Genomic DNA, 277,713 nt, shown 5'->3' on the forward strand with positions numbered 1-277,713 from the left:
ATCTGTGTGCTTCTGGTGTTTCCAGACCATCTCTTATTCTGTAATGATAAAAGAAATCATTGTCTGACGAAACAAGTACAGCGTAATATTTACACATATTTTCAAATGATAAAGCTTAGTTTCATTTATGCATCTGACTTGACAATCTCACGTCATCTGACTTTTGTCTTTTTCCTCTTTTATATCATATCTACTCAATTATATATATGTGGTATTTATGTAAAAGATAGAAAACACCACCAGGCTCAAACATGATCAGTTCAGCCCTGCTTCATTTGAATGACTTTTAAAAAGAATACTCTGCATCTGTATCTCTCGTGTGATTTTTAATTTTCTTTTCAAATAATACCTGTTAAGCGTTTTCTTAAAAATCTGTATCCAGCAAACATTTTGACATTGAACAGGCTTCAATACAAGAGCTTGTTCCCACAATGTAAAGGTTAAATATAGGTCTGCAGCCTTCTAGAGCTGCCATCTGCTTTTTTTAAATTTTGTTATATCAGAACCGTCATGTCTTTCTTCTATCCATTCAAAATACTTTCCAAAGCGGTTCACACTTCTTTGAACTTGACTCCCTTGTGCACCTCACGGTCTCTGACATTGGGAATTAATTCCTTGTTTATTCACCCTTAAATAATTCCTAGTGGCTAACAGGTTTTTTTCTAAAATCACCCTCTTCCCTCAGGTGTGGGATCGTTGTTAGCACGCTTTCAGCTAACAGAAGGTCCCAGTAAACCGGCTCCACTGGCGGTGCAGTTCACCAGTGAGGGCAGCACCCTGTCGGGCTGTGACATTGAACTGGCTGGGCCAGGATACCGCTTCTCTCTCGTCAAGAAGAGGTTTGCCGCAGGTCAGTTAAGCATTTTACTAACAACATATAGAAACCAAATATTATCGCTGTCACTAGTGCCAAATCATCCAGTAGGTCAAAACGTCCTAAACTTACACTGATGTTTGAAATTGTTTGAGTTTCCCATAATCAAGTAAAGACACTTATTAACCATATGAAAAAGCAATGATCATTATAATTGTTTGATGTCTAATATCAATATAAGTGGAGGGATATAAGTCAGATTTTTCATCAGTTACACATTTTATACATTTATCTTTTTATTTTATGTTTTTATACTTAAAGATCTTGGTGTTATAATCTATTATATTGCTAATTTGAGGGTAACCGCGTACTTTCGGTAACTCTTTCTATGAAGACCACATCTATAGTGCATTATGAGGGCATTCATAGTGAATTATAATGTATGAGTAATGCTTCATGACTACACTCAAAACACACATAATGTTCATGTGATGCACTATAATAGCAGTCATAAAACATTGTAAATGAATAAATTATGAAGTATCCTGGATGTTATTGACTAGTTATAAACTAGAGGTCGACTGATGGGGCTTATAATACATTTTGACTACCTATACTCAGTTATTACACACAATCAGCTGTAGTGACAACGCATAGTATGTTACGATAGATTCTTTTAAATGCCTGAAAATACATTACACTTTACTTAACTACCAACAACGAAGAGTTACATTAAAGCATGCATACCTCCATTGTTAGGGAATCACTGTAATAACTAGTCTGTGAAGTTAACAGAAAGTCCATAAATGACTCAAACATATATATTAATATTTCATCGATGCGTTTCAGGAAAATACCTGGCCGACAACTAACCCATGCTACTGACAACAGCACTGTTGAACTGAACAAATGCAGTGGACTGAGGTTGAAACCGAAGACAGAGGACAAACCGACACCAGACGACACCAGACAACAGACTCTCCATTAACCTTTTCTGAGCCCACAAGACAGGTCCGCAGCCTACCCAGCAGTATTGTATAACTTGCATAATAGCATCGTGGAAACTGTTTTAGGTCATGTAATTATCGTATTTGTATTCATTTCATAACATCTGTATTGCTGCAGTTAGACACTTGGGTTCTTCTTCCCTCTGAAGTCTGTGCCTCTGTCTGCATCCTCCTCTGGTCAATGTGTGGTGATGTTGTTTTAAAGTGTCACTGCAGCTGCCTGACAGAAGAAACGGACAGAAAGAGTTTAGGACAGATTTTACATCTAGATAACAAGCTGTTTGTTGTCGAGAGTCCAGGAAGATTTGGTTGTAAAAATACCCTTGAATAAAATCTTTGCAGTCAGATGGGCACCTCAGCCTCTTCACAAAAAGTCTAACTTAGTAGGGCTTAGGACAATTCATAGTAAGTTATACTCCTTCATTAGCAGACTGAAAAACCAGCTCTTTAAATAATCCTTCTGTCAGAGTCTGAGCTCGAAGCCTGAGACAGCTGCCCTCACTGTCTTGCACTGACAGCGACCATTTGCGTGTCTTTGCCAGCAAGTAAATGCATTTCCCGATGCATTTTGACACATGTTGTCACAAACGGTTAAATGAAAGATAATGATTCTTGACCATGCTCAAAAAAACAGAATCAAGCGAGTAGACTTTCATGCATCACCTACTGGTACTACAGGGTCACATGACTTTGGATCACATCCTTTTTCGATATAAAGGCACTGATCAGTCAATCAAACTGTACATTTTATTTCTCTGGAATACACAGACGTGGAGAGGTTTTTAGCCAGTTAGGCAGCTGCAATGATAAATCAATTTACTGGTTGCTAAATAAGAAAATCTGTTTTCCTGTCAGAACAAAAGAAGTGTGTACAAAGTGTCATTTTAAATCAATAATATATATCTTAAAGGGCGTTTGGTGTTTTCCTCGTATTGTCAGATAGCCTTTCTGTTGTTCCCAGGACAGCAGTGATAGACTCCAGAGTACATGACAGCATTCTATTTTTATTTATTGATGACGATGATTTGTTGTATAAAACATGTGATTCTGTATGTGAATAGAATTTGAATGGTATCACACAGCTCAGAACCCTTAAAGGTATAAATATTTGAACTCTCTTTTTTTGTTATCTGTGTAGTTGGGTAACCTGTGTACAGTATAAGGTATAATTTTTGAATTTATTTCAGATATAATTTTTTAACTCGAGTGCAACAGAAGATTTGAGCTATATATGGGTGAGGGAGGGAGGGATGGGTAATTTAAAGAAAAAGATAAATATCTTCCTGGATGCTGTGTTATGCTTTGTGAAAGCAGTGTTAATGTAGAGTTAGTTATACCATGGGCAAGGTCCACACTTTAGAGTTGGTTTGGCATTTTGGGAAATGGGCTTATTTAATGTCTTTTTTCCAGAGTTAAAGTAGATAATCAATGCTAATCTTATATCTGTGTATCTCTGTGCCTCATGTCTGTTCAACATGAGGCTGGAGCCAGGAGACGGTTAGCTTAGCTTAAAGACTGGAAACAGCTAGTCTGTTTTTACTTTTCCTATAGTACCACTGTTGTCACCACCGGTGAAATATTTTGTCCAATATTTGCAAAACTAATGGCATACCCATCAGCCTCGACTGTACTTTGAATTAGTTGATTTAGTGCTAGTTTTCAAATGTCAGCATGCTAACATCCTAAAATAAGATAGTGAAAAGAACGCCCTTTCTTTTCGTATTTGTTGCCTTCATTGGTTAGGTTAGTTAGGTAGGTTAGGTTTAGAATACCAGGGTTTAGCCAATCAGAGGCAGAGTAGGACTGGTCATGCCTTTGTCATACCAGGAAAACAAATATCACATGCGGTATATATTATACCTGCTAAACGTCAGCATATTAGCTTCACCACTGTGAGAGGGTTTGCATTTAGCTCCAAGCACTGCTGTCCCTAAGTACAGCCTCGCTTAGCTGCTAGCATGACTGTTTACCATTGGACAGAACTAGGATAACTGTTTCCCTGTGTCCAGTCTTTATGCTAAACTAAGCTAGTCTTGCGACTCCAGCTTAGCATTTAACATCTCGGCAAGAATGTGAGTCAGCGCATTTCCCAAATTGTTGAACTTTTCCTTTTAATAAAGTCAAGACAATGACAAAAGCAATCAGTTTTTCTCAACACCAGTGATGATGTTTGGTGACTGTGGTACCACGACTGGAACAGAATTTGTTTACTGGGACCAGCTTGTTTCTCTTTTGTTTATCCAAACCTCATGACAAAACACCTCTTTTATTAATCCAACATTCTCAGATCCCACATCTTCCTATCCAGTTATTCCTCAACTCTGACCTGTTTTCTGACCTGTTTCCATTCACCTCAGTGGTACCTAAACTCCCCGCTTACATCATGAGTACACCCCTGATCATTCAACCAGCGCTTGAATCCATGGCTTTATTTTGCATAATCGTAATGGTCTCTGTGAGATGACATGAGTTGAATGAGGTTGTGGAGCGAGGTTAAGTTGACCAAAATGCTTCTTCTTTTTTTTGTATTTTTTTTTGTGTGTGTACCCCGGACTGTCAGTCCTTTGTTAAGGAGAATAAGCTGAATATTTTTAAAACGGATAAAAATGAAAAAATATTATATTATATTGTTTAATGTGTAATAAACACTGTGCTGATGATGTTGAACTTCCTGAATGCTCTGACACTCAACACGAAGAACAAAAAGTGTGTGTGAAGTCTAGCTGAAGATCTCCGTACTGTACTGTACTGTATGTCAGCATTCTGCTAAATGCAACCAATCATGGTCCTTTCATACTCCAATACTTCTACTACGTGATACTTTCGATTGGACATAGTTTTAAGGGTTATTTGGCTTCATTTATTCCTGTGCAGACTCAGTCTAAAACGTTATTGTGGATTTCTCAGAGGTTACGTTCAGTTTATCATTGCAAGGCGACGATGATTGGTGCCATTTAGCTCCCGCATTAGTTTGGTAACATCTTACTCTCTGTCATGTCAGTCCTTCATCTGTTTGACTGAATGGATCAACATGCCTGACAGGAAGCTGTAACCTTCTGGGTGAATCTTGAAGCTATCAGTGCAACAGTCACTACAGCATTATCTACAGAGGCCCACCACACACATCCCTCATAATGCATCTGTTTTAAATTACCACTATAACACAGCTTACATGTCTTTCAGCTTGAAAGGCATGTTGCAAAACTAAACTCACAGTCTGTTGCTAGACAATTCTTTGCATCATCCAGTTTTTAAAAAATGGAACAAAACTTTTCCAGATCTTCATCATCTCTGTGGTGAATTTGTCCTGCAGTGATTCATAATTGCATGCAGAGCATGTAGTAAAAGGTGGGGCATCCATGATGATAGATAGTACTGAAATGACGTGTTGTGCTGAGTGTCAGTTACCTGTATTAATGTTGAGAAGAGAGCAGGGAGTGTGTTTATGTGTGCTATAAGCCAGAATGCTTTTTGGTTCTGTACCGTTAACCTCAAACACATGTGCAAGCTGTTTGTACAGTACATAACAATGCTAAGATGAACTGAGAAACTTAGTTTGCTTCTTTCCAAAACCAATAAAAGTTATAACTGGACAGCATTGTTCGACGTTTTCTTTGTATTATCTAGTCTCTCATGAATACATACATAAAGTAGTTCTACTGTATATTTTTGGACTTTTCTAAGACACTAGCAGCACGAAGAAGTTGCTGTTGGAGTGTCAGTGGGCCATAACTTTGGTTCAGACTAAAATATCTCAACAACTTTATGTTGGGTTGCCATGAAATTTTGTCATTGATGGTGCTCAGAAGATTAATCTTAGTGACCTTGATGATTCTTTGATGTTTCATCTAGCGCCACCAGGAGATCAAATCTGTCACTTTTAACCCACAATTCACACAAAATAGTTCCTTGGAGTTGTATGACAACAATTTCGGTGAGCTAGAGCCAACATGAGGTTTATGTTTGTTATTTTGTCACAACGAATATTGGATGGATTGCCATATAATCTGGTGTGTACAGCAATGTTTTACTCGGGATTAATTTTAATGTGTCCAATACTTTATTTATGACTAAATACTTGCCAAAACATCATCAGCCCTTTTTTTTGGCTTTTTCGTCACATATTGATGTTATGATGATCCTACTGACTCTACGTTTGCTTGAGTATTGTTCAGTATGCAGTTTCAAAAAGTGTGACATATTTGAAAAGACGTCACACCTCACAGAATTTTAACCCTGTGCAAGAACATTTATTTGACAAATGAATAGCGAAATGATAGAGCAGCTCAAGTTTCCTATAAATCAATCAAAGCAGAGATGGAAATTTTACAAAACTGCAACCCTGTGGATTCTGGCTACATACAGGATACAAACCCAGGATATCTGCCCCTCTTTACACAGTCCCTGAGTGCATTTACCTCAACTTAGTTTCCTAATTCTCATACGTTCATGTATATTATAATAAAACATGTTTTTATGTTTGCACATCTCTTCCAGCCCGGGTTCAGAAACATGTTCACAGATGTGGTACACATTCACATGTGTATAAGTAATAACTCAAAAAAAATATCAAACACAATTAGAAACATGAGCATTTTTGTACATACAATACATTGATCATATTGTTTTTAAAGTATTATGATTCAGATTTGGTTTCTACTAAGGCAAGATGGTAGAGAGAAGAAGAGGAAGGGGGGGTTAGCCTCAGCAGAGGAAGGTTAGGTCACTCTTCCTGCAGCCCACTTGGCAGCACACGGTGGTCAGTATGTTATTTATATCCCGTTTGGTCAACTCGGGGCTGCTGCTCAGCCTCTCCAAACTGCCCTGCTCCCCTGTGGGCAAACCTGCAACAACAAAATGCAATAAATATAAAAGCAAACAAAAACAAAACAGCAATCCCCCTATCCAGCGCAAATGTAAAATTCACAGGGTATTTTTCACAGTTGTTTCCAACAGAATAATGGATGACTGACTGTTTACAGATCAGTCTTGTGTAATTAAGGTCTATGTTCCCATTAAATAAGGAAACTCTAAATGACTGCACAGATTAACGCAGTGCTATTTGTCTTCTCCAGTGTCACTTTACTCTTACTAATCAGCACGACTGATAGGCTAACTGGGTTTGTTTGTGTGTGACAGTAAGAGAGATGCTGCCCGGGGAACAGACTGCTTCAGCATTTAATCAGGATATGTGGGATCCTCAAGCCTAATAAGGTCAAAACAGCAGACAATGTCTCTGCACTGGGGCACCTGTCTGCCTGCACACCCACGGCACCGCAGCCACTGAGTTAATAGTGAGTACAGTAATACAGTACTATCAAGAACTACAGCAGAAACTAGTGACAACACAGAGGACACAGCAGCGAAAACATTTCAGAAATAGAAGTACTCAGCATTTATGGGTTCAAATGATCATGGTCAGTGAAAGTAACATCAGAACATAAATGATGTGAGAAATAATGTAAAAAAAAAACATTTACAGATTTTATAGAGGTCACCTTTTGCAAAAAACACAAAAGGAGGATGCAAACTGCAGGATTCACATTATTGCACTTAGTGTCTTCTCATCATTACCAGACTCCTTAACAAAGGACAGACCCTTAACAAGTAGCAGCCCAGGAGTGGGTCAGCCACTATTAACACTATGAACTTTGGGGAATACATTTCAACAAAGAGCTGAAATAAGATGATACAGAACATATGTGAGATGCTTAGACAGTGTGGAATAAGATTATTTGGGAGCTACTTAAAGGGATACAAAAAGAGGAAATTGTAGGATTGTATTACTAAGGTCTAGGATATATATATATATATATATACTGTATATATATATATAACATTAACATTAAAACAGGGTTTTCTTGTTATATTCTTCCTGTTCATACACTAATTATAAAATTAAATCTGAACCCAGGAGAAATACAGGCAACTACGATGTTAGATTAGACTCTTAGAAAGGAGAAGTCATCTCACCATCCATGTCTGACTCACTGAGGAATCTCCTCCAACGGGAGCCTCCGCAGGTGTAAACGACGGCCCTCAGGAACTCACGACCGCACAGCTTCACCGCCTTCACCTCTGCTCTCACCTGGACTGTGCACACCACCGCACACAACAGCAGAGGCAGAACCAACAGAGCACGCATGCTGGATACCTGACGGAGGTTCTCTTTGTTGGTCTGGTTTGCTCCTTAAAAGTACCTTCAGCTGCTCTGTCCTGTTTTCTGTTGGTTATCTTCCCAGCTGTCTTTGACTCTGCTTTCTTGATCCAATACTTGCATCTCGCTGTGTTATATACCATCCACCTTTCATTTCATCAATGCTCTCCACTTCCTCCCTTTAGCCCATCCCAATCACACACACCCACACACACAGTCCTCACTCTGTCATGACAGTCAAGTCATTTTATGTTTCCGGTCATCTCCACTTTCACCATTTTTAGCCGTCTCTGAGAGAGTGACGGCCATCAGCCTTTTAAGGCTGACAATCTCATTAGATGAGTGCAGCCTCCTCTGTGATTATGTGATTTAAGGCTGTGATTGCACCAACCTTTACTTCATCGCGCGGCCGAATAAGTGATGCAAAGTGATCCCCAAATAGATGTTTCATGTGTTAACAACACTTTGATGGCCCGGTTGTCCTTGTCTTTATGAGCAGTTTGGGTCATACGAGAGGACAAAAGTCAATGTTGACAGTCCCATCATGCAGGTCATTACGGTGCAGCTGATGTTGCGAGGTGCTACTCAGCGTGACATTTCAGTTCAGTCATTAACGGTGGAGGTCCCACTTAGGATGTCAATGAAATTATGTTTAGTTGGACGTGCTGTTTTTGTCCCTATGGCAGCAGGTAACGATGATATAACAGCAGAATGGAGCAAATTTTCTGGAAAACAAAAATATTTTCTATTCAAACATCCTTTTTTATATTAAGAACTCTTTTAGTTGTTGTTTTTTCCTTTTTCCTAATAATAAAAAGAAAACTTGATTGACATGTTGATCAGATTGATGGAGCTTAGCCGAACCTCACTCTAGCTGAGCGAACAAGAATTTCAGGATAAAGTGACATCTGACGTAATGAGCTGTTTTGATTTTAGTTTCCTGTTTTCCAGGTTAAAGGAGACATATTAAGCTCATTTTCAGGTTCATACTTGTATTTTGTCTTTCTATTAGAACATGTTAACATGTTTTGATGTTCAAAAAATGAATATTTCTTTTCATATCTGTATATACCTGAAGTCATCCCAGTCTGCTCTGATTGGTCAGTATCTGCGCTCTCGGCTGGAGAATAACTATTTATATAATAATAATAATAACTAATAACTAATTTCTACCTAGTGTAATATAATTGTGGCGTCTGACCTGAAGTCTTGGCGGCTTGTTTAAAGCCACAGTTTCTGAATGTGTGCATTTCTTTATGGAGTGAGGGTTTTGATACTTTTACAGTATTTATTGCTGTATAATTAAAAAACAAAAAGACATCTTTTATGGCCTGTTATAACTGACTGGTTATTTGCAATAAAAAAACAACAATATTAGCTTAGTTCCTGACCCTAAACAACATGCCAACTTCACATCATGTTCCACTGATTACAGACACCATATAAATAAGATAAACATTCAAAATTCAGCACACAAAATGTTACATTATTCATCAGCCGAAGTCCCAAAAGTGCTACGGATTAAATCACAGCTCTTTCATGGTACCTGAACAAGTTCCCTCCGCCGCGTTAGACTGTGTGATACATTTAAAGGCTCGTAAAAAAAACAAAACAAATATGTGGACCTTGAGTTGTGAATGTTTCGTCAGATTAAACAAACATTCATGATGTTATTCTTTTCCAGTGAGGTTATCAAACAGTATCAGCAGACAGGTTTATTAATTTTTCCCGACTAAACTGGCTGGCTAACATGTTTTCTACCTTCATGATGCTGCTCTGGCTCCTAGTGTCCGTTACTTTTTTTTATGTTTAAGTCAGGGGTATTTTGTCTGTATTCTATTCACTGCTGTACAGTATGTGATAATGCAATCTAACCCTAATGGTTTTAATAGAGATATACGTGTGTTTTTGTTTCACCATGTTCCTGGTGTGTCTGGAGTTGATGAGCTGATGTGTGACTGTCCTGATTACTGGCTCAAAGGAGAGGCGTAGAAGATTACCTTAAATGACCCTGAATGATATCAAATGACATACTGGCCTCTGCAATTTGGACTGACTGATTATTCCTTAAAGTAAGGTCTAAATGTTACTGTGTGTCAGTTGAACCAATCAGGTTTATTTTGATTCAAACAAGAACCCTGTTTATGCACTTCAATAGAGACGTGGTGGAAATGTGGTTCTAGCAAACTGAGCAGCAGCTGCAGAGAAGGTTCCCTCCCATCATGGTGGGACGTTGTAAGCTTTTATCAGATTACAAAGCTCCTACATGTTTTCAGTACTATTCAGCCATAATGTCATGACAGACTTTTAGAATTGAATTGACACTGAAACTTGAAGATTTGAAGTTCAATGATTGTAGATGAGGATCGTTTTTACATCAATAAATGTCACAGAAGACCCTTTCATTGTACATTTAAAATGGCATATATATATATATATATATATATATATATATATATATATACACTGTATTTCCCAGAGACCTTGAATTAAGTTTTTGTAAGAGTAAAAAAAAAGCCATTAACTATAAAAACAAAAGAGATAAGATCTGTCCTAATGGGACTGTTTGTATCTCAAGGAGACATTCAGTCGCCCATTTCTCTGAGAACTAAATCTTACAAGCATAGCCAACAAATAGCCTCTAGATAAATGGTTGAAACAGGCACAAACCCAATTGGCTCAGTAATACATCTGGTGTGTGTGAGTGTCTTTAATCAATCTGTAACCTGCAGACTGAACATGTCCACTACAGTGTCCACCCAAGGGAAGAGCCAGTGATTCACTCTGTTTGCCGTGTGGGCTGACTGTCCATCAGGTCTCCATGTGTCATTGACTGACTGAAGGAATAATGGTTTGAAATTGCTGACATAAAATGCTATAAAGCCAGCAAAAGTGCACTAACACAGACTGAAGTACAGTATAATGTCAACAAAAGGCCGAGATTACACGTGATTGTATAATACCATCAATAAAAACTCATCAATTGTACCAAAACAGCGTATTTTACTCTGGTTATTATCATTTGTTGTGTTTCGCTGTAACAAAAGTGACTTTATTTGCAGGCACTTGTCTTAGTAAAGTCACAAAGGTAGGTACACTGATATTATTTTGTTGAGGTTTTTTAGACACACTACTATTTCTTTTTTTCTGACATACTAGAGGGACAATGGGTCCCAGAGAAAATTAACAGGTAGTGAATTCAGAGGGTGAGAGAGAACAGTAGGGTGAATTTCCCTTTTAATCTGAATGATAAAGTCACTTAACTTTCAAATGATGTGAAGTTTGGCAGCCCTGAAATACCCATCACTGTGCGAAATACATCGAAAAACATCATCCATGGGGGTTTGTTTGTTTTAGTAATGTGAAAGAGGCTGTGTCTTAGACTGAGAGAGAGAGACCTTTGGGACGACTCTCACAAGGAAATTGAATTTCCAGCAGCTAACAAAAACACAAGGAGGTATAAAATAATTCAGTATAACCAATAAACTCTTAGCTAAATAAATACAGAAAGTATATATTGCTAACTTTGATTGCACATTTAAACTGTGACCTTACTGCATATTTTATATGATCTTACAAGTAATATTTTCTGATCTACTGTTAGAATTGTTTTTTTTTTTTTTCCATCTTTTAAATTAATCTAATGTAATCTTGTATCATGGATATAATTGAAGTCTTATTCTTTATATTATTCGTGAAAAGCGTGTTTTTAAAATACCCTTTAAAAAAGTCACACGTTATTGCTTTATTTTCATATGAAATGTTCTTATAATATTATTTAGTTTTGTGTTTATAAGGCCTCATCTGTCCATCACATTTCAGAAACACACACAAAAACCGTCTTGCTTGGTGGATGTTTTAGATCCTGTTGACTTTTTCCTGTTGGGCAAGTTCGTGCCACCAGGAGTTCAACTGATGGTCAGATGGGATTAAATGTCCTACAGAGCAGTTTCAATTTCAAAAGTTGTACAGTAATCAAAACATGAATAACTTCTTTGCGCCGCTCTTCGTCTTATCTGCACTAGAGTACAACATTTCTTAGATGCTTCAGATTTGAAAATAAAGATAATAAAGATAATTCTGATTGGTAGCTATGAAGTGAACAAAATATTTTCCTCTGTGACTTAAGTTTTACCAACACTCTTCTTTACGGGCCAGTGGATGAGCATTAATATAATAATAATAACTAAGGGAAAAGTTTATTTTGGGGACATTTAAACCGTGTGTTTTTCTGTGTTGAAATGGAAAGACTTAACATTTGTATTGGCTGTAGTATTTCAAACATGATACATATGATTTTTACCGTGCCCTGTACTTTCTCTCTCATTTCTTGTGTCAATATATTGTAGATTCAGGTTTAAATAAAATTGAGTCACACAGTTTTCAACCGGCAGTTTATATTTGTAAGGATAGAAACACAAAAAAATAGAGATTTCATTTGTTTTATATTCCTTTATATTGACATTTGGTGTCAAACAATGTATCCTGCTCTTGAATACAAGGGACATGGATATTTTCCATTGTGTCTTTTTCAAGAACAAAATCAGACTTCTGGGGTTGAAGGAGAATTTGTGTATTAAAAGTCCAAAGATTTCCAGGCCAATGTTTTCATAATCCTCGTATTTTCTTTCCTGTTAAAAACTGCTTCCAGAACGACGAGTTCTTCACCAGAACGATGAAGCTGGGAGAGCCTGCCTTGACAAAAAGCCGAAGAGATAAAACACTGAGTCAGGAAATGAGAGTGAAGGAAGCTAATGTCAGCAAAGTTACTATGAAGAAATCTTAATACCAAGGTAAAAAATATTCACAGATTCCTCCCAGATAAAAATAAAAACAAATTGATCCATCGAGTTTAGGGATTTCATCATCTACAGTCCATTATAACATCAAAACATTCAGAGAAATTTGAGAAATCTCTGCATGTAAGCGGCAGGACCGCAAACCAACACTGAATGCCTGTGACCTTCGATCCCTCAGGCGGCACTGCATTAAAAACCAACATCATTCTCCAAAAGGACATTACCACCTGGGCTCAGGAACACTTCAAAAAACATTGTCAGTTTTGACAGTTTGTCTCTACATCTACAAGTGCAAGTTAAAACTATATCAACAACACCCAGGAATGCCACCGGCTTCTTGAGTCCACATTTCAAATTGTTTTTGGAAATCATGGATGCCGTTTACTACGGGCCAAACAGGAAAAGGACCATCTAGATTGTTATCAGCGCAAAGTTTAAAAGCCAGCTTCTGTGATGGCATAGGGGTGTGTTAGTGACTTGCACATCTGTGAATGCACCATTAATGCTGAAAGGTGCATAAAGGTTTTGGAGCAACACATGCTGCCATCCAAGCAACGTCTTCTTCAGGGACGTCCCTGCTTATTTCAGCAAGAAAATGCAGAGCCACATTCTGCACGTGTTACAACAGCGTGGCTTTGTAGAAAAAGAGTGCAGGTACTAGACTGGCCTGCTGCAGTCCAGACCTGTCTGAAAATGAAACCCTGGACTGTTGAGCAACTGAAGTCGTACATTAGGCAAGAATGGGAAAGAATTCCACTTACAAACCTTTAACAATTAGTGAGTGCAAAGAAAATCCAATAAAGTTTATTAGTTGGAACATATCTTGTCTTTGTAGTGTATTCAATTGAACATAGGTTGTTTGTGCTCCAAGTGCCAACGACCGTCGTTAGAGCGACCAGGGAGAGCGTGACTACCACCAGTGGTACAAGTACCACAGTTTGAGAACCAGGGATGTAGACCATTAGTCCACTGCATCTTATATTATTATTATATGTTTACTTTGCACTAGAATTAGAGTGCTTATTTACATATTTTTTATGTATCTTTTTTATTGTATATTACAGGTTTGCTGTATCTATGTGTTGTTGTGTGTAAAGCTGCTGCTACTGCAATTTCCCAGCTTGGGATCAATAAAGTGTTTTTATCTATCTATCCATCTATCTACTACTATGGAAGCCCCGGAAGGTCATACATTACATGCATTTTATTTCCTCTGTTTTCCCGTGATAACAAGATAATTAATTTGAGATCTGGAGAATCAGTGTATCAATGTCAGAGGAGCAGGAGAATATCGATCACCATCACATGTCTCTTCAATCGAGGCCTGACCGGCTGAAATGACTTTATGCCTTTTTATTACAGATAATGTTCACATTAGTGTGCTTCATCTAAGAAGATGGTAAACAAGGCTTCAGCTTTATCAGAGGTGTGAGTGAGCCTGATGGCCTCATTAACTACATAGGTTATTGTTTTTTTTAACAAACTTTAATGTCAACAATATTATATTACAACAACATTAATACAAATACAGGGAGACGTTTTACTATGTGCACATAAATATACAGATTACAGTTTGATTCATAACAGTAAATAACCAACTTAAATCATCCGCAGTGTTTTCTATAGTGTTCTTCAAGATATGAGGAGTCTTTATGAGGCATGACCTGTCAGGTGTGATGGAAATCTCAGGCCCATTCATTATCTATCAAATTAATTATTTATTATTTATTTATTTAGTTATCACGAGAAAACGGAGGTATTATCACGATATCAGTGCCTCTGCGTCATCACTCCTCCAGACCTGCAGGTGGCGACGTCACATTAGAGCGCCGAGCCTACAGTCTATGTGCTCAGGAGACAGCATGCTGCAGGCACCTTCAATGTTATTAAGTCTGTCAACTTTCTAGAAATGACGCACTTGACTCATTTACTCACATAATCTATGCGGAACAACAGCGGTTGTCGGTCCCCCGGTGAGTCCTGGTTACTGGTTCTGCGTACGTAGCTACGTCGTTACATGCTAACTGAGGAAGCTAACCTTAGGTGCTAAACTGAAAAACTGTCCACCAATGCAGGATCATTCAGTCTGCGGTCAGGATTTATTGACATGTATCTGTGAACTGTCGCTGCTGTGGACACTTTGGACATCTGTCAGTGACATCTGCACTTTGGACCGATCCTCTGCATTCACGTTATTACTCTATGGTTTATTATGATAGATCTCTGCAAGGATGACTGTGTTATGACGACCTTGACTTCACCTGTTTTAACTACCTGCATGCAGCGACTACGATTGAATTTCCTATAATTTAGCACTTGGCTTAAGACAAGTTTAATTTTAGCTATGTTAAAGTGCAGTAAGAATAATAAACAAAGTGTATTGAAGTATAAAAGGTCAAAGTAACTTGCTCATGCTTGTCCACCGTGTATAAGGTACAATATTTCACTAAGTAGGCTATAAAGTAGAATACAATGGCTTTAAGTTGTTGTTGTTTATTCAGACATCATAAAACAATAATTATAAACATATAGTGTAAACTCAAACAGTTAATGACTGTAAAGATTTCGGCTGAAGCAAAAGCTCATATATGCCTATCCTATTGTATCATCCATTAAATCTACGCACTTCAAAGAAAAGAAAATAAAGATATAAGAAAAGAAACAAGGAAATATATTATTCACATTTGTAACCCTCAAAAATAGCATTAGAAATAATGTTCTTGAAAACCAAAAAAGGAAAGAAAACAAGACATTAATAAGGAAACAAAGACATTCTCGATTCACACATGTAACCCTCAAAAATAGCTTTGCAAACCATTTCCTTGAAAATCTAAAGAAAGCTCCAATGGAAAAAGTCAAAGAAAGTAGTGCCCCAGAAATGTATTTACTAGTATTCCAGTAATGATTGGGCTTAATTGCACCACTGATCTTAGGGCTGCTATTAACCTGTATTTTCATTAGCAACCAAAACATGAGAAAAAAATGCTCATTACAATATCTCTAAGCCCAAGATAATGTCCTCAAATTGTTTGTGTTGATTAATAGACTTATTTTTCACTGGAAAAATTACTCAAACTACTAATCGATAATCAAAATATTGCTTAAATAATTTTCTGTCAATTGACTAATAGTTTCAGCTCTATTTGTCTCATCCAATAGGTCGGGATCTACCATGGAGCCCATAATGAATCAGATTTGGCCGAGAGTCTTAAGTCGGCTCAACAGAACTTCAGTACTTCCCTGGAGAAACCATTCAGGGGGTGCTGAGCATGTCACCGTACCTACCTCCGCCAACTCCAGACAAATCAAGCCTGCACTGCTGGTGTCCCGCCTCTTCCAGCCCTCAAACCTGCGTGATGTGGGACAGGACAGCCGGCTGCAAGGTGAGATGACTTGTAAGAGTCAAAGGCTCATGCAGCAGGCTGGGCTCATCCATCCGTCCAACCCTGGTTGTTACTACTACCTTCCTGCCACCGTCCGCTCCATGGAGAAGCTGGTGAGACTAGTTTTTGTTTTGTTCATTTTACACTTAAAACAAGTAAGTGTGGTGGATCTAGTTGTCATGTCTACAAAACAAACGTGTGTTGAAGTGTTGAATTTGTGACCCAGCTACATACAACCAAATGAAAAATAGAGAAGACTGATGAATCATCAAGTGTATAATGTTGTTGATGCATAGTTTTTTTTTTTTTTTAGAATAAACTTTTTCATTGTGAAATTGTTTCATTTACTGTTAAATTAGTGTTTTTTTTAGATTGCTGTTCATTTTTAGTACAACCACTTTGTGGTAGCTAATGGTGATCCAAATTTTAACAAATTTTCTGACAGTCATCCATACGTTCACGTTAGAAAAGTTCCAAACATTTTTGGTTTGTGACTCCTTAATACAACGCCAAATCTCATTTTGGCCCCCTGTCACATTTTTGGGTTTTGGTTATGAATCACAAATAATTCTCAGAGGTCTGAAGCAACAGAAATATTGAGCAATTCATCATAAATAGAAAAGGTTGCAGCAAAGACTATTGGGGTTGGGGACGGGGGCAAGATTGAGTAGTATAAATGTTCTCATTTTTGTCCTGAACATGTAAAAACTTACATTTTTAATCCACAGGTGAGAGTAATTGACCAAGAGATGCAGGGGATTGGTGGGCAGAAGCTGGACATGCCCAGTTTGTGCTCAGCTGATTTGTGGAAAACCAGTGAACGCTGGGACTTGATGGGAAAGGAGCTGTTCCGTCTGAAAGACCGCCATGAAGCCGACTACTGCTTGGGTCCCACTCATGAGGAGGCAGTGACGACTCTGGTCGCTCACCAGACGAGTCTCTCCTACAGACAGCTCCCTTTGCTCCTTTATCAGGTAGCTTTGAATCATGTTGCCACCAGTGCATATGTTGTAATAAGCTGCAATTTCTTATACATCACAATTTTTTTAAACAGATCACTCGCAAATTCAGAGATGAACCAAAGCCGAAGTTTGGTCTGCTTCGAGGGAGGGAGTTCTACATGAAGGACATGTACTCGTTTGACGTGAGTGAAGAAGCGGCTTACGAGACCTATGAATCTGTGTGCCAGGCTTACACCAGGCTCTTCGCCCGGCTGGGTCTGGGCTGCGTTCAGGTGCAGGCAGACACAGGCAACATCGGTGGCAAACTCTCCCACGAGTTCCAGCTCCCAGCAGACATCGGTGAAGACCGGCTTCTGGTCTGTGGGAATTGCTCCTTCTCTGCTAATGTAGAGACCATGTCATCAGACAATACTGACTGCCCACAGTGCAAAACTGGCACACTGGTAGAGTCAAAGGGTATAGAGGTTGGCCACACCTTTTACCTGGGTAAAAAATACTCTCATATATTCAAAGCCTGCTTCAGCAATGCCCAGAACAAGGTTTGTATATCAGAGATGGGCTGCTATGGTCTTGGCGTTACCCGTATTCTCGCTGCAGCCATTGAGGTGTTGTCAACAGAAGAGGGGATTCGCTGGCCGGGCCTCATTGCCCCTTACCAGGTGTGTGTCTTACCCCCAAAGAAGGGCAGTAAGATGGACGAGGCGTCAATCTTGGCTGAGGAACTGTTTCACACTTTGGGAGAGACTCTGCCTCGTTTGAGAGGTGAAGTCATTTTTGATGACCGTACACAGATGACTATTGGGAAGAGGCTGAAGGATGCCAGCAGACTGGGCTACCCTTATGTTATTGTAGTAGGACGGGGAGCTCTGGAGGAAACACCCAAGTTTGAGGTGATCTGTCAGCAGACAGGTGAGACGATGTTTCTCAGTAAAGATGGACTGTTAGATTGTCTGGGAAGAGTGGAAAATGTTTGAATAATGTTTTTGGGTGTGGTGCAGTCAGTGGTGTTTTTTAAGATTTATCTAATGCTGTTAGGGGGACTGGAAGTTTCTTTTTTGTTTTAGTTATAAAGCCTATAATATATAGACTGGTTGACAGCTTTCTGTCTCAATAAAAGCATGGTAATGGACCTTCAGGATATTAAATTGCATTTGGTTACCATGAAATCATACACAAGAATGTCAACTGTCAATTTTTGTTGCAGCCTTTCATGATACAAATAAAGACATGAACTCTCAGAACAAATAATGACCCTTTACTATTGTGTTGTAATATGCATTTATAACTGTAACTTACAATTGACCTCAAAGTACACCTCCAGTGCTGGCATTTGGTAAATTATGTAAATACAACATCATGAAAGTGAGGAATAGTAAATAAATAACCATTCCTAGTGGTGGAAAAGGTGCTCATGGGGCTCCTCTCAGAAGGACAAGTGAGGTTACCGTATGGTCTGAGTGGAAGCAAAGATACATTTCACTGCTTTGCATGTTTAAATAGAGAGACTTGAAAATAACAAATATGTACATGTGTATGTGAAGAAACATTTGATATAATTTTGAGAGAAAAATAATATATACAGTGTGTAAAATAAAGGGGTTGCCTTCAGGGCAACGTTGTGCAGTTAGGCTATGACATGGTACTATAGCACAGTATTTTGCTCCATGAAGGAGTTGTAATGTGATGTAAAAAACAAGGTCCTGGTTGATGTTTTTTATGAATGTATCCACTGAAATCCACTTGCAGTGCACAAAGGGACACTATGGACCTAATCCAACAGTTAAAACCGTCCATATCCTCTGATAATGAGGACAGTGAGTTTGAGAGAAGTGACAGCGAGGAATAATTCCCTTAAAAATCAGATTTGAGAGGCAGAAAAATACTAGTGTACTCCCAACCTCTAACTCTCAGAATGATGTAATATAATCTATAGTACAATCTACATCATACAGTATCAGAATACATTTGAATCAAGAAGTGTAGGTTGGAAGTAAGGAGTAGGACGAAAAAAGAAAAGTGCGACCCTACAAATGATAACATTTTGTACATTGTAATACTGAAATAGGAGCTGATGTATTATCTGAAGATGAACTTATTGAGAGATATAAAGAGCAACCTCCTGTAAAAATGCAGTCCCCCAGTGGAGAACACACAATCATTTCAGCTTTCTGCACAATCTGTTACAATGCAATGACTAAAAACTGTGCTGGCTGCACAATACAACTGTTACAAACATGAGTATCTTATGTACTTAACTAAATTATTGCTCTTGTTTTTCTTGAAGTTTTACTACCCTTACAGCACATTTTTGCCCTGAGGCGGGGCCAAGAGGAACAGTTTCGATCATTGATTCAGTACCAGAGATTTCAAAAAATATCATGAAATGTTTTTTGGGATGAATTACCTTAACCCATGCAATGTTTAATGTATTAAAAACATTTTATTGTTGCTGGTAAAGGTGATTTGAACTACTTTACATACAATTGGGTCCCTTAAGCTTTAACAATGCATCATGCAGTGGTTAAACGGATTTGTGTATAAAATATGAACAGTTAATATTAACTATTGGGGTGTGCCATACCATTATATTTAATAAAGTACGATTAACTTGAAATATACTCAATGACTTCCTCATCACATTGCCATTTAGAGTGGTAAAACAAGTTAAATCTGAAGCTAAAGTACCAGTATCCTAATATAAAATCCCTAATTACAATTAAAACAAAAATGACGTATGGAAAAGTACAACCATCGAAGATTGAAGAACTTATTATGCGGATTTTCCACGTTAAAGAGGTATATTTTTTTCAAAATGTATCTGTAAAGTAACTAGTTGCTATGTCAATTAGTTGTAGTAAAACGTAAATATCTAGTTGAGCACTGACAAAACAAATGCAAATACTCAAATAAAGACTAGAAGTCATTTACATTGAGTAAATTAATGTGTTTAGCGGTTTTTATAATAAAGTTATATTAATCATCTGTTGGCCAGACAGTGGCGGAACTAACGTACAAGCACGGTGTTTCCATACGGATCTTTATCCATGTGGCACCGCCCATGCACATGTGTAAACAAGGAGCTGAGTAGCGTTTAGAAGAAGTAACGTTGAAACAGCTGATGTGGCGGCGGCGGCAGTAATCTCATGTCACAGTTGATATAATATTTCTAAAAAGAGAACAGCGCTTCAGCCTCAAACACATTGTTGATCCAAAGATGGCGTCCTCAGAGCAGCAATGCGACAGCGACGACGGGATGGACGAGTTCATGGACAAATTCAAGACCCAGGGATATACAGGCGGCTTCAATGAAGCCACCTGGGAAGAGGTAACACTCACAACTAGAAGCTATCACTTCTCAACTTTAGACAAGAAACCTCTGAATACGTGAAAAAGCTCCGTTAACTCTAATGTCGAAATTGTTTGATGATCTTTCGAACGTATTTTTCTCCAAAATATGTCTAAAAATATACATTAACATGAATGCAACGTTGAAAAAATCAACACATTCACACAACCTTGATGAAAGGCTTACTGGCTTATAGGCAAGGTAGTCACTAAGGTAACCAATTCACAGATTCATGTTTAACACTTACCTGACATATAAATACATGAATATGTTATTAATGGTCATTGTACTACCTTAGGATTGTATGTACCATAAGAGCTCTGTGTATAGGCTTTAGGCCACCCTAGCTGTTGGGCTTAATTTAATATGCAACTCAATTTAATACAATATTTGTAGTTTGGGGTCCTTACTTGTTTCTATTTCAGATAAAGGGGTCCTTGGCCTAAAACGTTGAAGACCCCTGGCTTAAATGTTGTGTCCACCTGCAGAGATCCCTCTGTTTTTGTCTTATTCAGGAGTTTGACAGAATACCTATGTTCATGAAAAAAGCCCCTGAAGAGATTGACCCGCAAAAATACCCAGACCTAGCCTGTCTGCAGGCCATGCTCCATGATGAAGACAGATCCCCAGAAGGTAAGTGGACCACCAGTCCCTCAAGCTTTTTGAAACACCTGTTGGGAGTCAATCCTTCAGTGAAAAAAGCCTTTATAGACTCTAGAAACCGTCATATAATGACACAGCTCTTTCCTCCCCAGAGCAAGCACAGGGCCTGAAAGACGAGGGAAATGAGTTTTTTAAGGAGAAGAACTACCAGAAGGCCATACTGTCCTACACAGCTGGGTTGAAGAAGAAATGTGGAGACCAGGACCTCAACACTGTCCTCCTCACCAACCGGGCAGCAGCACACTTCCACCTGGGTAGGGATCTCTAATTTACATGTCGTGCAGATATTTGAACAGCTTTTAGGACACACACAAGCCTTGATAATGCATTTAGATGGCATGTTAAACCACACAGAAGATACAGGAGACTGTGTCAGTACATTAAATGCTCTTTAAGTGTGCGTGTGTGTGTGTGTGTGTGTGTGTGTGTGTGTGTGTGTGTGTGTGTGTGTGTGTGTGTGTGTGTGTGTGTGTGTGTGTGTGTGTGTGTGTGTGTGTGTGTGTGTGTGTGTGTGTGTGTGTGTGTGTGTGTGTGTGTGTGTGTGTGTGTGTGTGTGTGTGTGTGTGTGTGTGTGTGTGTGTGTGTGTGTGTGTGTGTGTGTGTTAAAAGATATATGCTAGAACTAGGAAAATGGATTGTTATGCAAATGAATAATAAGGTGGTTCAAAGAACATGTTCACGTTCTTTATTGTAATATTATGCACAAAGTCAAGCAGACGCTGGCTGTGGATCCTTGGTTCTCAGGCACCCTCAAACAATGCTCATAGATAATATGTCAAAAGAAAATAACACAGGTAGAATATAAGACATAAAATAGTTCAGTAGTCCAAATATGATGAGCATTTTGATGGATCAGTCAAAGTCTCGGGAACAATATCTGTGCAATAACCCTGTAACAATAAGCATCAGCTTTACTTTAATAGTTTAAATACATAATATAAACATGTAAATAATGTATATAATGTAATATCCACCTACCTCATGTATATAAAGCAAACAGTTAGACTGTTAGGGTCTCTGTAAATCATGAATAAGTCATGTGTTGTGGGTGTGAGTCTTTACCTACTCTATATGTAGTCTTGAGATAACTTGTTATGATTTGGCACTGTAAATAAAATTGAATTGAACTTAACCCATATTTACTGCAGCACCCTTTGCATTTCCATTTTTTTTTGTTTTTTGATATACTGTATATAGACATTTTATACATATTTATATCTGTAGATATCAGTCAAATGTTTACATTCACCATGTTCAGCTTGTTTTTCAGAGATATGCCCTTTTTGCATTTCGATCAACAAAAAAACGAGTCAAATTCCTTGTATTTGTCCACATACTTGACCAATGAAGCTAATTCTATTTCTGAATATAGGAATAAAATAAAATAATCTTGTGGTAGACGGGTGAAGAGCAGCCAAATGCTCATATCCCAGCATAATATTTTTTTCATGTAAAACATCTGCGTATCTACAGTACATATGTGTTTCTTCTGAATTTCATGCTAATTTTTTTTCTGGTTGTATATCACACAGGAAACATGCGTTCTGCGTTGAACGATGCTGCGGCTGCAAAGAAGATCAAACCAGGCCACCTTAAAGCCTTAATCAGAGGTGTGTTATAGAAACATTACTTATCCTAGAATAGCACAATAAATATGGTTAGAAGCTCTAAACTATTACAGTAGCGTAAGAGTACATATTAATCATAAGAAAACAAAACGCTGTGTAGAATAATGACAAAAACAATGCATTTAAGTGTAATGTGTGTCTCTGCAGGGGCTCAGAGTTGTATAGAGCTGCGTAACTTTGCAGAGGCCGTCCAGTGGTGTGATGAGGGGCTCAAGGTTCATCCTACTGACAAGAAGCTGCAGGAGCTGAGAGCAGCAGCAGATAAACACAAGGTACAATCACTTATGAGTTCAAGTGATTTTAAAAGGGGGCCTGTATTGCATTATTGGCATCTTGTCTTTATTATTCTGAAATTTATTCCATTTAAACACAACACCCTGTTTATTTTGTGTGCCTCAGAGAGCAGCAGAGAGAGATGCCCGGAAGGCCAAGGTCAAAGAGAAAAAGTTGCATGGTGAGAAAGAAGCTCTTCTGGCTGCTATAAAGGTGAGCAAAATCTTCTTTGCATTTTAAGGTGTATGTGAACATCAAAAAACGCTCAGTCCATAGGTGACTTGGCTGGGAACCGTAGGGTCGCTGGTTCAAGTCTCTGTGTGGACCATGTATGGAGCGTGGACTGGTGGCTGGAGAGGTGCCAGTTCATCTCCTGGGCACTGCCGAGGTGCCGTTGAGCAAGGCACCGAACCCCCAACTGCTCGGGGCGTCGGTCACTGGCAGCCCCCTCGCTCTAACATCTCTCCTTAATTGCATTTATATAGGTCCTGTCTGTGCATGTGTGTATTTCGGGCCTGTGTGTGTAACATTATTAATAATAAGAGTGAAAAAGTTCAATTTCCCCGTTCCGGGATAAATTAAGTTCTTCTTCTTCTTCTTCTATTTTATACCTGAAACAAATAATCAAATTGGATGTTATTTGTAATAAGCCTGTGTTTCTGGTGATAAACGTGTTTTTGTGGATTTTTTTTTATGCAGGATCGAGGCATCAAGCTCCTCCGATCTGTGGAGCCTCGTCAGCCTGTTTCGGACAGCGAGGATGAGGACAAGGGCTCCTCCGCAGCGCTGTCACAGCTGAGCTTGGACGGCCTCAGCTCTCAGGAAGCCACGGGGGCTCAGGTCTTCCTGGATGAGCAGCACACTCTGCACTGGCCTGTTCTCTTCCTCTATCCTGAACACCAGCAGACTGATTTCATCTCTGCTTTCTGCGAGAACCACGGGTACACTCCGCTTTTGGTTCCCAATATTACTTAATTCGTTTCTATTTCTGTGTGATACTGTATATGTTACCTTTCTCCATTTAATTTGACTTGGTTAAAATCTTGGTGAGGTTTTTAATCAGAACCACAGCTTAAAGATGTACTAGTAAGAATTTAGATCTCTTGTTTCTAGCGGCCTCTTTGGCAGTAAGATGTAACTGCAGGTGAGCCTTTGAGACCTCCATCATCAATTTCATGGTCACTATGTGTATTGGTAATTTTTTTTGCTCTTTTGTAAACTTTATTGATACACATTCACCCCCCAGGGCTACATGGTGGTGTAGTGGTTAGCACTGTCGCCTCACAGCAAGAAGGTTCCAGGTTCGCATCCCGGGCCTTTCTGTGTGGAGTTTGCATGTTCTCCCCGTGTCTGCGTGGGTTTTCTCCGGGTACTCCGGTTTCCTCCCACAATCCAAAGACATGCATGTGTTAGGTTAATTGATGACTCTAAATTGCCCGTAGGTGTGAGTGGTTGTCTGTCTCTGTTCGTCTATATGTGTGCCCTGCGATAGACTGGCGTCCTGTCCAGGGTGTACCCCGCCTCACGGGGTACACACGGGGTACACCCCGCCTCACGGGGTACACCCTCACCAATGTCAGCTGGGATCGGCTCCAGCATCCCCCGCAACCCCGACCCCGGGATAAGCGGTTGAAGATGAATGAATGAATTCACCCCCCCCCCCCCCCCACACTTGCAGTCCATTCCCCAAATGTAACCCTCTTGAATTCATACACACACGTGTTCTTATTACACTTCTGTAAGTGAAGTTACACTTCTGCCCTTGGGCTTCTGCCTGACTCAGAGGTTAGAAATTCAAAAAAGGCAACAAATGCTTTCATTAGTGGGTCGTATGATCAGTCGCCATTGTTTTTAACTCACTCTTTGATAGACAGGAACTTAACAGACAATTAACTAGATGGGAATCTTATGGAGTACAACTTTAAATATCTCTGTCTCTTTTTATTTGTCTTGTCCAGTTTCATAGATCACCTGGCGGTCATGTTTGGAGAAGAACTCCCACCTTGGGATGCAGAAAGAAAATACCACCCACATAATTTGCAGGTTTGTGTGTTTTGTTTGTGTTTTTCTTGTGACTTTTTACCACAAAACGAGTCGGGAATAATACTGTCATTCATGTTATGTTAATGCTGGTGTTATGTAGCTTACTGTTTTCTGAGTACTCAATCTCTCTTCTACTCTAATTAACCTGATTTGACCCTCCCTCACTTTCTAGCTGTACTTTGAAGATGAGGAGAAGGAGACACTCTACCAAGTAAACCCAGAGACGTCACTTTTTAAAGTGTTGCAGCATAAAAGGTACACATGAAGTCTGCGTCTCATTTTTGATCTTTACCAACGAGTACTCTTTGAATGTTGAAAATTTGATTAGCTGGCAGGTGTTCATGATTTTCTTGCAATGGATATTTTCATTTTTTCCTTTTGGTCTCTGTAGGCCGACACAGCGGCCTTTGCATGGCCTTGGGTCAAACCGCTCGGCTGTATGTAAAAACATTTGAGTTGCAAATGTTGCGTTGTTGAGTTGTCTTTTAAAAGACAGTGTTTCTGTAAGGGAGCACAGTTGAGGAATATTTATCTGTACTATTCTATTCTCTATTCTATACTACATTTTTATGACATACTGTACTGGAACTTTTTATGACATGTTGTACTTGACTGTTTCACGTATAAGTATGACTATTTCATTTTTGACATGCTTTACTATGACTTTTTGACAGTATAATCTGACTTAACTAACTTTATTTCACCTTTTTAAACTTGCTTACTATGACATTTTTAAAACTTTTGAAATACTAGACAATAACTTACTTTTCACTTTTTTTAATATGCTATATTAGGATTTTTCACTTTTTTCGACATGCTATACTAAGACTATTCTTCCCTTGTAAACCTTTCACCCAGATTCAAATGCTCTGCTTTATGTAATGAAATATGAGTTGCAACCAGTTTTAAAAAGACTATCTTAATGAGAACATACGGAAGATTGTCATGGATCCTTTTGTTTTGTAATCCAGAACAGTTGAGGAATTTTTATCTCAGAGGAATCTGTTAACATTTTTTACCTTGGTATCAAGATTTCTTCATACTAACTTTCTAAACATTAGCTTCCTTCATACTCTTTGATTCACTGTTATCTCTTCTGTTGACAGGTTTTTTGTCAAGGCAGGCTCTCCCAGCTTCATCGTTCTGGTGAAGAACTCGTCGTTCTGGAAGCAGTTTTTAACAGGAAAGAAAATACGAGGATTGTGAAAACATTGGCCTGCAAATCTTTGGACTTTTAATACACAAATTCTCCTTCAACCCCAGAAGTCTGATTTTGTTCTTGAAAAAGACACAATGGAAAATATCCATGTCTCTTGTATTCAAGACACCAAATGACAATATAAAGGAATATAAAACAAATGAAATCTCTAAAAGTTATCCGTGTGGATTTTCTGTCCTTAAAAATATAAACTACTGGTTGAAAACTTTGTGAATCAATTTTATTTACATGATTAATTAGACAACTAAAAGATAGAACAACAAAGGATAAATACATAAAATAGAATTTTCTTTTAACAGTTAAACTGGAGACAAAAACTAAACTAATTTGACCTGATAGTCGACAGTTAACATTACAGCTGTAGATGTTTTGGTATGGTATATCTATATTTAGTAGTAAGTGTCATAATTATGAAAGTCATTCAACATAGCAGCATGATCTAAGCTGAGTCATGTTTCCTTCACTGATTAATGAGAAGCCACAGAGCTCAGTGTGCATTCATGACCCCTGGTTAGCTCATGAAGGTTTGTTGGTTGTGGTATACAGGACCAGGAGCCATCATCACTGGAGCAGGCTGCTGCACATTGACATTAGTAGCATGTTGATGATTCACATTTATGACTGTGGGAACTTTTTTGCGAGATCTTATCTCACGATGCATCTGACACCAGTTGCAGCACACACAGCAACAGGAAGCTAGGATGTCCTTACAGAGAGAACCCTGCAGAGAACCAAAGGAAAAAAAATGCTTGTGTTGTGAATTCAACACTGATTCACTTTTATTAAACTTGTCATGTAAAATCCAGCACACATCAGCTTTACATGCATCATACCTTGATACCATATCTGTTTCGTATAGCAACCCTTAGAGAGAGGCCTGCAGGGGGCACGCACAGAGGAATCCCACAGGTTGCTAAAATGGAAGGGCTGCAGATGTCACATAATGGGAGACAACGGTTCTCTCCAAACTGTCCTGAAACTGTGCCGGCAAGACAAGGGCAGCACCAGAAACCATAGCAACCTGAAAACACAGACGTGTACCAACAGAGTGGTTCAAATTCTTAAGTGGCCTTATGACCTGAAAAAGTCATAACTGATAATAATCGCAATTTTGTTAAAGTTGTTATTGATTCTTACAAGTACTCGTTTCCTCAAAGCAGTCAAGGAGACCACTGTCCCAGTCTGTCAAGGGTTGTGCTGCCATTTTCTGTCACACTGCACTGTAAACAATGTCATGGTACGGTATGTCATACAAAATGTAAGAAGTCACAGTATGCCATAAACATTTCATAAAAAGTCATTATAGTATGTCATAAACAGAGAGTTAAATTGATAGTGAAAAAAAATCTCAGCATTAAAAAAACTGACACTGAAAATTAATAAATGATAATACAAATGATTTGTAATGTTTTACTTTTCAGTAGAACTTGTTTCAGAACAACAACAACAGTTTTTTGAGTACAAGTGTCTTCCAACGTTTATTGCTCCATTAAAAACAAACATCACATTAAGTTTATTGGTACAAGCACAGTACTAAGCGGCATGAGTAACTATATATTTTATGTGACAGGCACTTTATAATTAATATAAAATACATTCAAGTCTGAGAACTTTCTACAGAAAATTACAGTGTCCCTGGATTAGATTAAAAAAAAACATTTAATACATTTGATTGTGACTTTAAAGTTCTTACCTGATGGAGCTCGACGTCCTTTTGGCGACTGAAGCTAGGGCTGAATGAAGGGATATGTGTTGGATCAGGACTGGCACAGATTAAGACAAACAATGCTGCAAAACCTGAATCTTGCCACACAAGGAAATGAAACAGAAAGTACAGGGCATGATAAGAATCCCTTTCACTTCCTCGCTGCTCTTCAACCGCTTATCCATTCTGCCCATCTAGGCCACATGTTGGCGCCCAGGGGGCATCCTTACTACATGCCTGAACCACCTCAACTGCCTCCTTTCAACGCAAAGGAGCAGAAAACCCATTTTAGCCGCTTGTACCCACAACCTCGTGTGTCCACCAGGGTGTTCAAGGGTTACCGCCCCATGAGGCACCTAAGGCCTTGATACAGTCTACTGTCTGTTGAAATGGGTTTTCATAGTTTGGCAAACCTAGAACTGATGAGCTGGTTAGGATCTCTTTTAGTTTAGTAGCTAAATGAATAAATTAGCCCCATTATACCATTTTTACTTATGTGCTCCCATTGGTTTTTCCTACATTAGTTTGCTCAGAGGATTGGCTTCTTCAGCATAGTTTGGTATCCATGAACTATAGAAATTAGTCATTCCTAAAAATGACATTGTCTCTTTCTGTAAAGTTTGTTCAAACAATGTTCCAAGTTGGATTCACCAAACTCTCTCAAGTGAACAAACTTGTCGTGAATCATGTGTCTCAGTCGGTTGATTGTCACTTGCATTATTAAGCTGGAGTTTAATTATGCAAATTATTTTGTGTTGTCCTGTGGGAAAGGGACCTCTCCCCCAGTACAGGCAGTCACTGCTGAGGAGAGACTACAGCTTGTTATGGGAACTCTGAAGATAAATACAGTTAATCTATATTTGGAACTATATTATCCAGTATTATCACTTTAATTAGACTGTAAAGACTGTGCTGCTCTCATCATCTACTCTTCGACCGTCACATCAGTGTCAAAGTACAAGACTTCTAACATGTTTCCAGTTAAAAACAATAAAGACAATGAAGATAATTCTGTCTGGCAGCCAGTAACTAAAAACACAAACAAACACCTTTTCCTTTGTGACAAGCAAAACTGTTCTTTACCTTTCTCCCTGCCCTGTAGTTTCTCTTTCATTTCTTTGTGTGGAAAGATTCAGGTTTTGCAGCATTGTGTGTGTTTATCTGTCTGACGTACATATGATGCCACTCCTAATCCAAGACATATCATCCTGGATGAGCAGCACACTCTGCAAATATTCCAAATGTTTCTCGATTTGTTGTATTTCTGTGTGATTCGGCATATGTTAACATCTTTGAATAAATTAATTTAAATACGGGTTGAGTTTTAAAATCGGAATCACAGCTTAAATATCTCTGTCTCTTTTTATTTGTCTTGTCCAGTTTCATAGATCACCTGGCGGTCATGTTTGGAGAAGAACTCCCACCTTGGGATGCAGAAAGAAAATACCACCCACATAATTTGCAGGTTTGTGTGTTTTGTGTAAAGGTTATTGGTCACTCTTGAAGAATAAAATAGATCATGTAAAATGCATTTAGAATATACTTTAGTGCGATTTTTTATACGTGACTTTTTACAACAAGACAAGTCGGGAATAATACTATGCAATATGTGCCGTTTTCTTAAACTTGTGAAATAATATTCTTACAAACTGGAGCAGGGCCACATTAAGAAATACTTTCTGTCATTCATATTATGTTGATACTGGTATTATGTACAATTAATCAAGAGTACTGCTGTCATCCACAGGGTATATTTCATCACCTAAATATATATTTCCAACAATAAATTGAAAAGCCATAATGTAGTTTTACTCCTAATTAACCTGATTTGACCCTCCCTCACTTTCTAGCTGTACTTTGAAGATGAGAAGGAGAAACTCTACCAAGTAAACCCAGAGACGTCACTTTTAACAGTGTTGCAGCATAAAAGGTACACATGATGTCTGCGTCTCATTTTTGATCTATACCAACGAGTACTCTTTGAATGTTGAAAATTTGATTAGCTGGCAGGTGTTCATGATTTTCTTGCAATGGATATTTTCATTTTGTCCTTTTGGTCTTTTTAGGCCGACACAGCGGCCTTTGCATGGCCTTGGGTCAAACCGCTCGGCTGTATGTAAAAACATTTGAGTTGCAAATGTTGCGTTGTTGAGTTGTCTTTTAAAAGACAGTGTTTCTGTAAGAGAGTACACTTGAGGAATATTTATCGGTACTATTATATGCTCTATTCTAAATTTGGACTATATTTCACTTTTTGGTATGCTATACTATGACTTTTTTTGACAGTATAATCTGACTTTCAACATACTATACTGTGACCTAGTTTCACTTATTTCCAGCATAATCTTTTTTCAGCATAATATAATATGACTTATATGACACCGTTTTCAACTTAATTATAAAACTATTTTTGAAATTTTTCAGCATGCTATACCTTTTTATGCCTTTTTTATGTTCTACTATGACTTTTTCACTTTTTTCAACATTCTATACTATAATTTACTTTTCACTTTTTCACAGGGCTATACTATGACTATTTTTTAAACTTTTTTGGACATACTAGTCTATAACTTATTTTTTACTTATTTCACCATAGTAACTGTACTTTTTTAATGCCATTTTTGACATGTTATACCATGACTTTTCCCCACTTTTTTTCCTTTTAAAACATGCTTACTATGACTTTTTTATTTTATTTTTTTAACTTTTTTCGACATACAATAACTTATTTTTCACTTTTTCCAACAGGCTATACGATGACTACTTTTCATTTTTATTGACATATTATACTACGACTTTTTTTACTTTTTCGGACACACTATTTCATAACTTATTTTTCACTTATTTCAACATTGTATACTGCAGTATACCTTTTTAGTGCCATTTTTGACATGTCATGTAATGACTTTTTTCACATTTTTTGCACATACTATAACCTATTCTTTTCAATATGCTAAATTATTATTATTTTTAATTTTATTGACATGCTCTACTATGACCTTTTTCCCTTCTTGGACATACTATTCTATAACTTATTTTTGGATATGATTTTCAAAAATCCTTTCCTGCTGTTAATCAACCACTGATATTTAGACTTTATGACACACGTATCTCCTGAGCAGTACAGTGTGTTCCCTGTCATGGATCCTTTTGTTTTGTAATCCAGTACAGTTGAGGAATGTTTATCTCAGAGGAATCTGTGAATATTGTTTTACCTTGGTATCAAGATTTCTTCCTTAACATTAGCTTCCATCATTTCCTCACTCACTGTTTTATCTCTTCTGTTTACTGTTTTTTTTTCAAGGCAGGCTCTCCCAGCTTCAAGGAAAATATGAGGATTGTAAAAGCAGCCTGCAAATCTTGGGACTTCCTCAACCTCAGAGAAATGGCAAATTAAATTTAAAATATCCATGTCTCTTGTATTCAAGAGCAAGACATATTAGCACCAAACGTCAATATAAAGTAAATGAATATAAAAAGTAAAAGTAATCCATGCAGATTTTTGTGTTGCTGTCTGTACAAATAGAAAACTGCCGGTTATAAACTGTGTGAATCAATTTTTAATGAATCAGTTTAAGTGATTAATTAGACAAATTAATTACAAACAAGTATGGTTTAAGATAAATACTGTAATTTGAATTTTTTAACAGTTCAACTTTTTGAGTTTTGATACAGTAAATCTATATTTAGGCGTTTAAGGTCAAATGGAGGACTTGTCAAGTATCACTGTAATTAGACTACATGTGTCATGATTATGAAAGTCATTCAACATACTCACAAGTACATACTTAGATTTTGGGTGTAACATGATTGAGCAGCATGATCTGGGCTGAGTCATGTTTCCTTCACAAAACAGCCCATTAATGAGAAGCCACAGAGCTCAGTGTGCATTCATGACCCCTGGTTGGCTCATGAAGGTTTGTTGGTTGTGGTATACAGGACCAGGAGCCATCATCACTGGAGCAGGCTGCTGCACATTGACATTAGTAGCATGTTGATGATTCACATTTATGACTGTGGGAACTTTTTTGCGAGATCTTATCTCACGATGCATCTGACACCAGTTGCAGCACACACAGCAACAGGAAGCTAGGATGTCCTTACAGAGAGAGCCCTGCAGAGAACCAAAGGAAAAAGTTGGAAAATGCTTGTGTTGTGAATTCAACACTGATTCACTTTTATTAAACTTGTCACGTAAAATCCAGCACACATCAGCTTTACATGCATCATACCTTGATACCATATCTGTTTCGCATAGCAGCCCTTAGAGAGAGGCCTGCAGGGGGCACGCACAGAGGAATCCCACAGGCTGCTAAAATGGAAGGGCTGCAGATGTCACATAATGGGAGACAACGGTTCTCTCCAAACTGTCCTGAAACTGTGCAGGCAAGACAAGGGCAGCACCAGAAACCATAGCAACCTGAAAACACAGACGTGTACCAACAGAGTGGTTCAAATTCTTAAGTGGCCTTATGACCTGAAAAAGTCATAACTGATAATAATCGCAATTTTGTTAAAGTTGTTATTGATTCTTACAAGTACTCGTTTCCTCAAAGCAGTCAAGGAGACCACTGTCCCAGTCTGTCAAGGGTTGTGCTGCCATTTTCTGTCACACTGCACTGTAAACAATGTCATGGTACAGTATGTCATACAAAATGTAAGAAGTCACAGTATGCCATAAACATTTCATAGTCATTATAGTATGTCATAAACAGAAAGTTAAATTGAAAACTAAAGTCAGTGAAAATTTAAAAAAAAAAAATACATTTTTAATGTTTAATTTGTAAGTAGAACTTGTTTCAGTACAAGTACAACATTTATGAATTACTATATATTTTTAAATGATAGGCCCTTTAGAATTAATATAAAATAGATTCAAGTCTGATCATTCTCTACAGAAAATTCCAGTGTCCCTATATTAGATCAATACTTAATGTATCAATCTAATAAATTAATACTTTTGACTGTGTTTTTATAAGATGCTAAGAATCACCGTTGTATCCCCAAAAAAGTATCTTGTATAGGGAAATAATCCAACAGTAAATCACACTATGAAGTCACAGTGTGCTCCTGAAAACAAACATGGTGACATTTTAAAAGGCTCAGGGTGCCTGTTTTTGTTGCAAGCTGTATTTAATGTCAAAACTATTTTTTTTTACAGCATGTCAGATAAAACTTTCACTAAACTGTTGGGATAAAGATGTCAATCTCTTATTAGGGAACTTTAAAGTTCTTACCTGATGGAGCTGAACGTCCTTTTGGCGACTGAAGCTGGGGCTGAATGAAAGTACGTGTCTTGGATTGGGAGTGGCATCATATGTGTTTTGTACAGATTAAGAAAAACAATGCTGCAAAACCTGAATATTTTCACACAAACAAAGGAAAGAGAAACTACAGGGCATGGTTAGAACTATATTTATCATATTTTAATTACTACATCCAATACAATTGTTAAGTCCTTACATTTAAACCAGCCTGGTCTCACCAAAAGGCGTGTGAATGACACGCTATTTCTCTCAAGCCATCTCGCGTATAAATACAACGCATGTCGTGTTTTTTGCGTGTCATTTCACGCCATGTAGTCTCAATTGACTTGTATAGTTCAGAGATGGCGTTGTCATTTCATGCACAAATGTCATTGAGGGAAAACCCACGTGTTCGTATTTCTCCGCTACTTTCCGGAGAAATACGAAGTGGTGGCGCTTTCTGTCAGAGGGTTGTTTTTAAATCAATATTTCATGTGAAGGATGGCTGAAATAACGGGCGTGAAATGCCCTAACCCTAACCCTTACCCTAACCCTTACCCTAACCCTAACCCTGGGGAACTACGGGCGTTAAATGACACGCGAAAAGCTTAATATGCGTAGACATGCACGCGAAAAGTCATGCAAGTCATGAAAAGGGGCGTGCTATTTATACGCCCTCCCATGAGACCACGTTGTTTAAACACGGAATTACACATGGTTGAAACGTCAAAGGAATTTTTCCTTTTTGTTTGTTTGATAACAGGACAGTTATTATTATTTCAATGTTCATCCCCTGCTATCAATCGTTTTGCACTATTATGCCACCATCTGCACTTTATTACTATTTTTATTATTACTATTGTATTCTTTGTTGTTACTATACTATACTTAGATAATTCATGTTGTGTCACTTACCATTGTGTCTTTCACTTTACTAAGTGTGTCTTGTCTTTGTCTTCTCTCTCTACGCATAGGAGAGGGAGAAACTAAATTTCGATTCCTTGTATGTCTTGTTCATGTGAAGAATTGACAATAAAGCTGACTTTGACTTGTCTTAAAGAAAATAGATTAATAAGTCACATAGGAAAATATGTTTTTCCAACTTTATAGCAACCAATCAGAATTATCTTCATCATGTTAAGTTTTAAATCTGAAGCATCTAAGAAGTTTTGTGTGTTTTTGACAGTTGAGGCCTTATAAACAAATACAGTCTTAATATAGCCTCTATGTGAATATTTTGTAATCACCGAAAGAGTGACACCAATGTTGTGCAATAAGGTGTTACTCGAGACCGATATCTATCCAGACATAAGGTCTGGCAATGAGTGATAGACCTTCCCAACTTAAGCGGCGGCACCATCACATGCATTTCAAAAAACCACTGCACGCAATTGGATAGCATTACGACCGACTTCGACCAATCCGTAGCCATCTTTGTTGTTTACTGTCACCATGGCGCAGCACTGTCACATCAACAATGTCTGTAATGCCTGCCCATAAAAGACAGTAGGACATGATTGGTGATTCGAGATTTTCTGACATAGTTAATGAGCTCCAACAGTTCTTGCCCAGGGGCAGCTGCAGGAAATTGAAATTTGCTGGCGGTACATCTGGATAGGGTATTTTAAAAAATCATCATGTTATCGATGTTACGCAATAGATCCTCTAGAGGGCAGTCGCAAGTCGACAATCACAAACATGGAGTCTGTAGAGATAATTTTGCTTTGTGTCATCCGAAATCAGCAAAAAAGTTGAAAAAAGTGTAGGCAGCGGTGGCATTTGAGAAAACTAAATGAGAACAGACACCTTAATAGCAAGGTTTTTTTGGCTTTGTCGACGAGAGACCTGGATGCACACCTTCACCAACTCGCAGATTTGTGTGTCCAGTTAACATTTTCTTCTTCGCCGATTTATGTAAATGGTTCTCTCAATCTCTCGATCAAGATTTACAAATAAATGCCCCTTGATTTGGAAGTGAACGCACCCTCCCTGTTCAACCAGCAGGGGGCGGTGTTAAAAAGCTGTAGTAGTAAGAAGTATTACTCTTTTTGGATTAATATACACACACTACACTGATATGAGATCAGTATCTTCACATAGAAAATCATCAGTATTGATACAATGAGCAGCTAGCACTGTCTCTTGGATTCACTTTTGGATAGGTTAGCAGCAGCTAATCTAACGTTAGCATTAGCTAGCAGCTTGCTCAAACCAAAAGATCCTTTAGCACTACTATGAACATCTGTGGTCAACTGCTAACTGTTTAATCCATAGATAGTATCGGATCGTACAGGTGCTTGACATCCATGAAAATGCTTGAATTTTAATGTTGTGTTTTCAAGGTTTAACAAGTGCTTGAATTTAAAATAAAGTGCTTGAAAATGCTTGAAATTGTGTCGGGATTTCTTTCACAACAAATAGGTATAGAGTGGACTTTTAATTTAATTCCTTATCCTTTTGATATTACCGGACACAATTTTAGTTGTAGCATAATACCATCTCTTTTAACGTGATAAAAAAAGTGAAATAATCATTTACAATATGTATGTATTTGTAGAAATGTGTTATTTGACACACCTGTAAGGTACTGGAAAACCTTGAAAATGGACCTTGAAAGTGCTTGAATTTGGCCTTGGAAAAGGTGTACGAACCCTGTAGTATAAAGTATCTATTTTACAGTCTATGGTCACCTCAGTGATATCCTTGGCTTTTATAAGTTTGTGCTCATACCAGTTGGGAAAACATATCACATGTAACAAACTGTAGTGCTGATGTTGTTTACTTTGATTTTTTTTTTTTTTACTGATGTTAGTACTGAGAGCAAGCTCATGGGCTTACCTTGACTGGTGTGACTTTGTTGCTTTTGCAGAGGAGGACATGGTCATTCAAAGGATCTACAAGGATCCAGAGGTGGATGCAGTCATCAGGTAAAGGGAGGATTTTTTCCTTTTTCTACTTTTACTTACAATGTTCCATTAAAACGTGAACCACTCCATTCTCTCTTGGTACAAACCTATACAAGGTGCCTTGTTATTTTTAAGTGTTCAGCTCCCACGGATGCTGCTATTCCTGTGTGCAGTTAAACGTCAACAGTTCTCTACAAACACACGCTGTTCATCCAGTGGCCTACTTCAAATGTTTTGTAAATAAATCGTAATTTAATGAATTTTTATTTCAATATAAGAAAAAGTTAACCAAAGGAATGTACTTCTACCCAAAAATTGTAGTAAAAGTAAAAGTTTCTTTACAAAACCGGCTTTAATTACAGCGAGACTCATGTTTTTGCGCTGGACGGTCTGTCAGTAGCAGGTAAGCTAGCGTTATTACCGGAAGTGGTTCAGCTCACCACAGATAACCCGGAAATTCTATTTCTATTGTCGTGCACCGAACGAGCGTCCCAACAGCGCTCCCTGCTGGCTGAACAGGGAGGGTGCGTTCACGTTCAAATCCAGGCCGGTTTACTAGTGAATCTGATCTGCGGTAAGAATGTCTCAAAATTACGTCATCGAGAGAAAAGCAATAAACCGATCCACAAATGCAGAATCCAAACACAAATTCAAGCACATATATTTTTAAATCTCAAAAATATGTATACAAGTATATGTTTATTTATACAAATTAGTTTATTTTTTGTATGTTACGTTTTTTATTTGTATTTTGTTTATAAATGTATGCATATTATTACATATAATTTCGAAATCTATATTTTTGAGACAACACACGTTTATTTATACGAATAAGTTTATTTGTATGTCACACTTTTATATTTGTTTATTTGTTAAATGTATGCATATTAATACATATCAAAATTATACGTATTAATCTTTTTGAGACAATTCTACCTCCAAAGTTAGCTCACCTGTGGCCTGCACGCGAACATATATGAACACACTAGGCTATCGTCATTCACTGTTCGTACATATAACTACAAAAAGTGATGCACTGTAATTTGTGTAAAACGATAATTCCAGATGATCGTTTATAGTCTTTCAATTGAACCGTAAAGTGATGAAATCATATATTGAGATATTGTGATACACAATTACATCATCTAAATAAACAAGGACATACAGTTCTAACTAAATATATTTTAGAAAATCTGATGTGAAATAATATTTATTTTCCGTTTCTATTTTGCACGGAAGTCTTTATTACAATGAGAAAATACTCAGTGTTTTAATTCACAAAAGAGTATACAACCATAGGCTCTACCATGTGGTTGTTTAATATAGGCTATATATTTATTGAATTACCAGAGAACATGCTATGTTGTGAGATATATATATATATATATATATATATATATATATATATATATATATATACATCCAGAGCAAAGAAGTATATCGGGTGATGTCATAAAAGAGAGCTAAAATCCACATAGTGAGCAGGGTAAGGGTTTTGGATTTGTCCCAGAACACAGGACTCTCACCCAAGTGTGGCAACCTTTGATAGCATCTACAGCAGCTGTGTTTAATGACATCATCAGTGCAGCCTGCAACCCTTTCTCTGACTCACACATTAAACTACAAACTCCATTCAAACCTGAAAATATTCCATACATTATGGGAATTATTGAACTTTTGAAGCCAGAAATTCAGTTTACTGCCAGCTTTTTAAAAACAACTTCAATCAGGGGTGTCCAATCCTGGTCCTGGAGGGCCAATGCCCTGCATGTTTTAGGTTTCTCTCTCTGCTCTAACACACCTGAGTCTAATGATTATCAAACCTGTGATGAGCTTTAGCTGCTTGATAACAAGCACATCATTAGAATCAGCTGTGTGTGAGAGCAGGGAGAAACCTAAAACATGCAGGACAGTGGGCCTCCAGGATTGCACACCTGTCTTAACTGTTCTGCCTCTTTCTCTTGGTAATGTTAAACATTTCAATAGTGTTTATACCAATTAAAGCCATTTCAACTTTTCCCAGTTATTGCTACATATTGAAGCCAGCATTGCAGTGTAGCTTTAGCCTTTTAGCATCCCGGTGCTAAAGTATTGTCTAGTTTCTGTTTCTTCTTCTTCTGTATCAGCGCAAACAAAAAAAATGCAGAATAGTGCGGCATGATCAAGAATGGTGTGGTATGACTTTTGTCAGAGATCCACCCAGCTGTTTTCACAAAGTAAAATTCCACATACACATCAATGGGACATTTTTTTAAGGGTCTGTTAAAAACACACTTTTCAAGGAAATATAAAGAATAAGACTTTAATAACATTTTTTCTTGTTGCAGTCATGATACAAGGAAACATTATTCACATACAGATAAAAAAAAATTAGGTTTAAAAATAGCAAGGACACAGATTCTTTCAAATTACTGGAACAAAAAAATCCTCACATATGCTTGTATAGCCCTATGGATGATGTATTTAACATTGACAGGTATTTTAGGGCTGCCAACTTTTCAGTTTAGTCCAAAGTAAGACAGAAACATTTCTTTTCCCAATTAACATTAAGTGACTTTATCCATCAGCATCAAGTGCCTACAGGATGTTTTTGTGCCTGATTATGCTAATAATATATCACAAACGAGCATCTTCTCATGAACAGGTGTTAATCACACAACTGAAACAAATGATTTGCGACTTGTATGTTCACTTGTGAGAATTTGCTGACTCCAACTTGGAACTTTGTACAAACAACCTCCACAGAAAACGGTTAACAAGGTTTAGGGCAGTAATACGAAAGTTAGGATTTCTTTTATTTTAAACAGGGAAAACTTGAGACTTAGATTAAAATAATTTCGATATGTATAGTTATGTATGAATATATCTTCTTTGGCTGTTCATTTTCTTGCAAAAGCATTTTATATTACAAAAGAAGAGGATGGCAATGGAAATGGATTCCTCCATTTATTAAGTCTTTGGTGGTCCTGCAGTGCCCTCTGTTGGGCTTCAGGATTAACTGCACTGTGTTGTTGCTGAGTAATGTAGTTCTTATTCTAATACAACTTTTATTAGTTCTTTAATTATAGACCACACTCAGATCCTAAGATTACTTATAGACCATAAGTGTCTCCTTTATAATTGGTTGGATGCCCAATGTGGCTTTAAATAACTGAGAACTCAATTTACGGGATTTCCTCCCAAAACTTTGGAAAAATAGTCATAATTATAAGAAACTTAAACTCATATAGAGATTGATGTTAAAGGGACACACTTTCAAGTGATTACATCTATTTACTTATAACCACACTTATGTGTTGTCTTTGGTGTACAACAAAGTGAACAATAGCATAATATGAGATGAATCTTGTTTTCTTCACAACAGACCATGATAAGCCACAGAGCTCAGTGTGACTTCAAAGCATCTTCTGGCTGGCTCACAAAATCAGCTTGGGGTGGGTATCCAAGGGCCCCCATCACTGGAGCAGGCTGCATTTGTACAATGGGTTGATTCTGCACATAGATGACGGTGGGAGTTTTTTTGCGATGTTTTAACTCACGGTGCATCTGACACCAGGAGCAACAGGAGCAGAAACAGGAAGCTGCGATGTCCTTACAGAGAGAACCCTGCAGAGAACCAAAGGAAAAAAAACTTTGAAGTTGTAAATTCCTCATTGCTAAACTTTTATTAAACATGCATCGTACCTTGATATCATATCTGTTTCGCATGGCAACCCTTAGAGACAGGGCTGCAGGAGGAACACAAAAAGCCACCCCATAGGGTAGCATTACAGTATAGCTGCAGATGTCACATAGTGGGAGACAACGGTTCTCTCCAAATCGATCGGAAACTGTGCAGGCTAGACAAGGGCAGCACCAGAAACCATAGCAACCTGAAAACACAAAAATAGTCTCTTAAGACTTGCTAAAGAAACCCTCTAATCCAAAAAAGACTCAATACTATGGTATTGATTCTTACAAGTACTTGCGTCCTCAAAGCAGTCACAGAGACCACTGCTCCACTCTATCTTGGGTTTTGTTGCCACTTGTTGTTGGAAAACTTGTGCCACAGCTGGTGAATAATGAACCTGTAACATACAGAAAGCATCACAGCAAAAAACTCTTGTAAAAACATGTCAGAAAGCTCATATCCTGGAGCATGTTACAGCATTTTCCCAACAATTGCTGCCGCCCCTTGCTGATTTCTATCAAAGAAGAGTTTTCCGTAGTGTCTAGATGGTACAAAAACTCATAAAAACTCTTGTGAGAGTCACTTCCCATTGTTGTGAGTAACGAACGGTCAAAGAACAAAAATGATACGAACAAGGGTTCAGTATGAGAAGCTAACGGTCTAGGCCAAAACAATACTATACACCAGTACTAAGCATTTGCACATACATGCATACTGACGTGCACATATACATAAATACATGTGTGCATAACGTGAGAATATTTGTGTGAGGCTATATGAGTGTGAATGCATGTAGGTGTCCATGTGAGTATCTATGTGTAAGCATGTATGTTTTCATGTATCCATAAAGGTTGGGAATCTACAGTGGAGATCAGAATTAGAGGACAAAGTGTAAATACTTGATTTGTTCTGAAATAGTTATTTATTGTCCAGAATTGTCCGGATATAGAATATCTGCTGTGACTATACCACTGCTTTACTAGCATGTTTTTTTTAAATAACCAAGACACTTCAACAAAAAACTTTTATTTTGTGAAAAAGGCAGTGAGCAAAATTAGAGAACACTTTCAGAGGCCTCCCAGTTATTGGTGTTAATCTGGTATTATAATCTTGGTGACAATTTACTTGATTGTTGGACACACCCTATTTATCTGGCAGCTTTCTTTGTTACTTTGCAAGATGGCAAGCTGCTCTAAGGAGACTGAAACCCTGAGACAGCAGGTTGTCCAGATGAAGGCCAAAGGGACGACCCTCTCAGCCATTGTAAGAGAGGTTGGGCCTTCCAAGTCTGTGATTTAAAGAATATTGAAACTTTACAAGGACACAGGACAACTAATTTGTGGCTGATTGGAAAAATTATGTTGGGCGTAGGACTGGGGCAAGACTGAACCCAAAGTGTGTTAAGAAGTCAGTTCAATTTGGAGGAGGAGGTGTCATGGTTTGGGGGTGTTTTCTGCAGCAGGAGTTGGGCCTCTTGTACAGCTACATGACAGGGTGAATGCAAATGTTTTTGTGAACCTCCTTCCGCGACATGCAATACATTAACTGCGATTGTCTCCCAATCAGCTATTATAACAATTAAATGGCCAGCCCAGAGTCCAGATCCAAACCCCATAGAGAATCTCTGGGAAATCCTTTGCTAAGAAACCCACCACAGTTACCGAACTGTGGACGAGACTGAGAGAAACTAGTGATATCCTGTGTACGCAGATGTGCTGAAGTAATTCAAAGCAAGGGCCTCTTCACTTCCTGTTCATTTTTGAATCCTATAGTCCTGAGAAAACATTGTTTAAATCTTCTCCCCTGACACAGTGGTTACTATGCTCCAATTTTGCTTACTGCTTTTTCCACAAAATAAAGGTTTTCGTGCCTTGTTTATTTAAAATAAAAAAAAACATGCTAATACAGCAGCGACAAAAAATAACAGTATTTCAGAATAAATCAAGTATTTATACTTTGTTCTCTAATTTTGATCTCCAGTGTAAGTGTGTGTGTGTCAGAAGTATGTATTTGTGCGTGGATAAGTGAACAGTTTCTACTGTCAGACTGGTAAACAACATGTTCGGGCAATACATCTCCTATTTGTATGTGCAATAACTCTTGACAGAATAAGTCATTTATTTTGGTTTATGAATATATTTATTCATCTGTGTTTTAACAGAGCCATGCATCTTGCCTTGAATCTTGATATGTGTGGTTGAGTATGTACGTGTGTGTGTGTATGTGTGTGTGTGTGTGTGTGTGTGTGTGTGTGTGTGTATACGTATTTGGCTTTTTTAATGTGAGTAACCTTCATTAGCTGCAGCTAAAGATGGCTAACACATCACATCACAACATTTTAAATCGTATCATATATCTGGCTATCGCCATAGTCAGGGGCTAGAACTCAACAAGTATTAGTACTGGCAGGAGTATTTATACCAACCCATAACAGAAACTAATGTCCAAGTATATCAGTTATATCTCACATTACCCCATATAACCCCACACTTCGTCCAAATGAAGTTGGTAACTTCCTATGAAAACTTGACTTTTTTTTTTTTTGAACATTTGCTGAAACTGTTATATCCTGACAGCACAGTGAGACAGACTATCTGTTAAAAAGTACTGTATCTCTACCTCCATCTTCTGTTCGACCAGTCTGCTCCAAGAGTCCTCCATTGTTAGAGGGAAAGCACTGGACACAGCGGTCATTCGCTCCTATGAAAGCTGCTCAATGGCGTATGAAGCCACAAAAGGCAGCAGGTGGTTGTTTCCGCGCCCGGAGGATATATAGGATATATATATATATATATATATATATATATATATATATATAGGATACGGCTATATCCGTAAAAAACCAAGGCTGTCGAAGTAAAATTCCTCTTCACGCCGCTAATTTTTTTTGACGCGCGATTAACGTGATCATGACCCTCGGCCCACCCCGTAGTTCGGGAAATCAGGAAGCGATGCAGTGGATTTTTTTTGTTATTAAAGGTTTTTCAAATGTACATTAACTTTCCAAATACATTAAAACTGTAAAAATGTTGCCACAAGAAACAACAAATACACATTTCTGAAACAATATCAAATTTAAAACTAAATAAAAATCTAACCAAAATGGTTAACTCATGCAAATGTTATAGCAATTTTTAAAGACGTCTCTTTTGCCATAAAAGTCAATGGGAAAAAGTAATGTTGGGCTGCATCACGTGACCGACAAAGAAGTTGTAATTCCAACATTTGGCCTCTATGTCTGCTGCATTGGTGGTCTGATTGGCCCTCTGTGTGCTGTGTGTCCTAATGGCATCTGCTAGTTTCCACCGTGCACAAAAAAACAACACTCAGAGCAAAGGATTCTATGATGCACTGTCAATGACTGCTCAATCTGAAACCAAGCACGGTACACTAAAATATGTTTCTGAAAAAACTTTGATTACTGTATTGCAAGAAATATGCAATACAGTAATCAAATCTTGATTAATATATGATCAGCGATAGAGAGAGGTACATACACTACTAGTTCACAGATCATCTGTCACATTGTGCTGTCAATTGTGACAATTTCAGAAAAAAAAAAAAAATCCTTTACAGAGATTTACCAACTTCTTTAAGTTGCTGCAGCTACTGCAGGATGAAAGACGGCTTCCTGATGAACTTTTTGTTTAACAGTTGCTTGTGTGGCGAATGCCAGCCAAAGGCCTCAGCTGTGGTGTGTGTGTTACAGCCTGCAGGGAGGTGGGTGCCTTTGGGCCCCAGTGAAGAACGTACCCAGACCAGACAAGCCAGGCTTTGAACAGGCTGTCTGAGTACCCTTATGCTAGTGTTTGTAATTCTTCATGACGACAAGTGGTGAAATGCAATGTAAAATTACTGGAAAAAAGCCAGATTCGATCAACAGGTGCCACCCGTTTTCTTATATGGTGTGAGCATTGTTAGAAGCATTGCTTTACAGATGCCCTGTACCAACAATTTTCATAATGATTATAACTTTATGGAGGAACTATGGAACGGTGTACCATCAGACATTACACATTTAACAAGTAAATCTGTCTATATAATTGCATGTATATAGGTCCTGTTTGTGCATGTGTGTGTATTTTGGACCTGTGTGTGTGTGTGTGTAACCTGAATAATAATAATAATATATAAGAGTGAAAAAATTTCCCTTGCGCGATTAAAAACACTAGCTCCTCTCCAAATGCAACATGTTTTGCCACATAATATCTAAGGGAACCTTCTTGGTAATTATATTTTTCTAGGTAAAATTTAAATGTAATATATAAATAACTTATATATACAATTTTATTTTTTTGTTTTGGTGGTACTATTTTCAAGACTTATGTTTTTCTGTTTTTTGTAGTTGGCTTGTTTTCTTCTTGTTTTGTTTCATTTTACCTGGAGTTTATTTACATATTTGTTTTACATTATGCTGCGCCATTTACCTTTTAAGTCATATGAGATACTATACTGACATGAGGAATAAAATAATGTTGTAATCCAAATTTGAAAGCCACATTTCTTGAGTCATTTTCTACAGAAAATTACATATTACAAAAAATAACCACCCACTGATATTCGATGCATTTGATTGCGTTTTTCAATTCAATATACTGAAGATAAGAATCACATCCCTATGGTAAGCTCAACAATCCAACTGAAAAGATGCCACATGTTTTACCTGATGGTGTTGGACACCTTCTGAAGCTGTGAATAGATGAAAGAATGTCTTGGATTAGTGACATCTTGTGAATGCCGGACAGCTAAACACAAACAATGCTGTAAATCTGAATCTATTGGCACAAATTAATGAAAACAAACACGTTATTCTTGTTAAAAGTCGTTTGATCATGTATTTGGATTACTACATTCAAGTGAATTTTAGCATGCATGGTTGAAATGTCCCAATAGTTTGATTATAGTACAGTTATTATAAATTATTAATAATTGTTCTTCCAATGCTCAGTTAAACAAGGGAAATTGATAAAAAGAATTACCCATTTGCTGCATTAGATGGCCAAGGCTCTCCCCTTTATTGAAGTGTCACTGAACTTCACAGACAAATTAAAACAGGACAGAAAATGGTGAGTGAACAGGATGGAAAAGAATACAAATTTAAATGAGAACTGAAAGTAATGCTGTAGACCACAGCATCCTGTCTAACTTACTACCACCTCAGTGTAACGGTTATGTAAAAAAGCTGCATCCCTCAGCTCTCTCTCTTCAAAACATCATGTGTTACTTTCACTGGTAGAACACCCAGGTGTTAGTCTCTCACTGGAAGCCTATGACAGTTTCATTACAACAGAAAAGAAACTCTTTGAGATTAGCCAGGCATTTTTAGTGCAGCTTTTAGATGCTGAATTGCCCAACTAATACTGAATTGTCAAAGGCTAAATTTAAGATTCATCAATTAGTCTGTCTTGAATTTAAGTGTTCTAATGCCTCTGTGCCGGTGCAGCGGTGATGGCATTATGTTTTCGGGTTATCTGTCCATCCCATCCTTTTGCACACAATATCTCATGAAACCCTGAAATGAAGCTCTTCAAATTTAACTCAAATGTCTCCTTATACTCAACTGATTTCTTTTGGAAATCGTAGAGCAAGGTCACTGTGACTTCACAAATCACCTATTTGGCCGTAACTCAAGAATTTCTACACTAATCATGACAAAATGACACACAAATGTCTAACAGGATAAGATGTGACACCATTTTATATCCCAAAAAGTCAATGGTCAATTTAATTGTGACATTATAGTATTCTGCAAAGACGCTTTTCCAGCCATTATTGAATGGCAACAGAAAGCTAGGTATTTGGTCAGATTCTGAATTGGTGAAACTCATCCTGATGATTGTTTAGCTCTTTTGTGCTGCCGGATTTGCAGATTTATTTGAAGCATCCATGTTTTGCCAAATAATACACTTACCTTTAAATAAATTCCTTCAAAATCTTCACTTCCTATATTATACAGTATATCTGGACAGACATGGATGTAAACTGCATTTGACACGGTGTTGGAGGCATACAGCCACAATGTAGTGATTCTAGTTTTTCACTTAAGTAATGATGAAGGGATAAAAGAGACTCGGTGCTGGCTCATTAAAACAGGCTTGAGCACAGTCTGGAGTCCAGGTACCACCAGACCCCTCAAAACCTGCAGCACAAACACAGTAGATAATCTGGCCCTGTCGCTGTACGGTCACAGGACACTGAAAGAAATGATTTAAATAAGATAGTTATGCTAGTGAAATTAGCTTTCTTAGGCAGGCTCCAACTTAATGGTTAACTTCATATGTAGAACATAGACACCCGTCTAATACCTACGTCACAGGGACTCAGTCAGCAGGTGGTATCCATGTCTGGAGGGGGGTATTGGCTTAGAGCCACAACACCTATATTTATTTTTTTCATCTTGAAGCATTTTAGAGTGTTGTACTTTGATGCAGATGTGACTGTCTTCAACAGGTTAGGGTAATCAAGCAAATTAAGTTCTGCCTGTGTCCCACTTCCTGACATTTGAGGCTTTATAAAAACAAAACTGCCGTGCATAAAGTCATCTGTGCAAAGTAATGTGTTATTCAGTAATATTTTTAAAAAACAACACCATTTTTATTATTTATTCAAATATCGTCATTTGATTGTGATTTCAGACACCAAACAACGTCTCTAAGGGGAAGAGCATGGTTACAGCAGAGGTAACACAAAGCACATAAACAAAATGACACATTTTCTACCAGAAACTTAGTTAATACATTAATACATGTTGATATGTCCAAATACCTAAAAATCATTCAGAATGCCATTAGGTAAACTTCCTGTTATGCATTTTAATAATACAGGATTTATTCAACATACTCGACATAAAGCAGCAACAGACAAGGACAAGGTTCAGGAAACAGATGCAGATTTTTGCTTTCATATTCTCTCTCACATTTAAAGATTTGAATGTTCTTGTGATTTATCATCTTGAGACCTTTACAACAGTAGTTCACTTTTTTTTATTAATATGATCAGTCCTTGGTATTTAAAAGGAGGGTGTAACTAATTATATCTACCAACTTCCACCATAGAGTTGTTATGGTTATCATGGCATTATTGAACTGAAACTTACCCAGCATGCTCTGATGCCAAGAGGACACAATTCAAAATGTGTATATCTCTGATATAAAATAATGAGGTCCAAACAAGTATGGTATCCTCTCCCGTCTCCCACACCTAACCAGAAATAATCCACTTCTACAGTAAATGACCACAACACAGTCACGCCACGGATAATTGACCTGAGCTAAATCACATTTTCTTGTGAAAGGCAAGAAAGAGCAGACCAATTAGAAGACACCAAGCTCAGTATGAATTAACCACCCATTAACATTTCATGGCTGGCTTTAACTAGGCTGCATGTTGACAACCTCAGCCTTGTTTTTCTTGCGATATTTTAACTCGCGATGCATCTGACACCAGGAGCACCACTCGCAGAAACAGGAACTCATGATGTCCCTACAGAGCGTACCCTGTGGAGAAACAAAGCACTGATTATACTCTTTTTATTGCATTCCTAAGTTATTATTATTTAATGTCTAACATGAATTAGTAAGTTAAGTTTAAATGGCCACAGAGAAACCTAAAGATTAGCTTATATTTATTCAAAAGTGTGTTTATTAAAATGTTCTATATATGACACCAGAACAACTAGATGTTGCAATGGAGCACCATCATCTCAGACCAAAACAAAAGGGTGTGTCGGCCACACCTCATCTCCCTCTCTTTGAGAACAAAAACCTGTTCTACAAGCTGGAGCCCTTTAGCAGCTTTTAGGACTCATCTCCAGACCAGACCAGATAATACCACCTCCCTTATCTTTCTATTTTTCAGAGGCCTTTCTAGCTTAAGAACGTATTTTCTTCTTTGTATACCTAAAAAAACAACATTTTAATCCATCCACAACAGTTATGTGAGTTACTTCATCAAGATAAGCAGTCTATTGAATAATGTTGAAGCATATAACTGATCTGCTTAGGATGCCATTACTCCACTTTATGTTTACATGGTAAAGATTTTCTGCTATATGTTTAAAATCTCATATAAAGAACCTTCAAATTCAAACACACACATACGCATACATGCATGTGTGTATATATATATATATATATATATATATATATATATATGCTGTATGTGTGTTTCAAATATATACACACATGTAGATGTACATGAGGATTTACTTCAAACATGATATAAGAAATGTGCATCAGTTTATATACCTTGATACCATATCTTTGTCGAATGCCAACCCGTAGAGCCAAGGTTGCAGGAGGCACACACAGAGGTAATCCGCAGGCTGCTGTTATGGCGGGGCTGAATATGTCACACAACGGGAGACAACGGTTCTCTCCGAAACTTCCTGCAACCGAGCAAGCAAGGCAAGGGCAGCAGAAAAACCCATAGCAGCCTGAAAAAGAAAAAAGTTTCAAATTGTATTAGAGTTGTAATATTTAGTCCAAGAGGCTTAAAGGACACACACATGACAAAAAAACCTAGCCATTTCACAAGTTATCCATACAATGACATTATTTTACATTATTTTGAATAAATATGATTGAAGGTTGTGGTTTTGATACATACAAGTACTTTTGCTCTCACAACAGTCAAAGAGGCCCGTGTTCCATTCTGTCAAGGGCATCGCCATTGGCTTTTCAACTTCACCACAAGTGGAGAACAGTCAACCTGGTCATAACAACAAACAGAAATCAGTTTATAGCAAGACAACCTCAACAGAAATTAAATTTTACCAACACATATGTCATCCTTAAGTGTTGATGATCTGATCCCATTTCTGACCATCTTATGGCAATAATTTGAATAATAATGAGAAAAAAATAGTTTAATTCAAACATCGCTGATTTCATGTAACATTAGAAGCAGTCATATTTAAAATTACAAACATGTTCAGCTGGTGTGTACAACTTTCCTCAGGTTGTGTGAGTTTGGGTGAAGGGTGTCAAGTCAAGTTCAAGTTAAGTTTTATTTATTTAGCGAGATAAATAATCTCATGACACTTTTCATACAGAGAAGGGGCCTATTCCATAAACCGAGGTAACCAAATAACTCGGGCTTATTTTGGTTAGTTTGACTCATTTTCAGTTAAGTCAGCCCCTTGACTAGATCATTCTCTATAATAATTATGATCTATGATAATTTACAGAGATCCAACACTCCCCCATGAGCAATGGGATCACATACCAGCTGCTACATCAAATCAGGCCAGGGTGTAAAGCCATGGTGCAATTGCTCCTTCCCTACTTTCTTTCTACCTACTTCTAGCACCTTTGCTCAGACTACACCCATCTTTGTATTTGACCTTTATTTTTATCTTAACTCAACACCTGGAACCTCTGGAATCTCTCACGGTGGTGATAATTTCACAGTCACAAGATCTGGCTGCGTATTAACACTCAGCAAAATATTTAAAACCACCTCTGTGGAAGTTACCACTATAGTGTCCCCAGGACCACAACTTGCCACGATGACACACACACACAAGCACACAGTTGCTGTTGTGGTAATAATAATATTAGATTTAAATGTGTGAGCTTGTGCTGCTCAGTGGTTAGATTGTGCAATTGTTGCCTAGAATAAGAACAAGTTTCATCTTTTTTCATCTTTTGGGCTCAGAAGGAGTCACCATGATGAAAACACAGATTTCATTAAGGTTCCAGCTATACGATACAAGCAGATACCGTTGTTATGTTTTTAGATTTCAGTATTGATAAAACTCTGCATTACTATTATGTAGCTGTGGTGTCGCACAGTATGATACCCAACAGTAACTGGTAGTCTTTGGAAATACAAAGATGCCTGTTTAAAGGTAAGTTTAGTATGACTTGTCAAAAATGGGTGCATGTGGCTGTTACAAAAAAACCCCATTATAATTGCTAGTTCTAATGAGCTTGCAGCATGTCATATTAAGCTTTAATTTTACTTTCAAAATAAACATTATCCTAATTCTTTCCAGCAAACCTTAAAATCTTACCTTATTAAACTAGAAGGGTCGTGCCACCTCGGAAAGCTGCAGAAAAATGTGCCTTGTATGAGGAGTGCACATAAGGCAAGTAAAACCAATAATGCTGCAGAACCTGCTTGGACCGATGTGCAAAGTCCGACAAAAACAACAGTGCACATTGAGAATACTGTGCCCATTGTTTTTTTTTGTTTTTTTTTAACGTTAAACAGGTGTGGCATACAAGTCAGAGACTAAGTCTCAAAGAATTATATTAATGGGGTGACAACGACAGCGCGATTGTCACGTGTATTTTGTTCTTACGTTGCATGAAGCTGTTTGAGTCATGTTTGACTCTGGTGGGAATTCAGCAACAGACAAAAATTTTATCAGGATGATGATGATGATGATGATGACGACAAAAACAATAATAATAATGATATGACTTCATTTTTTGTAGATGTACTGTAGATCAATGCATTAAGCTGGAAGCATTATTACCTCTGCTGTTGAGATCTGGCAACTGCGAGAGCCTGTCTATCAATCAAGACCAATGTTTACACAACAAGTGATTCAAAAACTAGTATTTTATTCAGAGCCAAAAACAGAATCTTTCATAAACCAGGAAACATCTTAATGGTCTCTACCCCATGTGCTGGTCGGCATGGAAATATTCAACTCAAGGAGAGGTAGTGTGGCATGATTTAAATATTACTAAGCAGCAATAAGACTACTTGTGTGTGAATCTCCTCATTTGTCATTTATACGGCCACTGTGGAAGAGCCAGTGGGTCATTCTGACCACAGCCATTTTATCATAAATACACAAAACCGCTTTCTCTTCAATTCAGCAATGATCTTAAAGGCTGTAGCCATCTTGTTTTATACAAAACCTCAAACATTTTTAATATATTTTGCATCATAAAACAAGCTTCAAAAGAATGATTATGTGCTTTAACACTGCAACTGTACTGTAACTCCAAAAGTTAATAACAGTAGCTTAAAACGCACTTAAGACAGCTTAATTACACTGCACCACTGAAGTTCAATTGTATCTGTGAAACGCTGTCAAGAATTTCGTGTAGTCTGGTTAGGTCATGTGGCTGTATGTCTATCAAAGTCACATATTAGTTTCATGTAAAGGAGAAAGACCTAGCCTTTAGGCTCTTCTTTACCGGTTGTTTAGGCACCACTGTTTCCAGTAGCCTCCTCACTAGGTCTAACCTGCCTGTCTTGATCAGAGCCCTGGATAACTCTGTGACCTCCGCTGTGTGAGTCCTGTAAAGGCACCTCAGCTCGGACTTTACGATGTCCTTAGGGTACCTCTCCTCTGCCTTTCGCACCCACAGCTCCAGTTGAGTGATGGCGAGGCTTGGGTCAGGGCCTCCAAGCATGAAGAGAGTCAAAAGGGCCTGTAGGAGGCAGCGCAGGGCTGTGGTGTCTGTGCTTCCTGGTCTCTCTAACTCCACAGCCTGTTTGAAGCAGTCTGCAGCGTTCTGCTCCTCACCCTTCAGCAGGAGGCAGTGTCCTCTGAGCACGTGGAGATCCGGCAGGCTGTCACCCAGCTCATACTGTAGGGCATGGGACAGACTCACCAACGCACGGTTCACTGCTCCCTCATCCACCAAAAGGCTCTCCTGGAGTGCATCTACACCCATATAGTAGTATACCTAAAATGAAAGGCATGAATCTGAATACCCTGTCGCCGTAAAAAATCCATCTTGCTCATTATTACTTTGTGTCTTTACCTGTGCCATGTCCAGGTGAGTCCGCAGACACGGATGTACAGTCAAGACCTTGTCCAAGTCTTTTCTGGCCTCAGTTAGCCTCTGACGGTCTGGGATCCCACCTTGACCATATTTTGCCTTCTCAAGGTCCCTGACGTAGAGCATCAAATTGATCTGAAAAGGAACACATATATAAACACTTTGCTATACACATTTTTATTACCACCTTATTTTATCAAATGTATGGAAATTATCACTTTATGTAAGTGTTCGGAGAATAAAATGTCACTTCTACCATATAAACTGAATATAAATACATACATTACAAAAATATCTATAGTTCACACCAGCTTAACTGTTAGACCTAATTGTATGGATATGGGAATTCTATGCATCTTTCAGCCACTTTAAATTAATGCAAATTTCAAACATTAAAGGATTTTCACATGGTAACTGACTGAGTTTTGCTTTGACTTGGCACTGACTAGATCTGTAGTACCTTGGCACGGGTGCAGTAGGCCTGCCAGTTGAGTTCTGGGTCTGGGAGCACGTTTAGGGCCATGTTGCAGATTCCTGTGGCCATCTCATGTTTGCCCAACAAAAAGAAGACCTTTGCCAGAAAGTTCAGGGTGAATGCATCACCACTGGCCAAGTTTATGGCCTGAGGATACAGACAGTTATATTGCATGTTACAGTGGAAAAATAGAAATGTTATTAAATGACTTGACCTTACTTGACCATATAGTTGAAGCAGATCTTACTTCTGTAATTTTATGCATTTCAGTTTGGCGTGGATGGACACAATGCAAAGATTCATTCAAATGTGTTAAACATGGGAAGGACACTTCTTTGATGAGAGAGGTAAGGGATTGTTAAAAAATCTGTGATATTATATGGGAAATAAATTTTAATTAAAGATGTTTATTTATTTTAAACTGGGATTCTAATCAAATCGGCACACACCAACCGATTCCTTACATGAGTGCAACAAAGGTAGGAACTTTCACAAATTAGGCTACATAAACTGAGCTAGGTTCATTATAGGTAAGTAAGTTAAAGTTTAGTTATGCACATAAGATATACAATACATCATTTCTACCTAAAACCTAAAACAGTAACAAACAACTCTGGACATATTTAAGTACAACATTTTGTAGCCTTTGAAAACATCCACTAAATCTCAAACTTATTTCTGCCCTCACTATTCATGTATGCAGCGACATCTACCAAATGTTGCCTCGCAATAGAATTAGCCTTAGCCCTTAGTAACTTCCTGTCAGCTGATGTCATTCACATACATTCAAAAGGAAATAAACTAGGGCTGTTTTGAATGTTTACATCTTTAAAAAGGTCCATAGTTGCATAAACATGTCACAGATCTGATAAAATGGAACTATGCCTGAAGTAGTTGCTGCTCGAACAGAATGTTCAACTGAAGTTAACTGCTGGTAGCAGTTAGATAAGCAACATGTCTTAACCAGAGGAAAATGTTTATCAGGTTTAACCACTTCTAGAAAGTAAAATAGTCGGTCTCACTTTTTCTATCTTAGCTCGCCTGATATTTGCTGTGAGATCTAAATGCGTGGTTTAACTTACAGTTCCAAAGCAGGATAGAGGATCAGAGGCTGAGTAGCCACAGTCATGTATAGACATGGGCACAGTGGTGAACTCTTCCTTCCTCTCCAACATGATGCCAACATAACACCAGGCAAGAGCTGAGGGGAGAGATCAGAATCACCCACTGCTCAATGTGACGTCGGAGTGACGTATTTTCTGTCATTTTTGGAAGTCCAATTTCAGTCCACTGAAGGGGTTCTTTTGTAACGCCAGTCGACGTCTTTTAACGTTGACGTTTACCAAGCGTCCAAAGTTGCCGTCTGCTGGGTCGTATAAGGGCTATTTATACTCAAAATGTGGTCATTTGTGGACGTCTTTTCAACATCAAATTTAGACTAATTTTGGACTACTGTTTTCTGGCTCTGTATTATTTGACTGTCGGAGAGTTCTTAACATAATAAGGTAGATAGGCTAACATTAAAAATTATTTTACACAAATTGCATTTCCAAATAAAAAATTAAATAATACAGATAAATGCAAACATACATATATGCATAAATAAATAACTTGATTATTCAAAACAAACCAGTTAAAGAAAAACAGAAAAATGTGAAATAACAAAACATCATGTAGATTTCCTGCACCTTTCATAGACGTCCAAAAATGTAACCAGTTTAAAGGTCAAACACCCAAATTGGATCATGTTTGGACGTCCAAGTAGTGGACCTAGTTTTGACGTGGACTAGATGTCCAAAACTGGCCATGGATCGACAGACCTAATATAGACATGATCTGCACGTCTATGTGACATCCAATGTTAAGTGCGTAGAGTTTAGTTTTTTACCAGGCAGGTTTTATTAGCCGCACTTGTCTAATGCCTCTAAAAGAACAACAGAGTTGATGTTTTCATACAGAAACACAATGTATTTACCTTTGTGTTGTGTTTTATCTGATTCTAGTGTTTCTTTGAGAAGCTTCATGCCCTTATTGTAGTGAGAGAGTCTCGAGTATTCAGAATCCTCTTTGGTCTTTACTATGTCGTCCAGTCTGCAAGGAGAAAATGACTTAATATAAATTACACAAGTGGTCAAGTGGTTATCTTTTGATGGTTTTGTACCTTATATAGATGGTTGCCATTTTAAAATACCAGCTTCTTTTTTCCTCCGTTGATATCTGAAATACAAAAAATATTTTTTAGTCTTTAGGTATTTTATGCCTAAAATGACATTTAGTGTGTAGGAATACTTATTTCTTCAGTTCTTCGTCTTTAGCTATATGCCCTGCAATAGTGTATAATTGCTATTCCACCAAAAGGAACACCATTTTGCACTAAGAATAGTAAGCTAAGGACTCTGACTTGTGGTTTGAATTTTAATAATAAAACTCGACGACTTGATTTTGAGTGGAATATTAGTTTTATATCCATGCCATAATGAGCACCTAGAACTTCTGTAAAGGTTTGCAGTTGAAATAAATCACAGAGGAGGGATTAATGCAACACTATCTAATGATTACCAACATTGCATGATTAATATTCCAACCAATGAGATGCTGGAAGGTTATGAGTCACAGAATGATACATGTAGTCATTGTTCCAGTGCTCCTCCTTACATGTAATTCAACATCTACTCCCAAGCTTTTGAAAAGCCATTCACAGCTTCATTCTTATTATCATCGTGTTTATCTCACCAGCTGACCCCCATAGACCAGGGCTCTGTTGTAAAGTGTCAATGCTGCTGTCAGTTTGTCTCTCAGGTCGTCCTCACTGTCCAGCTCCACATCGTAGGGATAAACGTAAGCCTGCTCAGCCAGGCAGCGAGCTGCAAGGAGCCTGGTCTCTTCCTGAGAGGCCTCTCCACCATCTAACCCCATAAGATGGGACACTTTTTCCACACACTCCCCTGCTTCCAGCTCTCTCCGCAGCTTGTCATACACATATCCCAAGTTGGCCCAGGCATTGAGGTTACCAGGGTCTTCTTTACAAATGCTTCTAAAAGGCCAAGATACAGACACAGTGGAGTTAAAAAAAACATCCCCATATATGTTCTAATTGAAAAAAAAAAACTTTAATCATAAAAACGACTGATTATATTCTGGTGATCCCCTAACTTTTTTGCCAGTGCCACCAGAAGATGGATTTCCATTAATTTTGGTACATATTCATGTCTCCATGTGTTATAATGCTGCCATGGCATTTAGCTCTGAAAGCAAAATATACACCCGCTACAAAAGGTAGGCTGATGGGAGTGAGGAGGAGGGACTGTTAGACCCGGCGGCAGTGGGTCCACAAACCCACCCAGCCCGGTGTTCAGCTCATTTTCTGTCGCCAGTGCAGCATGAAACCAACCAGCAGGCAGGCTGGCTAGTTAGCTAGCTTGCTAACTATTTGATGTCACAGAAAACAAGCTGAACAAAGTTGTTACTTATATGATGATAGCAATGTGCTTTCCTAATTGGTGACAGGTGTTTTATGGTTGAAGCAGAAGTGGTTAAATATGACTCTAATTTAGCAGTTGTCTCTTCTAATGTCACTTCTCGTTTGGCCCTTACTGTAAAATCTCACCTCCACGACTTGGTGCATTCAGTGAGCATTTCTATAGCAATAATTACACACATACAACATAGTCATATCTACAGAGAGCAGCAACATGAAATAAATAGATTAACATGTTAATCTTACTGGAGCAAGTCATATATGATGATCATGCTTGTTGATATTACTTGTCTAGGCCAACCAAGCAATTTGATTTTCGAAATCAGCCTTCATTTTTATCTCAACTACACATCTGTCATTTTTGCTAACTGTATCTTTCACAGATGACAAAATCTGTCCCCAGAAAGAAAGACAGACAGAAAGACGGACACAAAAACACCTGACAAACACCTAGCAAAACACTCAAAACTGCCTTTGTGTTGCCTATTACAGTAGGTGTCTCCAGGACCCCATTTTGCCATGATGACACACACACACAGACTTGCAACGTAAAACAATACCAGTGTCTCTCACCTGAAGATTTCCTCAGCTGTGTCCAAGTGTTCCAGGTGAAAAGCCAGCAGACCCAGCAAATTCCGGACAGCGTACTGTAGATATCCAGCTTCTGCCTCCAGCTCTCCTCGAAGGCTCTCCTGTTTTAAGTAAGTGTCCCTGAGTCTCAGCTTCACAGGCCCAACAGGATCACAGTTGAGGTTGAGGTCCAGGTGGAAGTGACCTGGGATGTAGTCCATATCCTCAATGAGAGACTCGATGTCCTCTGTGCTGTCTGCCTCCATGGCCTCCTGCTCCTGCTTCTCCACTAGCTATTTGAAAAAGACAAGAAATACAATAAAAATACTGCTTTTCTGTTTTTCTTATCTAAGATCATACAAAGGAAAATACCTCGTTCTCCTCAGCTGATAGTTCAGTTCTACTGCGACAGAACACACACCTGACAGAAAGGTACAGACAGGTTGAACAGGTTGGGCTCGGGAGTGACTAGGGAGTGGAATAGCTAGGGGGAGATAGTATATAAATATGGATATATATTTTTTCCCACACACAACTCCCCCTTTTGATTCTTTTCCATATCTAGCAGTCTTTCTAATAGTTGTTCATTTCTTATACTGTACTGTACCTTTTATTCTTTTATCTTATACCTGTCTTATTCTTTTTTTAGGTTGATTTTATTTCGTATTATCTTTAATGGTTGTTTTTAAATGTTTATTAATTGCTCTTTCATGTTTTATGTGAAGCACTTGAATCGCCTTGTTGCTGAAATGTGCTAAATAAAGTCACCTTAGTAATTGTCTCTATTATGATTTATTTTTTAAAATAAAGAGTGCATCACTTGGTTTTGATCTTTGTCACTCTTTTCTTATTAAGCTCTTTGGCCGAAGTACTAACTGACATTCCTTAAAGTCCATTCTGACAGGGTGATATTATTTATGTCTTGAGTTTTGTAAAAAAAATTATTTTGAAGTCTTGTTTTGGAGAATGTTTAAGTCAGCCCCTCTTCCCCCGCCTGTGTCAGCTGTAGACATCAGAGGAATGTGAACCATCAGGATCAGTGTGACCAAGAGGGAAACTAAAGGAAACTCAGTTAAACTTCATGTGACTACTACTTTAAATTACCTTTCATTTAATTCATGAGAAAGAGTTAATTCTAAATAACAGCTGCACATTTCCATCCATAAATATCTTAATGCATTCATATTACATTGTTCATACTGTTCATACCAGCAGTATATGATATTCTTAACTACCCCTTACTATTTATTGCACCTGCGCATGTACATTACTCTTCACTTTAATTCTTTTTACACTTCCGGTTAGGTGCTACACTGCAATTCTGTCTCAGTACTTGCACCTAACAAAAAATAATCTTATCTAATCTAAACTCATAGAAAAACATACAGCTGTATGCTGAGTTGTCGACTGAACATGTAAACACCTAAAGGAGATATGCAGAAACTTTGCAAATAGTTCAACAAAAGCAAACATTGACAGTGAATCCTCATTATCCTGCAAGTATCAAACCAGGCAGACATGATAAGCACATTTTTGTATTGGAATGCTTTTGCATACAAATCCAAACTCTTCCACCAGAGGGTAAAGTTGCATTAAAATAAACCAGTGGAACAAAAGGGAAAGGGTGTTAAGTGTTTAAAACCCACTAGCACATGCATTGTCTTGATGGACTTAACAGGCGCTCATCAAAAGTGGTTCCCAAGCAGGTTCTCCAACAAGACAGGGAAAAACTCCACAAAGTTTCAACACATAAGAAATCATTTGACCAATAACTCAAAGAGAGATCAGTCCTCCTTTGACAGCTGTAGGGGGCAAAAAATCAGTTACAAAAAAAGTTGAGGATTACAGTAAGTGCAAATAACTGGTAGCCTATAAATCAATACCAATACATCCAAAGAGGTAAGTCCGGGGAAGAGCTGTTGGTAGGCATTAAAATGTGACTAGAGCATTGCCATACAAGGAAAAACGTAATAGAAAGTACAAAGTAATCAGTCCTATTATCTTACATTGTCACAAACATGTTGAAATAACAAAAAATAATAAACTGAAAGGTCCCCTCAAGACATGTTTAAGACACGTTTTTATTGAAAATGTCACACAATCATGTTTATCTGTGTTAGTCTTAAACTGATATTAAACATACATGAGCGCACAGAAACGTTCCCTCTTCACCAGATAAATGTGTGTCACAACCAGCACAGACAAGGTCAAACATAAAGATGAAGTAACAATAAGGAAAATGCGTTATTAAATGAAAGGGGGACTTTAAGAGTCCAATAGCTGTTCACAACAGTCCTGAGTTCTACGAGGGCACAGGTTGGAGGGATGCGGGCTGGCTGCAGTGGATCAACAGCACACAGGTCAGTGATAGGTGTACTTATAAAAATATCAAATACAATGCAGATTGTGGTTAGAAGCTGGATCACCTGGAGAAACCTACACAAATATAGAGAGAACACGTAAACCCACACACAAATGCCTCAATCAGGTCTGAACAGTGCTGAACCACCTATTCAACCCATGAAACACCTTAGATAGAGTTAGTGTTGAAGTGTGTTGCATAATGTGTATTTTGTAAAGCAGAATTGCCTCCTCGTGGGTAGCCTTTTCCATTTTAACCATGTGGGAGTACAGAAATCTGAAAATGTTCTCCACTCAACAACTGTTGCCATGGTGGCAATCATGGATACTGGGTTGATTGCATGGTTACGTAGTGATTACAGATGCTTGTTTGTGTCTCTTTGCATATATTTTACATCCCTGCAGCCAAGAGAAAAAAAGGTATTATGGGTAAGATGTTGACCTAACCCTAATAATCCCTATAGCCTTAACAGTACTCCCCTGGGAAGTAGGATTAGGATATGTGTCCCACATACTCATAAAGGTCCTTTTTTTGCGTTCAAACTAACCCCTTGTAAACCCGCTTAATTGTTTTGTTGTCTGTCTTCATTTCTGGCACAAAGGACAGTGTATAAGTGATAAAGAATAATATACAGACAATCAGGGATGAGAATGGAAAGACTGCATGCCTTATATGTATGAACAAGAACAAAGTCAGCAACATCTCAGCATCAAAGTTCTCTCAAATCCTTCTCCGAGGAGACGTTACATTTACATTGACAGGAGTATAGTCGGGAAATTTGGGGCCCCTCATGGGATGTGACACGGAATACAAAGGATCATAGGATCACAGGAAAGCCTTATTAATCTAGACTTTATACCTATTCTCTTTACACTGAGCTCTCCTCAGTTGTTAATGCCTTTGATGCACATTCAATGTTTTGTTTGGTCGAAAACATATTTAAGAATGGATGGATTTGGGGATTAAGTATGTATTATATTGTATGTTCTCATCTCAGACTGAAACCTCACTCTAGAGGGACAGCTCTAATCCACTTCAAATCCTGAATCCTGCTTTTTTAAGTATTGTTATTAAATGCATACATCCATCCCCCATTTTCACTGCAGACTCCGCCTTCATCCCGTATTCCCCTTAGACACACTCAGCCATCTCATCACCGTTGACTATGAGTGTATTTTCGTTCTTGGTCAGCTTCTCCCTGATAACCTGAGTGAGAGTCCACAGTGAAAAGCAACTCTTCAGCTCTCCAGAGGCCATGTCTGACTGCAGATTACACCACTGAATGTCTTTTTGTACTGCCTCTAGTGTAGATGTATACGTTGGCATGCAACCTATTCAGAAAATCTTAGCAGAACAAATTGAACAATAGACTAATAGTATTCCTTTTTATGATGTCTCTCTTTCTCTTTTTCACATGGGCTATAGTTCTATTCCATAATGCCTAAAAATTTATTTAAATACCTTGTTAGCCATGTGTCTTTGTTACTTAGCACTTGTGAATAAAACAGTCTCCAGAATTTAATTTAATTTGATTTTTAATTGTGCTTCCTATTAAGCCATAAGGAAAATATTTTGCCCAGAACCATTACCAATACAATATGTACCCACAAGTCTCCTAACAAGCTTTTAACCTGATGTATTATGACAGTCAAAGTGCTCATGGTTCTTCGTGAGGGGGTCCAGGCCTGCTCAGGAAAATATGCATCGATTGAGTCTGTGCAGGCTGGGAGAACTTTGTCATGTAAAGCCACAGACACGTGCGTGCGTGTATATGTGTGTGGGTGTGTGTGTGTGTGTGTGTCTGTGTGTGTGTGTGTGTGTGTGTGTGTGTGTGTGTGTGTGTGTGTGTGTGTGTGTGTGTGTGAGTGTGTGTGTGTAAGTCTATTGAGAGTAGTGTGATAGGTTTTAGTAACACAGACATCTTTCATATTTCATTACACTGATTAGACCCTCCACCCCACAGGGACTCTGCTGCATCTAAATAGATTCTCAGTGAAATCATCTGACACCAGCTTTGAGTTTATGATTGAAGACTGAAATTGAACACTGCTGGAATTAAGTGTTAGTAAAATATTAAATATTGCCAGTAGAACGTCTTGTTTTACAGAACAGAATGAAAACCTTTCTTTTTCCCGATAATCTGAGTTGATGACATTTAGCTTTAACTGGTAACGTTATGAAGGCAAGTCTGTTAATGATTAGAGCAGCAGCATTGTCATCACAAGCATTACACATTTTCAAAAATTGGCATAATGTACTTTTCCCAAATTTTCCAGAAAGCTAATCTACACCTCGTCTGTTTGACCAACAATGAGCCAGCAATGACATCACTACTCGGAAAACAGCCAATCAAATTGCAGCGGGGGCAACATGCAGCCTCACATGGGAAGGTTTTGAGCATGCATATTGTTGATTTCCCACATTCTGGGCACTTGCGTGCGGTTAACACCACATAGCGGCCTCTCCAGCCAAAACACACTTTAAATTATTTTACCATCCACTTACCATAAATTGTAGTAGGTTTTAATCAAAACCAGCAGCAACTGAGGATATTTAAGTCATGCGTTAATCCAGACTGATATTCATTTCTAAGTTACTTAGTATCGGTCATCATCTTAGTTTATACTATTATATTAGTATAAAGTTGATTGTTACTTTACAGATTCAGATTATTAAAACGTAATCATCAAATCAAATATAATATACTATTTCAGATTAAGCTACATAGCAGTAAAGTAATTCAAATGAGTCTAAAAAATGTAAAATGATACATGAGGTCGACTTTTCTCTATAAATAATTCAAATCAAATGATATATATTATTCTGAAATGGGCCAAACCAGTAGCCTACTTTTACTTTTGGTACTTTATGGTATATTTTGATGCTAATTATTTTTTTACTTGAGTAACATTTTGAATGCAGGACTCTTACTTAAAGCAGAAAGTAGTGTGCCTACACCATGGTAGACGTATTGCAACTTTTACAGTGGAAAATCTGGGTGGGCCCAATTCCATCACTGTGAGGACACAAGTATATCTGAGATGTGTGCTTGAGTGGGCCTACTGTACTAAAGTTAATGTCTTAGTTACATTGTATATTTGTAAGTCAACAGTTCAGTTCTGATGGGAAGATGTTTTATTTTGGTAGTTTACACAAAACTCCACCGTTTTCCTTTATGCGTGTTTTATTTTGAAAGAAGCACCAGAGGCGGTATGATGTCACTGTAGTGGGTTTGACAATCTGGTGTCTCCTCTCCGTCCCACTCTGCGGCTGCTGGTCGCTGTCATCATGCAGGTGGAATCTGCGCAATGTAGCCCAGGGTAGGGATCTCCAACCAGACACATCACCGGCCTGCAGCGCTCACACCCCGGACACTGGACTTCAGAGATCATGCTGTGGGCTATTTAGGAAACAAATCAACACAGATAAACAGAAAATGCGAGGATTTTTTTTTGGTTTTCACTTGATGATCATCAGTTTGTTTAGTGACATCCTCATCAGTTTGACATCAGATGACAATACAGCACAATTAAGAATTTCTCTAAGCATTATTCTCCTGGAATAACCAACCCGCTCTCGTGTTGATGCTGTCAGGTTGTTTTTCTCTCCTGGCGCAGTCCAACTCAGCTGGAGTCGCATAGGATGCCCGACAAACCTTTAGGAAGTGACTGCAGTTGCTTGACAGGCGAACAATTTAAAGAAACGATAAGGACGTAATCTTGCGGATCTTTTCGCTTGAAAAACGCAGACGCGATGGATGAAAGCACTGCCAGCGAGACCGTCCCAGATCTGAGAGACATAGAGGTGAAAATTGGCCGGAAGACTCCCGAGGGTTTGCTCAGGTGGATGCGGGAAGAGGGCTCCTCTCACCGGGGAGACGCCAAACTGGCCACCGCGCAGGACACCAGTTATGAGACGGGGAAGAAGAGTTTGGATGAAAAGATCAGGAAATTGAAGATGGAGATGGTAAGAGTGCTTTAGACGACGGTTTGTGTGTGTGTGTGTGTGTGTGTGTGTGTGTGTGCGCGCGCGTGTTTGTGTGTGTGTGCGTGCGCGCGCGGTGGCACAGGCTGTTGCACGTGTGGCTGAGACTCTTGTTTTCCAGTATGTGATATTAATTGAAGTCAACACCGTATTAAGACGTCATATTGATTGAGAATTTGAGCCAGTCAGCTCCCCTCCACTGGACTCTGTTGTTGTGAATATATAAAGATTACTCAGCAGATCATCATGATGTCTCGGGGATGGTTAAACATTATGCAGCACAGAATGCAGTATAGATTATTAACATACAAACCATTATCAAAACACATCAAGATGAATTATGTGAAAAAGAAAAAAAAGAAAAGAAAATTCTAATGGGCTAATTATAAAATGCAGTTCAATTCAATTCAATTCAATTCAATTCAATTCAATGCAGGGGTAGTGATTGAATATCCAGTAGGCCTTGGCTATATATTTTTGACCTTTAAATCATTTCATGTTAACCATGATTACAAAATACACGAGATCTCAGTATTTTATGTTTAGTTAATGTGCAAACACGATAGCAATATTTCAGCCAATAGTAATTCCTTTATTACACCCAATATAAACAAACAATCTTGATACCAATCCCTTATATATATTTTTTTTTCAAAGAATAGTGACGAAGCTATGAGCAGGAACATTTTACATTTGCAGACAAATCCACTTGAAAGTGCTCTCTGGTGGACAAATGTGTGACTCTGCTTCTTAAATACTTCGACTTAGTCTGGCATCAGTACTGATTTGTCTGCAATAAGCTATATGGGCTTGTTGATTTATCAGTGTAACTCTAATTGGAACCAATGTTTTTTCTTAGTTACTTCTTTGTGTTTACAGTTCTTTATAGTGGTACCAATATTAATGTCGGGACTCCCAGTGTGGGTTAATAAACTTTCCTGCCGAGGGTTATTCCGTTTCTCAATCTGCGTTCTTGTCTGTACTTGTGTTCTAATGGACTTGTGAAACGTCATCAGTCGCAGCCCAAGTTCTGTTCCAATTCAATAGTCCGCATCTCGCCAAGTACAGTCCAAATGCCCGGATGTGACTTGCTCTGCCCATTTTGTTGAGGATGCATTGGAGGTGACTAGTGTGGACTTCGGACAGCCAGGTATCCCAGAATGCATTGCATTTTAACGGTCATACTGCATCCTCTCGTCCTCCGGAGTTTGGACTCCCGAGTGGAACCTGCCAAGTCTAAACTTCTAAGCTCAAGTCCGAACTTGGAATGCTTGGTATTGAGAAACGGTGTTAAATTACAGGATTGATCTGCTACCAATGTAAATTCTGTATGGTAAATATGTTGCTAAAACCAGAGGCTCATTAGCTTAGCTTAGCATCAAGTCTGGAAACAGGGGGAAATAGCTAGACTGGCTCTGTCCAAGGGTGATAATATATGTACCACCATCTCTATGGCACACTAATTAACTCCATATGTATTGTTTGTGTAAAAGTCGAAAAACAGTGTAGTTTTGCCTAGATGGTAACTGTAAATTTGCATACACTCACAGAAAGTCTTCACTTATACTAACCATGACCATTCAAGTGCAATGCCTAACCTTAACCAACTTGCAAGACACATTTTATGGGTGGTCATGTGCCAGACTTTTGGGAGTAGCGACTTCTTAGAGTCTTGTTGCCAGGCAACCAGGTGGAGACAGAGTGGTACATAAGTGGTATCGATCTCATCTCACTCTTGGAAATAAATTACTGTTAACAAGCATATTCCCCAAAATTTATTGCAGTAAGTGTCATAATAAAACAATGTTTCGAAACAGTACTATATTATACAGTATATACAGTATATAGTAATTTAGTAATAGTATTACTGTCATGCGTCTTTATTTAACAATAATTAAGAATATTTAGTTACTGTTACTATACTGTATATAGTTACTGTAAATGCATCAGTGATACATGGAGTGGACTATCATTTGAAGACTCCTCATACTCAGTAATTCAAGCTGCTCTTTACCACGCCAACAACTGCAGATGTCTGGGGTTGCTAGGAAATCAGGTGACCACCAACAGCCTGCAGAAATCTGACGAATTCAATGTCTATCTATTGTCAGATGAATTACACTGCAATCACACCGTTCATATAAATTTGTGTCTTTTATCTCCTATAACACCATTTTGTTGCTCTACATACTTAATTTTGACTTAGTTTTGCTGTGATATATTGATACATTATCCCTCTGAAATATATTTTAGTTGCGTTCGTTTGAAATGTGAAAAGCTGTTCTTTTTTGACGACAAACTACTGAACAGAGGTCAGTTTGTTGTATTTATTAAATAAATATCACTTCTACTTGTTTACATGGACCCCTCCTCCTCCACCAAACAGTGGAGATCTGGAGCAATAATCCACCACTCTACTGTTGTTTTGTCTCCCGCTCTATGATCATGTAAGTCATACATTCCTGTGGTTGTGACACAGAGCACATGTGCTGCCACCAGACTCCCTAACAAAGAAAGCTGTCTTCTGAGAAAGTCGCTCCAAAACATGTCGGTTATATTCAAATATCTAAAACACATTATCGGTTTGGCCACATGTCAGAAATATAAACTTATTGTAGCAACGTCAGTGATGCTGCCAGTCCAGATGCACTTTGCAAGTCTGGAGAGGCCTAAAGAGGAAATTGGGCTCTGGCCACTGTAACTAAACACTTCCTGACGAAACATTATCAGTTGCACTTTAGGAATGTGGGCTTATCGATATATTTACTATATGTATTGATACTTGGCCATATTTTAAATATATTGAATTTAGATCTTTTCGCTTAATATTAAATGTGTAATCTATCACAGTTTACACATGGACTTTAAAATGAGTCCGTACTACACCAGCATGGGGCATATAAAGTTCATGTCATGCATATGCTACATTATTAAATGATATGGTGATACATTGATTTAATATTGCGCATTATCATAGGATTAAACTCATTAAAATAATTCTATAAAACTTTTTTGTAAAGTAACAATTTATCATTTCATAAAATAAACATTATTAATTAATATTACATTATATTTAAAATAATGCATTTGACTCCTCTGATCCATTCTTTTTATTCTTTACTTTTTGGTTGTTGGATGTTTCATTGATAGTAAAAGAAGCAGGGGCTGGAACCACAACGTCAAGTAAAATGTGTGTTTGTCAGCCTTTACTGCATCTACTCTCTATCAGTTTTTCGCCTCCAGCAATGCTTTCTAAAAAATACATTTAAGTGTTTCCACCTCATTCAATCTCCCCATCCATTCTTCAAGCATCTCCACACCATCAACATTCATGACTGTAGTCTGAGCCTTTACAGTCTTATTACAAATCCCTTATCAACCGCTGCTGGCACCATGATGACAAGCAGGTCCATTATATATAAATTACAGTTAGAAGAAGAAATATTTCTGAATATGATATTTGTGGTGTCAATTTGGATCGATTCAGTGCATCACCCTCCAAGTTTTTTGTCTAACAGGCTGATATATAGTCCCCGAACTTTCCATCAACCAAGTAATTTAATAGGGAATGATAAAATTATTCGTCCATCAAAATGTAACTGTTAAATACAAATTAACTGCGGACAACGATGTCAGCCAGTTCCCAAGTGTATAGTTGACCAACGTGCCCAGTTTGGATTCACAAAGCATCCAGAGAGTTTCTATAAATCTGTCAAGAGTAGAGCGCCAGACTGATTTGTTAACAGTTTTAGCTATTAATCAGGTCTGCTGCAAAAAAGGGAGGACTGAGAGAAAAGTGATAAAAACTCTTCCTAACTGAAGGGGAGTGAAACTTCCAGCACAGAGCCGGGACGCTCTCCTCTGTGTGTGTGTGTGTGTGTGTGTGTGTGTGTGTGTGTGTGTGTGTGCTCCATTCATCTATGAGAGTGGTGTAGCGTAATGGGAGAGCAGAAGAAGAGTTGTGAGTGTTGCACTTTCATCAGGAATCTGCTTAGTAAGATGTGCAGTAGTGCAGAGTAATGCTGCATGGAAAAGCTCACATGTACACACACATGCATGCATAACTAAACTAGATGTTTTCTTTTCTCCCTGTTGAAAAGATGAACACGATGAAGATGTCGGACATTTTTCTGTGGAGTTGACCATCAGCAATGCTTGTGGTGATGTAACACCACATTCTTGACAATGGTTTCACACACGATTTCATTGATCAAACATTGAGTGGTACCACCAGGAAACAATGCAAAGGCAAAAAGCAAAAATAAGTCATGAATGCTCACAGTGCTAGTTTAGAAATAAAACAGCATAAAAACACATTTGTCAGACCTCAAGGATACAGCCACTGAAATGTTTATTCATAAGAAAACCCTACAGGATGCCTTTAGAGCTGAAGTTGGCAACTTTCTATGAAAAACACTTTTTTTTGTATTTGCTGAAACTGCCCCTATATCCTGACAGGACACAGGACCTCTATCTTGCTCCCTGACTGCTCCTAATGGCATCTGCTATTCCACTGCACCTGGCCCACAACCAAACACAGTTGAGGAGTCTCTGGTGCAGTGTCAATGACTGCTCATGAACTCTGATCAAACTTAAATAAGCAGCGTTGATCGAATATGATACAAGTGCATGTAGGTAGGGGACATTTAACAGGACTGTGAGCTGAAGTCACATAAATGTTGTTAATGATTTTAACGTTGCTGTTCATCTCTGTGGGGGCAGTTTTACAGCTTCAGTCTTGTGCAGTTGTCTCCAGCTGTCTAATGGAAGACAAGTCTCCCCTGATCTAAACAGATACAGAGGCACTCCTTGAACACCAGACGAGACTGGCAGTCAGCCACACACGCACACACACACACACACACACACACACACACACACACACACACACACACACACACACACACACACACACACACACACACAAACACACACACACACACACACACAAACACACTGCTGCATCAGTACCTGTATTTCAGCAGTCAAAGTTAGAGAGATGAATGCTGTGTTTTTGCTCGAGGTATGCCATTATTCCTGTTTCTTTGTGTCTGCTTGTCCCTCTTTCTGTTGCTCTCCCTGTCGCTCTCTGTCTTCCACCTCTGGGCAGATGAATGACATTGCCAAGTCAGCGTTGAGCGCAGAACTGAGCTGTAGGGAATCCAAATCTAGTCTATTTAATCTCAGTCTTCTTTCACTATCTGCCTACTGGCTGTCCCCTCAAAGACTTTGTCTAATTCAATTATTGACTAATGATCCGACCGTTTATTCAGCCATAATCTTTTGTTTTGAACTAAGCCTACTACTACTAATTCATATTTAACATTTAATATGTTTTAATAGGAAACATAATTGCTGCTGGATTATGTTTACAGGCAGCATTAACTTGAGTGAATAAAGGGTTACGTTTTTTTATCCCCATGCGATTTGTAAGGACGTTATAGAAGGTGGGTGAAGGTACTGAGGTTAATGATAGGGAAAGATCAGTTAAATGGTAATAAAGGTGACAGTCTTGTGCTTGTGACATATTTTGCTAATAAACCAAGGCCATGATCTAAGCTGTAAGTGCCTCAACATAACAAAAAACATTTAATGAGCTGCAGTTGCAACAAGCCAATGTCTGGGGCGGCTGTGGCTCAGGAGGTAGAGTGGTTGTCCTTCAATCATAAGGTTCTACAGTAGGTGAGATCCCCGGTTCCTGGTTGCATGTCGAAGTGAAGGATACCATAGGATATCATTTCTCAGGGACATGTTTTTCCTCACTCACACTTGGGGTGCTCATTTTTCTTAAGGAAAGCCAAACTACTGCTCAAGGTATAAAAAGTTTATTATTAAAACAACAAGGCCTCTCTCTAGCTTCAGAAATCGCAGTCAGCCTAAACTGCTGCCTCAACCAATGAATTCAAGAAAAAGGGCTGAGTTTTAAACGCGAAAGCAGTCCTGCCTATTTGTTATTGGTTAAGAATCCTGCTTAGGCGGTCCCTGGTTTAGACTTTGGACCATCTATCACTCTCTCACACACTGTTTTGTTCACAGTTGGTGCAGGGGCTGAGTCCTCTGGACACACGATTCCCCCAAATGAGCTGCGAGTTCCCTGATAAAAGAATCCTCTCTACTCTGTAATTTTCCACTTCCTGGGGCCGATCCCCTTTCATCTTACTTCACCTTACTGAGCCTATTTTTTAACCTGGGGTTATCTGCAACATCCTTTAATTGTGTGTTCTGTGTTAAATTGATAATAATGTAAAAGCATGTCAAATCATCTTAATGTACGGTATATTCTATATGTGCACAGTGAGCAATAATACAACTTGAAATATATTGTGACAAAAAATAAACGCATTATACATAAAAATCTCCAAGAATGTAACAAAAAAACCAATGTGTATTAAAAATCTCCATACACCACAGGAAAACCAAAACCAAAGGAATAACAATTTACCATTTATTGTTAGAATATGTCGTAACTTATGTGTTGACTACATTTTTTCATGAAAATAGACAGAAAATAGCTACTTCTTATATACTACTTCTTATGTTGAAATTTCCAGCGCTGAAGAATTGAAGTGAAAATCAAAAATTTAAAGCTATTACCTGTGAAAATGTGGTAGAATTTTTTACAGGTGGTATTTCCATTTTGTGAAACATATTCTTTCATTTTGTCTGACTCGTACTGTGCGATAAAATCCTGCATGTTGCGATCCAAACCATGTATGCTGGATAGACTGAAAAGGAAAAACAGAACAAAAGAGGGGGCTTTGATCAGTCAAATACAGAAATTATTCAAAGGTGAACATAGACAGATGGAGCAGTTGGAGGTTTACAGGGAGACCTTCTGCTGTGTATTGAGACTGTAGGGACTCTGCAAGGACACCGTCTGTCTGCAGAGTTAAAGTGGGGAGGTGAAACGACAGACAGTGACACTAGAGGACATGGGAGAGAGACGGGTGTTTATTTTGCTGGTGAACGAGAGAGCGAATGTGTGCTTGTGCTATCTCTGCTCGAAGTGATTCAGCAGTCTGTTAGGTAGCATGGGAGTGTCTGCGTCAGAGATCATGCTTCAACTGTGGATATGCAGTGTACCGTATCAAAACTGAATATCTGTGTTTAGACAGTAAATCTGTCAATGCATCATTGGAAATACATTCTTACACTTAACATTCCCCCAGGAAAGAGCATGAGCTGACCAGATTTATCTTGCTGCTTTGTTTTGCATAATGATGAGGGAAGCTGGCCTACCATAACATCTAAAATCAAACTCCTAGGATAATTCTGCTTTATTACAAGTTATTGTCCAACAACATATCTATAATTGTAAACTTTCCGACAATTTTCTCAGTGTGAAGCTGTTGAGGGATGTGTTAGAAAGTCGTGGCACATTCAGGGTTTCAGTGGTTCTTTCTAGTTAGAGAGAGATAGATGTAGAAGCTGTCTCTCATCATCCGTTGTTGATACCCTTAATGCCAGCCTGATGTCTCTATCAAAAACGCTTGCCCCTCTGTGCTCCCTACATAGAAATATGTCAGTTAATGTTAATTCCCTCATGCACAGGAGATCACTGAAGTGTTACCATCAGACATAACTGTCTGTATTCAGGGCTGAGGGTTTTCCCTGAAGCTCAGTGAATGCACATACACACATATAACCATCCATCCATCCACCTTCAACCTTCACCTTTGACATCGGGCGTGAGGCGGAGTACACCCTGGACAGGACGCCAGTCTATCACAGGGCACCCATATAACTACTTTCAATAAATTGACTGAAAAAGATAATGGCCTATACCTGTTACCTGGTCCCAAAATAAAGAGAGAGACACAAACTAGAGAAGCAGCCAAATCTTCACATTTCTTCTTTCTTGAACTTTGTAAATGACTCATCCAGTTACACAATTATCCAACTGTAAGCATTTACCATTCAGTTGATCATTTATTTGATTTAAGACTTATTTACGTGACTCAAATGTATAATATATTTAGTTTGATACACTCATGCTCACCTGAAAATTAATTAAAACATTGATAATATATTTATCTGCATTGCTTCACTTGATAGACCTAGACTTAGACTTCTCTTTATCGATCCTTTGAGATGACTCCTGCAGGAAATCACACACACACACACACACACACACACACACACACACACACACACACACACACACACACACACACACACACACACACACACACACACACACACACACACACACACACACACACACAGACACACTCACACACACACACACACACACACACACACACACACACACACACACACACACACACACACAGTTATGTATCAGATATAAAAGGCAGGAAAATGAGCTTTCCTATGGATCAGCCAGGAGATGATTGGCCTCACGCCTAAGCAGGAAAACTGAAATCTGTTTGGCCATGTACTGGCGGCACAAAAATGAGAAAAGATGATTAATGTGTGTTTCAGTCCTAGACTTCCGCCCTGCTCTCAACCTGACTGGTGTTTTTCATTCAAGTGGGTCCTCTCTATCTCGAGTCCATTTGACTCCATTGTATAATTAAAGGAAGAATATGTGATAACTTTTGCTCGGTAAGAAGAAACTTGTCCATATTAACCAACATTACTAGTGATGATCTGAAATATGTGCAAAATTGATGGTTGGACATCATTAGTGTGTTTTAAAGAGGGGATACATTTTCTGGCAGACTGAAAATTGCAGAAAATACAGCATGAAATATTTTTCAAAGAAAGTCCTACAGGCACATGCTCGATGTGTTACTGTGCCTGTAGGACTTTCTGGTACCACAGTGCCGACACACCATGACCGTTCTGTCCACCACCCTTCATGTCCTACTCCATCATTCTGGTGTACAGGTAAAACAAAGTGTTCCTATCCCTGGTGACTTACGGTAAGTGATGCTGGGGGCTTCTCGGGTTCTTCTGCTCTGCTCACCATGCTGCCACACTGCCACATTGCCACACTGCTACACTGGTTGTTTTGTGTTGGAATTAAACCATAGACTGTATATAAAAGAGATTAAACATGTGCCATTCACGTGAACCTGTTGCACCACTACAGGGAATGTTTGGCATTTTAATTTTAAAATGGCTTAAATGATTAATCAGTCATCAAAAATGGTTGCTGATGAATTGTCTATTAATGAATTGACTTAGGGACTCAGCTCTACCTATTCCATAATTTCCTTTTACGTTCATGTTTTACTGCTACTACTGTATTTTGGATGTAGGTCTACATGTTATTGCTGATACAAATAAAGTTGGTTTGGGTAGGATACACTTACATCACAACTGTTTTTACTAAATATAAAATATGAAATAAAAGGCAGCATTCCCACTACAGACGGATGAGTGAAACGAAGTGTGAGAGCACTGTTGGAGCACTCAACTTCGTTAGCATTGTGCCACCTCAGTGCTGACAGGCATGGAGCTACTTTTACTGCCACCCTCATTAGCGCTCAGTCTCTGCCAGCCTAAAAAAAACCCTCAAACCTCAAGCCTGAACCCCACACCAAATGTTAGACTGTGCCCCAGGACGCCAGCCTGTTTACAGCCCCACACACACACACACACACACACACACACACACACACACACACACACATACACACACACACACACACACACACACACACACACACACACACACACACACACACACACACACACACACACTTTGGCAGCCCCTCACTGCAATGTGTGCTTTTGTGTTGCATGTACAGTCGAGGTGGACATATGGAATGAATAAGCAGATAGAGAGATAGATATTTATATATATACCTACTATTCTATGTTTTTCCCCTTTTATGTCACTCTCTTTATTTCTTTGTCCTTCATCTCGTGTTCTCAGAGCTGTGTCTGTCAGTCGTAATTTTGTCTACAGTGTGACTTTGGCATCAGCAGATCTGCCCCACATTGACCACACAGCTCATTCCTTTCTGCTTCTATCCAGGTATCTCCTCTCTTAGATGATATGTGTATGCCTGTGTGTGTTCCTGTATTTATCAACTTGGGCACAAGATAGAGGGATAGATTAAGGTAAGTGCCAACATGCAGTGTTGGGGTGTGGTCTGAAAACAAGGATTTAGCTTGAGAAAGCTGGTCCCCATTCGCTATTTGGTTAAAATTAAAATCATGCTTGGGTGGTTATATTTAGGTTTGGTCAACCTGCTGCCCATATTCAACGTATGGATCATAGACTGTAAAAAAAATTGACATAGCATACCTGTCGAGGTCCGTTGTCTCAGCTTGATTCAATTTTACTCGCCTACGTGAGTCGCCATCTTTTCAGACTTTGACTCCGCCTCATTTCCTCTTACCAAAAAAGGCCATGTATGTGACGCTGGGGAGAGGGAGATACGTCTGTCCGCGGAGTAGTGAGGGCCAGCAGCTAGCTTTCACTCAAGAGGCAGCGCCCCTAATTATTCATAAACTTTAACCCCCAATAAAATAAGAACTAGCAAGGTACAAAAGTTTTCACCCCCCTCAGTGTTGTCATGGAGATATGATCTAAACATACAGACTGGAGTGTTTTTTTGTACCAGGCCTTAAATAGGTTTGATTATGCTGTGAATACGGCCTATTGCACATTCAATGGTCTTTGAATTTAACGGTCAGTGAAAAATTGCTCTATTGTGCCAACTACCCTATTGGCCACTCGGAGAACTGCAGTTTATGGCACTTCCATATTGGATCAACCAGGATGTCGATGTGCTGGGGATTTGGTATGGATGAAGTATTATCTAAACTGATTGTTCCAAACCACTGTGGATTTCAACTTCTTAAAATTAAGCTGCTTGTGACCCCTTGACCAAAGGAGGACTTTTTCTTTCTGAGGTTGTATCATTTGAAGGATTTTTAAAGGCTTGTAAAGGTAAAAGTATTGTTCATGAAACCACTGATCTAAATCACCCACAGCTGAGTATTTAACCACAGCTGGACTACTGAGAAAGATGAGGGGATGGCACTGAATGTGCTTCAGAAGCTTTACCTTACAGCCAGCAGTGCTCAGTGGTTTAAACAAAGGTCAGCCACCTCCTACACAAAGACATGATGTATAAGACATATTCTTTCCTCTACATACAGTTTCCTTGTAGATGGAAGACTCTCCAACACACTCACAGGGAGAGGCTTTTTGTTGTAGGATCATGACAGAAAAACCATACGGACGATGATGAATCGCTCCACTGGAGGCATAACCATCAATGCCAACATTATGCAGGATCAAGAGATAAATAACGTGGCAGGTTGGAAGAATCAATGTCCATCTCCACTGTGTTATTGACATAATTTGAAGGGTCACAAAGACTCCTAAAGGTCAGAGAGCAGAGGTCTTAAGGTCCCTGCACTTCTACATAACACTTCTACATATTTAACTAAACAAGTGGGTTTGGCATAATGAAAACACAATAACACAAATACGCAATCTCTAAATATCATATACATACGGTTGTGCTTTACAATATACATTTTAAAGTTTGTGTATGAACATGCGATGTTAGTATATTTTTTCTGACTGTTATGACTGTCGCCACAGTTATTTCATCCCATCAATATTTACAAAAGTTAAGTACCCAACAGTTTATAATGCAGCAGCATTAATAATGTAATTTTATATACATACATAATACACTCATGTGGGGCAGTGTCCTGCATTAAGTACTTTTAATAATTTGGTTACTTTAACTCATTTTGTTGTTAAGACTTTTAGTTGTAACAGATAGTTGCAGTATGATATTGGTACTTTTACTTCAGTAAAAAATCTGACTACTTCATCAAAGTAAAATATATGTATTGTTGTAATTAGGAATACCATTAAACTACAGGTTATATTAAATGTAAATATATATATATATATAGTGGTGTGTGTTTGTGTATGAAACCTGTCTGAAATTAGCTGTAATTCTGGGAGACAAAAAAGGCAAACATGGTATTGTAATATATTCACTGTTTATAAACTATTCATTTTGATGTATGACTACATAAAAAGAGATGTATTCTGTGGGGCCACTGTGAAAGACAGATAATGCAATAAAGAAAAAAAAATTAGAAACTGAGGTACTGAAAGGCTAAAGGCTTAAGTTTGGTTGGTTATCCGCAGAGAGGGGTGGATAGCTTTGAATGTCAGTGCCATATATCACCTCTTCACCTCAGAACACATTAGCAGAGGTCTGCTGTGGAGGAATTTTCCATGACCCCAGTCCTCTTTTTTCTCTTCTTCGTCATTTAGCATTTTCAACCTCCAACTCACACACACATGCACACACACACACATACACATACACATATATACATCATATTAAAAGACACCAGTGGCTGATTAATTATTACTTTATTTTTTATACCAGATGACATCATGACTAAATTCAAGTACATTTACATTCATTTAGACATTAATTTCTTGATTTTCTTTTCAATGTGTCATACTTTTCCCTGTCAGATGTCCACCTCTCAACAGCTCTTACAGTTAGTTTTGGTCAAATGTCCCTGTTAACACTTTTAAAGAGCTTATTCCCCCACTTCTTCAAACTCTCTCAGGTTTGTCCCTCATTCTGTTTTCTTTTTTTCCATCTCTAAGTTTTCCCCCTCCACCTTTACCTTGACAAGAATGGTTGCTGCATATCCTCGACCCAACAGCTTCTGTTATACTTTACTTCCAATTATGGTAATCTGCAAAAGTTTAATAGCTATAATTGTGTTTGCACTCGCCTGTGGAGCCAAAGCTGAATGCTTAAAATAAATATCTGCAGAGTCCTGGTGGTTCCCCAGGTTTATAGTTTGTCTGGTTCTCATATATAAAGTTTTGCAAGCTATCAAAACATGAACGCAATGAAAATAGTCATAAACTTTGTAACTCTAACCATATCTCTCCTTTTTTATTTCTCTGCAGGCCCACCTGCGCTCGGTGGATGTAAAGATCTTGCAGCAGTTGTTGGCGGTCCATGAAGGCATCGAGGCAGTTAAATGGCTGCTGGAGGAGCGCAGTACGCTGACGAGCCACTGCAGCAGCCTAACCAGCAGCCAGTACAGCCTGGGCGAGGGCCCAGACACCTCCTGGAGAGGTTCCTGGAGCAGCCTGCAGGACCCCAACGACAAGCTGGACAACATCTCCATCGGCAGCTACCTGGACACCCTGGCGGATGACATGGATGAGTACTGCCCCTCCAGCTCGGAGTCAGTCATCTGCTCCACCACGCCCCTGGTCTCAGAGGCTACTGCTGGGGTCCGAACAGGGGGAGGCCCCGGGGCCACGGTTACAGCAGCTGGGATAGGAGCTGGGGTAGGGGTGAGGTCTGGTACTGGGGCTGGAAGTTGGATGCGGGCTGGGGCAAATGAAAACGGAACTGTGGCTGGAAATGGGATGGAGGTGAAAAGTGGACCATGGCCTGGGGTTACCAGTGCTATCACTGGAATTGGCGGGACTGGAACTGGGAAACCAGCTGCTCCTGTCAGCTCTCACCCAGCCAAGTGTGAGGGCCCCAAACAAGTCACTCCAGTCTGGATGAAGGCTTCAGAGACGGTTAAAGGAAACCCCATTTCTAAGGATGATACCCAGACACAAGCCATCAAGGCTAATGGCGTCACACAAACAGGCAGCCCAACCCGCTTCAGCCTCAATGAGAAACTGGGAATCAGCCAGAGCCCCAAACTTAAACCTTACAAAAACGGAAAGATCGACTTGGATTCCTGCAAAATGAATGGCAAAATGCATTTGGAGTACGATGCGCATTGGCGGTGGGTGCAGTCGCAAGAAGATGTGACGTTTTTGTAAGGATAATAACAGAGGGGACTGAAGCCACTGTTGGACTCATCAGAAAGTAAAGACCATGTTAAGACCAGATGACTAAAGGACAGAAGAAGAAGAGTGAACTGCTGTTATGAAATGCACATAGTGAGGCTTTCCTTGTTGAAAGACACTGGGTTGGAAAGACAAAGAATAACTTTTATTTTGTCCTGTGACTGCACTAACTTTATATAAAACATTGATGTCAGTATTAAGGTGGATGCACATTTCAGGATTTTGACCATATTCAGTCAAACTGGGCTGCTTCACACAAACTTAGGAAAATCAATTTTAAAATCCTGTGTCATAGTTTTTCTCAGGGTCTTTTTTTTTTCTATTCCCTGATTCCCTTTTATTTAATTTCATAAAGCACAGTGAGAAGCCCTGCCACAGAGCTGAAACATATTTTGAGATTGCTTGAAATCGTACATTGACCAATGTAAATTTGAAGATTTGAATTTTGATTTGACTTTCTCGTTCAGAAAATAATACCTATAAGCTACCATATATCTTCTTACACTATAACTATAATAAACCCCCAAGGGAACTACAAAGATGTCTACCCCCCAGGAATACTCTCCTTAATTACTTTGTTTGTCCTGTGGTGGATCTTTAACTCCACTACAGCACTGATAGAGATGATTGTACTGCATTTAAGTAAGTAGAAAACCAAAGTTTTTCCTCATCAACCTATCATGTTTGAGTAAGAAATTGAATGTATTATATAAAAAAAAAACTTTGTCTATGACAATATAACTGAACATTTGATGGTTATAGATAGTATTGCTTGATAAAGTTTTAACAAAACATAAATATTAAACACCTAATGCTGAAATCTGTGAGCGTGTTCCTCCCCAATCTTGTAGCTGCCTAAACAAAAAGTAGAAGATGTTAAAATAAATGACAGAAGACTGAGGTCACTAAAAGTATCCCTCATTAAGAAATAATGTGTCCATTTGTGTCTTGTGGAGCTAAATACCTTCAGTGCTTAACCAACCATCTGCAATATTATATATTCATTGAATCGCAATACAGCTACTCTGTGCATCAGGTACTAGTTGTGACTGGTTGTAGGCTGAATAAGGCTGGATATGTTGTTTTTTTTTTGTTTTTTTTAACTTTTAACCTGTGTACGCAAATGTTGTGCCTGATTGGTGTAAACCTCAACTACATATGCCTGTACTTTACCTTCTGAGATGACTGCACTGCTGTTATGATAATCTGAGGTTATTTAAATACTTATTTTGTCTTTATTTTGACCTCTTCTTTGCCTATTGCTTGCGTGTACAAATGGCTAGACAAACCAGTCTGTGTGCTCTTGCCATGTAAGTGTTGACTGGTAAATGTGTTATGTTGGCTGGGTGGGAATTGCATGCCCTGTGCTGAAAGCTTTATTGGTCAAATCATGAGAAATGTGTGGAAGACAACACAATCAGACGAAAGCAATATTTCTCAGAGCCTTTCTAGTGGCTTACGTAAGTAGCCTCTTCTCAGAAAATCTAATATTATTGTCTGTTCTTCAGGAGTTTCCAAGACTACTGACAGGGAGAGGATGTGTGTGTGTGTGTGTGTGTGTGTGTGTGTGTGTGTGTGTGTGTGTGTGTGTGTGTGTGTGTGTGTGTGTGTGTGTGTGTGTGTGTGAGAGTGTGTGTGTGTGTGTGTGTGTGTGTTGTGTGTGTGTGTGTGTGAGAGGCAGATGCCGACTGCCTGCCCGAGCACAGCTGTCCTGTCAGGTTCGGATAACAACAGATGAGTCCCAAAGGTTTTCAAGTGTTTTCAGCTCATTCATCACAGTGTTACTACACCTCCTTCCAGTCTGCAGTTAATGCTGCGGGGGTTGAGTGACACATTTGATATACGGAGGGGAACATATTACATAACCAGACATAACAATTTATGTGACAGTATACTTTGTCAAAAGGTTTGGCTCCTAACTTACCGGCATATGACCTTCTGAAAAAATTTAATAAATACGTGGTGTCATTTTGTGCACATCTGTACCCCTTTCAAAAACATTGTACGGCACATTCTGTGCAATCTGACTTGCACAACCTCAGATAAAGTACCAAGGAGTCAGGCAGAGTAGACTAACATACTCAACTAACCAAACCCTCTACACGCTCTCTGTTACTAGGGAATGGAGAGCGGGTATTGCAGGTTAAGGGCATGCATTTTGGTCCTTTTGCTTACAGGAGGGTTGGCATCCCCCCTTAAACTGCCTACTGCTTGTACACTGCTTCAACATACAAAGAAATCCAAAGCTTAACCCTCCTGGAGAGGGGTTTAAAAAAACAGATGTTGCTCAGATCTGGCTCTTTCACTCCACAAAAAGAGTTGTTGACTGCTTCCACTCTATATATACATTAATGCATATAATGTGTTTTTCCGAAGAGGCAACTAAAGCCGGTCCATCTTCGTTCAATCCACTTTTTGCAAGGTCTCACTGTAAAGAAATCTTTAAAGGCAGCTACAGTAAGATGTTAAACTCAGCATCTCTATTTGTTTGAGCCACTGAAGTGTTTCTTCTCCTCCTTCTCCTGCATTTCTTTTCATCCTACTTTCCACCACACTGGTTTGATGGAAATGGTCAGTCTGTGCCAGCACACACATCATGCACACACAATGCCCTCTCGCTTTGAGACAGCACCATAAAGCCGGCACCACAGAAACAGCGACTGTTGGCCAGTCCTGGAGACAGGAAAGGAAAACTGTGCTCAAACTGGATGTTGAACCCTTGGACAAGTTGGAACATTTTAAAAATATTTTTCTTTCCCCCTCTAAATCTATTTGAAAACAAAAAGGAAAGCATGAATCCATTGCTGAATACATTTTTCAACCATGGTATATCATCCAGTCACAGACATGAAGTCATTTGAAACCTCCTTCCCTTCTTTAACATGTGTTGGCCGTAAAGCAACATTGCATGCCAAAGACACTGTCTGCTCCGCTAGTTTGTGGTTTTCTCTCCAAATTTGCCGAGCCATATGGAAAATAAAACCCCCTACATTTTAGTGCCCGGAACAAACCTGTAAAACACATTACATCAAGCTATAGTGTGTCTCTCTGAAGGTACACTGTAGTAGCCCAAGATGTCATGTGTTCTCACTGCACGTCCAGTTTAAAATTAGAATGTGGTTTAAAACCGCTCATTGGCAGAGATTTAAGGAGTCGAGGTGCCAGGAGAAATCGCTTGCGGCTTGATTATTTTTTAAATAGGGATAGTAGCTGCTGTGTAAACGGATAAGAATGGAAGTTACTGGAAATCTTGTGGAAAACACCTTTCAGTCGGAGCTGTCCAGTATTTTTTTTTAGAGATTATGGAGGTAAACACAACCCAGCAGGCTCGCTCCCTTCCACCCTATCCTTTTTTTGATGTCCAGGATTTATCAGGTGCCCAGTGCTTGGTGTGTGTGCCTTGGCTTCAGGTGCCAGGCACTCTCCAGCTATTCTGGGCAGCAAGACAAACAACATGATTACATAGACTAGTGGATAGCCACACGGTTGCCATGACGATGAGAGCAAGCAGGGTTCAGCTCTAGTGGCGGCATAAAACAATGTTTACTGCAGCGCTAGAGGCAGTACATCCGTACTGTTTGAATGATGGCAGATGAGATTAAAGAGATAAGATGCATCCTAACATGTGTCTGAATAATAACCAATCAAATGATGTTTAACACGGAAAGTGGTACCCATGTCATTATAACCTGCCAAATATCAGCAAGGAAATACAGTAACAGTCAGACAGGCGTTGTATCACTTCGACAGCTCAACATGTATTAGCGCATACAAATAAGTCTTGTATAAAGTTAAGGACTCACAACAATGTTCATCGCTCCCTTTAAACGTTTCTGTTATAACGATAGAAATAAAAAGTTTAGATTTCTCTGTCCTCAACAAAGACACAATTTGGGCTCGCAACAGTTCTTGAGAAGCAGAAATCACAATCTGTCTGAGGTAAAGACAATTACATCAGAGATGATAATTATTTTCCTCAAGATATCACGAATTAAGCAATTTAGGGCATTTTTTATATGGCAGCACAACAATTAATACACCGTAAGTCACATCTTCTTTCACTCAACACTTACACTCTATGAGCTCAGCCACACTGAGATGCTGTCAGGAGCTCTCTTTCTGCAGGTTTTGGACATTTTTGAGAAGTTAAAAGAGGTTGTGTCTCCCGGGAGGCAGTATGAAGGGATAAACAGTGAGCTGACTGCCGATGCACACAGCATGCAGCTAAAAGGAAGCTTCCACTCCCGGTGTCCTGCTGTTTTCTTTCTCCCTCTCATACATACACAAACATGCACAAGCACAATTACTCCCAGGACTGAGATGGTTCTCTTGGTACCTGACAGCTCCTCAAAGAGAGCCATTAAGCATTTCCTTTCCTTGAATCTTATTTATCCCCGTGTGTGTTTCTCTTTATTCACATCACAAACTGCTCAAAGAAATGGAAGTGAATTGAAATAAACCCCACTGAGTTCACACTGGCATCTAAACTGGGTCCAAAACTTTACTTATGCAACACAAAGCCTAGAGGATTGGAAGATAAAAAACAGAGAGACCAACTGCAGTTCACTGGATCAGTCCAATCAATATCTTGCTTGAGTGGGATGTTTTTTTTTGTTTTGTTTTTTTTCATGGTACAATGCGTTTTTATCATTTTGTTATGCAATGTGTCCAGAGAAAGATGTAATTTTTTTCTATGTGAAGTGGAAATGTTTAACAAATAACTGACTATGTTCACTAATGTGGAGAATTATGTTATGCAGTATGTAAATTATACAAGCTTATCCAATGATTAAAGCTATTTTAAATGTGTTTTGCTTGTGCTTTTATTTCCTCATCTAATGGGGAAGAGCTGATTTGGATGACAATGTTGCCCATGAAAACATCCTATTGAGCACTTTGGCATCTTTATCCTCTGGACTGTATCAAATATTTCCCTTGAGAAAAAGAGAAAAAAGAAACTTAAAAACCTCAACATCGTCTCTCGATCAGCAGCTGATTTTTTCTCTCCTGACCTCTTAATGTAAATTACTCTGAGGGCTTTCAGTAAACCTTATGTAGATTTCTAATCAATACTTGGCCCAGCCCTCACACGCAGGGTTATCAGTGCAGATCCATTAGCACTCAAAGCACTCAATGTCCATTTCCCAAAATAGTATAGTATGCTGTTTGATAAAAAGCAATGATGGAAGGAAAGTATCAAGCCTGTCTAAAGCTTTTGCTGTCACTTAAAAAACATAATCAGGATCAGCTTGGTGTCAGGAAGCAGAAGAGAACAAGAAAGTAAATACCAAACACCATTACGGTAAACATATTTGTTAGTTACAGAATCCATTTTGCGCATTCACATGCATAATCCTGACATGCTCACACCTTTGTAGGGTCACAAATCAAAAAGGTGTGGTATTTTATTATAAAAGTGCTTCTCAAATCTGCTGATATACTCCTCAACCTCTTCTCTATGACCTACTCTCCTTAACCTCCCCTTGCCCCACACGTTCTCATCTCTATCGTGTTAAGCAACCTTGGATACCATGAAAGGTGCTATATAAATCCAAGCTATTTTTATTATTTTTTATTATAATCATATCGTGTGTGTGTGTCCAGTGTGTGCTCGAAATATAAATCCAATTTTCTTCATGTACCAGGCCAGGCCCTGCCCTCCTCTAATGTGGGGGGGTCGATAGTATCATCCTCGTGTAATCTAACAACAACCTGGGCCCCTTTGTCAGCTGGAAAACTGTGGCACTCCACTGTGCCGGGATTATAAAGGAGGGGAGGATGACGGGATGGGTTTCGGTTGTTTTTCTGAAGATCATAACATAAACTGGTTAACAGATTGAGGTGATGATGCCGTGGGTGTGGGTGAGAAGGTGGTGTTGGTGTTAGGAGGACGGGTGTGATGATGCCCTCTGGGTGGGTGAAAGCCAGGACACCCAGCTGTCAAGGCTAAAATGTGGATCAGTGGGAGGAGTGCTAAGCATGGTTGTCTTCTTTTGTCCACTTTAAGCTGACTGTGAGTTTCCCCTGTCCACTTTCAGCAAGTTGATTTCAACACGACCTCTGTCGACTGATAATCTTGTTGCCGTTATCTGGGTGCCCACTCCTTCACCTCCTGCTTTAGTTCTTCAGATCTTCACTACCAGTGGTATTTAGACTCTATCTCCTGCTGTATGCAGTTTCATGAACCCTACCCCCAACCTAAAAGTAATAGTTTCACAATGATGTCAACTTTAAAAAAATAATAATAATTAAAAATAAAAAAAATAAAACATTAATTTATCCTGTAAACCTTTATTTCTAAATTTCTGGGATTATTTCTGGGATTAAATAGATTATCAGGAACTGAACATACAAATTCCCTTTCCTAATACATTTCAAATGATTAAAATCATAATCCTACATACATGGTGAGATAGTGGGTTATCATGAGAGTTATAATATGAAGCGTTTAAATAATGAATGAAAACAGACTCTTGCAAGCTTTTACATTTGTTGCTCTAAACACCGACAGTTAAGTGAAAATGAGAAAATATCTGTCCACACTGACTGATTGACAGGTGATGCAGTGCAGAAACTCTATATAAGATTTTCACATTATAACTTTTCTCATAAGTAATACAGTCCACTGAATGTCTTCCCAACTTCAAGAAAAACTTAACAGAGCAGTGCTGCTATGTTGAGATGATGGACTGCCGTGTTTTAAGGCTGTTGTCAGTGTCAGCCATTGATTTTCACAGTCAGGGAGACAGTGGTTTTGTCTCATAATGCACAGCTCTGCTAATTGAAGCAGACTAAGTGTTTGCGGCCGTTGTTGACGCCTGTGTCAGCAGCAGAGGCTTTCATTTTACAACCGACAACCACAAGGAGCCATGAGACACGCTGATGCTAAGCAAGACTGTAGAGAAACACATTTTAACTGGCAGTTAAAGCCAGAAAGGCCTGTGGTGCTGATGCCATTTTGAGTGAAATGATCAAATATTCGGAGAATGAATTTAAATTAGCTATCCTAAAAGTTATCAACACTATCCTAGCTGCAGCCATTTTCCCAGGTATTTGGATTGATCACACCAATTTGCAAAAATGTTGACAAATCTGAGCCAAATAACTATGGTACTAATGTCTCCTAAAAAGGATGGCCTACAGCAGCACGTAGATCACCTGCATAGGTTCTGTCAGACCTGGGGCCTGACAGTCAACCCAAAGAAGACAAACATAATTATATTTCCAAAAAGGTCTGTGTGTCATGACAATAACTTTAAATTCTATTTAGACACAGTTCAACTAGAACACACACAAAATAGACACATTTTTAGGCCTAAATATCAGCAACACATGCAGCTTCAACACAGCTGTGACTGACCTGACCTGAGAGGCAAGGCAAAGAGAGCGTTCTATGCAATTAAAACATCAAAACAGACATCCCGATTACAATTTGTTCCTCTATCAGCCCTACAGAGCCTGAAGACCGCCCCCAGACAATCCGGACTATGTTTCAAATGCCAATAATTTGAAACACAATCAGAAAAGGATGGTGCTGCACTCCGCAGTCACACACAAGTTTCATCACGGATGACGTCACAAAGTGGTACATGGGCGTAGTAGCATTCAACAGTGTCACTAAATATACAAACCAGATGCTAACTGACATATGTGGGTAGATACGTAATCTACTGGACTACACTATACATTGTTGGAAAACAAAAACTCATGGAATGTTGTCAACAAATATAGTGTCACGCACACGGACATGAAAACAGGAATGAGCTTCTACAATCATGTGACTAACATGGTGTCCTCACTGAAACCGCACTATTGTACCATGAGTAAGATCCTTCATCTATGCGAACAGGACAACATTGAAGCTGAACTGCAAACCTGTAAGTGTGTAAGAGTGACCTTTTTTTACATCTCAACTGTGTTCATACTCATTTAAACTTGTTTGTACATCTCCCGCAGGAACCCCACGATGTGGTTGCGATGTGAAGAGCTCCAGAGAATATAGGACCTGCTGAAGAAGTATGGGATCTGGGATTTCTGAGAAGCAGTGCTATCTGGGAATAGCACTGTGTGACCACAGAATCCCTTACAACAATACCTTTGCTGAAGAACCCAAGGTGTCCAATTTCTACCACAACATGAAACACATTCACATACAAACCAAGGGCAACGAGCTGAGACAAAAACTCTACATCATGCCTACCTCAACCTAACACACACTTTTTTCCCGCTGTAATGATGCTTGAGATGATCTCTTTCATCACATCAAGCGCATTGCTGCAAATCGCCACTCGGGCGCCTTTCACTGCCACAAACAAGCATTTGCTGCATGTCCTTCCAATCTCCTCTTGTCTCGTTAATCTACTGATTATGCAAATTCCACAGCTTCAACCTGCATTCTATTCAGAGCCCCAATGGTATTTTTATTTCCACTTGCGTATTTTCTTCCACAGTGGGTGGCAAGTGTATGGAGTGCACATAAACAATGTGGGCAGGCTGTAAAAGCACAGTGAAACAGTGGGAAGGAGGAAGGTTTTTTGCTTACAAGACAGGATGGAGGACCCAGAAGAGACACAGGGGTGATGGAAAACAAAAAACATGGACAAAGGAAGAATGACATTTCGGGAATAAACTATATTTGCTTTCTTGCTGAGAGTTAGAGAAGATTTGGTATTGGTATATTTGCTTTCTTGCTGAGAGTTAGAGAAGATTGGTACCACTCCTCTTTCTATAGGCTACAGTAACTATGAAGCTTGAGCAACCCATTAGACTAGCTTATAGCACAAAGACTAGATGCAAATGAAAACTGTTAGTACTACAAAGAAATGATACTGGAAAATAACTCCCTCTTAAACCAACAATGATTGATTTTACCTTTCTGTTTGTGTTTGACACTAATTAGATGTACAAGTCTAATTGTTTTATGGATGTGATGTAACAGAGAAGCAACTGTTTTGATTCAGACAACAATGGCGGCTCGCATTGAGGAAGTTTGCTGTGCGCAAAGTTGCCTTTTATCCGCAAATTTCCCTTGCACAGTCTTCCATTGATCATTTACCGACATTGCGCTGACTGTACTGCGGCCATATCCAAGATGTCGGCTGTTCTGTTTTGGTTTTCCCTGCGTTGCTCTCATCAGCGTCAGCGTTGGTTCTGATGTTAGTGGTTGAAGTAGCACATCCTCTCATCCATGTGGAGCAATCCCAAATGGATGAGTGGAGCTATAGACAGAACAAAATTAATCTAGTCGGAGTCAGGTTAACTTACTCCTGGTTCCAGCTTCATATTTGACAGACAGATTTTAGTGTGGTATTGATCTTCTCATGTACAGTATTTCCCAAAATGTCAAAATATTATACGGAGAAATGTTGCTTGATTAAAATAGATGAACAGATTACACTTGCTTGGTGAAAAACATAAATCCTACGTAAAAAAGTCACTTATTTCAATAACAGCGTAAAAGGTGTTCAGGTTTCATCTTACTGTCAATTGATAGTCAATACCTTATCATATAATTTCAATCAGGAGACACTTTTTGAAGAATAAAGATGAATGATCAACAACAAGAGAATTGTAAAAAGTCTTTGGCGATTAGACCCCATTGTGACGTAGTATAATGGCAGGTAGTGATGATATGATTAGTTTAAGAATAGTCCCCCCAGTGCAGATCCAGTGAAAACAGATCTGCTTCTTAAGACCTTGTTTCTGTCAGCCATCCAATCAGGTTAAGGCTAATGGTTATAATGAGCCACAGACTGCAGCCACACAGTACCACTAATCTGTGTGAGTACCCCGCAATGTCATGACAGCAACCATTCAAAATAGTTTGAGTCTTCCAAAACTGGAAAGGAAAATACCACAGGCCCTCCTCCCCTCAGCCTCAGTGTGTTGTGAGAGGGAACTAAGAATCAGGACCTCTTTATCCTTGTGTTGTCATTTGACTGAATATCGCCACAGAGAGTAGTAAACACGTAAAATCATGTATGTGATTCAAACTGATTCATCTTGAAATAATGATAGGAGGTTGGAGTTTGAAATACAAGATGCTAAGTGACATATGCGGGTAGATACGTAGTCTACTGGACTACACTATACATTGTTGGAAAACAAAAACTCATGGAATGTTGTCAACAAATATGGTGTCACGCACACGGACATGAGAACAGGAATGAGCTTCTACAATCATGTGACTAACATGGTGTCCTCACTGAAACCGCACTATTGTACCATGAGTAAGATCCGTCGTTTATGGACAACAGGACAACGTTGAAGCTGAACTGCAAACATGTAAGTGTGTAAGAGTGACCTTTTTTTACATCTCAACTGTGTTCATACTCATTTCATATCCTATCATTATTTCTTGAAATAATGTGTGAGTGGAAAAGGTGAGTTGTTACAGAGTGAGTCACATTCTAGTTTTCATTTCATGGTGCAGTATTGAGTGGATAAAGAAGCCTGGACTAAAACCGGAGAGAGAATGAGCTCACCAAATCGAACTTTATTGAAGCAGATGAAATGGATTTTGTGAACTTCGATCCAGGGATGCCAGATTTCTGCTTCTTCATGGTCTGTAATAACATAAGGCAGTGGACTTGCAACGTATGGGGGAGAGGGTGGTGGGGGTGGGGGGTTACCAATTTAGCCCATTGGATCCTAGAAAAGCAAAATCCCTTGGAATTTAAAAAAATAAATTATACATTATATATATATACATAAGTATAGGGGTAAAAAAATCAAAAATGTCTGCTAAAGCATTTCAGTCAATATTTAGAGCAAGTTGCTTTAAATACTCTTTTTTAAGTCTTTTGTTTCTGTTCTTAATAACTCATGACTCAAAAGAAATGATGAAGTCATCTGGGTATAACAGTTTATCCATTAAATGCACACCTAACAATTCCTCAAAGCTTTTTTCAGCAAAGAACATTTGGAACTATCCAACCCATACTTATATATTATAAAGTCAAAACACCTTATTAGGTCCTATCTTAAAGCTTTTTGGGCCACTTAGGGGAAGTGGAAAACTGTAAATACAACACAGACACACTTTATCACTTTTTAATTCGGTACTGTGAGCTTGTTAGCAGTTTGTGTAACCTTGGAGTTGTGTTTCTGGCAAACATTCCCTCTTTTAGCTCGGCTTTTGGTCTCTACCTAGTCTGGAAACCAGACATATCTGCCGAGCTCATGTTTCATTTCTTTTGACACGTATGTCTTTCCCTGGCAGAGCAGCTAAATTGTCACGATAACACAAGAATACGTTAGAATTAACATGTCATACAAAAATCCATCTTGTCAGGCCCCATGTAACGTGTCTGTGTTCCAGGCAAATGAGCAAATGAGCCAATCCACTTCCTGTGAGGAGCTACTGACAGTTGAGGGGGTTTATGATAACACAAGAGGCAACCAGTTGTTCAAAACAACAATGGCAACCCCCTAATGAGTGTAGATAACAATGCTGAAAGCAATGACAGTGAACCACACCAGTATAGTTTTGAATTTGGTCAGCTAAACAATGAGCAGAAACTCACTGAAAACGTCATAAAGCCCAGAGCAGCTTTGAGATTCAAGTGATAATTCTCTGTAGGTTCATCACTACAGTATGAGTGACCCCTTTCACACTATCATTTTTACACACTACATTACAAAAATCACCGAAAGAGGTAACACAATGGTGATAGATCACCCACTGATGAAAACCCTTTCCATGGCGACATTCCCAAGATCATTCACAAGCCATGCACGTTTAGAGAGTTAGTTTTCCATCACCAAGCAGTGGTTGGACTGTCAGAGAGGGTAGGCGGCGCTAATAAAACATACTGTCTCTATTGTTTTAATCCGGTCTCTGGCATCTACCATTGTTGAGTAAATGGTTTCTATGCCTGAACAACAAAAAAAAGAGCTATGATTACAGCAATAAAACTACAAATACAAGTGAAACTGTGATCCTAAAACACACCTGCAAATACCATTTATTGCCAACGGTGCCTTGCCTGGGTCCAAACCTTAGACCCTACCCACTCCACAGAGTTGACTAATTCGTCTGGTATTGTGACATGAAATTGCAATTTCTCGGTTAAAAAACACAGACGAGCCAAAGCGCCACAGGGAGACTAACGATTAGCCATTCAGCACTATGATCTCAAACTTTGTCAAGCTGTATGTTTACATCACTGACCAATCACAACCAAGTTAGTTAAACTTGCTTACGTCATAGGCTCCGCCGTGCTTCTCCATTGCCAACTCTGTTGCTTCCAAAGAGCCAATGGTTGCAATTGTTGCCATGACTTGTTTCAATATCAAAATTTCATCTATTAGGTCTGCTAACATTTTGGAAAGTCAAAAAGGGCTGCACAATTGAATTACTTTATCCCCATTCAAATTAGCATAGCCCTAAACTCGAAATAAGCAGACTCAGGCAGGAAGTCTCTTGTCATTAGTTAGGCAATCCCCCTCCCCCACAGAAATCAGTTAAGGTGCAGGTAATGTCTGACTGAAGAAGGAAACATAGTTTAAATAGTTGACAATTCTATCTGATATCAGGCTAATGGTAACAAAACAGATGTCTTTGAGATTGTGAGTTGAAATGAGCTGACCACCTTCCTGACTACTACATCACACTTTTTGCTTTGTTATATAATTGGAAATTAACAGAATCATCATAATTAAATACACAGTTGTATGCAACAATATACTATACACACACACTATAACAAATTTAATTCTTGTCAACTTGGCTTTTTTCATAAAAAAAGTGTGCAGATGTAATGTTAACTATTTTTCTTTGCTACATCCTCAAACTGTTGCTTCCTGTCATCAATCCCATCAACCCTCTTTCCCCGTCACATTAACAACTACTTGGATCCTGTGACAGTTTGTCAGGACGTTCCCAGACAGGAATGTGTGGTTGCTACTGTAGTGTGTTTCTACTCCAGAGGTCCCCGGGCTGCTGTGGGACGCTAAGGGAAACAAACAAAGGGGCAGAACTAGGCCGTGGTGTTCCCACCGAGTGACGTGATCGTACGTGGGTCAAGCTCAGCAGAGGCCAGGCTTTTTGGGAATTGTTGTTGCTTGAGTTTCCAATAGTTACACGACAATTTTGCGGTGTAGTAACTCATAAAATAGTTGAGGACAAAGCCATCTGTTTTATGTTAGCGTGACTGCATATGCATGTGCATGTGCGTGTATGTGTGTGTTCTTAGCAGCATTCCCCGCTTGTAGCATACTCGGTATGCAAGTTGTTGCCATTGAGGCCATTTTGTGTTCACTGCTCACTGTTTGCAAGATTAAAATATATTTTCAGGCAGATGTTTTGGCTGAAAACTGACAGAGAAACAAGTTACAGAATTAAAATAACAAATATAGGAGAAGAAAAGATCATATGACACTAACAATATCCCCTCCAGTTTGTTTGAAGAATGAATGGAGTATTGATCATATAATCCCTGGCCAAACTGTCAAGGCACTTGAAATGAGTCAAGGATTTTGCCATCCTTATATAGGCTATGTTAAGCATCTTAACCACCATAATGGCCTAAAGGTTTTCTGTTTCAAGCAAATGTTTCTTCTCTTAATAGCTTTGTGTTTCAGATCTTACACTCCTCAAAGAAATCAGGGTATTCAGCATGGGAGGTGCTTACACAACTGATACAGGCGTTTTCATTCATATTGCCTAGTTAGACCTTTCTTTTAGTTGTGTGTTATTAGTTTATTTGCACATGTTAAGGTGAGAGAGCTGTAACAGTCTTATTTGGTTCATGTAGTTTGGTGATGTCAAGTAGCTCCACCACACAAACCCAACCTGAATAGGGGTCTAATCAGCCATAATAAGTGAAAAAACCTCTTTGTGTGTATGTCAATGTGTGTGCGTGTGCGCGCACTACAGTACTGTGTGATACATTATATGTGCATGATTCAGTGATACAGTATATGCGCGTGTCACTGTCCCAAAGACACTTATCTACTCTATTATCGACCGTAAATTGCAAATTCTTATGAATTATTATTTACCTACAATGTAATGTGTCTTATCTGTATTTTGTTAGCAGAAAACTGTGTACATGCTTTCATTTTCAAGGGCACTTTAGTACAAAATGTCACACTCAAAAGGCAGATGATGACAGACAATACATACAGTGCACTATTTGGAAATACAGAGTTGTGAATTTAAGGACATGGTAAACATCTTAAACACAAAACAGGATGTACCTGACATGACCACATCTATAGTATGTAGCTTAAAGGGCAAAAAGTCCATTGTGTATGGGTCTCTGGAGAGCAGTGATCCAAGCTTTCCAGTAATGCATTAAAAGGATTGCAACTGCTGACACAGCTAATGGAAATGTCTCTCACACACATGAATGGAAGAGAAATTTCCTCAGTATCTACTTCATCTGTGGGTCAAATGAACTGTAAACTATCCATGTAATTGTCTAAAACTGCTGCACATGTTCAAAGAGAAAATAGGTGATCAACCCTTTGGCTTAAAAACCTACTTTGGTAGTCCACAGATCAAAGGAATATTTCCCGTCAGAAAATAGTGAACAAGTGCACAGAAGCCTGGGGTGTCGCCTTGCCGCATGCCTGTTGTGAACCTCAAACCAATTAGGCCTTAATTGAGTGTCAGAGTGAAAAGGGGGCATTCAGCTGAGCCTCTTTCCCCCTGTTAGCCAGAGACAAGCATGCTTTGTGACACACGTACTGACTGATCTGGAGGCATTTCATCCATCCGACCCACTTACGTAAAAGGCCGCCCCAGGCCCCTTTCAAAGACCCATGTTCATCTCACATTTCCCTCCCACAAACAAGCGGACAAATAGGTTTTGCCATGCAAACGTCTAGGTTAATAGGTTTGGTTGAATGTCAGTTTTTGCCCTATAAATGTATGGGGTAATAGTGCTGTTTCCCTCCTAAGAAAACAAGAATAATGGTTCTTTGAATACGAACTGCAGCATGGAAGTTTGATTGTTACCATCAAGCGTGGGTGACCCAGTTGTTCTGTCGTCGAACAACAGGAAACAACAATAGAGTTTTGTGAGGCAATGTGGGGGTTTAATTATTAGGTTGAACATACAGTAACTGCAGATTATGGTCCTACTTAACTGCACTAAGATTATTATTTGGGTCTGTTTGTGAGAGGGGAAAAGGCTGGAACAAGGTGTGCATTAGGAATAAAACGCTTACTGGTTTAATGATAAACTCAATTTCAGATGGTAGATTTTCCCGTTTCAAATTTGAATTACCATTAAAACCATGTTTTTTTGTGTTTGAAACACTCATGGTAAATATTGTCAAGCATCAACCTATGTTAGCAACGATCTCCCAGACGCAGGCGTAGCAACATTGGTGCACGTCAATGATAACTTTGTTCAAGGCAGTGACGGCTCCAGAGACTTTTCAGCCTTCTAAGAGAGTCTAAGTCTGACGTGGCTTGTATTTTGTTTTTTATAAAAGTGCTGAAGATGGTCACCATGTCTGCAGAATATATTATTTGAATCTGTATGCCTTATGTTATAATGATGATAAGAAGAGTTCAAAACTGAAAAAACACAAAGACCAAATTGTATCAAATCTTAGACATCTTACTCTTCTTTATCTCCATCACCTGATTTGCAAAGCTCCTCCTTATTCATGGAGTCACATCACTGGAAAATCCTTGCTCTGACATGAAATATTGCCAGGTGTCTGATGATACGAATTATCTGAAAGGCATCAAAAAACTGAGGGAAATGGGTTGAGAGGGCAATCTACATGTCTTCCCAAATCCTCTCAGAAGCCTCCAATACAGACAGGGCCCCAAGAGAGGGTCCCGAGGGTCAGTACAGCCTCTGTCTACATGCTTCATTTCTCCATCACTATTTGCTCCGCTCTGTTCCACCTGCTGCTACAGATACGTTATATAGTTTTTACACTGCCTATCCACTGTGGCTTTTCATGTGTTTCACCCTTTGCTCTCCGTCTCTCCCCCCCCTCTCTCTGATGACATTGATTTTCCTACAATTGAGCTGCAGTTGTTCTAATATTCCAGATTCCAGAGAGAGAAAGGCTCTACATTCCCAGATAACCTAAATCCATCCAACTTGCAGTGTGCTGTGATGTCTGGCAACCAAACCAAGTTTCTCTTTTCTTACCCTCTGTTTACTAAAAGAGGGAGTATGGCCAAATGCAGCATGCTCCAAACCAACTAAGGCGGATTTTCCTCATTTCCCTTTGCGGCCGTGGAGTAATGGGCTCGCCACAATCTGACCTTTACCCCAAATGTTAAGGCCTTCAAAGCCAACGTGGATAAACATCAGTAGCCAAAGCCTTTCACGATTGCTGCACGAATTAATGCCAGGCGATCAATGAAGGATTTACAATGTCAAGCTGCTAAATCTGCCTCCTGATTCACATTAACAGGGTTGATGGTAAGAGCCGGAGCATGAATAGTGACGTTAGTACACACACACACACACACACACACACACACACACACACACACACACACACACACACACACACACACACACACACACACACACACACACACACACATACACACTTGTCTTTTAGGTCAATTTGTCCGTTCGCTGATGGCCTGATTGATAGAATTGTATTGTGCAAGATTCACCAGTGAATGCAAAAAGGCCACTGTTGCATAGTAAAAGTAGTTTGTCATAAATAAGCTAAACCTTTTATGGAGGGCCAGTGGACCAGAGAAACATGTTGACTTATATTTATCTTTATCCCACTGTGTGATTTCAGCACATCTGGTTTGGTTTATACAAATTCATATTGTGTTTTGGGAGAGTGGATTTACATGAATTATACTTTCAACCAGCAGTGATGGATGTTTTCTTATTGTGGTGGAAACCAAAGCTAGCCAGTGGAGAGTGGAGACGCTGTGCAGAAGAAGCAATGCCTAGTCCACTGGTTCATAACTTCATAAAGGGTCATTGACTGGTTCATAGTACATTTTGACCGGACCACATGTACGCATATGTATGTAGTCACATCTTTAATGTCCAAATCGCCCGTAATTGTTACGCCCGTAACAATTCCCCATCACTAGCTGCATGAGGTAACATTCTGGTATCAGGGGAAAAAAACGCTCTAGGGGGTTCGTAGTTTTTTAAACCAATCACTGTCCTGGGTGAAGCCCAAGATGCAGCCACGGTACTCTTGCATATTAGTGGAGATAGAGCAAGGGGCCTGGCATCCAACGCCTTGAGCCATTCTACTTGTTTTCTTCTCCTTTTTCCACCTCCAACCTCCTTCCTGCACTACCCAGATGTGATTCAATCACTTCCAGATGACAACAGCACCAGTTCATAAGATAAATCAGTCAGGCCACAGGTTTGTTTTTGAAGGAAGTTGCAACACCAGGCAGATATTTCCAGGGAGGTGAGGAAGCTTTCTGTGGAAGTGTTTGTGCTGCCACATCCAGATGGATTAATCAGGCAGAGACGGGGACGAGGACCGGGACAGAGAGAAATAAATAAAATCAAATTCTTGGGTATAGGCTAAAGTTATGCATACATTTGTGTAATATATGCTATTTCACATGTTTCTGTTTCTGAATAATCAGAACTTGTTTTCATTGTTATTTAATACATACATTTTGTTAGATTTTTTTTTCTTTTGCATCAATAGCTGTTATACATCCAAGCAAATAAAGCGTGTTGGTGTTGTTTCACAGCTGTGTCTTACGACTCTGTGCGGCACGGCTTATGTTTGTCATGTAATGCCACATTACTAACTTGTAACTGCATTGTTTAACATTTTTATCAAGATCTCCTTTATGATTTTTGTATTTTACTAATGCCTCATTGCCTGTTGTTGCTCTGCATGTCTGCATTAGTCAAAAATGGCTATAATCATTCTTAATTCTTAATAATCATTATTGCTTTGCTGTGTTTCATTGCTTCTTGATGCTGGCTTGCATGGATTCATGTGAACAGTGGCTATAATTGATGTTTAACTGTACTAATCTTTTGCTGTTTCTTGTTGCTCTGGTCTCAAAACATATTGCCAAGGGAGCTGAAAATGTTCCAGCTGGCTAACAGTAATGTTGATTAATGTGAGTTGTCCTTATAAATATACCAATTAAATCACATGAAATAATATGGATTTCTTAAGGGTGCAAAACCAATTTTTACTTAACATCACATTGACCGCTAGGAACCATTATTGTATCTTGTGAAATATGTGTTTTGTGTGAGCATTTCACAGTGATGTTCTTCACTTATTAGCATCGTAAAGCCTCTACAGTATTAATCCATTTGGGTCATGGCAAAGTTCACGGCTTTGAACAAAATCATTTGCCAGGAACATTGAACTGCTCATTTGTTCTTCAAAAGGAACACTTGAGTTAATGTGCATAATCTTATTTTATCACCAGAGTCACTAATGAACAAAAGCTCAATCTCAAGAACAAGATTACTGCATTTCACAGATAATTCATTTGTTTACACCACCTCAGTGGCAAAGTGTTTGCTTGTAGCTCAGCCTTTCCTGGGTGATGCTAATTTGTCACAGCTGAGCGATCAGTAAAGCGCCAAAGAACTTTCACATGTGCAGCATTTCTCCCGCAGGACCTCTTATCTCACGACCCCATGTTAAGCTGCAAACCAAGAAGCAGGTAGTGGGGTCTGTTGCTGGGGGGCTTCTGGGGTAATCTGGGTCACTTGATTAGACATAGCAGGAGCCTAGAAGCTTGTTTTTTGATTTCTGATCATTTTTATCATGAGTGGGATGTCATTTTATCCTGAGCTCCCAAACTATAGCCCTAAACATAACTTCTCCCTCTCTCTGTGGTTATTCCATCACTCTTTTACCATATCTAACCCTATTATGGCATGTGCTTCCAAACCTCTCTTTGCCAAAGCCAGCTGCAGCTTTCTGCACCATCATGTCCTTCTATGGTAAATGCAAGACACTCAGCACAAAGGGCTTTTAAGGATACAGCTCACAATAACTGAGAGACAAAACAGAGTTACTGAGCTTAAGAGGAGCTTTCCTGTCTCCCTGTGGCTGCAAAATGTAAATACATCTTTATGTCATATTGGATGACTAAAATGGATTTAAAATCTAAAATGGATTTAAAATCCTAAAATGTCATTTTATAATGTCATGTAAAGTATATGGGCCTGTTGCCTACACATTTTCACTGGTCATAGTTCAGTTTGATGTGTGATTGGTTGGTTTAAAACCCAAGGACGAACACTTTATTTCATAATGAATTTACTAATTGGCTATTTCACTCGTTGCTACAAATGCATGTATATTTTGTCATTTCATTTTTATTTCATCATTAGTTTTCATCAATATTAACACATTTAATCCAGATATTTGCTTTGTCTTTGTCTAATGCACAATCAATAACATATAAATACAACATAAAACTGCAGAAAAAAATCTGAGAAAATCAATCCAATAATCTGTGGTTTCTGTTAAATTACCTCTTCAGTCAGTCAGATAATCAAATCCCCTCTCTGTGGCCTTAAAAATAAACTGCATGTGCAATTACACAATATACAATATATAAGACTTCACCTGGTGAAATATGGACCACACGTAGTAACACATAATAAAGATATTAGGATTATCTGGGCAGAAACAAAAGCACCTAGTACGGTTTAATAGATGTATGAAGTGTGTGCACTATGACTTCAGTTATAGTGACCTCTACTGGCATTTTAGTGATTTATACCATTCAAAACAAAATAAAATGTCTGCTAAACTGCAGCTTACAAGAACAAATGTTGAATCTGAGACAACATTGTGGTTATCATACCTTTCTTAAACACCGAAATGAAAGACAAACCATTGAACCCAAATGACATTAATGTTGTGTGTGATGGTTTAGTATACTGTTTTCTATTATCATTTAAACTTATGTAAAGTGTAAATAAATGGCTCTCCATATAAAATATATTCATATTCTGATTATTTGTGTGGCTGTTTGTATAACCACCAGCAAATACAGGATATTCTTTTCCCATCAGTGCATTTACCACGTGACGAAATTATCATGCTGATGTCATGCTGATGCATTTGCTTCTTGCAGCCACAAGGTGACAGAATATAACTGAGTGAAATCACCTCCGATGAATCTGATTTTGTGTACATACTGTATGTATCTACTAATTCAATGTGCAATATTTTTCTTTTAAGGTTTTGCGATGATGAACACACACTCACTGAAGTTTACATGCAGGTCATGTTTATGTTTAGGTTCATTAGTTTTATGGTTTTATCACATCTTGTGATCATATGACATGTTTACTGATAGTCCAAATCTGGGTGTGCTCAGTTGGTAAATCTGGATTTGCACTAAATAAACGCTAAATGCTCTTAAAGAAAGAAGAGGTTTGACACTTTAGACACGCACATTTATTTGGAGTTTTGATTAAATGATAGCCGTTCTTGGTTACATGACTTGACAAATAAGTCTTTAACTGGGTTTCTAACAAAGAGACCAAACCTCAGCTGACCCTTTTTGTACTTCCATCCATGTCCTAATTGAGTGAAAGGAACAGGCGGGAGATAATGAGTGTCATTCAGTGACTTCCCCAAGATTAACAAACCAAACAGCTGAAAACTCTAAAAAACCGATTGAATATGATCATTCACTCAATTAAAAGACATGTATGAAAAAGTGAGTGCTAACCACCAACCTACCGCATCCACCTACATGAACAACCCCCGACCCAAAGAAAGTAACAATTTTCCAACATGAAGCAGGGATGCGTCGCTGTTGTGTATTTACTGCTTTAGTGTCATTCAAACAACATTTCTTATCTTAATAATGATATATATCATTATATAATGTTTTCTACTATTTCAATAAATAAATAAATAATGTGTGAAATAACCACATGCTCACGTCTATTCTGATTAAATATTTGACAAATGAGAAGTACAACGGGCAAGGCTCAGAACTTAAAGCGTCGTTCAAATGACGTAAATATTTCTGGAAGGCAGTTTGGCCACTGTTATATATTGTTTGAATGAAATATACTGTCATATTGCCCAACCCTAACTTCACCTTTATGGTATAGCGTCTTTTTATATCTGTGCTTTTTTTAACAAAGGACACACAAAAGGAAAGACTCTCTTTAGACAATTTAAATAACTTTAAAGATGCACATAACAGAAACGGCTGTTTATATTACTAAAAATTGAGTTTGGAAGCAGTCAAAACCATCTGTTAGGGGTGGGGTTGATGCAACAGTATATCCAGGCCTAAATTACAATTTTAAACACGTGCATTTCAATATGTTTTTTTTTTTTATTTGAGTCAATAAACATGTTTATTATTAGTTTGTTTCTTGGGGTTTTCAGTGTTTTGTTTTATGAAATCTTGGGGAAGTTATCTTCCACCCGTTGTTCCAATTAGGACACACACCTGAATGAATGTTCAAAAAGGCTCAGGCTGTTCTTGTCTCTTTGTTTGTAATACTTATCGACTTATGTACCTTATTGAAATATTTTGAACCGTCCGTTTATCTTGTCCATCCCTGTTACAAACACCAGACAAACTCACAATAAACACTTTATTTTCACCATGAAAAATAGACAAAATATCTCAATATACAATAACAATATCTGATATTTCCCATTGCTTGTATCTATTTCTATCTCCTTTGGGTTTCAATGATACATTCTTTTGTCTTCTATTTACGCCTGACAGCAGGTGTATATGTTAATGGACCACACAGAAAAAATAGATATCACATTTCTCACAAACTGTAACAAAGTATCAAGTACATTACAGCACTAAGTACAAAAAGACATTCTTTAGGTTGATGGGTGAGCAGGGGCATGCAGATGTTGCTGCGCAAGCTGATCACAAATGCAGTTAATCTGCGTCCAAAAATCATCTGACTCCCATACTACATCAGTTTCATCGTTAACCTGCATTTCATTTACAGTCACATTGATATAGCTTTAAAGTGACATGCAAGGTTTGCCTTCACTGAAACCGAGACAGTGCAGATTATGGGCCTGTTCTCTCTCTCACTTTCTGTGCGATTAATTATTCTCTTTCAACCTCTTCAGAGTTTCACTTGAAATGCAGCTGAAATAATTCAGCAGAGAATGAAAAACAACTTGTTTCTTACATTACCGTGGCAGCAAATGAGTTAATGTAGGCAGTAGGCACACAGCATTGCAACATCTTTTTTTATGCATCTAAAGTATGACCACCTGTGAAATATTCTGTATGTATACGGTGATGAAGCCACAAGATGCCTACCACCTCAACTGCTCACTTCCTGACCAATGTACTGCTTGTACGGTCTGCCTGCTGTGAGAACTGTACACTAGTCCACCAGCCTGACTTCCATCAAAAGAGTTTAATTTTCTCAGCAGGTGCTCCTGCATCAGTAACCGAGTGCAGAGGAGCAGTGTGGCACAGTAGAATCTGGGTTTTAAAGCCCCATAAAGAATGAAGAAATGCCTTTTAACTTTTCCCACAGAACACAATAGCAGCATTGATGAATTTGCAAACACATCAGTGGAGGTATTTCTTTTTTTTTTTCAGCTCCTCATCTCAATGTGTCTGAAGGAAATGTGCAAATCTGCGTTGGTAAGTGGTGAATTATGACGCAGTCCACCACACAACGGATTTAAAGTTGCACATTTGTATTTAAATACAGTCTGTGTGAGAGTCACGGCTGGGGTTTGCCATCTTGTGGTTGAGCCGTGAGTTGCCTCGTGCAAGGAGCAGTTCTGAACTGAGGCAGGTACAACGGCGAAAAGCCACACGCTGATGCTGACAGCTCATTCGAGTCCTCAGGGCCGAGCAAAGGGCAGGACTCCAAAGAACGGTCTTCCCTGTTCAAAACTGCATTTTTTAGCAGCTCAATATTTGCCTCCTCTTCCCTCTGCTCCTCGTCTTCCTCGCTCCCCTCATCCTCTGCCGGATAGTCCATCCCTAGATAATACAAGACCTTCTCTTCTCTCGCCTCTTCTTCTTCATCTTCCTGTTCTGACGTTTCAGAAAGCTCCTCCACAGAGTTGAAGGAGCAAGAGCGCCGTGGGTCATCCACGTCTCCACCTCGGCAGCTGTCCAGCTCCCACAGGCCGCCGGGGAAAGATCCAGAAATGTCGGAGTTGTTGGCAGAGAAATTGCCCTCATCGCTAGAGCTGCTGCCACTACCATCCTTGTAGTGGATATGAATGGGCTGCTCCTCCTGCTTCAGATCTGAGAGCAGCACAGTGGTGTATGTGACTGAAGACTGAGCAGAGCTGTCAGTGCTGCCTGGGGACTGGTCTGTGGGGAGATCAACTAGCTGATCTATTCTTGGGCTTGAACTGGTTAAAGTATCCATATTAAGGGCAAAGGAAGGAGCTCCACTGAGGAGCACCTCACTCTCTATGAGGTGGACTTGGTCAACTTCACAGTTGAACCCTGCAGGGGCGGAGATAGATAAGGCAGTGGCTGGGTCGAGGGTTATGGACACAAGTGGGGCTTGGACTAAAGCTGTAGTCAGAGCTGGGACATCGTTTTTGTCCACTATGATTACTTTGGAAATGTTCTCAGACGGCAGGAGCAGTGGCCACACTGACAGCCCCTCTGGCGGTCTGAACAGGTGGTCAAAGTTTTCAACCTAGAAAGATGTGCAACAACAGATATTTAGTGTTAAAAGTATTACAAGTAGTTTTCAGAATCTACTGCCATCTAGTCAAAAAGAGAGTAGATAGCAGGTATTGCAATTATAATGAAAAATGGTTAAAAAGAGTGATGAACTGCACATTTTCTTTTCCTGTACTACCAAGGCCGCATTGAAAACTACTACATAGGTTTTATAATGTTTAATCAACCTATAGCCCTATTGTTAAAATAAGTACGTGATAATTTGTTTTGCAAAAATATACAGTTTTGAGTTAAAGGAATAGATGAGAAGATCGACCCTCTGTAAGCTATAAGGCCGGGAGCCGGTAGCTTAGCTTAAATACTGGAAATGGGGCTCTGTCTAAAGACAACAAATTTGCCTACCAGCACTTCTTAAAGTCACTAATAAATATGTTGAATCCTAATTGTTTAATCTATGTAGTGTAAAAACAAGTTCTGGTTTGGAAGGTGTGTACCGGACTTTTTCGCTAGCTGTTTCCTGTCATTATGCTAAGCTAAGAGAACCTACTGGCTGTAGTTTAAGTGTAAGTACTTTAAAAAAAAAATTACTACAGGTCTAACATGAATTGCCAAATGTTGTACACTGGCATGTAAATGAATCACATTCCAGAGCAATCAGTGGATAAAATAAGTTTCTGAATGTATGTTAACTTGTTGATGGTGAGTCATCGTTTACCTTTTTGAAGTCTAGTCCTTTGGCCCAGGAGCACTTGTTTGGGTTGGGCACATCATTCCAAACAAACTTTTTCATCCTGAAAATAATTGCAGTAGATATTTAGAATAAATCATTCTGTTTAAGGGCCCCCCTTCCGCCTCCTCTCGGCGAACATCAAGTGTAATTACACCCTTGCGCCCTTTTAAATGTCATACTCGTAATTTGTCATTGTCAGTGTTTGCGCTCCTTAAAGTAGACTACACCCGCTAGACTTCCATCATTTATCATGTCAGGTGAGTTAATATAATCTGATGGCGTACAATTAAAACCTGATACAAGGTAAATATGAAAACCCTGCAATATCTGCATTTAAAGCTTTGTCTTAAACTGATTTAAAAATAATTGTGTTAATGTGTCTTTCGAGATTTGTCGTCTTTTCAACCGAACAGGAGTTTCTTACTGGTTTTGGGAGAGGATCAGGGTGACGAACAGGACGAGAGAGAGAAAGGAGATGATCATCAGCATCATGTAGGCCGCAGGGTCACCTCTGGTGGCTGTAACAGTTAGAAAAATACACATCAGACCCACGATTTATAACACAATGAAAGTGCTGGCATTATGTCATCCTTGAACGCATTATACTGATACAAAAGCCAAAATTTTTTTTACATACCTATGGCGTGCATTGGCTCCCCTTCTCCATCAGCAAACACAGGGTACAAGTAGAAGCCAGACTCCTCAGAGCCTATGAAATCGCCTGAAATGATACATTGACATCATTTCGGCTGAGTATACACACTCGCTCTTACACTGAGACATAAGATAATAAAAAGAACAGACAGAGAAGAGATCACGTTACCTCTCAGATAGACTGGGGGGTCGGTGTAGGGCAGTCTGGCCCATGTTCCTCCACTCCGGCCTTTGTGATGATCAGAGTCCTGTTGTCTTTGCGAAGACCACTGGACCACCATGAACAAAGGCGCAGAGCTGTTGTCCAACAGGCTCCAGGACAGAGACACACAGGTGCTGTTGATAACCGCGATACTGAACGAACGCACACAGCGGCCTGCAGAGCAGTGAAGAAGAAACTTAGTAGAGACATATGCTTTCAGGTCTGTTACACATTTCTGTAACAAAGGTAACTCAAAAACAAATGTGCTCTATGTTTCTGTAATGCTACTGAAGGAATGAAACACCACTCCGCGATGTAATGGTGGTGGGTTCTGTGAACCCCGCACCCTGAGTTTATCTGTCTTCCTTGTTCTCGTTCACTATTTGTACATATAACTATGGAAATAGTGAATGAAAATCATGAAAATCATTTTTCATGTAATCCGCACATTTATTACTGTTGACACACCGGGGAAAAAAAGGAGCCGCAAAATTTTGCGTAAGGGGTCCAGATTTCACCCAGGGAACCGTTATTCGTGTACTGGCAGTGTTCATGTCTTTTCATGGCATTCGTTGGATATCATGCAAATCTGTTACCATCATTTTGATAAGTTGTTTATTCTGGATTTTCTGTGTAGTGTGAGCACCTGCAACTCAACACAGAGATAGTGCTTCTAACATACAGTATAAACACATTTATAGTTATGCAGTAGTATGAATTCAAATCAATTTATAGTGCAGTATTATACACCAGGGCTAGCTGGGTTCTGGTTATAGAAAGCGGTGGTAAACAATGATTGGTTGTTCTGCCTGTTCCACCGCTTTGCATTGGGGGAAGCAGTTAGCGAGGTTTACTGGTCCGATGCACGACTTTTTACGACTCAGTATGACATCCGGTTTCAAAATCAGGATGTACTGCAATAGTAGGCGGTTTCCACTTCATAACTTCGAGCAACACCTTTGACATGTCATGGGATCTATTGTTAATAAAAAAAATATTGTTTATAGACACTTTAAGTAGTAGGGTTTTTTTCATTTAGAGGCTAGTGACGAAGGAAAATCTGAATAAACGAGCAGAGAAATGTAAAAAAAAATGCAGATGCTTTGACCCAACAGGTCCTTTTACATAAAAATAATAATAATACATTTCATTTTGAAAAGCACTTTACATTATTATAAACAATCAAGCAGTTCTTTAGCTGCTAATAACACTGAAAACATTTTCTCAGAATCCTAAAAGCAATTTCAGTCAAAAACAACCAAAGCGGTAGTTGTCCGCTTGGACTGGTTGTTTGTCCAAAAGTTGTCCAAAACACAGTTTTTGACTGAAATTGCTTTGAGGAAAACGATGACCTGGACGGATGAGAACATTCACAGGCATTTTCTCAGAATACTGATGGGGAAATGTCAAAAAACATCTTTCTGTGTATGAGTAATAGTAGAGGGCACAACAGTTACAAACTCTCACACACACACACACACACACACACACACACACACACACACACACACACACACACACACACACACACACACACACACACACACACACACACACACACACACACACACACACACACACACACACACACACACACACACACACACACACACACACACACACACACACACACACACACACATACACACATACACACACACACACACACATCCCTCTATCATACACGATGACCTGTTATTTAAAAAAGTAAATCTGCTGGAGTGCTGCTAATACAATAATGGCAGCAGGGCCTCAAACCAATCAGGGCTCTCATGCCCTAATGGCTGGTTGTTTATGTCCTTTGACGTACTTTTTTCTCTTATTTGTTATCTGGCCATGGTACGTAGATGTAAAGAGGCAAGAATAAACAGACAACAATTCTTTTTAGCTCAACAACCTTAAGGTAGTACCCAAAGTGATGTTTTTTGAAAAACATATATTTACATGAGGACTGTTCTGTTTAGTTTACTTTTTTTAGTGTTGCCATCTTTCACATAGTTTGGAAAGAGAAACATACTGTACTGGAAAGCACCTTGTTATTTTTTTCCTGTGTCTGTAAGAGAAGCACTGATCATGAATCTAAACTAACTTTTGTAGACCACTAATTTTTATTTATTTTTTTGCAGTGCAAGGAAACCAAAAAAAAACCTTTGATTCCAGTAACAGTATGGTGGGGGTTTCAAATTAAACTGTCTGATCTTTATACTGGCTGCTTGAATCTTGGTGTGTTTTAGTCTCACTGAGTTGTTTTACACTGGTCTCAATTATATTTATGGTTTTAGACAATTCCTGGGTTGTTTTGAAACTTTTCCTAAGATGAAATATTTGAATATGCTTGTAACATTAACTCTTAATGGGTTTATGTTTATTTGGTGTTATCTCCCTTATAATATTACTATACTGGTACTATTGCATGGTTATATTGTGATGTCTTGAAATTTACACAAATAGTCCAACATTACATGCAACAGAGAAGCAGCCAAGAGCCCTATTTGCAAAGCTAGAACCAATGAACGTTTGACTTCAGAAAACTCTTAAATGTGGCGTGTTCATGTGCCACAAACCCACCGTCATTCCTTTTACTGTTGTAGCTATCCTTGAGATTTAAGATAACTGCAAATGTAGTCAACTGTAACTGCCCTGTAGCTTCAACAGTGAGTCAGTAAATGTTTGAATAGTTCTGCATCTCTAATGTAATACTGAGAATATAACCAAAACAACCAATTAACCCTCATTTCCTAATAGTAGAATATACTAAGTGTATGTGGAAGAGAGATAATGATTAATACTTTCTCTTAACACTTTAAAAGTAATATAAATAAAACATTTTTTCACGGTTTGAAAATTCCAGCTCACTCACGTTTTGGATGTCTCTCCAGCATCATGTTGATGTTGTCAGCGGAGCTCCCCAGGTTATTGTAGGCCTCCACAGTCACAGTTTGAAGTACCTGATTCCACTCAAAACTGTAGGAGGATGCCAGCTCGATCTGCTCCCTCATCACAGGACCACTCGACGCCTGGTACTGGACTATAAATCCATCCACGCAGTAAGAGCGCCCTGATATTTGGAGATTCTGTGAAAAAAAAAGAGTCAGGAATGTCAACAGTTTTATTTTATTTATTTATGTATTATTCATAAGCCTGATCATGTTAATGTTTTAGTTTGTTGTACCTCAAACAGTAGAGTGACATTAGTCTGGTTTCTGTATGGATCATCTTGAAGAATTCTCCAGAAATCAGGGCCACGCTCAGGAGCTGAGGGGGAGACCGACAATTACATCACACAACGACGTTTACCTTTCTGTTAGTTGTATGATGTGTACCGTGTGGGCTGTTTTCCACAAGAGCTAAATCAGCACATCAGGAACCAAGAATGAAAGTAAAGGTGTACCTCTGCTATTCCGAGGAGTGGAGTAGACCGAATCGCTCCATTCGCTCCAGTAGCCGGTGCCGTTGGTGTGCATGCAGCGTACTTGTACAACATACACCCGGCACATATCGGTCACTGTGACCTCCGCCAATGGAACCTGCACTGGACTCTGGACCTGCAAGCATGACATTTTACTTAGTATTCAATTTAGAGAAAATAAATGGAAAATATCTGTTCTGTTGAGTACACATCTGTTTCATCTATCCACTTTGCCCAAACAAAGAGAGAAAAAGCTTTCCTCCTCTCTCTCATCATATTGCTAGTCCAATTTCCAAGGTAATCAACCAGATGAGATGAATGTTGTCTCATAATATTCATACACATATCCTGTGTCATTTAAGAAGATATGAAACCTGAGCCTAATGTGTGTGTTTTTTTAATAAATACACGTCTTTCTTACAGGTAGAAGAACATTCTGGAAAGATAAATAGAGTGAAATACTGTTTTTGGTAAACAGTCCAACTGACCAGCTCACCTTCCACTCGGGCTGGGCTCTCGCAGAAGAGGGTGAGCGGTACCGAAACTGACACTGGAGGCCCTTGACTGGCAGAGACGGAGGCTTCCATGTCACCGTCAGGACCCCACTGCTTCGGCTCACTGCCTTCACATTAGTGGGTGCGTGGGGTTTCACTGCACAGAAAACAGCAGAGAGGAAGAGTGTGAGTTTGTCTCAAGATAAACTTCTTAATGTCAAAGCCAACCTTATATCATGCCAATTATAGTTCCTCTGTGATCAATTGTTATTGAGATGCAACTCTTTCCCTTTGAATACTGCAATCAGAAATGGTTTCCTTTTGCCTTGAAAACTGCAGTTTATTTGTTGCATTTTTATTAATCAAACAGGAGGAAATTAATATTCTTGAGATATTTGCACACGTTGTTTTATTTTGAAAACACACAAAGACTATTTGTCTCATAACACCACAACCTTTTTCAGCCTGATTGAGAAACTCAGTCAATATTCTAATACAAAATTTGAAGTTACCTGAATCAATGCATCAATAAATGGCTGATATATTGTGTAAATGATAAAACAAAACCTAAATGCAGATTAGTATTCATACAGTAAGAAAATTTAAGCTTATTTACACTGATTTAAGCCTAGAGGGATCTCTAAATCCAACTTTCTGTCATGTTTTTGTTTCATACATGAATCCATCTTGCTCACCATAATCTATGGGTGACAGGTAGACGGGTTTAGACCTGATGGGGCCCAGTCGAGACGGCACCTCCAGCCACAGCTTGTAGCAGTTCATCATCAGAGGATGGATGGTGCAGGTTTCCTGCCTGGATCGAACCTGTAGGCAAGCGGGCCCCATCTCCCCCACTTCCTCCCCTGCTTGTTCCCTCTCCTCCATTTCATCGCATAGTAGATTAGCCCACCTGGCGTCAGAAAAATATAAATGAGACATTGAAGATCTTGTCATGTTATTCCTCTAGGCCTTTTCTTTCCAATTCATACTGATCAAAACAGCTCAAATGCCAATAGTGCAGTACGTCAGACTCTGTTTCTGACAACTTGGGCTTATTTTTATAGTTTTGAGTATAATTTTTGTTTGTTATGATGACATCTTTCATTTTTTTTCTGTCAAAAATGTTTGGGGATTTGTTTGGCTATAATTGTCTGACTGCTCATGTTTCTTTCCAGTCGCCTGTCAGACTTTCTATAAACTATTATGTTACATTGCCAGATCTCAGCAATTAAACTTGTTATTAAAAGATGGCTTTGACTATGAAAATAAGACCTAAATTATATTAAACAAATTACATTTCATTCAAAAATAGTGAATTTCATCATCCATCTAAATATTCAGTGATGTATTTGTCAATCTATACTTAAAAGATGGAGAATTACAACCCTGTTTCCAAAGCAGTTGGGATGCTGTGTAACATAGATAATGATATGTACTATATATACATAGAAACAGAATGTGATGATTTGCAAACCATTGAAACCACATATTTAATTAAAAAACAATGACATTTCTCAGTTTCAACATTTGATATGTTGTCTTTGTGCTATTTTCAATTAAACGTGGTGTTTCGATGTTTTGAAAATGATCACATTCCTATTCTATTTACATTTTACACGGCGTCTCAACTGTTTTAGAAACAGGAAAAGTGAAAAAGTGGAAACTGAATTAAATGAATTAAAGTGTTGCATAAGAGAGTTGTGAAACAAAAGTTAGACCATTCTATCAGCTCTCATTGTGGTTTTTAAAGTGTAGAGACTTTCTTTTTCTGTGAGGTCAGAAGTCCTGATGACAAGGACTAATAGTTCCCTGATGAAATAAACTATTTCCAGGGTGTGTTTACTAAATGTACTGTGTTCAGTGACTTCCAGGTTTTCTGCACACTGGGCTTTTATTCACAACAATGCCACAGCTTACCAAACATCGGGATACACAACAGTTAAAGGAGACAGCTCCTGTAAACTATAAATTGCTGCTTTACCTGGATCTGAATGTGAGTTTAGTCAGCTGCGTGTTCTTCCAGCTGCAGTCCATAGCATCGATATCACCGTTGGTTTCACAGTTTATATCAATGGAAGCTCCTGAGACACACAAGGAGAAGCGCTCACATTTAGGTCACAATAACAACCCTCACCTAAGATAGCCTCTGTGCACAAGGGTTGGTTCGCATTGCTGTGCTGTAGCATGTCGCCACTCTCTTTCCTGTCTTTGTCCACTGGCGGAAAACTGGCACAAAAAAGGGGACATGAACTCCCAGCAATATCAGAAGTGAAACACTAATGTTAGACTATCGCTACCACAAAATAGGATCACCTTTACGTGCACAGGGTCCTCATTTTAAGAGATTAATAAGGGCTATCTTTGCTGTTCAAATTGAAAAGAATGAAGGGAGATGGATGCGTCAAATGCAGTTTGAATGGCACGAATCCGTTCAGCCACTGTGGAGATGTCAATGTATGACATTAGTAGATTATAAACTGTAGAAGGGGGATTTCAACATTTGACCAAAAGAAGAAAAATATTGCTGACAACTTGAAAACCCTTTGAAAAGTCTCCTTAATGAGTATATAGAGCCAGGGAACATAGATATGCTCCCACAGAAATAGATCACCCATGTTTTTTTGTTGCAACAAAACTCACCCTCGACAAAGATCTGGGTGTATGGAAGGGTCCACTCCTCAGTGCACCGCAGCAGGTCATACATCTGAGTCTCTGAAGGACGCACTGTGACCTGGCTGACCTGGTTTAGGGAAGGAAAGGCCAGATCAAAGAAGTTATTTACATTGACTCTACTTTCCTAAAAATACACAGAGAAGTTATTTAAACTAGTTGGAAAGGTTCTCAGAAACACACAAAAGCCCAGAAAGAAGAGGTTTTATTGCTTACCCACTGGTTGACCGGGCGGTACTGACTGTGATGAAGCCGCTGTTGGAAGTTGAGCACCCACATGGCCGTGCTGGCATTGACGCTGTGGTCGTTGAACACACAATACACCGTTACGTTTTCCCCCGGACGGGCCACCACTTCCTCAGGGATGTAAGTCACTGCTGCAAACACACAAAAACATAATTTGTTAAATTTTGTAATCACCAGTATCTCTCTTATGCTTACTCCTGTTAATCATTTTAGTAGAAATCTCCACATTTATGTTGTTTATGTTATTATTTGAAGTTTGGCATATATCTTGGAAAAGCTTATAGCAGAAGAAGGATGAGGGCAAAATGCATGACTTTTTGAAAGGTAACACTTTCTAGTTTCTGAAAATGAGCTTGATTAGCATGTGACTAAAATAAAGCCTAAACTCCATTGGTTCAAATATGTCTTGTCTATAATGAGTCATATTTGAATAACAATAACTAGGCCAGAAATATGCAAATTACACGATATATATATGTGTGTGTGTGTGTGTGTGTGTGTGTGTGTGTGTGTGTGTGTGTAGGTACCCCATATCTCTTTTTTTATAGATATCCCAGTAAAGTATCGCAAAGTGCCTTACAGAGATGTACAGAAAAAGAGAAACATCAAATCAGGACACCAAAATCAGGATATACTATACAGTTTATATATATACATAAAGAAGCTGGTTGCCGGTGGGCAGGTGGGTTTTAAGATGATAGAGCACCTTCCATGAATGAAGACACAAAAAGCTAAACGGACATCAAACGTTATAAAGTAGAATAATGCAAAGACATTTAACAGAACAAATGCCTGACTCATTCACCTACATCTTTTTTCTAAAGAAAACCTTTTCAGGGATTTCTAAAACTCTTTTCTGTGTTTGTCACATGGTCTGATGTTGCGTGTGATGATGTGTGTCATTGAACCACCTCTTCAGATGCAGCCAACCAAAACATCTGTGTGGAGTCAAAAGAAAGACAAAAAAAGTGACTCATCCCTTGACAATTGAAAAGCTAAACAAAAGAAAACAATTGCAAGTTGAATATATTTGAATATATAATATTTAAAATTGAATTACTTTCTGTGTTTGGAAGACTTCCTGTCACCAGTTCACTTGCAATTAAAACATTCTTCGAAGCTCGTTTCAGTGAGATGACTCAGAGTTGTTGTGTCTCACAAACTTTTAACCTCATGACACAGACATTGTTTGTGTCAGCCCCTTAGACACATGCATGTATGCACACAGACATTTAATGACAACACTGCCACACTGCCACACACTGGACTTAAATGGTCTGTGTGTTGTTTAAAGCCCTCAGGCTTCACATTTTAATCAGCAGTCTGATGTTGCAGAGCGCAGACGGACAACCAGCCAACATGAGACATTTATAGTTTCTAATAAAAAGATCTTTTCAAGCGGTGAAACAATTGGGTTCAGTGTCATCATTTTAAAAACCTGTTCAGCTCTCTGAACAGATTTGCTGCTCATGACATTTTCTCTTTTTTGTATCATACTGCATCATGCTGTGTGATTTGTAGCTGGTCAGTAGCCTGAGAACGACCCCTGGTTCAGAGTCTATTGACGTCGACCGCACTGGAATGAGGTATTCATTAAATACTAATGAGCTGCACTCGTTTTAATAGTTTAACATTAACATAAATCTACCTGAGACATAACTGAGGTCAGTCGTTTGAATCTACCACAGTCAGGGATGAGTGTTGAATTGGAGCCATCAGTATGGGTTTAAAATGTTACCTAAGTTCATTACGAAAAGGTGAAATGATGTAATCTCTGATTTTAGGGCCATTCAAATACCCACAATTCCTTTTGAGCTCAGTTCAGCTGCTGCAGTTCGGAAACAACACAGTTAAACAATCGAGTTTCAAAATACTAGCAGCAGTTTGTAAATGATTATCGTTCGCATGTTAGTTAAAGACCAGTGTGAAGGATTTAGTGTGATCTATTGGCAGAAATGGAATATATATTCATAATTATGATTTCATTAGTGTATAATCACCTGAAACTAAAAATCCTGTTTTCGTTTTCTTAGAATGAACTCTAAGAGAGCGGGTCCTCTTCCATAGACTGCCATGTTTCTACAGTAGTCCAGAATGGACAAACCTAACACTGGCTCCCAAGAGGGAATTAATGTCTGTGCACACTTTCATGGCAATCCATCTAGTAGTTGCAGAGATATTTACTTTGGACTGAAGTGGTGGCCAATGTCTTCAGCAACTAACAAGGCTACAAACATTATTTCCAGATCACATTTTTTCTGCTTAATTCAAAAAAGGGAACAACAGCAACAACTTGCAACTGACAAAACACATGACAGAAGAGCTTATATATTCAGTCAACTAAGGTTGTCCCTATTGGAGCACTCCAACATAGTTTACATACTGTCTGAGTATGTTGTCTGCTCCACCCCTGCAGTTCTAAAAATATAATCACTTGTTGAGTTCCTCTTGAATATAACGAGGATTTTAAAACAAACATGGCAGGTTTGTACTGAGAGACACATTTACATTAAAGGGGAAAAGAGCTGCAAAGATCAGCTTGAACAAAGTGTATTAGTAAAAAGAACAGAAATATCTTCTTGTATGTCTTTTACAGTACTCTCTAATTATCCGTCTCTATACAAACAGTTGGAAGGGAATGGTTCTTACTGGCCAGGTAGATGTGGTGGGGTTCACTCCACTCGCTCCACACTGAAGGCTCGCGCAGGCCGGAGCAGCGAACCTGAATGGTGTAGTTCAGTTTGGGCTTCAGCTCCAGAGACAACCTGGGCTCTCCAGTTGCAGACATCACCTGGAGACAGCAGTGAGGGAATGAACAAACCCGCCAACACATACCAAACCAACTCCAGGATGGCTGGCTGTGTTCCCATGTGAGAACGATGACTGGATCAAATTCATCATTGTAACGTGGCTGCTGTTGACTTTTGGTGTTTCATCAACTGTAACTGTTTCCAAAACACACTAACCAGAAATGGCTAGTCTGTGTAGACACCTGCAAATTCTGGCGACTTTCCTTGAAAGCATTTTTCATGTGAAATTTTATCATGTGACCAATTAAGCCCCAAGGGTATATACTAAGGGGGGCTTTAACACACAAACTAACTGAAAAGAGACAACCTATTTCATCTATCCACCGAGTCTTTGAGAGAAGGTACACTGTATGAGTACATTTAAACCCACTGACAGCTCACACTAAATACACAGTGTCTTGTCAGTGGAAGGCAAATACATTACTTGTGTTTGTGTGTGTGTGTGTGTGTGTGTGTGTGTGTGTGTGTGTGTGTGTGTGTGTGTGTGTGTGTGTGTGTGTGTGTGTGTGTGTGTGTGTGTGTGTGTGTGTGCGCGTGTGAGTGTGTGTGTGTGTGTGTGTGTGTGTGTGTGTGTGTGTGTGTGTGTGTGTGCGTGTGTGTTTGTGTGTGACTCACTCAAGACTAAAACTAACTGAGATCATGTGCATGGTTGTTGGTGGCTTTTAAAAGGTACCACATCTTACAGGTTAGATCTTATCAATGCTCAGTGTTACCTGCCAGGCTGGGTGAGCGGTGTTGGAGGAGTGTCGGACTTCGTATCTCAGCGGACCGGTATCAAAGTCTGATGGGTCGCCCCAGTTTAAAATCAGTTCTGCCTCAATGGTCTGGATATGTGACAAGTTGACTGGTGGACTTGGTTTCACTGCAGAAAAAGAACAGATCGTCTCACAAACTGAAGCACGTTCACTGAAGAATCACAGAACATTCAATTTACTAATATTCACTACGTCACTTTGATCCTGATTTAATTTCCTTTCACATTTTCTTAAAGGCTACCAAATCTTATGGATCATTACAATAACTGTACATAACATCATATATATATATAATATCTGACTTTTGTTATCTGTGAGGGATTTAAAGATCAGCCATGCAGCCTTACAGTCACTTATTACTGAAGTGGTTATTTACTAAAATATGACACAACAGCACTGTACATCTAAAAGGTGGCATTTGCTGTTTTCAGTATTATCTTCATGCATGTGAAGATCAATACTTAATCACATCCTGAATTTATAACAAATATTGACAGAATATAATTAGATTTCTCTGCTTGGCATAAACTGTAAATTCACTTCTTCAAATACAATAATAAGCTTATGTACTTAAGCATGGACCCACACTGCTGTTTACTGTCATTACACAGGCAGACTCAGTTATGACAAATACAGTAAGAGATAATTGAGTCTCAAAAAAACATATAGATGCCCCTGGGAGAACAAGGTTAACTCAACATTATGAATAATATCTCAGTCATTTATATTAAAGGGATGAAGGTTTTACTGATGGCACTGTAACCTACATGGAATGAAAATGAAAAACAGCACACTGTTACCACTCAGTTTCTATCTCAGTTCACTCAGTTCAACTAATAGGTCTGGTTCAACAAACACAGCATGGAAAGTCCTTCTCTAACATTGTGGAGGTCTCAAGGCTGGGATGCAACTACACACACACACACACACACACACACACACACACACACACACACACACACACACACACACACACACACACACACACACACACACACACACACACACACACACACACACACACACACACACACACACACACACACACACACACACACACACACACACACACACACACACACACACACACACACACACACACACACACACACACATACATGGAGAGGGCTATGGCCAAGCTGCTCTCAAATATTCCAGTCATGCCTGCCAGGCACAAGTGAATAAAACTCTCTCTCTTTATCTGTTCAAATTCATCACTTTGAAGCTGGACGTTGGAAAAATGTTGGTTTTAAAACATTAATGAGCCCTCATCATCTTCGTTGGTTTTATTGCCAGTAATTGACTGACTTGCTGGAAACAGGCTTTTTTTCTGACTTAATGTAATGCACTTGAAACAGTGTGTCCTTCGTCTCCCAAAAAAAGTAACAGATAAGTGAAGTCTTGTCTTAAATTTTAATTCTTTTAGGCGGTACCTATGTTGAAAAGCGGTAAGTGCAGATGTGTTCCTGGATCTCATTTCCCAGAGATTCAAACTGTGTTGAGTTTGTGACGTCTGATTCTTCCAATTTCCTAATAATATAAAACAAAGAATTAGTTTAAAAAAAAAACTTTCTTTACCAGGTCGAGGAGGGATCCTGAGTAGAACTGGTGGAGCGATGGCGTCTAAGATGCTGACAGTTACTCTGGTGACAAAGCTTGCAGTAGAGTCAAGAGCGACTGAACACATGAAGGAATCCTCTGCCTCACAGAAGACAGGATTATCGGGTGTAGTATTCCCATCCTTCACCTCTGTGTCGTCTTTCTGGGACCTGAGAAATGGATACGACACAAACTTTAATCACTCAGAAATATTATATCTGAATCTAAAACATGGAATCAAAACTAAATATCACTGAATGTCCAAAATAAGACGGTATTGTCTTCATTAGCATGGATGAGAAGTCTTTGAAAATCTACAATTCCAGGACAACTTTAATTGCTGATAAGACTGTGAGACATGATGGAAAGCTGCAGAACACCTAATAAATGGACCTTGTGGTGAAATCATTTTGTCAAATTTTGTGGCAAACAGTGTACATGTAAGAGCTACACAGACGTCTGTTAAATCAGTGTTAGATATTCATCCTCGCTACTATAAAAGCCTGGACCCTGTGAGCTATCACGCAGCAGCCCTCTGCTAATTAAAGTAAACACACGTACTCCCACTGAGCAGTCAGGAAAGGTTGAGGCAGACAGTAAAGTAGCAAATTATGATAATAGGGTGAAGCTTCATACTCACACCAGACGCTGTAAACTAACTGCCATGAGATCAGCATCAGGCGTGGTTGATGGTAGGCCGTGAGACTGAATGTCACATGTTAAATATTCCCAGTTTTCATCAATTCTGCACAGTATGTCCAAACAGGTGCCTGACAAGAAATCAGAATTGCATGTTAGTATAGTAGCATGATCAGCACCATCAGCACGTCATTTACACAAGTCGACTGTGACCTTTAAATGAAGGCGTCTGAGAAAATGGTCTATCGTTGTTTTCTGAGAATAAAGCTGTAAGTAGATATACTGTATGGTGCTAAGGCTTTTGCCATGGTGTTACAAAAAGACGAAACAGGAGATCGTCCATGGCCATTTTAGCGGCTCTGTGAGGCTGTATCACAGACTTTATAGTGGTGCTTTTAGTTAAATGCTAACATTAGCAGGCTAACATACTCAAAATAACAATGCTAACATGTTGTTGATGTTAGGCGGGTATGATGTTTCCCCATGTCCTTCATCTTAATTTAGAGTGTTAACACACTCACATTTGGTAATTAGCACTGCATACAAAGTATAGCTGAGGACACAGTATGTGACACATTAAAAGAAATTTGATCTGATGATGGCGCTGGAAGAAAACTGAAGGTTAGGTCACCAAAGTGGGGGGGGGGGGGGGGGGGGGGGGGCATACATGTCTGTACCAAATTTCATGGCAATCCCTGTGAAAGTAGGTGTGGGCAGAGCTATCTAAATATCGATAGTATTGATTATATTATAGCCAAAACACTGCAAGCTGTGATGTTTGCAGGAAACAAATATGCTACTGTGGCAACACCACAAATGTAAATAAACACATAAAAACACACTCAAAAGATAACTCTGAGCTGCAATTCATTCAAATTTGCATATTGATGATTCATTGCTCTCCCTTACACAAAAGTAGATGAGCTGCTTTTCTAAGTAAAAAGCATTGGTATTGGTGTTGGCAAACTGGGCCTGTATTGGGGTCGGATCAATACCAAATTTTGCAGTATCGCACAGCCCTATCCGATATTTGTTCAGATATTTCAGTCTGGCTAATGGGGCGTGTCTGTGTTGGACAGCAGCTGGCACACTGTCAGAGTGCCGGTGTTACACCGTAGTGAACAGGAGACTAAGTGAACAAAGTTTCACAAAGACAACACCTACATCTATTCGGACCCTAGTGACATGTGCAGGTCTGTTAACAGCTGTTTAATGCGTGGCAGCTGAGCAACTGATTAGTTGTCTAAGCTGCAAACTGACAGCGCGCTAAGGCTCAGTGCAGGATGTGTGTTCATGTTTGTACATTGTACGTAGGAAGGAAACTTTAGTATGAAAGATAATGCGTCAATTTGGCTTTTCATGTGTGATGTGAAATGTCTTTCAATCAAATCAAATTAACAACCACGTCACATGCATGTCACATACTCATCTACAGCAGGACTGGTCCTGCTCATAGTGTACTCAGTACTTAGGTGTTTTTTGTCCAGCTGTTAACCCACACCAGTCTCCAAGACATTTATGGTTCTCAAAGCAACACAAGGTATGTATAAAATGAGTATGACTAACAATTAAACACGCAAAATGACCAGGGACCTTGGAGCTGAATCACACTCAATAGGCCTCGTAAAATAACCAGGAGGCACAGCGTAGGCCTTTAACTTCCCCGTTAAGGAAGGTCTTAGCTAATCACCATGCATTTGAATGCGTCACAGCGCCTCACAGATCAATGAAAACAAACAAATCTTCCTCACCTCCCTCATGTCTCAATACTGCCTCACCTTCATCTTCACCTCCACATTGACAAGAGAGCATTTTATAATTATGACTCACTTGAGCTAGGCCCCATTGGCTCATTAAACTCAACAGCTTTCTCTTCTTGCTACGAAACAAAGGTGCTGAAAAATTTCCAGGATAAGAAGAAGAGGTAAGAAACAGCTGGTTTGATTCTGGTGTGCTGATAAAAGGAGATCCTTGTGAGCCAAGATGGTCACTCACCCTGATGGGAGGCTGGGAGGGAGGAGGGGTGCTAGGTGAGAAGCCATTAAAGTGTAATGAGCCTGTCAGACTGATCTTGAGTCATCTCTATCAGTGACAAGTGACGACACTGCAGAAAGAACCTCGAGGCTCACTAGCACTAACCCTGCTCTTTGTTCTGATGACTGGCCGGCACATCAAACAGCTACCCTGCTGCTTCTCGGGTCAACAAGTGTATCACTTAAATGTTTTCTTGTAAACAGACAGTTATGCTTCTGCTGCTGTTTCCTTATACAGAGACGGTTGTCCTAAATCTGAACTGAAGTCAAGCATGGAATAGCATGACACTGTCAGTGTGTTAGGACACAAACACAGCAGGGACCCACCCATCAAAATATTGTTTTGAGGCATCGCTAGTACTCAAAATTTCTACAAGATAATTGAATTTTGCTGTGTGTAAAGGTTTTGGGGACAAGTTGGTCTCACCAAAATGCAAGTTTAATGCATTATAGCAAAAACGATATACAGCCGTTTTAATAATTTGTCTTCAACTTTTTCTTTTGGAGACCTGTACACTAAGTGTAAAAAGCCCTGTAAAAAAATGACTGTCCCATTGCTGCAGTTGGAGTGAACACATGAGATGAAACTATAAGTGTAGTTTTCAGCATGTTATCAAGTGGTTGTGCGGAGACCTTACTTGGATAAGCCATGGCCAAACCAGGCTGCATGATTTCAATATGTGAAAATCGTTTGTGATGTAGATACATCACATCACAACAGATTCTTTTGACAGGGCCTTATAAACCAGAACAGGAGCAACTCGACCCGACTTCAGTTCATAATTTCTTTGCTAAGAAACATTTTGGACGCCAGTGTTGAAAAAACTCTTACTGTCAGAGGGCTCATGACGATGTGATGCGGTTGTCGATCTCCTGAAGCTGCAGGGATATTGTGGGAGTGCTGATTCAGAGCGGTTTGTGTCTGGTGTGTGCGTGCCGTCTCCCTCCACAGTGAGGTGGGCTGAAGGTGAGTCACAGCACAGCTCATCCTGCCACGGGAGGTCCATGGCACCTCTCTCCTCAGGCTCCAGACCCTGGGCACCTGCTCAAAGAAAAGGAAGGGGAATTAACTCAGGTTTTGACACATGAACCAACAAAATGAACTGACAAAATAATAACAATTACAGGGTTTTTTATATTTTCAGATTTGTGTTTTATTTTCCTAAATCAGACAAGTTAAATTACATTATATTGAACAGCTTGTGCTCTTTTCAATCTATGCTAAAAAAAATATGTCTTTGTAAATGTCTTATTGCAACAACTGGCTGTTGCTTCATCTTTATGTATAGAGTCAAACGAGTTTCTTCTTTTTGCAAATATAAACATTGCATTGTTTAGATTTGCAAAAAGAAGAAACTTGTTATACTTGGGTTTTTTGCAAAAGCTTCTCTTCAATTGGTAAATTTACAAAAAAATATATATAGAGCAAAATGACAAAAAAAAAAATGGCAGGGTATGTGGGAAAGAAAGCTGTTTTAGAACATTATGATTTTTGTTTCTGTTCCCCAAAACGTTTTGCAATATCAATGTCTGCTTCTGAGACATCCTGCGTGTCATTTTCTACTTTAAAGTGAGGCAACAGCCGATGGCTTTAACGACAGTCTGTGTTTGTCTCAGAGAAAAACAGAGAATAAGAGAAGCACAAAAAGACCTTGTTAGTGTCCATCTGAAGTGATATTGATTTAGTTCAGGTGAAAGTCATTAAATCTCCAGTGTCAACACTGGTATAAGGTGTCTGCGGCCTGTGTATCTAAAGACTACCTAGAATTACACATTGTGACCAGTGTTACCTGAGTACTACTTAGATATTAGAAATGTCTGTTCCACAATAAAATAAATCTTAAACAGCTGCCAATAATTGGAAAAAAAAAAGAAGCATGGATTTCAAGATTTAATGACCATCCCCATCTAAGAAGGTTAATCTTCTCATACACATTATTAGCATCCAGAAAAAACATCTATAATTACATTGTCAGAATCGGTCTGCCAGGACCAAAGCCTCACAAAAATCCATATGACAAATTAAACTCCTCACACTAATGTAGAAGCACAGTGTATTCAATTATAGTTAGCGATTAAGACTGATCAATGGCGCCCCAGGGGCAAATCCTCAGGTTGTTGCATTAATTTTAATATAGCATATACTGTATGTTCCCTTCAATAACTATAACAATAACAAGCTATACACTCGAGATCAGATCTGTCATGTATAATAATTGTATATTATGCACAAGCACATGTGATATATCTCGCCCTGTTGTTGCAAATTCTCAGTCGGAACGTAGCCAGACAATTGATAAGAAAATACATTTTAATATTAAGCACATTTCTGTAAATCGTGTACAAGGAGCTTTAACTCACCATGGGACACCAGGAAGATATATATGAGTACTGTCCACATTACAGACCCAGCCCTGCAGAGAGACATAGAGGGGATAAGTAATGGAGAGATGGACAGAGAGAAGGAACAACAACACAAGCTACGGATTTCTCTGGGTTTGCATATTGTTGGAAATATTTGGGTATGTACATATTTAAAGAAAATATATGTTAACTCCTTTTTAGACATTTGAATACAAAAATGCTACATATTATATCTTTAATATGTTCCTGTTCTTCAGCATTAAAAAAGCATATTATTAACCCTTTTATAGGGAAATACATATATATTTTTAGTTATTCACTGTTGTTCAGATTATACACATAGGCCGGAAATACACTCACATGCACACACACACACACACACACACACACACACACACACACACACACACACAGGACCCATAGACACGCATTTATGGAGTCAAAGCAGTTATGGGGTCATGGGAACCTCTGCAGTGCCCAGGAAGTGGACTGTCACTAGTCTAACGTCCATTCTTAGGTTCACGAAGGACTTGAACCAGCCACCTAGTATCTACCAATATCCGATTGATGCCTCGCTTTCTGCTATTTCAGATATTTCTGTGATGCAGAAAATTATATTAACAACACTATGGGCTGAGCTCCTCTCACCCCAGCAGTTGTTGTGAATACTCTCGGTGACACATTTAGAATTAGCTGGAAATGGGAGGAAGTTCTGCAGGTTATGCATGACAAGACAATAAAAAAAAAAAAAGGATGCAATACAATCTCCAAATCTCACAAAGATTACAACAGTTACAATGGGGGAGCAGTGGAAGGTGAAGGCATGTGTGCCACTGTGAACAGTGCTAAGGAAGAAGAGTGGTGGAACTGGTGGACCAACTCCTCTACAGTTAAAGTGACTCATCACACTGTAGAGCGTTTTTCAGTACCGCAGCTCCCTAAAGAGCGTGGAATCTACTGATGCTCAGGCTCATACCTTGTTCATCCTAAAGCAGTGGTTTCCTTTTTACCACCATTCCTGTGAAACAAGCTCCTTTACCCTTTCATTGACAATAAATGCTCATGTTGAATTCATTTTAACCGGTTTTATTCAACACTATTAAATACATACAAGTGGATATCGATTTTATAAAAACAATCACTGTTTGACTTTCTTTCTTTTTTCATTAGGCTTGGTCAAGTAGTACTATTACTACTATTTGGGTGTTTCCACTATCAATTTAAGTCAAGTCAAGAGTCAAGAGATCTTTATTGTCCCCGGAGGGCAATTTGCAGTACAGACAGCAGCAAAAACAACAGTAAAATGCACAATAATGACACATACGAAGACAAAGCGCTAATAATTAAAAGAGATGGAACAACATGAGTGACATTGGACAACAACTAACAATCATCAATCAACAAAGTGCCACAGTGCCTCACTGGATAAAACTGGATAAAAATAAGGAGTTAAAGTGACCACAGTGCTATCAATTGTTAAGAAGGCCAACAGCCACTGGAACCCAGGATGGCACTATGTATCTATTACTGTTACATCCAAGTTATTTTCAAGCGCTACGGCTGTCTCAGGTGGGAGGAGGGACCTCAGAAATCACATCACAGCATCACTGTCATTTGTAAGCCTATTTGTGGGTACCCCCAGCGCTACCCAGGAGTACGCAAACCCCTCATTGGGAATCAGAATCACTGTCTTGAAGTACAAACAAATCTGTGCTGTAGGCTGAAATAAATGCAAAAACCTTTTTTATACAGCTTATACAGACCTTGCTTTATGTATACGAACTATGAAAGTGCAAAACAATGTCTAAAAATGGTTACAATTAAGCCCACTCATCATAGATGGTTAGGCATATTTCCAGTTGTAAATCACCAAGACCCAATTTACTAGGGTGTGCCGTTCAGCTGACATTAAACTTGAACTCCAATAAGTCATTGTCTCTTTCATTTGTTTCCCTGAATACCTATCGCTCAGCCGAAAACAATTGTCTCTATATAGTTAAGTTAAGCAGTTTCCTGGCTGTAAAGAAAATAATTCCACTTTCACTCTTTCATGACATCATGACCAATTTTATATGCCCACATTCTCCACAAGACTTTTTCACCCTGGGCACAAACTATTTAAATCTCTCACGGCCCAAACCTCACGCCACACGCCAACAGTTTCTTTCTATCTGCAGCTTCATCAGCAAAGCCCAGGACCCCCTTTGACACTGACTCCCACCCCAGAGACAATACACGACACATTACTTTAACATAAAGTCTCCACATTTGTTACATTAACACGCATAGTCTCTACAGGCTGCATTATACTGTGAACTTTTGCACATTCGTCGGACGATATTTTGCACATTTCTTCACTTTTCAAACATAAATAGTACATACTTTTTTATAATGTTCTTTTATTCATATTTGTACGTCCTTTTTAAAATGCTTTTTATGCTTCTTGTCTCTTACTATGTTTCTTGTTATGCACCAAACACCAAGTCAACTTCCCTGTACTGTATGTGAAAACCTAATTTGCAATAAACCTAATTCTGATTCAGATTTATGAAATGTTATTTCATCTAAATATAATGCAAAATATCATGTATTGCAAATTTGTTGATTTACATTCATGAGATGGCAAATTCTTCCTTTGGAGGTCAGACAATGTTATCGTCATTTTTCTCCGCAAACCAATGTCAAATGTTTAGAGACTGAATCTACCTACTGCAATACAAGTCAATTCTGACTCTAGCAGGTCTGATGTCCTGTGTCATCATTGGAATAAATAAGGTACCAGATTAGGAAACAGGATTAGGAAACAGGTTTAAAATTCTTGGCAAAAAAAAACAGACTGATTGCAAAGACAATTTTTCCGGTGATGGCATTAAAAGACTTTCTCAGACACATCAAATTTTGGAGGCAGATCTCTTTCTGATAAGATCACCTCCCACTCGCCGTCTCTAACGGTTCTGCACACAGACACGTCAACTAAAAAAGCATTGCTCAGAGGCAGAGTAGCTGAAAAGAATCAATATTTTATTTGGTAAGAAGTTTGAGGATGAATTTGGCAAAAGGTATATCAGCAGTTGATGTTTTTCAGGGATTTTTTGTCATTTATTTTGCTAATTTAATGGTGAGAGACATTGCTCAGCATGGGAGGCAGCGGGGTAAAACTGTGTTAATGATTAATCATTAATTGAGAAGGTGTACGGTTGAATTTTTCTGTTTAAAAAGGGAAGTGGGTGCAAAAATATTAATTTTATTGACATTTTCTGCGCTTTTTTGTATATTTACAAGACTTAAAAAGTTATGATGCACACACAGGTGCATAAACACCTGCACAAATATTTCGGCAATCGCCGGTTGCTGGGTTGACGGCAACCAGTTTGAAACTTTTTTTACAAAACACCCAACCCTACCTGGTATACATGCAGGTAAGCCAATGGGAATGGAGATGAGGTGACTGGGGATGTGGGAACACATTGAGGGCAACTACAGGGCAGGTGAGAACAACAACAGTTAAATAACAAGATTCAACTGAATTTTTCTCATTTTTTCTTCCAAACTTCTGTTCTTTTCTAGACAGTTTTATTAGTGTGATAAGTTCTTCTCAAATATTTCTCATCTAATTAATTCATGTTGTGCTGTATTTTGATTGACACTGCCCTTCATTATAAAGCTGTCCTCTGCTTGCTGCGGTGCCACATTAGAGCAGCAAGGCAATAAAAGAATACAGTGTGTCTTCAAACATCTATTAATTCAATGATATGCTAGACCAAGATGAGCACAGCATGCAGTGAAAAAACAACAGTGTGTGTGTATGTGTCAAGAACATTTTGTTTAGTGTGTGTGTAATAAGGTGATCAATTGCAAATCAATCTGAATCCATCCATAAGTTATCTGTAACCAATTATGCTATGCAGGGGCGCGGAGGGGCTAGAGTTGATCGCAGGTGACAGTGGGCGACAAGCAGGGTCAGGGGCCAGGTCGCCAAGTCTGAAGCTGAGTTTCCATTAATTTTAAGCAATCTTTTGAAATGTTGCAAAAAAAAAAGAAATGTGAATTAGACATTTTCCATCAACTGGTTGACGCTTGGCTAAGTTGGCGCTATAGGCTACACATGGCTACAATTCGCCAGTAAACAGAGTAGAAGTAGATGTTGCTAACCGGTTCAGTTGAGTAAGTTTTAATCGTTCTTTCATGTCCGTTAGTATTGGCCATGCTTGCTGTCCAGAGTCAAACATTATGGAAATGTGAATTAAATGTCTGTTACGTCCAAATTAATTTGTCAAAGGCATTTCTATATTCCATCTAATGCATCAGTTGTTTTTGACAAAGGTGAATGGAAACAGAGACAGACACCCATTCACACCTAGGAGCAATGTAGAATCAACACTTGACCTAACACTTGAATGTCTGTGGACTGTGGGAGGACGCTGGAGAACCTGGAGAACCTGGAGAACCTGGAGAAAAGCCACGGTAACACAGGAGAACATGCAAACTCCACACAGAAGGGTGCAAGCCCGCCGGCAGGTTGTAACCCAGAAGCCTCTTGCCTGGAAGGTGACAGTGTTAACCACTGCATCACTGTGCCACACACATTAATCTGTATACGTGGGCTTGACTTTGTCATTATTAAGAAGAATCTGTCACAGTGTACAGTCTGTGTGTGTGACATATATAAACACACGGAAAAATTCTCAAAACCTCTGTGGTACCACTACAGTAGGTGTCTCCAGGACTGTATTTTGCCATGATGACACACAAACACAAGGTAACAATACCCTAAAATAATCCTTATCATGGCTGCAAACACTGACGCAGCGTCATCAGCATAACGAGAGACTCCCTGACAAAACAAGATCTCATGAATTTAGACACACCTGTTCCGGCGTACAGCACACACCTGTCATCACCTCCAGGAAAAACAGGCAGGTTTTACTCCCATTTTCATTTGCATGTTAAATAGAAATAACTAAAGCAGTGCCTTAAGTTCTTTATTTGCATAAAAACTTCCAGCCTCTGTTCTATCGAAACCACTGCCATGGTAAGTTAAAAGCTTTTATTGATCCCCAGAGGGGAAATTCAGTAAGGACAATGAGTGAATGATATGAATGAAATCCCCTATCACAGAATGTTTATCATGATATAAACATTTATGGTATTATGATATGATGATGATGACTCTATAGAAAAAACTGTTTATGGATAAAATAATCAGATAGGAATGTCTTTTTCCAGTTAAATCCAATACCTGAAAAATCAAGACACATTTCCGCATGCCAAAAACAATATACAAAATCTAACATTGCCAGGAATGCAACCCTGCTCATTGATTTGCACCACCACCTACAAAGGTTTAATCAGAGATATTAATAGGATAGCTGTCACGGTATAAAAGGTATAATTCATATCATGCCAAAGTGTTTATCATCATCCGAGCTGATAGTGAGGACCAATCAGAATCTCAAAGCCCAGCAAGCAGTAAGACTAAAGAAATGCAGTCAGTCTGTGGGGACTTTGCTTAGGAAATGGAGGGTCATCAGTTCAAGCACACATATGAGTCCAGTAGAGAGTGCATCTCCTGGGGCACAGCCAAGGTGCTCTCGAGCAAGGCAACAAACCCCCAACTGCCTGTTCATGGGCAGTGCTCTGCCCTTGCTCGGACATCTCTCCATTTAATACATGTTTATAGGTCCTGTTAGTGTGTTTTAAAACAAGTAAAAAAAAAAAAAAAGATTGCCCCCCCAGGGATCAATTAAGTCACTCACGATTTTACTTGCACTGTCTTATCATAAAAACGTGGTTCAGTTAGGATTTAAAATATGCATTTTTGTTTTTGTATTGATGGTGCATAACTGCAGATACTCATTATCCAACAAGCTATGCATATTCATATATAATAGTCAATTAGCTCTAGTCTTACTTCAGTTAACTTAAAGTGAGCCAGAGTAAGCCAATGGATGAGAGACCCAGGATGTGAGACCACAGTTACCATGATGAATGAACAAGAAAGCAGAGGAAAGGGACAGATGATGATCTTGTTAGTGGACAGCATATGTTCATGTCATATTGTAATAATGTGGGACAGCAGCAAAAACATTCAATGACTTACTGGTCAGTAGCCTGTATCAAAGAATAAATATCGCTGAATATTTTTTTAAGTATCTTGCAGCCTTTGTTTGTGCTATAACAACACAATTCAGTTTTGACAGCTGACGCTCATTCATATCTCCCCATTACCCGCTGCACAATGCTACACCGCATAAGTGCAATCATTTAATCTTGCTGCTCATTTCTGTCATACATATTTTATCTTATACATTTCCACTACATTTAACTTATCTGATTTCATTTTCTGTGAATTTTATTTTACCTGTATTTTTACATCTACCTCATATATATTTGACTAGGAGTTTATTGTTTTTTATGCTTTTATGCTTTTTATATACTTTCTGCATTTATTTATCTAAGAGTTTATTGGTTATCCTTTACTGTATTTGTAAGCTGCTGGAAATTCCATTTCCTTGCGGGAGTCATCCCAAAGGCTCAATAAAGAGAAGTCTAAGTCTGTGCGCTTTTAGAACCGCACCTTACTAAAGAACCAGCAATGATGGAAAGATGCCAAATAGAAAGTTCCCCTTGTTCCTGCTCCCTCAGCTTCGTTGGAAACTATTAGACTAGGATCAAGACAACCATCTGAAACTATTTTCCTGCAAAAGGGAAGCTCTGCCCTTCTGCCCCGTGTCCTCCAAAGACTCCACCTCGCCAACTATTCATCCAGGTCTGACTCACTCCCCCGCTTGTCTCAAACTGCTCCGCAATAGAGGCGCGCCAGGGCTTGCCCACCTCCAAATCAGAAGCTTCTGACAAGTTGAATCTCTTTTATTTTCCAACCACAGTGGCTATGTTATTTCAAGTAGTGACACGTGCAGCACGGATCATTGACAATTACAAAATTGCAATGCCACAAATAAGTTTTAATCTATATCCATCTAATAGGCTAGCGGGTCTGTGAAGTGCCATCAGTGGAGCTAAACGCGCAGGAACGAGAGGAGAAACCATGAAATACATCAGAAGTGCAAAACACTCGAGCTGTCAGTCTGAACAGTTCAACACCTCTGTGTGAAAGAGAGACTGGAATGTGAAAGGTCACAAGAACGATCGGCGTCCCGACCACAAGCACATCATAAATGATTATTAGAAGCGTTAAAAGTGAGAATTCACCACTAATCTAATGATGACATTGTCCTTACATAGCCGCTGGAAGTTTCTTCTGGTTCTGTGTCTTCTTCTCTCAGACTCGGAGTTCATCCAGGTGACTTTAAATCCTCAGTGAAGAAGATAAGAGCGCTTCTGTCAGAGTCCGCTGTCCATGTTTGAGTCTGACCAATGATGAGGAGTTCCCCAAAGTTGTTTCTCTCTCTCTCTCTCTCTCTCTCTCTCTCTCTCTCTCTCTCTCTCTCTCTCTCTCTCTCTCTCTCTCTCTCTCTCTCTCTCTCTCTCTCTTTCTCTCTCTCTCTCTCTCTCTCTCTCTCTCTCTCTCTTTCTCTTGACGTAATAACCAGCCGAGCCTCCCGGCGTAAGGAAACGAGACTGGACACGGGAGCTGAGAGGAGGGAAAAGGGGGAGAGGCTCCAGAGCGTCCTGCCCACCGCGATGCGTTCGGGCACACCTCTGGAAATCCTAGTACTTATGAGGAATTCAGAGCGTCTCGCTTGGATACAATAATAATAAAGTGGAACAGTACACAGCAGCAGCAACACAGTTGCTCCTTTAGTAGAGATTTGAAGTGTTCTCTCCTTGAGGGTTTCAATAGCCCACTTAGCTCCACTACATTTCAGAAGGAAACAGGCATTGTAGGATACTTTTTAAAAGATGTTTATTGTGTGAAATATTTATATTAATTGTTCCATTAAATGAAAACAGTAGGCTAGTCTCTTCTGACTTCTATAGGGAACTACAGAAGCGTGTCTGTCAGTTAAAAACCACTCCTGTGTGGATCCTTGGCCACAAAATCAACCTACTTTTCCAAAGGCAAACAGTTCACCCATTCACTAATCCGTTATTTGAACGGAAAGTACATCTGTGTCACTATTAACTATACAGGGAAGTCCACATAGAAAAGTCAATAGTGAAGTCCTGGACATGTGGCCTGAAATGTGTGTGTGTGTCATATGTATACTTTCCCAAAACTTTTAACTTCCATGGCACACCAGGTGAACAGAGAACAGACTGTATTACTGTAATGCTGCCTGGTGTCCATATATTTTTCCAATTCAAGATTCAATTTGCAGATGTTGAGCATATAGCCTGGAAAACACATGACGAGAGTAAAGGTGGCCATTTAGAAACAATGAATGGAGCCATGCTCATTTGTGCTGTGTTTGAGTGTGACATGGATCCCTCTGTTGGAATATGGACCGGGCACCTGATATTGTGCCTTTTATCGGTAAATTTGTGTTACAAATATCCTTTATCGACATGTTGTTAACGTTCTGAGCTTTGCCTCGACGCTCTGTGCGTACACCATACGCTTTGTTGATCTGATTGGTTGATTTGGCCCAATAGACAGATGATTTATCCAATCAGGAACCAGTATTTTCGCCCCTTCCCAAAAGATCTCCAAACGAGAGTTCCCAGACGGAAATGTTAAGCAAATGCGAATCAATCGAATCAACCCATCTGGCGGAGTCAGGTTAAGATTATATACGGATTTACTAAAAAGTAAAAAATCTTTAAAAATCAATTGATATGCTGTCCAGATATGGAATTCTGTATATTTACATGTCTGCTTGTTTTTGTCAGTACCTTTCGGCATGTGTGCGCCATAGCCTGGTGTGTACCCAGAACTGGGTCCTGCACAAATTAACACTGTGTGATAACATATGTGATGAATCATATTAAATGTAATACCACCTTCACAGATAAGATTTGTGGCATTATGTGAAGTTTTATATACTGGTGTGTTAGCAACAGTGATTGTCAGAATAAGTGTATGGTAAAAGAAGTAAGGTTTAGGACAAAACTCCAGTCCCCACATAATAAACCATTTATGTCAGGACTGGCATTGTGGGTCAAGAAGTATCCATCCATCTAATTTATACAGAGCACAGGGACCGAGAATCAGGTAACACTCTAGAAAGGTTTCCAGCCTATAACTGGCCTAATGACAATGACACTTGAACTTTCTTTCATACATCTGGGCAATTTGGAGTTTCCAATTCATCCAACCTGCATGTTTTTGGACTGTGAGAAGAAAGCAGAGCATCTGGAGGAAACCCAGGCAAAAAAGGTAATCTACTTCCCTGTTTGGAATTACGACCAAGCTGAGGTTATGTTAAGGTTAAGCATGGAGCAGTTATGGATAAAGTTTGCACGAGCTTCTAGGGAATTAATTCAACACAAGACCCCTACAAGTATAGTAGTACAGGTGTGTGTTTGTGTGTGTGTGTGTGTGTGTGTGTGTGTGTGTGTGTGTTAGTGACGGAGTGAGCTTCTGCCTGCAGTCACTATCAAACTTTATGACGTAGAAAGGATGCGTCACTGTGAGCTTGCGTTCATTTGCGAATGTTGAAGAGGAGGAGGCTCATTTGAAAATGGATTTCCACGGTCTGCGTCATGATGAAGGGGAACATCACTTCACTTTCACAGCTCACTGATCTTTATGGAGATGGATTTTGCTCGTTTTTTTCAGCAGCCTGGTGTTGCTGTCATTGAATGCTGCAGCGACTGTCTGGGAGTAACAGCATCTGGTTTCACGCGCATCTGAAATCCCTTCAGGGGAGCAAGGAGGGTTGGTAAAGCAGTCAAAAGTGATGAATTTATTTCTGTTATCAAACATCGATTTTTGTTACTTCTGTCAATTACAGCCCAGTTACTGTCGGTGACTGGTGATTACAAATGTGTCAGTGTTAACTGCTTTCTGTCATAACTGAATGAATAAGTAGAAAACTGGCACTGATGACAGACTGACCGCTAATTATAAAACAAAACAGGACTCGCTGGACTTACTTTGGAAAAACACATAGACAGAGAGTCTAATTCACACCTACTGTAGACATTACTCATAAAGTCATCATACTTTGGATTCTAGACATAGACTTAAGAAAAAACAAATGCCAAAGCTTATTCCTGCAAACCATTATCTCTAATGCACTTCCATCTGCCCTCAATTCCTGATTCTGGGAATACTTACCTTTCCTTCACAGCACAGCATTAAAGTAATACTTGAGGTTCACAGCCTGCTAGACAGTATACAATATATATATATTCACTGATCAGACAGGGATGTGAAAGAAAGTGTGAGCAGGGGAAACGCTGCAGCAGCCGCCTCACAAACAACAGCATACAAAAGGAGGAGATGACATCATTCCCTCCAATGACATCATCTCAACCTGTGTGTAAGAATGACATCATCCTCTTGGTATGTAATCCCCGTGTGAAGATATGTGTGTGGTGCAAAAATACATAAAAAGTCAATAATTCATTCATGATTGATCTCAAATGTCCTACCATGTCGTCCTGATTCTTTTAAGCCTGTTTATTTATTTATTTATTTATTCATTCATTAATTTATGTTTTTTGTTTGGGTTGATCCCAAAGGGATCGAGAAACAGAAGTCTAAGTCTAAGATGTCTAAGTCTTGATCTTCTTTATCACAATCATTATTTTTTAATCTGTAGTGTTTTCACAACACCTAAAACATGATGGTTTAGGGGTTACAGGCCAAGTTGACATACTGATGAATATAATGAATGATTATAAAGTATAAGAAAAGTATCTTAGTTAATTTACTTTATGTATAAGCACATTGCAAATTACCATAGGGAATTTCTTTGTATGTATACTTGGCCATTGCACTTGATTCTTATTTCCATTACATTTGAAAAATATCATCCATTTGTCCCTCTAGAAAATAATTATATTTCACCCAGGTTCAATTAGCCCTGGGTTAAACAGTCCTGTCCCCTTAAGAACATTTCGTGTTGCTTCAACATGATTCTGGGTGGGTTTTTTTTATTACCATGTCATGATTGCTCAAGGGGTGTTTAAGCTGAATACACTGTATCAACATCATGAGCTGACTCCTTTTAACAACCAGCAGTGTCTCCACGCCTCAAATGGGGAAGCCGCTCATGAATTATTAATCAGATTCTGCACACAGAAAGAAATTCCTCATGGGGGGGTTACATACCCAGAGGATGATGTCATGCTTGCTGACTGGTTTGGATGATGTCACTGAAAGGGATGATGTTATCTCTTTATTTTAAAAGCATGTGGTGCTGCTGCAGTGAGATTTCCATGCCAGCACCATGTTTCAGATTCCATCTCTCTGATAACTGAAGGATGCAATGTAACTTGATTTTACATAATAAGCTGCAGATGGCATGTCTTTCTTAAGCACTCCGGAGGAAATACAAGGAAACAAGATCAGATAAATGGTCATTGTTAGAGAGCATGCTCTGCAGGAATTACGTCAGAAGCCATGGGTTGTGGTTTTAGGGATTGACGTTGATTTTCTTTTTTTTTTTCTTTGGACAGAGCCAGCCTAGCTGTTTCCTCTGTTTCCAGCCCTATGCTAAACTAAGCTAATAACCTCATGCCTAGCTTCATAATTAGTGTAAATATCTTGATATATTCTTTTAAATATAACAATATTCAGCTTCAATTGAAAAAATATCCAAATCGAATCTAGTCTAAATTAAAGCCCTCTCTGAAAGCTGTACTTTGATATCAGAAATATTGTATCTTTGAAGACAAGTAGCCTTCTATTGACGTGAATAGCTCCCTTTTCCTCGCCACTTACACATACTATATATGCAGTTGAGTTAACCAATGCAGTTAAAGTTAAGAAGGTTTTCTCATTCATCAGGAGCAGGGAGAAGTCATTACCCACTGCTGGGGTGTTCACTGGTCTGCTGATGTCTGAACATTCAAAGTAGGTCATCCTCCTGGTACTGGTTTTCCTCTAGGAGGATTGCATGGAAAAGACCAGTGAGAGGAAAAGGCCAAAGTGTGCAGAGCACACAGAGAACTGTCACAACACATGTTTGGTCCTCTACAGGGAATAAACAAATATTGTGGTCTTAGAAGACTTTAGACTCCTTTCCACTGTTTTCCAATATGTAAAGTGGAGCACAGTACACTCCTTAAATCTTCTGCCAGGGTGCACTGCCAAAACCAAAACACTGAGGTATAAAAAAAAATAACTTTCTGACCCCACCCTGCCGCACTTATCATTTAGTGATCTGAACAATCTCTTCCTTCTAAATTAAGTTGCACAAGTACTTACAAAGCAAATCAGCTGGTTTTGTTGTGAAAGGCGAGATGCTGATTCACAAGCTCCGTTATTGTTCCAGTGTAGAGATTTTCAGGTCATTTTTACTGGAACGTATTTCCCATATGTGGACTTTTCTTATTCTGGACATGTGACATGTGCTTCAATTCAAAACATCAGAATTCCTAAATGTGTTTCCTGTTCATAGCTAAAATATTTTGTGCATTATAAACTTCTGTGGAACATCAATATACTGGACATTCTTATTTCCACTGTGGCGTGCCCAGGGTCACACTATAAATATCCTTGTTACTGAGAAATGCAGCAGCCACAGTGAAAACATGGAAGTGGACCAAACGAACACATCTGCCTGTTGTGGTCTCACTCTTCCATTTGTATTTGACAGACATAATGGAAGAGTATGAGCTTCAGAGTGCCTCTTTATGTAATAAGTTCATCATCATGTATTAGCAGTCGTGTGCTGACAAAGTTTGAGCGTGATGTCTTCTCCAGAGCATAGGATCACATTTCACCTCGAAAGCTACGCCTGCAGAAATTTAAGCTGACCCTGCGTTTCTCGAGACGTCCGGTTAATGCAGCCGATATCTGCAAATAATATTAAATAAAACAGACCAACTGTTTGGACATACAGTATATGCCAGGAGTCAATAAAGGCGCTGACGTCTGCCTTTACGTGAGATGCGACGAGGCAATGGGATCCAAAACTGAAACCGCCTCATAACAAAGTGTGATAAAAGTAAAAAGTGACACAGTTTCCCCTGCTGCTTATGTGAACTCATTAACTCACAGGTTACATTCAGGGCACCATCTGTAGATAGGCAGTTGGCAGGTTTCTGAACTGATTATTAATACTTATTGCTTTGTCTCTGTTACTGGAGCAAGAAGTGGTGGGACTTTCCAGCTATAACCACCACATCTGTGTGACCGTACCATAGACTTTATTTAAATAGCACCTTCCATACAGTTTAGTACAATTCAAAGTGCACAGGGGTTGAGATTATTTCAAGCAAACAAACATACTCACCCTTCAAGCTTAATGTCAGTATAACCCACAGAAGTCATCGTCATTTTTTGCTATGCTCAGGTTTCTTGCCATCAGCATCTTCTGGCTGCTCTTTCTCAAAGCAAGAGAGCAATGAGGAATTAAGTTAATCTTTTTCTCCCACAATAATGTATATTTAAACTTGCAATAACTTTTTTTGGCCCACTTTGTGGCAGCGGAAACAAGCTGTAAGCACAACATTGGCATAAAAGTACCTTTTCAAAGGAGCAGTACTAACTGAATACCCCTTCGCTCACCTCTCCCTACCCAGGTGGGTAGTGGAACCTATGTTGGCCTTCTGGTAATGTAAAAATGAGAAAGGCCCCCTCTATAGCCGGTGTTGGTATGGCAATCTTTCTTGTTTAAACATCCAGCAATTTCAGAGCAACATTTATTTGGAGTCTGATGAACTGACCTCGAATATTAATTCTCTTTTAGCTCTGATTTGGTCTCCACCACTCCTGAGGGAAATATCTGTCTCTACAGTAGCTGTTAATGTGACACTATGCTCAAAAGCTACGGTTGTTAACTGTGTCCTCCTCTTTGGCACTGAGCAAGTAGTTCAAAAAACAAAAAACAACTCTATGAGAGTGAATCAAAACAGTAAAGTAGCCACCAGACAGCTAAACCTTGAGCCAAAACTCACTTTTTCAAGGGAAGCTGCCGATTAAGACGATAATTCTCTGGTTCAGCACTACGGGCAACCTCTTTCACATTGTCATTTGATACATTATTAATATAAAACTATTGATTATGTTCACTTAACACTGCTTGATTGAGAGTTTCTCAAATTAAAAGAGAGATGAAAGAGATGGTACTTTTCCACTGTTCAGTGGCAGTTTACTGGATTAAGAGAAACGTTTTCCAATTGCAGAGCTACTCATGAGACACAGCACCTGCCAAACATCAAGACAGATGGAGAAAGTGCTTTCTTACACAGAGACAAAGCAGAGAGAGAAAAGGAGAGTGAGTCATCACAGTATGTGCCCAATCCACCATATGGAAAAAGACATTTACTGTAGACCAAATTGACTGACATTTAGAAGTGTATGAAATCTTTTTTATACATGTTGCCTTCTCTATCACATTTCCCTCTACCCTCATCCAGAGTGACCTTTTTTGAAAAGCTTTTTAAATTAATTCATGAGTTACTGTAAACTGACTGTTATTATTGTAAATTGAACATGTTTGTGTTCTGAGCCGTTGATTGGACACATAGCTTAATTGATTGAAAAAAGAATCAAGAATTATTACTGAAAATAACTATTAGTTGCAGTACTACACTACGTTACTATTTTCTTTAACTTGTCCTTCCCTACTTTGGCCCCCTGTTTCTCTCCAGGAGGTTAGCCTATATGTGTCACAACACAACTGGAGTTCAATTGATGCCATGTGCGCGCCACTTATGACACCACTGCGTGCGTGTGTGTGTGTGTGTGTGTGTGTGTGTGTGTGTGTGTGTGTGTGTGTGTGTGTGTGTGTGTGTGTGTGTGTGTGTGAGAGAGAGAGAGAGAGAGAGAGAGAGAGAGAGAGAGCGAGAGAGAGAGAGAGAGAGAGAGAGAGAGAGAGAGAGAGAGAGAGAGAGAGAGAGAGAGAGAGAGAGAGAGAGAGAGCAAAAACAGTGTGTGCAGCCCTAAGGTCTCACAGGAGTAAACAGGACAGCCACAGCTAATGGTTTTAATGGGTCTTATTAGTGACAATACTCATCCGCTGGTACAAAAATCTATCCTCGAAAACACAAGCATCTGTTGTTGTTGGGGTTTGTGGATGTACAACATGTGATCAACACACATTAGTGCCAGATGTGGGTGCATAACATCTGGTAGTCACACAAGCAAGGCTGAAAAATGAAGGTCTGTGGGGGGTAACGCTTAGCATCAGAGACCAAAGCAAAGAGCCAGGGGGCGAGATGAGATTCTCTCTTCCTCTCCCTCTCTCTGTGTCTTACGCACACGCTGACACAAACACACATCAGCACAAAGTCTGCAACAGTGTGTGCACAAATATGTGATGAAATGGCAACACTCTGGTTTTAGTCTGCACTGTTATAACCACATCATCACAGCGTGATGGACCCATAAAACCACAATCACAGTCCCTCCCTGGGATACAAGCCCCACCTTCCTTCTGAACACACACACTCTGTTTTGTCACTTATTCCACACCAAGTAGGTTATGTGCTCATACAGGTTCTCCTTTAAGAGACAAGTTAAATTATAAGGGAGTATGACTTTTCTTTCCAACGTCCTGGGGAAAAACAAATATGGAACGAATTAGAGAGGGACACTCAAAAAGAGAAAGTGCCGAGGTGTTCCAATACCAAGCATGTGCGTCATCAGATTTTATTAGCTATGACTTAGTGAGCCATCTCTTCGCAATCAGCACAATAAAGAAACAGCTAGGGCATCAAGTAGGGCACCTGGTGTTAGATTGTGTTAGTGCTGCTATCAACTCGATCTCATGTTGTGACTGCTTTGAAAACGATTAAGGTTGATCTCCAAGATACCATTGCAGTGGGTATAGTGTCAGTTTGCTGTCATTGGTAAGTTTTATTGTATTTATTTTTATTTATTTTACATCTGTTTTTTAAATGGATCAGCAGAAGTTGCACTGAATGAATAAGGGAACCTTATTTAAGCTGCTTTAGTCTGCCTACTATAGGGGTGTCAAGATTCACGATTTAACGTTAAAGATGCAACATCAATATGCGGACCCGTGGCCCGGTCAAAAATGTACCTTGAACGGGTCGATGGCCCGATTATGGAGTTCTAAACCGGTGGCTAAGCTTTGCTGCATCTGCACATCTGCTGACTCTCCACTCTGCTCCACTCCGCTCTTGGAAAAGGTAAAAGGTCAATGCTTGACTCGTGAGACTCGCATTGATGAGTATAACATTAGAGTAGTGTTAAGCGTTGCTTTGGTTACTTGAGAGAAAGAACGACATGGCCAACACAGTTTACAGTGCACCATCAAATCTGAATTCTAGCTTGGAAGAAATTTGGATTGTACATATAAGAAGGAAGGGAAAACATTTACAAGGTCTGTAGAACAGTTATACACTACAGCGGCAGCGCGATAAATCTTGAATGAAACTCACCTCAAAAATACTTGGGAATCCCTGGCCTTTTATGAATTACATATTTTTGAAGGTAAGCAGCAGTGCATCTTTAATAGAATTACCTTATTTTGATTTATTATGGAAAATTGTATAATAATGTCTCTATTAAACAAACGGGCAACTGCTTAGGGCCCCAGGCCAGTAGAGGGAGAGCTGATAACCTGATAAACTAAAGCAGTGACAATGCACAAAGTTTGTAATGGCAGAAGGAGACCTGACCTCCTTAAGAGGGCCCCGCCTGACACCACTCACTCCTGTTGCAAGTTTTTTTTTACTCCTGTTGCAAGTGACGTGCATGATTCAGTTTTTTAAACAAACCCATAATAGTGATGAACGCTGGTTCGGGAGGCCCCTGTGAATTTTTGCCTCTGCAAAAGGCAAGCAAACGAGGTCTTTGCTGCTGCGACAGATTTGGACGTTATCACTCTACTGAATGGCCCTAATCAGATAATCTTAATGGGCAAGCAAAACTCTGTTTCCCCAGGTGAAAGTCCCAGTTTATTTTGTATGCTGTGTTTTTTCTTTTAATTATACTCTCTACTTTTCTTGTTCTTCATACTATGTCATCTTAGAGCACGCAGATAAGTAATCCCAACAGAATGGATGATAAACAGAATCACATTTGACTTATGCTACACTTAAAGGACCAGTACCTGTACCACCAAATTACCTCTGTTAAGAATATGAGCAATACATGCTTTTAAGATTGTTTTATGAATATGACTGAATTTTGATTGACAATCAAAAGTGAAAAAAGGGAAGAGAGCAGAAGGATGAAAAAATTAAGAAGTTTAGTTTCATATCAAGCCACTGTAAGTCTCATATCAGTAATGCCCACAATTCCCGAATCACCCACTTGTGTCCGTGGATGAGTTGATGTTTTCATTCAGCGCCCACTCACGCTAAAGCAGTCAGCATCAGTCAAGCAACAGACAATATCATCTGAGCAGTTCTTCTCTCTGAGTCACACCTCTGATCTCTACCTAAATGTCTCTCTGCATCATCTCAGCAGTCCAGAGAGGGTTAGTTTGGCACCACATACACCATATTTTTCTAGATGAGAGCTCTAAGGTCATAAAGCCTGGCGGGGAAGTATCATTTGAGTGTGCTGAAGTGTCGTGCAGTGTCGTCCATCTGCTCTTACTGAATCTAACTCCTCTGACTTGAGCCATCCAATCGCCCGTATTACTTTGTTTGTTTTCCATTCAAATGTTTTGCGAATCACACCTGGTTTGAATGTGGTTTGACTTGTTTATTAGCAGCCATTTATATTTTATTTATTATTTTCTTGTCAATCTGCTCCTTTTTTACAGCTTCAGGGCACATTTCAGATGTATAAATGATAAATGATCCATACTCATGGTGTTTTATTAGTTCTTCTTATGTTTTTAAATCAGTCTTAGTGCAGCTTAACCTTTTCACTGAGCGATACAAATCCAGCAGCTACTGAGGAGCATTCAGTCACGTGTTAACATGTGCAACTGCATGCATATATTTCTGTGTGTTACTTAATAAAACTGTTTACAAAAAAAACAAAACCCTACACAGAATTAAAACAGAAGTAAGGGTGAATTAGTGCAAGAGAAAGCGGTGATAGTGCTTGTATATGGAGGATAAATAAAGAGTTAAACGATAAACTGGACAGCAGGTAATGACAGAAAATGGGGATAATGGAGAGGAAATAACATAATGGATGAACCAAAGTGGATTTTTCACTAGATATTTTCATAAGTGCACATCAGGTCAAGTCTTCCTATAATATTTGCACTGCCGTTCCTCTAAAAGCAATATTACCATAAACCACACAACAACAAGTGAGGCAAAACAGTTTGTTGACAGGCTCACACTTTCAGGACATTTGGTCATGATGTGCTTATTACAGTAAACACGTTCATGGTGATTAATAGGAGACCAGACAGACAGGGACATCACCATACTGCACAAACACACCAAAACATGCAGAGGTATCTGTTTGTCATGTAGTCAATGTTGGGACTGGATAAAGTTATAAAAGTCTCTGTAATTACTAAAACCTTGAATCCAGGATCACTGTGGCATTAAAGGAAATCTGTTGCCCGCATGGGGTAAAGTGCAGTCAGGCCAAGGACATGTAGCCTAAAGTGGAGACTTAATTGTTTGAATGTGAATGTATGTGTTTATCAGCATACTAGCCCTTGATCCAGCTCTCCATGACCTTGAATACCAATAAGCTGATACAGAGGATGAGTGGATGGATGGATGGATGGATGGATGGAGGGATGGATGATGGATGGATGGATGGATGGATGGAGGGACCTTGTATTTGATAAAAAGATTTTTTTGACTGGATTTCCAACTCATCTGAGTTTGTACCTGCAGACAGGATTTTTTAGAACGACTGTGCTCATGAGTCGAAGTCACACATTTAGATTTTATTTTTAACTTAGCCATTCAATCATGGTCCTGACTTATTATTTAAACAGAGCAGCTAATTCACGAAAATTCAACAACCACTTATAGAGTGCTGCAAGGATGTCATATTTTTGTAGGCCAACCGAGAAGTTAGCATAACCGTGGTTACCCTGATAAAAAGCCAATGGGATTTCCAAGTTAAATCATAGTCAGACGATAGTGGGTGTGTTCTGTTATTGCATTCGGTCAATGCACTCCACCTCATTTGCTCTCCACAAGGACTGTTGACTACTACTTCTTCTACTTGGACTATAAACAGAACCCAAATCTTGTCCTGTTGCCTACAGATTCTACATTAATATGCAGAATCTGTTTAAGCTCATGGTGTTTATTCACTGTGACAACCTCTGTAATCTTGTTTAACCACTTGTTAGCAACTTCCTTTTTTAAGACACGTAAAAGCTTCAAATTTGACAATGATTCACGATATTGTCTTTTTTGTCCTAGTATTACTAAATGCAACCATGATATGAAGCATTCATGGAGAAATTCTAAATCCTTTATGAATTTATTTTGTCAGTTTAAAAAGAATCATACTGAAGGAAAAGTTTAACTCTCGTCAAGAAAGCAAATAGGTGTATTTCCCCCCCAAATTTGAGGATATGTATTGTGGAGCCAGCCTAAAAAGATAAACACCATGTCTAACTTTTTAACAGCATAATGTGCCCTCTAGGTTGCTAAACACCACAAATTCCCAGAAGCAGATACTGAGGACAAGAGCTGAGTGTCCTTAATGGTAAGTACAGCCTAAAATGTGACCATGAACATCAACTGGAGCAGCATGGGGTTAAACAATCACTTACACTTTTAGCTCCTGTGTAAATCTAACCTTAGCGGTCCAACTGAGCAAACAACATGGCACAAAAGCCCTTCATCTCCATGGCGATCTCTGTGATCATAGTCTCACCTTTGCCAATAAATCAAATGGTCAAAGTGGCAGCAAAATGCTCCGCTGCTTCATGACCGTGGCTGTTAGCTCTGACACACATTGAAAAACCTGAGTCGTTACCTCTGAGAATCAAGCAGTGGACTGGTCAGTTTTTACCCGAGGCTCGTCTGAAATGTGTCTGTGGCCGGAGCACCTGACTTTAAATCACTGTCTTTTAGTGAAGCCTCAGATACTGCAGTGTGAACCTAAGGGTCTCAGAAAAATAGCCTCTTTTGAATTAATGCACAGAACTGTAATACATTAGAAAAAGGATCTACTGTAGGAAGAAATGTTTTAATCCAGATATAAAACAGTCTATATGTACACCAGTTACTTCAGTCCTATATTGGGGAAAGTAATACTGTTGTTTTCTGATATCAAAGCAGGGCAGAAAGCTCAAGTTGGACTAGATTACATATAGAGCTTCAATAAAAACTCTAAAAGCTGTGAAACATTTTGCTCATAGAAATAGAAATTGAATTTCAATTCTATTCTATGAATTGTATTTGCGTGATCTTCTTTTATACATATTTAGTGAGCATTGTTGGAGGGTTTTCATTGCTAACGACTGCTTCTCTGTAATTGTTGTCCATACAAGAAATACCTTGGTGCTTTAGAGGGATTGATAGACCTATTTTTAACCTTTGAAGAGAGCCAGGCTCGCTGTTCCCCCCGGCTTCCTCTTAATGCTAAGCTAGGCTAAACACTTCCTGACTCCAGCTCTGTACATACACACACTGATCTAAAAGATTTTCTCACCACACTCTTGGTGTAGGCCAACAAACAAACACCACAAAAAGCTTGATGCACTGAATGAACGATTTAAGATAAGCTTGTAAATCTGATAATACAACGCAAGGTTGAAAAACTGTGGCTTCCTCAGTTCCTAATTCCCTGCAGCTGTTCACCTGTGACTCCCTTTATATGTAAGCTCTGTGAAAACTGTGATTACCTGCATATGCCCTCAGGTGCACAGGTGAAGATTAGCAACAGCAATATTTACACTCTTACCACACACAATATATCATACACATTAAAATTGGCACACATGGAAAGAAAAATAAACAAATTCCCAAAATGACTTCTTCTGACATGAGGAAACGGTACAAAACTATCATGATCTCATGGTGCCTGCCCGACAATCAAACTTGAAACCAACTTCATGGGGGCGCAGTAACAATGTAGAGAGCAGTAACAAAGAGTTCAACTGTTTCAACCAGTCAGAAGACATAAAGACTGAAGAGAAACACAAGGTTGAGCCTACAGCGTTTGTTTCACTTCACAGACAAATGGAAATGCAACAACAACTCCGGTGACTCAGTACTAAAACAATAATCAAGCTCACGATGTTGTAATTTTCAAATCAGTTGTGACTCGTTATGGGCAGATGGTCACGTCACAGCTTTTGTTCCGTGTCTAATGATATGTGGTAATATCATATTTAGAGAAATGACTCACCAACTGCTCCACATCAGCAGACCTCCAGAAGTACACCTTGGGAAATCAAGTTTGCCAGCAGATATCCTTAATATTTGTAGTAACAGACAGAAAGCTTTATGAGGAACAGTTTTGTCTCTGGGCATGAGGGGCTATTTCTGATCCACGGTGTCAGAATACACACCGACCTCGCAACACCACACACAAGCCAAGATGCATTTGTGAGTTTGCACTAATCTATGTATCTGCAGGTGTGTATGCACTAGAAGTGAAGGTGGGGATTATAGTTTACTGTAAATAAAAGCCATCTCTATTTTTGTGTGCATGTACTGTATATGAACTGGATGTGTATATTTGTAGCTGTTGGCAGAAAGGGATTTCACTGAGCCTCAGATAAACACGAGCATGGTGACAAGTATACCCTTCTGTCAGTGGTCGCCTCAAATTTTCCTCTCTATTTGAGGTACAGAGGGGTCTTCTGTGTGCCTGTGTGTGTCTGTGTGTGTTTGTGTGAGTGTGAACCATATGTGACGAATGATATTTGATCCCATAATCCCTCTGACGCACTCCAGCCAGGAGCTGCCTTTGGGTTCCATTGCCTCGCCATTTACCGCAACCCCTGATCTGGGCCACAGTGAACCAGACCAGGCCAAACAACAGGCTTTATGCTGCCCTATCAGTGAGAAGAAAAAAAAACTCTATAACTGGATATCATGCTGTGGCACGAGTGACATTACGACAGATGTGAAACACAAAGCTTCTATAATCATTCTTTTTTTATGTAAATACATATTTATGTATATATTGAAGTTGCTTGATGAACAAACAGAGAATTATAAGCCGACTCTGCAGTTGCCTTCAGCTCTGCAGAACATTTCAGCATCTTGGAGTTCATTATTTGGCTTCTCTTTCAGTGCTCCCATAATGTTGTTTTCAGGCAGCTGTTTTCATGTATCTGGTTTCACCAAAAAAAAAAAAACACTACTCGCTGAGTAACAAACAGACATGTTGACAGAGTTGGTGAGACCACAACAGAGCTAAAAGAGAGTGATTAGACCTTTTCAAAGATGTTAACATAAGTATTCTAAATGTGTCCTAGTTTATTTCCTATTGCAGTGTATGTGAATGACATTCAATTCAATTTTATTTATAGTGTCAAATCATAACCAAAGTTATCTCAGGACACTTTACAGAGTAGGCATAGACCCAGCAATTCCCCCATAGAGTGACATCATCTGACAGGAAGTAAACAAGGACCAAGGCTGTTGCCTAGCAATGGAATTCCGTTGACAAAGGTCTATTGGAGTCCAATTTATCATGTGGCCAGATATTAGCCTCGCATGACCTGGTCTTGCGAGCTCCATTGTATTTTACTCGCAGATCAGTCTGGTAACTTGCGGCAGAGAAAATTTGGAGAAGGTTGCCAAAGCAACCGAATCGATCAGTGTTGGTTTTGAGGCAGCTTGAAGTGTGACCCAACGAGAAGCGACTGTTCAGTGTAAACAACATAGCGGCTTCCACGGATGAGATGAGCGCCTCTTTCTCTTGGATCTCTCTGTTGGAATATGGACCGGGCACCTGAAATTGTGCCTTTTACACTCACGCTACACAAACGGCAAATATCCTTTACAGAAATGTTGTTTACTTTGCCTCGATGCTCTTTTAGTACGTCATAAGTAAGAGATTAATCATAACTCAAGATTAAACCTATTATGCAATCTAGACATTTACCGTGTCTTGATTCAAAAAAATGAATCCAGAAGTAGCGAAGAAGCAAATAGCAACAAACCCCAACAACAGCCATTCTATTTTAATGGGCCTGTAAAATGTATATTCATAGTGCCTTTGTTACTTTCCGTCACAGCTGCAGTTACATTTAACACAAGCTTGTGAAGTGACAGAGCCAAAGGGGACGCCACTATTTTTAAACTGCCAGTAAGGTACCAAAACTCTCTGACAACAGCAGAAAGTTGACCGGCATGAAACCTGAAGTGGTTTGAAAACACGATAAAATAATTTAAACAATTTCAAATAACATCATCACAAGCACTTTACTGATGCCAAAAAACTCATTGATATACAGTATATAAAAGTTTATGCTTAAATACATACTGTACTCTGTAGCACGTCAGAAGTAATCAGGAATAAGTCGTTTTCAACATTCTGCTGCTATCTAATTGATCATTTGGCACAAAAATAATATTCTCATCATACTCTGCTTCAAGAACTTCATATTCAGAGCTACTGTCATACAAACCCTATCATATGAATTAAAGTGCTGCTCTGTAGTCAGCCTGACACACATCATTATGCACACTAACAAAAAGAGACTTCTTCATCCACCCAGCACATACACGGCAAACAGGACACTTTAAAAGTTTCAGAGACTTCTAACATTATAAAAACATCCTTTTGATCCTTTGAAGTAGAGAAGGGACGTCCTTGCTTCCTGTTTATAAATGCCAATCCTTCAGATAGAAACCCATGGGTGAAAAATTCAGTGAATTTTAATTTGAATAACAAGTTGCAGTAGTCATATGATCATCTTTAAATCAATTGAGGAGCTTCGGGGGGAAAAAACAGGTCTTTTCTAAGTCAATGGGATCTCGAGGAGGTCATTCATGATTTAACATAATATTGGTTAGATTATTGTAATTTGTGGTATTCCAGGTTAAAAAAAACAACTCTGACACCTTCAGATACAAAACTCAGCTGCTCAGATTTTAACAATTTTCTAGAAGATGAGATTATATCAACACTGTTTTAGCCTCTTTTCACTGGTTACCAGTACTTTTTAGAATTCATTTTAACATTTTAGTAATTACTTTTAAAGTGCTTCATGTGGCTCAAACTTACTTTGCTGAATTGCAGATCTGAGGTTTTTCCAACATGTCTCTCCTGTTTTTTCATTATTATTACTGTTTTTATGTCATATTATTTGGGGGATTTTCTACCATTTTAATTTTGCATTTATTTTAATCACAGTCTTAAATAAATCATGTTTCCAACGTGCAAATACTGTATATACCATAATAATTGCACTTACTGTTGTGAATACTTGTATTCCAGTAAGAGGTAAGTAAAAAAAGACTTGCTTTTTGGGGATGTCACTCATCACCAAAGGTTTAAACTTTACATATCGGTAAATCAGCTCATTGTTGCTTGTTCTCATCTGTGAAAGAGCAGGAAATACCCAAGGCAATGTTGAAACAAAATCAAATGTTGTTTCCTGTGTGAAATCTGCACACCCACCCAGATATCTGTGTCTTGGCATGCAGAATACACATGTAGTTAGATATTTGAGATATTTTACTCATTTTAATGCAGGTCTGTGTCATGGCAATGTGGGCATTGTGTTCAGATGAATGGTGTTTGGGCCATCTCAGTACAATAAGTAAACTTTAATGGCTGAACAAATGTAAGCACTTTACTGTATCAGAGACATATTTAACTACATTTAAAGGCCGAGGAAGTCTGTTAAATTGTGTGTAAATATATTCTAATAGTCGGTGATTTGGCACACAGGGAGCAGCAGTTATCAAATGATTTTCTCATAAAACAGACCAAATGAAACCCTTCATCTTCATCAGGAGATATAAAGCACATGCCTTTAATTCATGATATGCAAACTATCTCTCTCTCAAAAAGGATTGGTTTTGTTGGTCAACAGCCCCCATCAGCCCCAAGCATCTCTACCCAAACATTCGCTCCACACATGCTCCATTTACAATATCAGAAGCCCACCAACCACTAAATAACCTTGAGAATGACATGAGTGCATCTGCATTGACATTTCCATCTGGGATGGCTGCATTTAAATAATGAGGCAACTGGGCTGTATTTTGGTGATAATGGTCATGGACAAATTCATACAACATCACCAGGTCATGCCTCAGTATGTGGAGGCCAGAGAACACTTAAAACATATGTACATGTAGTGAACTTTACAGGCGTGTCTCCTGATCCACATAATGAGAATTATAACTAGAAGCCATGCTTGCGATGTAGCTCTATAGGGAGGGCGACGTTGGTCAGTTGGTCAGTTGGTCCATGACTTTGGTGACTCCCTGATTATTCATTTAGCGCCACCAGCCGGGCCACCAGTGAGTCAAAGTTTCCGCTTGTCCAGTTTAATATCTCATCATCTACTTGATGGCTTGGCCCAAACTTTGGTCCAGACACTCATTGTTGCAACACAATGTGCCACCTGACTTTTCTTACAGCCCCACCACTATGAGGTTTACATTGTTGGCTTTGAGTGAAATATCTCGACAGCTGCCATAAAATTTGGTGCAGACATTAATGTTCTGCAGTTAAGAAATCCTTATGACTTGGGTGAACACCTAACTTTTCATCTAGCTCCATCATCGGGTAAGGGGAATGTCTCTAACGGCACTGTAGTGGGACTTTATGCCTAAAGAAAGTTTATTTGTGAAATCACAACCATACCATACCATATCCCGACTGCTCATTTCTACGAGCTGAGTGCATTTCTTTGTAGTGTTTTAATATTTTCACAGTATTTCTATAGCACTTCAACATGCTTTGTAATAAAAAACATAAGGAAAACTCACTCAAAACTCTATATAAGGTGTCTGTTTTTGATGTTTTGAACATTACGGGTTTATACGGAGTATATTCTCTATATTTACTTTTGATACAAAGCTCTGTCTCCACCACATACACTATAAAAGAATCTCATTCAGTGAACTTTATACCAGCTGATTTCCAACCGTAATGAATTAATCATTATTGATTAATTCATTAGCTATGTTTTGCACACAACACAAAAGAGCAGTAACTGTAGAAAGCCATACCCAAAACTTTCCATTTCAAACAAATTAACCATCCAAAAATCTATGTGCACAGTGTTATTTTAATGACTACTCACTGGAGAGGCCATGTGAGAGCATGTTGTTGTTTTGAATGTTCCCAAAAAGTCTGGGGGAGTAGCCTCTCTGGAGACAAGATACTTTCCCAGCCAACCAGTGGCCTTCAGATAACAACAGCACATAGTGTGTTTGTACAGCAACTCTAAAGTTAAAGTTAGCTCGTTAAAAAACAAACAAAAAAAAAACCCTAAAAGATTTTGATGTTCTTAAGCACAGTAGCACATTCAGACCATAGATTCAGACACACCCAGTTTCACAGGCACACAGTGACCTACAGTCTGTCGCAGCAGGTTCCAGCATACAGTCTTTTATCAAGTGACCAGTGAAGAAGCACTTGGAGTGTTAAGTGCCTACATGGGTAAATTGACAGTAGTGCTTGACAGAATGACATGCATCATTGATTCAGTTTCCATCTTCACCACTTCACTTCTCTAAGGCAACAGCTTTGATGTATAAAACAATGTTGTCTCGGTAGAATGTCATCTGATATTTTGTGAAGGCAGGCTGCAACGTGACCAAGTGAACCTTGAATTTATTCAAAACACTACCTCTTTCAGAGCATGTCAGTCTGTAGCTAGGCTTTAAATATGACCTTTTTTTATAAATTCAGGCGATTAAGTCTAATTGACTTAATCGCAGGACGAAATTATGTTTTTTATAGCTTTTCCTTCCCTGTTCTTACATGGTTATATATGAAGGGTTTAATTTGTATATATTGTTATGACTGTGATAATTAGCCACAGTTCCTCATATACCACTATATATATATATATATATATATTGCTTACAACACTATCAATCAATAAATAAGTAAAATCGTAAATATATTGATTGTAAATAGTAGTTTATCAGTCCACTTCTTTTTAAAGTCAGCAGTCTAATGTTTAGTATGCTCTTGTTCCCATGAGATGATAAGTTATATATTCAGAATGTGAGAAACATGTGGTTTATTTATGTTTAAAAAAAAGTAATTGTCCCAGTGGATATTCTTGTATTGAAGTCAACTGAGAATCAAGTTTTCTTTCTCACTTAAGCAGTTAGTAGCTGCAGCGCCTTTAACCCTTCATCTACATTGACATTTACACTCATCTTAGCCCAAATGACGTCCATCCCCCCGCTGGTATCAATATATCTATTCAAACTCTCTTTGTGTGTGTGTGTGTGTGTGTGTGTGTGTGTGTGTGTGTGTGTGTGTGTGTGTGTGTGTGTGTGTGTGTGTGTGTGTGTGTGTGTGTGTGTGTGTGTGTGTGTGTGTGTGTGTGTGTGTGTGTGTGTGTGTGTGTGTGTGTGTGTGTGTGTGTGTGTGTGTGTGTGTGTGTGTGTGTGTGTGATTAAATTTGTGCCTAATGGTGTAGGATATCACGAAAAATGCTAATGGTATACATCCATCAGAGCTGAATCTGTCTCAGGAAGTGCGTCAGCAGAGCAAGTTAGAAGGGAGGAAAACTAAAGAGTGCAGTAACGTTATGTTACAATGACTCACTGACTTATATTCAGTTACCCTAAATTTCCTCCTGGATAGTCAAACCCTGACACTGCAGTCCCGTTATTCCCGGATCTGAGCCCCAAAGGAAAGTGTATCAACCCCCTAACTGGTCACATATGAGAGGAGATAAAGTTGTGAACAGCAGCATTGTAATGCAGCAGTCTGCTTTCACCATCAGTGGAGAAATGAAATCACTATTTAATGTATATTGTGTCATAGAAAAGAGCAAAGGGGACATTTTTAAAGGGAAAAGGTTTTGTTACATTGACTTCCAGATGAGCGACGTGACATGTTTTCTACTCATGGATGAAATTACTTTCTTGATTAACAGAAAAGCTTAAATGACTGCTGTAAACCCACTCAGGTGCAGAAGTCTACTTTCTCTCGGAACACCTACAATATGATGAAGGACTATTGTGCAGTTTTTGTCCAACAACGCCAAAATAAACTGCCTATTACAGGTTAATGTACAATTTTGAGGTCACATTTCCATCTTGTGCTACGTTATACTGTTTGACAGTTAAGTTCACAGTTATTTAAAGATTTACATTAAAACATATAAGCTTATTACATACATTACATTATATTGTAAATTATTAAATTTATCCTTTTTCCTATGATCATATCTGTTGTGTCTGGTTGGGGCCATTTGTCTTGTTTCAGATGTCCATAGTGTGATTTACCCTCTAATACTGTAGGTCAATTTACCCAGTGTTCAAAATATGAATATACAAATGTATATCAGAATTGTCTTTGGGACCACACAAACATTGATGCATCTGACAATCTAATAATGTGATGATCATTTATCAGTTATAGGGACTATTTTTCTGCAGGGCCAGTTTATTTTGCTCATAATACTTCTGTATTTTTACATAATGGATTATGTAGAGTTTTACTTTGATCCTTAAATAATATTTTGCTGATAATACTTCTGTGCGTTTACTTAATGTACTTTTACTTCTGTACTTTACTTAGAGTAGAGGACTTTTACTTGTAATGGGGTAACCTCTGATCACCCACACGTGTTTTCAGTTATTTTGGATAAGACTTCTGCTCAGGTCGAAGCAGGGCAGGAGCATTAATTGGGATATATTAGGTCACAAATCTGCATCTATCAATAAGAATAATGAACTTTGTCCTACCCTGACAGATGCCAATCAATTAAAAGCTATACAAGCCCCCACAGACCTTGGTGGAAAAACACCTGTGTTGGTTTTCAAAAGCTTTATGAGGTAAATAAAATGATCTCTGTACCCTTTCTGTCACTGGGCACGCAGCAGTGGTGTAGTAAATGTGCTGCTATGCTGCTACCCTCTAGTGATCAAAAAGGAGAATCACTACGAGACACAAATCACCTTTTGAATGCTGCTTTCTGTTTCCTGTTTACTATTTATTTCTGTGCACTGCACTTGATCATTATGTACATCCTGTAATGGTAAACAGATCTGAAAAGGAACACATGGACAGAGTTTTTACACAGTTTAGTAATACTTGAACAGCAGACAGGCAAACACATGACGTACAGTAGTCTGTATCCAAATCTGATCACTTCCATACATACCACAACTTCAAACAACACACATCCATTGAGTACAATATAGAGGTTAGCTTTTTAACATAGCTGTAAGATTGCAGATAGAGAATTCAGTCAGCGAGGGGGAGTTTATAGGGGTTGTTTCACATGAAGGTCCTCAGTGTAAATAGATCACAAAAGCACATACTACACCCTTCCTGTGTCTGGTAAATCACCAATGAAAGCATCGGCCTCTAGATCAGAGTTCAACATTTTGGACTCAGAGTCAGAGCAACTTCAGTCACGACTGCTCTGTTATGTGACCCATTCTGGGTCCCAAACCAGTTGAAGAAACAGCGCTTTATAGCAGTCATAGTCTTTTTATACTGGTCAGAATTCAGTCAACATCTTCAACCCAGATGAACAGTGAATGATGAAGTGAACAAAGGGAAACTAACAAGGATGAAAGAAAAACAAAGAAAATGTTCCAATTCCTCATCTGCATCTCCAAAACAGAGATATAGCATGACAGTGGGAATGATATAGAGAACAGTTCAAGAACATGTAAGGGCAAATATTCAGGCTCAATGTGCATGTGTGAAAATTTAACTTAAACACAGTTTTGATAACAGATGCCAGAAAGATGCTCTTTAGTGTTTACAGTAGCACTCTGTGTGAAACAAAGCTGAAAGGGAATGATATTATCCAGATCATATTAGTGTCATTGAGAACTGCTTCTGTTTCCACTTGCCAATAAGTAAATACATATATTTTCTTTGGAAGTAGATAATTAATTATATAACAATCAATGTCCATCATACTGAAGGAACATCACATCAGCATATTAATGAAATGATATGAAGAATATTGAAATCTGTTCTGGATTCAAACTACTAGAAACCTGCAACATGCACAGCAATGTGTGTTGTACCTTACTTTTGATATGAAATGGTGTCAGTATAACTCATTCAGAGGAAAACCTAAACAAAATTGTCAGTGCTGTGACAGAAATGTCTCTCAAATGTAAATAAATTACATAAAGTTGTAATTTAAAAAAACGTGTTGCAATCACTGCAAATTAGTGTTTTGTAAAGGCAGCATATATACAGTATGTAGGATCTGAGTGAAATGAGGAATTAGAGATATGAAGAAGTGAGAGACAGTACATTTTCCATCTCTGCAAAATCAACCCATGACTCTTTTTGCATTGTAGAAAGTTTGTGGTGCCACATCTGTTGTTTGGAAAATGTGATTGCAGACTAAAAAAGGACACACACAATAATTGTGAAATACCTACAAATTATTCCTGTTTTGCTAGCTGTCAGCCAGTCGAGAGTTCAATATAATGGTGTAAAATATCCCGACCATGTCCTTTATGTACATTAGCTGATGACGTGCAGTTTATTTAAACCATAATAAAGCAGCAGGTCTGATACACAAAACAACAAAATGAAAATGAACAAAAAATGAACGAATAAATAAATAACAATGGCTTTCCTTCAAAGATGCACGAGTAAAGTTTGTGCTTTCACAGAGCTCCCTTGCAAAAATACATACTGTAAGAGTGAGTGCGTACGAGGCCTCGAGGTGCTTCATGTAAGGAACTGTACATGTGCTAATCCTAAAATACAGTATACAATCCTCAGTTCCCTGCAAACATGGAAACACACAAGGCTTGATTACAGCAGACACACCAATAATAATCACCCCCCCTACAGTACAAAGAACTTTTTGTTAATGATGTGAATATTAAGTCAGGAACTGAAATTGTAGCAGCCCTGTTTATATTTTAGCTCCCCATATTTTTTTACTTATCAATTATCCTCAGCAGACTGAATAAATAAGGCTACTGGATAGGGCCAACCTGTAAGCAGAGTTACAGCAAACATCTGTAGAAGCAGTTTGCTTTCATCCTGTTTGCATTTTCATAACACTTTTTAAATCCGATAGATGGAAAACAGGTCACGTATTATAACTTGACACCATTGTTCTGTCCTTCTAAGAACATTTAATTTCATGAAAAAATGTGGATTTGTTGACCAAAGTGATCATGGATCTGATTGCTCTTAAATGCTGTTGTGTCTTACAGACGATCTGGCTCTCTGAATCCCTTATTTAGGTCAGTCTGTGAAATGTGTGTTCAGTTGACTCTGATGTGTTTTTCTCTTATCTCGTGTGTCCGTCATTGCTTGCTCTCTTTTGATCAGTCTCCTCCGAATCAAGTGGTTTTTTTTCTAGACGTCCCGGTGACTCTGCTTTGATTGGTGGGTTGGTTTCAGGGCAAAGGACACTCAACAAGGAAGGGCAATGTTGTATCACATACATACCTGTACAGTAGGTGGGTACATTTGAGCTACTGTTCAGTTACACTGTTAGTCACTGTAGTCGTTTGCAGTAGTCTTTGCAGATCAACTGGATGTTCTGTGTTTGTGTGTGGTGAGAGGAGAAGAACGGGTCGAAGCACAGTTATAAAGGCAGATGTAGTAGGGTTCGGCTGTAATATGTTGACCAGAGGTGGGGACATTTTCACCATACACAATTCCTCTCACTGATTATTCAGTAGAGGGGTTTTTGTCCTTGGCTGTCAAATTCTGACCAGGCGTCATTTAGTTCCATGAAAATCATCTTGGCATATTGTTCATAGGGTTGCCCTGTTGCCTGTGAGGGAAGAGAGAAAAAGAAGTCAAACCCACAGGAAAATCCCCTGAAAGCATGTTCCACTTTCAGCCATATTCATCTCTGTCTGTCTTTCTGTCTGTCCTTAGCATATCTCGAGAACCATTAACCCAATCACTAGGCGGTTGTATTGATGGGGATCAAAGGTTTTAGAATTTGGTGCAATTCAACCAGATGGTGGCACTATGATAACAAACTTTACATTTTGATCTGCAACTTTTGAACCATTAATGTTTTTTTCTGTATTCTTTGGGTCCAGACAAATCTATCCATATACTGTAGGCCACACTCAAGGCTAATTACACAGGACATGTGTAGTTATGATGACTGAGTGGCCATGATACTGTATATTTGGTGCTGTTTGGTAGGTAGCGCTGAAGCAGCATCATCTAACTATAAATGAAGGAATCTCTGTGTGTACAGTATGTATACATGACTGTCCTTTGCATATCTAGGGAACTTTCCATCCAATCGACTCCACAGTTGGCAGGTGTGTCTGTGGCGACATTCCCTCCCTAGATGTAAATAGGCCGCCATGTTGGTAACACTGCTGACGGCGGTTGGTCTCCCGGCCCAGATCATCACTGTGTTCACTTGTAATCGGAAATCGGGAACATCCAACTTCTGAGTCAGGCTTGTAGTAAGGGCAGAAGTGTAATAGGAACATGTGTGTGTGTATGGATTTAAGGGGTAACATATTGGGGACGGACCGGAAGTAGAGAGGTGAATGTATTTCAATAAAGTTTACAAAAATACTGGGAGGTTGGAAGTACAGGATGTGCATGCATCTCTGTATATACTGTGTAGTATACAGTATGTGTGTATGCCATGTTTTCATGAGCCCTTATATGCATTTACTTTTTGAAATAAATGTGCTCAGGTTCTTGTGGGCTTCATGATATCTGACATTTAGCAGCCTCTAAGTCTGCCCTGTTTTGATTATTTAAATCCTGCCGTCTTGTAACAATTGATCTATGGGTATTGATTCACTCACTAGACCCCTGTGATTGGGTACATTTTGGGTTGTACCTACACTCTTGTTCTGATAAAAGAGAGGAGGAATAGAGGGGTGAGAAGTGTTTTCTCCTTGCCTGCATGCCGGTCGTGTCTACCTGACATCTCACAACAGATCTTAGAGCTTAACCTGAATCCACTATCCAGTATTCCTGACAGTAAAAAGAAAAAGGTGAGTTGATTTTACCAGCTGCTGTTATGATTTCCTTTCCATTAGTTAAGACAGTGAGGAACCTAGGTGTGTTGTGCTGTGTTGTGCTGCTGTGAGTCATGTACTGACTACTGTATATACACAGGTACAAACTGCCATCCAGACTCCTGAACATGTCAGCTAGAGCCTCGTGACTCTGTGAAGATCCAGAGGTAGATTTTGTGGATTCATTGTAACAATGCCCCTGATCCTGCACCTTCTAACACTGATCTTGATGAAGTCGACCATGGGAGCTCCACAGGTCGAGAAAGCACCGGACATAAAAGTAGAAAATATCAATATATTTCTGACTATGGCATGGCAAGTAGCCAACCACATTCACCATAATTCCAGCTGTTACGTCTGTGGCCTGATGCCGTACACAGCTGAAGATGGTTTACCTCTGATGGCGTTACCAGCTTCTGACTGTGACACCTGCCACCTGATGCATATTCCCTTTTCTCAGTCTTACTCTCACTCCGATTGTTCCAGTCTCTCCAAAATGAGACCACTAAACTGTAGTAGACGACATGCAAACTGCGACAGATGTCTCAAAACTCCCAAACCTGTTCCCGTCCAGCTCATCCCTCAGAAGTTCCCTTGGTGTCTCCAGAATGACGGAGAGACACCTGTCGGGCAATCAGACTGCCTTCGTACATTCAAATGGGACCCAAAACATTCCAATATTGAATTGAAACCTCTGAAATCTGAGCCTAAGCACTGCTTGGAAACAGCAGGTCAGGCTCGTTTCAGTGCTCTAGCTCACCGCACTGCTACCTGCTCCATCTCCTCTCCTGTGGGAATGTACTGGATATGTGGAAACCTTGCATACCCGTATCTTCCTGTGGATTACAAAGGACGCTGCGGTTTGGCGTATGTCATTCCGGCCATGAGAGTGGCTCACACCCTGCCCAAGAAACCTCTTACACGAGTACGACGTGGACTTTCAGATATCTTCGGGACTCATCATCAATCAAATTTCAAGAACGTACTCGGCCCCCTTCTTCCTTTTTACGGAATCATGTCTTCCTTAGATCAAATCGCCGATCTGTCACATGCAATAGAAGTTATAGCTAATGAAACTGGTAGGGCTCTCATGCTTCTGTCGAGTGAACTTGCCTCTGTCAGACTTCTCGCTTTACAGAACAGAGCAGCTTTGGATTTTCTTTTAGCAGCCCGAGGAGGAACTTGTGCTGTTATTGGTTCTGAATGTTGCACATTTGTGCCTGACTATAATACTACGATTAGTGATATAATTAATCACCTTCATGATACTGCAAACTCTGTTCATCAGGATAATAGTTCTTTATTTGAGTGGTTGAAAACTTCTTTTGGTTCAATGAGTTATCGCATTGTTGAAGTGATGATTATTTTGGCTGCTTTCCTTGTATTACTATCTTTCTTAATATCATGTGTGAAAAAGCTCATCTTCAATATAAGTTTGTAAAAAAAACAACTATCGATCATCCTAGACTAGCATTTGCCTTTTAACTTTGCCAATATCACTAATCCTTAGATGTTATGTGTTATCTGATCTGAGTCTATCAGCACGCCAAGGTTTCCGACTTCGTCATTAGTTTTGAAAGACAGTGACTCAAGGTGTTTACTGACAGCAACCCTCCTTATTGCCAAAAACAATGATCTCAGTTTTTCATGATTTAACTGAAGGAAATTTTGGTTCATCCAATTTTTGACTTGCTCTAAACAGTGACATTATCACTCTATTGGACTGCAGTCATCTGGAGACAGTACAAGATCAATCTGGTTGTCATCTGCATAACTATGATAGTTGACATTAGAATTCTGCAGAATTTGACTCAAAGGCAGCATATATAAGTTGAACAGAAGGGGTCCAAGGACTAGATTTAACCCTCCTTTAATAACTAATTAAAAGCAATAGTTTCTGACCAGACTTTCTGCTCTTGAAATTGCTTCTCTAGAGCACAGTACATAGATCTCTGTTGTTGTATATACTGTACTTATTGTGATGCTTTCATTTTGTCTATTTTCTAGTTTTAATGTTAATGTTTCAATAAAAAATTGGACTTGCCTCCTGTTGCTTCGTAAGGGAGGTCACTACGTAGATTAACAAATTGTACACATAAAGTATTAACTGTTTCCTTATTTATATAAACTACTGTGCAAGTTTAGTTGGTCCAAAGAGAAGGGTTACCACTAATACTTCTCTACATATGGGGTCTTAATAATAAAAGAACGGAAGAAACTATATCAAAAAGTGAGTAAATAAAGCCCAAGTCCACCAGTAATTATGAGCCTCACCTTATCTGGGTGTACGACCAGGACAGCTTTGCGGTAGACCTTCTTGACCTGTTCTGGAGTAACCAGGTCAGCCATGCCCACAGGCTTCCAGCGCGTCTCTCCCTCCCACAGCACAGTATGCATGGTGGACAACAGGGCACGGATGTTACGCTCCTTCCCCTCGATCCAGTCCAGAATCTGGGTCAAAAACAGGAGAGGGGGAGTGGGGGGTGCCATTAGCCAGTGATGACTATTTGGAACAGAAGAAGCTACAGCAGAAATGCTTTCAGTGATTTTTGGCTCTGGTGAAATGTTTTTAAAAGCGTAATTAGAGAACCAAAGTTTGCTAATAGGAGACCTACATTTGTCGCTTCATTAATTTTTGGAATGAACAAAAAAGGCTTTAACAGCCAATGGGTTTTGAGTACACTATCCTACTTTTGGGAATCGCTGAATTGCTTCTATTGTGCTGCACTGGACAAACAGATGATAAAAACCCAGTGAACTGATGTCAAACAGTAATTCTACTCAGATGAAGAGATGCAAGAGTCGTGGAACTCCAAAAGCAAATGAAAATAATAGATACAATTTCATTAGTATACAGATGTTACTCCATATCACATCAGAAAAAAGGCCCTGCCTTTATTTTCTCAGGGTCCATCTCTCTGGCCATCTCCTCCTTCCGCATCTCTGCAATAGTCCTGGGTCCTTTCTTTTCTTTGGTCCCTGCAAAGCCCTGACCAGACAGCAGGTCATCAAAGTTGGCATGTGAGGCTTTGGGTTTAGAACCTGGCAGAGAGGGAAAAACAAAGACATTAAACTTTTTTTATAAGCCATTTTAAGCCACTTATCATTTAGTACTATTAGATACATGTACTGTAAATAACTGCGACAGAGTGAGTGGCAGATCCATTTCCACTGAAGAATGAATGTGCTTAGTGCTTTATGTAACAGAGACAATACAGATAAACATTGTTATATAGAGTAATGCAAAAGATGTAATGTATACACTGATCTTGCCCTTGCAGAATTGAACAATTTCACAACCCTCACAACATTTGAGTCAACATAAAATCTAATTTCCAATTCTGCGGCTCACCCATGCTAGCCGGTGCTTTGCCCCCTGCACTTGGCGAACCCCCTCCCATTGCAGAGAAGCTGACATTGTAGTTGGGTCGGTTCTGGGGCGATGTGTGAGGCATGGGCGTGTGGCTGGGGCTGGGCTTTGGCTGCGGGGCAGGGCCCTGTCCTTGGTGTTGCCATCCTCCACCACCTCCAGCACCTGGCTGCCACGAAGGGAAGCCAGCTCCTGTATGCGGCTGCCACCCTTCTGCGTGCTGGGGAGATGGAGGAGGCCGCGATGGGGAGCCCATTGGAGGGAGAGAAGGGGCAGTTCCAGTAGGAGTGGTGGGTTTGCTGGAGAAGCCAGAGCCTGCCAATGTAACGGACAGTGATTAGGGGAAAATAACAAAGACTCAGTTTATGTGCTCCAGAAGATTTCCATGACTGACCTCCAAGGCTTCCCCCGAGGTTGCCTATGTCAGCGAATGGGTCCAGGGTGTTTGGCTTGGTTTGATGGGTGGGGGTGCTGTGGACTGAGCCTGTAGGGCTTGTAGTGGCTGACCGACTGCCCATACCAAAGCCTGCTCCTGCATGGATCCAAGAACAATCTTTAGCATTTAGTTCCACCAGCTCCCATTAGAGGAACATTAGGTGCTGTGTGTGTGTGTGTGTGTGTGTGTGTGTGTGTGTGTGTGTGTGTGTGTGTGTGTGTGTGTGTGTGTGTGTGTATGTGTGTGCGTGCGTGCGTGTGTGTGTGTTCGTGCTACTGGTTTCTACCTGTGCTTGTAGTAGCGGGTCTGTTCCAGTCCCATCCTCCCTTTGTGTTTTGCTGCTGAATATTGACGGTTGGTGTGCTGGGTGGGACGGGGGAACTCCGACCTATTTGAGCAGGCAGACGGAGCATACAGTGAACTGAACAACACGAACTCACACAGCCAGAAAAAAAGTAATAGCAGGGTTCTGTCTCATGAGAGGCGTTATTAGGGGGCTGTTTGTTGTCTATATGGATCCAACTGTTAGTTATTATACATACTTTTGATATTACCTTGCTCAAAAGGCACAGAAAAGTGTCATAGCATACTGTGCAGGCCATGTATTTATAACATAAATGTATCAGGCCTGTTCAAACCTGTTTTCACAGGCATTACTAGAAGTTCAGGTTGGGTTCAGGACAGTAAAGGTATAAACTCTAAAGAAATGTCTTCAGGCTGAAAATGTTGTTCACTGATGGGGAATGATTCATGCTTGGGGTGAAATATCAAGCCATTGCAATCTCTATGCAACACTAATTAGACAGGCAGCAAATACTCATCATACATCATGCAAACCCATTAATCTCCAAACATACACTAGCAATAGGAAAAAGCCTAACTCTTGCAAAGCCAGCATGTGAGTAGCAATAAGTAGAACAAAGAGATGAACAATATATTAAAAAGACAGTGCAGACTAATGAATCTTGGGCAATAAATAAGTTTCAAAAGTTTTAAACAGAGTTGATGCATAGTGACAATCACAACGCACGTTTATGTGTGGCAGCAGACATGCAGATACTGTATAGAGTGCCTTACCCTAATATGGACTGCTTAATTAGATCCCAAATACTGTGAGAGTGTGCAGCAGAGCAGCAGAAGCATGTCTTACCAAAGCTTGTAGGCTGCAGGGTGGGTGATGGCGAACGTGCAGCATGCAGAAAGGGGTCTGGCTGTCCCATGTTACCTGGTCCAAGGAATGAACCCATCATGTCCTGAGGCTTAGGCATGGGACCCGTCCCAAAGGGATCAAATGCTGAGGAAAACAATACCCACCATTGTTAGATGAAGACATACTTTAAAAAAAAAAAAAATTCACTTTTGCATTACAGAACATGTGGTTTCACTGGGTTTCTTTGTATAATATGTTGTCAAATTCTCCTAACTGGTTTTCTACATGCCATAATGCAAACTACTTTACTTTCAGTTGTTATTGCCTAAATTTTTTATTTCACAATGTATCTTCATGTGTGCTACTGTAGTAACTGCATTACATATTGTGAAATATCCATAATCATATTCTGCTTATTTTCCCTAAAGACAAGTCTTTGCTTTATTTCTCTACAATAGTAAAAACTAATTGATGTGATTATTATCTTTTCACGCCACCAGGTATGAGAATTTCAATATAGTACATTTTTATCTTTTTGCCATTTTGATGCATGTATATTTTAATAAATATCAACTTTATCAGTTTGACAAACTTACTTTCAAGCTTGTTATCTTACCTGTTGGTGCAGGAGAAGGACATGGCGACGCAGTGTTTGGGACTACTTTATGTGGTGTCGACTGGGCAGATGACGCCCCACTGGCTGGCTGAGGTGGGCCCCCAAACAAGTCCCCCAGGAGGTCAGTGGTTGCGGCTGCAGCGGATGGGGGCTGAGATGAAGGACAGTTGGTCTCCTCCCCATCGAGGCCAAGAAGATCCACTTCTTCAGCGGGTGCAGAAGCCGTAGGCTTTGGAGCAGGGGGGTCAGGTTTCTGGGGAGCCGTGCTGGCATTGCTTCGCTGGCTGGAGAGAGAGAGCATCTCATCATCTGAGGGCTCGCTCTCCTCACCGTGGCCCCGACCGTCTGGACCTCCGCCAGGCCGGCTTGGCTCTGCAAAGTGATGAGGCAGAACAAAAAAAAGGTAGAGAAAGAAAAGACAAAGAAAACATGCATTGAAGTGAATTAAAAAATGAGACAGAGGCATGAAAAGTGGAGAAAGTAGAGAGAAATGACACAGACAAGGGAAAAAATGAGGGCAAAGCAGACGGAAATACAGAGTAGGTTAATAGAAAAAAGGAGAGGATAATGGGCAACTACGTAGGTAATTTCTCCTACAAGCACCAGCTTTTCTCCTGGTACTGTGCGCTACACTAAGCTGCACAAACTTCCGCTGGTAGCTGCTCTTGGCTACACTAATTGAAGGAGATCATTTCTAAAACAACACAATAAATCTTTATTTAAAAGAATCCATTCGATAAAATCTACAGTATGCTTTTAAAGAAGGGATGGGATGTACAGTATGAAACCTCAGCTAGTATTAATCTAGAGCAATATTTCACTTTGGTAGAACATTTTTAATCTATACAATTTCCATTTCTCGTTGCTTCCTTTAGCTCTTATCACCAGGGTTTTGTGTTTTTTTCCCCCAGTTCTCCATACTTCTCAGGATAAAGGAAAATGTACATAGGTTCCACTGCTGAAGGATAGGCCTATCAAGGGAAGTAAATTTACACTTAAAATGTAGGTCAGGTCCCCAGATAATTGGTATTTATGCCAGAGAAAGATTGCAATCATCTACCAAAATGATATATTACTGCATTAAAAGGATGGGGTTAATTGCAATTCAATCAATAGGGCATCGTAAATGGAAACGGCCAAGTGATTTTCCAATTACAGAAGATCTAGTCGTCAATAGAGCCAATGCTCTCATACATTTTGAGGAGAGTGTGATTGAATTGAACCAAGCCCTCGTTAACGGCGTTTCTCTAACAGGTCTGTGGTCTCCTCTACTGTCTTACCCTCCAGATCCAATCCCTCCATCTCATCTTGTAGGAACAAAAATAAGAGTTAGTTCATTAGTTTTTGTGTCTGCATGTAAATATATGAATCTATTCCTACCCTATCCATGATCTACTGTTATGCACTATACAAACACATTTGTGTATAGAAATTTGTGTGCATGTAGGTGTGTTTGTTTAGATGTGTATTTATTCTCTAGTTTCTATCCTTTTGAGAACATCCTTGAGAATGACAGTGTTTTTCCTTAAACTAGCATAATGTTAGTTTGGGGAGGTTAGGACTTATGTTTAGGGTTACTTAGGTTTAAAATTAGTTATTATTGAGGCTAAATAGTTAGTTGTTGAAAAAACAAATCTAAATACAAAAACATCTAACAAATAACAGTTAACAATTAGCCATTTTGACTTTAATGCTAGCGTACATCACATTCAGGTTCACATACTCAGGAGATGAAAATGTCCTAATGTTGTGTATAACAGTAGTGTAGTAGGCTACTGTTTACAATAAGTGTGAATTTTCATTTCAAAATTACTGAAGATGTTTTAGAAATCAATGACTGCAAATCAGGAACTTTGATAACAGCTAACTAGCTTGTAAGCTAACGTTAGCTAGCTAGCTGGTGTTCCATAATCTTTTACTTCTCTCTTTGTTGTACTCTTGTGTAAGAGCCATGATGAGAGATGTCATTATTCAATATTAACAATATAACACTGTTTTATATGTTAAAATGGCCAGTGTTTATTTGCCAGTATTTAGCTATATGGACAGACAGCACTGTTATCATGATAAAGCTTTTCAGAATTGCTGATGAAAAAGAAAAAACATGAGTTTCCTACCCCAAATGTGATGTAGGCCTACATTATATTATTGATAAAACATTTGTGCAGTCCACATTAGCAGAGGCGGTTGGTGTTTTTGTCCCCAGCGTAGCTACCCCCACAGTACCAGCGATAGCGAGCGCGTCCTGGTGCTCCTGGTGGCAAGAGAAGAGCACATTGGGGTTGAGGTCTTTACAGGGGAACTGCTCCCATGGCGGTGTCAGGTCTTTCTGCTTGTCCACCCCCTCCACCTCCACGTCCAGTATCACATGGAAAAGCTGGGGATACTTCTCAGGAGAGTCACATGCATCCAGCTCTGGTCTGAGAGGAACAAAGGGTAAATGGGTAAATGTGAAAGAAAATGTATGTATATCATAGTGAAAGATGGAAACAGACTGGAATCAGCAGGGGTTGTTTTAGCTTCATACAAGTGATTCAATAGAAGAAATGTCCTCACTTGTTAAACTTTAGCATGGTGGTACCAGGAGCTATGAAGCCGGTGTGGAACTGGATCTGGAAGATCTGGGTGTTGGACACCTAACAATAGAAGAACAAATATGAGTTTGGACCATAATATTCTAGTGTGCAACAACTTTCAGTTGGACTATATGATGTACAGTCATAGAGAAATTGCATATTGCTTTGCTGTCCTCGTAAAGTAAATTTTCATAGATTTTGCAATCATTCCCATGACAACATTTTACGTATCAGCTAATTGCTGGGATATATGTTTTAGATCTGGGACGCCTGCTCAATAGTTAGTAGAGTCTAAGGGGGTTGTCCACTTTAACCAGTTTACCTGAACAGATCCATAATTGAAAATAAAGTAATTACCTAAACTTTCTGCTGTTAGATTTTATTAACTTCTTTTATATATTTTAAAACACATACCATTACTAGATCTGTTTCATTTTAGTTTTAACTATGTATAAAATGTCTACTTCTTCTCCCAATGCTGCAATGTAAAACTACATATTTACAAGAACTAGGCTAACATGTCACGTCTTGCTTCTTCTTTCCTCTTGACATTTTGTGGTGTGTGTTTAGATTCAAGATTCAAATAAGCAGTCTGTTGGCTAATGTCAGCCCTTACAATAAAAAGACTTTATAGGATGCAGCATACTGTAGAGCACATTAAATTTACCTTGGCCTGCAGACGTCCTCCGATGGTCGACCTCATGTGGTAGACCGAAACAATGACGTCTCCCTGCACACTCACACCCAGTGGGAAAGCAACCTTACCCTCTTGGACCCTGTGCTCTCTTGACATGCAGAGTGTTTAGGGAGGGAAGAACAAATAAAGAATAAATGGGTCAGCAATTAGGAGAACACTTATGAGGGGAAAACATTGCAGAGAGAGAGAGAGAGTGAGAGAGGAGTGTGAGAGTGGAGAATGATACAAAATATGTTTCATACCTTCATATACGCTGCATAAAGTCTTGATTTATATTTGAGGGCTACACACTTCAAATAAGATATTGCTGCCCCTACCTCATCCTCTCATACTCCTGTGCCGTGGTGAAGATCTTCGTCTCTCCGATGAGGACGTCACAGAAGGGCCGACAGCCGCTTCGTTGCTTGTTGAAGCAGGGGACCGGAGTGATGGTAAGACCCTTGATCATCAAAGGCTTAGTGTGGGGTAGACTGGGCTTCTCTGATACCATGCTACACACATAACCTATGTATCTGCATGAAGAGAAGGAAATATAATCATTTGTATCCCGTTTTGGTTTTCACTCTGCCTTACGTTGTGTTTTTATGTGTATATATTAAGGGTGGTGTTATTGCTGACATTTCCATAAACTTAATTTGCACTCAAGTGCATTTGCACTAAAACTCATGAAGGAGCTCAGTTAGATGTTCTAACGAGGACTGATAAATAATACAGCTACTGGCTGGCAGGGTAATAAAATGTCCATCCTTGAAGGGCTGCCAGCTCTGCATGAGATCCATGCTTAGGCTGAGGAAATGGCTTTTCTCTATTATTTTTGTTTTGATTAGCCAATCCCCTACTACAGCAAATGGTCAGAGAATATGCTAAAATGCTACAATCTAACAAGATTAAATTTCCTTCTAAAGGGCCAGAAAGGAGATTTAAATGGCTAAAGGTTTGTGATGCGGTAAAGTTGATGATCTGAATTAGTTTAATTCTAGCAGATTTATCACAATATATTGTAAACTATGTGGTATTCAACGGCAGAGAAAACACAAGACAAATGATGTTCCAAAGATATGTTACAAGTCAACTCGTGTGTCACTACTGCAGATGCCATTTACCTACACTTTCTTTCTCCCTCACTTCCTCTCTTCCATTTCCAATTTTCTGTCACACGCACATGCAGACCAGCCTGGTATCACCAAATGTTGGATGTATAGCACACAAATTTTTCCCAAGTCATTCAATGGTTTGCCATTTAGTCTCTAATGATGTTGCGACGTAGCATAAAGAACGAGAAAGCCCATTTGGTGGGTCATACAAACAGAGGACTTTCACCCAGGAGGCCGCTGTTTGTGTCTCCTCTGAAACCAAAAGTCAACGTTCATTTTTTTAATGTTGACAACTAAACGTTTAACGTACCTTAATTTATATAACAAACATACTTATTTCAATCCAGGGTAACATCTCCTAAACCTAACCAAGTATTTTTGCTGCCTAAACCTAAACAAGCAGTTTTGTTTGAATACACAATGTTAACCATGTGTTTAAAACTGACAAGCAGAGATTGAGAAGGGGGCACACGAAAAGCTTAAAATGCCTAGACATGACAAACGAAATGTCCTTAAAAGTGGTTTGCTATTTACACACCTCGCCATGAGATCATGTTGTGCAGACGCACATGTTCAGCCTTACAAACCTGTGGTGTGAGGGCCAGAGGCCGGAACCTGGTCTCTTGGCGCTGAGCAGCTGCATGGCAGGAATCGGGTTACTGAAGAGGTGGCAGAAGCAGAACATGGCACAAACCAAAACACCCGAGAGAGCACGACCATCCTAAAAACACACAGCAAAGGAGACCCTTAGACACTTCATGAGATGCTGGTTACTTATTATATTTTCATGCTTTTTAAGCTAAGGCTGTGGCTCAGGAGGTAGAGCAGGTCTTTTAAACAGGTGGTTGATGCTGCCTCCTTTCTGCATGTCACCCACTAAACTCAGAGTTAATGGAAAATGTTCGATGATGAAGTCATATTCCAAAACAGACTAAACATAACGTTGGTAGAGAGTTCTTTTCAGGTTACAGAGAGACAAAAACATTCTTGTTATCCGAAGCAGAGAAAACATTTATTTCAGAAAAGAACCGCTTTTGCGCAAAATGGTGCCAAGTCACAGCCAAACCACCGTGACTTGGCAATAACATGCACCACCACATGCCAGTGTACAGTGGGTCTGTCAATGAATTTGAACAGACAGAAAGGCCTGTATCACTGAATACTTCAGTAGTGATTGTACTGCAAAACCTCTGTATTTAGGTTTTTAGATGTGCTTTAAATATGCTTAACATTACCAAAGCTTCACAGGAATATTTTGGGGTATTTTGAAGTGTGGTTTATGAGGTAGTTATCCACAGTAGGTGTATTACCACGCACCCAGTTTGGAGAAGCAATCAGGAGTCCCAGCACTTTGCAATCTACTCAAGATAATATGCTGACTTTGCATGACCACTTCTTACAACAACACTTCTAAATACCCGAAATATCTCTCAATGAGTCATTACAGGCATACTTAAAAGGGCAACTGGTTGCTGAGAAACAAAGACACACAAATAAGAGACTCGAGAGTAATTATTTTACCAACATACTGAAACATGACTAACATCCACAATTTAACCAAATTTGAACCTCCAAGGCCAACTTGCATGACTTTTGGAAATAAAAACAAGGGCAGACCAACATTGCCACATCCAGTGAGAGGAGAGAAAGAACAGATAAATAAGAAAGGGGCTAAAAGTGGGGTTTATTTCCCCTGTGACAATTCCTTGTCTGTGTGGTTTTATAGCCTTCATTTGATGGAATTTCGAAAAATGATTGTGTTTCGATTCAAATAGGAGAGAAAAAAAGAGGTTGTACGTATGATGTTGTACGTAAGATGAATCATCGTGCTGTCAAATACATTAGAGGGGACACCAAGGGACTTTTAAGTTCTCAAGCGACATCTTTCTTTATGCTGTGCATAGACTCATAAGTGGGACACAATTAAAAAAACTTGAGGACATGTTGAGTGACAATCAAATAACACAAGAAGTGCTTTCACTTCACAGTAAACTGAACGTAACATCGCAATGTATGAGTTCATCAATGCAAAAGCTAGGATCATTTAAATGAGACATCAGTTATACGTAAATAAAGGATAGGGATGAATAGGATTAAGGATGGGCGTCTTCTTACCGAGCAGGTGATAACACACACATTCTTGGGATTCTGTTTGAGCCAGTTGTGCATGTTCTTACACACAGCAAACAGGTTGTGGAGGCTGGGAGCCTGGCGAGAAGGCCAATTACACTCTGAAACCTGGAAAGGAGTTGAAAATAATAGAGGGAGGAGGAATGAGGAAAACAGGCAGAAAAGGAAACAGACAGACCGAGACAGAGGAAAACGAGCGGAGAAGTGGCAGAGGGCAAATGGAAAAAGGCAAAAGAAGGCAGAGAGACAGGGGAAAGAAGAGAGAGGAAGAAACAAAGGAAACAAAATAAAGGATGAAATCAAGAGGGTAGGGGAAGAAGAGATGGAGGTTAGCAACAGCAATGCAGCAGCAGAGCAACAAAACACCAGTTGCCACGATGAGTCATATGCTGGAGATACAGAGACCTCCAAAAGCAGACAGGGGGCCATGTTGGCCATGCCACAGCTTGGCTTCTCAGCTTTCTTGGATGTTTTTGCCGGAGGGTGGCGATCTTTTATCAATAGAGATCCCTTATGTGCCTCCCACTTGAATCTTAATCCAGCTGTGCAAAAGTGCCGAATGACACAAGCCGAAGACTCTGTGGTGATATTAGTCATAACCCTAAATTTATAATAAGATAAGAATAAATAGAGCATTCAGATTTATATCCTGCTTTTTTTAAATGGTAATGTATCTGGTTCAACTGGATTAGTGACCCATAAATTAGATTTTTTATTAAAAGCATCTCTGGTCGCATTTGGTAATTGCTGTGGTGAAGAATGTAAAAGATGTACATTGAATCACAAAAAATACTTATTATCTTACACTCTCTGATGTTGCTATATCAGTCAAAAGTCTGTCAAAAAGCCAGCTCACGGTTCATCCACAAAACAAGTTAACTGGAAGAAGCTTTGTTAATTGTGGATGCTGTGGGTCTATAATAAATCAGTATATATTTAAAGCATGAAAGGCTAGTATGGGACTATCTGACTTAACACTGAGCAGCGGAAGCAGGAGTGCGTCCAACATCCTGAGTTTTGAGTTGTATAGTCATGATTTCAGATGGTCTTAATTAAACCTCATTTTTTTGCTGATCCCACTGAGAAACAGACCTAACACTGCAGCTCTTCGAAGCTAACAGCAACTTATCGTTTTACTTCTCTGCCACGGTGGCTGGGATTGAGTCTTACCAAAGGCACTATATGAAACAGTAGCAATCAACCTTCTTAGCAATTAATGACAGAGAGGTAAAGTAAGCAAGTGTTTGGTGCACACAATCGATATTAGACATTAAAGCTGCATTGACTGAATTCGACCACGAGGGGGCAGCAGAAAAAAGGCTGTAAAATATGACATATTATCACCTTTATGTTTACGGTAGCATTCATTTGGAGTTGCTGTAAACTCAACATTGACAAAATATTACTTATAAAGTTGATATTACAAACGTGTTAGCAAACAGCAGCCTTATAATCACAAAACTAGCAGACATGCAACATTCACTCTCCTTTTAGCTCTATTTTTGGTCTCCAACAACTCCTGAGGAATATCTGGCTCTTTAGCTGCTAAATGTTTCAGTATGTTCACTAGCTAGTCGCTATCTTTGTCAGCTGTTTTGTGCTGGTTTATCACTCAGCACAGTTTATCAGGGCATCTGAAAAAAGCCGATGATAGCAGTGAGGATGGACCAACATCAAAATTGCAAAGTTGAGAAAGTTGTTCAAATGCTATTTAGAGGTGTTGCATATTGCAGTCGGTTGATACTTATGAGTTTGTCACTACAAGCTTGCTCAAAGACTGGAGAGTGGGAAAAAAATACTTACTGCAGCTTAAATGACAGAGGAGTGACAAGAATTAGGGAAATCTAATTAGAGGCATCTCTCTGGGTGCTTCCATAATTTATGAGCAGATGTAACAACGCTGGCAGAGCAAAAACAGCCACCAAACTGTAAATCCTCATATCTCACTCTAGTGTTGTAATAATCCAGGGAGCGAAAATGGTGCAACAACCACTAACAACTAGGTACAGGCTCTGTAGCGCTTCGTCTGAAGCTTCATGAGGCAGTATCACACTCACCCTATTGGAGAATTTGGCGCCGCGGTAGTTGCGCTGCGATAGATTAAAGACAGTGTAGTGGTCAGCATGGCGACTGTCGAGGAAGGAGCGAATGTCCTCTACGTGGTTCTGGTAGCCAATCTGCACTGACTCTGCTGGGTAGGTCATCACTGAAAACAAAAGGCATTATTTTACAGAGTGTCATGCACTTCTGGTGCATATGTTTACATACACAATATATATATATATATATAACAACATGTCCTCCATCTTTGATCCTTCTCGACAATTATTCTGCAAAAAGGGAACTGAAATTTGAAATGTGAAAAATAGGTCCCCATTCAAGCATGAATATCGGCTGCTGCACATAGAGTATTATGGGATGGAAGCCCTCAGGTGACAAAGCTGACTATGTTCTCTAAAGGGCACACTGCTGCTACACACTCATGAAGCTGGAAGCAATGTGAGAATGAGAGATGAGGACAGAGGAAAGGCTGAGGGTGCAGGTGCCTGTTCATCTGAATGCGTTTATGTGTGTGTTAATACAGTCTTAGGACCATACATGAACATATATTTTCTTATATTATGCAGAAATATAACACACTATAACCTTCTCATCTACATTGTCAGTTTAAAGTCCCTGAATGCTATTTGACTTATTAGCTTCTTACTCTGATCATTGGGATCCTGCATGAACACACTATTTTCAGCCGTGTACTGTATGCCCATGCACCAATCAGCAACATTTGAATTTCAATCTAATGATGGTTGTTGGATTGTTTGCTCACTGATCAAATGTATTTAATACAAACAAATGTGTTTACCTATGATCCGTGATGTGATGTAAGCAATGTCCAGTTCCCCTTTAGTGTACCTGCAACAAAGAAAAAAAACCTTTGAAGATTATTTTCAAATATTGTTTTCTATGCATTAACAAGAGAATTGAGAGAACAATGAGACGAGAGAATTGCAAGCATAAGGACATCAAAAGGATGACGACCTTCTGTGATATTACAAGCACTGCAGCAATAATGTGAGTCCACTGACAATCCAACAAATCTTTTCCTGATTCTGTGTTGTACTACAAGTATACTGTTATACAGCAGCATGTGTGTTGATGGTTTTCAGGCAATTTAAACATTAGGTCAAAAGATGCCCTATTCTTCAAAAATTCAAAATCATTAAAAAGAGATCGATGGATGACCAGCATCCAAAAGGTTGATCAAACTCTCTACCTCTCTGCTGTCAGTGCATCAGGCTGCATGACATGCATATCCAAGAAATTAGACTCAACAGGCTTTAGAGCAGAAGCTTCCATGTGTCTGGCTGAGGGGAAGTTGTCTGTTTCGGCTCACCACACTAGGCTGAACTGCCCGGGATCAAAGGAATACCATATGTGAATTCTTCAATTGAGCATCATTGCCTTTTATTGCTAAATTTAGCTATTCCATATGGAGTTTTTTTTTCCAAAACACTGAGAGCAGCTGCAGTGCTCACACGCACAAGTAATATACTACTGCTGCATCATGGAAGTGATGGAAAACAGTTCTTGTGAAACACTAGGCAGGTGCAGAGTGGCATTTGTTCAAAGGGCTCACAGAAATTGTCTTATTTCTTGAAATTGAAGAGTAATTTACAAAAATGTTTTTATTCAGCAGCATCACACAGCTCGACTACTCGCTGCACTGCAATTAACATGCCAAACACATTACTAGGTTAGTGTGCATCAGATTGAGTTGACTTGTTGCCTACTGTGAAAATCTCTGAGGCAGGGCTGATCTTAGCCAATCACCTCTGTGTGGTCATGGCGCAGTGCCATATGGCCCAGATGAAATCCTAGTTATGTAATGCAGTGCTCCTCAACCAGTCTGCTTTGAAGCGAGAGCACGCCAAGTATGTCTTGGGATTTTCTGTAGTGTTCCACATAAAGGCATTTTTGGACACTATGATTCTTCTTACAGCATCATATTTGTCAATTCCAAAAGATGTGGCATAGACGGATGCTAATATAACCGACACACAACCTGAGTTAAATCCATCCGAGCTGTTGTGTCTATAAACCAAAGCAAAATGCATAAGTATAAGCATAATGAAGTAATTGGACCACAGTTCAGTTTTCTATTTTCATTATAGCCAGTGTGTTTATCCAAGAGTGAAAATACAGACTGCAGGTTTCACAGAGTGACATGGTATGGAAGTGATATGTCAAGGTAAATATTGACTGTATGGTCCTATTTATGCCAGTATGGTGTATGATATTATATTCTTTTTCTCCCTGAAATATAATCCAGACATCTGTGGATTTTCTCCGTTTCGTTCCTGAAACAGCTTGTTGGCTATTAAAGGAGAGAAGCAGGTCAGGTGTCAGGTTTAAATAGCCAAACCCAATAGCCATGGCGTATGCAAATGAGCAGTCTCATCCTGACCTCTTGAGGTTAGAGCTGCTGCCAATTAAAATGTACTGCAAGGTACAGAGAATGAATAGAGCTGAAGGACACTATTTGAAAGAAGGGCAAAGCTGACACCGGGGACCATTTTTTCTTTCTGCTAATCAATTTAGCCAATACAAGCCGTCTGAGGCATCATTCTATATATAAATATACATATATACTTTATATATATATATGGATATATAGATATACCATATATCTATATATAATAATGTGTCAAAATTAATGTCTGCCTAACTGTTATGTGTTTGAATAATTTTGCTTTTACTGTTGTTGATCTTTAATTGGTTTGTTCCTACCTTGCATGAGGGATTCACAATGCATCTCATTTCACAGTCAGTTACAACTATCAGCATAGGGACGGCAGACACACACACACACACACACACACACAAACACGCACGCGCACACACACACACACACACACACACACACACACACACACACACACATACACGCACGCGCACACACACACACACACACACACACACACACACACACACACAAACACAAACACGCACGCGCGCACAAACACACACACACACACACACACACGGTAGTAAGTAGGCTAGATCCTGATGCTAATATCCTGATGATATTAGATTTGGATTTTCTAAATTCCCTCCTTTTACAGCTTTCTGCATCATAATATAATAGGATAGATTAAAGTAGAGAATAACCAAAAGATGACAGAAATGCACTGGCCATATAATGTTTGCACTGTGACCCAATGACCCCAGGGACTGATTTAACGTTTCTCACTCTTAACCAAAAAAATGCTGCCAAAACTCTGGACCTGACTTTTTTCTTGTTGATCCTCATTGATTTCATAACAATTCCCTCACCAGAGATCCCCTGGCCACTAGGAAAAGAGAGGAAAAGGTTAGTGGAGAAATTATTAGAGAGACAAAGAGAGTTATCAGTCGAGAGTTGGTGTTAATGTTATGGTGACAACTAAGAAATAAAAAATGACAGAGTGAGAGAGAGAGAGAGAGAGAGAAAGAGAGAGAGAGAGAGAGGGAGATAAATGTGTGTCTGGTGGGGAAGGGTGGAGTATGTCTGGGTGCAGCCTAAGGACACTGCGCCTTTCAGAAAACAAGATCAGTCATCCAGACCCCGTCCCCGTTGTGTGTCTCACAGACTCACAGACAGAGGAACACACAGCTGAGCGTTGTTGACGGTCTGGTTTCTCTGCAAAAACTCTCTTCAACCAGGTAAACAAACAAGCAGGCTGCTTTAAATAATTCAGCAACAGCCTTTTGCCTGGAATATAGATGAGAGGGGAACCATTCGAGTCTAGTTGGGGAGTTAAAAGAGGGCCTGGTTAAAAACTGAGCTTGCGGGGGTATCATGCTTGCTCAGGGGAATTTCTATAGAAGTCTTCCAACAGTCAATAAACTGGGATCAAAAAGTCTGTTTAAGATTCAACCTCTGGCAGAAAGTCTGCTGACCCAGAAAACTTTCAAGCTGCAAAAAAGTCCCCTTGTATTTAAAAGCAGAACATTCTGTAATCTAGAGATGTTTTTACCTATGGGGTAAAATGATTTCTTGAAACTGAAATAAAAATCAGGCTACCACAAAACCACAATGCTTCTTTGAATCTGATTTAAAACTGCACTAATGTATTTAGTTTTGGCTACTGTGGAGCATCTATCCCTGCATCGGACCTAAGTTCATTTTTCGATTTCCAGGGAGTGTTATCAACTGGGGCAGAGCAAAATGCCTCTGGACAACCGGATAGACCAGCAAATAATCCAAGCACTGACACAACATAATGTTGACACATGCAACAAGATGTTACAGCTTGGTCAGTTTTAATTCAGGAACATGGCAGCCTGGAGAAAGACAAGCAGAGATGTCAGTCAAGTGTTAGTGTTAATGAAATGGGGACGAATGAGAAACAAAAATGAAAGTAAGTGAGAGGAGATAGATGAAAACCAGAGAAAGAGGTGGAGCAGCCTTTTTTGCAGGGTGAAGGGGAGCCGCAGACCTCTCAGGAATACATCATTAGATCTTGCAGCTCTTTATCATATCTCTCTAATTAACTGCTGACTTTGTTTTTATGGAGCAACACGGGGGAAACCACCAATGACAGTTAATTGGCAGGGCGCAGAAAATCATGCTATTACTCTATATAATCCTACCATCATCCTTGAAAAGTACTCTGTGTATCTGTTATACTAGATAGTCAAGTGTATATCTCAGTTCACATGATGTTTATTTATTTATGATAACGATAAACCATAGAGTACACCCTCAACCTGTCACAGTCATCTTTTCTGTCCTTCCATCTGTAAATAAAGGTATTAAATGTTGAACACACAACAGCCTGGTAGGCTCTCCAGATCATAGGATACTGAATGTTGACACTTGACAAAGGACCATCAAGGAAACTTGTCTGAGCAGTTTTAAAGTGTACTGTGGCACATTACTGGATGCCTGCCCATCTACCTTTCCTTCCTGAGACTTTTAGCCAGTTGCCACGGTAGCCTGCCTCCCAATGCTCCATTATCCCAACAACAACTCACTCAAACATACATATACAGTCCACACACAAACACACACCACCACACAAAGGGCTCCAATGAAATGAATCCTTCTCTCTCAGCAGTGCACTGGCCGTTTGGCACAGTGAACCCCCATGAATAATTCAGCCAGGAGAGGAGAGGAGATGGCAAAGAGAGAAGAGGACAGGAGGATAGGGGAGCAGAGATGAGACGCAAGAGGCAGCCGAAAAACACCAGGGGAACGACAGGATAGGAGAGTGGGAGTTTGCCAGGATGTAAGCAGCAGAGGAGACACAACGATCAAACTTGCTGAGTCAATAGTGAGAGAGGAGCTGTGTGTGTTTTTTCTGACAATACAGAGGCCCCTTTGTGCTGCCCTGTGCATATGCCTGTGTACAAACACACTGGGACGGCCGAGCCGTGCCAGACTCTGCTGCCTCCCTCTTTCCTCCCTCTACCCACATTGTTCTGTTTCTCTTCTAAAGCTGTTGGTTACTTAACATTGTAATCAACAGCCAAAACAACATTCAAACGATCAATGTAATCTCGACATTTGATATTAATTAGATGAACATGTGCAAAATACAACTCTTCCTATATTTGAGATTATTTTTTCTGAATAGCATTCATAATTCAGCTACCAAGCTCCTCTCCTGTGGAACCAACTCCCAAGTTTTATTCGAAATACAGACACTGTCCCCATATTTAAGAGTAAACTTAAAACTTTCCTTTTTGATAAAGCTTACAGCTAGGGCTTATGAGCCCTGAGCAATGTTGTTATTTTTAAGCTGATTTTGTTCTGCTTAATTATGCTGCTATAGGCCTAGTCTGCCAGGGAATAATACTTTTCCAGATACTCTGAGCTTCTCTCCTCTCTGTCTGTATCATTCATGTCTCATCAATGCATGTTACTAATTCAACTTCTTTCCCGGAGTTGTTTGTGCTTTGTCTTCTCGTGGGTCTCTGCTGATCGTGGTGGTGCCTGCTGCCGTGGTCCTGCATGATGCTTCCTGCTGCTATTATAATCTATATCCTTAGCTGTGCTTGTTTCTACTATTCTGCTGTATTAACTGCCATAACATCTGTCCGTCTTTTCTCTCTTTCTCTCTCCTTTTCTTCCTCCCCAACCGGTGCAGACAGATGTCCATCCTCCACAGAGCTGGGTCTGTCAGACATTCCTGTCTGTAATAGGGAAGGTTTTCGTTGCCGATGTACTCTACGGGGAAATTGTTGGGTCTATTTAAATCATAAATAAGTCCTAGAGTATGGTCTTTACCTAGTATGTAAAGTGTCCTGAGATAACTTTTGTTATGATTTGGCACTATAAATAAAATTGAATTGAATGAATGATATTAATTATGGTAATCTCTTGTTTGGGATTTTCAAAATAAGAGTCAAGAAGTGTTAAAATGACTAAATAACGCCTGTGTCTGTGGAGTGGGATTCATGCTGCTATGAAAGGGCTTTGCATTTCTTTATGAACTGCTTCGAATTCTATAAAACTTTAAAACATATGTGTATTTTAAACTCAGTTATTTATATCAACTATATCCGAATGGTTTTATCTACTGCTACTTGTTATTCCCTCGTGTTCTGGCTTGCATTCACAACACAGCCATACCAGCATTTTCCTTGGAATCTAGATCTTCAGGTGGGAAATTGGTGTTACAGATTTCCACGAATATTAACGCCTGCTCCGTTTCACACATGACTCCATGTCGTAAATGTCCCTTCACATTTGAGAGAAAGACTGCATGTGTTAAAGGGACTTATGTCAGCCTATACAATATCAGTATCAGGCATTTCCAATGCTGTGGATGTTAGTTGAATGCTAATCCACAATGTAAATAGCAGAGAAATATAGATGCAAGTAGTGAAATGCGATCAACTCAGGTATTCCATCAACGTCTTTATGTTTGAAAGAAGAAGAGAAGTAGGTGAGTATGGACTCCGTTGCCAATAATGCAATGTGACAATGGGGAAATACGTTTTTCAGCAGGAGCATTATGCTATCTCACTAGTGTATTCTGGTGGTTTCATGGACTTTTGATGGTTTGGTTTGTAGATGTGGTTGTAGAAGATGTCACATCGTGGGACTCGGGACCTTAGTGTCAGGATTTTGATGCAGACTGTGTTTGGTCACTGAAGCTCAAAATTGGCTGTCTGCATACGCATCTCAGTGCAATCTAAGATCACTCTTTCCACCTGACGACCATAGATTTCACAACATGTCTCTCACAATTGTCAAATGGGACAGCCTACAAAAACACAATGTAAAGACGCCTTAAAACTCTGAAGGCTTTTCTCATCAACTTACAGTGCCTTTGATATGAACAGGGCCCAGCTAATATTATCTAATTGCATTTCAGTCGATAGCACTTCTGCGGCAGCTCAACCTGTGTTGTTTGTCCTCTAAGAATATCATTTTGGGGTAAAAGGACTGAGCTTAAGACCAGATTTAATTTATCTGAAGAGAAAACAGGGTTGCAGAGACCGAGGGAAAAGAAAAAAGAAAAGAAAATACAACACAGTGCAACGCAATGCCCCATTTGAAGAATTACAACTACAAATGGGGCTCTGCTTCTGTCTTTTTTTTATTGGATGCATGACACGTTTGCTGCACTAGCTTGTTGCTTCCAAGAGAGAGCAGTGCACATAGTGGAAAATTTACACAGCAAAGAAGAGTAGAGTGGAGTCTGTCTGGAGTTTGTAGTGATGATATTAAAAATAACCTGTCACAGTTTGTGGAAATATGGTATTTAAATGTAGGGATATGCAAAGTGCCTACAACCCAAGTAGGGCTTAGTTATCCCATATTATGTCTCATAACCTATGTCTTTCAAACCAAAATGAAAGCTAAGTATGACAGCTGTCAATATTGTAGCAGCAACTACATGCAGTGAGTGCTATGCAACAGTACAGCCCATCATGTGAATGCAGCGGTAACTTACGTGGCAACCTGATGCATGACCTTGGTGGAGGTGTCTTTCAGCGTGTCCTTCAAGTTGTCCTTAAAGTTGCTGAAGAACTTCCCGGCTCCTCCCTTCACCATATCCAACAGTCCTCCGCCATAATTGGCATCCATATCTGGGGACACAGAGACCTTTAGCCAATCAGAATCCAGAGGCAAACAAAGTACATGCACACACACACACACACACACACACACACACACACACACACACACACACACACACACACACACACACACACACACACACACACACACACACACACACACACACATTTAAAATGAGGACGCCAGCAGAGACTTTCATGTAAAGGCACAGATGTGACTGTTGATTTAAAACCCTCTATCTTGCTTTTTCAACAGATAAACAATGGCTGTTTTCTAAGCACATAATGTCTTCTGAGAATATTATACAATGCCAATTAAATAAGTGTGAAGCTTCATTTGCAAACGGGTGTTTAAAGGTTTTTCTTTGACTTCAGTGATGCGCCACTGCACAATATGTGTGTAGGTGTAAAGGAATGATGGCCAAGGACACAGGAGACAAGACACATTAAAATTAATACCATCTGGAGCTGTGTGTGTGATTTGAGACTATCTCTCTCTCTCTCTCCCCCCTTCACACATCCTCACATATCAACCACAGTGGCTTCAGTTGACAAATTTACAGAGCAAGTTTGGGTTGGGCCGTTTAGTTGTTGTTTGTTTACTTTCTAATTTAATTAATTGAGTCTTTTGTTCCTCACTCTATAACACTGATCAATCAGAGAAATTGGAGCACAAGGTGTTGGACTGTGCACTCAACACTGACTGTGATTAACCCCCCACCCCCCCCCCCCCCCACACACACACACACACACACACACACAAACAGACATACACACATACACACACACGGACTATGCAACCACCCACACAGGGTCTGTGATCATAACAATCCTAAATATGATGATATTTTTGGATGAAGGACAGGTGAATCAGATGTTGTTTATCATGTATTTTTGATGATTTCTGCAGGGCGACCTCACAGATGGTTTGTATTTGTTATACTGTCGGTTACTGGCGCATTTAAACAATTTCCCCCTGGGATTATTAAAGTATTTCTGATTCTAATTCAATGTGATGCAAGGAAAATTTAAATATTAAAGTTTTATCTTATCTTAAGAAGTCTCCAGTCTCTTTGTGTTTGTATAAAAGAAGGACATTTAATGACAAAAGATAAAGAGACAGAGAGTATAATCTATGTTACGTTAGCCTGAAAAGCTAAAGCCAGACTTAATGGAGGAAGGGTTTAAACCTTTTGAGTTCAGCTCAATATGGCCATGCTGACTAAAGTGTCTCTGTAAGGAATGGAGCAAAATCTTTTTCAAGCGGAGCGTCTCAAAATCCACAATTTGTTTAGCTGGGAAAAGGCTGTGATTGTACTACCTGTGTTCATTCAGCCAGCACTGGGAAGAGATAAAGTTGAGCTTAATATCAAGGCGAAAAAATTATTCATTATAATGAGACAGTAGTGTCTGGTAGTTTGCTGCAATTTGTTTGATTATATTGCCATAAAACACATAACCTAAGAGGAATGGCTAATTGGTACAAGCCACTTTGGTTCCCTTCGATAGACTGGCATCCTGTCCAGGGTGCACCCCGCCTCACGCCCAATGTCAGCTGGGATCAACTCCAGCCCACTTTGGTGGGCCTCTGGGCCTTATTCTGTGTGGATCTATTAGGTGTATTATCGCCACAGCAATGAGTCATTCTTCATATGTGAGAATACCATTCTGTGTCTAAAGCAACCATATCTCTTTCTCTTTGATGAAGAAATAACACAATAATTACAATGTGAGGACAAGCTCAGGTCTTATAGTTGTGGGTGCAGGCCGGGTCCATGTCTCCAGCTCATGCATATGCATATAAGTATATCTCCTCACATACAGTGCTGATGTTATCATACTAATTGTAAAGTTTTTCATCTAAGAATCCTCTGAGATTTGACTTCTTTTTTCTTTTACTAGATAGTATTGTGGTGCAATGGAGGGGCACATTTTGATTGATTTTAACAGCAGACTTTTGCACTTACTCACAAAGACATTACAAACACGTCTCTGTCTCATGTCTCCGAGGAAATCTGCTGGCTGCTGAGACAAGTTTTCCTGATAAATCAGAAACAGTAACTGCTTTAAATCCTTTCACTACTTGGCTATTTCTGATCCCTACAGTCCTCTCTCTTTCCCTATCTGCTTCACTCAATCCCTTCCGATTTGCAACTTGAAACTTAATGAAAAGCTAAATATTCATCAGACAACACTACTCGGACAACAAACTGTAACCAGATCACTTCCACTACCCAAATATTGTCCCGTTGTGTACAGATTCTACATACCAATTTAGAATCTGTTTATAGAGATTAAGGAAGGTCTAATGTCAAGATAAAGTCAACATTAAAAATCAAGATATCTCTTCCTTGGAGCGCCTTGGCAACCAAATGGATCTGAAAGGGCTTCTTCAAGCTTGGTACAAACCTGAAGAAGCACAGAAATCTACTAAGACTGGACAGATTTCTTTAGTCCCTGATAGCCAGGAAGGAGTATAAAATGTACAGCCAGGTAAATACACTTAATAGCACATTTAACAAGTGGTCAGTAAGGACTGGATTACTGTCAGGAATGACTAATCATAGTAATTTGGCTAATAACTAATTTGGCTCAACAGTTGTAGCCCCTTTAGCTCAATGTTTTAAAATGTATTCAAATGAAGTGATCGGCCTAAAAGCACAGATATTTTTACATGTAAACACACGTAAGCACAATATAAACAGACCAGAAAAAAAGTAAGGCCTAGTACTGCACTAGAGACATGATCACATCTGCGCCTTTAAAACTTGTAACCTTTATCTTAAAAACACAACTCCTTTCTTTTACAAACTGTGTTGCATAGATGTACTGTCCCCAGCTTTTGAGATGATTTTTTTGTGTGTGCTTTAGGTATCCATCTTTATTTATCTGTAGAGCAGAGAGTGTCAACACTTTTGAGAGGAAAAAGAAAGAGAAGATAACATGGAAAACATGTTCTTTGTTTTTCAAGCCCTAACATACAGAGAATAACCCTGTTAACACTCCTGAGTGAACTTTACTTCCAGATCATTTCATTTGTTGATTGGATCCTGGGCTAATGTCATACAATCACCATTTAACCTTCATTTGCAGAAGTTTGATTAGTAGATCAATTTCACTCTCATGTCTACTAATCTGAAGCCACAGCCACCAGCTGGTTATTTTAGTTTAGCAAAAAGACAGGAGGAAACCAGTACCATGGCTCTGTCCAAAAGTTACCAAATCCAAGTACCAGCACTGCTGAAGCACACTTATTAACATGTTAGAAATGGTTTGTTTAAACCATACAAAAATAAAGTTAAGGCAGACTTTGTTCCTTTTCGACTAGTCTTGCATAGTACTGCTTATCATTTTCTGGAAAAGGGGCTTGTGTGTATTTCTTTTAACAGATCACAGCTGTCTTGGGTGCAATTAAGCCCAATAGCAGAGATAGCAGAAGGGAAGGAGAATGCCTGACATCCAGCATGTGAGAGACACGCCAGATGCCAGGCATTATCCCAGCACTGTACATCCGGAGAGCCAGACTACATTTAACTTTACTACCTTTTGCCTTTGGACAGGAAGTGCATCAGGTTTTGAAGCCAATTTGACATGTGACCAACAGTGGAATTGTGACTAATGTACTCAGACATGTGATGTCCTCTGGCCCAAAAATGCTTTTTCCCATTGACTTGGCGGTAGAGACATCTGTATATGCGTGAATACATTTTTTTGAGCGACACAACACAAAATGATTCATTTCACTATCAGAATTTCATTCATTTGGTCAAATAACATTCAGAAAGTCTAAAAGAGCTGCATGATTAAGTAATTCATCCCCCATTTAGATTAGCCCGAGAACCCCAGGAATTAATAAATTATTTCTTTATTCTGTACTTAGGCAGTTAGTATATTTCCCAAAATGTTCAAGTACTCCTTTAATTTGGCCGCTAGATTGAGTCCATACTGTGGAACACAAACTGAATTGCTCACCCTGCATTCTTCGAGCAACACTGTAATTTCACCTGTACGTCTATTTTTAACCTCCTTACTATGCACATTTCCCAGCCAGTGCGCATGGCACGATGTATTCGGAAAAACAGGATCCTGCTATGCCTTGAAATGAAGAGCTATATAAGCTTGACCTGGATCTGCCAATCATGTTCAGATACCTGCACAGGTAAAGAGACATCTGATAAGATGAAGGAACAAACATGCTTCAAATAAATATCACTACAGAGAAAGCTGTTCCACAAAGAAAAAACAGGACCAGGCCAATAGCTCACCCCTCCTTCCTTCTTAACTGCCTCCTATCACTTTCCCAGAGTCGACCAATAGAGACAAAGAGAGGGAGGGAGAGAGAGAGAGAAAGAAAGAAAGAAAGAAAGAAAGAAAGAAAGAAAGAAAGAAAGACAGTTCTTGTTATGTCCAGAGGGATCAGTGGGCTGTCTGAACATGTCTCCCTCCTCCTACAGCCACAAACATTTTTCCCTCAATATCCAGCTTGGTGTGAATGACACAGATGGATGCATGCACACAACAAGCAAACACACTGCACTGCACTCAATCTCACTACACTGTGCTGGGCCTTGTTGTGGCCTGGACCCAAATGACTGCGGACTCTAATCTGCTTAATTATAGATGCTGTTGATGGGACAAGGAGTGTATGATGATTAATAATCTACTATACAGCTTAACCAGAGGAGAATTCCAGTACAGCTCCTTTAACTACCTCTGTAGCTTGACATTAATTCACAAATGCTTGGCCTAGCTTTAAACTATAGAGAAGCAAACACATGCTTGGATTGACCTTGGACCCTAAAGCAAAACATCTCATTTTGTGAGCATTCTTCAAAATAGATTGTGCAACCTAAACTTTAGAAGGGACTAAATCAGACTAACGAATCTCAGATCGTCAGATCGATATACGCGGTGTCCTAAACCTGTGGGGTCCAAACAAGCTCATAAATGTGTATGATGTATACTCTCAATGAGTTTATAGTAAGGTTGGAACGGTTTATTTAAAAAATCGTTCCCGTTCGGTACGCTTGTCACGGTTCGGGACACGTGTTTACCGTTCGGTTTTTGAGGTGCAATGTAACGTAAGCCTTCATGACTTTCTCGTATCCATCTCAGCGCTACGTCTAAGCGGGTCAAATACTGGCTTGCTGGGAGACTTGTTCCACACTCGCCCTGTAGGTGTGCGGCCACAACGCTACTCACGCTCCTGCCACGCTCTTCTTCGTGGGTTTCTGAATCCTCTTGGCAGCAGCTCCCTAAGCTCCGCTCTGTTTGTTCGTTTCTGTCTGGTTAAATCTGTGGTTAAATCACCACATCAATGTCCATTTCTACTCTGAAAAAAAGAAAGGTCGTCACAGAAAACCGCCAGTTCGCCAGAGAATGGACAAAGAAGATTTAGTGTCTGTCACTGTGAAGCCTGTGTTAACTCTGCAGCCATATCTGAGTGTAAAGAGGAGAAGTTGAGAAGGCATTTTCAGAAAATTCATGTTACTCTGCATTAATGTTAGGTTAATTTTTGTCTTTACAGTTTTTGATGAATAGACTAATGTTTTATATGTGCTTGTAAGCCTGGTAAAGTAACTAGTAACTGAAGTAATAAGATAAATGTAGTGTAGTTAGAAGTAGAATATTTCCACTGATTTGTAGTGAAGTAGAAGTATGAAGTAGCATGTAAATAAAATACTCAAGTAAAAGTAAAAGAACCTCAAACTTGTACTTTAGTCTAATAATTGAGTGTAAACCTCTGGTTTACAGGTTTGTTCATTTAACAAGGATTGTTTTTTGACAAGCTTGTTGCACTTTGAGGTCATGACTAATATTTACATTGATAAAATAAAGACAATATACTGTATGCACACCTATGTCGCTGCATTGTTTAACAATATCCATTAATGTGATGCTCATATTTTTCCGGCCCCTCATTTTGGATCATTTTCGTCAACCGGCCTCAATACCAAATGAATTGAATAACCCTGATGTAGCCTATTTCAGTCAGTTCAGTGATTGCTGTTTGTGCGTATTTTAGTGAAAGAAAACCTTTGATAACCTTGATAATGTAAAAGTGTTTATATTCTTACCTAGAAGGCAAACAATTGTTTAACTTTTGGCCAAATAAATATATAAATGCGTAAATGCAGCAATGTCTCTCCTACTGTTTCAAAATCTCACTTCACTTTCATTTAAGATTGTTACAGTAATCCATAAACATGCTGCCTCATTATTTCAGTTTTTGCATGCTTGCATGACATGTTCATAAGAATATCTGATTTAAAAAATAATCGAATTATTAGGCTATAGATCTGATACATGGTATTTTTCAAATCTACAAGAAATAGGAAAAAAAACTGAACCGAACCGAAAACCGTGACCCCAAAACCGTAATATGAATCGAACAGGGGATTTTGTAAACCGTTCCAACCCTAGTTAATAGGTATTGTTTTTCTTGTTCTTGCCACCAAATGTGACATATTTGATTTATTTGTGTTAACAAACTGATAGTATGGAGGTGACAGGGAATGTGGGGAGAGAGAGATACGGTACAACATGCAGTTAAGCCCCCCAGATGGATTCGAATCTGGGATGTTGCAGCTCCTGATCAGCACCTCAACCCATATGGGACTGTTAAGTCTGACGTAACAACGTTTCAAAATACGATTTCCCCATCCATGCGCTCTGTCGAACAAAACAGATAGAAACGACTGAACCCGTGAACAATAACGATCCCTTCTTTCTTCAGTGAGACACCTTTTTCGGAAAGCGGTAAAAGGGCCCAGAAATCGTATTTTGAAAGAGTGTTAACGTCACGACTTAAAAGCAGGGTGGGCCACCAGGACGCCCTAAAACTTCAGTAGCTGCATAATAAACTGAATCCATCACTTTTAGAGACAGGGTGGGTTTTGCTAACATCAATCAAAATATAAACACGGCCACTGAGAGGGGAGACACTTGACTTATTGATAGCGAAATATGTAAAGTAATGTTGAATAATGATCAGTGCTGGAGAAGATTGATGCTCAAGATCAACCTGGGCTAATAGGCTACAATCACTGACACAATAAAGATCACAACTTTTCATGTCTCAACTTTGGTGCCAAAAACCACATCTAATCAATCTTGAGTGCTTGCTCCTCTACTTTGGCAAGCTAACATCTAAGCTTATCAGAGGTTCAGTGGGGAAGACTCTCTTTACGCTCTCATTTATTCACAATCTCTCTATTTCCCGCTCTCTGGCTTCTACTCTAAATAAAACCAACAAAATTTTGCCATGATCTTCCTAAGCCAATCATATCGTTTCTGCCAAACCTTAAAAATCTGTCCTCCCCTCTGCTGTTGTGAGTTGTCATTTCATACCAATTATGGCGACTCTCCTCCACTCTATTCACCTCCAGTTGTCACACAACCATTGCCAAATGCTCTTTTCACTTAGCTTTTTCTGTCCCATGAATCATCTCATGACCCCTCAGATTGATCTTGCATCTCCTTTTAGGGGGTTCCGACTCCAAGAAACAAATACAAATCAGAAATATAAAAGCTGGCCTCTATTTGATCATCTCTAAACCATATCAAAGATTAATTTCACTTTTTACTTTTTATTGTCCAGCTGGGTCTAACATGTGCCATCTCTTCTTATGTCTTCTCTATGTGGTTCCCAGTTTGATACTGTATAAATCAATTGCATTGTGAATGAATACATTTCACCTCCTTACATTTCTGCTCTCCTGTATATCACATGCGTTGACTCTGTTTTGTGTTGTATCTATTTCTCTGAATATCTGTGTGAATCTGTTAGCTGGTGTGTGTGTGTGTGTGTGTGTGTGTGTGTGTGTGTGTGTGTGTGTGTGTGTGTGTGTGTGTGTGTGTGTGTGTGTGTGTGTGTGTGTGTGTGTGTGAGTGTGTGTGTGTGTCTCTCTCTCTCTGTGGGCAGATGGATGTGGGCGTGTGCAGACTGAGGCAGTTACAGTGACAAACTTTGCTAATACAGACACCAGGGGGAGGCTCTGATACAGGTCTCATCAGTTAATAGAGCAGCAGCAGAGAGCCCAGCCACTCACAGTAAGAGAGAGGGGGACATCAACAGAACAGAGAGCTCTCTGCATTGCCAAAAAGATCAATGAACGTGTTTCCCTTCTTCTGGAGTGCCAACCTTTACCCCTCGGTATCAGGCTGTGTGTGAATGGGACAGACTGATACACACACACACACACACACACACACACACACACACACACACACACACACACACACACACACACACACACACACACACACACACACACACACAGATGACACATGAAAGAGACCATCCCTGAGGCCAGAAAGACATCTGACACCGGAGCCCCCTCCTCCACCTGCACCCCCACCCTCCCCCATCACCAACACCAATCCTACTTTCCTCACTGACCCTCCAACCCTCGTCATTCAGCTTCTTTTGTTTCACACATTTGTTCATCCCTGGAGGCTAGCTGACTCCACAGAGCACTGCAGTGAGGTGAATACAGACTTTAGCTTTAAACACCCAAAATAACAGATTTCCCTGTTAGCCTGCATTTATTTAAAAATGTAATTACCATTTTTTTGTAGTAACATTAGCAGTAAGTTGTAGATGCAATTTTATTGGACAATTGTCCTTTTTACTCGAAACTGCACAATTGTTTATGATAAAAACCAAACGTGATTTTATATATGCACAAATACTGAGTTGGCTGTACACATATGAAACATTTAAATTGGCCTTGGAGATGAGGCAAAAAACCCTCCATCAGAATAAGCTTTAGGCTTGTAGCATTTATTTCCTTTCTTATGCTATTCAGTGTACAATACATTCACATGAAAATATTATTTTAATATAAACATAGAAGTTCCTATTGTGGTGATGGTGATTTATTAATTTATTTATGTTAATGGTTGATAAAAAGTGGTCTCTTGTTATCCCATATATGATTACAAGACAACACAATAATGCAAACAGAGGAACAATCTTGTTACAGTTATTAGTAATATCGTAAAACTTTATTCTTCTCAAGAGGCTGTTTTACAGAGGACAAAATTGATCTCAATGAGGATAAAGTGTCGTAACAAATGAGCGATTATGACAGAATTCAATAAAGCATGTCTGGGATTTGCAGTCAGATTAATGATGAAATGATTTTATTTTAATTGGATACATTGATGGGTTTATACAGTAATCTATCATTCATGGCCAGTTGACTAAACTTCTGAACTGAGAGTATTTAGTGCTGTTGCTTAAAACTGAAGCAGGATTTATTGTCTCACTTACTGACATATGAGATTACTAGTAGGCTACAATTAGTGATATAAAATTTTACATGTAAAGCCCACATGAAAAAGTAAATAGGCTATGAAATGTGGTCATCATGATAGATGTCACTGAAAAGTGTCTGGAAAATGAGTTTGTATGCAGATGTTTCCCTATTTCACACATTTGAACGCATCATAGACACTTAAATATAGTATGATATATTAATAGTTGTACTGTTGAAGTCACATTATCTTGTTTGTATTGCTTGTATTTGTATATACTTTGCTTTCATTTGTATTTACTTTTACTCGCCGTAACTTTTATTTATTTTATTTTATCAATTACTTTTATTTTATGTTGCACACTACTGAAGAGCTAATACGGATTTAAATTTTGTGTAATGACAAAAGATATATTCTATTATATTCTAAACATTTTTATTTTTTTTACATATCTAGAACCTAACATAAGTCTAGTATGAAATGTATATCATCCCTTAAGAAGATATTCAGGACTAGTTAGCACATAATGCAGACTATTTTAGACATTTTACACCAAACCAATGACTGGGAATATCTTTATCTGCTTTGCATACACAAGCCCAGTACAGTCATTAAGGTGGGGACTGGGAGCCACTGGGAGATGCAAGGAGGTGCATAGCATCATGGCATACTTTCACTATAGTTAGCCATTGTCTTGTCCACTCCCACCCCTACACCAGGACAGTAACAGGTCACGGTAATGCTACGTAAACTCGTCGCATATCATTTAAGCACTCTCCACGTCAGCGTAGGTTACAACAACCGCCATCCAAGTTGCCGGAGGCGGTGAGTCTTACCTGAGCTGTCCATGGTGCTGCAGTCCTCCTCTCTCAGCGGGCCTGCCTTCGGTCCAAGGGTGGCCGCTATGGAGCCTGCGAGTGTGGCGCTGCCGCTGCCGCTGCCGCTGCTACTGCTCCCTCTGCCGACACTGAAGCTATCTCCGCCGCTATCGACCAACTGCAAAGATTCATAGCCATCGTAACTGGTCTTTTTCTTGTAGGCCCCCAGTAAGCTCATTACCGAAGCACACAGACAAAAATAAATTAAAGACAAAAGAAGCTCCAAAGACGTAGTGAGCCACACCGCGCCGTCGCCACCACCACCGCCGCCACCGCCGCCGCTGCTGCTGCTGCCGCTACTGATGGGTGCACCGCATGTCCGAGGAGGAGAGGACGACCGGGCTCCTCTGTTTTCTCGGGACGGAAATATTCTGCCGGGTGGTCTCTCTCTCTCTCTCTCTCTCTCTCTCTCTCTCTCTCTCTCTCTCTCTCCCTCTCTCTCTCCCTCCCTCTCTCTCTCTCTCTCCCTCTCTCTCTCCCTCCCTCTCTCTCTCTCTCTCTCTCTCTCTCTCTCTCTCCTCTCTCTCTCTCTCTCTCTCTCTCTCTCTTTCCCTCCCTCTCTCTCTCTCGCCTCCTCTTTTCTCAGCAGCACCGCATTTTACTACGACGCTTCCGCTGCTGCAGAGTGCAGAGTGCCGAGTGCTGTCGCTGTTAGTCCCCGACTGAATAGGGAAATCCACCCCATCTCGCAATCTTGCTTGCTGCATCCATTATTTACATACTCAGTATTCACAATCAGTGTTTTTTTTCCCTAAAGCTCATTAATACAGGACGTTTTCATATGGGTTGTTTTCATGAAATATCTGTCTTTTTTATTTTCATACTGTAAATCCTGCTTTTATTGTGCACTCAAAGGAATATCAATCAAACACTTAATGTTAATAGGCTCTTTGCAGTTTAATTAAAATCCAACAGATTTGTAAATTTAGCTCCATATTTCTCATTTTTGCTCAATTTCTGTGTAATAATGACCCTATATCCATGAAGGACAAAACACTGACCACTGATGGAATGTTTCCTTCCTTGGCCTTGTCCCCTGGCAACGGAAACCCTGCATGGTTCTGAAAAGAGGACATGAGCCTGGGAAACTCTTTTTGGGAGCAGACGGGAGCCCAGAGCACAGCGGGAACGGAATGTCCAAAAGGGAGTAAAGATACCCCCGCCATCACCGGACGCTAAGTACTGCCGCTTCATTGTTACCATGGAGCTTCCTGTCCTAGTAGTGACTAACAATATTTGCCCCCCTGATGCCTTTATGAGTGCAATTGTTCAGGATGCAACAAGCAAGTGCACTAAGGATGTCACAATTTCTTCCATGATCAAAGGTTTACATGTGAAGACAGGTCTGAACCCTATCAAAAGTTTAAATAGAGTTGAAGCAGTAGGCTATTAACTGTTAAGTCCATTATCTTTGGGCTTTGGACCGTTGGTCAAACTCACGTTCACTGCCATTTGTAGATTTTGCATTGAAAAAAAGCTTATAGAATAATAAGTTGTCCTACATCAGACCTCCGTCTCTTATTCCAAAATGATTAACAACATTTCTACGCTCCGTATTATGAATTCTGGTTTATCCCTTTTGGGTGTTGGGCAATTATTGCATAAATATGGGCAGCTGGCTCACAATTTATGTGATGTATTCTACAGCATGAATGCAAGAGACCTTATAATGAGGTCTGAGGCATGTATACAGTACACAGCCGTAGAAATAGAACGAGAGTAGAGCAGACATACCCATTCAAATCAAGTAGGATGGTCAGTGGACAATTTTCTGAGTATCGTTGCTATTGCGATGAACTGTGACCAATGGATATACATTCGTACATTGCTGTGACCATTGTAGCTGGCTTGCTTGTATAAATAGACTTGCAACAAGTCACAGATTCACTGAGGTGAGGTTTGGCGACAAACAGTACAAAGCAGAGGCATCTTTATTGTATTGTTTATATATATTTAGTCCGCTGGAGAGGAATTGAGGATTGGTGGATTTAATTGCTTCATATTTCTAGTGGTAAGTCATTAAGTTCTGTTTATTAAATTAAAAAGGGAATTCTCAAACTAGTGAGTGTGACTTTATCACTATAACTACTAACAACAATTGCCTCTTTATGACCACGGCAACCAGTTCAATGCCCGTTCTACTCTAAAACTATTTCAATGTTTACAACCCTTTGGTGAGAATTCCTAAATTTGTCCGTGGCATTTTAGCCGTTTTATGATATTGGTGTAACGTGATACTGACAATTTTCTTTTTACCATCACACTCAAGATTGAGGATTAATGATTATCCTCGCAACAGTTAAAGCAGAATCCAGGAATCTGCTGGATCAGCTGTAGGACTCACTCGACAAGACATACATGGACTTGAGTCTGTGGTTAAATCTGTGAGACTTTATGGTGTCATCCAAGGATTCTTGTTCTGTGCGGTAAAAACTGAAACATGACAGATAAGTATTCTGCTGCGCGTCTTCATAGAAAAACAATGGCGTTCATGCTGCTTTCAACTGGGGATCACAGTTTTCATTAACAGTATTCTGTTGAAATAGTGTTGATCTTAACACAGATTAATACCTGTTTGCTCATTTAAAGGTCATTGCCTTCAACCATAAAAAGGTGTACGCCCCTTTTAAACCTGCCACACCTGTTCTTAAACAGAGGTACACAATCCTCTATTCATTTAGTGACATTGTATGTTTTAAAGACACAAAGAAATGAAAACTACACGCTACCAACTATGAGCAGTATAAAAAGTAACGTAAAGCACCCTCACCTTTACCAGCTGCAAAATTAAAGTGGTACCTACACATCAATGCATCAATAATAATAATAATAATAATAATAATAATAATAATAATACAATTCATAGCCTATACATTAGTTTGAAATGGGTAGTTCTGCATAATGAATAGTCAACTTTTATTTGTTTTAAGTTTTTGATATTTTGTTCTTTTACTTTAGTTATAAAAATGACTGCACGACTTTTATAACATAGTATTTCTAGGCTGTGGCATTTCTACGTTTACAGAAGTACTTCTTTTACCACTGTATGAAGCCAGGTGAGTCACTGGGCGATGATGACAGCATGAAAGCACACCAAGCTGCGTTAAGCTGCTCACGTGACGTGCCTAACGCTGGTGACGATGTGACGGAGACGACTATTGGACGAGAGAGAGGAGCTGTCCTCTCAGCCCTTATGATGAAGATGGTGATTCTGATAATACTGAGTCCAGATAAGATACACCAACCACGTCCAAATGCCAATAATACCGAGACCATGTTAAAAAAAAAAAAGGAAACACCTGTCCTCATTAAATCGACTGAATGACAAAATGCTGTGTGCCTTTAACTGGTGTCCTGAAATACCGTCACTGACATCATCAGCGCACAGTAAAATCCAGCTGATATCAAAGCGACAACCTTCACACTGTTCATTCTAATCCCAGGGATGTCATGTAGCCTATTGTGAGGATAAAGCAGCAATGACTATAATAAAGAAAACTAAAACCCTCACTTCCTGTAGACATAGGAAGCTATGTGAAAAAAACACACCTGCTAAACAAAAATAGCCCAGATGATGTCATTCATGATGCTTGCGTGCGCATCTAGCCACATATAGGCCCCCATATTGTGATTTTATAAGAATTTGTCTCCTAAGTGAGAACTAACGGCATATTTCCCCACGGATCAGGTGCGTGATGATATCCTCTCGAGCAGAGATGCACTGTGGGGGGAAGTGGTGTGAATTTCCAGAGGCAGCTGGTATTATGTAACACCAGATCATGATGCTCTCTCATCTCTGTAAGGCTGCGCCAATAATAATAATTAAAAAAAAGCATACCTCATGAATCACATCGCATGAATAGAAACAGGTGACTTTACCTTTCAGAGCGCTTTCTATCATTGTCACGGAAGCGCCGTCTTGTGCCGTGGTGGAGATGCGCTTTGAACCCGGGCTCCGCACACAGACACCGACCTTTGATTTGTCATTCGCTGCCAGTCAAAGGTCAGAGCGTAAAATGTCCCGTGAGACGGACTGTCCTGCGAGGTATCTCCCAGCTAACCTGCCAGTAAATGCACAGAGGCAGCACCAAGCTATAGCATCACATTCACATTTTGGCATATGAGCAACACACAGGGTCCAGCGATGGCCATTGGTAGATCTGTGGATGATGTGGATGAGTGTAGCGGAGGGGACGCGACGTAGAGTGGATGTTCATGAGTCTGTGCAGTAGAAACTGCGCCGCTCAGCGAGTCCTGCCCGAAGTGTCTCTGTGTGTGTGTGTGTGTGTGGGAGGGTCGAATGGGAATTTACTGCAGGATATCTCTTTACACTCACAAAACAATACTACAGTAGTCGAGAAATAAATACCGGTGATGTTTATCAATAATATTATTTGCCTTTGGAGATTAAAAAATATAATTAAATATCTTGTATCATGTCACCAAACAGCTGAGCACCACTTGCCTACAGTAGACGAACCGTGAGGCGATCAAATGCAACACCAACTGTGCTGCATTTCAGGGTTTGGACACATAGTTATAGGCTACTGGTCTAAATCTGATCGTCAAAGATAAATACAGTAAGATGAGAGTGTAATCCGTGACAGTGGAGCATGGGGTTTATTTACAGACCTGAGAGGATTAGACACGAGAGGAGATGTAAACAGTATTTCTATGTAGGCTACACGCATGCGTGCGTGCGTGCGTGCGTGTGTTTTTCTCTTTTGTACGTGATTCAAAAAACTACCATACTGAAGGTTTTGTGTGAAGTGCAAGTTAAGCACCCCCTCCTGCTGCTTCCTGTTTTTCTCACATGATATAAAGATCAAGGAGCAAAGAAGGGAGGAGCAAAGCTTTTCAGTTATTTTTATGTGCTGGAAAGAAAGAGAGAAAGCTGTTTCAACGAGGCAGACCACAACTTAAAATCATAGCTTGACATTATCTGAAAGACAAAAAAACCCCACTTTTAGTTATTTAAGATTCATGCCTAAAGATCAAGTTTGGGGCTATACACTGCCCTCTTACTTGCAAATACAACTTTAAAGAATCTGTGAAGAAACCTGTCCCCACCCAACCAAAGTATGAATTAGCTGGTTGCCTCACACAAAATGAGATGCATGTGTATACAAGTTCAAGTACAAGATTAAGTACATACAGTACAAAGTCAGTGAAGGCAGCATTGAGAAAATAGTTTTATTGTTTTTACAATATAATATGTTTGGCCAGCATGGTTTGAAAGTAGGAAAGAAGAAAAAAACACAGTCCTGGTGTAACACAAAAGCAGTGGGGTGATGCCACAACATAACACTTTCGCACCACACCCTTTCATTCAACAACACACTATCATATTGTGCCCTGAAACATGGAGTCAGTGTGTATGTCTGACGCTGCTCCTAACTCAGCCCCTCCCTGCTTCATCAAAGACATCCTATCCTTTTGTTACGTGAGCAAACATATTGAGTAAAAGTGTCAGAGTGTTTCTTTTTTGTATCGGCCTGTCATTGTCTCAAAGGCCTTTAATCTATACAGCATACAACACCCACTGCCTTAAAACCCTGGATAAGAACAACAAAAACATGACCAAAAACAAGACAATTTTGACCTTGTAAAGGAAATGATGCAAAATATATTTTTGCACGTGATGGCTGAGGCTACATGTACGTTGCTAATTCTTGGCTTCATAATAAATTCAGGTGATAATATTTTACTTTAAAGCTTGAAAAACTGCAGTGTGAGATTATCAGAGCTAGAAATACAATTCAAATCAAGTTACTAGTCTTAATTGCACAGGTTAGTCGGGTTTAGTGTGCATAAGTTATTGTCAAAAGCAAATTGTTGTGCCAGTAGGTGAAAATATGCAGTGATTCGCGATGCATCAGTGCGTCTACATCAAGCCCCTGCAGTGCACAACCTGTTTGGAAAACAAAACTCCTTGGTTAGGTTCAGGAAAAGATTGTGTTTTGAGTAAAATTAACTATGTTTGTTACATAACTTTCATATGTGGCGTTGATTAGGTACGTAGGTTTCATAACAAATTTACAGCCTAAAATATGACATATTTTTCAACTTCAGGTGACCAGGGGCCTTTCTGTGGGAGAATTTATTATTAACCTTTATAACCCCGTACCAAAAAAAATCACTGTTGCATGCATTGTGATTTATTCATTTAATCTAAAAAATATGACCTTTGCATATACTGTATGACCCAGTCATGCTTCCAAATCCTACAAATGATCACTTACTAAAGTCATACCCAGCAGTAGGTTAAAGTTGAACACACACACAAACAATCTGACGTTTTGATGATTCAAATCTCAAGGAGACCTAATATATTTAAAGGAATGTAACAGCATTGAAGGCGGCCTATGTTCTGTGCACTGGTCTTCATACCAGCCCCAGAGTGTGCTGCAGAGTGACTGTGAAGGCTTCCTGAATCTTTTATAAGTCCAGCATGTTATCAGATTGCATAATATGCTGTAGCATTTCACTACAAAAGTAAAGAATAGCTGTTTATACAGTGCACATTGTTTACGTAATTGATGGATATTTTCCAGAAACACTGCGCTGATCAAGCCAAACAGTTAAAAATGGTTCTGCAGGACAATCGCTTTTTAACAGCTGATTTGGTATTATATACAGTATATTACACAACATTCAGTCTTGTGCAACGTTTTCGGGGGAAAAAAAGCCAAATAATGGCTTTCCAAGATTAGATACGACACAATGCATAACGGCAGTTAAGGCTGTGGTGAGACTGAATTTCATAAAAATGATATTGTTGTTTGCTCAAGTTTTTGCATATGGAAAGATAATTGAAGGGTTTCACTCCAAAATTATAAAGAGTATATTCATAGAGGTAAAAATTATAAAAAATGAAAATGTGATTTAAAGTGTAATTAATCAAATCAGTAAAGAAAAGAGACAATCTAAGTAATATTTCATATGTTTGCTTTCATTTAAGTTTTATTTTTATGATAATTCTATTGAGTTTTGTATCACATATTTAATGTTGGAGTGAGCAAATATTTTTGTTTTAATATTCTACTTCACTCTTCTGATGTTAGTAATAAAATCGGAGCGAAGGGAATCATTTTACTTATGCACTTACTTAGCTTTAAATTCAATGTGTTGGAATTGGAATTGCAGATAAAAAAGACAAATGTGTTGCTTGATGGTGAGTGCTTGTGTAAAATTATGAATTACAAAAAATATTAGTTTTGATATTGCCTTGAAAGTTCAGAACATTTCACTATGATAATGTGGAAATCAACACAATTAACAATACTCAAGAAATATTTGAATTTGAAAAACCACCTGGTGATAGACTCACAGACATGTTGGATGACTTCAGTTTTGATCAGTGCCCTTAGCTGTCTTTCTAAACCCCACTGCTAAGAAAACTTAAAGCTGTGGCCACTTCCTCTGGCTGCTTCCTCATGTTTCCCTGTTGTCTTTTCATTCAGAGAAGTGTCATGGTGTCTGGGTTTGGAAGGCGTCTGATGGCCGCGTATGCATCTTGGTGCTAAGGAGAGAGTTAATATAAGGCCAAATTCTGTCCGTTTCTGTACCGGAAAATGAGTGCAGGATTCCTTGTGACCTGAGCAGAGAAATAAGAGAACAAATAAGAAGGAAAGCTAGGTATAATTAAAAAATAATGATTGATTGAATGGAAAAATATGGCTTATAAGTTTTTACAATTTAAAGGAACTGCCTCAATTTAGCATTTAACTCCTATAACATTGTCAGACTAATGGATGGTTAATTAAAAAAAAAAAAAAAAAGAGAGATCTTATCCACCCACTCCTTGTCAAAAACTCAACTGCCAACAGTTTGGTTCGAGATTCGGGTGCTCTATGCTAGCAGCGGCTAATAGCCTCGAGCAGAGATCATGATCTGGCTACAGGTCTGGTAAGTCTCTGTCACTCCGCACCCCAGATTATTTCATCTTCAGACTTGTAGTCTTCAGCCCCAGTGGATGCTGACTTAAGTGACATCACTTGAGGCAGTTTATCAGATATTGTGCAGCTCCCTCTGGAGCCACAAAATGCTTTACACAAATGTTCTTATGTGCAAGTACAAAATATAAAATATACATAATCCCCTTCATGACCTCCATGGTTTTTTTCGTTTCTTTTTTACATCTGGGTTTGTTTTTCTATGTGCAACGTTGTACATGACTGCACTTCCAAATCTTAATTCTCTGTAATGAGGTTTATGCTTATGCTTATACTTGCACTACTGTATTTAGTATTTACTAAATATTTAGTATTTACTGACTTGTATAAGTCTATGACAGGCTTGGCCACATCTTTGTAGTGTCTCAGTCTGGACATCAGGGCTTCTGGTTTGTCATCATCGTGCTGAATCAGCGGCTCCCCAGTGATGTCATCCTTACCCTGAGGAATGCAACACAAGGTCACACATGCAACAATGCATCAACAATACAGTGAAATCTCATAGCACAAAGGATTACAACACATCATTACTGTAGATCACTAATATCAGGATCTTTCGGAGTTAATTTATTATTAAGATAGCACAAACATAACATTGGCTGGGAGTTTCCAGCAACTGCCTGAACTGTGATCTTTCCAGCTATTGTTAATGCAAATGTTTTATAGTCGACATACTTTACTATTATGTAATGATGATATCTTGGTTGCAAATGCCTCCTACAGTAGATCACATTATATATACATTTTCCTCATTCTTTCTTCATCATTCTTGATCATTTGTGTTTTCTGTTTAATAAAGTGTAAAACAACTTTTTTTATGTGAAAAATCTTCCGTAGTGAGGCAATGCTTACCATCGGCAAAATAAGGAGTATACCGGACACAAAAGCTCTGGAGTAAAAAAACAAACAAACAAACAAAAAACCCCACTAAAGACTTATTTTCACATATTCACGAAACAATGTGTCGTTTAAGATTTCATAAAACACCCCTTTGAATAATAACTTGTGTCTGGTGTGGTTTTTCCACACAAAAAGTCCAATTAACAAGTCCAAATCTCCACTTCATATATGAAGATAAATATTATTTGTTTCAAAAGTTAAACTACACAAGTTGTCTCCTACTGCATATTGGATATGTAAATGTTTAACATGCATGCTCATATGCTCTTGCATGAGTATGCTGATGCTGTTTTATCAGTTATTATGTCTTTGAAGCACTTTGCAAACTTGTTTTTATATTTACAGATTATACATTTGTAGTTCAGATAGATGACGATACAAAATAGTCCAGTAAGTCAATGTGACAACAAGAACTCTTGTAAAATTAAATAAACAGCAGGAGTGTTGTTGTTGTTGGAGGAGGTTACTGTCCATCATCTGATTCCAGTTTCTCATTTGGACAATTAAGTTTCTACCGTGCTGGAGCCATTCAGTCCCTATTAGCTTCAAAACTTGGGGACACAAATCTTGTAGTACTAATCTAGAAGAAACTGAAAGGACAAAATTGCCTTGCAGAAAATCCACAAGTGGAAAGTGCCACAAAAAGTAAAAACAATAACAAACTCAGAGCAGAATATTTCAAGCACTGTAACAATAGACTTTTTAGACCTGCACTTGAGGCGGATTGAAGCCCATGTTGTAGACTCGACCACTGGCTGGATGGATCCAGCGGTCGCTCAGTCTCTCCCTCAGAGTCTCGTAGGGGATGTTGAGGCTGATGACCAGGTCCAACTGACACAAATTGTTCAGGGCTCGGGCCTGCGACAGAGTCCGGGGAAAACCTAGACAGAGCAGAGCGAGAAAGAGGAATGTGAGAGGCATCGTCCATCTAGTTCAGTGTTATACATTGATGACCTTTCATTTTCTAAATAACATATTTAAAACTATAGTGCATGTGCATTTGTGAAAATCTGATTACTATTGTGTGTCAATAACATAAGGACTGCTGTACTGTAAACTTGGATTCAAGTTGTTTCCAGTTTTCCGTGACATAATAACAAGATTATGTACATTTGAATGAACTTACTGAAAAAAACAGTGCTCTCAGTCACATGACCTGGATAAATCACCAGCAGTAATAAAAAAAGAAGACTCTACAGTCACACTAGCTGCTCTTTGAGGCTGTACTGAGTAACTGCAGTGCATTGGGTTAAATGCTAACATCGACATGCTAACATGCTCTCAATGACAAGGCTAACATGCTGATGTTTAGCAGGTATATTGTTTACTATGGTCACCCTCTTAGTTTAGCTTGTTAGGATTTTGCTATTTAGCACTGAATACAAAATACAACTGAGGCTGATGGGATTGTAATTAGATTTGAAGGGTATTTGGAAAATAGCAACTTCTAGGGTAGAAAAATTAAGCATCAAAAACTGCAATTCCTTAGAGAGGCTAGCTCCAAAAAGTAGTCAATATAAATACCCAAATTTACAACCAGGCTACCTGAGACCTGTGGCCCTGACCTCATAGTGATGGAGACTTTTGAGCAACTGGTTAAACAAATCCAGACTGATAAGGTTATGGGCCTGCTAATAGAGGGGGGATAATGTTACTACTACCTTACTTAACTACCTGTACAAGCATCTCGAGGGTGCAAAAACTCATGCCAGTCTTTTATTTGTAGATTTATGATGTAGATAGATAGATGTAGATTTGTAGATCCTCAGCTTTTAATGCAATTCAACCACACGTTTTAGATCATGACCTACTGTCCATTTTCAATCTTGATGCGGGTATATTGAAATGGGTACATGACTTTTTAACATGTATACACCAGGCAGTTGTGGCTCTGTCCCAGAAGCAGTTGCTATACACTGGCTCACCCCAGGGGTGTGTCCTGTCCCAATTATTGCATATTTTTTATACAAATGACTGTAGGATTAACCACAACAACAGCAGGCATCTTTTGAAGTCAGTCAGCTACAGGATGGGGTGGTCTATCATGGGCCAGTCGTGAAACACTTTGAAGAGTGGTGTGACAACCACTTCCTGAAGTTAAATGCACGTACATTTAAATGTATTAAATGTGGTTAGGCTGTTGGTGCTTGGTTTTGGCTGGACTGCTTTCAACATGGCAGCCAGCTCACATATGGTCTTATTTTACATCTGACATTAATATATGTTTCTAAAACACATTTGAAGAAAGAAATATGCAATACAGTACAAAATATTGGTTCATATTTGATCAGCAACGCCTAGTTTGACAGTCGATCGTAGGTTTATTTTTTTATTATTTTTATCTGAATGCCATTTTATATCTAAAGGTCAGTTTATGTGTTTATTTGCAATATGTTTCATTTTTTATGTAAAGCACTTTGAATTACCTTGTTGTTGAAATGTGCTATATAAATAAACTTGCCTTGTAGGTGGCATTACTTTCTTTCAACAAAACAGAACTCTCTCAAACAGTGTGCTTCACTATGAATGTTTAGGCTTGTCTTCAGTTTATTGCTTCCTACAGTATGTGTCAAAACGGAAACATGGCAATCACTCTGTATGTTCCATTGTTTGGTTAATATAGAGATGTTGAATCTCTCTCATGCTGCCCACAAATGAGTGACGGGAAAGCACCAATCAAAGGTTACAAGAGGGAAAGAGTCAGGATATTTTGGGAGGATAGACGTGTTTGTGTTAGTTGGTGGGGGAGAGTGGCAGGAGGTTAATCTCATAAACATGATGAACTGAGCAAGTGTGTGTGTGTGTGTGTGTGTGTGTGTGTGTGTGTGTGTGTGTGTGTGTGTGTGTGTGTGTGTGTGTGTGTATGTGTGTGTGTGTGTGTGTGTGTAACCTTGATTTCTTTGCCCTTTTCTCCCACGAAAAAAAAGTACTTGTTTACTGATCATGTTCCAAGGTTTAAACATGAAAAACACCAACTAGTTTGTTCCATCAATGTTTGGCATCTCTCTTGACTATAACAGATAATATTTAACTTGAAGAACACACAACCATCTGCCGGAGTTTGTCATCTCAGGACATTATCATCTCTGCTGCTAATGACTAAATATGCTATGAGATGAACACAAAAAAGGTTTCTTTTGTCTAATTTCCTTACCCCACATGAAGCCATTTCCAACAAATACTTGTACTTTTGTATATGCATTGAAAAATGTGAATCGGTATGTATCACATACACGAAATGTGTAGAATGTAATAATATCACATGTTATAACATCTGTGGGATTTGATCTCCACCATAAGACATACTGTATGGAGCTGTTTTTTCATTGACTTACTAATGTTGTAACAAAGGTCTCTCTGCACTGAATGTGAATAAATAATGAATTGTGAAACTTGCAACAGAGATCAGGAAAGAGCAGGGAACTTGGTGGGCTCTCCTGAAAATAATGTAATAAATCTGAAAAAAAGTGATTTAATCTTTGACTTGAATCGGATGCAAATCCTCTGTGGCAGCTGTAGGGTGACTATAGTCAAGAGCATGTGTAGACCTGCATGTACAGGATTCAAAACCCTAGAGTATTAATTACCAACAGATGTAGAATTGCTATGTAGAGCGTATTTTCCACTTACTTACTTACTCCTAAGACTCAAGTAAAGGGAACACTGCATATGACACTTCTTGGGGTTTCTGAGCATGCAGAGGTGTAGAAAATGCTGCTATATGGCTCTGTGAAATTTTTGGGGTGGCACCTAGATTGGCCAATCAGATTTAAGGGGTGGCTGGCAGTTCCCATTACTGGCCATAATGCGGCATTATGAAGAACAAATTCCCTCAAGACAAAGGATGGACACTACCACAAGATAAAGAATACTGGTGTGCCATATCGCTTCAGTAGAATAAAGTACAGACCATGCACTCTGATTGTTTAAAAGTACTCATTCATACCATCCAGCAGCCAGCTGTAGCCGATCATCTGTTCCAGTCTGGGCAGCATCAGTCTGGTCATGACATGGTCAGGCACCAACATGCTTCTTTCTACGTAGGATCTCACCAGCACACCTGCCTCTGGTACACAACAGACAGGTAAACATAGTCAATTGATACCTGCTTATAAAGTGTTAAAAAAAAAAGAGGCAAGACAGGACCTGTTGAATCTATCCAGGCCTTGATTTGAAAAACAACAAATAACAAGCTGGGTTACTTAAGACCATCTTATTAAGATAATTATCTGACCAGAGATAGTAAATGGTTTAAACTCGCACTGCGAACTCCTGCCTGTATCCTCCCCTTTTCCATCCACCTCCTCGTCTAAAATGGCACAAAAGGGTTTGTAAATGCCGAAACTTGTATTAAAAGTAAAAAGAAAAAGAAAAAGAGTTACTCGATCCAGCAAGTTACAACCTAAACGTCCCAGTAATGGCAACCAAGCACACATGTTTTTACTTAGGCTCTCTGCACTCAACTCCAATTTTCAGTATACATGGGACTGACACGTGCTTGAAATTAAATAAATTCAGGTTGGGTAGCTCAAATGAGTAGGCAATGGTTTAAGGTGTGGCTGAGTTTGGGAAAATATATTAATAAAAACTTGAATAAACACTGAGTCATTGTGGTGTTAGATGCTTCTGCGAGTCCGGACGCTGCACTAGATTGAAGTCAGAGAAAAAAAACTCCTGTGTGGCCATCCAAATGCCTCCTGTTTCATAGCTTTGGTTTAAATGTGAAGGTTTACTACCAAATGATAAAGTTGACAAGTACCTAGCTGGCTAAGTAATGCTGGTTAATGTGCATTGTCCTTACAAATTAATACGTGAAATGAAAATGAGCTTTTTAGGAAACAATCTTGGCCAGGACATGCGCACATCTCACTTCATTCTGCAAACTTGTCTTTTTTTCAGCTATGATTACATTTGTGTGACAGTAAGTGGTAGGAATTTCACACATACGGCATTGAAACAAAGAGCTTTGTTTCTGCAGACTACTTCTTCCTGTTGACGCGACCAGCATTGATGTTTGTTCTCCAGTACACGGGTAGTGTCCTACCTGTATTTGCCGCTATGCTCTCCCGAAGGTAGTGGCCACTGGACAGATATTGCAGGCCAAAGCTTTGCGCAATCCTCTCGGATATCGTTCCTTTTCCCGATCCTGGGGGACCCATGATAGCAGCTCGGAATAACTTTGCCATGTCTTCCTCGAACACAGGATGGAACTGTAAAACCTCTGTGATGCACAAATGTTAGTTTTCCTCTTTGCGTGCCAAAGAAGGAAGTCAATAATTACCTCGTAATTAAACTCTCGAGCGCTTGCGTGCATGGGCGATCAAACTGGTCTAAAAACCGGTTAGTTTCAAAACTTGGCTTTCCCACTTTAAATTTCAGCTTTTCTCTAGAGTCAGTGAGTCTTTACGCAGAGCCCACTCTCTGCGCACGTTGGGGTTACAGCTACTGCTCGCTCGGATCAAGTCAAAAAACGCCCTTTTCCTTTCCCCCCCCGCTCAGATCACTTAAGGACACATTACACCCGTCTACGTCTTTATGGACAGAGACGTTTCTCTGCGAATGAATGAGGGAGTCTCCACAACGCCCTATTTTCCTGCGCACATCATCCTGAAAAAATGCGGATGACTGACTCGCACGAGCTTTGCGGGGTAAACTGGTTACTGTAGTTTTTTATATAAAAGTGATGTGCAACAACAACAACTGTCGTCCACTGCTTCCACTCATCAGTTTCTCTTAAGAAAGGAGAAATTGGGATCGCTGGGGGGGGGGGGGGGTTCCTTAATTCTATGTATCCATCTTACAAAAGAAAAAGCAGGAGGGGGAAGAGGAAAAAAATAATGGGCTACGTTTTTTTGAATGTATAGTTCTAATTTAAAAGTAGAAATACCAGAATGTGTTCCTTCATATTCCTACTACAACACACAAGCAAAAATATAAGAATAAAAAAAGAACAATATAAAACTGGGTAGCTATTTCAGTTCACTGCAACATATATTCAACTTAGCACAGCAAGGGAGTGGACCTTTCTATGCCGAAGGAGATTGAGACCAACTCTGTCCTATTGCAGCATGTTGGAGAAGCCTTATATTATATCAAGTTGATCTACACATGCAGCAGATCCAATTCATGTTGAGGCTTGTTTCAAAGATTTTACGGACAAACTGTCACGCCACTTATTTATTGCAAGCCGGAACAAGACGTGTCATTCAATTAAATCACCTGATCCCATAAGAAAATATAGATTTGGATTGTAACGTAAATCAATCTTCTACAGTAGCCTGGTGAGATCTGTATAAGAAAAGTCGAGATGTCGAAGACTCAGATCTGCAATAAATAGCTAAATTACTAGAGTTACGAATATCTTATTTCTTATATACTAATATCTAATTAGTGAATTCTTGGATTCCACCACTTGTTGACAGTATTTCTCTCCAGTCAGAGCTTTTATTATTCATAATGGTTCATGCAGGGGTTGTTATCTGTCATGTTTGTGCACTGCTGGCAGCGAGCGCAGAAAAGCACGAGTCGCTGTCATTCCGCGCAACACTTGCGGACGGGTGGAATCTAGTGAGTACTTGTTGCGAGCCATACGGCGGCGGCAGCGTCCCGGAGCTGTCAGATATTGCGCACAGCCCTCAGTCTCCAGTCAGTGGAGTAACCAGACTAATCCATCAAAACAACTCGGAAGATTAACCTTTTTTAAGCCTCTCGAAACTCATTTTCGTCTTCGCACCCGGAAGCCTGTTTTTAATTTCGCGATCATTTTTGTCACATGGCTTTGGAGAATTCAATAACAACAAAAAATGGCGACAATCACGTTGCTCTGTGTGGTCTTGCTGCGTCATTAAACATATTCATGTAAACACGGGGAATTAAACGGGAAAAAAGCAGGTAGGTGAGCTAAATACGTGTTATACATTTAATGCGGACTGGATGTGATTAAGAATAAATAATTATCTTTGAATCCTACAGACATGCTGTTTGTTTTTGCCCAGAAAAGGGGTGTGTATGCAATGCTGGGCGTTAACGTTTGGCTGCACAATATTTAATACGAACCTTGCACTTATATTTTGCCTTTAGTCGCTTTTTGAAGAGCACATTTAGTCTAATAAAAGCAGGAATGCGTGTTAATGTGTAGTGATATTAATAACGGCGTTGTTTAGATTTTGCCAACTTTTGTTTATTTATAGAAAACAGCAACAAGCGCTTATTTCAGTTGTCGCTCTTGTCCTTATACTCTGGCATTATATAGGAGCCATTGATAGGGTTCATAGGCTATGTTACCTCCACGGTTAGGTTATAAGCCATTCGCCAGTTATTTACATTGATGCAATATGGACGCGCTGTCTTCACAGGGTCTCTCCTTACAGACAAACGGAGCGTTTAGTCCCCATATGTGTTGGTGCTGTGCAATGTTGAGTTACTGTACATGTTGCTATGCTTTACTGACTTGAACATTTTTTTTTTTTTATGGCCAGTGCCCTGAGCAGCGGGGCTAATGGAGTTGTTTACATGAAGTGCGGAGGGCGGACTGACGAGGAGGAGGAGCCGCTACGTCGGCCAGAGACGCCACCGGACTGCTCCAGGGGCTGCCCGTCGAAGGGGGCGGAGCCCGCGAGGAGGATCATAACAAGTCTGACGTCAGTCGGCCTTGTGGTTGGTATGAATAATATACAGTAGTCTGTCTGGAGCAGGAAAGTGTTAAAACTTGCTTTTGTGGCATTCCCATGGTCAAAGGGGTGTTTTAATAAAGCTCTTATTGGGCAAATAAAAGAAAAAAGGTTTGGAGAAAAAAAAGTCTTAGTGTCTTTGTACCTGTAATTGTTTTATTAGATGAAACAATAACGAGCCCCCTGAGCACCAGCAGAATGGAAACTAATGGATTATAATTAAAAAATTGAATACTTTATAGGGAAAGTGCAACATAACTATGATAAAATATATTAAACTTACAAAGTGCCATTATCAGAATCAGAATCAGAAATACTTTAATTAAAGAAGGGGGAAATTGTTTTCATTCCAACTCTAGCTTAACAAACAACATATTAACAACAACAAAATATATATACAGTATACTATATATGTGGAAAAACAGAAATATAAAACTAGTATATACTGTATATATACAGTATAATATCAAATTTACTATAGTATATACAAAAGTACTTGTGCAAAGAACAGATTGTTTATGATTGAGTCTGTACATACTGTAATGGACAACGTGTTCAGGATAAAACCAATGGTTCCGCAAAGATCAATAAAAGCATATCTCAAATGCCTAAATAAATTAATAAAAATACAACAGCATAGTCCTGATTTAAGTGCATATGCAAGCTTACTCCTTTAATTTCCAAGACTCACTGCTGAGCCAATTTCACCAAATTTAGACTTTTCCCTCAACTTATCTGGCACAAATAATAGGATGCACCAGTATGAAGGAAACTTTTAGCATAGGATCTTGTAACATATGGGCTGGGTCATTTCCATTCCACTTATCAAACTATGACATATAGTTTATATTTTTTTATATCTCTTTCACTCTGACTTTATTAGTTTATTTTTTAGTGGTCTTATTATATTTCCCCCAAATTTTAAATGTTTAATTACCATGGCCAGAGGGCAGAAGACTCCTTGCTAGGAAGGATATTTACAGAATGTATGTATGAATCTATATTACTCTGTAGATTAATCAGTTACATTGTTAGTTACAGTATGTTATTTGAAAAACATTTTTTATATGGAAACAAATGAAATGCTGAAGTTACAACTTTCATATGTCTTGCATGTTTGCTGCGAAAAAATTAAAACTTTTTCTTATGTTTGCACCTGGAGCAGAGATATCTCCGGAGGCTGGCGAATTGATTGAAGCTTCGGACTTCTAGATTTGCCAGGCTGCCCTGGTTCAGTTATCACAGTGCTGATGCTGTCCCCATCGAAGGTACAGTACTGTGATAACTGAAGGATGGCTGCCAACTTGACACGAGTGCAGTGAAGTAAAGCACGTCCGGCTAACAAGCCACAGAACCAAAGAACAGATGGACACATGTGAGTATGCTAGCGAAAAATAATATTTTTCCTTAGTTTCATTGGATAGACCATGTGTTTTATGAACAAAATTGTTTTCCCTTATTGAATCTGTCAGTACATTGTTGCCGGCTCAGTGACTAACCCATTAGACTGTTATTGTGTATTTATAAGAAACATTTAACCCAGATTCTTTAAATCTGTTTTATCCTCACTACTTGTGTAACTTCTGCATAAGAAATAAAGTAAAAGTTATTGTGTTCAAATGTGTATGCTCTTTTATTTATCTCTGCTTTTGAAAATTCTGTGGAATTGAATACTTTCTGGCAGCTTATTCTTTAGTATTGCCAATGGAGTTAATTTAACATAAAATGTACATTATGCAAACTTAACAAAGAAAACTTTCCACACTAATTTCCTGCTTAGTGTGTCTTATTTATACTCAAGCCTGGTGACAATAATGCTAATGAACCTAGCATTGAACATAAGTCTTAACGTCTTATGACTCTCAAGTTCAGAATAACAGTGTGTTCTTCAAGTTTTTTCCCCGACTTAACTACAAGATCCACACTGAGCTCCCTCTCTGGAAGCACTGGTCTGCAGGAGGGAGGGGATAATTGTCCTGAATGGTTGCTCCACATTGTTGTCAACAGAGGGAGCTATAGATCTATTCTTGATGTGCTTTGTCCCACTGCTGCTGAATAAATATTTTGATGGAAAAGTTGTTAAAAGAAATGTAGGGCTCATTTGTCATGATTCATGATAAATGTAGAGTAAAAATTGAGGCCAAATCCAGTATTAAACAACACAAAAATAAAGCTCTTATTCGTTGTTCCGTTAAATACGATTTTTCCCTCCAATAAAGCTGAATAGTTGAACATGATGTAAGGCGCCCATGAACGATTCACATCAATGACAGCTGCAGTCTTCATTTTTTGCTTAGTCATGATTTCAGAAAATGTTTATGTTCAGTTAGTGATATTGTTTTTTTTTCACATACGAAAACACGTGTCGTGTGATCTGTCTTGTCAACACGCTGAAATAAATCTTATTTTTCAGGAACCCTGTTTTGAATGGTTTATGCACTGTTTGAGTCATGTCTGATAAACCACAGGTCACTGCACCTGTCCTTACCATGCTTCACTCAAAGGGCACAACTGTGGAAATCCCCAAAGTCTCATAATACATATTTTGTTTTTGTCTCTCTCTCTATCCTCAAACTGCTCAACTCACCTTGACTTGTGTGTTTTTCTGACTCACCATGTGATATCCCGATACTTTGTGGTGAAGATTTTTTATTATTAATATAATAAAACATGAAAAGTCAAGAGCTACATTACATGATAGTATACGTAACTACTGTACACTGAACACCAAAACTCCACGTACACAGCCGTTATTATGGTACATTTCTGTCATATTTCCTTTAACAAGAGGCAATAAGTGTTAACTGGGATGTGGCATGGGAAGTCCCTCCTTTAGAATGAACCACCCATTTTGTTTTTTTAAGAAACCTTCACACCCTCATTCTTTCGTGGCAGAAAGAAAGTACTTTTCCCTTTTCTCACACGGGTTTCTGTCTATTCCCTTATCTGCCCAAACAATAGACCAATAAACCTTACTACTGATAACGCTGCGCTGGTAATTTGATGCTGATGTGTCCAACGACAGCTTGAGAAGAACTGTTGTTGACACCGACCACATAACATCTTGGATTGAATGGGAGAGAAAAGGGCAAGAAATTAAATTTTAAAAAGTCCCCTTTAGAGTAAAATTTGGTCCAAGATACACAAACAAAAACACAAACACATGCAAACAGCACCTATACACATGCATTAGATGGAAAGAGGTCAGAGCGAGGGGGAAACTGTCAGTGCTTCACCACTGGAATGCACTGGCATGGTTTCCATTAAAAAACCACATCCAAAAGGACGGTTATGCAAATGTGCAAGAGATGGAGCCCTTGCAGTGTTATGACAAACAGGCAATGACTAAAACTACCTACATTTTCTTGCGATCAAGACTGTTGATGACCCACCCTTATCATTGTTTAGACAGTGTGAGCAGCTGTGAAGTCCATGAGTGTGAAAAGTCCTTGCGGATGAAATATTCCGATCCTCTGTACTATACCACACTATGGTAACCTACAATATTCCAGTACAAGTAAATGTCCTGCATTCAAACACTTCAAAATTATTATATTTTAAAAAAAAATCTGCAAAGTATCATAAGTAATAGTACTCATTCTGCAGTAAATGCTGCTCCCTGTCAGTGTTTTACTATTATATAATGTTCATGGAAATGAATAGGCTATTACTGGTGCATTCATGCGTATGTTGTATTTTACTGCTGTAGCTCTTTATGAGTGTGCTAATTTTAGGAAAAAGTACAATATGTGACGTGAATAGTAGAATAATAAAATTGGAATGGCAATACTCAAGTAAAGTACAAGTGCATCAAATTTGTACTTAGTGATTAAATGTAGGCTACTTACAGTAGTTACATTCCACCAATGCAAATCTACGTTTTTTTTAAATAATTTAATTTTCTTGTTTCAACCATACAATTATTTTCACACCAAAATACAAGTATAGAAAAAGACAAGAATAGAACAAGACACAATTATTTACATAGTGTTACCATAGCAAAAATAAAAACATTAAAGAAATGTATATATATATATATATATATATATATATATATATATATATATCGCTTTACTATTTTTTAAGGCCATGTAATGTCCGAATTCTATTTTAAATTCAACAAAAAACAATGCTTAGTAAGTCTGATGGAAGTTGAAGGTGTGCAATGGTGTACAAACAGATGTGTGCCTGATGAAGACGCTGTTGAAACGCTGGGTCTATCCATGGTCTAATGAAGGACTTTTATTCTCACATCCACAATGGAAGTGCCTCGGATGAACCTGACTGCCATTGTACACCTTCAACATCCATCAGGTTTACTAAACTGAACAGTCTTTTTTGTCGTTTGTCTTCACATTGGCCCCATCCAGGAAGAGCACCTGGTTTCATATCTACATCTTTCACTATACTCATTTGCCCCATGTAGCATTCAAACACCTTTGCTATTTGAAATTGTCGTATTTGTGTTTTCTTTTTATTCCATTTGCATTTGTGAATGTGAATTATAAATAGGTACACTGGCACTGTCTAGCCTCAGTCCAGAAAAAGGGTTAATGTCGTCATCTTGATTGACGGGCCAAACAGCCAATCAGCGTCCGAACAATACAGAAAGCCATTGCGCTGTTTTCGGGAAGGGGGCCGTTACATGTCCGGAAGGAGAGAGGGGGCCTGCGTTTCGGTTCGAGCTATCAATAGTCAACACATTCTGCCGAATTTACGGAATATTCCCGTCCCTTTGGATACAGCATATTTTTCTTGGCGAGTTTTGCAATCTAATAGCTGACAAACGACGCTGAGAAACCGTCCGGAGAGGAGCTTCAACTCGGGTTGAAGCGTCTAATGTACTGAACAAAACGGAAGTAACTTGCCAGCTGCCTGGCTACGCTCGCGAGGTGAGTAAACAAATAACCTTTTACTAAATGTTCCCGACGACAAAAATGTTTGTCTACTGGTCAGTTTAACACACCCGCTTATTTGTCGTCGTTCCCCCGTTGTTGTCAGCTATTATTTGCTTTGACCATCTACTAAACTAACTGGCTAACAAGCTAATGTCAAGACTCCATCCATGTTCACTGGCACATGACAGACAGATGATTGGGTTGGTGGAGCCTACAGTGTCATTTCAATTCATCAAACACCTTGTGAATATACAGTGAATTGAATGAGGAAGATGTTCTAATATGATGCAATCCACCATTACAAACTAGGACCTTGTGTAAGAAAGTTTGACACTATCGCAATCGTTATTTATTAAAAGATTGACGAGTACTATTTCTATATACGTTTTTGTCCACCTTAAGACAAACCGTCAATACTTAGTAAAAATAGCAAAAATATCTCTATAACATATCTGTATTCTTTCATTGTGCTTTGAAGATGTGAATGAAGAGTGAGACTCAATTGTTAATTTAATCCCCGCTCCAACACTGGATTTCACATGATTTAAGTAATATGCTTAGATTTTAATATTGGGGGTGGTGCTGTGTGACATGCCAGAAAGGTAAGACTTGCTTTAATATACAAAATGATATTATTTATTAATAGCTGTCACTTTTGTGTCCCACACCTGTAATTAGAGCTGTGACGATTAGTCGATTCATCTCTAAGCCCAAATATAGAAAACTAAACAGCAATGGAGTGATTAAATGTAGTATGGCAACGCTCTCAACCGCTCAAATGTAAATAATTTACAAAATATATTTGTATTATAAATATTGACTAAATATTTTATATATACATCCTGTTTACTCTTTTGTGATAGTTAACAGCAAATCTAATAGCCTACTTGACAAGAGTAGCTGCCTCTTCCCGGGCCCAAGACACACAAACCTTTTAGGGTTTATATTTGTCACATGTATTATTATTGACATTTATAAAGCATGTTTTAATGTTAAACATATATGTGGAAGGTACTTGAATCCTTTAACTTACTTTGAATGGCTATCTTATCTATAGCCCAGTATGTTTTTTCATGAATAGGCAGATTTATATTTGCTAATAATGTGTCAGATTCATGTTAATATATACATACTCAGACACATTTATTTTTTGGAAAAACAAAAAATGTGCATATTATATCTTATGTACACACACACACACACACACACACACACACACACACACACACACACACACACACACACACACACACACACACACACACACACACACACACACACAGATAAACACGGAACTTGAACTGTCAGACTGTTTAAAGCACTTGAACCCCAGTTACATTTAATTGCCATTGTATTTATATCATAATGAACAAGTGGCAGGCTTAATTGCAGAGCTATTCTATTTTTACTATTAACACTTGACCAAAATTATGTTGTTTTTTACCCAATGAACTTGGATATCAAGTTCATGTACTTTTAAAGGGTCACTTGTGTAAAATTAGTAACAATAATTGACATTTAAAATTAAAAACTGAAATGATAATTCATCTGAATAATGTCAATATGAATTGATAATTTTACTGTGATATGGGATAGTGGTCGAAGTTGAACATTTTTAGTTTGATCTCTATTTATAAGCTTTGACATTTATTTCAGTTAGCTAAAGAAATAAATAGGCCCCATTTTGGTATTCAACATGATGTACCATCAAAGAGCATTAGATTAATCACTTCTTTGACCTTTTCTTGTAATAACCAAGTGGCCTCTGTGACGTTTTTGCTTTAGGCAGCCTATTGTCTGCCCACTCTATCTTCATGTCAGGGACATTGGTTTTGCAGCTTTCAAAATGAGAGTTATGGTGTGGGCCACACACAAACCAACTCTGTATCATGGCTATTGCTAAAATGTACTGAAAACTGTAACAAACCGAATCGTAATTCCCTACACATCCAAATTCCAGCATTTTGTATTTATTAAGCATAGCCCCCCTTCACCAGGTGATAAGTTTATAAAAATTCAGGGACATAGAAATTGAATTGACATTACCTACTAAAAAAAGTAAACAAAACAAAACTATGGCATGCCATTTAGATAACATATCTCTATCATTATTATTTATTATTTACAGATTAGTTCCTGCTTTTCTGGTTTAAAGTCTATTAATCAGTAAAATAGCTTGTTGATGTCACAGCACAAGAATTCTTAAAGGGATATTTTCCTGATTTTAAACCAACTCTGTATCATGGCTATGTGCAGTGTGTGCAGATGAACCCTGTTTGGCTTCCCTCCATTAATACACTGTCACACTATCATGCGTTTGTTGGGTTATGGGTTTAGCTGCAAAATAGTACAATTGAACCAGTTTAATGAACATCCTATAAAAATTGTTGAAACTTGTGAATAGCTGTTCTCTGACTTTGACCAATCAACAGAGGTAGCCTATAACCAACAATGCAGTGATAATGAATACACAGTTAATGTCAGTATGCAAAAAGGTGCTGAATCATTAAAATCCCTAGTGGTATGGTACACTAATTAAATGATTTATTAGGGGATGTCCTAGCTCAGCTTGCACACAAGCAACAATGTTGCAGCCAAGCACTTGCATCTGCATCAGTTTTATTTAGTGGTGGAAAAAGTACTTTTTTTACTTACCCCGTCAAATTAGCAACACAACCATTTTGAGATACTCTGTTACAAGGAAAAGCCATGCATTTAAAAACTGTACTGTACTTGAACCAAAGTATTAGAATCAAAATATACTTAATACTTATACTTAGCGTATAAAGTTGAAGTACATATTATACAGACAGGCCCATTTCAGAATCGATATAATGTATTATATAATTGGATTATAACTATCGATGCATTAATGTATGAGCCGTGAGCATCACTATACTGTTGCAGGTAAAGGTAGCCTTACCTTAAGTCCATCATCAAATGTGATTAAACTCTTCTTCTTCTTCAGTCAGAAGTCAGAAACATAAGTAAAATAAACATTATCTTATTGTTCATTGACCATGATTTTTCTTATTGTTTTGGACCACCCAAACAACCAACATAGTGTTTACATTGAAAGTTTACTTACACCATATTATGTATTAATAAGAGGCAGGGTATAGAGTTGGCACCATTAACCAGCCATGCTGGTAAAATATTCAAGCTGCTGATATCTGGTTGCTTCACTCACCAGCCAAAAAAAAACAAAACAAAAAAACAAAACTGTGGTAATCTTTTGGGGCTGATACAATTTGAACATTCACTAGCCATTTAGCCAGTGGTAAAACAAAAAACAGGTCCAGTCCACTCAAGCTACCAAACCTTGTTAAACATTTCTAGACTGATCTAAACATCAATTACTGTAATTGATAAGGACAGTAATTATTGCAGCCCCAGCACAGTGCCTTTCTTTTTATGGAAAAGGCAGAAACATAAGATGGCAGTATTTGGCAGTCCTTTGTGTATACCTCATTTGACCCACACCTAAATCAACTACACAGCTGTCAGGAATCACTGTCTATAAGCTGCTCCGAGGTCTTGTTTTTGTTTATCAAAAACAATGCTTCCAGTCATTTTACCACCTTTTAAAACAAAGACATGTAGTCAAAGCAGAGTGATGTCACTGAGGGGGCGTAGAAAGAGCCGTCAACATCTTTTTCAGCTGAAGTAAACTTGGGAAAAATGAGGTCTACTGATTGCAAAACTCCAGTAAACTTTGCATCACTTCAGTACTACCTGTTTCAACCAGTCTTGATCATGTCATTTATTAAAGATTACTTTCCTTATATACCACACCAAATTTAAAATAAATATTTTTACATTTATCTGTAGTGACATTCAGAAATATTCAGTTGAATTTAGGTAGAAATAGACACACTGAGTGAGTCACCTTTTCACTGCAAACAGATGACTCATTAAAAATCGCTTCTCAAGAAATTTAGCTGCAAAGAGGTGAGAATGAGAAGAGAAGTGATGACTTGTAGAAGATAGCCCACTTGCCAGCCTGAATACTTTGCTCTGCTGGGGTTATGTTTGTGAATTGGAGCATATCAGATCACAGAATTAAAAAAAAGAAAAGATTTTTCATCTTAATACAAAGTTAACAGGAGTTACAAGAAGCAAGAAATGACAGTGATGGACCACTCATCATTCTGCCAGTCACTGTGCAGTCTCTATGTGTTTTTATCTCTTTATTCCGTTTTCTCTTTTATGCTTGTTTATATATACTTTTATGTGTGACATCAAGTGTGAACAGATGCCTATGCAATGATTAGCAATGTTTGTTTCTAGTCATGGCATTCGGGTATTAAGCCGAAAGTGCTGTTAACAGAGAGACTCACGGTTGCTGCTGTTGACATGATGCTTTTGCTGTGCAGCAGGTGTGGACAGGCTGTTAGACTCATCCTGCAGTGAAGCCCAGACTCCTCACAACCACTACGCAGCAACAATCTGTCCTCCATGTTGATGTCATCAACTCACTTGAGAAGCTGACATCATTTCACTGTCACTTAAGTGAGACGTCACTGTGGTATGTGTGCTTTTGTGTGTTGGGGCTCTGGGCTATATTGATGTGAGTCATCAGGTTATTGAACATTGAACTCTGAGTCTTTGCTGCTGTTTGCTGAGCTCTCAATCAATACTTTTTTCCTACTGTAACACACACACACATATGAGCACACCCTTGACACACTTGTGTGTGTGTGTGTGTGTGTGTGTGTGTACATTTTTTGTTTTTCAAAAAATAAATGTGTCTGAGTATGCGAATATAAATCTGCCTCTTCATGAAAAAACATACTGGGCTATAGATAAGATAGCCATTCAAAGTAAGCTAAAGGATTCAAGTACCTTCCACATATATGTTTAACATTAAAACATGCTTTATAAATGTCAATAATAATACATGTGAAAAATATAAACCCTAAAAGGTTTGTGTATAGGCTTTAGGGTGCCCTACACATCATTGTAGGGCAATTTTAATAATGTAATAACAACTCAATTTTAGTAGGGGATCCCTTATAGCTTAATCTTACATTCCCACTGACTCTCCAATTCGTTTTTTGCTTCACTTACCCAGTGCCTGAATGCCAACTCTGTGGGTGATGGAGTTGAGCAGACAACTCTGTGGGAAGATGAGGAGGTCCAGTAAGAGGGCCCAACTCTCCTCTTCTCCTAGTACTTCCACCTGGGGCCTGGAGATCCACTTTTACACACCAGAGGTGCATCAGCTGGAGTACTTCAAAGGCTGCTACACCGCGTTGGAGCTCTGTGTGGATGCTGCCAAGAAATGCTGTGAGTAACTGGTCTGTTGGCTAGTTGGCAAAAAAAAGTGCTTACTCTGCTTTTTGATGGTCTATGTTAATTATCATGTGTTGTAGGCGTTGCTGCCATTATAGTTTGTGACAAATCAAATGGAGATATCAAGAAAACAAGGTTTACATCTTAGCTACCCCCTCTTAATAAACATTGCATTAAGGTTAAAGGTATTGCCAGTAGTAAAGCTAACAGAGTGTTCTACCTGTAGGTCTCTCATATGGACACACACATACACACTATTAGAGGAAACTGTCTGCCTGGTCTTGGCTTTGGTCTAGTAGCAAAATAACATTTTTATCACAAACAGCAATCACTGAACCGACTGAAATAGGCTACATCAGGGTTATTCAATTCATTTGGAATTGAGGCCGGTTGATGAAAATGATCTAAAATGAGGGGCTGGAAAAATATGAGCATCACATTAATGGATATTGTAAAACAATGCAGCGACATAGGAGTACATACAGTATATTGTCTTTATTTTATCAATGTAAATATTAGTCATGACCACAAAGTGCAACAAGCTTGTCAAAAATCGATCCTTATTAAATGAACAAACCTGTTAACCAGAGGTTTTTACTCAATTATTGGACTTAAGTAAAGTTTGAGGCTATTTTACTTTTACTTGAGTATTTTATTTACATGCAACTTAATACTGCTACTCCACTACAATAAGTGGAAATATTCTACTTTTTACTCCACTACATTTATCTGATGACTTCACTTACTAGTTACTTTACCAGGCGCTCGTGCGTAGCGAGAGCGTGCATAGCGTTTTGGCCGCATGCCTACATGGAGCGCGTGGAGCAAGTCTCCCAGTGCGGCGGGATTTCAGGCGACGAGAGGAGAGACGTAACGCTGAGACGTAGCGCTGAGATAAAAGAAAGGACAGCGGTCATGAAGGCTTACGCTACGTTGCACTTCATAAACCGAACGGTACACACCTGTACCGAACCGTGACAAGCATACCGAACGGGACAGATTTTTTTAACAAACTGTTCCACCCCGATATATATATATATATACATATACACCAGTGCTGTACTAGCATCTTTCCTTTTTTTTTTCTTAAATAACCAAGGCACTTCAACAAAAACCTTTATTTTGAAAACAAAACAAAACTGTGAGCACAATTAGAGAACAGTAACCATTGTTTCAGAAGAGAAGATTTAAACAAGGTTTTTTTAGAATCAGAAAACTATATGATTCAAAAATGAATAGTAAGTACAAGGAGAGGGACAGCTGGTAAGAAAAAATGAATGAATCCAAGAACTCAGATAAAATAAAATAATACAGTTTAGAGCTGGCTTGCGCCATAAATTGGTACATGTTCGACTGTTTGATGAACTGCAGTCTCAAACACTGATTTTATTATAGTTAGCCTATTAACAAGTACATTTTCACCCCCTGTGGCCATAAAGTAAAGAAGTTCTGCTTTTGCTTTTTTCTCTTTGCTTTTCATGGAATGAAGTTTACAGTTCAGATAAAATGTCAGAATATTAAACTACTCTCTCACAGAGGAGAACTTCTCCCTGTCCGTTACCTTTCTCAAATTCAGATGACGTTTATTACCGCCTTACCTATAATTGTTGCCATTCAGCTGTCAACATGTGAAATACGATGCATTAGATTCCAAATTATCACATCATGTAATCATTTATTACTACAAATCAATTGCAACCACGATTCAAGACCGATGCAGCAGTTATTGTAGAACTAGACCTCCAGAAGCGCCTCTCTAGCGGTTCTTAGAAGACTAATCTCTCCCTCTCTACACAAACATTAGTAATTTTAACTGACTGGTTAGCTGGAGTGAGATGAAAATGGTTTCAGAGCGTGATCACACTGTCCTCCCGGACCACGACCCGGACTTTAGGGTACTTGTCCCCCCTCCCTCTCCCCCCCGCGCCCCAGCCCCGTTTGTACTCACACTGCCTGGGCCACGGCCAATGCTTCTTGCTGTCCATACGCCATCACGCCGTAACACGTCACACGCATTTATCGCGTGTGTGTGGCTTTGTTTACAAATCTTTCCATAGACCTCGGAGTTTTTGTGCGTCTTGTCGACTGTTTTTGAATATTTTTCATCCGACCAAATCTGCAGTAAACACTCCACCTCCGCACCACACCAACGTGAACCTTTCACCACCATTGTTGTTGTTGTTAAATGTCCGCGCATGGTCCGTCCTTCTATTTACATGTCCGAACAGGCGGACATAACGCTACTGCCGTAGGGCTCGTGCTCGTGCTCGTACACGTGCGCACGCTCGTGCTCGTACATGTGCAAACGGCTCCGCTAAAGCCCACCTCTTTGAAGCGGGCCGTGGCGGCCCAGCTGGCCCCAGTTGAGCGCGGAGCGGGTCCACTCACACTACTTAAAGGTACTAGACTTTAGCTGAAAAACCGGTTTTGGCCGCGGCCAAAAGGATAGTGTGATCACGCCCTCAGTCTCATTTGTTTCAGGTATTTAAAGGCTTACATTTAATACAGAAATGTAACATTCCTCTCTAAAACAAGGAACCTACATTTCATCAACGCCGGAGTATAAAAACGTACAGTGTAATCAAGTCAGATTGATATGGTGGAGCATGTAGACCTTTGTGTTTATTTTGTTTTATTAGCAGATTGTATGCCGTTGCTCCTAACTCCTCTCTTTGGCCTGGGAAGTGCAAATCAGCCACACTACCAATCTATCAACTGGCCTGAATGTATACCTTTTCCCCTTTTTTTGTCTTTCCCTTCTCAGCAATCTCTCCCTTGTGCCATAACCTATTTGCCCTGTATGATGAGACAAATGGCACATGGTACCCCCCAAACTATGAGTTCAAGATCACAGATGAAACCAGTGTCAAGCTGCACTATCGCATGAGGTAAGACTACACTGAAGTTTTCTAGCTGCCATTTATCTTTGTAAAGTAATTTCTTAAATAAACAAACTGTGTTTTTTTCCTATTGAACTACTTCAAATGTCGTTTAGTTTAAAAGATGCAAGATTAGGTGTAGTGATCTGTGCATTGTAAGTTGTGCAGCATGCCAAAGCAGAAACTTTGGCATGCTGACTCCCGACTTTGAAAACTTGCTTCTGGCATGTCTCTGGTGGGGAGGAGCGGGGGGTGGGGCAAAACCAAACAAATCAATGGGTAATAGCGGACCAGCCTGCAGGCCAACACCGAAGAAGATATAATTCACTAGAGCTCACTTTAAGGCCCTGGAGCTGATCAGGGACAGGGCTGTTCTTTTGCAGTTTTCCAGGGTGAAAGGACCCATGGAGGAGTATGAACAAGCCCTTTGGTGTGTGCTGATGTATAAGACCTTTCCTGAAGAAGAAAAGTGCCACAGAGAGGAATGCTTTAACTTTTGTTTTTACCTTTGAGCTCAACACCAGGCCAGGCTATCCGGCTTTTTTGAAGTTTCAGGTTTGGTTCCTGGAGATGGTGCCTCCAGAGGACACTATTAGGGATGAGTAGTTAATTCCAAGAACGAGGGATCGCATCAATTGCTCGAGGACCAATTGCAAACTCGTTTTCCAAATCTACTTTTAGAACGCAACACATCTTCCTGCAGGGATAATGATGCACAGCAATACAGCCTACCTAACACCTAATGCTTATTCTCAATCAAAACAGTCACAGTTACCCTTTAAGGATTTATTTTTTACAACCACAACTTCAAAACATTGTTTCCTTACAAAAACATACTTAAATTTGTGTTTGCATTCTGTTAATGATCAGTCCCTCTGTGGAGAAAAGGTGCTCCACTGGCACAGAGGTTGCAGGTATGTATCAGCAGGTATGAGCAGTTGTTGCACTCACTTATTTTATTATTATTATTTTGTACCGGACTTCCACCATCAGTGGATTTTTCTCAGGACGAATGCATAGCTTAAGAAACAAGCATGAAACAAGCTTCTAGCTCGTTGACATCCATATTTTTGAACTAGTCCCTCCCGAAGACGGTGGCCACTGCTCCAAACGTCATTGCTTTCCCCCTCCATATCGTCTGGGCCTTGCACATTATCCCCATCAAGAGTTGGTTCCAAATATCAAAGATGTTTGTGTCTCGGGTCAAATGCACTGTGCGCTCACACAAATTAAAACTTGAGTGCCATTGTTTACCAATTTAGTTAATTGGAAACAAGGACAACTTTAGATTTAGTAGTCATGAGGGGGCTGGGCCTGAAAGCAAAACTTTTTATTTACCAGTCATTTATATTCTAACCCTCATCTCTCCAGGAACTCTGGGTAGTGGGCAAAGGATGAGATCTGGCATTCAAGTGCTTGAAATGTGTTTGCTTGAAGCACTGATCCCCTATGTTGAAATGATCCAATTTGGATCAGGATGTTTCCTGTGGGCCTCCTTTTGGAGGTATTAATGACTATGTCCAAAATTGAGGAGAGTGGAGGGCTGACTGTGAATACACTAGAGGTATTACATAACCGACATCCCTGGTAATGCTGCAGGAGTGCAGACCTTCTTTATCTTCTCGCCATAATGATTTGTGCCACAACAATTGGTGGAAAATGAATGGAATATTGTGAGTGTTGTATATAATTAGTCTAGAAAGTCATTCGTCCATTTCACCAATTACTCCTTCAAACTATTCTTAACAATTTAAGCTATCATTCAATCTATATGCCTCCTGTTTTATAATCAGCTGGCAACCTAATCAATTTGATTAAAACATGATTAAAAAATGATTAAAACAAAGTCATAACTGCACCTTGTAATCTCGTAAGAAAGATGCTATATATTATTAAAGAGGGTTATAATTGCTTTCACTGTCTTTTTTAAAAGTTGTATACTACAGAAAGACGTGACAGATGTATGCTCGTCAGTGCCATCAGAGAAATCTAGAGAGCATATCGCTTAACTGCGAAAAATTTCATAACGCCATAAAATCCTTGGTGTTATGCGCTCCCCATTCTTGTTTCTTCTACCTATTTGCTCTCTGAGGTGCTCCTGATCTAACACTTTTCATTATCTGAAAACACTGCCAAATGTTGTGGATATGAACAGTGATGGGAATAACGGTGTTACTAACGGCGTTACTTTTTCAGTAATGAGTAATCTAATTGATTACTCTTCCCATCATTATTACGGCGTTACAGTTGTCACTGTTACCGTCAAAAATATGGCGCGTTACTATAATTATCAGCTCACTAAAGCTGTTTTCATCAGACCAAGTAGATCTCTAAGCCGAGAGGTAAAAAATGTTCTTCCTTGGTGGGGGAGGACAAGACAACCGCATAAATGATAATGATTGGCTGAGGTAGGGTAAAATTTCATGGTAAGCCAATCAGAGGTAGAGTTGGGCAGATGAATCGAAAGCATGCATTGTTGCACACAATGAGGAAAGTGTCTCATCTTCCCCGTTGTTGGATTATTTCTGTGGCAGAGTTACAGAGCAAGATACAGGCCTGGCATGGGTACTACAGAGTTTTGGGTCGGTTTCGTGAGGACGCAGATATTTCTTGAGCTGTGGCCTTGTGTCTTCCAAATGGTGGACTCTCCTTCTGAGCCACAGCCGCAACCCCAGGTTCCAAATCTGATTGTCGATTGTTTTGAAACACGTTCTTTTGAGTATTCATACTTTTGACAACCCTTGACAAATCTCTCTTCAGAAAATCCATTCGACAAGTTTGGTCGAAGTTCATGCAAAGAGGAAAAAAAACATTACTGTGGTGTATATTGCACTTCCTCTTCCGCTGGCAGTATTTAGTGGAGAGACAAGTGAGTGTGCGTAGAGAGCTGTGGGGTGTGCTGTGTGTGTATTTGTACGTGTGTCTATTTTTTTGCTTCTGCATTCTGTAGTGCACTCTGCCAAAGAAGCAGGGTATTGTGGTCAAGTCTGATACACGCAGTCTGTAGCATAAGCAAATGTTCAACACAAACAAACAAACAAACAAACACACATGAATTAAAGTGCCACCAGTATAGACAGGTTTGTGAGGCTGTACTTTAACTGAAGGCTATAGCCAGCTTTATAACATGCTTACAATAGCAATGCAACATGCTGATCTTTAGAAGGTATAATGTTTACCTGGTTTAATATCTTATTTAAGTGTGTTTATATGCTGACATTTGTTAAAATGCACAAAACACAAAATACAACTGAGGCTGATGTAGGGCTGCAGCTATCAAATCTTTTTGTAATCGAGTATTCTAACGATTTTTCCATCGATTCATCTAATAAAAAAAATTATAATTTTGAGTAAAAATGTATTATAATTTGCCTTATTTAGCATATATTATGTTTGGGGTAGGCAGAGGTGGATTAATGTACAGGCTGGCTTAGGCTGCAGCCTAGGGGACCCAGGTGTGCAGGGGCCCTGGATTGGCCAGACTATTTTTTTATTTACTACACAAGGGGAAATAAAAAATACCTCCTTTTATGGCCCTTAGAAACATTTAAAAGAAATAAGTCGCTGACTGGATAGATATGGGACACAGTTACCCAATAATGGGGCCAGGTTCATAAGGTCAGTTTTGTTGTCAAATGATACATCGCTTACTGTTACTAGACAGTATGGCGACAAAATGTCAGAAAGGATATTTGAAAAGAAAAAAGAGAAGCACAATGACTGAAAGAACAGCGAAAATTCCTAAATTGACAGGGTTTTTCAAGGTTGCAGACTCTTCTTCTGGTCTAGCGTGTTTTTTTTTCTGATAAAGCATGATTAATAATGTGGGGGGGCCCAACAAAGAGCAGCCTAGGGGCCCATGACCACCTTAATCCGCCACTGGGGGTAGGCCTAGGGTATAACAGTTCTAGCAGCTCCTTACGGGTAACGTTGCTCGAAAAAGCTTCTGTATGGAGTTGGTATGTTTTTTCTGTGTCCTATGGGCTTGTGGAGTCCTATCTGTATCAATACGTGTGACACTTTCAAGACCTTGCTGATTGTTTCTCCCTGGCCAATATATTTTCCGTAGTCTGCTTGTTAGTATGTGTGTGCCGCTTTTGATGATCTTTATCTCTATTTTCCATTTTATTTTATTTTGTATACTTTTTTTAGCTTTAAATGTTCTGCTCATTTGGATTACCAGTTTACTTTTGTACTTCTCCATGTCTGCTGTTGGTCTTGAAAGGATATAGACAGATGTCTGTGATGCTGAACATCATCATCATTCATCTTCAACTGCTTGTCCCTATCGGGGTCGCGGGGTGCTGGAGCCGATCCCAGCTGACATCGGGCGTGAGGCGGGGTACACCCTGGACAGGATGCCAGTCTATCGCAGGGCACATAGAGACGCACAGAGACAGACAACCATTCACACCTACGGGCAATTTTAGAGTCATCAATTAACCTAACAGACTGAGACAATTCCCTCTGAAAAGCACCGGCTGAAAATGTGCTTTATTTCAGTGAAAAAAGGAAAGTGGGTCAAAACCTAAATGCGAAATATGTTGCCCGGCCCTTAAATATAAACATGCTGGGTTATCTTTTTATGCAAAGTGAGAGCGGACATTTTTACACTGGAGGCAATAGAGTACTTCCTGTTGTGTTGTTTTTCTGTGTACTAGGGCCAAAATATTCTATGCCGATATTGGTCATTTCATATCTCAATAACTATATATATGTCACAATATTACATGATTTCTGGCAATTTCATTTATAGTCTATATGAAATAACCACATGGTAAAGCCCGTTTTGTATACTCCTGTGTGAATTAAATACTTGACAAATGAAAATGCCTGAGTATTTTCTAATTACATTATGAATTTTAGTGTAAAATGAACACAGCTGTTAGTGACACACATTATGCACAAAATGATTTGCTTATAATATACTGTACCATTTTGTAAATATACATTTTAAACATTTTTTAAAACTTTTTAAAGCATTTTGTTTTCACTCTATTTGCCAGCTGCCGCCTACTGACTTTATTTGCTTCTAGTTTGTTTTATTTATTGTTTTAATATGTGTATGTGGGGTACCAGTAGTTCACCAGTGTGTACATAATGATCCACAGCTCAGCTCATCTTTTCATTTTCATTCCACAACTGTTGGCAGGCAAGGCCAAAATCCCATCAATGCAAACTCCAGGCTTCTCTTGTTATTTATAAACCTAACATCCTGCTTCCCTTCAGGTAATAATTTCCAAACCCAGTTAGTTCCTGGACATGTGAGATCTAAATCAGTGCATTCAAGTATACAATATGTTTCTGGAATAAATTGGACATAAAACAACCCATGTGGTCTTGATATGCCACTGTGTATTCTGAGTACTTTCTCGCATGAACACACTGTATTCATGGGAACTTGTTCTCTTTCTCTCTCCTGTCAGGTTTTATTTCAGAAACTGGCATGGCACCACTGAAGGAGAGTCTCCAGTTTGGAGACACTGCATCAGTAAACTCAGAGGAGGAGGAGGAGGAGGAGGAGGAGGAGGAGGAGGATTTAGCTCACAGAAAACACCAGAAGGAACTCCCCTACTGGACGCTGCTTCTCTCGACTACCTGTTTACCCAGGTGAAAAAAAATCAGTTCCCAATGACTTTATTTCAATTTTCATGGGAGCTTTTAGGCATTCCTGTCTCGTTGTTGCTCACCTGAAGTATACAGTATATTTGGGAAGAACACCTAAAGGATCTCCACCAAAACAACAAAAAAAAAAGTACTTGTTCAAAGTTCAAACATCAACACAGTTCATAGTGCATTTTCACATCATAAACAGCTAAGAGGAAATGTAACAATACCAGGAAGTGCAGCTTTTAGGTCACCATTGACAGCATACTTCAGTGTAGTTTGGAGCCACTGTCAATTAGACTTTCAGTTCATTACAATATTTAATCACTAAGTTGTAACTCAGCAGGGATTTATGTTTCTAATCTTAAAATAACAACTTAACTGAATTTTCAGTTGACCAAAATGTAAGACATCCTGACCTGGTCCGTGTTTCAGAACGCAGGCTCAACAAACTCTGAGCCTAAGCCTAAACTCTTGAGTTGATTTATCCTGCGATGGGAAACTCTTGAGTTTTCAGTTCCAGAACAGATCAGAGTTAGTTACTCCGATAGGCTTAGCCTGATTCTATCATTTACCATGGCAACAGGTGAATAAAGGCAGGGCCTCCATTTTAATACAGTGGATGTAGTGATATTAATGCAAGTAAGCAGACTGTCCACATGTATCTTTAAAGGGTAGGGACTGAGTCAGAGCAGGGGAAGTGTCAATAAGTTAATACGATAGAGTAATTATGTGTTCTCTATTAATTCATATTTTAAAAATAAAGTTGGAGATTTTAAACAAATATATAACCTAGATCAAAGACATAAAGACATGATCTGATCCATAAAAGAAAGTGTTTGTGATTTGGAGGTTAAAATACGGTAGATTTAAATTTATTTGAATTAATTTGAATCTTGGCTCAACAGCACGTAGTGGCTTTATTTCAGCTTCTTCAACAAATGTACACAATTTGAGCACTTCAGACTGTTTAGAGCCTATTTTGAAAACACTTAACTTTCAAACTACAGTCTACAGCTATAACACGATCCTGCTCACTCAGAAATATTAACATGTAGCCTATTCACTAATATTAAAGGAATTAGATTTCCTCTTTGGGACCAATCACATCATGAGTGATAGACAATTATTCATTTATCCTAGTGTCTAAAGCTTCATACTGATTTTTACTATTTAAACTGAGATTATTACACATAATGTGCCATAAACATTTTAGTGGAACTGCCCAAACAAACTGACAGCTGTCTGCAGAGTCACAGTGTTAATATTTTTTATATTCAATATTTTTTGAATTATCAAGGTTTTATTCAGAGTTGTATTGAATATTTGATTGCTGGGGCAAAGAACGCTGATCAAAGAAATGACTGATAGCACATAAAAGTGATAACATTAGATAGTTCTGAGTAATTAACTAATAGCCAACGTGGATTTTGTTTCTTGCATTCAGTAATATCTGCCATTTAAGCCCTTCAGTATACACTTTGATCTGGACTGACTGGGTAATGAAACAGCATGCCTGTCTCTGTAAGAGAGAGGGGACTCTGAGAATATCAGGCTTTCTTGAAGAAAACCTGCCATTGAGCCGGTTAGGTTCACGGTGTCATTCAACTGACCCAGAGTTTGAAGTTATCTTTCTTTCTGGAACTGAAAATACAGAGTTCCCCTCATCTCAGGCTTAACATACTCAGATTTCTTACTTATCCTACTTTCTGAAAGAGGGCCCTGGTTACTGTATTTGCCCGCCTTGACAGGATTTGTGCCACGTAAAGAACTAAATCGCACAGTATTTCTTACAATTTCCAATGTTTCTGAGTTCCTGTTTCGGTATTAATGGTAATATACTTTTATTGTGTCTCTATGTCAAATTTAAATATATTTTTGTTGTGCAGGGCCAGCATGACTTTCAGACAGGCGTGGTTCCACTGAGGATGTCCCACTCGGAGGCAGAGCAACACGAGATAGAAAATGAGTGTTTGGGCATGGCTGTGCTTGCTATCACTCACTATACCATGAACTCGAAAATGAACATGGATACGTCTCTGCCCACTACTTCCCATGAAATCAGGTAAAACATTAGATTTTCTAAGCAAGATGGGATAGTGCTATACAAAAGGCCTTTGATTAAGATCTTAAACCACCAACATTGAAGAATGATCGGGGCAGCAGCCTTCTAATGCCATCCTGCAAATTTCTATGAAATAGTCTTGCCCTTGTCTTGTCTAACCCTAACCCTAACCCCTTAATGATATTTTCATTAATCATGATTTGAAGCTAAGAGAGCCTTTAGTCACACAAAACAGTTGTACATACCACAGGAAGCAACATAACCACTAAATAATGGCTACTCTGTAATTCAATCTTTGAGGGAGTTGTACGTTATTTTTTTTCGTTACCTTCAAATACTTTCACAAAGCAAAGGTAAGTAAATGCCAAGAGAAATTGTTCATAAATATCCATCTACCATTCTGTCTTAATCCCTTCAGCTACAAACGCTTCATACCAGAGTCGCTGAATCGCAACATCAAGCAGCGCAATATCCTGACACGCATTCGCATCAACAACGTCTTTAAGAAATTCCTCAGTGAATTTGACCGCCGCAGGATTAAGGACAGCAACATCACGCTGTATGACCTGAAGATCAAGTACCTGGCCACACTGGAGGGCCTGACCAGCGGCTTGGGAAGCGAGCTGCTTGAGCCTATCATGCTTGGTGTAACGCAGGAAGGAGAGCTCTGCAATGGTGGATACTACGGTAAGATTTCAGGAAGTTCTCCCGCACCCTGCCAGATTTGAGACATGGAACAACTCAGTGACGGTTTTGTTTGAAATTTAGTTTTTCTAGAATTACAAGGCATTATGATAACTAAGAAAGATAACTTATTTGTCCATCAAAAAATCCCTGTGGGAGTTGATGAAATAAGAATGTTATTCACAATAGAGGAAAACTGTGTTATCTCTATGAGAACATTATCATTATTATTATTAAAATTATTACGCAAGATGAAACAAAATATAATTGCTACTCTACCACTGGTTAGTTGGGCGTGTTTACATGCAAAGTACCCGTGGTGTTCTGCCCACAGTTCAAAAGACAACAACATAGTTTGAACTCTGTTATTTTTTAAAACATTGTGTCAGTTTGTGCAGGTGGTGAAAACCAAAAGTGAAACGAACAAGATGTTTACATCACATTTACACATATCACATTCACCCACTTTTCACAGAGTACAGAACCTGGGTGATTCGGACTAATGTGTGAAGTTTTCAAGCACTGATGCAGAGCAGGATAGTTTGAGCAACATGCTTGAAATCAGAGTTTCTTTCAGTGTAAACATACAGTAGCCAACTACACATTGCCTTGGCTTCACTCAAAACAATATTGAGAAACCAATTAACCAACTAATGTATAATTATTTTTCCAGCGACCAATGTGTCTAATGTCTGTGTTTCCTATAACTGCAGCATTTAAATATCTTTGGCTGCATGTGTAACTGTTACAATATAATGTTTGCTCACTGTTTCTAGGGTCCTGCAACCAGAGCCAAGGGCAGAGCCCAAGTCAGAACATGGAGACTAGCCATGACATGCAGGTCCTGGTTACTGGTACCACTGGCATTTCCTGGAGGAAGAAGCCAGCTACAGTGAGTGCAATAGTGTGTACCGTGAACAACACTGTGTGTTTGTGAGATGAGGGCCTCTAGTTTCCCTAATTTCTGATAAACCATAACAAATAAATGTGCTCGCCATTCTTTTGAGAGCCTCTTGACAGAATGTTACACAAACATCACATACAGTAAGAAAAATAGATTTAAATCTCTTTTACATTTGTTTTAGGTATTTAGGATTAAGAAATTACATACAAAAATGTGAAGTGTGTTAAGCTCAACATAGTCAGACATTTAAAGTCCGTATAGGCATATAATATGAATATAATGCAGAGAAGAAAGTGAAGTTGTTCTCCCTTTTTTCAGTTTATTTGTTTACTAACATTGTCCAATCAATGACAAGTAGAACATTTCATGTTTATGTTTTTATGCACACAGAACTGAAATGAGTTGAATAAAATCACTCAAGAAATTAGATACTGAGACGCTGTAGTGGAAACATTTCCTATTATTTCAATGATTATGGCCAGAATTAATTTGGAAGAGTAGTTGGCTTCATTTTATAACAGTATTTCTTAATAAGCATTTTAGAATGTGATGGTGCTGCATATTATCTAGGACAAACTTTGCAAAGGGAATTGCAGTATTTTCAGATGACAGTATTCGGCATTATTTGAAATTACTGATAGTTTATTTTCTTTCATAGTTTGTGTGAATATATCTGTTTGTATGTCTTTAAAATAGACACCTGTGATCGCCAAAGAAAAGGGCAAGTCAAAGAAGAACAAGTTGGACGGAAAACAGAAAAATGACAAAAACAAAGAGGCAAACGATGGCTGGGTGGTGTTCAGTGACTTCCATGAGATCACACATGCTGTCATCAAAGAGGCAACGGTCACCATCTATAGACAGGACAACAAGAAGATGGTGAGGCAGACAAATCAAAAATCACTGTGTCATCACTATGTGGGATCACTTCCATATTGTCACTTACTCACGGGTTTAATAACCCCAGCAAGTCACAGTAAGACAGAAGCTGTAAATAGACATATTCTGAAATATTTTGTAATGTTCTCTGTATCTGTAAGTTTCCTAAAGATGTTTAATTAGGATGCACCGATTGTGAAATTCTTGGCCAGTACGAATGTTTAAAATAATAATTTACCGATTTATTTATGAATTATATTGGTTGTTATTTATTCCCCTTTTTGTGCCCGGGAAATCTTCCTTACAATAAATAAATAACTGGACTATCGTAACTATTTATAACTATTAACACCCTTTTCATATGACCTTTCAAATGAAAAATAATAAATATATATACACACACACGAACTTTGCAAAGGGAATTGCAGTATTTTCAGATGACAGTATTTGGCATTATTTGAAAGTACTGATAGTTTGTGTGTGTGTTTATATAACATTTTTTGAACCTTTTTAACACAACGGTTAAATTTGCCAAATTGGTTCAACACAACAGATAAACATCGGCCACTGCCATCGGTGAATGTCATCTTATTTGCCAATACCGATGATGTTCATCCGATAAATCGGTACATCCCCAATTTAAATATTTATTCTGAAAGCTACTTGCATTATAAAAAATTATAATTTCTTCATTCATTCATAATTAACACCAGAATTTACTATGGTTGGTCCCCAAATGTTTTCTAAAGGTTTTGGTATTTTAAGAGTTTTATTTGAAAATGATTCATTGTACAAAATCTCTGTGTTGTGACACGTACATGCCAAAGTAAATTCCATTGTCATGTGTCTTAGTAAAGTCATAATGGGATCAGTCATTGTCACATATTTTAGAAAACTTCTTTTCATATGCACTTATTTAAATATGACCAACAACAACATTTGTTTTTATTTATAAAAGCCTGCCTTCAGCCGTGGCTGAAGGTGATGTGATTCATCAAGATGGATTTTGAATTCTGTAATACATTACCACTTTTCTAGAAAGCCGTCTGGAGTACTGCGATTTTCTAATTATTATTTTTGTATTATTCTCATCACCTATTTTATTCATCTTCTTCCTCTCCTCATCTCCTCTCTTTTCAGGAGTTGCAAATGGCTTCCAGGGCTGAGGCTCTGTCCTTCGCAGCCCTTGTAGATGGATACTTCAGGCTGACAGTGGATGCCCACCACTTCCTTTGCAAAGAGGTGGCCCCTGCTTCAGTGGTGCACAACATCAACAATGGCTGCCACGGACCCATCTGGTTTGTACTGGCAGTTGTATTGGTGTAGATTTGTGTATGCATGTGCCTGTTTCTTTACAAAAACAGTGTTAGTAGACAACGTAGAACTCCATCACCGCCCCCATTCATTGTGTTTTTTCCCCTCCCCAGCACGGAGTATGCCATCCAGAAGCTACGTCAGGAGGGCAACGAGGAGGGCACTTACATCCTGCGCTGGAGCTGCACTGACTACCAGTACATCATCATCACTGTAGTCTGCAGTGAGGTAGCGTGGACTTTATTCATTAGGTGTTGGAAGCTGGTTTTCATTTCGCCCCCATAGTTAAATTAAGTCCACAAATTAGCCAAAGAAATTGTTTTTCCGACTATCCCGTTCTACTGTAAAGCATGGGAAATTATTTAATTACTCCATTATTGTATAATAATTAGTAAATTATAGTTGTTACATGTGTTAGGAATATAAATGTTGCAAGTATTATATTTTTTAAAAGTACTTTAAATTAAAGACAAATGGAAATATTACCACTGGTCACTGGAATAGCCAAAAGCTTGAATACTATGTTACTTTTTTTAAAGTATACACTGAAAATGTATTTGAATACATTAAACTACATTACTATTTATGTAATGGAAACCCAAAATGGGTGAACCCCCCAAAGAAACTCTTCCGAGTTCCACTGTAATCACTTTTAACAAAAACAAAAACTTCTATTTCCGGTCATGTTTTGTAAACCAAAACTAGAACCAAAACCACACACACCTTTGTGTTTGTTACCTTTCTTCAGGCCCCTCTTCTTTTAAAACAAAGTTTTAGGAAAAAAAAAGCTGTACAGTATGTGGAGATCCTCTTACGCAATCAGCCAAAATGTTTGGCATTCCAGTGATGGAAAGCTCTTGTGTAGGTTTTCATATTGGATTACAGCTTTATGAGTCAGTATGGGAGGAGGAATGCTGAATGAATGTTAATGTGTTACAGTAGTGACACATTTATGTGGTGTTTGCATATGTCTGTGGAGCTTTAACAGAAATATATAAACCTTTTTTGAAAAAGGCAAGCGATCTAATTTAGATAAAGCTTCTCCAAAGGTAAACACTCTGTCCTCTGTTTTGTTTAATGTACAAGATATTGACATTAGTTGATTATTACTTGAGTTCATTACATTTTCATATTTTTTTCTCTTTCTCTTTACCACTGTCATTCATCCGATCTCTCCTTCAGTCTCATGTCCCTCCCTCCACATTTTAATTAATTGTATTATGTTTCAATTAAAAACACTCTCTTTCTGCATCCAGATTGACCTGAAAGAGTCTCGTCCGGTGCGTCAGTATAAGAACTTCCAGATTGAGGTGTCCTCCGAAGGTTTCCGGCTTTATGGCACTGGGACGTTTCGGGCCACTCTCATTGAGTTGCTGGAGCATCTGGAGGGGCAAAGCCTTCGCACCGACAACCTCCAGTTCCAGCTGCTGCGCTGCTGCCCTCCACAGCCTAGAGGTAAGATCCTGCCACAGGCATAGAAAATTACATGATTATCTACTAGAGGTGTGAGTGCTCATGTTAGCCGTGGTGTAGCCTACGGTACTCGCACCGGTAAAGCCCCCCCCCCCCCACACACCGATGTGGGGGGCTTCGTAGACTAGTCTTCAGTGTTCACACATGAATTTTCACGCCCTGTGCACTAATCACTTCTCTGCACTAGTATTTTGTGCAATGTTACATCACAGCTGGGTGTGGTAACACGTACAATAGACCACACCTGACTGTGAGTGGGTTAAGAAATACTTTTAAAATACCTTTCAACCCACAGAGATCAGTGAAGCAAAGCTTTCTCTCCATACAATATTTAGTGTTGACTTGCCCTTTACAGAAAGTGTGTGTGTGTGTTTATGTTTCTCACTAAGTGAGGTTAACTGAAGTTGGCATGTGTGTCTGTGCGAAATGGTGTCAGGGAGGAAGAGAGTTGTAAATGTGGTTTTCCGGAGCCAAACTAGCACTCTCCTGTTTACTTCACTGAGGGACAGGTGGAGCCATTTATGCATGTGTGCATGGATGTGTTGATCTGTTTATGTTTGTTGGGGTTGTGTGGTGTTGATTATTATCTGTTTTGGGTTAGGGTTTGTAGCTGTATCTGCTTTAGAGGAAGTTAAAAGGCTGGAGTGCAGTGTTTATGTACCTGTTCAAATATTTATGATGTAATATACAACAACCTTGCTACAACAATAACACACAAGAATATGACACAAACAATTTACTTTAACTAGTGATGTTTTAAGTTAAGATAATCCTCTATTACGCCCACAGTGGGGACATTTACAGTATTACAGCAGCAACGTGGATAGTTCGATAGGAGGCATCAGTAAAAAATGTAAGAAATATAAATAACTACATAAACAGTAAAAAAAAAAAACAGTAAACAGTAAAAGGTAGTAGACATTAATAGGGTCTATGCAGGCAGATGGGTGAAAGAAGGACTGCATGGTTTGAGTTGGGGCAAGTGAGATTGCCTGTGACTAGAATTGGGGGTTTTTACATAAGCAAGTTTGAATTGGACCATGCTGGCTCAATGTTAGACTCAGAGTAATGATAAAAATTAGGTCATTTAGGTCGAGGAGTTAAGGGGTGCGTGCATGTTGTATTTAGGATTTGCATAGAGTTTTGCATGCAGACTGCATGTTACAGAACACTGCTCTTAACACTTTGACAGTGAATGTAGGGGATGCTGATGGAGTGCAGATACTTTTGTTCCTCCCTAAACCACATTGTGCAGTTTTGACACCCACGGACACACACAAACACACACCTATAGTAGGGTAACACGCACAGTACGCATTTTGACTTTATCCTCCCACACACAGCTCTGTAGATACAAAAAATAAACTGAATCAGTCTGGCGACTCGACCTGAATAGCTGTTCACAATGTTGCCACATTGACGTAATTGTTGAGAGCTGGTTTCACCACATGTAAACACAGTTTTACTTTCATGCTGAATACATTGCATACATTGCATTTATGAGTGTCTATACATTTGTAGCATTCTTGGGTGGTGCAAAAGACAGTTTACCTCACTGTAAACATCACTTCTGCTTTTATTGAGTTCAGTTCATTGTTGTGCGGATAAAGTGGGGACTTTTTAAACCAATCTAAACTTTCAACAGTGTTGCAACAACATGACCTTCACGGCAACAAAAGCAGCCGTGACATTATGTCTTAGGGGTTAGCAAACAATTGTTAAGTCTCTGCTGCTTGATTTTAACAAAGAAGAATACAAAACACAATCACACTTTTGGAAATTGCTTCATGAATTTGGTCATGGTCATCTATACGTACTTTGTGGTATGTGCAACTTCATACAATAACCTGATGTGGCACTTTTTAAATGTGTGTTTGTTTTGCAGAGGTTTCTAACTTGCTGGTGGTCACGAAAGACAGAGCCCCGACCCCTCAGACACCCATGCAGGAGAGTCAGCTTAGCTTCCATCGCATTCTCAAGGAGGAAATTGAACAGGTACACATTGTCATCTTAATGCAGTTCCTATCATTGATGTCTGTCGATGTAAAGATGTACAATTCTCCAAATAAATAATGAAGAATGAAAACTGTTAGTCCATATAATGCATTACAAAGTTTTATGTAATTGTAGGTGCAATTTTATTTTTTTTATGTTTTTATTTTACATTTCATGATACAGTATTAGCTTCCAGTGTGCTATATGTTATATATGTCTATAAGGGTGACAAATATTACAAAAATTCCTTACATTTAATGTGGACCTACTCAAAACTACCACAAAGTGCAGGCCTAAAACATATCCTAGCATAATTACCGCACAAACAACAACAATTGTATCGCTCCTGCAGTTGTGTTGCCAAGGTGTTTCTATTTTACAGTAACTGTACAGTACGTTTTCCCCACTCATATTTGCATTAATCCATAATACATTTAAAAAATATATATAATTTAAAAGAGGAGAGGGATTCGTCAATTATGAAGACACTCATCAGACCTATGTAGACATTATCTTGACTCGGCGAACTTGCATATACATGCATATAATATATCAGATTCCATGTTTGCTTATCTTCCTCACAGATCAAACAATTTAACCTATTTCTATCTACCTATACAGAGGTACTTGCGTCTTTATTTCAAATTAGGCTACACAAGCAGAGGTTGCTTTTCCTCCAGCACACATGGAAAAAACACACTTTAACTAAATGCATTTAACAAAAGAAGCTCTGTTGTTGTAGCCACAGTTTGAGTAATGGATAAAACGATTTTTGTCTCTGTTGCGGTACCCAGGAGGAGCACCTCGGCCGGGGCACAAAAACCAACATCTACTCAGGCACACTGAGGGTGAAGAGTGAGGAGGAGGAGGATGCAGGTTACTCTTCCTTCCAAGAGGTCAAGGTGGTCCTGAAGGTGCTGGGTTCCGGCCACAGGGACATCTCCCTGGTGAGACACACTCACAGATCCTGTACATCCTGTTTTCATTCCGTAACATGTTAATACCTAATTGCAGCAAACTATTTCTAAACCTAACCAGTCTATAAAGGTGTCTTCAATGTCATCTTTGTCTTTCTGTTGACAGGCTTTCTTCGAAACAGCCAGCATGATGCGGCAAGTGTCCCATAAACACATAGTGCTGCTGTATGGAGTATGTGTACGTCACCAGGAGAGTAAGTGCACCTTAAGAACTGTGTGTGTAGATGTGTATGTGAGTTTGGGACTGCTTCTAATATCATCGTGTTTCTTTTGGAACAGATATCATGGTCGAGGAGTTTGTCCAGCTAGGACCACTGGACTTATTTATGAGGAGACAGCAGAGCCCGCTCAGCACACCGTGGAAGTTCCAGGTGGCCAAGCAACTGGCCTCAGCTCTCAGCTACCTGGTGAGACAGGAAAACACACACACACACACACACACACACACTCACACACACACACACACACACACACACACACACACACGCACACACAAGTTAAACTAAAACTAAACTGTGCATTCCTGGGATTACCTGCATCACGTTTGATCCATTTTGTCAACATATTATTTATATTTGCGATCTCGTTTTTTTTTTACTTATAGATTTGTTGTATTATATGTGTGTGCTTGTAGGAGGACAAAAAACTGGTCCATGGCTGTGTGTGTGCTAAAAACATCCTGCTGGCCAGAGATGGACTGGGCAACGATGAAGGAGGCCCCTTCATCAAGCTCAGTGACCCCGGAATACCAATCACAGTACTGACCAGAGAGGGTGAGTCCACACAATCTCTCTCTCTCTCTCTCTCTCTCTCTCTCTCTCTCTCTCTCTCTCTCTCTCTCTCTCTCTCTCTCTCTCTCTCTCTCTCTCTCTCTCTCTCTCTCTATCTATCTATCTATATATATATCTATATATATATAGATATATATATAGATATATAATACGCTTTATTGTCATGAATGTTATATTAACAGCATATATTAATAAATTAACACACACAAAATCATATCAAAAATGTAGATACATGCATAGTGTCTTATCTGGGCTGAACATTGCAAAATGTGGACTTCTCTTCACTATTTCCTTATAGTGGATGTCTCTCTCTCTCTCTCTCTCTCTCTCTCTCTCTCTCTCTCTCTCTCTCTCTCTCTCTTTCTCTCTCTCTCTCTTTCTCTTTCTTTTTTTGTCTTTCTGAAAGTGAAACCCAAAAGCTTAACATTACAAAACAGCTACCATGGGGAATTTCACATTAACTCCCACTTTCTGTCCCAGTCAGCTGTAAACAACAGTGAAACCAAGCTGAGAACACATAAAATGCAGCTATATTTAAAAAGGATTGATTTCTGAAAACTAGCTAGAACTCCAAAGACACACACACACACGCCTACACACACACACACACACACACACACACCGTAATGTCACTTTAACTATTTTTCACCATGACACACTTTATGCAAACTGAAACAAATGCTAACACACATTGACATTGGTCTGACGGTTTGTTGTTGTCTTGTTATCTGCATTTCTGCTCACAAAATACAGAAAAAAAGGGAACATTTCCGATCAAGCAGAGGATGTCAGCAATGGGACTCACATTTGTCACATAATCAATACACATTGCATTGGACTGTAATCTGTTTTGTAGAAGTAAGATCTGGGTTCAGGGGAGATGGCACAATAATGAGGACATTTCTCAGATTGCACAGTTCCCCTCAAATGGCCGCCTCATGTTTCTGTTTGTCTATTAGAGCTAGAAGTTGTGTGATATAATGCAAGTGTGGCTCCACAGATAGATCTGCAAACCACAGGACAGACTGGAAATGTTTCTCTGCAAATGTCCATCGCAGCACGCCCCTGGGAATTCTCCTCCTCCCACTTTGTTCCCAGAACGCTTTACATTTCTTCCTCCGCCTCTATCACTTTGCAGAACAACTAGTCTTCCAGTTACACATCGATGTCCTTGTATATAGATTTGATTGAACACATAGTGGGTAAAGTGCTGAGAATCCCACTGGGAGCGCTCTTCCCGTCTTCCCAGCAATCTCTGATCGCTTTACTCAAGGCCCCCAATCCATTCATCACTCTTTTCTCTTTTCTCTTTCTTTTGTCCTTACATTCAATTATCTCCTTCTCCACTCCCATTTCTGGTTCCATCTCCCCCCTTCGCTCCATTCAGCCCCTCCACTGCCTCTTCCCCTCTTTGGTCCTGCTCCGCTTTCTCTCATACCCCCCTCATCTGATTACGAATTTTCGGAGCCGAAAACAGCTGTGGAGGTCAGCCGATCAGTTAGCCTTTCTTCCAGTCAGAGTAAGCCAAGGCTTTTTAGATTTAGTGAATGCAGTAAGTCAGCATTTTAAGCCAGTCAGAGATGTACTGAAATTCACTGTTAGTTCCTGGTATTTTGGGAATTGTGAAAGTATGGTAGCTCATGGCCACAAGTTAATGCTCTTAACAATTACTTCCAAATATTGTTTTTACATAACAGATTTTGGTATAAGTGATTATATAGATAATATAGATCATATCTACCAGTGATCAACTGGCGGCCCATGAGCTACGTACGATTTGCCAAAGCTTTCTATTCAATACAGTTGTATTAAATTTATAGTGCCAAATCATAACAAGTTATCTCAAGACACTTTACATGTATGGAATAGATCTAGACCAGACTCTATGACTCCTGCTAATTATTAACCTTTAGACATTGAGCTCGGCTGACATTACTGTCTCAAAGAGGCTGTAATGGAGCATGTGTTAAAGCTAGGGTGGAAATAAATAAAAATAACATTCATTTTGTAAGAACCTGATAATATTTAACTATGGTAGACTAATTAGGCCTTAATAAATGTATGTTTTTTTTTATTTGAAAGTCTGGCCCCAGCAGTGCTTAGGAATATTGTGACCTTTGAACAAATGAAGTTGATGACTCCTGATGTGTAGTATATATGTCAATAACATACATTACCCTCCATCCTGAGACCAAGGATATGGAAAAATCAGTTATAAGGAAAACTACACAAAGAATTACCACCACTTTAACACCATAATTATTAGCTTCACCTTAGCTGTGCTTGTTTCTACTATTCTACTATATTAACTGCCATAACATATAAGTCATATTCACATTACTATAGATATTATTATAGTTACTGTTACTTTTGTGGTTGCTTGCATCTCTGGAAGTGTCTGTCTGTCGTTGTGTCTTTCTTTGTTTATCTCCGTCCATCTGTCTATCTTTTCTCTCTTTCTCTCTCTTTTTCTTCCTCCCCAACCGGTCAAGACAGATGTCCGTCCTCCACAGAGCTGGGTCTGTCTGATGTTCCTGTCTGTAATAGGGAAGGTTTTCGTTGCCACCGTACTCTACGGGGAAATTTTTGGGTCTATTTAAATCATAAATAAGTCAGAGAGTGTGTCTATACCTACTCTGTAAAGTGTCCTGAGATAATTTTTGTTATGATTTGGCACTGTAAATAAAATTGTATTGAATTGATTGAATTGAATTGAATTGAAAATAGGAGAAACCTCAAACCTGTATAGCATCCCTCATTATGAGAGGGATGCTATACAGTATATAAAGACACAAAAAACAATATTCAATAACAGAATTGTTCAGTAATTATGATATTTAAGTTTTTTGAAGGCGTTTGTGCACAAGAAGGTGAGCAAGTACATTGTTTTCAATGCTTGTTAAAGGTTAAGTCAGTATTTCACACATGGTAATATCGGAGGAAACGGTCCCTTTTTTTCACATTTTAAAGGGCAAGGTTTGCCTTTTGAGGGTTTAATTACTCATCTTCACGTTGGTTCTGTCAAATATCATTACAATTCACAATTCGCTTGTTCTGTATTTCACACATCTCTAAAAATCATCTTTTGTTTGAATGAAGACTCCATGAGATTGAAAGCAATCAGTGCCGAACTGATAGCTTAAGTTGAGTTTGTTTGCCTCTGCAGAGTGTGTGCATCGTATCCCGTGGATCGCTCCCGAGTGTGTGAAGAGCGTATCCTCCCTGAGCGTCGCAGCTGACAAGTGGGGCTTTGGTACCACCCTGTGGGAGATCTGCTATGATGGAGAGGTCCCCCTCAAAGACAAAAAACTCACAGAGGTAAGGGGCACACACAAGAACCTTGTATGATAAATAATCATACATCTAAACTAATCTATTATTTTAAATCTCATGGCTGTCCTAATTTATTTTTATTCACTATCGTTTTCTTACTCCCTTTTCACCTCCTCTGTCCACCATAATACATCAGTGATCACATTAACAGTTTTTTATGCTCCTTCTCATACATATGCATGTCTTTGTGCTGAGCAGAAGGAGAGGTTTTATGAAACAGAGTGCCAACTGGCTACCCCAGACTGCAAAGAGCTGGCTGAACTGATGACCCACTGCATGAACTATGACCCCAAGAAGAGACCTTTCTTCAGGGCTATCGTCAGAGACATCGACATGCTAGAGAAAAAGAGTATGTATGAGGATGATTTTGTGTACTGTACATTATCTGTTAGGTATTTTTATATAATTGGGTATATAAGAAGTAGAGCCTTTGGTTTTTGCAGATTAAGCCGTTGCTATTTTATCTACAGTTGGAATAGGATCTGAATGTTTTGCATATTTTGTATCTCACCTAGCAGCAGTGCAAAGAGAGAGAGGGAGAGAGTTGTTTACTCAATTCAGATGCTCATGAGGAAGTTCACTGGGTGCATTATTACTGATCTGCCCCTCAGCTGGGCCCCATGGCAACATAATAGACTCTGTTCTTCCATCTGCTGGCCAGAATTGGATATTGCAGTCAGCCTTATGAAACGTATTACCCCATTGATCTTCTTATGTTAAAGTCCTAAAACAGCAACAAAATTACCTCAACTAGAATTGAAATTTCCTATAAATTGCACATAAACAGGCTTGAAAATGGGATAAGAACATATTTTCATTGAATAAACTATTTATTACAATCATTGATAATGGTCATACAGTCTTGCTTGTGTAATGAATTTTCATACTAGTAGCAATTTGCATGTAAACCACAGCATGCAAACAGTTACACAATCACAGAAAGTTCTGGTCAAAATGTTGACACCGTCAACCACAATAGACTTCCTATGACACAGGAATGCTTATGTTGAAGAAAAGACATGCTTTACCCACAAGGTTTAATGTTTTGTTTGTTCTTTTCCATCTCTCAGACCCATCTATCAAACCCCAGCCTACACCAGAGGTGGACCCAACTATGTTTGAAAAGAGGTTCCTGAAGAAGATCAGAGATCTGGGAGAGGTAAACTGTCCCTGCTGTATTTACACTCTGTTAATCTCTGTATAGTAGATCTTACCATTTAAGAATGATCAAACTGACAATACCCAGATGCACAAATAAAATAACGTGGCATTTAGATCACATGCAGTGGTAAATATTTTGTATTAACTCTATAATTACCTAGTAGGATTTTGGCATGGGCTCTCTTTTTAACAGTTCACATCAGCCCACTACTATTAACAAAATGAAGCTGCAGGGATATAAAAATAAAATACAGAAGACAATATTAACTACCGATGAAGGAGAACTGAGAGCAGATGAAGAGCTGAAGGACTTTAAACATGATTAGAAACAACAGGAAATAGGACTAGAACTTGTTCATGATAATACAAATAACCTACATTTCTCACATGTTCCCCATGCAGGGCCACTTTGGTAAGGTAGAGCTGTGTCGCTATGATCCTCGGGGAGACAAAACAGGTGAGCTGGTGGCAGTGAAGTCCCTAAAGCCTGAGAACCGGGAGGAGCAGAGCAATAACCTCTCAACTGAGATCGACATCCTGAAGGCACTCTACCACGAAAACATTGTCAAATACAAGGGCATCTGCCAAGAGGAAGGTAAGATGGAATGTGTGCATGCCTAAAAATAAACACTAACAAATGTATATTCAGTTGCACAGAATACCACTTGTATGTTGTTGGGTCTGTGCGCCAGTCACACAACTCAACAAACCATTAAGGTATCAATTTGGTTTTCAGTTATATTCAGGTGCAGCAGACACGTAGTGTTGAAATGATGTGCTCTTGGTGTGTTAAAGGCACATGCGTATGGTCTACTCATATATGAAACCATATATTAAGCTTTGGTGGTTTAGCTTTAAAAAAAAAAAAAGCATGGTAAATACATGTAAGTTTTAAAAAAACAGAGTAAAAATGTAGTTGCAAACACTAATAAATCATTTCTAATGAAATTCATCTCATTTTAACATGTTCACCCTTCTTTACTGGTCATACAAACTTGAAATGTTCATTCTATATCAGCTTACGTATAGATGTGTGGCCTTTAAGGGCAGATGTCACTCATTTGTAGCTTAGTGTCCTTAAGTTAAATAATCAAATATCAGGCAGGCATTTATTGCTAGGGTTTTATTTTACCAGGGATCTAATATTAAACTCATAGACCCAAATAAGCATACAAGTTGATGCAGTTTAGCCCCAGCCTCTCATGTACTACCATTACATCAAAGTCACATACTTGAGCATCCAATTGAGCATCCAATTTTCTGCAAATAATTATGTGGTGAAAACCTAGACTGTTGTTTTTAAAGACTCTTAGAAACATCTGGACAATAAAATTTCCCTTCCATTATCTAGATGTTTAAAAGAGTATTTAAGGATAGTTAGGAGTTTTTAAATATCCAATACATAAGCAGTCTTAGTAATGCATGAGAGGCACCAAAAGGGGTTAGCATGCATACACAGACACGCATCAAATACACACAACCTCTCTATATATTAAAGCCCAATTTCTGCTGATGAATTTGTGCCTGCCTCTGACCACATTTATGTGTAAATCTGTTTGTAGGTGGTCAGGCCATTAAACTGATCATGGAGTACCTTCCACTGGGCAGTTTGAAGGAGTATCTACCCAGAAACAAAAGCAAGACCAGCCTCAGCACCCTGCTCAGCTACTCTGTTCAGATATGCAAGGTAACAGTTTCTTTCCAAAAAGTGGTTTCTTCAGAACAGCTTGGACCATCAGGTTCCTCTGCATCTTATATCTAAAATACCAACAGTCAGCCTTAAGCAACTAACAACTACCACTACTTAGTTAAATACGATGGTAATCCATCACACCAAATGTTTTGAAATGTTTTCACAACATTTCCTGTTGTGATAATGGGGGTTATTATCACATGATTTGATAAGGTATGAAAAAATCGGACAGGAACCTTCAAATGGCAACTGTTGAAAATATCTATCTTTTTGGCCAAAAATACAACTTAAATCTTTGTGGTCTGGCAAATTTGGCCAAACAGCTAATTTCAAAATAAAAGTTACTGATGAGAGGGTGTTGTTGATGTAAATATTCATTGTTGCAATACATAACCAGTGCAGTACATCAGGTATCTTTAAGTCTCTAGCTGGTCTTCTCCCATCAGACGTATTTTCTTTTATCTGCATGTTTCTTGTAGGGAATGGAATATCTGGGATCTAGGAATTACATCCACCGGGACCTGGCTGCCCGAAATGTGCTGGTGGAGAACGAGAGGACGGTAAAGATTGGTGATTTTGGCCTCACCAAAAGCATCAAGGACAACGAGGGATATTACACCGTCAAAGACGAAAATGACAGCCCTGTTTTCTGGTAAGTCAAGAGGAGGGAGAAAATAAAATGGAGATGGAGATACTAAATGAAATGGCAAGGAACAGATAGGAATTGACTCCAGACAAACAGTATATGAATTGAGGAGAGATACTGTAAAATGGCAATCCATTCAAGCACACTGTCAGACGACACTTTTCTTTGAGTAGTCTGTGTTAACCTGACTCTCGCCAGATTAATTTCGTTCCGCCTTGCTTCCCTCATCAATCTGGGATCACTCCATAGGAAAGTGATTTAAGGACCTGATCAGAAATCATTGCACATGATTGGATAAACCACTTGACGTGCTACTTCAACCACTCACATAAAAAACCAACCCGTGACGCTGATGAGAGCGAAGGGGCGAAAACCTCGTTTTCACCAACAAAAGCCTTCACAGCCGTTCTCTGATGTTCTTTTAAAGAAGAAATATTTGCTAGATTGGACAACACAGATGAAAAAGCAACATCGTTGTTGACTCCTGCTTCCTCAATGCGAGACGCCATTGTTGTCTGAATCACAAACAGTCGCTTCTCCGCTATGTCACATCTATAAAACCCCGCCCGGTCCTCCTGATTGGCTTGACAATCCCCCTTTAACATAGCAACCCCAGATGGTTGAGTGGAGCTAGGCAGAGTCAAGACGGAAGCAAGGCAGAACAAAAGTCATCTGGCGATAGTCAGGTTAAGTCTGTGTTAAACGAGCTGGAATGCTTACAAAGGTTATATTATAAGTAAAGTATACAGTAAATGTGTAGACTACATTGTAACCCTGGTTCACTGAGCCTTGGTTGGTTTGGAGAGTGTTTTTATGATGCTGGTTTCCTAAAAGCATCTTAGATATCAAACAGAGACAAATCCATTTTCCATTAAACGCACTTGTTAGTTCCATTTCTACTAAAATAAACTTATCAGTAAATTATTTGCAGATGCTGGGTAACAATAATATGAGCAAAAAGAAATTATTAAAAACAATTTTTTCACCCATTTGCTTTTGGTCAAAATGATCTTTTTCGTTAACCTGACTCACCAGATGGATTGATTCGCATAATTTGCATTTGCTCTGCATATCCATCTGGGATCTCTTGGTTGAAGATCTTTTGGGAAGAGGTGGAAATACTGGTTGCTGATTGGATAAATCCTCTGTCTATCACCACCTATGTTCGAACCAATCCGAACAACGAAGCGTATGATGTACTAACAGAGCATCGAGGCAAAGTAAACAACATGTCAGGAAAGAAATTTGCCGACTGTGTAACGCGAATTTACGGATAATAGGGACAATTTCAGGTCCATATTCCAGCAGAAGGATCCAAGAGAAAAAAGCACTAGCAAGCGGCTTGCTCGATAGCTGCGCTCATCTAATCCGGGGCAGCCACCCTTGTTTATACTGGACAGTCGCTTCTCGTTGCGTCACTCTTCAAGCTGCCTCAAGACCAATGCTGATTGTTACGGTCGCATGGGCAAGCTTCTCCAAACTTTCTTTGCCGTGAGTTACCAGACTGATCTGCGAGTAAAATACAATGTAGCGGCCACATTTTTGCCTGCCTGATCTGAGGGCCACAGGGCCACAAATATAACTGCAAACCACACATCACTTATCTTATTATTTGAATAACACAGATGTTAAATAGCAGGCAAATACTGTGCTGCACTGACTTTCTTTCAAGATAGCAATGCGCCTGACCAAACCTCATTTAAAGACCAATACACCCCTGGGCGCAGAAGTACATGTGTTACCTACATAACGTGGGCGCTGGGTATAAAAAGGACCTCAGTGTTGGTCTGAAACTAGCAATGACAGTTTCGCTGCTCATTGTGCAGCTTTGCACTGGGTTGAAGCCTTTAATTTGTAAAAGGGACATCTGAAATTTGTTGTAGTTGTATCTCTGAAAGTGTGTAATACTATATGAAAACCCATTAAAGCAGTGTTTTTCAGCAGTTAGTCATGGCTGATATAGACACAAAGAAAGCATGGTCACATTACCACAAAAAGTTACAGTATATTGTGAAATGGATGCCGATGAAGTATTCACGCTCACTGAAACTTTGTTTTTGTTTTCCAGGTATGCTCCAGAGTGTCTCACTCACTGTAAGTTCTACCTTGCTTCAGACGTTTGGTCCTTTGGGATGACGATGTACGAACTCATCACCTACTGCGACTCCTCTAAGAGCCCGATGGCGGTCAGTACACAGCACTCTCCTTATTATCTTCACTCTTGTACAGTCTTTCAAGAAATACTATTTTTTTTTAATATATATATTTTTGGATGCTTGGATCATGAATCCACATTAAATATACAGGTATATCACACATACTTTACTGGTTCGTGCAGATATAAAGAAGGGATGTATCACGGCATTGCACACACAATTTATAAGTTGCAAATGGTGTCGGTCTTTGGCCAAAGCAGCAGATTACAGACTCCACCAGGAGCAGTGTCTGTGCCAATGCTAAGAGTTTAGATCTTTCATTTACTTCTGACTTTTGACTGCCGCTATTATACTGATTGACCCATCACTGTTTATGAAAGGAGATTACGAATAAAGTGAATGTTTCAAAAGAAACCAAAGGTAAAAAGTAAAAACAATTACATCTGGACTACAAAGACTGAAAGACATTGGGCCTCATTTATCAATCTTGCGTGAAAACGGGCGCAGAATTGGTCGTAGGAAAGGACCCACGTATACATTTGTATCTGACCAATGTCAGCGTACAAATGAGCAGGCCTTGATAAATGCGGCGGCTGAATTCGATCGTCGCTGGGAAGAAAAGACACTTTTCCGACACAGATATCGGCATCCTGACATCCGAGATGGAGCAAAATAAAGATGTGCTTTTTGTCAGTCTTAAGAGTGGAATAAAAGGGGCCCATAAAAACGCTGTATGGAAAAGAATAACGGAGGCAGTCAACCCAAAGCAGCGCTCCACTGTGACACGTGTGCGCCTGTGCGTGTGCCCACTGCTGAACCTGCGCTCCTGCTCTGTAGCGGGGTTGCCAGTGGGGTTATTAGGTATTCCGTTAGAGGATAACCTTTGTCACCTAGAAGAACCATGCCAAGATGTTAATCATCTGATACCTTGTTTGATTTAATGCATTTATCGAGGGTAGACACTTACCAAGGAGATGACTTTGGCTCTGCAGTGCGCTTTCCTGCAACCGCGCACCAACACATTCATTCATTCGTCTTCAACCGCTTGTCCCCGTCAGGGTCGCGGGGGGCTGGAGCCGAGCTGTTTTGAAATATAAAAGAATCGTGTGTGTCCCCTGGCCACCTGGCCACCACGTTTAAAAGCGATAGCTTGGCATCACACATCACCTGTACATTTATCGAGTGGTAGTTTTTGCGATTGATGAATGCGTAATCATTCATGGATGGTGCCTTCAGACGCACATGAGTACAATCAATTTCTCCAACCACAATTTTTATTTTTTTTATTCGTTTTAAGAATCCATTTTGATCTGTTCTTAATATGTGACTGCTTATGCTTAATGACAGCTGAGGTTTGTTGATTATTTTCAGCCAGATTTTGATATGCTGCACCGCAAATCCACAGGCTCACATGTGCGTACACAATCTCAGACCAGACGTGAGATTTGATCGTAGCTCCCGCTCACGTCCAAATTGATAAATGCCGAAGTTTGCCAGGAAATGGTTGTACGCACGTTTTTCTGCCGTACGTTCGTTCGATAAATGAGGGCCATTGTGTTTGTGTCACTGTCTTTTCATGTTTCATGCCTGATCAAAATACAGCAAAATAGTGTTTTATGTTTTTTCTTTTGTAATCCGTCCTTGTCCTCACCCACGCAGCTCTTCCTCGGTATGATTGGTCGAACTCACGGTCAGATGACTATCATCCGATTGGTGAAGGTGTTGGCAGAAGGGAGGAGGTTGCCACGTCCTGAGGGTTGTCCTGAGCCTGTAAGTCTTCTCAATAACAACACAACACAGTAATGACATGCAAACAGGCTGTGTGCTTAAGTCTTTATTTACAATACTAAAGTGAGTGAAGAGCAACAGCTTGAAGTAAGAGTGGCTTCTTTTGTACAGCAAGTCTCAATGTCAAAGTAAACATCAAGGACTTATTTTCACTTCCCCTCCAGGCAAATGCTTTTTAAAATATGTATTGTATTGATGTAAGTGTATTCTTTTGTTTTCATGCGTGCAGTTATTTCTCTGCAGCCAATATAGTGGGACATTTAAGCAGTGAAACTAAAAACCGTAGTTATAAATTTGACGGAGGAAACTAAAACAAAATGTTTAGCTTCTGAAATAATCAACAAGGTTATGCTGCTGTTCCTCGTGTTTAAAATTTGCGCAGGGGAGCAGCTTTCCTTTGCAAAAAAAAAAAATCTATGAGACCCTGATTTTTTTTAAAACACTATCAAAAGGAGCAGCTAAATTCCTAAAGAATAATTTAAAATAGTGACGGTCCTTGTGAAATTTTGGCAATAATACTGGGAATCTTATTTGAATGTGCACGAGTGCATTTATCTTGAAGACTTGAACTGTACCTTCCAAACCAAGTCTGACTTGTCCATGTTAGTTTGTTTGTCAAAGTCTTCGTTTCTGGCATCACTTACATGACTAGCTTTGAACTCTGACAGATTTTTAGTCACTTCATAAAGAAATAATCCTCAGTTATAAAGTTGAGCAGTAAAAATGCAAAACACCTCTATGAACTAACACACACCTGCGCCATCGAAAGGAAATGAAAGGTATAGCAGCAGCAGTTTAACAACACATGTTGTAGCCTACTACAGACTTAGAAAATAAAGGCTGCTCCAGTTTATCTCTTTGTTAGGTTTTTATCATGTTTTTAAAACATTGTAATACCTGTTGTCTAACACAATTCATGTCCGACAGGTGTACGAGCTAATGCGCAGGTGCTGGGAGCACACGCCCGAGAGGAGAATCACTTTCAAACGCCTGGTGGAGGAGCTGACCAACATGCAGCAACAGCCACAAACCAACCTTTAAAAACTCCTCAAACTGCTTGAGGGTCTGGGAGTGAAGTTGGCTTTTGTGTGCAGACTCGGGACCATGTGCAAAGGGTAAAACTGACCCAAGATCAGCATCTGCCTTTGCAGCTTCATTATACTGAGAGACATTTGTGAAGGGTCAGAGCTTCTCACAAATCTGTGCTCCTTCATACTCGCATATAAACCTTCCGAAACCATGACATTACTTTTACTCCTATCAGTCATTTTAGTCTGCCAATATTTTTATTCCTCATAATTGTGCTATTACAATACATCCCAATTTGAGTGATGAGTATTTTGGATGAAATAAGTAAATCCTATAATATCTTGTAGCCTTAGCCCATGTTAAATGTGACCTTATATCTTACAAAGGACTTCCACTTAAAGGATTGGATTGTCTGCGTTGCTAGAAACTCACGTGAACTCGCCACTCTTATAATGTGCGCCGAAGGCCTTTATAATCGAGTGGACTCAAGGCTGATATTGCTCTCACCGATGGAAGCTTGAAAGATGGAGGCCGAGCAGAGAAAGGAACTGTTAAATGCCCGATTTTACTGTTAAACTGTTGCCGGTCTTTGTGACACAGAGTGGATCACTGATGAATCATGTTAAAAAATTGCTTGGACACAGGCATTAACACAGAAACTGAAGATGGGTTATTTTCAAAGTTATGTGCCACTGTTGTTTCTCTCATGGACTGTGTGTTTTTCTTTTAGTTAGAGAGCCATGCAATGATCTTTGATAGGTATCATAATGTAGATGCAGTCACTAAGAACTGGTTTTAAGTTAGAGCCGGTGATGATCCTTCCACTTTATTGGGGTTTTTTTTTCTAGCTAAAGTGCCAAACATTCATTGGTTCTAGCTTCTAGTTTTAGGCGGTCGGTCAGACTATACAAATTTGAAGACATCATGTTTTAGGTTTTAGGACATTGACAGCTACTGTTCAAGACATTTTATAGACTAATTAATCAAGAAGATTAGTTGATTTTCAGCCTGCATTGTTTAAATATGTAATAATGCCCCTTTACCCAAAGTAAAGCGAAACAGCTGTTTGCGCTGCATCTGCACAGGAACAGAATTTTTTTTTAAAATTTTTTAGGGTTTATGGCTCTCTAATCATCTTGCATATGGGATTTTTCTTCAAATCATTAGGAATCACATCTTTTGCACTGTGTTATGGTTCCATGATTGTTGGAGGTGGTTCGGTTGATAATCAAGTTTGGTTCGCTAAATGTAACAAATCTTTAATTGAGAACCGAAAATCGAGCCTAAATCAAATATACAGCACTTGTTAAACATGTTGGATGGATGAGTGATTTAGAGAGACATTTGAAGGCAATATCAATTCACTTCTCCTCTACTGTTTTTGTAGCTTTCCACAAATACTTATACTACATAATACAAAAAGACCCTATTGCCATTGTTGCTAATTGTATATGGAAGGACTTGAGATGGTACACGGTTTGAATTGAGAAAGAATATTTACTGATTGACATGGCATTTTATGTTTATTTCAGTGACAAACATTTATTTTAATGACTTTCCTAACTATGTATGTGTATTTTATTTGTAATGTTTTCTTTTTAAATCTCCATTTATGAAAGTGTATTTTATGTGTACGTGAAATGGTTGGAGCAGAGGTATTTTTCTGTTTAAACCTGAGCCACAAGATCTTGGTCAGTCATCATGGCTTCAAGAAATGGTCTGTTGTTCTTCATGGAAGTGTGTGGCTTTTACTGTGAATGTTGGCAAAAAAAAAAACTTCAGTCCACATTTTATTTGGAATGTAAAAGACAATTGCTTCTGCTCAAAATAAGAGAAAATAAATAAATATATATTTTCCAAACAATAAGGCAAAATTAAAGCTGCAAGCAGCATTGAACAGGCGGGACGCTGGCAGTCCCAACCATACAGTCCTGCAACCATCACACACTGAATGCATGACCCAAGACATTATTTTCTGCATCGGCCATTGGGCACTGCAAATTATGGATTTCAATTTTTGTATCTCTTCCAATGTCCACTATGTAGCACCAGAGAACAGACCCGAACAATTCACCATGTGCTGTATATCAGATGTAGGCCACTCCATTTACATTTCATGTAAATCAGACGATGTCTGGCTCATAAGCATTACATGCTTCTGCAATTTCCCAGCTTGAGATCAATAAATTATTTCTATTCTATTCTATTCTATGCTGTTGTCAGTAGGTGAACCTACGGTCAGCAGAAGGAGCCTCCTGCTGGCAGCTCTCCAGCGTCAAGACAATCCCAAACGCTGTCTTCCTGGTTATAGTATAAAGTGTCCAAATAACGAAGCCCCCCCCCCCAAAAAAAAAAGTCAGTATTTTGAAAAAAGTCCAAATTGAATATGTCCAAAAAATACTTAAATCGGGCAAAGTGTGTCTCAAGCAGTCATCGCATAATTGTTCAAAAAAGTAAAGAAGAGTCATAGTATAGATTGTCCAAATGAGTCCAAATATAACATGTCCAATAAATGCTTAAATCAGTCATAGGATAGTGTGTCTACACAAGTCATAGTGTTACAACCCAGCTCATGAGGGGAAAGGGAAGCAACGTAAAACCAGCTGTTTTTGCTAATGTAAATTATTTATTAACAAAGTTTGAAGTTGTTTAGAAAAAAGAACAAACATACAGACCTACAACCAGGGAGTGGACCAATGGGTGCTACTAAAATAATGAATATAACCTAAAAATGACTAAACAAAAGATCACCGACTAAACAAAATCTCCTAAAACGAAACACAGCGTGAGTAGCACCCCTATTCCTGGTGACTCTAAACATCAAATATCTATGGGCACAGAAAAATCACTATTGAACCTTTCCTGGCCCATCCCTGGAGTAGCCCAGTACAGATGCAGAACAGACAAGGGAGCACGAAACGGGCTGATCAAGAGAAATCACAGCGTGCACCCAGTGCTTGACAGGCAAGTCATTTATGGGGTGAGCCAAGTCGGGGTTCAGTGTCTTGCCCAAGGACACTTTGACATTCAGACCAGAGGAGCCGGGGATCGAACGGCTGATCTTTGGAGTGAAGGACATTCCGCTCTACCTCTGTACCACAGCTGCCCCATGACATTTTCATGAAAGTTTTTGCCACATACTATACTATTTGCTTTTGATGACATACTATAATATGACATTTTTTTATGAAACACTATGCCATGACCTTTTATGACATTTTCATGACCTACTATATTGTGACTTGTGCTGTATGCTATTACATTTTTCACATGTTAAACATGTTGGCAGAGGAGTAAGAGATTAAGATAAGTACCTGTGAGAGGCACTTGAGGGCAGTATTGCAGCCCTTTTCCTCTCCTCAACTTTTTTAGTAACTTTTCATAAATACTTTATGAAATGTGTGTCTGTGTGTAGAATGAAATCACGATTTACATTGTTTCAGACTGTATATGGAAGGACTTGAGATGGTACACAGAGTTTACAGTTGTAAAGAATAATCACTTATTTGTAAGTTTTTAATTGTCCTTTGTGTGAGCAGAGGGGTTTTTCTGATCTTGGTCATTCATCCATCTTCAACCTCTTGTCCCTATCAGGGGGGCTAGAGCCGATACCAGCTGACATCGGGTGTGTGAGGTAGGGTACACTCTGGACAGGACGCCAGTCTATCACAGGGCACATAGAGACAGACAACCATTCACACTTACGGGCAGTTTAGAGTCAGAGTCTTTGGGCTGTGGGAGGAAGCCGGAGAATCCACGCAGACAACATGCAAACTGCACACAGAAGGGAAGCCCGGATTCAAACCAGGAACCCTCTTGCTGTGAGGCGACAGTGCTAACCACCACATCTTGGTCAGACTTCAAGAAATAGTCTGTTGTTCTTCATGTACAGTAAGTGTTTGGCTTTTACTGTGAATGTTGGCACAAAAAAAAAAGACAGTCAAGAAGACAAAGTTGCGCTTCAGTCCACATTTTATTTAGGAATGTAAAAGACAATTCCGTCTGCTCAAAATAAGAGAAAAGAAATAAATATATATTTTTCAAAATATAAGACAAAGTCGTGAATTAAAGAAGGTAAAAGTATCCATAAATACACAATGAAAAAATAAATAAAATCAATGTTTGTTGCTTTCTGTGTGTCCAAATGCAGTATATTATTAACTACTGAAAACAGTTGGTTCTATATATTACAGTTGTACGTAGACATGCTAAAATAGCTCTAGAAATACCTTATTCACAGTAAAACAATAGCTATGTCAGTGTAATATAAAATTTTGCAAAATCTACAGTATATTTCAGGTCAGAAAAAAAGAAATCCACATACTTTAAAAAGAAAGAAGCACAGCAAATCTAACTTTATCTACAGCTATTAAAATGTGTCAGAAAATCAGATACTTTAATATTGCAAAGCTTTGTGATACACACGCACACGCACACGCGCGCACACACACACACACACACACACACACAGACACACAGACACACACACACACACTATTGCTAAGTCCAGCCTCACCACTGACCCTGTGTAATATAAAGAATACATACCGGTACAATGGCAATGCACTGAATCTTAGAGGAGGCTCCGTTTACACAAGAATACAAAGATCTGGATCTAAACCTGAAGTGGTTCAGCTATAAAAGTAAAAAAAAAATAACAAACTACACACGACAAATCAGATTTCTATAAACTAAAACTGACCAAATTGTCATATATTTCTATCAAGGAGCAAAAAAAAAAGAAAAAAGAAGGTGAAACAGACCCACTAACAGGATAAGATTTCCAGCATTACACTAGATGTTTCGCTGCGTGCGTATGCAGGTTTTGTTTGTTTGTGCTGTGTTGACTTCGGGAACCAGGCCGCGCTGTGTACAATCATCACGAAGACGTCCAATTAAAGATATATTCATCATTTGATATACATTGGAGATCAAAATATCGCTGTCGTATTTCTCTGGTGTTTCTACGTTGTTTGAACAGATCTGAGTTTTAAAAGAAACAATGTAATTGTCCTTTTACCTCTTTCTTATGGATGAAAAAGACGTTAGAGGTGATCGCAACATGGTTGGCCATTGTCTGTTTTGTTTCAACAGAGCGTTTGGACCCGGAAATCACATTTTGAAAGGTTGTTACATCAGACCTAACAGGATACCACTGCTGTACTAGCATGTTTTTTTTTTTGTTGTTGTTTTTTTTAACTTTATTTTGTGAAATAAAGCAAAATTAGAGAAGATTGTGTCAGAAGAGAAGATTTAAGCAATGTTGTCTTGGGGCTATATGAAAATTCACCATGACGTCACAACAATAATATACATTCTTCCGGGTGGCAAAAGCATTCTCTGATGGCACCACTAGTAAACAAACCCTTCCTTGTCATTTAACCAGAGTAAATGGCTTGAATTATTGGGTGATCTGAAAAGTGGAAGTAGAACTTATTTACACACTTATAAGAATCCTTAAGTGAAATTTCATATTTGTGCATGAGCTTTTACATGTCAAATTAGTAAATGAAAGTGACTTTGATGAGAGAAAGCAGTAAGAACCTGGAAGAATGTATATTATTGTTGTGACATTAGGGTGAACTGTCCGATAGGATTCAAAAATGAACGGGAAGTGCAGAGGCCACAGCTTTGAATGACTTTAGCACATCTGCACCCACAGGACATCACTAGTTTCTCACACTGGTTTGATCTTGGTCCATTCTTCTTGCAATCTCTTCCACACTTCAGTAACTGTGGTGGGTTTCTTAGCCATTACTTTGTTGCCAAGGATTTTCCAGAGATTCTCTGGGATTTAGATCTGGACTTCAAGGCAAGGGCCTCTACACTTCCTATTCCTCTATAACCCTATAGCTCTAAGAACACATGTTGAAATCTTCTCTTCTGACACAATGGTTACTGTTCTCTAATTTGGCTCAGGTTTTTTTTTTTATCACAAGATAAAGGTTTTTGTTGAAGTGACTTGGTTATTTAAAAAACATGCTAGTACAGCAAAAGTATAGCCACAGCTGATATTCCATCAAATTATTAACAATAAAAAAAACAATATTTCAGAATAAATCAAATATTTATAATTTGTTCCAAAGAAGTAGTCCGTAGCAACTTAACACTTATATTTCCTAAAAAAAATCAGAATGCATGGCACACTTAGGCATAGGAAAAGATAAAAATCATAGGTGATTTTCAGGTCAGGGGCTTGAGGGATGTAGCCTGTGACGGTACTTTGAAACTGATGAGCAAAATGTATGGTGCAACCAACAAACTAATCCCAGCGTTAATCCTAAAACCCAGATTCACTTTGCTATGATGCCAAGCATGGAAACTATATCACAGATACATCTTAAATATGTATATGACCACCTCAATATCTCTGCTGGTGCTTCCTAAACACCCCCACGCGACAGGAAGGACTAGAGACTGGATGAACACCAGAGTGAAGACAAAATCCACTTACAACGTCGACAGTGGACAGCTGGGGTAAGACTGAGGACGACATCCACATCTGACACCAAAAAATATTTCAAAACTCAAAACTCCCAAGGTAAAGAATGAACATAACATCACTGTGTGCAAATAACATGCCCAGGCTCCTAACAACAAACAAACAGTGGAATTTATTTATTATTATTATTGATCCAGTTCATGTGAAGTGACAAACAGCTGCTCAATAGATCAATTTCTCAAAAAAACTGACCAGTCTGCATGGAGATTTCATGACACCTGTTGTGTCCTCAAAATTCTGATTAAAAAAAAGATCACAATTATCTCGCCTGTGTAAGGCTTTCTTGACCTATCAATCTGTGAAGTTTTGAAATACAGACGTTGTAGGAGGCAGTCTCTGAATCAGGACAAAGCTAATGTTCAGCAGCAAAAGCTAAAGCAGTGTATACTGATGAAGCTGTTTGGCAGGCACTATGGCCACGCTGTCAGTTAACTTAAAGTCTAAGTTTGTGGATATTCCATATTCCAATATTAAAGACACATCAATGAGCCGCACTATTGTACTCTGTTACATATTCCAAGATACTCACTAGAGCACAAAATCTGTATCAATGAAAATTGCCCCACACAAAAGCACAATTAACTATTGATTGGGTACCATTTGCTAAAAAGTACAAACCCCAGTTGTTTAAGGAGACTAGCCTTTTTTTTAAAGAAAAAAAAAACTATATATTGGCTATATTAAACTACTGTAACTCAAAATTTAAAGATTTACATCTTCAGTAGGAGCAAATTAGCCTACAAACCAGAAGCATCTGCAGAACTCATGTCAGACCAATCACAACTGTTCATCTAATGTTGGGCAGGTTTGATTCATGAATGACTGACGTGTCTGCGCAACACACCAGGCTCAAGAAACTCAACTCATCAAAGTGTCAAACTCGGCAGCGCTGATCAAATATGAATCAAGATTCTGTTACTGTTTTCTCATCACAAATGTATTCAGAGACACATTTTAGTGTACGCCATGCTACGCCATGCTTCATTGCTGTGGTTGGTGGTAGGTCTATCGAATTGCGTCCAGAAGCATTTTGGTCTGCACCATTGATGAACGCCTCTTGGAAATAACAACTCTACAACAAAAATACACAATATCATCAGCCTTAACCTTTAATTGTGAATGGTGCAGATTTAGTGGGATTATTCTGCACTAAATCGCCACATTTGCACATCCCGTGACTGACAGGTTTGGAGGCTTGATGCCAACTGTGACCTTATGGAAGCGTCTACATTTAGACTGCTGCCACCTCACATGATGTTTGATGGCTGGCCTGAGGTAAAAAGGAAATGCAAGCTGTGATTGTTTTCTCTGTTGATACTGAACAGGTTGGAGGATTTTCTCCACAGAAGAGACGATAACAAGCATAAAGGGACAATAATGTATTCATATAGATTTGGATCACACCAGGAGAAGTTCTGTGAGATTACAGCTAATAGAAATAGCAAAGCAGAGAGGAGACATTTCCAGTGTTGGTGTGTGCGCGTATGTGCGACAGCGCTACAGGTAAAACAGACAAAACTGGATCTTCACTGAGCGAGCAGACAGAAGAGGAGAAAGCCACAAAGAAAAGAGTTTTTAAAAAAAGTTGGAGTTGTTTTTCCTTTCCTCTCTTTCTTTCTTTCTTTCCCGTAGCCTGTCTCTCCTTAACCCCACTATCTACCGAGAGCACATTTTAAGAGAACTTCACCCACAGAAACTAACACACCTGCAATTACTGTTTCAATACACACACACAGAAGTTGAAGTAAACACCGGTTCAACTCTCATTATCTGCAAAACTGAGTAAATGTACGACGACAAAGAGTAGCTTTAATCAATCTGCAAGTCAAGATGTGAGAGCAGACAGGGTCAGATATTAAAAGTGTAAACCAGGTTCATACAGATGCTGTCTATTTTCATTTCTGTCAAAGAGGTTGCAGCAGGGCACACACATTACTGGCTGTCATACTGTTCTCGAAGTTAAAGGTACAGGAAACTTGAAAAGAAACAAAACGTCAAATAACCAGGCCACACACACCAGGAAGGGTGTTTCTACTGGATTTGAATCGAATCAAGAAGATCAGGGGGATGGAAACAACCTCGATATCACACACATCAACAACAACAAAAGTTTCCCACTGAAGTTGTTAACATTAAACAACCTGAGAGAGAGCAGCTTTACCAGGTTTAACCCATCAAGAAACCAAATGAAAGCTCCAGCCATAACACTTCAGTATTAGCAGCTAGACGCAACATTACTGGAAAAATTCTGAGCTGCACCGAATAGATAGATAGGTTATTTCAAATATTGTTTACTGACCAAGTTTTTGTTGGAGTTGCAGTTCACGCTGCACACCAATATCCTTTATCTTCTTCACTTTAAATAAGTTGCTAAATAAAGACACTAACTAAACACTTAACTTTCCAGTTTGACTAATCACATGTCAATAACACATCAAAAGGTGAAGTCCAGGGAAGAGCAGTGTTCCACATTTGGACATATTTCTGTCTGCGTCCAAAAGAAAAAAAGAAAAAAGAAAAGGAGCAACCAACTGCTAATTGGTGTCTTTTTGGCAGGACCACCATTACAGTTAACACACCAGTTTCCTGTACCTCAAAATGATTTCCAGACGAAAGACTCTACACATAGTTACTCGGTCAAGTCCAATAGTTATTTCTGCTCTCAATGTGTTTTTGCACAATGCACGGTCAAAACTTTGCCTCCTCCAGCTTCAGCAACAGCAGCAGCATTAGGATGCACAGACAACAGTTACACTGAGAACACACCCAACACACTTTAATTGACCTTTTATCCAACATGCATGACAGGCAGGTGCCCGTGCACAATGCCTGATCAATATTGAGTCCCTTTTTTGAACAGCTCTTGGAAAGGGTCAAAGCAATGAAATCTGGCTCTCATTAAAGAGCTGTAATTTCCATCACTAATATGTCCCTTCCCTTTGTGCTCTCAAATTTGGAATTTGCAAGATTAGGGCTCCGATTTGTTCCGTCCTCAATAGTTCTGACATCCACAGTCTGTAGTATATAGAGTCATGGTGCTTAAGCTAAAGCGGACCCTGTTAAAATAATTCAGGCATGGCTGAGTTTAGCACCTGAATCCATTGTGGCAGACAGTCAGATTGGAACATAGTTGGTCAGTAAGACAAGCGGTAAAACAGACAAGCAGACAGTGCTTCTGCTGCCTCAGCTGCTAACATCCACAAACACAAAGGCCCCCGTCTCTGGTCCAAACTCACACTCACACAGACAGACATTTCTTTGCCGTCTTTTGGAGAGGTGGAAATAAGAGCTGGTTACTTTTCATCCACTCACACCGGGAAGCAAATCAAACTGAGGCTCCTCCAAGCCAGACAGCCAACGAGTCCAGAGGAACACATCACCATAAAATGTGTCTAAGTGGTTACAGTTTCAGGGGGAATCAGGCTGATGAAAGAGTGAAGAGTGAAGAGAGAGAGAGAGAGAGAGAGAGAGAGAGAGAGAGAGAGAGAGAGAGAGAGAGAGAGAGAGAGTTGAAAGTAGATTTGATTACAGGTACTGAAGGGCCACCAGGGCTCTTTCACCCCAACTCTAAGTGTTAGCAGGCTGACTAAGTGGATCTATTGCTTTTCAGGAAGATCAGGTGTTGGAGCATCACAGCAGAGAATGGGAGGGAAGTGTTGATGGTTTAAGTAACAGACTAAATTCATTTATCAAGGTAATGTTGCACTCCCGTCAATTTAAAGATAAAACATTAGTTAAACAGCAGAAATTCAAGAGCGCAGGTTATGTTATGACTTTAAGAAGTAATTTCATGCAACACTGACATTTTGAAGTCCATTATTTAAGGCAAAAAATCAGTTTCAAAGACAAATTTAGAACTAATTGGAACGGAAAAATGTTTAAAGGTGTCACCTTTAGAGATATCTCTTAGCGTTTTGGTTATTTTAGTGAAGCAAAACTAAGTTGACTGTGAAAGGCCTGAGAAAAAAAACATCACCAAAATTAAGGCATTTTTAACTAGCTCATCCACCAGCAATATCATACAGGAAACATTCAGGACAATAAGTCACAATAGTGCAAAGACAAGTTAGTAAAAGTAGAATAAATGGAAATTGAAAATAGAAATGCATGCTAAATAGAAAGTGTGTGATATTTGCAAGAAATATACGTGGGGAAGGAAAAGTAAAATGTTATTCATTTTTAAAATGTTTAAAAAGGTAAATATAAGATTAACCTAATACTTGACGCCATCAACTGTCAACTGGAAATGCCAGTGTATGAAAATGGCTGAGTCTGTTATTTGTCGAAATCCCCCATTAATATCTTACCAAGTGGGTAATACAAAAAGAAAAAGGAGGAGAGCCATTGAATGCAAACAAACATTTTTTTAAAAAGTCAGAAAATTCAATGTAAAATATATGCACACATGCAGGCACTCAATGGGAACAAAGAACACAAAGCAGACACATATTTAGGAGAATAAATGACATTTTCTCACTTTTTCTGTGCATTCTAATACTCCCCTCCTTCTCTTTACTGTCCATATCCTCAACATATAGTAGGGATGCATGCTTCAAAATGTGTCGCAGTTTCATATTAAATATAATTCTCTGCAAAATGAGACTAATGCATCACGCGTTAGAAAACATGTAATTTGACAGAGTGGACAGTAACAGGCGACAGAGAGGTACAAAGAATAGAAGGATATGTATTGCCCTTTAGTTTACTGTTAAGCCATTTTATTAGTATTTAATAAGCATACCTGCACACCACTGATACTCTTCCATTATTATTGTGTCTGCACATGTACATATCATGTACATCCTGCCTATAGCGAGCTGTTATCCCACTGATGAGAAACTTGCACCACATATCTTGGCCAAACTGATGTACAGTATCTGCATTATCTGATCTCACCTGCTATTGGGTTTCACAGTGTGTGCGCGTGGTTGCCATGGCGATGCAAGTAATTTTATATAATCAGATACTTGTGAGCAGAATACAAAGACACAGAAACAGAGGGAAAAAGGCTTTTACCAAGCGCACAAGCCACTATGTAGGAGTATATTTAATGCTGTGTGAATAATATACACTAGAAAATAAACATTTTACATTCAACTTTCTACAGTACTAGGAGCCTAAGTTATTGCCGGTATGTGCACATAAAAATAACCTAATGTCCACGCTGTAATACTAAAATACAAAGCCCTCTCCTCAATAATAAACATCAAACAAACCTTCTGGACATGAAGTATAATTTGGTTCACAGACGTTGCTCTAATAAAATCAGTCTCTTTTCATAAAGGATAAAAAAAACTTTTCATTTTTCACTTTTAAAAAATTTAAATCAAAGTGCAGAAATTCTACCAGCACACATAAAAAAAAACATGCACAGTGGCTCGTTAGTCGCATGTGATGAGTATAAAATGAGACGATTGTACTGTCTCCTAAATGATAAAGACTGTGTCCCAATCTCATACTTCACACCAACTTTATACAGTATTTACTAATCTTTATGGCATACATTCAAAAACATTGTCTGTATTTGAAACAGCCTACTATACCTCCCCTACTGTGCCCCAAAATACAGAGTCACAATATCAGGTCATAGCTTTCGCTTTCCAAAGATATATACACGTATATACTGCAATATCAATTTATTGAACAGTATCATACTGCATACTGCGTTCGTCAGTACTACTGTATGCAGTAGGCGTTTTGACTGCAGCCACACACATTTTATAGCGACAGGTAATGATGCACTATGTGCACCATGTAAATGCAATTAAACTACAATCACTGCCAATTCATCTGTACAAGGAGAAAGCCAAATGTTTTTCCAAGAACGTAATGTTTTTTGTTGGGTTTTTTTCTGCCATTTCATACCATAGAACATAAGTTTTAATTTTTCTCCCCATCTATGGACGGCTCCTCCATCTCAGGTATTCTTCCTAAACATTCTGAATCGTTAAAATATGCGTTGTCACTCTTGCAATTCAGACTACATACTCAAAACCTGCATTGAGTCAGTATGTAGCATGGATTTGGGACACACTTACAGTCTGAAACCTTTATGTTCTGATGGCAGCTGAAAATGGAAGTGAAGCTGCTGTTACAGTCCCAACAGATGTTACAGAAAACCCCCCAATGTGTTACAACAGACAGTAGAGAAGAGAAAGGTCGGTGCCCTAATATTTGGCTTAAATGTTGAAAACCAAACCAAACCACATTTGAAACACAATTTGATTCACTATTAATAAATTGCCTTGGAATATTATTATATTATATCAGAAATATATATCAGTATAGACTGAAAAAAATCTGTAAATGTTTTCCTGTCATTCATGTAGTACAATACGCTCACAAGAGAGCTGGAAATCATCTATTAAATGTGATATTGTCTGTTACGCATGGCTTTATATATTCTGTATTTACACCAGCCTTTTATTTTTTGTCCAGTATTTAGAAAGGAAGGTCCATTTATTGAGGGAAGCTATTGTAAAATTCACCAAAATTAAGGACTGATTTTTTTCCTGATGTGCTCCCAAACCTTGGGATTAAAATGGCTGACACTTCCTACAGAAACAACATATCAACACGCATAAACACACAGACACACACTTATTCTCTGTGGGAGTGAGAAATATAAAAGAGAAAACCTGGGCAATACAGGTAAAAGAGAGAAGACACTAAAGCGGGAACAAACAGACGTCAGTTCGACTGACTAATCATCAAAGCTTGAGTTTTAAGGGGGAGGACTGGGAGACACCTGGCCTTAAGACCAGTCCTAAGACCGTTTCAGCAGGCAGACAGACAGACAGGCTGCCTGGCTGCGGATACAAAAGCAGCTTATACGTACAGATACAGTATACTTTAGTTTACATAATATTAGAAAAAATGTACAAGATAATATAAGTTGAGTACAGCTGACACACTGACTGAGACGCAACAGTTTAAGTTAAGAATTTAAGGCTTGAACAGGACAAAAGCAACACTGTGTGTCTGTGTGTGTGTGGTTGTGTGTGTGTGTGTGTGTGTGTGTGTGTGTGTGTGTGTGTGTGTGTGTGTGTGTGTGTGTGTGTGTGTGTGTGTGTGTGTGTGTGTGTGTGTGTATGTATGGCTTGCTTTCACTTGAGCCATTTGCAACCCCAAATTCTATTAAACTCAATACCTACTATAGGGATGCAAAACGGCAGCCACGGAAAGGCCACTAGAGGGAGCTGTGACATCCAGCAGATGTATGTGTGTGCGCCTCCCTCCATAAGCTTTAGGCTTTAAGGTGGTTTGGTTCATACTAGAGCCTCTTCCTCTTAAAGTAGTCAGCGTATTGCCCTCCCAGGCCTTGGGAGTGCTGCCCGATGTAGGCGCCATCCTGAGATGTCACTTCCTGCACCGCCAGCTGAGGGTACTCCCTCTTATGACCTCTCGTCTGGTTCTGCAGAGACAGAAGTGAGAAGAGAGGGAAGAGTTAAAGGTAAACAAAGGCCTTAAATGTTGCCTTTTATTCCATATAGCAGATGTATTATATGGCTAAAATGAATGAGGCAAGGACACATCCTGCTACATGGACCTTGTGTGTACTGTCCAATTCTATTTTTATGCAGCTTGTCTATTTTTTTTTCTCTCCACAGGTGGATATACCGGCTACGCAGTCCTTCAACAGGTAAAAACTACACAGAACTTTCTAAATACAAGTTCAATCTGTTTAAAAATGATTAAAATAAGCATGTCACTGTACCAGAGGCGATGTGATGCAGCAGAGCAACTTTTTTGGGTGTTTTTACATGCCACATTAAAATAACCCTGTAGTTAAAACGATCCAGTTAATTAATTCAGTAGCAGTTTATATAGCCTACGTTTCCAAACCCTGCAGAACAAACTGCGTTATCACTTGCAAAAACTCAATATGCACACAGTGCAACAGTAAGCAGCCACACGTTACTGACACAGTTTGTGTAGCTACAAAAAACCTGCTGCGTCCACAAAACATCACTTCCATAAACAAATTTGATGGATTTAAGTTCCATAAATGCTGAAAATCAAATCCTTGGTTTTCAAATATCTTGACAAAGTTTGACTGCTGCAATTTAGGACCGACCTAAAGGAGCTGTTCCTCTATTTGCTTTTGCTGACTCGTTTTTTTCCTTTTCTTCTTGCGTTGATTGCCTGATAGCTTCTGTAGTCAATACAGCTGTTCATCACTACTGCTTTAGTGCTAAATTACTGTAAGTACTAAATGATCCAAATAACACATGGGACTTGACAAGACTACTGTGGGTTTTAATCGCGAAATTGAATGACACCTAAAACTGAAAAACTGAGAATAAACTCAAAGAGACTGGGAGAGGAAAGTGGAATATAAATGTGACTAGTTGAGGAATGTGTGAGCAATGCAAACATCCTGAATGTGTGTGTGTGTGTGTGTGTGTGTGTGTGTGTGTGTGTGTGTGTGTCTCTCTCTAATGGTGTCTCTCTCCTGTGAGATGCACTCTGTACAAACAAATGTAAATCTTTCTAGAGACGAGGCTCAGCTCAGACGTCTGTATCCTGTCTGCTCACGTCATTCTGCTCTCTGTATCTCTCTCTCTTCTTCCTCTTCTTCTTCTCTTAATAGTTTTCACAGCCTTAAACTAAGAGGACAAAATGAAGGCCGTACTGTAACTCTATCGCCTATCTCGTGTGTATTTTAGACATACACAGAAAGACGTCTTACACTGTATCAAAATATGATCAAATATATTTACAAAAACAGGAAGAACTAGACATAATGGACAATGTAATGTATTCTCTTTTAAAAGTGAGACTTGCTTCTATCTGGGGCAGATGGTCACTGTTAAATCATTTAACTTTTTGACATTACGACGGCCTGCTATTGAGCCCGCAGACCTTGTGTTTTTCAGTCGAGGCCTCAGTTTTAAAACATGTGAAGTGCTGAAAATGGTGAAGATATGGGTATCATATGAAACTAGCGATCCAAGGAATCCATTGGTACCACATGAGCGAAAAATTGGTGTGACCTCTGACCTCAGGATGTCTGAATGAAAATGGGTTATATGGGTAGCCATAAGTCTCCCCTTAACATGCCCAATTTATGAATATCTCAGACAGTTTGGGGCATAAAAAGGCAGTTTTCTCATGCAGTACAATTTTTTTATTTTCACCTACTCTGTGTAGTATGTGTATATCTCTGCATACTGGGGTCCCTTAATAATCTTGGAATTGCAATTGGATATGATCGGAAAGCTGAGTCTCCATATAAGGGCATTTCATTGTTAATGAGAGAATTTTTTAATTTGGCACCAAATCTGTGTGACTAATGTTATCAACCCAAAAAATGCCGCAACAACTTATGAGCATGATGATTAATTAAATAATTAATTAATGATTAAATTATCTTCACATACTCAGCTAAAATACGATGTATTTACTCCTATGTGACCTTTTATGTATCACTAAACATCCCCTGTCCTCCACCCCTCTAAAATAAGAGGTTAAGGCAGTGATTAACATTAACAGCAGTAATGCAATGAGTACTTCCTGTTGCTGCTTCTCATAAAATATTTTGACATTTCTGTTTGTTTTGATTGTGAAGTAGATACAATAAAACGAAGAGTGATCCTGATACTCTCACCGAGTTTCGACAACTCATTTTTTAATGCAAAAAACAGTGTTATGACCTCTGTTGACCACTCATACACAACAGAATATCGAGTTTTAAGATAATAGTAAAAAAAAAAAAAAAGTGTGAATATTTTTTATATTTTGGCCTTTGTTAAGGATTATCTTCTTACACATAAATCCATCCAGGAGTGTTTTTTCTGAAATACTATCCAAGGAGCTGAACAGTGATCTGCCAGCTCCCCACAATCAACAGCTAATACCACCCACTAATACGATGGAGGGAATTGCTGTGAGACATGCATGAAAGGTAAGAAAAGTGTCAAAAGTAAAAGATGTCATTATGCAGAATGGCTCATTTCAGAATTATATATCTTATATTACTGGATTATTATTATAATGCATGAATGTGTTCATCACTTAAATGTGGCAGCTTGTAAAGGTGGAGTTGATTTGAACTACTTCATACTGCCGGGTGGCTTCATCTATAATAATGTATCAAAACTGATTAGTGGATTTATAGCTTGTATTAATAATATGCAAAGTAACTAAAGTTTGCTTATAAATGTAGCGGAGTAGAAGTAGAAAGTAGCATAACAGAAATACCTTGAGCAAATGTACTTCATTACTTTCCACCGCTGCTCACAGATAAAAGTGTCACCTCCTGTATTAGAGCTTATCTTCCTCTACTCACATAGTAGTAGGTGTTCCAGTCAGTGGCAGCAGTGTGCGTGTGCGTGACGGGGTTTGGTGCGGCTGCTGCCGGGTGCGGCGCCCCGAGGAAGCCGGGCATTAAAGGCAGAGTGCTGTAGGCTGGGAGCACGGCAGCAGCTGGTAGGACGGCTGGTGGTGGGGCGGCGCCATTACTGACTGCGTGCAGAGAGACTCCTAGAGGCTTACACACATCTACCTCCTATAAGAGACACACACACACACACGCACACGCACTTGCACACACACACACACACACACACACACACACACACACACACACACGCATTGAATGACAGGTGGCAATGTGAAGAAAATATTCCCCAAAAATCTTACATTTCACGATCCATTATGTTTATAGCTATCTTTTATTTATTCATTTATTCATGTTAACATTTCTGCCCCCTAGTGGCTATAATGAGACATATACAGATGTCTACAGATTGCACACGGACTTCCCTCCTGTCTCCTGTTTTATGTACTTGTACTTTTCCTTGAAGACAAACAGCCAAAACTAAATGTCATCATGTCAACATATTTTCAGGTCAGTTCAACGCCAAAGAAACTAAATGTCAGGTATGGTATTGGTGGTATTACTTTCTTCAAGATATCAGCTTCCCCACCAACAGTGAGCTCAGCAGACCAGAATGCGACTCTGGCTGCATCTTCAAGCGAAACACTTTACATGGCCTCCAGCAGAAGCAGCAGATAAGACTGGACGTGGCCGCTCAGTGTGTGTGGAGATGTCTGGCATCAGCTGCTGGGTGCAGAGTGATGTGTTCCCTCTAACAGGGTATCAGTGTCTTGGAGAGAGGTCACAGACAAACTGCATGTAAATACCAGCATGTTGCTCCGAGGGGATGTGGCACAGATACCTTACACTGTCTGCAGGATGCTGTTTGACTCAGATTTAAAGAGAATTTGGTCTGTACGGAGGGCGCTTTGATAATTTCTACAGAATAATTAGTCATTTGTATGCTGGAATTTTTAACTTCTGTCAGTGCGTCAAATTTTCCTTCCTGGCTGATTTTGCTGCCTTAGCTTAACTGCTGAGCGTATTTGTTTGTATGTGACTTTGGCAATTAGGCTTTTGAGGGTTTTAGGACCAGGCGTGTGTGTGTGTGTGTGTGTGTGTGTGTGTGTGTACCTTGCTGGCGTAGGTCTGGTTGGCTGTTGCAGGCTGGGAGTAGTACTGAGTGACCGCCTGCATGTAGGAACTGTAATCCCCGTAGGTCGTCACCGGAGGAGCCTGGAACACAAGACGTTTTCAGTTTTTACAAAATCTGTAGGACTCAATGTTTACATTTTCTTGGTTTTAACAATACAAAAACAAACATTCTTTCTGAAGTTTCAGTGGTCATATTTACGGTGAATTTTGGTCGATCTGCATTATCATTTCTCCCCCATTTATCACTTTACATAAGTGAGAATAAATTCGGGGCTGCCTTCACCAACAGAGCTGTTTTCTGTGATCTGAAGTGAACAGTGTCCCAACTTTGATGTATGGTGTGACGGCCATTGCATTGTGTGCCTGTGTTTAACCATGCTTTTTCCTCATTGTTTCGAAGGCAGAGCGTGAGTGCAGCCGGATCTGGAGCACCTTGGCTTAATGCTCCACGAGCTATAAAGATCCCACAGCCTCCAGTGGGGCGCTCTCTCCATTCCTGCCAGCACCTGTTATTCCTGTTTATTTATAATTTATATTATTTGGCAAACTCTGTCCATACCCAACTTTTTTTGTGGTCCACCATTTTTTTTGACCAATCTGCTGCTTTTTTGGCAAAAATTGATGTGCCAAAATTTTGGACACACAAACATATATCAAATCTCACACAGATACAATTGTGTGTGCGCGAACGCGCTTGTGTGTTACCTGTGTGTGGTCCTTGCTGTAGTCTGTAGCCGTGTTTTCCTGTGGAGCAGCAGTGCTGTAGGTGTGGGCTTGTGCTTGGTAGTGCTGGTACCACTGTTGCATGGCCTCCTATCACACACCCACACACACACACACACACACACACACACACACACACACACACACACACACACACACACACACACACACACACACACACACACACACACACACACACACACACACACACACACACACACACACACACACACACAGCAGCAGCAGCAAACATCAGGTGCTGACAGATAAATGTCTGCTCAGTCATTTTCTTGTCTTTTTTCTCCTCCTCCTTTCTTTCAGTCTTTCATTCTCTGTCATTCATAAACTATTGTTGCTGCCGACGGCTCTCCCCTGTTCCTCTCCTTTGTCTTGTCATTTCCAGATCAATTAAACAGACCGTTTTATTGGTTATCTAATAATGATTAATTTGTTTGGATGAGTAGATTGTGATTAACATATAAAATTGGGTTTGCATCACGCTGCAAATATCAGATGTCACTCGCGTTGGGGGGGATAACTACCACAAGAGCAGAGAGGAACAGAAAGAAAGGAAGACAAACAGCCAGCAGGGAGGCTTCATGGCTTGTTCAGAGTGGAGTGTTAAGAGAGACGAAGGAAGTAGAGACAGATGGAAAGACACTGTGCTCTGTGCCAAATCCTCTCTCACACTGTCTGTCCAAATATCCATACCCATTCTCATCTCTTCCACCTCCCTGCCTCCCATTGTTACAGCATACTCTGTCACTGCTGCTCTCATCCATCCACTCATTATGTATCCATCCATCGATCATCTATTATGCCACCTTCCCTCCCTCTCACATTTTAGGGGTAACACAACAGTGAACAGGCAGACCGCATCAATCATTCACTTGTATCTCTGTATAGCGTGTCTGTATCTGTACCTGTGTGTAGGCCTGGTTGTATTGGCTGTATTCAGTGGATGTATCGGTGCTGTATTGGGCTGTGGTTGTAGCTGCCACGCTGTGGGAGAAAGAGCCAGAGCCCTGGGAGACAACGGGAGCAACCGTGCTGCCGTACACCCCGGAACCGGGCTGGCCTGCCTGGGCTTTACCCCCCACTGATCCTGAGCAGTAGAGGAGGCACAATGAGTTTGTTCATGTTGTGGGTAATGACATTTATATACACATTAACATTGCAAAATATCTCAAAGGAGTACTCCGACAGAAATCCATCTGTTGGTGCCCTTGAAACTTGGTTGTGAAAAGTTTGTAGCCAGCAGCATCATGGAGGACGGCAGCTAGTCTGTTAAGATGAACCTCTTTTTTTGAAGAGGGTTGAGGTAGGGGTGGCAGGGGATGTTTAGGGGGAGATAGCAGGTCAACAGTAGATGCCACACAGAAGTGATGACATCATTTGAAAGCTGGGGAACCTGAAGTTTAATTTGAGATGCAGCTCAGCACTGTGTGTCAAGTTCTTCTAGTTACAAATCTGTAATAAACATTGTGTTTTGGTTCGGGGCCTTTTCAATTTTGAAGGTTCAGAGTGTATAAGGACTAAGGCTTAGGACATTATGATGGAAGTTTATTATTCCTATTCCCAAACTCTATTAGGCTGCAATTATTGGGATTAAAAGGGGAGGTATCCATGGAATCCATTCAGATATCGGGAGGTCAGAGGTCTGGGGCGGCCGTTGGATCGTTCAGAGGTTAACAACAGTTCGCTGGGCAATGAAGAGGTGTTGGTGAGACAAAGAAGCAGGGCATTAGTAGCACTGTTGTGGAAAAACTATGAGTGTTTAAAGCCTCTCAACACCCACACAGCTGTTTTTAGTTATTCTGGTTGATTAGATATCTGCTTGGGTTTAAGGTGGACAGATCTTTGATGGGAAATCATGGATCACAAATGTCCATCTACCACTAAGAATGATAAAGTCATTTTTTTGTCCTGCCTTAACAAGTGAAACAAAGCTAACAGGAGACTCAGGAATATGTCAATCAATCACAGTACTTACGCCCACACCCAATCATCCAGATCAACTGAAAGCACCTATTTGGCTGTTTAGAACTTTTAACATACAGACCAACGTCCAATGATTGATTGTGATTGCTTTCTTAAGCCTTATCTGGATGGGTCTAGTTTAATGTGGGGACTTGGGGTAAGGTCATTTTTTGAATTTGCCATGCCAGTAATTATTCCGTAGAAAGTCAGTAAAATATACGGCGATTATAACCTTCTGTAAAACAGTCCGCAAAGAATACCGCGGGTAGACATAGTACCTTCTGAATACAACCCTCTGAAAAACTTAGTTGATATATCGTCATATCCCATCAATACGTAGTTCCCACATTTTTTTGAGCATGGAGGCACTTGAAGAAGCACTCCAATCACTTTTTAAGATAATTGATTCTGTCCTTTAGTTTTGTGTTTACTTAAATTTGTGACATCAGAAAGCTACGTAGGACGCACATGACCACCTGGGAGATGATGGCAGCACATCGAACGAGTAACCCCTTCCACCTCTGGTAGAATCAGGGATTTCTGGCCATCTATATTACAGACGTCCTGAGGTAAAAATATTTTACCCCACGTCCCCACGTAAAACCAATCCCTTCCGAATAGGGCTTTACTCATAGTTCGACTCTCACGTCTGACGTTAAATATGTTAGCTTAGCTTAAAGACATAAAAAGTTAGTCTGACTCAGTCCGAAGCATTGTTTAAAAACAAAAAGTTGTGTTTTTTTGTGTTTGTGTGGGACTATCACTTGGCCAGGGGCACTGACTCCCTGTAGTCTGGTTATCGTTGTGAGGTTGAATAAGCATATTAACCCAAAATGTCGAGCTATTGCTGTAAGGAAATTTCCAAGCATGTTTCTTTGATATGACTGGGTTGCTGTTGGATTTAATTGGAATGCATAACTATATCTCAACCCTACATGCAGGTAATCTTTATAATGAAAAGATTAGCTTATTCTTTGAACAGCTTTTATTAATAGAGGTGAAAGTGTTTGTCCCTGAGACAACCTAACTTGCTTCCTATACAAAAGAAGGAATTTAAAGAATCAGCTTGAACTATGCATGCATCTTCATACTTCACCTTGCAGAACAACCCCTGGCATCACACTGGCCAGGTTCAGGTAAGGATTGGAGGGCAGTCTGACTTCTTTAGGAGGATCGCCCAACAGAGAGCCCTGACCACTTACCTAAACAGTGAGAAACACATTTAAATGCTATTACTAACCATTAGCAGGTTAAAGAGAACAAACATCACTCTGTCATATTTACAGAGAAATTTCTTGCAGCCTGCCCTTCGACCTTTTATTCCACAACTTTGAATCCTTTCTATGCTCACTCTTAACTTGGATTTTTAACCACACCGACAAAACAACCTTGACATAAGGTTTTTTAATGTAACAAAGATTTTGATGAAACGCTGAAGAGGCTGTGAAAACCTTTGGAGGATTGTACTCTCTGTTTAATTATGCTTTCCCTCCATTAAAGACACTTTAGAGAAGACAGCGCTGGGACTGCAATCAGTTCCCTTAAGAACTTTAGCACTGTCATTATCTCTGTACGCTGACCTATTACGGCTGATGATGTTAGCATGGCGGCACTTTATCTAAACCCGGCTGAGTCAAAGAAATGTAGATGAGCAAAGAGGCAGAAAAAGTATTCAGTGTGTGCAGAAAAGTGGCCATGTGAGTAGGCAGGCAGAGAAGCAAGCAGGTCTCATACCTTATCAGTAAGGGCGAGACACAATGTGCATTATGGGAATATCCCAAAGGAAGAGCCCCTGAACGACTCACAGTGTTAAGCCTGTGAATGTTCTCATTTGTCCAGGTCATCGTTATCCTCAAAGCAATTTCAGTCAAAAGCAACTGGACTTGGTTATTTGTCAAGGAAGACGAATCTGACCAAGCTGGGACTGGTCCGACCAGAACATGAACTGATGAAGCCTCTTGGATGAGAGGGGGAGAGTCTTCCTAACCAAGTCCAGTTGCTTTTGACTGAAATTGCTTTGAGGATGACTCAGAGTGTTTATTCATATGCCCACTCGATGTGTTTGAGTGTTTTAAAGAAGCCCCGATGAGGCTAAATCAGGAATAAATACCTACCTACAAGAGAAAGATGGGTGGAGGAATAGAAAGAGACAGTCGTGAAGGACTGCAACAACCAATCCTTATCATTGATTAGTCTGTTCATTATTTTTTTAAATTGGGTTCCACAAGATAGTGAAAATGGCCATCATGTCGATCAACCAATTGGTTTGTTGTCACCTGAAAACCCATTTCTCTTGTAACCTTAAAAATAAAATGTAATGTTTGAAAACCTAAACAAGTATCAAAGCTTAGAAAGGTTGCAACGAGTTTTGAATTTTTGATGTGAAGCAATCACGTCACAGCGCCATCTCTTGGAAAGTCAAGTCCGTTCAATTTCTGTGGTTCAAAGTCACAAGATAGATAGCATATGCTAACGATGCCCGTTCAAAAGGCATGCCTTTTTAAGTGAGTCACTAAAGAGTTTTCTATACACTCATGAAACTAGAGTTGTCTAAACTAGCTAGCTAATTCAAATCTGCCAGTGAGGGTTGTCATTTCAGAATCATTCAGTCGGCAGAATCTAAGGTCGATGACTAGAAATGAGGCTTCCTTGTTTTGTCCGACTGATTATCAAAATAACTGTTCATTTCATTTTCTGTCAACCAGAGTGATCCACAGTCAGGTAACGACACATGGAGAGATTCAGAAGTGACACGGAATAATTTGAGACGTAGAACAGGAGGGAAAGTGAGGTTATATGGCCCAGTGGTGTGTAATAAAAAAAGTGTTTGTGTTCTCAGTGCTCACCATGCTAGCCAGGTGGCAGCCATCCGTGCCTGTTGACGTATAAATTCCTCCAGGGGGTTTAGGTGGAGGCGGGCCGAGACCTGAGTTACTTATACCCAAGGAATAGCTCTGTTCCTGGAGATGGGAGCTCATCATGGTCCCGGGAGGTGCTGGCTGCCTGTCACAGGAGATGGAGGAGGAAGAAGAAAAGGAGGAAGCAGAAGGGTTTGTGGAAATAGAATGGGTGGTGTTTAGTTCTCCCCCTCCAGCTCGACCCTGGAGGTACGGCATCACACCTGCAGCCGACACCACTACTGTGGCATTGTGGTTAGATGATGGCACCGGCTCCTGGCCCAACTCTGTAAGAGAAGAGGAAAAGGAAAAAGAGAAGAGAAGGAACAGAGAAGAGAGAGAACAAAAGGAAGAAGAGAGAAGAGGAAAGAGAAAACAAAATGAAACAAAGTTAAGGCAAGGAAAACAATGAAAAGGTAAGGATTGTTCGGGGAAATATGGAAAACAATCGAAAGGAAAGGAGAAGAAAGAACATTAAAAAGTAGGGAAAGAAAAGGGAAAGCAAAATGTAGAGAAAATGATAAGTTAAGGAAAGGAAAGGAAGACAAGAAAGACATAAAACACCTCATAGAGAAACATAAAAGAAAAAGAAAGGTAAGAAAAGAAAAGAAAGAAAATGAAAAACAAGAAGAAAAAAGGAAAGGAAAGCAGAAGGTAGGAAAGATGTAAAAAAAAAAAACAGCACAGAGGAGCAATGTGAAGGAAATACAGAAAAGGGAAATGAAAACAAGATAAAGGAGAGGTGCAAGATAAACACGTGAATTTTTTTTTTACTGATGGCCATCAGCGTCTCCATGTCCTCTGGACAGAGACGGATCACCCAGACAACTGGGAAACTGAGAGCTCAGCCCGACCGACTCTGCAGAGCCAGTTCTAATATTTGAAAATGGGTTTCCTGCGCGTACATCATGGTTATTTACAGCCCAGCACTTTGCTCCACACTCCCAATATTTCACTCACTCCAGGGTTTAACAAACGCAAATATGTACACTCAAGCACAAAATAAACATACAGATACAAGCACACATTATTTAAAGACGCACACACACACACTAAATGTGAACACACAAAAACACGCACGGTATTATAAATCCAATATTGCTGTGACAAATGGCCTCCACAGCATAATAGGAGAATCAGCTCTAACAAGCCTTAAGCTACCAATCCCAGCAGACACATAGTGATAAAAGACTCACATTACAGACAGGCACACACACACGCGCACACACAAGGGACATGCAAATACATCAGCACACATGCACACATGCCTGTGTGTGTGACATTTCGTGTCCATTTAAAACACTGCTTTTTCTCAGCTGATGATTGGAAGTGTAAATGCACAGCAGTTTTCCTGGGGATGTGTTTTTCAGTACTGTGCATCTGCGAGGCATTCGGGAATGTGCAAAGAGGCATCCGACCCCGACACCTGACATTAACATGTTTGGAATGAATTTACATATCCGTTTACATGTATATCACTTCTTCAAGAATAATCTGGTCCCAGCTGCTATCCTTCAAATTAGAAATTCACACTTTCAGTAAGAAGAATGACAGTGAGAAATACCTGAGAAAATACAAAGACCCAAAGTCCCAAATCCACACTCACAGACTCACAGACTTTGAGTCACGTTACGGATAAGTCCATAAGGGTTACGGCTTTCTCACTGTCAAAGCGTCAAATGCTTGAGGGCTCTCAATATTTTGAGCCCTTTGTGCACACTTTCCATAAATCCGCATCCCTGCAGACTTTACCTTAGGGAATCACCCACAATTCATGACGATAGTCATTAAAAATGGGGTTAACGGGGGAACCCAGGGAGCATTTAAAAAAAGGGTTACTGTGATCACCTCTGACGCGGGTTATTGGGAGGGATAGTGGGATTTATGTTTTTTTTTTTTTTTGTTTTTGTTTCTGTTTTTCACAGGCAAATGTGTTGATACACTATCTACTGTAACTGTTGTACTTTTTCTTGTTTGATATCTGCAAAATTTAACAAAAAATGTGGAAAAACTGCATAAACAAGGATTTAAAAGGCAAGCACAGGCTATATTAGTCTCCTAGTTTTTTCATTAACCATTTCTCTAAATGTTGCTTAATGATGCAGTGACAAAAACTAGTAAATTGATTATGTCGACAATTAACTCTCATCCACTCTTTATGGCATTAGCCTGGAAGCAACATTTAGGTTTGTATTGAGGCAAATTCGACTAAGAGGCTGTCAAGATTCTACCATGAGGGTAAATGTTCCGTTTTTGGTCGAGGTAAGAGGGTGAAAGCTTTTATTCCACTTGATTTACAAAACAAATCTTTCAATTCTTTGTTTTTCAGTAAAATTGAGTCCTCTTTTATGTTATTTAAAACAGTGTATGCCCTCCTCGTATTTGAGGCCATATAAATCCCTTAAAACATGCACAGAATATCAAATGGTGTTTTTTTATGATATGTTAAACATCTTATTTGAAAAAGCAACTTGTTTAACCTGAATTATTTTAGCATCAGTAAATCATGACACGATTAATTCTGAAAGCTAAGTGTAAACAAAGAGTAAGAGCATCACTGAGAAGCTGCACAAACACTCTCAGCCTTTATCTGATGTTACTGTATGTGCTACCTGGGCCCTTTACCAGAAGTCATACTGTATGTGCTGCTTTGTTTTACAGCACACACACACCTTATGTGGCTGTCATTGCAGAACTAGTGAATCAAAAAATTCCAAAACTAAACTAATTTGATAAACTCAGGATTAATAAAAACACTGGCGATTGGCATTCTGCACTATGACTTCATTCGTTTCCAGTAATGACAGCGAAACATTTGATGAGGGCGTGATATCCGGCCCTGCTCACCTGTAGGGGAGTCTCCCAGGAGGCCTTTCCCCAGTTGCAAAAGGCCTGGAGGCCGCAGAGACAAAGCTTTCTGCATCAGCAGCCTGGACGGGTCCCCGAGCAGACTTGAGACCTGCGGAGGGGAGAGAGAGAAGAGGAGATAGTCCGACAGTACAGTTACATACAGTTTATAAAAAAGATTATGTAAAGAAAGAAGGAGAAAGAATAAAGAGTGGAAAAGTTATGAAAGATGGATGATGGAGGAGAGAGAACAGAGTCTATCATGCATACAGTATAGTAAGTAAACAACAGAAGAAAAAAACTAAACTGTATGTTGAAATTATACAGTATGTATTATCATTATCTCTTCTCCTTTCTTACAATCTCCTTTGCACTGTTACAATTGTATATTAGCCTGAGGAAATGATGAGAAAAACAATAGAGGCAAATATCCTTTATGAAAAGTGAGGGGCGATGGAGGGTCAAGAAGAAAAAAAGGAGAAAAACAGGATTCTCCCTCTGTGGATTCTGAATCACCACCGCCAGATCTCCAAAACAACTCCAGTCAATGTGACTTTTAACTTTCACTACGGCAATTAAAGAAAACACCAGAGACATTTCAAAATATGCAAATCAAACAGCGATGGGAAACTTCAAGAACTCAAGGTCTTCCTTTTAAACAGAACAGAAGCAATTAGGGTGCATGATGGCGGGATGTTTAGTTTCATTGTGCATTGAGTTCTGACGATGAAAAGGTAAGAGCGCATATACACATGCTCTCAACTGTCTAACCCTAACCAATAACGTATGCAAATAATCAAACACTCACACACACACACACACACACACACACAGGTGTCTTACGCTGCTGATGCGTTTGTCTTTGATGTGAAGAAGCTGTTGCTGTGCTAGCTGCATATGCAAGAGGTTCTGGAGGACGAGTCCATTACCCAGCATAGCATTCTGCAAGGTGAAGGAAAGTAGACATTATTGTTACATACACACACACACACACTAAAAAGTCCCTACTCAGGTGTTGATGTTATTGTGACCTGGTGTGCTTTTCCCAGAGTGAGCAGAGCTGCGGTAAGAGGAGGTCTGAGGAACGGAAGGCTGGCGTGACGCCCGTACTTCCCTGAAAACACAAACAAAAAACAAATAAAAACATAAGTGCTTCTCTTTGTGTCTTTAAAACACCTTTTTTGTTTCCACTAATGCATTAATTAATCATCATCTCAACAGGCAGAGTTTATAGTGAATCTCAAACAATCACCTTCTGTTTTATAACAAGAGCAAGTGAAGTAATAGGGATTATTTTAGCACAAAGCAAATTGCAAGTGTGTTAATTCTGAGCTTGGACCAGGCAGTTGAAAAGAAGCTCAATACAAACAACACAATCAGGACAGAGAAGAAAAGCAGAAAAACAGTCTGTCTTTATTAAGTGTGCAACAGTTTTCTATAAAACAACAACAACAACAATAGAAACACACTCTAGCTTCAGCAACTCACTGCTTGGTTTTCACAACTCAGGAAGTATTTGCCTGTATCTGTAAAATGCTAAGAGACATATTGTAAAATGTGTAAAGAAATTTAAAACATATCTGCTGCAATGTAGAGGAACTGTGAAACTACAAGATGACCTCACCACATTCATAAAGACGGCAGCCACAGTGCTTAATGTACAAGGAGATTTCCTTCTCTTTGTGTTCTTCCACCACCACTTTCAGTTAAACTTTCTGCTGCTATGGCAACCACTACCAGCAGAATTCAAAAGTACTTTCACTGGCATTGCTACATGCAGTCTTTTGTCGGATCTGTGGAAAAGCACATACTGACAGATATCTTTTCAGACTAAGGAGGGATATCTATGACTGCAGCTGTTTTGTGATCTTTTTATGGTGCTCAGTTAATTGCTAATGTTAGCATATAACTGTTATATTCGCTGCTAGAAGCTAATGTGCTGCCAACACAACAGGTAATTGACTGTTAGGGCTGCAATTAAAGATTATTTTCACTATCAATCAATCTGTCTACCTTTTTCTCTATATAGTCAATTAGTTGTATAGTTTAAAAAAATGTCAGAAAATGATAAAAAAAAATGCCAATCAACGATTCCCAAAGCCCAAGAAGACGTCCTCAACGGTCTTGTTTTGTCCATAGCTCAAAGATATTCAGTTTACTGTCACAGAAAAACAAACAAACACATTTAAGGAGAATCTGGACCATTCATCTTCTATACATTTCTAATTTGATAGGTCTAGAACGTTACATTTGTGCTTTTAGGACCTTTTTCGGTATCTCCAAATATCAAAGCAGATTGACGCGCTCATATTGCTGGTGCACGCGCTGCCATTTAAAACAATAGCTGTAAAGCGTCAGACGCTTTCAGTGCCTTCGTGATGATCTCTAGCCGATGACACTGTGCTTCCTCTGGCACGACAATGCAGCTCATTTTACAGTCACATTTGTGAATCCAGTGTTCTTGCTGCCGTTTGTATACAACTTTTTAAAACACTTTTGGTCTAAGTCCTGTTCATCGTATCTCATCATCATTTTCTGAATTGTGTTTACTATTATTATTAAATTTATTGTCCAATACCGTTTTCACAGTTTCACTTCAGCTTCAAGTAAAAAACGTCAAAAAGCCCAAATGCTGCCTTCAGCCTTTTATTTGAAGTGTACTAAGCTCGCTGCACAAGGACAACCTGGTTCCTGAGGAATCTTGTGGAATGGTTACTGCTGTGCATGTTTGTGCGCAATAATTGTTTTTTCTTCCAAATAGAATCAAGTAATGAATACACAGGAGGTACAAGATGTACCGCCAAATGTTTTGGTTTGTTACAACTGTTTCAACACCTGGTGTGGTTGCTTCAAAATGCTGAAGTAAATTGAACTGCACTAATGTTAAGAATTTACACTGTTATTATTATTTTCATCATTGAACACAGAAAAATCTCTCGCTTACCAAATCCCTATGGCAACATAAAGAAGCAGGTTTGCATTGAGGGACATTTTCTATGGGTTCTTGATAAGCTACAGTGTAAAAACTACAGAACAGATAATTATTTAATGGGAAAACCGCGTATAGGTATACAAAACTAAGCTAGGTTTGCACACATTCACACACTTGAACACATTTTCTCTTTTCAGGATTCATATCCACAAGGCTTCGCTCACCTTCAGGCGATTGCCGCTCTACACCTTCACGCATGCAGTACACACACCCTTTCTTTGGCTTTTGTGTGTGTGTGTGTGTGTGTGTGTGTGTGTGTGTGTGTGTGTGTGTTATTTCTCTGAATCACAAGGCCTCCTCATTATAAATGTAAGCGTCAATGCTAATGGTAGCTTCCTCCAGAGGTAGAGAAAGTTTAACATTTAATCAAGGTCCTAATTTTAGACTTTAATTGTGCGTGCTCTTCTTTAAGAGAGCTCCCCCCACCTCCCCATCTACTCCTCTTCCTGTTCTCATTTGTTCCACTAATGTCACACGATTTCATTTTAATACCTGATTAGCCATTTATCAAATAATGAAGCCGTCGACGAGGTGATTACAGTATATAAGAGGGACAGACTCTTACAGTGGATCTTTGATTATTATTCAAGACCCCTCAGGAGTGGAAAGACTACTGAAAGGAACAAGTTCAGGAAGCTGATTGGCTTTAAAATCTGAGGGTATTCAAAATGTGCGGCATAAATGCAAATTTGATAAACGATTTTGAAGCTTACGTTTTTTAGTTGCACATTAACAAGGGAACGGCACTGACTACAAACTAAATGTATGCACAATAACAAAAAAGGTCTAGATGTTACTGATTGCTGCGTATTCAGAATCTGCAAGACTTAAAGTTACACTTTATCCATTTTAATTCAGGTCTGTGTCATGTGGGCGTTCAGATGAACAGTGTTTGACCTGTCTCAGTGCTGGAGGTCCCCGAAGAACGGATCATCGGAGATATGCTGAAATCGAAACATGTCATCGGGCAGATTTCGGCAGAGAGTGATGATGTTCAGTGGATTTTCACATCTCCAATGCTTCGTCTTTCAGGGCCTTCCGCTAAGGAGACAGGCCAAACACCCTTCAACTGAACACAATTTCCGCGACACAGACCTTGATAAAAACGGGTAAAATATCTTTTAAACTTTAAGGCCAATTTACTTGCTTCTCCAAGTTTTTGACTACAACAAACAGACTTCCTCAGCATATGTTATGTCATAGCCATGCCATCGTTTTCTACCTTTAAAATCATTTTCTGCCATTCATAAGATTCCATTTTTTCATCCTCAGCCAAGGAGCTTTTTTTTTTTCGTTTTGATGGTCAGCAGGATTAAAGAAAAACTCTTACAGTGCAAGATAGGGCATGGTTTTGGCTGAGGTTCGGCCTCTTAGAGTGCCCTTCAAGTTTGCAACTGTCATGTTTACTTGTACTTGTTGTACAATCATTCATGATCAAACATTTTTATTTTTTCTGATTATATACTATATTTTGAAACACCTTGTTGTTTAATATGGGTCCCTGCTTTATTGTTTATGTATACTTGTGTTTTATCATCATTTTGTGACCGTTTTATTATTTTCTTACAATCGCAGTCGCTATCAATTCATCGTACAGCTGGTTATCTGTTCTCCAGATTTAACTTCAAAGGGATGCGTGACACCTCCTGTTGTGCCAGCTGATCTCAGTCACACTCTCTAGTGCACTCCCGTCCATTCCAGCTCTCGATAAAGTATTTCAGGGAAAGCTAGAGCAAGGTCGTCGCACACAAATAGCCCGAGGTGTTATATATTTCGTGACATGTGCTGGTGAGGGTCATTTTATAATTCTGTGGGTTAAAAGAGACCATGGAAAAATATTGAGTACAGTATATTACAAATTCCGACTTGCAGCAGCACATACCTCCTCTCTTCCCAGTGTGGTACGGCCTCATGAGGATCTGCAGGGCAGCAGGATTGGTCATACTGGTCAACAGCTGGGCTAGGTTTGGTTCTGGTAGCAGACCTTTTCTATTACTCAGAATCTGCAGAACAAAAACAAAAAAACACACACATACACAAGTTAGAGAAAGAACAGTGAGACTATGTGTGTGTGTGTGTGGTGTACAGTATGTGTTTTGATCTTGTCATTAGGAGTCCCTGATGGCTGTAGTAATCATTACACTAGTTTACATCAGCGGGGTATGTCTGTGGTGTCAGCAGAGGGGAGTCGATCTGGGAGACAAAAGAAAAAAAGAGAAAGAGCTTTTTGAGAAAGACAAAAGGGGCAGGAGATGGAAAGGGACAGGGATGAGAGATGGGAAAAATAAGGCAGGAGAAGAATCAGGAGGAAAAAGTTGAAGTAGAAACTTGAGGAAAAAGTAAAGGCCACAGTTTAGACACTAATTCCTAAGTTCTCTGCCAATTTTACATGTCGACATCATGTTTTAAAAAAAACTCAAGACATTCTTCTGTAAAAGTTGTGGCAATCTGCTGCAATCTTGCAATCCTGCTGAGGTGAGAATAAAAAATCACACCGACTGGAAAGGAACAAACAAGACAATTTTATATTTTAAGTGTACACAGTGCAAACCAATCATAAGAGAGCAGCACATCACTTTAAAGCTCCTAAGAACATGATTTCAAATTGTATTTCTAATGAAATTAAATATTTGGTAGCAAATTTGCAACAATATAAGTTGAGAAAAAACAACATTGCTAAGTAGTGATTCGTTTTACACTGAAAAGCAATAGAAAAGACTTCAGTAAAAATGAAAAATATTGAAATATCCCAGTGATGTGACAAAACAGTCCAGAGTTTGGTTTACAACTGCTTTTATGAAGGATGCCATTTTCATGACAAAAAGCTCATAAAGAAAACTGAGTTTTAGGACCATGAAATACTTGGCTCAGAGTTTTGAAAGCTGCATAAGAGGAATCTACTGTTTGTGTGAACACCAAATTATACAAGAGATGAACCTAGAAATACTGACTCCATATTTAAAACAGGATGCAGACTCAGACAAATATGTCATGAGGAGGAATGTTGTAGTCTTGTGGATACTTTAAATGTCAAGTTACAGTTTTTAACTCACATTTTTTAAAGATGATTCCTTTGGCATTTGCACAGAGACAGACAATGACCGGAGAGAGACGTCAAACAAAGGTCTCCTGATGGAATCGGAGGTTGTATATAGTTTGCATCTGAACCAGATCTTAACTATTCATCTCCCGGAATGTGGATGTGTTAAAAAAATGTCACTGGGTCGTAAGTATGCACTAGGAAGAAAAAGGTGAATGTGCCACTGCTACTAGAGTTATGGACTTATGTTCTCAGCTTGCAGCTCCACCTCTGATGTGACCATTTAGCACTGCTCACTGTTTCAGCCTGCTTGTTTGCCCAGACTTTAGTTACTTTGTGTTTTTATATTTAACATGTTTCACAATGTTGTTGTAGATACATGTTGTATTTAATTCTGTTCTTAGCACACATGCTGTGTATTTCCCTTGTTAAAGGTGAAGCATATATTGAATTTAAAGTATTGGAGGTTTTTGTTTTCACTCCCAGGACTTATTCCTTCTAACAGTCCCTAAAGTCTGTACTGAACTGGGAAAAAAGCGTGTTTAAGTTTGCTGCTCCCTCTGATTGAAACCAGTTACAAAACCACCTGAATCTTAGGGAGCTGGTTTTGTTGGACACATTTAAAGCAACGCTAAAAGACTTTGAAGCCATCACATCCGGCTGTAGATGTGATTTGTATGTTGAATTATATTTTGATATCTTAGAAGTGTCTTATTTCTTACTTGTTTCCATTGAATTGTCTGTGTTACGTCTGAAATTGTGTTACCTGTGCTGCCGAGCAGGACGCTCTTAAAAAATAGATTTTTAACCTCAATGAGTCTTTTTCCAGGTTAAATAAAGGTGAGATAATTTTTTTTCAAAAATACATTTGACACAAGCTGAATTTCCTGGAACTTAACAGATCTCTGCTGACTTGCATTTAATGGAAATACATACTGTCAGGCACATCCCCAAATAATGGAATCACTCATTACGCTACAGAATTGAATTCAACAGACTCAGATGAAAGCTTATTGAATTAGACTGCGTCAAATCGAATGGAGCAGCCCTTAGATCCTCCTCAGCACTGACAGTGGGGCGGCGGGGCTCGCTGTCTGGCCCAAAGACACTGCTATTTAAAACAACATTAGCAGGATGGTGATATTTCCTCCTCGTCTACCCCTGAGCTACAGCATGACTTCAGCTCAAGTCAACCTTGTTTCCTCCCTGTCACATCCTGCGGAGAGAGCATTACTGACTGGGATGGAGAGGCTCTGACTCCAGCCTGTCAGCAAGAGAGTCAGGGGAGAGTCTGGTGCACACATACAGTATGTGTATTTGTGTGTTAGAGCAGGGAAAACTGGCGTACATTGTGTGCCATAGTTCCACAAGGCCAGTCATAGCTGACAGCGTCTTTCAAGGGAAGAGAGAGGAGGGGGAAGGAGGAAGGTGGGAGGAGGAGAGCTCTCTCGTTTCTTTTCTTTCTGATGGAGAAAATGTCAGTGTGCATCAGTCTGTTTGGCTACTGGCAGAAAATCCAGCCACACACCCACACACTAACACACACTCACACATGCCGGGGAGGTAAGGGAGCCGCGAAGAAAGGAAGGCGAGAAGTGTCGCGTAAGGAGAGTGAGGGAGGGAGAAGACAGGAGGAGGGAGGAGAAGGCCATCTGGTCCTAAGCGTTCACATTCACATTCACATTCACTAACTGTAGAAATGAGAGAATCGCCTCAGAGTCGAACTGCAGCCAGCAGTGAGTCTTGATCTCTTCCTTAAGGTCTGATGTTTCTTTTACCAGCTGCTCACATTCACTGAAATAATCTTAAAAAGTGTCTTGGGGTATTTGCAGTCCCCACAGCCTAAAATTCTCTCTCTAACTCTTTCTGTTTCTTCCCTTTTCTGGTCTCCTTCTCAACCAATCCCCCCTATTCTTTCAAAGAGTTTATGTCCTCCTTCCTCCTTACGTCTGCCTTATCTTCTTCAGCTAATTTATTCAGTAGCACATTTTCTCTTAATGTCTTTTCATCCTCTTAGTTGCAATTCAGGCTCTATGACCATCACTTGCTCTGCTTTTCACCCTGTAATTTCCAATCCATCCATCTCAAGGCCACTGATCAAAATCACAGAGAATACAGCAGTCAGACAAAAAAAGTGGTAGTGTAGTAGTTGAATGTAGTAGTAGAAATGTAAGAATGAGTAAATTATAGCACCCTTACTGGGCTAATGTACGTGTTGGTACAGGACACTGTGTCAAAGCTACAAACTTTTAATTTTAGGAGTTCATAAACTCAATTAGTGTAATCTAAAATATTTATCATCAGATGAGAGTAAAGCAGCAAGCTGGAATGGTTTCCTATGGCCTATGGGTAACTCATAATGAACCATAAACCTGCAGTTCATATAAAAAGTATGATTGAGGCCTTCCACGTGACATGAGCTACACTGTTGTAATTTGCCTATAGGCTGTTCAGTGTACATAACACAACCAAATTACCATTGACATTGTGAATGAGTTCCATTATTAACTTTGGATCATTACGGTTTATTTGACTCCATGTAAAGCCATATTAAAGCACATAAGAAAACCTACTAAATCTACATGGTGATGTGTGCATTTACTAGTGTTTACTGGAATTGCTCAAAGCAAACATATTGTTGCTTTCACAACACCCATTTTTGGATGAAGATTAGTAGAGGAGAACCACTTTGAGAAAAACATCTTTTCAAGTGGTCGCTAGGGGCAGGTTTCACAATGGAGCAATTTCTCATTGACCCCCATGTTTAATAGGCCCATTTCACAGCATAATTCAACCTATTTAAGGCCTGGGACAAAAAAACACTCTAGTCTGTATGTTTAGGTCATATCTCCCTTACATAAACATTAAACAAACTTGTTAGTACTCATGTGATTGATTTGGATTACAAAAGCACTGTAATCTTCTGTAGAGTCTGTAATGTTTGCTTGCCCATTTTGACTACATTATAGTTAGATATAATGTACTCGTGAAAAGCAACAACCACTGCTCCCTTTCCACAGCTGATCACTTGTATTAACATTGTGTGTGTGTAAGTCTGCTGTATCTGTTTGAATGCATGAGTGTCACACTGTGTCGTGAGTTTGGTTTGTTTTAAGGCAGAAGGAGACAATGGAGGAGCCCAATCAGCCTATAGAACTATAATTATGATGTCAGTGTCTCTCAGCTACCACATTACTGTGTGGGAGGGATAACACAGCTACATGTTTATATGTATATCAGAAATATGCATTTCTGAATGCTGATCGTGCAGTATAGTAACCAGTTGGCACTGGCTTCAAAATGAACATGTCTGCTTGTTTGCATGTTTACTTATAAGCTTGAGAAGTCCAGTGTATGGATTTGAGGAAATGATTCAATGGAGAAGATAAATGTTATAGGATATCAAAAACTATGTTGCGTTCATCGTACTC

The 277,713-nt window shown here is 39.3% G+C and overlaps 13 protein-coding genes across 16 annotated transcripts in view; 5 read left to right on the forward strand and 8 right to left on the reverse strand.

Annotated features, from left to right (window-relative positions):
• sgip1a (SH3GL interacting endocytic adaptor 1a) overlaps positions 1 to 5,257 on the forward strand; it is a 77,174-nt gene extending 71,917 nt beyond the window's left edge. The window contains exons 22-23 of the mRNA XM_083911460.1: positions 686 to 850; positions 1,664 to 5,257. Of these exons, the coding sequence (XP_083767586.1) occupies positions 686 to 850; positions 1,664 to 1,686 (188 nt within the window). The 3' untranslated portion in view covers positions 1,687 to 5,257. The remainder of the gene's footprint in view (positions 1 to 685; positions 851 to 1,663) is intronic.
• A 1,268-nt stretch (positions 5,258 to 6,525) lies between these two features.
• Positions 6,526 to 7,966, reverse strand: insl5a (insulin-like 5a; the record flags this gene model as incomplete). Its single annotated transcript, XM_083911187.1, has 2 exons — positions 6,526 to 6,665; positions 7,795 to 7,966. The coding sequence occupies 2 exons, from the start codon at positions 7,964 to 7,966 to the stop codon at positions 6,526 to 6,528; spliced, it is 312 nt and encodes a 103-aa protein (XP_083767313.1).
• Positions 7,967 to 14,610: 6,644 nt separating this feature from the next.
• pars2 (prolyl-tRNA synthetase 2, mitochondrial) lies at positions 14,611 to 18,344 on the forward strand. Its single transcript, XM_083911005.1, has 4 exons — positions 14,611 to 14,750; positions 15,937 to 16,273; positions 16,889 to 17,134; positions 17,215 to 18,344. Exons 2-4 carry the CDS (start codon positions 15,950 to 15,952, stop codon positions 18,094 to 18,096), a joined length of 1,452 nt encoding a protein of 483 aa, XP_083767131.1. The 5' UTR covers positions 14,611 to 14,750; positions 15,937 to 15,949; the 3' UTR covers positions 18,097 to 18,344.
• A 1,857-nt stretch (positions 18,345 to 20,201) lies between these two features.
• Positions 20,202 to 26,341, forward strand: ttc4 (tetratricopeptide repeat domain 4). Its single transcript, XM_083910998.1, has 10 exons — positions 20,202 to 20,447; positions 20,984 to 21,101; positions 21,224 to 21,385; positions 22,664 to 22,741; positions 22,907 to 23,031; positions 23,159 to 23,245; positions 23,732 to 23,973; positions 24,991 to 25,075; positions 25,248 to 25,330; positions 26,182 to 26,341. Exons 1-10 carry the CDS (start codon positions 20,337 to 20,339, stop codon positions 26,279 to 26,281), a joined length of 1,191 nt encoding a protein of 396 aa, XP_083767124.1. The 5' UTR covers positions 20,202 to 20,336; the 3' UTR covers positions 26,282 to 26,341.
• A 5,201-nt stretch (positions 26,342 to 31,542) lies between these two features.
• On the reverse strand, positions 31,543 to 33,294 carry LOC310965883 (placenta-specific gene 8 protein-like). Its single transcript, XM_083939633.1, has 4 exons — positions 33,237 to 33,294; positions 32,536 to 32,618; positions 32,232 to 32,419; positions 31,543 to 32,113 (listed from the first exon to the last, which is right to left on the reverse strand). The coding sequence occupies exons 2-4, from the start codon at positions 32,600 to 32,602 to the stop codon at positions 31,880 to 31,882; spliced, it is 489 nt and encodes a 162-aa protein (XP_083795759.1). The 5' UTR covers positions 32,603 to 32,618; positions 33,237 to 33,294; the 3' UTR covers positions 31,543 to 31,879.
• Positions 33,295 to 39,535: 6,241 nt separating this feature from the next.
• LOC310945380 (cornifelin homolog B-like) lies at positions 39,536 to 49,873 on the reverse strand (the record flags this gene model as incomplete). Its single annotated transcript, XM_083911461.1, has 4 exons — positions 49,837 to 49,873; positions 48,429 to 48,530; positions 48,068 to 48,255; positions 39,536 to 39,757 (listed from the first exon to the last, which is right to left on the reverse strand). The coding sequence occupies exons 2-4, from the start codon at positions 48,490 to 48,492 to the stop codon at positions 39,536 to 39,538; spliced, it is 474 nt and encodes a 157-aa protein (XP_083767587.1). The 5' UTR covers positions 48,493 to 48,530; positions 49,837 to 49,873.
• A 499-nt stretch (positions 49,874 to 50,372) lies between these two features.
• On the reverse strand, positions 50,373 to 56,502 carry ttc22 (tetratricopeptide repeat domain 22). Of its 2 annotated transcripts, none has more exons than XM_083940489.1 (9): positions 56,464 to 56,502; positions 56,095 to 56,384; positions 54,777 to 55,077; positions 54,205 to 54,260; positions 54,019 to 54,134; positions 53,126 to 53,244; positions 52,029 to 52,139; positions 51,551 to 51,703; positions 50,373 to 51,472 (listed from the first exon to the last, which is right to left on the reverse strand). In XM_083940489.1, the coding sequence occupies exons 2-9, from the start codon at positions 56,355 to 56,357 to the stop codon at positions 50,936 to 50,938; spliced, it is 1,656 nt and encodes a 551-aa protein (XP_083796615.1). In that variant the 5' UTR covers positions 56,358 to 56,384; positions 56,464 to 56,502; the 3' UTR covers positions 50,373 to 50,935. The 2 variants fall into 2 exon arrangements, with proteins under 2 accessions (XP_083796615.1, XP_083796614.1); XM_083940488.1 differs by having other exon boundaries at positions 52,029 to 52,190.
• A 5,591-nt stretch (positions 56,503 to 62,093) lies between these two features.
• On the forward strand, positions 62,094 to 76,873 carry lurap1 (leucine rich adaptor protein 1). Its single transcript, XM_083911462.1, has 2 exons — positions 62,094 to 62,419; positions 75,324 to 76,873. The coding sequence occupies exons 1-2, from the start codon at positions 62,207 to 62,209 to the stop codon at positions 76,203 to 76,205; spliced, it is 1,095 nt and encodes a 364-aa protein (XP_083767588.1). The 5' UTR covers positions 62,094 to 62,206; the 3' UTR covers positions 76,206 to 76,873.
• A 20,978-nt stretch (positions 76,874 to 97,851) lies between these two features.
• Positions 97,852 to 139,782, reverse strand: lepr (leptin receptor). 2 transcript variants are annotated; one of them, XM_083911152.1, is made up of 20 exons: positions 139,696 to 139,782; positions 118,410 to 118,462; positions 116,881 to 117,090; positions 114,017 to 114,146; positions 113,356 to 113,546; positions 111,736 to 111,884; positions 110,862 to 111,003; positions 108,183 to 108,343; positions 107,937 to 108,036; positions 107,278 to 107,377; positions 105,992 to 106,206; positions 105,299 to 105,453; positions 104,785 to 104,938; positions 104,566 to 104,648; positions 104,254 to 104,467; positions 101,361 to 101,567; positions 101,175 to 101,258; positions 100,962 to 101,055; positions 100,523 to 100,598; positions 97,852 to 99,820 (listed from the first exon to the last, which is right to left on the reverse strand). In XM_083911152.1, the coding sequence occupies exons 1-20, from the start codon at positions 139,707 to 139,709 to the stop codon at positions 98,879 to 98,881; spliced, it is 3,474 nt and encodes a 1,157-aa protein (XP_083767278.1). In that variant the 5' UTR covers positions 139,710 to 139,782; the 3' UTR covers positions 97,852 to 98,878. The 2 variants fall into 2 exon arrangements, with proteins under 2 accessions (XP_083767278.1, XP_083767279.1); XM_083911153.1 differs by lacking the exon at positions 139,696 to 139,782 and adding an exon at positions 125,654 to 125,809.
• Positions 139,783 to 149,923: 10,141 nt separating this feature from the next.
• Positions 149,924 to 183,911, reverse strand: dnajc6 (DnaJ (Hsp40) homolog, subfamily C, member 6; the record flags this gene model as incomplete). The annotated part of the gene is made up of 19 exons (XM_083911217.1): positions 149,924 to 150,226; positions 153,729 to 153,905; positions 154,348 to 154,496; positions 154,807 to 155,139; positions 155,219 to 155,356; positions 155,547 to 155,648; positions 156,411 to 156,554; positions 157,027 to 157,398; positions 158,307 to 158,333; positions 159,253 to 159,446; positions 159,583 to 159,662; positions 160,270 to 160,387; positions 160,617 to 160,811; positions 161,981 to 162,114; positions 163,509 to 163,631; positions 165,581 to 165,729; positions 166,384 to 166,433; positions 173,468 to 173,603; positions 183,692 to 183,911. 19 exons carry the CDS (start codon positions 183,909 to 183,911, stop codon positions 150,125 to 150,127), a joined length of 2,943 nt encoding a protein of 980 aa, XP_083767343.1. The 3' UTR covers positions 149,924 to 150,124.
• A 4,996-nt stretch (positions 183,912 to 188,907) lies between these two features.
• ak4 (adenylate kinase 4) lies at positions 188,908 to 198,076 on the reverse strand. Its single transcript, XM_083911495.1, has 5 exons — positions 197,633 to 198,076; positions 196,535 to 196,654; positions 193,297 to 193,469; positions 192,011 to 192,129; positions 188,908 to 191,330 (listed from the first exon to the last, which is right to left on the reverse strand). The coding sequence occupies exons 1-5, from the start codon at positions 197,772 to 197,774 to the stop codon at positions 191,204 to 191,206; spliced, it is 681 nt and encodes a 226-aa protein (XP_083767621.1). The 5' UTR covers positions 197,775 to 198,076; the 3' UTR covers positions 188,908 to 191,203.
• A 6,843-nt stretch (positions 198,077 to 204,919) lies between these two features.
• On the forward strand, positions 204,920 to 243,448 carry jak1 (Janus kinase 1). 2 transcript variants are annotated; one of them, XM_083939755.1, is made up of 26 exons: positions 204,920 to 205,150; positions 209,533 to 209,684; positions 210,231 to 210,445; positions 213,216 to 213,339; positions 218,757 to 218,940; positions 220,827 to 221,002; positions 221,421 to 221,689; positions 222,463 to 222,578; positions 223,287 to 223,469; positions 224,610 to 224,767; positions 224,897 to 225,011; positions 226,040 to 226,238; positions 228,142 to 228,251; positions 229,046 to 229,198; positions 229,335 to 229,422; positions 229,508 to 229,635; positions 229,863 to 230,001; positions 233,186 to 233,337; positions 233,551 to 233,701; positions 234,423 to 234,511; positions 234,916 to 235,108; positions 236,076 to 236,200; positions 236,686 to 236,858; positions 238,921 to 239,038; positions 240,668 to 240,778; positions 241,724 to 243,448. In XM_083939755.1, the coding sequence occupies exons 3-26, from the start codon at positions 210,238 to 210,240 to the stop codon at positions 241,835 to 241,837; spliced, it is 3,576 nt and encodes a 1,191-aa protein (XP_083795881.1). In that variant the 5' UTR covers positions 204,920 to 205,150; positions 209,533 to 209,684; positions 210,231 to 210,237; the 3' UTR covers positions 241,838 to 243,448. The 2 variants fall into 2 exon arrangements, with proteins under 2 accessions (XP_083795881.1, XP_083795882.1); XM_083939756.1 differs by having other exon boundaries at positions 209,536 to 209,684.
• A 12,105-nt stretch (positions 243,449 to 255,553) lies between these two features.
• Positions 255,554 to 277,713, reverse strand: part of raver2 (ribonucleoprotein, PTB-binding 2) — a gene marked incomplete at its 5' end in the record, with an annotated part of 74,334 nt that continues 52,174 nt past the window's right edge. The window contains 11 exons of the mRNA XM_083911356.1: positions 255,554 to 255,741; positions 258,619 to 258,837; positions 259,783 to 259,884; positions 260,509 to 260,616; positions 261,450 to 261,631; positions 263,603 to 263,708; positions 265,353 to 265,690; positions 268,251 to 268,362; positions 269,094 to 269,192; positions 269,282 to 269,364; positions 273,125 to 273,245. Coding sequence (XP_083767482.1) covers positions 255,601 to 255,741; positions 258,619 to 258,837; positions 259,783 to 259,884; positions 260,509 to 260,616; positions 261,450 to 261,631; positions 263,603 to 263,708; positions 265,353 to 265,690; positions 268,251 to 268,362; positions 269,094 to 269,192; positions 269,282 to 269,364; positions 273,125 to 273,245 — 1,611 coding nt within the window. The 3' untranslated portion in view covers positions 255,554 to 255,600. The remainder of the gene's footprint in view (positions 255,742 to 258,618; positions 258,838 to 259,782; positions 259,885 to 260,508; positions 260,617 to 261,449; positions 261,632 to 263,602; positions 263,709 to 265,352; positions 265,691 to 268,250; positions 268,363 to 269,093; positions 269,193 to 269,281; positions 269,365 to 273,124; positions 273,246 to 277,713) is intronic.

This window comes from Echiichthys vipera (genome assembly GCF_963691815.1).
Source record: "Echiichthys vipera genome assembly, chromosome: 3".
Lineage (NCBI taxonomy): Eukaryota > Metazoa > Chordata > Actinopteri > Perciformes > Trachinidae > Echiichthys > Echiichthys vipera.

Bases quoted from the DNA above. Each gene is read 5' to 3' on its own strand.
- pars2 (XM_083911005.1), top strand. From the start codon at position 15,950: ATGGAGCCCATAATGAATCAGATTTGGCCGAGAGTCTTAAGTCGGCTC. The intron at 16,274-16,888 runs GTGAGACTAGTT...TTTAATCCACAG, and splicing joins TCCGCTCCATGGAGAAGCTG to GTGAGAGTAATTGACCAAGA. The intron at 17,135-17,214 runs GTAGCTTTGAAT...TTTTTTAAACAG, and splicing joins TCCCTTTGCTCCTTTATCAG to ATCACTCGCAAATTCAGAGA.
- ttc4 (XM_083910998.1), top strand. From the start codon at position 20,337: ATGGCGTCCTCAGAGCAGCAATGCGACAGCGACGACGGGATGGACGAG. The intron at 20,448-20,983 runs GTAACACTCACA...TGTCTTATTCAG, and splicing joins ATGAAGCCACCTGGGAAGAG to GAGTTTGACAGAATACCTAT. The intron at 23,032-23,158 runs GTACAATCACTT...TGTGTGCCTCAG, and splicing joins CAGCAGCAGATAAACACAAG to AGAGCAGCAGAGAGAGATGC.
- LOC310965883 (XM_083939633.1), bottom strand. From the start codon at position 32,602: ATGGCAGCACAACCCTTGACAGACTGGGACAGTGGTCTCCTTGACTGC. The intron at 32,420-32,535 runs GTAAGAATCAAT...CTGTGTTTTCAG, and splicing joins CTTTGAGGAAACGAGTACTT to GTTGCTATGGTTTCTGGTGC. The intron at 32,114-32,231 runs GTATGATGCATG...GGTTCTCTGCAG, and splicing joins GAAACAGATATGGTATCAAG to GGCTCTCTCTGTAAGGACAT.
- ttc22 (XM_083940488.1), bottom strand. From the start codon at position 56,357: ATGGAGGCAGACAGCACAGAGGACATCGAGTCTCTCATTGAGGATATG. The intron at 55,078-56,094 runs GTGAGAGACACT...TTGGCCTTTTAG, and splicing joins ACAGCTGAGGAAATCTTCAG to AAGCATTTGTAAAGAAGACC. The intron at 54,261-54,776 runs GTGAGATAAACA...TTTGTATTTCAG, and splicing joins TGGTCTATGGGGGTCAGCTG to ATATCAACGGAGGAAAAAAG.
- lurap1 (XM_083911462.1), top strand. From the start codon at position 62,207: ATGGATGAAAGCACTGCCAGCGAGACCGTCCCAGATCTGAGAGACATA. The intron at 62,420-75,323 runs GTAAGAGTGCTT...ATTTCTCTGCAG, and splicing joins GGAAATTGAAGATGGAGATG to GCCCACCTGCGCTCGGTGGA.
- lepr (XM_083911152.1), bottom strand. The intron at 108,037-108,182 runs GTAAGCAATAAA...TCCCTAAACCAG, and splicing joins ACCGCCCGGTCAACCAGTGG to GTCAGCCAGGTCACAGTGCG. The intron at 101,056-101,174 runs GTATGTAAAAAA...TAACTGTTACAG, and splicing joins GGAGCCAATGCACGCCATAG to CCACCAGAGGTGACCCTGCG.
- ak4 (XM_083911495.1), bottom strand. From the start codon at position 197,774: ATGGCAAAGTTATTCCGAGCTGCTATCATGGGTCCCCCAGGATCGGGA. The intron at 192,130-193,296 runs GTCTAAAAAGTC...TGCATTCCTCAG, and splicing joins TCAATCCGCCTCAAGTGCAG to GGTAAGGATGACATCACTGG. The intron at 191,331-192,010 runs GTCAGTAAATAC...TTCTCTGCTCAG, and splicing joins CCTGTCATAGACTTATACAA to GTCACAAGGAATCCTGCACT.
- jak1 (XM_083939755.1), top strand. From the start codon at position 210,238: ATGCCAACTCTGTGGGTGATGGAGTTGAGCAGACAACTCTGTGGGAAG. The intron at 210,446-213,215 runs GTGAGTAACTGG...TTCCCTTCTCAG, and splicing joins GGATGCTGCCAAGAAATGCT to CAATCTCTCCCTTGTGCCAT. The intron at 236,201-236,685 runs GTAACAGTTTCT...TGTTTCTTGTAG, and splicing joins ACTCTGTTCAGATATGCAAG to GGAATGGAATATCTGGGATC.